The 239,272-nt window shown below is 41.0% G+C and overlaps 7 protein-coding genes and 2 long non-coding RNA genes across 21 annotated transcripts; 6 read left to right on the forward strand and 3 right to left on the reverse strand.

The window, feature by feature from the left end:
• The first annotated feature begins 24,820 nt into the window (after window positions 1–24,820).
• On the forward strand, window positions 24,821–25,189 carry LOC132660145 (metallothionein-1C-like). The gene is made up of 2 exons (XM_060418695.1): window positions 24,821–24,858; window positions 24,952–25,189. Exons 1-2 carry the CDS (start codon window positions 24,821–24,823, stop codon window positions 25,187–25,189), a joined length of 276 nt encoding a protein of 91 aa, XP_060274678.1.
• A 24,154-nt stretch (window positions 25,190–49,343) lies between these two features.
• LPCAT4 (lysophosphatidylcholine acyltransferase 4) lies at window positions 49,344–56,520 on the forward strand. Its single transcript, XM_027971651.2, has 14 exons — window positions 49,344–49,552; window positions 50,802–50,944; window positions 51,278–51,498; window positions 51,770–51,882; window positions 52,023–52,083; window positions 52,369–52,427; window positions 52,622–52,656; window positions 53,169–53,223; window positions 53,352–53,434; window positions 53,708–53,833; window positions 54,183–54,315; window positions 55,464–55,562; window positions 55,844–56,021; window positions 56,229–56,520. The coding sequence occupies exons 1-14, from the start codon at window positions 49,439–49,441 to the stop codon at window positions 56,381–56,383; spliced, it is 1,575 nt and encodes a 524-aa protein (XP_027827452.1). The 5' UTR covers window positions 49,344–49,438; the 3' UTR covers window positions 56,384–56,520.
• Window positions 56,521–57,394: 874 nt separating this feature from the next.
• NUTM1 (NUT midline carcinoma family member 1) lies at window positions 57,395–69,435 on the reverse strand. 3 transcript variants are annotated; one of them, XM_060419030.1, is made up of 9 exons: window positions 68,898–69,435; window positions 68,752–68,813; window positions 67,668–67,848; window positions 65,343–66,051; window positions 62,353–62,481; window positions 61,096–61,235; window positions 60,325–60,608; window positions 59,970–60,086; window positions 57,395–59,622 (listed from the first exon to the last, which is right to left on the reverse strand). In XM_060419030.1, the coding sequence occupies exons 3-9, from the start codon at window positions 67,804–67,806 to the stop codon at window positions 57,634–57,636; spliced, it is 3,507 nt and encodes a 1,168-aa protein (XP_060275013.1). In that variant the 5' UTR covers window positions 67,807–67,848; window positions 68,752–68,813; window positions 68,898–69,435; the 3' UTR covers window positions 57,395–57,633. The 3 variants fall into 3 exon arrangements, with proteins under 3 accessions (XP_060275013.1, XP_060275014.1, XP_060275012.1); XM_060419031.1 differs by lacking the exon at window positions 68,752–68,813 and having other exon boundaries at window positions 67,668–67,763; XM_060419029.1 differs by lacking the exon at window positions 68,752–68,813 and having other exon boundaries at window positions 59,961–60,086; window positions 67,668–67,763.
• A 37-nt stretch (window positions 69,436–69,472) lies between these two features.
• NOP10 (NOP10 ribonucleoprotein) lies at window positions 69,473–70,533 on the forward strand. The gene is made up of 2 exons (XM_004010414.4): window positions 69,473–69,576; window positions 70,150–70,533. The coding sequence occupies exons 1-2, from the start codon at window positions 69,523–69,525 to the stop codon at window positions 70,288–70,290; spliced, it is 195 nt and encodes a 64-aa protein (XP_004010463.1). The 5' UTR covers window positions 69,473–69,522; the 3' UTR covers window positions 70,291–70,533.
• Window positions 70,534–72,637: 2,104 nt separating this feature from the next.
• On the reverse strand, window positions 72,638–74,073 carry LOC132660175 (uncharacterized). The gene is made up of 2 exons (XR_009601461.1): window positions 73,679–74,073; window positions 72,638–73,170 (listed from the first exon to the last, which is right to left on the reverse strand). It is a non-coding gene; the product is annotated as an uncharacterized LOC132660175 (long non-coding RNA).
• On the forward strand, window positions 73,341–164,586 carry SLC12A6 (solute carrier family 12 member 6). 7 transcript variants are annotated; one of them, XM_012181135.4, is made up of 26 exons: window positions 73,341–74,600; window positions 74,718–75,004; window positions 125,340–125,384; window positions 139,126–139,220; window positions 140,699–140,830; window positions 141,519–141,665; window positions 143,023–143,077; window positions 143,581–143,711; window positions 144,375–144,616; window positions 146,752–146,966; window positions 147,737–147,895; window positions 148,072–148,170; window positions 148,639–148,696; window positions 149,227–149,401; window positions 149,703–149,821; window positions 151,122–151,220; window positions 153,717–153,836; window positions 154,759–154,863; window positions 155,243–155,411; window positions 156,872–157,067; window positions 157,870–158,039; window positions 158,877–159,008; window positions 159,615–159,722; window positions 159,919–160,103; window positions 160,494–160,627; window positions 161,533–164,586. In XM_012181135.4, the coding sequence occupies exons 2-26, from the start codon at window positions 74,734–74,736 to the stop codon at window positions 161,622–161,624; spliced, it is 3,453 nt and encodes a 1,150-aa protein (XP_012036525.1). In that variant the 5' UTR covers window positions 73,341–74,600; window positions 74,718–74,733; the 3' UTR covers window positions 161,625–164,586. The 7 variants fall into 7 exon arrangements, with proteins under 7 accessions (XP_012036525.1, XP_004010465.2, XP_012036524.1 ...); XM_004010416.6 differs by having other exon boundaries at window positions 73,341–94,474; XM_012181134.4 differs by having other exon boundaries at window positions 73,341–75,004.
• On the reverse strand, window positions 144,374–167,936 carry EMC4 (ER membrane protein complex subunit 4). 3 transcript variants are annotated; one of them, XM_004010417.6, is made up of 5 exons: window positions 167,758–167,936; window positions 167,325–167,439; window positions 165,522–165,675; window positions 165,037–165,197; window positions 144,374–164,788 (listed from the first exon to the last, which is right to left on the reverse strand). In XM_004010417.6, exons 1-5 carry the CDS (start codon window positions 167,841–167,843, stop codon window positions 164,753–164,755), a joined length of 552 nt encoding a protein of 183 aa, XP_004010466.1. In that variant the 5' UTR covers window positions 167,844–167,936; the 3' UTR covers window positions 144,374–164,752. The 3 variants fall into 3 exon arrangements, with proteins under 3 accessions (XP_004010466.1, XP_042108162.1, XP_027827453.1); XM_042252228.2 differs by lacking the exon at window positions 165,037–165,197; XM_027971652.3 differs by lacking the exon at window positions 167,758–167,936 and having other exon boundaries at window positions 167,317–167,439.
• Window positions 167,937–167,999: 63 nt separating this feature from the next.
• Window positions 168,000–177,922, forward strand: LOC132660174 (uncharacterized). The gene is made up of 2 exons (XR_009601460.1): window positions 168,000–169,614; window positions 171,926–177,922. It is a non-coding gene; the product is annotated as an uncharacterized LOC132660174 (long non-coding RNA).
• Window positions 177,923–180,250: 2,328 nt separating this feature from the next.
• KATNBL1 (katanin regulatory subunit B1 like 1) lies at window positions 180,251–238,594 on the forward strand. 3 transcript variants are annotated; one of them, XM_042252229.2, is made up of 11 exons: window positions 180,251–180,384; window positions 187,859–187,998; window positions 217,609–217,739; window positions 218,653–218,693; window positions 220,083–220,362; window positions 227,056–227,174; window positions 227,849–227,899; window positions 227,991–228,080; window positions 228,410–228,499; window positions 230,556–230,649; window positions 232,112–238,594. In XM_042252229.2, exons 3-11 carry the CDS (start codon window positions 217,623–217,625, stop codon window positions 232,142–232,144), a joined length of 915 nt encoding a protein of 304 aa, XP_042108163.1. In that variant the 5' UTR covers window positions 180,251–180,384; window positions 187,859–187,998; window positions 217,609–217,622; the 3' UTR covers window positions 232,145–238,594. The 3 variants fall into 3 exon arrangements, 2 of the variants coding, with proteins under 2 accessions (XP_042108163.1, XP_014952399.1); XR_009601462.1 differs by lacking the exon at window positions 187,859–187,998 and having other exon boundaries at window positions 230,556–230,904; XM_015096913.4 differs by lacking the exon at window positions 187,859–187,998.
• Window positions 238,595–239,272: the final 678 nt, after the last annotated feature.

Genomic DNA, 239,272 nt, shown 5'->3' on the forward strand with positions numbered 1-239,272 from the left:
GTCCTCACATGGGGGAAGAACAGGAGTGCTCTCTAGAGTCTCTTTAATAACGTTACCACTCCCATTCATGAAGGTTTCACCTTCAAGACTTAACCACCTTCTGGAAGGTCCCACCTCCTAACACCATCACATTGGTGATCACATGGAGGGGGAGGGATTCAACAGATGAATCAGGGAAAGTGAAAGTGAAGTCACTCAGTCGTGTCCGACTCTTTGTGACCCCACAGACTGTAGCTTACCAGGCCTCTCCGTCCATCCATGGGATTTTTCCAGGCAAGAGTACTGGAATGGCTTGCCATTTCCTTCTCCAGGGGGATCTTCCTGACCCAGGGATCGAACCCTGGTCTCCCACATTGTAAGCAGATGCGTTTACCCTCTGAGCCACCAGGGAAATCTGGAAGGGGGGATACAAACCTGCAGTCCATAACAGCAACAATTACAAACCAAAAAATAATAGCTCATTTTCCAAATACTTTTAGAGTCCACTAAGATCAGCTTTATTGACTATGCCAAAGCCTTTGACTGTGTGGATCACAAGAAACTGGAAAATTCTGAAAGAGATGGGAAGACAGACCACCTGACCTGCCTCTTGAGAAACCTGTATGCAAGTCAGGAAGCAACAGTTAGAATTGGACATGGAACAACAGACTGGTTCCAAATAGGAAAAGGAGTCCGTCAAGGCTGTATATTGTCCCCCTGCTTATTTAACTTACATGCAGAGTACATCACAAGAAACCCTGGGCTGGAAGAAACACAAGCAGGAATCAAGATTGCTAGGAGAAATGTCAATAACCTCAGATATGCAGATGACACCATCCTTATGGCAAAAGTGAAGAGGAACTAAAAAGCCTCTTGATGAAAGTGAAAGAGGAGAGTGAAAAGTTGGCCTAAAGCTCAACATTAAGAAAACGAAGATCATGGCATCTGGTCCCATCACTTCATGGGAAATTGATGGGAAACAGTGGAAACATTGACAGACTTTATTTGTTTGGGCTCCAAAATCACTGCAGATGGTGATTGCGGCCATGAAATTAAAAGATGCTTACTCCTTGGAAGAAAAGTTATGACCAACCCAGATAGCATATTAAAAATCAGAGATATTACTTTGCCAACAAAGGTCTGTCTAGTCAAGGCTATGGTTTTTTCTGTGGTCATGTATGGATGTGAAGAAAGCTGAGCGCCAAAGAATTGATGCTTTTGAACTGTGGTGTTGGAGAAGGCTCTTGAGAGTCCCTTGGACTGCAAGGAGATCCAACCAGTCCATCCTAAAGTAGAGCAGTCCTGGGTGTTCATTGGAAGGACTGATGCTGACTAAGGCTGAAACCCCAATACTTTGGCCACCTCATGAGAAGAGTTGACTCATTGGAAAAGACTTTGGTGCTGGGAGGGATTGGGGGCAGGAGGAGAAGAGGACGACAGAGGATGAGATAGCTGGATGGCATCACCGACTGGATGCATGTGAGTTTGGGAACTCCGGGAGTTGGTAACGGACAGGGAGGCCTGACATACTGCGATTCATGGGGTCGCAGAGTCGGAGCGACTGAACTGAACTGAACTGAAGATTAGCTTATGAAACCCTCACAATAACTTCATGAGATAAATTCCATAACTCTCCTCCTTTATCTATGAGGAACCTGAGTCACAGAGAAATTAAGCAGTTTGCCCTATGTTACGTATCTGGTGACGCCTAGGTGCCAAGTCTGTCCACCAACCCCACCTAGTGGTGCTGCTCCAAATAGCAGCGCCAGAATGAAACCCAGAGTGAACATCAGTGCTAGGCAAACAGCAGGAGGTTGTTGATGATGATGATTATGTACTTAACAAAGCAATCAAAAGACATAGACTCATTCTGCAGGCACGGGTGCTCACTATTTCACCAACTGCTCCATTCTGTGTTTGCTCTAATGTTAGAAAACTCTTCCTATGAAGAGATATAAGTACCTGCCCCCTGGCATCAGATCTGCTTTCTGAAGCTGCACAGGGTAAGTTTGCTCTTAAGACATACCCTTAAATCCTTAAATGCAGATTTCATATGTTGAAATCCCTATGTGATGTTATTTAGATATGAAGCCTTTAGGGTTGATTAGGTCACGATGGTGGAGCTCTAATAAATGAGTCTAGTGCCCTTATAAGAAAAGACCAGAGAACTTTCTTGCTGCCTTTCCACCATATGAGGATACAATGAGACGCCAGGTATCTGAAACCCAGAAGAGGGCCCTCACCTGAACTCAGCAGTGCTGGCACCCTGGACTTGACTTCCAGCCCCAAGAACTGCAAGAAATGACTTTCTATTGTTCAGAAGTCACCCAGTCTATGGTTTTGTTCTAACAGTCTGAACAAAGAGTTCAGTTCAGTTGCTCAGTAGTGTCCGACTCTTTGCAACCCCATACACTGCAGCACACCAGGCCTCCCTGTCCATCACCAACTCCCAGAGTTTACTCAAACTCATGTCCATTGAGTCGGTGATGACATCCAACCATGCCATCCTTTGTCGTCCCCTTCTCCTTCCACATTCAATCTTTCCCACCATCAGAGTCTTTTCAAATGAGTCACTTCTTCACATCAGGTGGCCAAAATATGGGATCAGCTTCAACATCAGTCCTTCCAATGAATATTCAGGTCTGATTTCCTTTAGGATGGACTGGTTGGATTTCCTTGCAGTCCAAGGGACTCTCAAGAGTCTTCTCCAATACCACAGTTCAGAAGCATTAATTCTTTGGTGCTCAGCTTTGTTTATAGTCCAGCTCTCAAATCAGACATGACTACTGGAAAAATCATAACTTTGACTAGATGGATCTTTGTTGTCTCTGCTTTTTAATATGCTGTCTAGGTTGGTCATAACTTTCCTTCCAAGGAGCAAGCGTCTTTTAATTTCATGGCTACAGTCACCATCTGCAGTGATTTTGGAGCCCAAAAAAATAAAATCTGTCACTGTTTCCATTGTTTCCCCATCTATTTGCCATGAAATGATGGGACAAGATCAGATGCCATGGGACCAGATGCCACAATCTTAGTTTTCTGAATGTTGAGCTTTAAGCCAACTTTTTCACTCTCCTCTTTTGCTTTCATCAAGAGTCTCTTTAGTTCTTCTTCACTTTCTGCCATAAGGGTAGTGTCATCTGTATATCTGAGGTTATTGATATTTCTCCTGGCAATCTTGATTCCAGCTTGTGCTTCATCCAGTCCAGCATGTCTCATGATGTACTCTGTATATTTTAAATAAGCAGGGTGAAAATATACAGCCTTTTGCAATGGGACATTGCACAAATTGACTAGTTCCTTAGTAGAACTGCTGCAGATATTGATTTTGATAGAGTGTGTCTGCCACCTACTGTAATTTTTGTGAATGACCAGCCAGCAAAGTTTTTTATCTTGCAATAAGACTTCATTAAAACTGTTCTAAGAACTAAGAGAAGAGCTCAAAAGAGTACTGCTAGGGCTTGAGATAACCCAAGAATTAGGGCTCTTTTCTACCTTGTGATCAATAAAGATCGAGATAAGAAATGAGGTGGTTGAAGGCCAGGCTTCACTTTTGATATTGATAAGCTGGTGTCAGCCCAGGTACAGAAGTATGAGAGCTCCATGTTCTGAATACTGAACCCCAAATTAGATCCACTGCTAAGAGTTCAAACAGTGCTAAACCACCACAGACCTTCCCAAGTGTTAGCTTGTTCCTAAAAAACTTAGTGCCTATAGGAACTGAGAGGAATGAATTCTGACTGAGGTAATGTCCACCTTCTCTGTCTACAAATCCGATATGATACAACATTCCCACTGCCACAGTGCTGGGTAAACATATATCCATCCATGAGGAAGGAAATGTCGGGAAGCAAGAAGGACTGGCCTTCCTCCCTCCTATTCTACCACACCCCTGCCCAAAGGAAAAAAAATGGTCAGGAAATTAAATTGTTAAGAATGAGTAAGCTACATAAACAGGAAAAGCAGGAAAGACAGAGAACCAAATAAAATGGATTTTTTTTTTAACGAACATAGAAAACTAGTGATAATAGAATGCTCATTCTTTTTGCTGTGATGATTAAATTACCTTATTCATTAAAAGCTCTTAGCAGATGCCTATTTCCATCCTTGAGGAGAGAAAAGTGTTTTTAAGATTTGTGTGTGTGTGTGTGTGTGTGTGTGTGCGTGTGGATCATTTTTAAAGTCTTTATTGAATTTGTTACAACACTACATCTGTTCTATGTTTTGGCATTTTGGCCATGAGGCACGTGAGATCTTGGCTCCCTGACCAAAGATCAAATCTGTACCTCCTGCATTGGAAGGTGAAGTCATAATCACTGGACCACCAGGGAAGTCCTGGAGAATGCATCTTTTAAAGAGTAGAATAAGCCATGTCTCTTTCCCTCCATTAGTCTCCGATTCTGCTCAGAGTAAAACCTAAGACTATAAGAAGATCTACAAGGCGCTGTGTGATCTGGACTCTCAGGATGCCCCCACAACATCTCCCATCACTCCGCTCCTTGCCCATCCTCCAGTATACCAGTCAGGCCCCTCCTCAGAGCCCTTTCTCTCTTTGGAATGCCTTTCTCCTAGACAGTTTCATCTTTCACTCCATGTTCTCAAATATCACCATCTCAGTGAGTCTTGGTGGTTACAGCCCAATCACCATCAGTCCTCTAGCCTCAACCTTACTTCAGTTTTCTCTTTAGCACTTAGCTTCATCTGACACTAGGTATTTTTTAAGGGTTGTTTTTGTTTGTGTCTCTTGTTATACACTTCCACATGCACACACAAACACACACAGAGGTTTTATTTGTTTGTTTTGCTTATTAAACTGCTTCACTAATTTCAAGGCAATGCCAAGGAATGCTCAAACTACCACACAATTGCACTCATCTCACATGCTAGTAAAGTAATGCTCAAAATTCTCCAAGCCAGGCTTCAGCAATACGTGAACCATGAACTTCCTCATGATCAAACTGGTTTTAGAAGAGGTAGAGGAACCAGAGATCAAATTGCCAACATCCGCTGGATTATCAAAAAAGCAAGAGAGTTCCAGAAAAACATCTGTTTTTGCTTTATTGACTATGCCAAAGCCTTTGACTGTGTGGATCACAATAAACTATGGGAAATTCTTCAAGAGCTGGGAATACCAGACCACCTGACCTGCCTCTTGAGAAATCTGTATGCAGGTCAGGAAGCAACAGTTAGAACTGGACATGGAACAACAGACTGGTTCCAAATCGGGAAAGTAGTACATCAAGGCTGTATACTGTCACCGTGCTTATTTAACTTATATATGGAGTATATCAAGAGAAACCCTGGCCTGGATGAAACACCAGCTCAAATCAAGATTGCCAGGAGAAATATCAGTAAACTCAGATATGCAGATGACACCACCCTTACGGAAGAAACTGAAGAACTAAAGAGTCTCTTGATGAAAGTGAAAGAGGAGAGTTAAAAAGTTGGCTTAAAGCTCAACATTCAGAACACAAAGATCATGGCATCTGGTCCCATCACATCATGGCAAATAGATGGGGAAAGAGTGGAAACAGTGGCAGATTTTGTTTTGGGGGGCTCCAAAATCACTGCAGGTAGTGACTGTAGCCATGAAATTAAAAGATGCTTACTCCTTGGAAGAAAAGTTATAACCAACCTAGACAGCATATTAAAAAGCAGAGACACGATGGTCGAGTTTGAGTGAACTCTGGGAGTTAGTGATGGACAGGGAGGCCTGGCATGCTGCAATTCATGGGGTCACAAAGAGTTGACACGACCAAGCGACTGAACTGAACTGAACTGAACTGAATATTTTCCCTATTCTGCCTCGCTAGCTTGGACTCTATTTCCTTTGGGAGTGGTGAATTCTTGATCTAGGATTTTGGAAAAACGTTCTGTCAAACAATGAATTTAGGCATAATTTCATTTGAGAAGTTCCTAACTGATGTTTTGTCCTTCGTCTTACAAGAATCACTCTAGTAGGCTCATGCCAGTTTGATTGGATTAAAGGTACATGGTTATGCCACACTGGACATGAAGGAATCTGTGTTTTGACGGGTGATAAATTGATAATCACCTAGCTGGCTAAGCCAGTCCACAGAGAGGCCTTTAATATTGTGAAACTTCAATAAAGTCGGCTGTCAATGCAAAAAAATAAAATAAAATAAAAAACAAAAAGCAGAGACATTACTTTGCCAACAAAGGTCCGTCTAGTCAAGGCCATTGTTTTCCCAATAGCCGTGTATGGATGTGAGAGTTGGACTACAAAAAAGGCTGAGTGCCAAAGAATTGATGCTTTTGAACTGTGGTGTTGGAGAAGACTCTTGAGAGTCCCTTGGACTGCAAGGAGATCAAACCAGTTCATCCTGAAGGAGATCAGCCCTGGGATTTCTTTGGAGGGAATGATGCTGAAGCTGAAACTCCAATACTTTGGCCATCTGATGCAAAGAGCTGACTCATTTGAAAAGACCCTGATGCTGGGAAAGATTGAAGGCTGCAGGAGATGGGGACAAGGGATGAGATGGTTGGATGGCATCACTAATTCAATGGAGATGAGTTTGAATAAACTCTGGGAGTTGGTGATGGACAGGGAAGCCTGGCATGCTGTGGTCCTGGCACACTGAGAAGAATCAGACACAACTGAGCACCTGAACTGAACTGAACACTAATTTCATACTATGAAAAGAAAATTTTTTCCTGTAACTGATGGACAGAAAGTTTAACACTGAGACACAACAATAATCAGTTAAAAAACTAGTAAGTAGAAACACCAAAAGATTTACAGAAAAGGATCAGTTCAGCTGCTCAGTTGTGCCAAACTCTTTGTGACCCCATGGACTGCAGCATGCCAGGCCTCCCACTCCATCACCAACTGCCGGAGCTTACTCAAACTCATGTCCATTGAGTTGATGGTGCCATCCAACCATATTATCCTCTGTGGTCGCCTTCTCCTCCTGCCTTCAGGTGGCCAAAATATTGGAGTTTCAGCTTCAGCATCAGTCCTTCCAATGAGCATTCAGGACTGATTTCCTTTAGGATTGACTGGTTGGATCTCCTTGCAATCCAAGGGACTCTCAAAAGTCTTCTCCAAAACCACAGTTCAAAAGCATCAATTCTTCAGCATTCAGCTTTCTTTATAGTCCAACTCTCACATCCATACATGACTATGGGAAAAACAATAGCCTTGACTAGGCAGACCTTTGTTGCCAAAGTAATGTCCCTGCTTTTTAATATGATGTCTAGGTTGGTAATAACTTTTCTTCCAAGGAGTAAGCATCTTTTAATTTCATGGCTGGAGGCGGCCCTAAGATGATGGAGGAATAGGACAGGGAGACACTTTCTCCCCCAGAAATTCACGAAAAGATCATTTGAATGCTGAGCAAATACCACAAAACAACTTCTGAACGCTGGCAGAGGACACCAGGCACCCAGAAAGGCAGCCCATTGTCTTCGAAAGGAGGTAGGACAAAATATAAGAGATAAAAATAGAGACAAAAGAGTTAGGGACAGAGAACTGTCCCAGGGAGGGAGTCTTAAAAGAAGTTTCCAAACACCAGGAGACCCTCTCACCGGAGGGTCTGTGGGGAGTTTTGGAATCTCAGAGGGCAACACAACTGGGAGGAAAAAATGAATAAATAAAACCCACAGATTACAGGTCCAACTACAACTCCTAATGGAGAAGTAGCCCAGACGCTCGCCTCCTCCACCAGCAAGCAGGGGCTGAACAGGGAGGTGAGGGCTGCACTTTTAGGGTAAGGACTGGGCCTGAATCCCCTGAGGCAATCTGAGGGAGCTAACATGAGATAGCAACCCAAACCGTGGGATAGCCACAGATGGGGGGAAAAAAAGAGAGAGAGAGAGAGAGAGAGAGAACTTTCCCGCAAAAAGCCCTAACCTAGCCTTAGATTAGGAGATACTCCTCGTCCAAGGTAAGGAGCAGTGGCTGTGCTTTGCTGGAGCAGCCATGAAGAGATACCCCACACCCAAAGTAAGAGAAACCCAAGCAAGATGGTAGATGTTGCAAGAGGGCATCAGAGGGCAGACACACTGAAACCATACTCACAGAAAACAAGTCAAGCTAATCACACTAGGACCACAGCCTTGTCAAACTCAGTGAAACCAAGCCATGCCGGCGGGGCAACTCAAGCCGGGCAGGTCATGGTGGAGAGGTCTGACAGAATGTGGTCCACTGGAGAAGGGAATGGCAAACCACTTCAGTATTCTTGCCTTGAGAACCCCATGAACAGTATGAAAAGGCAAAATGATAGGATACTAAAAGAGGAACTCCCTAGGTCAGTACATGCCCAATATGCTACTGGAGATCAGTGGAGAAATAACTCCAGAAAGAATGGCGGGATGAAGCCAAGCAAAAACAATACCCAGCTGTGAATGTGACGTGATAGAAGCAAGGTCCGATGCTGTAAAGAGCAATATTGCATAGGAACCTGGAATGTCAGGTCCATGAATCGAGGCAAATTGGAACTGGTCAAACAGGAGATGGCAAGAGTGAACGTCGACATTCTAGGAATCAGCAAACTAAAATAGACTGGAATGGGTGAATTTAACTCAGATGACCATGATATCTACTACTGTGGGCAGGAATCCCTCAGAAGAAATGGAGTAGCCATCATGGTCAACAAAAGAGTCCAAAATGGACTTGGATGCAATCTCGAAAACAACAGAGGCAAACCATTCAATATATCAGTTATCCAAGTCTATGCCCCAATCAGTAATGCTGAAGAAGCTGAAGTTGAACAGTCCTATGAAGACCTACAAGACCTTTTAGAACTAACACCCAAAAAGATGTCCTTTTCATTACAGGGGACTGGAATGCAAAAGTAGGAAGTCAAGAAACACCTGGAGTAACAGGCAAATTTGGCCTTGGAATGCGGAATGGAGCAGGGCAAAGACTAATAGAGTTTTGCCAAGAAAATGCACTGGTCATAGCAAACACCCTCTTCCAACAACACAAGAGAAGACTCTACCCATGGACATCACCAGATGGTCAACACCAAAATCAGATTGATTATATTCTTTGCAGCCAAAGATGGAGAAGCTCTATACAGTCAACAAAAACAAGACCAGGAGTGGACTGTGGCTCAGATCATGAACTCCTTATTACCAAATTCAGACTCAAATGAAGAAAGTAGGGAAAACTGCTAGACCATTCAGGTATGACCTAAATCAAATCCCTTATGCTTCTACAGTGGAAGTGAGAAATAGATTTAAGGGCCTAGATCTGATAGAGTGCCTGATGAACTATGGAATGAGGTTCATGACATTGTACAGAATACAGGGATCAAGACCCTCCCCATGGAAAAGAAATGCAAAAAAGCAAATGGCTGTCTGGGGAGGCCTTACAAATAGCTGTGAAAAGAAGAGAGGTGAAAAGCAAAGGAGAAAAGGAAAGATATAAGCATCTGAATGCAGAGCTTCAAAGAACAGCAAGAAGAGATAAGAAAGCCTTCTTCGGCAATCAATGCAAAGAAATAGAGAAAAAGAACAGAACGGGAAAGACTAGAGATCTCTTCAAGAAAATTAGAGATACCAAGGGAACATTTCATGCAAAGATGGGCTCGAAAAAGGACAGAAATGGTCTGGACCTAACAGAAGCAGAAGATATTAAGAAGAGGTGGCAAGAAAACACAGAAGAACTCTACAAAAAAGATCTTCATGACCAGATAATCATGATGGTGTGATCACTCATCTAGAGCCAGACATCCTGGAATGTGAAGTCAAGTGGGCCTTGGAAAGCATCGCTACGAACCAAGCTAGTGTAGGTGATGGAATTCCAGTTGAGCTGCTTCAAATCCTGAAAGATGATGCTGTGAAAGTGCTGCACTCAATATGCCAGCAAATTTGGAAAACTCAGCAGTGGCCACAGGACTGGAAAAGGTCAGTTTTCATTCCAATCCTAAAGAAAGGCAATGCCAAAGAATACTCAAACTACCGCACAATTGCACTCATCTCACACGCTAGTAAAGTAATGCTCAAAATTCTCCAAGCCAGGCTTCAGCAATACGTGAACCGTGAACTTCCTCATGTTCAAGCTGGTTTTAGAAAAGGTAGAGGAACCAGAGATCAAATTGCCAACATCTGCTGGATCATCGAAAAAGCCAGAGAGTTCCAGAAAAACATCTATTTCTGCTTTATTGACTATGCCAAAGCCTTTGACTGTGTGGATCACAATAAACTGTGGAACATTCTGAAAGAGATGGGAATACCAGGCCACCTGACTTGCCTCTTGAGAAACCTGTATACAGGTCAGGAAGCAGCTGTTAGAACTGGACATGGAACAACAGACTGGTTCCAAATAGGAAAAGGAGTACATCAAGGCTGTATATTGTCACCCTGCTTATTTAACTTCTATGCAGAGTACATCATGAGAAATGCTGGGCTGGAAGAAGCACAAGCTGGAATCAAGATTGCTGGAAGAAATATCAATAACCTCAGATATGCCGATGACACCACCCTTATGGCAGAAAGTGAAGAGGAACTAAAAGCCTCTTGATGAAAGTGAAAGAGGAGAGTGAAAAAGTTGGCCTAAAGCTCAACATTCAGAAAACGAAGATCATGGCATCTGGTCCCATCACTTCATGGGAAGTAGATGGGGAAACAGTGGAAACAGTGTCAGACTTTATATTTTGGGGCTCCAAAATCACAGCAGATGTTGACTGCAGCCATGAAATTAAAAGATGCTTACTCCTTGGAAGAAAAGTTATGAGCAACCTAGACAGTATATTCAAAAGCAGAGACATTACTTTGCCGACTAAGGTCCGTCTAGTCAAGGCTATGGTTTTTCCTGTGATCATGTATGGATGCGAGAGTTGGACTGTGAAGAAGGCTAAGCGCCGAAGAATTGATGCTTTTGAACTGTGGTGTTGGAGAAGACTCTTGAGAGTCCCTTGGACTGCAAAGAGTCCAATCAGTCCATTCTGAAGGAGATCAGCCCTGCGATTTCTTTGGAAGGAATGATGCTTAAAGCTGAAACTCCAGTACTTTGGCCACTTCATGCGAAGAGTTGACTCATTGGAAAGACTCTGATGCTGGGAGGGATTGGGGGCAGGAGGAGAAGGGGACGACAGAGGATGAGATGGCTGGATGGCATCACTGACTTGATGGACGTGAGTCTGAGTGAACTCTGGGAGTTGGTGATGGACAGGAAGGCCTGGCGTGCTGTGATTTATGTGGTCGCAAAGAGTCGGACACGACTGAGCGACTGAACTGAAGTGAACTGAAGGCACTGCCCGGCCCAACCACATTACAAAGGACTGAGCGAATACCAGAGGAGAGTTATCAGGCAGCGGACCAGCCCATCCCCCGCCAGAGGCAGGGAGGCAGGCAGGTGCCGCCAGAGCTGGAAGGAAAGGGGCAAACTCGGCTCCAGAGATGGCATCCCCTACCAAACTGCGAGCAGGCTCTCAGTCGCTAACCAAGTCTTCGTGGGATCCTGGACGGTTGACATCCGTCAGGAAGGTCGCAGTCAGAGATCAGCTCCCCAGAAGAGACACACGGCACACCTGAGACGCAGCTGCGCACCCAGGAAACCAAGTGGCTGGGACGGGGAGGTGATAAGACGCACCTCACCTGGGGAGTGTGCGCTTGCCAAGCACCTGGTCGCCTGAGCTGCTCTGGCCTGGGAAGAGCACAAAATGCAGGCCCAACTGAGTCTATCCCTTTGTGGAGCACCCGAGAACCTGAACCTGAACAGCGTAGATCTGGGAAGTGCACGCAACCCAGGGCCGCCTCAGACAGTTCCCAGCAGACCAACCTGAGGCCTAAGCAGTGTAGACCAGGAAACTCAAATGCCATGAGTGGGGGCAAATCCAGTGTGACCCAGACTGTGAGCACTCCCCACATACGCAAGTGATAATTGTATGCAGGGTTCCTCCCTCCTCACAGCACAATTGAACAAGTGAGCCTTAAATAAATGACCACATTTGCCCCCTTGATACTGAAGAGGCTTGCAAACAGAGGAAGCCAAAATAAACAAAGAAGAGGGAACAGCTCTGGAAGTGACAGGTGCAACAGATTAAAACCCTGTAGTTAACACTGACTACATTGGAAGGGACCTATAGACCTTGAGAAGAAGTAAAAGGTGAAACAAGGAACTATCTGAAAATGAACTAACCACACACTCTCCTCAACATCTCCAGAGAAATTCCTAGATATATTTTACAATTATCATTTTTTAATTTATTTTTAATTTTTTTAATTTTTAATTTCTTTATTAATCCTTTCATTTTCATTTTTAAAACCTACTATTACCTTGAAAAAAAGGACCCTATTTTTAAAGGAAATTTCATATTTTTTATATAACTTTTGTGACTTTGTTTTTTTTTTTAATATTGTATTTTTGAATGTCTAACCTCTACTCTAGATTTCTAAACTTTGCTTCTTGGTATTTGTTATCAATTTTGTACTTTTAGGAATCCAATCTTCAGGACCCATTTTATTGCTCTCTCCCCTTTTGACTCTCATTTTTCTCCCCCAGGTCACCTCTATCTCCTCCCTCCCCCTTCTCTTCTCTACTTAACTCTGTGTTTTTGCGTCTTTGTGTCTTTGGGTGTTCCAGGCTGTGGAGAAAACTTAGGGAACTGATTACAGGCTAGATTGGTCTCTCTCCTTTTGACTCTCCCTCCTCTTCTCCTGGTCACCTCTATCTCCTTCCTCCCTTTTCTTTTCTTTATGGAACTCCATGAACCTCTCTGAGTGTTCCGGACTGTGGAGAGCAAATAGGAAATTGATTACTGCCTAGACTGCTCTCTCCCCTTTTGACTCCACTTCTTCTCCTCCTGGTCAGCTCTATCTCCCTCCTCCCTCTTCTCTTCTTCATGTAACTCTGTGAACCTCTCTGGGTGTCCCTCACTGTGGAGAATCGTTTCATCATTAACCTAGATGTTTTGTCATCGGTGCTGTATGGATGGAGAAGTCTTGACGCTACTACAAGAACAAGACTGAAAGCCAGAGGCAGGAGGCCTAAAACCAAAACTTGAGATCACCAGAAATCTGACTCCAGGGACCATTAATCAACAGAAGCTCATCCAAAAGCCTCCATACCTACACTGAAACCAAGCTCCACCCAAGAGCCAACAAGTTTCAGAGCCAGACATATCAAGCTAATTCTCCAATAAAGCAGGAACATAACCCTGAGCACAAAAATACAGGTAGCCAAAAGTCACACCAAACCCAGAGACACCTCAAAACTCACTACTGGACACTTCACTACACTCCAGAGAGAAGAGATCCAGCTCCACCCACCAGAACACCAACTCAAGCTTCCCTAACCAGGAAACCTTGACAAGCCACTCATCCAACCCCACCCACAGGGAGGAGCCTCCACAATAAAGAGGAACCACAAACTGCCAGCATACAGAAAGGCCACCCCTAACACAGCAACCTAAACAGGATGAAAAGGCAGAGAAATATGCAGCAGGTAAAGGAACAGGATAAAAGCCCACTAAACCAAACAAAAGAGGAGGAGATAGGGAGTCAAACTGAAAAAGAATTCAGAATAATGATAGTAAAAATGATCCAAAATTTTGAGAACAAAATGGAGTTACAGATAAATAGTCTGGAGACAAGGATTGAGAAGATGCAAGAAAAGTTTAACAAGGACCTAGAAGAAATAAAAAAGAGTCAATATATAATGAATAATGCAATAGCTGAGATCAAAAGCACTCTGGAGAGAAGCAACAGTAGAATAACTGAGGCAGAAGATAGGACAAGTGAGGTGTAAGATAGAAAGGTGGAAATAAATGAAACAGAGAGGAGAAAAAGAATTAAATGAGGATAACCTCAGAGACCTCTGGGACAATGTCAAACACCCCAACATTCAAGTCATAGGAGTCACAGAAGAAGAAGACAAAAAGAAAGACCATGAGAAAATCCTTGAGGAGATAATAGTTGAAAACTTCCCTAAAATGAGGAAGGAAATAGCCACCCAAGTCCAAGAAACCCAGAGAGTCCCAAACAGGATAAACCCAAGGTGAAACACCCCAAGACACATATTAATCAAATTAACAAAGATCAAACACAAAGAACAAATATTAAAACCAGCAAGGGAAAAACAACAATTAACCCACAAGGGGATCCCCATAAGAATAAAATCTGATCTTTCAATAGAAACCCTTTAGGCCAGAAAGGAATGGCAGGGCCTACTTAAAGTGATGAAAGAGAAAAACCTACAACCCAGATTACTGTACCCAGCAAGGATCTCATTCAAATATGAAGGAAAAATCAAAAGCTTTACAGATAAGCAAAAGCTGAGAGAATTCAGCACCACCAAACCAGCTCTCCAACAAATGCTAAAGGATCTTCTCTAGACAGGAAACACAGAAAAGGATTAAGGCAACAAAGTAAATGGCAATTGGGATTATACTTATCAATAATTACTTTAAATGTAAATGGGTTGAATTCCCCAAGCAAAAGACAAAGACCGGCTGAATGGATAAAAAAACAAGACCCCTATATATGCTGTCTACAAGAGACCCACCTCAAACCTAGGGACACATACAGACTGAAAGTTAAGGGATGGAAAAAGATATTTCACACAAATGGAGACCATAAGAAAGCAGGAGTAGCAATACTTACGTCAGATAAAATAGGCTTTGATATAAAGGCAGTGAAAAGAGACAAAGAAGGACACTACATACTGATCAAAGGATCAATCTGAGAAGAAGATATAGCAATTATGAATTTATATGCACCCAACGTAGGAGCACTGTAATATGTAAGCCAAATGCTAACAAATATGAAAGGAGAAATTAACAGTAACACAATAACAGCAGGAGAATTTAATACCCCACTCACACCTATGGATAGATCAACTAAACAGAAAATTAGCAAGGAAACACAAATTTTAATGATAAAATGGACCAGTTAGACCTAATTGATATCTATAGGACAGTTCACCCTAAAGCAATGAATTTCACCTTTTTCTCAAGTGCACATGGAACCTTCTCCAGGATAGAACACATCATGGGCCATAAATCTAGCCTTGGTAAATTCAAAACAATCAAAATCATCTCAAGCATCTTTTCTGATCATAATGTGGTAAGATTTGATGTCAACTACAGGAAAAAAAATATGAAAAATACAAACATATGGAAGCTAAACAACACACTTCTGAATAACCAACAAATCACAGAAGAAATCAAAATATGCATAAAGATGAATGAGAATGAAAACACAACAATCCAAAACTTATGAGATTCAGTAAAAGCAGTGCTAAGGGGAAGGTTCATAGCAATACAAGAAACAGGAGAGTATCAATAACCTAACTCTACACCTAAAACAACTAAAAAAGAAAGAAATTAAGAACCCCAGGGCTAGTAGAAGGAAAGAAATCACAAAAATTAGGGCAGAAATAAATGCAAAAGAAACAAAAGAGAACGTAGCAAAAATAAACAAAGCTAAAAGCTGGTTCTTCAAGAAGATAAATAAAATAGACAAACCATTAGCCAGACTCATCAAGAAACAAAGGGAGAAGAATCAAATCAACAAAATTAGAAATGAAAATGGAGAAATCACAACAGACAACACAGAAATACAAAGGATCATAAGAGACTACTGTCAGCAGAGATATTACTTTGCCAACAAAGGTCCATCTAGTCAAGGCTATAGTTTTTCCTGTGGCCATGTATGGATGTGAGATTTGGACTATGAAGAAAGCTGAGCACCGAAGAATTGATGCTTTTGAACTGTGGTGTTGGAGAAGACTCTTGAGAGTCCCTTGGACTGCAAGGAGATCCAACCAGTCCATTCTGAAGGAGATCAGCCCTGGGATTTCTTTGGAAGGAATGACGCTAAAGCTGAAACTCCAGTACTTTGGCCACCTCATGCGAAGAGTTGACTCATTGGAAAAGACTCTGATGCTGGGAGGGATTGGGGACAGGAGGAGAAAGGGATGACAGAGGATGAGATGGCTGGATGGCATCACTGACTCGATGGACATGAGTCTGAGTGAACTCAAGGAGCTGGTGATGGACAGGGAGGCCTGGCGTGCTGCGATTCATGGGGTCGCAAAGAGTCAGACACGACTGAGTGACTGAACTGAACTGAACTGAACTGATCAGCAACTATGTGCCAATAAAATGGACAACGTGGAAGAAATGGACAAATGCTTAGAAAAGTATAACTTTCCAAAACTGAGCCAGGAAGAAATAGAAAATCTTAACAGACCCATCACAAGCACAGATCTTGAAACCATAATCAGAAATCTTCCAACAAACAAAAGCCCAGGATCACATGGCTTCACAGCTGAATTCTACCAAAAATTTAGAGAAGGGCTAACATCTATCCTACTCAAACTCTTCCAGAAAATTGCAGAGGAAGGTAAACTTCCAAACTCATTCTATGAGGCTATCATAATCCTAATACCAAAACCAAACAAAGATGCCACCAAAAAAGAAAACTACAGGCCAATATCACTGATGAACATAGATACAAAAATCCTTAACAAAATTCTAGCAAACAGAATCCAACAATATATTAAAAAGATCATACACCATGACCAAGTGGGCTTTATCCTAGAGATGCAAGGATTCTTCAATATTCGCAAATCAATCAATGTGATACACCACATTAACAAATTAAAAGATTAAAATCATATGATTATCTCAATAGATGCAGAGAAAGCCTTTGACAAAATTCAACATCCATTTATGATTTAAAAAAAAAAAAACCCTTCAGAAAGCAGGCATAGAAGGAACATACCTCAACACAATAAAAATCATATATGATAAACCCACAGCAAACATCCTCAATAGTGAAAAATAGAAAGCATTTCCCCTAAAGTCAGGAACAAGAGAGGGATGCCCACTCTCACCACTACTATTCAGCATAGTTTTGGAAGTTTTGGCCACAGCAATCAGAGCAGAAAAAGAAGTAAAAGGAATCCAGATTGGAAAAGAAGAAGTAAAACTCTCGCTGTGTGCAGATGACATGATCCTCTACATAGAAAACCCTAAAGACTCCACCAGAAAATTACTAGAGCTAATTAATGAATACAGTAAAGTTGCAGGATATAAAATCAACATAGAAAAATCCCTTGCATTCCTATATACTAACAATGAGAAAACCCAAAGAGAAATTAAGGAAACAATCCCATTCACCATTGCAACGAAAAGAATAAAATGCTAGGAATACAGCTACCTAAAGAAACAGAAGACCTACATATAGAAAACTATAAAACACTGATGAAAGAAATCAAAGATGACACAAATAGATGGAGAAATATATCATGTTTGTGGATCAGAAGAATCAATATAGTGAAAATGAGTGTACTACCAAAGCAATCTATAGATTCAATGCAATCCCTATCAAGCTACCAACGATATTTTTCAGAGAATTAGAACAAATAATTTCACAATTTGTATGGAATTAAAAAAAAAAAAACAACAACAACCTCAAATAGCCAAAACAATCCTGAAAAAGAAGAATGGAACTGGAGGAATCAACCTGCCTGACTTCAGGCTATACTACATAGCAATAGTCATCAAGACAGTATGTTACTGGCACAAAGACAAAAACATAGATCAATGGAACAAAACAAAAAGCCCAGAGATAAATCCACATACCTCTCTTTACCTTATCTTTGACAAAGGAGGCAAGAATATACAGTGGAGAAAAGACAATCTCTTTCACAAGTGGTGCTGGGAAAACTGATCAACCACTTGTAAAAGAATGAAACTAGAACACTTTCTAACACCATACACAAAAACAAATTCAAAATAGATTAAAGATCTAAATGTAAAACCAGAAACCATAAAATTCCTAGAGGAAAACATAGGAAAACACTCTCTGACATAAATCACAGCAGGATCCTTTATGACTCACCTCCCAGAATATTGGAAATAAAAGCAAAAATAAACGAATGGGACCTAATTAAACCTAAAAGCTTCTGCATAACAAAGGAAACTAAGGGCAAGGTGAAAATACAGCCTTCAGAATGGGAGAAAATAATAGCAAATGAAGCAACTGACAAAGGGTTAATCTCAAAAATATACAAGCAACTCCTGCAGTTCAATTCCAGAAAAATAAGTGACCCAATCAAACAATGGGCCAAAGAACTAAACAGACATTTATCCAAAGAAGACATACAGATGGCTAACAAACACATGAAAAGTTGCTCAACATCGCTCATTATCAGAGAAATGCAAATCAAAACCACAATGAGGTACCACCTCACACAGGTCAGAATGTCTGCTATCAAAAAGCCTACAAACAATAAATGCTGGAGAGGGTGCAGAGAAAAAGGAACCCTCTTACACTGTTGGTGGGAATGCAAACTAATACAGCCACTGTGGAGAACAGTGTGGAGATTCCTTAAAAAGCTGGAATAGAACTGCCATACAACCCAGCAATCCCACCGCTGGGCATACACACTGAGGAAACCAGAATTGAAAGAGACATGTGTACCTCAATGTTCACTGTGGCACTGTTTACAATAGCCAGGACATGGAAGCAACCTAGATATCCATTGGCAGACGAATAGATAAGAAAGATATGGTACATATACACAATGGAACATTACTCAGCTATTGAAAAGAATACATTTGAATCAGTTCTAATGAGACAGATGAAACTGGAGCCTATTATACAGAGCGAAGTAAGCCAGAAAGAAAAACACCAATGCAGTATAATATCGGATATATATATATGGAATTTAGAAAGATGGTAACGATGACCCTATATGCGAGACAGCAAAAGAGACACAGATGTAAATAACAGACTTTGGACTCTGTGGGAGAAGGCGAGGCTGAGATGATTTGAAAGAATAGCGTTGAAACTTGTATATTATCTTAGGTGAAATAGATTGCTAGTCCAGATTCGATGGATGAGGCAGGGTGCTCAGGGCTGGTGCACTGGGATGACCCTGAGAGATGGGATGGGGAGGGAGGTAGTAGGGAGGGTCTGGATGGAGAACACATGTACACCCGTGGCTGATTCATGTGAACGTATGGCAAAAACCACCACAATATTATAAAGTAATTAGCCTCCAATTAAGATAAAAATAAATTAATAAAAATAATTTCATGGCTGCAGTCACCATCTGCAGTGATTTGGGAGCGCAAAAAAAACAAAGTCTGTCACTATTTCCACTGTTTCCCCATCTATTTGCCTTGAAGTGATCTTTGGCAAAGATCTTTGCCATGATCTTTGTTTTCTGAATGTTGAGCTTTAAGCCAACTTTTTCACTGTCCTCTTCCACTTTCATCAAGAGGCTCTTTAGTTCCTCTTCACTTTCTGCCATGAGGGTGGTGTCATCTGCATATCTGAGGTTATTGATATTTCTCCTGCAATCTTGATTCCAGCTTGTGCTTCATCCAGCTCAGCGTTTCTCATGATGTACTCTGCATATAAGTTAAATAAGCAGGGTGACACTATACAGCCTTGACGTACTCCTTTTCCTATTTGGAACCAGTCTGCTTCATGTCCAGTTCTAATTGTTGCTTCCTGACCTGCATACAGATTTCTCAAGAGGCAGGTCAGGTGGTCTGGTTGATCACAGAGCTACAAACTTGTAGAGCAGAAGCCTCATTATAACCTGAGGGGGAAAGTTAGCATTCTTAGGTATAAGGCAGAAGTCATGATGACTGTCAGGCTCAGAAGTTGAAAACTGTACCATTGCTGCTCCCTAATCTTTCTCCTGATTTCTTTCATCTGCCCTATGTACTTGTCCACATCCTCTCCCTCTTTATTGTGATCACTATGCCTGCTGGATATGGCCTGTCAAAACCAGGGACAAGTCATCTAGTCCTACCCCAGCTTGAATTGCTTCAGGCTTCTGGCCTGGCCCCGCTCCTAAATGACATGATTCCTTTCTACTCTGCACAGAGGCCTGGTCCCCTCCTTCATTCTCATCCCAGGCATTTTCCATGTTGAGATTTTTCACTACTGTTCCTCTTTGGACACCGTCCGGCTGTCTCCCCCTCCTCCCAATTGGCCCAAGACATTTAGATTCACAGACTTGCTCCCCGTCTTTGGTGGCTGCCCCCACCCAGCAAGCCCTTGTGGCCACTGGGAGCAGGGATCAAGGAGAGAGTGAGCAAAGTTAGGGTCTACAGACACACACACACTTATGCACAGACTTTTGTGTGTTTTTTTGTTTTTTTTTTTTGTTTTTTATTTTTTTTAATTTTAAAATCTTTACTTCTTACATGCGTTCCCAAACATGAACCCCCTCTCACCTCCCTCCCCATAACATCTCTCTGGGTCATCCCCATGCACCAGCCCCAAGCATGCTGCATCCTGCGTCAGACATAGACTGGCGATTCAATTCTTACATGATAGTATACATGTGTCATTCTCCCAAATCATCCCACCCTCTCCCTCTCCCTCTGAGTCCAAAAGTCCATTATACACATCTGTGTCTCTTTCCCTGTCTTGCATACAGGGTCATCATTGCCATCTTCCTAAATTCCATATATATGTGTTAGTATACTGTATTGGTGTTTTTCTTTCTGGCTTACTTCACTCTGTATAATCGGCTCCAGTTTCATCCATCTCATCAGAACTGATTCAAATGAATTCTTTTAATGGCTGAGTAATACTCCATTGTGTATATGTACCACAGCTTTCTTATCCATTCATCTGCTGATGGACATCTAGGTTGTTTCCATGTCCTGGCTATTATAAAACAGTGCTGCGATGAACATTGGGGTACATGTGTCTCTTTCAATTCTGGTTTCCTCGGTGTGTATGCCCAGCGGTGGGATTGCTGGGTCATAAGGTAGTTCTATTTGCAAATTTTTAAGGAATCTCCACACTGTTCTCCATAGTGGCTGTACTAGTTTGCATTCCCACCAACAGTGTAGGAGGGTTCCCTTTCTCCACACCCTCTCCAGCATTTATTGCTTGCAGATTTTTGGATCGCATCCATTCTGACTGGTGTGAAGTGGTACCTCATTGTGGTTTTGATTTGCATTTCTCTAATAATGAGTGATGTTGAGCATCTTTTCATGTGTTTGTTAGCCATCCGTATGTCTTCTTTGGAGAAATGTCTATTTAGTTCTTTGGCCCATTTTTTGATTGGGTCGTTTATTTTTCTGGAATTGAGCTGCATAAGTTGCTTGTATATTTTTGAGATTAGTTGTTTGTCAGTTGCTTCATTTGCTATTATTTTCTCCCATTCAGAAGGCTGTCTTTTCACCTTGCTTATATTTTCCTTTGTTGTGCAGAAGCTTTTAATTTTAATTAGATCCCATTTGTTTATTTTTGCTTTTATTTCCAGAATTCTGGGAGGTGGATCATAGAGGATCCTGCTGTGATTTATGTCTGAGAGTGTTTTGCCTATGTTCTCCTCTAGGAGTTTTATAGTTTCTGATCTTACATTTAGATCTTTAATCCATTTTGAGTTTATTTTTGTGCATGCACAGACTTTTGAATGAAGCTCCAGATGACTATAGATTGGTTTATTTTGTTCATGGCTATATCCACAGGCTCTAGAACACAGAGCAGAGCACATAGTAGATGCTCAATAAATGTCTGTGGAATGATGGTCATAATAAATGAATATCTTACCCAGTTTTTTCTAAAAGTGTGGTTTACAGACACTCTCTAAGTCACCTGGCTTTGGTATTGTACACTAAACAATTATGCACAACTTTAAAGTTGAAAGTTATGTTATGCTTGACAGGAATTTTTAGGACTTCAAGCCCAGGAGGCAAAATCTCAAATAACCCTGAGAGAATTATTCCAAAGAGGTGAGCAGAAGCCAGGATATATAGGAGTTTTGCAAGAAAGGGCAGAAGTTTGAACATCAAAAGATTATTGTTAATTAAAGACAACCAAATATGCCAAGTTAAGGAATTTGGTGCTTTTCTATGCATGGGAAGATACAAGAGTCTAGATACTGAAATCATTCCTTTGAAGTGCACCTCAGCTCTCTGGGGCCAGGCGCCTGTGTTTTCATATCTCGAGTTTCCTCAGGGCTTGCCACGGAAAGTGGCTGCAATCTGTTCTTTGTCTCCTTCCTGAGTACCTTCAGGGCTCACTAGCTTACCACAGCTGGTGGCTACAATCACTGATCAGTGGCTACAGTCAGTTCAGTTCAGTTCAGTTGCTCAGTCGTGTGTGACTCTTTGCGACCCCATGAATCGCAGCACGCCAGGCCTCCCTGTCCATCACCAACTCCCGGAGTTCACCCAGATTCACGTCCATTGAGTCAGTGATGCCATCCAGCCATCTCATCCTCTGTCATCCGCTTCTCCTTCTGCCCCCAATCCCTCCCAGCATCAGAGTCTTTTCCAATGAGTCAACTCTTCGCACGAGGTGGCCAAAGTACTGGAGTTTCAGCTTTAGCATCATTCCTTCCAAAGAAATCCCAGGGCTGACCTCCTTCAGAATGGACTGGTTGGATCTCCTTGCAGTCCAAGGGACTCTCAAGAGTCTTCTCCAACACCACAGTTCAAAGGCATCAATTCTTCGGTGCTCAGCCTTCTTCACAGTCCAACTCTCACATCCATACATGACCACAGGAAAAACCATAGCCTTGACTAGACAGACCTTAGTCGGCAAAGTAATGTCTCTGCTTTTGATTGTACTATCTAGGTTGGTCATAACTTTTCTTCCAAGGAGTAAGTGTCTTTTAATTTCTTGGCTGCAGTCACCATCTGCAGTGATTTTGGAGCCCAAAAAAATAAAGTCTGACACTGTTTTCACTGTTTCCCCATCTATTTCCCATGAAGTGATGGGACCAGATGCCATGATCTTCGTTTTCTTAATGTTGAGCTTTAGGCCAACTTTTTCACTCTCCTCTTTCACTTTCATCAAGCGGCTTTTTAGTTCCTCTTCACTTTCTGCCATAAGGGTGGTGTCATTTGCATATCTGAGATTATTGATATTTCTCCCAGAAATCTTGATTCCAGCTTGTGTTTCTTCCAGACCAGCATTTCTCATGATGTACTCTGCATATAAGTAAATAAGCAGGGTGACAATATACAGCCTTGATGTACTCCTTTTCCTATTTGGAACCAGTCTGTTGTTCCATGTCCAGTTCTAACTGTTGCTTCTGCATACAGATTTCTCAAGAGTCAGGTCAGGTGGTCTGGTATTCCCATCTCTTTCAGAATTTTCCACAGTTCATTGTGATGCACACAGTCAAAGTCTTTGGCATAGTCAATAAAGCAGAAATTGATGTTTTTCTGGAACTCTCTTGCTTTTCCATGATCCAGCGGATGTTGGAGACAAGAGATGGCAAGACAATCTAGGAATCAGTGAACTAAAATGGACTGGAATGGGTGAATTTAACTCAGATGACCATTACATCTACTACTGCGGGCAGGAATCCCTCAGAAGAAATGGAGTAGCCATCCTGGTCAACAAAAGAGTCTGAAATGCAGTACTTGGATGCAATCTCAAAAACGACAGAATGATCTCTGTTCATCTCCAAGGCAAACCATTCAATGTATTAGTTATCCAAGTCTATGCCCCAATCAGTAATGCTGAAGAAGCTGAAGCTGAATGGTCCTATGAAGACCTACAAGACCTTTTAGAACTAACACACACAAAAAAAGATGTCCTTTTCATTATAGGGGACTGGAATGCAAAGGTAGGAAGTCAAGAAACACCTGGAGTAACAGGCAAATTTGGCCTTGGAATGTGGAATGGAGCAGGGCAAAGGCTAATAGAGTTTTGCCAAGAAAATGCACTGGTCATAGCAAACACCCTCTTCCAACAACACAAGAGAAGACTCTACACATGGACATCACCAGATGGTCAACACCAAAATCAGATTGATTATATTCTTTGCAGCCAAAGATGGAGAAGCTCTATACAGTCAACAAAAACATGACCAGAAGCTGACTGTGGCTCAGATCATAAACTCCTTATTACCAAATTCAGACTCAAGTTGAAGAAAGTAGGGAAAACTGCTAGACCATTCAGATATGACCTAAATCAAATTCCTTACAATTATACAGTGTTACTGATATGGCAGGCAATATTTAATTTTTCAATATGATTATAGAAGATTGCTGAGGGCCACCCCAGACCTCCTGAATTAAAAATTCTTATGTTGGGTCAGGAAATTTTCATCTACCTGGCACACAAAAGTTTGAGAACAGTTGATCCAGCCCAACCCAGTCATTTCACAAAAAGGGTATGATGGCCAAGATTATAGAGCTAACTTGCAGAAAATAAGGACTACAGCTATCATTCCATTCTTCTTTTTGGTGCAAATTATTTTCATTTGTACCATCCAAAATGGTGTTAAGTTCTTAGGAAGAACTTGAGGTTCCTATAAGGAGACCATACAACACTAATTAAAATATTTATTTCTGAAAAATAGTTGCAAAATGAAAAAAGAGAAAACCAAGAAATATGAAAAGTTCTAAAGATTATATAAAATTTTCAGGAAAATATAAATTTTAACAGTAGAATTTTTATCTTGTTCTTTTGATCCTGAATTTCTGCTATTACATTTCCCTGCTCTAGTAAAGAGTAATAATTCATTTAAGTTATTTTTATTGAGTGCCACTAGGGGCTGTGTTCCAGAGCAACAATAACAAAAAAGACAAAGTTCCTGCCCTCATGAAGCAGCCACCAGGGGAATAGTCAAAACATAAACATAAGAATGTAATTCAGAGAGTCCTTAGTGCTATGAAAGAGAAACAGAGCAAGTTACTGAGAAGGAAGACAACAAGATTGGGACGGAAAGAGCAGAGGGATGCTATTTTATATTAGGGTTCAGGAAAGCCTCAAAGAGAGGATGGTACCTGAAAAGAGACCTGGATGAAAGAAGGAAGGAAGGAAGAAGTCAAAGGAAGGTCAAGTGCCCTGAGTCAGAAGCAGCAGACTGAGACAAAACTTCGTATTCAGATGATTTATTAAGAAAATGTACTCCAGTGTTGATGAGAGTATGGATAAAAGAGAACCCTGTGCACTGTTGATAGGAATGTAAATTGGTGCAACCACTAAAAAAAAAAAAAAAAAAAAACCGCAGTGTGAAGTTTCCTCAAAAATTTTAAAGTACACCTCCCACTGGACCAGGGGATGTGCTTCTACACTTGCTTTGGACCTCGGACCTTGCCTTTCCTCCAATTGGACCCCAACTGCTTCTGCCGCCACTGGCGGCCCCTGCAGCTGTGCTGGCTCCTGCACCTGCAAGGTCTGCAGACGCCCCTCCTGCAAGAAGAGCTGCTGCTCCTCCTGCCCCGTGGGCTGTGCCGAGTGTGCCCAGGGCTGCATCTGCAAAGGGGCCTCGGACAAGTGCAACCGCTGCACCTGATACCTGGCAGAGCCTCCCCCAGTTGTCGATAGAGCAACCGTGACAAATTTATATATATATTTTGTTGTTGTTGTTGTTGTTGTTTTCACATAATCTGACCTGGTGCTACATTTCCTTTTTCTATGAGACATGTGATTACCAGTAAATTTGTTGACCTCAAAAAAACATGTTTTTTGTAAGTAAAACTATCATATGATCCAGCAGTTCCACTTTTGGATAGTTATCTGAAGGAAATGAAATCACTTATCTTGAAAAGATATCTGTACTCCATATTCATTGCAGCGTTGTTTACAATATCTAAGATATAGAAACAACCTAAGTATTTATCAACAGGTGCATGGATTTAAAAAATGTGGTATAGGGACTTCTATGATGGTCCAGGGGCTGACCATGCCTCCAGTGTTGAAGGCCTGAGTTCAATCCCTGCTCAGGGAACTAGATCCTGCATGCCACAACTGAAGATATTGTATGCCACAACAAAGATCCCATGTGCTTCAAGTAAGACCTGGTGCAACCAAATAAATTTTAAAAAAATTTTTTTAATTAAGAAAATGTTATATGTATGTGTACAATCAAATGTTATGAAATTATTTAAGAGGAAGGAAATCTTTCCATTTGCAACAACATGGATGACCCTGAGGGCATTATGCAAAGTGATTTGTCAGAATGAGAAAAAACTATACTATATATTTCACTTGTATATGAAATCTAAAAAAAAATAATAATAATAGATACAGAGAATAGATTGGTGGTTTCCAGAGGCAGGGGGTAGGAGGGTTGGAAAATTGATAAGGGTGGTCAAACTGCACAAATTTCCAGTTATAAGATAAATAGGTCCTGGGGATATAAAGTACAACATGGTGGCTAGAGTTAACAATTCACTAATCATCTTGCATTTGCAAGTTGCTGAGAGTAGATCTTAAAGCTTTAATCAGGGACTTTCCTGGCAGCCCACAGGATTTCTTAATAACACCATACTTCCATTGCAGGGGGTTCAGTTTCAATCCGTGGTTGGGGAATTAAGATCTCACATGCCAATAAATAACCAAAAAATTGGGGAAAAAAAGTTTTATCATGCACACACAAAATCATAACTATGTGAGGTGAAGGAATTGCCAACATCCATTGGATTATCAAAAAAAAAAAAAAGAGAGAGAGAGAGAGTTCCAGAAAACACCTACTTTTGCTTTACTGACTACGCTAAAGCCTTTGACTGTGTGGGTCACAACTGTGGAAAATTCTTCAAGAGATGAGAATACCAGACCACCTTACTTGCCTCCTGAGAAACCTGCATGCAGGTCAAGAAGCAACAGTTAAAATTGGACATGGGACAACAGACTGGTTCCAAACCGGGAAAGGAGTATGTCAAGGCTGTATATTGTCACCCTGCTTATTTAACTCACATGCAGAGTACATCATGAGAAATGCTTGGCTGGATGAAGCACAGGCTGGAATTAAGTTTGCCTGGAGAAATATCTATAACCTCAGATATGCAGATGATACTACCCTTATGGCAGAAAGTGAAGAACTAAAGAGCCTCTTGATGAATTTGAAAGAGGAGAGTGAAAAAGTTGGCTTAAAACTCAATATTCAGAAAATGAAAATCATTGCATCCGGTCCCATCACTTCATGGCAAATAGATGGAGAAACAATGGAAACAGTGAGAGACTTTATTTTTTTGGACTCCAAAATCACTGCAAATGGTGACTGCAACCATGAAATTCAAAGACACTTGCTCTTTGGAAAACAAGTTATGACCAACCTAGACAGCATAGTAAAAAGCAGAGACATTACTTTGCCAACAAAGGTCCACCTAGTCAAACCTATGGTTTTTCTAGTAGTCATATATGGATGTGAGAGTCGGACTGTGAAGAAAGCTGAGCGCCAAAGAATTGATGCTTTTGAACTGTGGTGTTGGAGAAGACTCTTGAGAGCCCCTTGGACTGCAAGGAGATCAAACCAGTTCATCCTAAAGGAGATCAGTCCTGGATGTTCATTGAAAGGACTGATGCTAAAGCTGAAACTCCAATACTTCGGCCATCTGATGCAAAGAACTGACTCATTGGAAAACACCGTGATGCTGGGAAAGATTGAAGGCAGGAGGAAAAGGGAATGACATGAGATGGTTGGATGGCATCACCAACTCAAAGGACATGAGTTTGAGTAAGCTCCAGGAGTTGGTGATGGACAGGAAAGCCTGGCATGCTGCAGTCCATAGGGTCTCAAAGAGTTGGACATGACTGAGTGACTGAACTGAACTGAGGTGAAGGATGTTAACTAGGCTTATTGCAACGATGATTTCACACCTATACAAACATCAAATCATGTTGCACACCTGAAATTAATATAATGTTGCATGTCAATTATGCCTCAATTTTAAAAAATCATTATGTTGAACATCTAAAACTAAAACAATGCTATGTGTCAATTATAGCTTTATTTAAAATTAAATTTAGAAGTGGCTCATGGGAACGATATTTCCTGATTTCTTGAGAAGAAATAAAGGTAGGAATAAAACCATCCGAAGAGAAACTAGTAAGGGAGCTGGGGAAGCAGGAAAGGGAGGGAAGAAAGACAGAAAAGGGTGAGATCCCATGCAAAATCTGGACTTCAGCCAGATTTGCAGGAGACCTCTGGAATGTAGATTCTTGCTCAGAGTTTAGAGTTTATCCCGACTTGGAGTCAAAGGAGTGGGGTTTTCATACTTCTGCAGCAGTTGAGGACTGGGTGAGTTGGTGTAGGAGGAATGTAAACTCCAGGTCAATTCCTTTTGCCTTTCCCTAAGCAAAGCAGCTCTAATAATTATTTCATTTCCTTTGGCTATATACCCAGAAGTTATACTAAGTGAGATAAGCCAGACACAGAAAGGCAAATACTTGATGGTCTCACATGTGGAATCTAAAAAATTGAACTCACAGAATCAAAGAATAGAACAGTGGTTGCCAGAAATTGGGAGCTGGGGGAGGCAGGGAGATGTTGGTCAAAGGGTACAGATTTTCACTTATAAAATGGTTACATTCCAGAGATATAACATACATCTTGGTGACCATAGTTAATAACACTGTACCATGTACTTGATGTTTTCTAAGAAAGTAGATCTTAACTCACCATGAAAAAAAAAAAAAAGGCTAACTTTGTGAGGCTATGGATGTTAATTAACTTGATTGTGGTAATCATTGCACAATATATATGCATATCAAATTGAAACTACCAGGTGGCATTTCAGGGGGGCTTCAGGGAGCTTCAGTCCTTTATGTCTCAGCACAGAAAGAATTCAGTGAGATGCAAAGTAATAGATAAGAAGTGATTTATTAGAATAGGATGCTTATGAGGCTTACAGGTGGGGAGGTGAGCATTGCAATGTCCGGAGTACATAGTGGGTTACATTTTTATAATCAAAGGAAGAGTAGACAAGGGAGAAAGACCATCTTCTTCCTCATTCTTGAGTAGATATCATACTTCCGTCATCAGCTCCTCCTCCAGGTTGGGCAGGGGAGTTTTCTTATTCCTACATTATTAAGCCAGGACTGTCATGGCCTATGGAAAAATTATTTCAAATCTCGGTACAATGAAGTTCTTTACTTTGAAATGTCATCTTTCTGTAAATTATTTTTTATGTGAGCAGAGAGCATGTCCTAGGGTCATTAACTTACTGAGCCCATTGGGTGGGATGGGGGTCTCATGCCTCCATTGTTTTATTGTTAGGAGCATGTCTCATGCTTGCGCTTCATGGTTTGTTGCTAAGCAAGTCTGCTTGGTTTCGTGGTTTAACAAACTTGCTTTCTTAAGTGATTATTAACTTACTATGGTTCCCCAAGGCCCCCTAAAATTCCCTCTCTTATCTATAATCCTCTAATGAGATTTCTGAGCTAACTATTTGATTATCCCACTCTGTCCCTATCAAAATCATGTTGTTTAATTGTGAACAACAACAACAAAAAGAATAATTTCTATGTATTTCTGAATTGTTGTTTAAATTAAAATTAAAAATTACCATTTGTATATCCTAAGTATGTAGGATTTTTGTCAGTTAGACCTCAAAAAAAGCAATTCTAATCACCCAAGGATAGTACTCCTAAGAGAGGTGCAGGTGTTGGCTAATAAAAAGCAGACAGTTTTATCAAGGATCCAAGAGGATCTAGGCAGAGTACCAATGCAGAAACTGAAAGGTTAGGGAGGAGGGAAACGGTTGGAAATAGGATTGTGACACTGATTATGAAGCAAAATCCAGCCTCTGCACCCCAAAATCAAATTAAATCTCAGAGACAGAGTTTTGAGAAAAGTACAAAAGAATAGCTTTATTGCTTTGCCAGGCAAGGGGACCACAGTGGCCCAATGTTCTCACAACTGTGTCCCCATTTGAAGAGAGTAGTTAGAAATTTTATAGTAATGGTTCAAAGAGGGTGTGATCAGTTCATAGACATTCCTCTGATTGATTGGTGATGAGGTTAAGTAGGAGTCAGCATCATCAACCTTCTGGTTCCAACCAATCTGAGGTCACCATGCTTGGGGAAACATACTGTAGTTAGCCAGTAACTCCTCCCAAGTGGTGGAGGTTTTGTATTTACAAAACAGCTCAAAGACTGTTGTGTGCATCCCTTGATAGCGAACCATGACCTTGCCCCAGGGCTGCACTATTACTCCTCTTAACTGTATGTTTCTCCCTGATCTTGCATCCTCTCCCTTCTCTAATTAACAACTGTTTGAATCTGCCAGTTGAACTCAGCAAAGGTCATGGAGGCTGAATGTAGGCAGTTTCCTATAAACAAAGAAATGGGGGACACAGAAAAAAGACTTTTGTGTCCAGGAGCTCCATAGGGCGCTACTCGGTATCAGTTCCTAGTATTTCAGAAAACCATTCTATTTTCTTTCACTAAATAAGCATATTTTCAGTTCCTGCATGCATATGAAGTTGCTTTGATCGTATCCAACTCTTTGTAACCCTGTGGACAGTAGCCCACCAGGCTTATCTGTCCTTGGGCCTCTTCAGGCAAGAATACTGGAGTGGGTTGCCATGACCTCCTCCAGGAGATCTTCTGGACCGAGGGACTGAACCTGCTTTTCCTACGACTCCTGCATTGCAAGCAGATTCTTTACCACTGAAGCCTATTCAGCACTTATGATGTGCCAAATGCTATGCCAGCCCTGAGGATACCACAGTGGACAGTGGAGACACAGTTACTGTACCCTTTGACGCTTATAATCTGACCATGCATGTAAACATTAATTTCAAGTACTGTAGGAAACAAAACAGGAAAATATAAATCAGTTTGTGAGTGAAAGAAGGTCTCCCTGAAAAAGTAGTATCTAAACTCAAAATGAATAAGATGTAGTCAGGCATGGCTGGGCTGCAGGGAAGGTAAGCAGGGGGTGTTTCAGGAGGTGGAACCACATGTTCAAAGTCTAGGAGGCATTAAGAGTGTGGTGAGTTCAAAGAACTGAAAGAAATCTGACATGACTGAGGCAGAAAGATCGAGCAGCAGGAGGTGAAGTTGGGGATGACAGGAGTCAGCAAATTGAGGAGTAGCTAGGGGGCCAAGTTGAACATGTAATCCAAGGACAGTAACAGGATTTAAATAGGACTTAAGTGCCTAATTGGGTGTAGAAGGGGTGATTGGTGCATTTACAATCCACCTTTCTAAGAAAAAGAATGTAGGAAGAAAAAAAAGTTTTGAGGAAAGTGTTTTGCCACTTTGTAGTTTTTAATTAGTAGTTTAATTAATTTAATATGCTTATTTTGATATTTCAAAAATATCTGAAATCTTGAGTTTTGTGTAAAGATCTCATTTTTGTTTCTCATGCTGCTGCTGCTGCTGCTAAGTCGCTTCAGTCACGTCCGACTCTGTGCGACCCCATAGACAGCAGCCCACCAGGCTCCCCTGTCCCTGGGATTCTTCAGGCAAGAACACTGGAATGGGCTGCCATTTCCTTCTCCAATGCATGAAAGTGAAAAGTGAAAGTGAATTCGCTCAGTCATGTCCGACTCCTAGCGACCCCATGGACTGCAGCCTACCAGGCTCCTCTGTCCATGGGATTTTCAAGGCAAGAGTACTGGAGTGGGGTGCCATTGCCTTCTCCGTTGTTTCTCATACATATACAAATTTATATATACATATGAAAGAATGTGTACAAAATTGTAACAATGGGTTCCTCTAGAAAGGAGGACTATAGAAGGTTTTCACTTCCTGCTTTAGGTGTTTCTGTATTTCTTGAATTTTTATGAACATATGTTTTTTACATAATGATTTAAATGTTATCTATAATAATGCTCAAAAGTGAGAGAAAAGGAAAATAAAGGAAGACTTTTTAAAGATGAATGCTAGAGAGAAAATACAGAAGAAATTATTAAGAAATCACTCTTTTGTCACAATTTGATAACTGATTCAGGTGGGAATCATCAGTGGATGTTAAAAAATGGTCCCAGTTCTTCTGTAACCAAACCTCTTGCAATGTGACTTTGATGGTCTACTGAAAAGAGATGGAATCTATTTTCCCTATCCTGTACATCTCAACTGAGTCCTGATGGCCTAGACAATAAAGAATCTGCCGGAAATGCTGGAGACACAGGTTCCATCCCTGAGTTGGGAACATCCCCTGGAGAAGGGAATGGCTACCCACTCCAGTACTCTTGCCTGGAGAATTCCATGGACAGAGGAGCCTGGTGGACTATATACAGTCCATGGGGTTGCAAAGAGTTGCTCACAACTGAACGACTAACATTTTCACTTTCATGCGTCTTAACTGGACTTGTGATTTGTTTTGATCTACGGATTGTGGAGGAAGTGACAGTGTGTCAGTTCCTAGCCTAGTCCTCACATATTTCCACTTGCTTTGTTGGATCCCTACCAGTGTCATGAGAATAATCCAGGCTAGCCTACTGAGAGACTTAAGGTGCCACTGGCAACAGAGCATCAACACCCAGGAGCAGGGCCACCTAACCAAACCACAGCTGACCACAGATAAACGAAGAAGTCCAACTGAAACCAGGAGAACTGCTTTCCAAACTCAAATTTCGAATCCCCAGAATCACAAGCTAAATAATTGCTTGTTTTAGGCCACTAAATTTTGAAATGGCTTGTTATGCAGCAATAACTAACTGGTCTAAAACTACTGATTAATTACTGATTATAAAGATGAAAATATGTGATCTGGTATTCACCGTCTTAACTCTCACTAACACTGGAACAACCTGACATTACTGTTTCCTTAGGTGATGCAATATCAAATACACAATATTAACTATGATATATTCTTGTCGAAACTGTTAAAATAAATATAACCAAGCCTCTAAACCTCCCAATGAAGTGTACAGGAAATACGGGGGAGAGAAAAATAAATGATGTGGCATCATGAAGAAATGAACAAATCAAGAACTTGAGAATTTTACAAAATGCTCAGCCTAGACCTTTAAATAATGAAATAATGTCATAGAAATAATGTCTAAAGAGACACAACAGTTTTGGGGACTGGTAAGCCCAAAGAGTGGTGGCTGCACGGGTGCAGAAAGGCCTAGAGGAGCCATTCCACGTTCAAGGTCAGGAGGGGTGGTGGTGAGGAGATACTCCTCGTCCAAGGTAAGGAGCAGCGGCTGCCCTTTGCTGGAGCAGCCATGAAGAGATACCCCACGTCCAAGGTAAGGGAAACTCAAGTAAGATGGTAGGTGTTGCAAGAGGGCATCAGAGGGCAGACACACTGAAACCATAATCACAGAAAACTAGTCAATCTAATCACACTAGGACCACAGCCTTGTCTAACTCAATGAAACTAAGCCATGCCCTGTGGGGCCACTCAAGATGGGTGGGTCATGGTGGAGAGGTCTGACAGAATGTGGTCCACTGGAGAAGGGAATGGCAAACCACTTCAGTATTCTTGCCTTGTGAACCCCATGAACAATATGAAAGGCAAAATGATAGGACACTGAAAGAGGAACTCCCCAGGTCAGTAGGTGCCCAATATGCTACAGGAGATCAGCAGAGAAATAACTCCAGAAAGAATGAAGGGATGGAGCCAAAGCAAAAACAACACCCAGTTGTGGATGTGACTGGTGATAGAAGCAAGATCCGATGCTATAAAGAGCAATATTGCATAGGAACCTGGAATGCCAGGTCCATGAATCAAGGCAAATTGGAAGTAGTCAAATAGAAGATGGCAAGAGTGAACATCGACATTCTGGGAATCAGAGAACTAAAATGGACTGGAATGGGTGAATTTAACTCAGATGACCATTATATCTACTACTGCGGGCAGGAATCTCTCAGAAGAAATGGAGTAGCCATCATGGTCAACAAAAGAGTCTGAAATGCAGTACTTGGATGCAATCTCAAAAACAACAGAATGATCTCTGTTCATCTCCAAGGCAAACCATTCAATACCACAGTAATCCAAGTCTATGCCCCAACCAGTAATGCTGAAGAAGCTGAAGTTGAACGGTCCTATGAAGACCTACAAGACCTTTTAGAACTACACCAAAAAAAGATGTCCTTTTCATTATAGGGGACTGGAATGCAAAAGTAGGAAGTCAAGAAATACCTGGAGTAACAGGCAAATTTGGCCTTGGAATGCGGAATGAAGCAGGGCAAAGACTAAGAGAGTTTTGCCAAGAAAATGCACTGGTCATAGCAAACACCCTTTTCCAACAACACAAGAGAAGACTCTACACATGGACATCACCAGATGGTCAACACCAAAATCAGATTGATTATATTCTTTGCAGCCAAAGATGGAGAAGCTCTATACAGTCAACAAAAACAAGACCAGGAGCTGACCGTGGCTCAGATCATGAACTCCTTATTACCAAATTCAGACTGCAATTGAAGGAACTGGAGAAAACCATTAGACCATTCAGGTATGACCTAAATCAAATCCCTTATGCTTCTACAGTGGAAGTGAGAAATAGATTTAAGGGACGAGATCTGATAGACAGAGTGCCTGATGAACTATGGAATGAGGTTCGTGACATTGTACAGGAAACAGGGATCAAGACCCTCCCCATGGGAAAGAAATGCAAAAAAGGAAAATGGCTGTCTGGGGAGGTCTTACAAATGGCTGTGAAAAGAAGAGAAGTGAAAAGCAAAGGAGAAAAGGAAAGATATAAGCATCTGAATGCAGAGTTTCAAAGAATAGCAAGAAGAGATAAGAAAGCCTTCTTCAGTGATCAATGCAAAGAAATAGAGGAAAAGAACAGAATGAGAAAGACTAGAGATCTCTTCAAGAAAAGTAGAGATACCAAGGGAACATTTCATGCAAAGATGGGCTCGATAAAGGACAGAAATGGTCTGGACCTAACAGAAGCAGAAGATATTAAGAAGAGGTGGCAAGAATACACAGAAGAACTCTACAAAAAGATCTTCACGACCAAGATAATCATGATGGTATGATCACTCATCTAGAGCCAGACATCCTGGAATGTGAAGTCAAGTGGGCCTTAGAAAGCATCGCTACAAACAAAGCTAGTGGAGGTGATGGCATTCCAGTGGAGCTATTTCAAATCCTGAAAGATGATGCTGTGAAAGTGCTGCACTCAATATGCCAGCAAATTTGGAAAACTCAGCAGTTGCCACAGGACTGGAAAAGGTCAGTTTTCCTTCCAATCCCAAAGAAAGGCAATGCCAGAGAATGCTCAAACTACTGCACAATTACACTCATCTCACATGCTAGTAAAGTAATGCTCAAAATTCTCCAAGCCAGGCTTCAGCAATACATGAACCGTGAACTCTCAGATGTTCAAGCTGGTTTTAGAAAAGGCAGAGGAACCAGAGATCAAATTGCCAACATCCACTGGATCATGGGAAAAGCGAGAGTTCCAGAAAAACCTCTATTTCTGCTTTATTGATTATGCCAAAGACTTTGACTGTGTGGGTCACAATAAACTGTGGAAAATTCTGAAAGAGATGGGAATACCAGGCCACCTGACCTGCCTCTTGAGAAACCTGTATGCAGGTCAGGAAGCAACAGTTAGAATTGGACATGGAACAACAGACTGGTTCCAAATAGGAAAAGGAGTACATCAAGGCTGTATATTGTCACCCTGCTTATTTAACTTCTATGCAGAGTACATCATGAGAAATGCTGGGCTGGAAGAAGCATAACCTGGAATCAAGATTGCTGGGAGAAATATCAGTCACCTCAGATATGCAGATGACACCACCCTTATGGCAGAAAGTGAAGAGGAACTAAAAAGCCTCTTGATGAAAGTGAAAGAGGAGAATGAAAAAGTTGGCTTAAAGCTCAACATTCAGAGAGCAAAGATCATGGCATCTGGTCCCATCACTTCATGGGAAATAGATGGGAAAACAGTGGAAACAGTGTCAGACTTTATTTTTTTGGGCTCCAAAATCACCACAGATGGTGACTGCAGCCAAGAAATTAAAAGATGCTTACTCCTTGGAAGAAAAGTTATGACCAACCTAGACAGCATCTTGAAAAGCAGAGACATTACTTTACCAACAAAGGTCTGTCTAGTCAAGGCTATGGTTTTTCCTGTGGTCATGTATGGATATGGGAGTTGGACTGTGAAGAAAGCTGAGCGCTGAAGAACTGATGCTTTTGAACTGTGGTGTTGGAGAAGACTTTTGAGAGTCTCTTGGCCTGCAAGGAGATCCAACCAGTCCATTCTGAAGGAGATCAGCCCTGGGATTTCTTTGGAAGGAATGATGCTAAGGCTGAAACCCCAGTACTTTGGCCACCTCATGCAAACAGTTGACTCATTGGAAAAGACTCTGATGCTGGGAGGGATTGGGGGCAGGAGGAGAAGGGGAAGACTGAGGATGAGATGGCTGGATGTATCACCAACTCGATGGATGTGATGTGAGTCTGAGTGAACTCCAGGAGTTGGTGATGGACAGGGAGGCCTGGTGTGCTGCGATTCATGGGGTCGCAAAGAGTCCGACACAACTGAGCGACTGAACTGAACTGAACTGAAAGCCCAAGATCGAGATTTGACGTCTAGTAAAAGCCTGAACCTGGATCATATTCAGCATTCTTCTCATTGTGTCCTCACATAGTGCAAGGGGCAAGGGAGCTCACCAGGGTCTCTTTTCTAAAGGTGCTAATCCCATTCATGAAGGCTTTACCCTTTAAACTACTGCTGCTGCTGCTAAGTCGCATCAGTCATGTCCGACTCTGTGTGACCCCATAGACAGAAGCCCACCAGGCTCTTCTGTCCCTGGGATTCTCCAGGCAAGAACACTGGAGTGGGTTGCCATTTCCTTCTCCAATCCATGAAAGTGAAAAGTGAAAGGGAAGTCACTCTGTCGTGTCCGACTTTTATCAACCCCATGGACTGTAGCCTTTGAGGCTCCTCTGTTCATGGAATTTACCAGGCAAAATTACTGGAGTGGGTGCCATTATCACCTCCCAAATTCCCCACTGCCTAATACTGGCACACTGAAGGCTGGGGCTGCAACACATGAAGGAACACAAACATTCAATCTATAGCACCAGTCAACCCACAGAATCATGAAAAATAAATAATTCTTGTTGGACTAAGCTTTGGGATGACATGTAATACAACCATAGATGACTAAAACAGATAATCTTCAGAAAAATCCTATGAGGTAATTGCCATTATTATCCACCTCTTCTGTATGAGAAAACTAATGCTTAGAGAGTTTAAATAACTTGCCCAAAGTCACCAAGTTCAGAAATGGCAAAGCCAGGAATTAAATGTATACTGGTCTCATTCTAAAGATTAACTCCCAAGTATTATCACAGAGCTTCTTACTGAGGCCGATTTGTGCCCTACAGCATAAAATAACCTCTGGACATGAACTTGGGCAGACCCCAGGAGATGATGGGGGACAGAGAAACCTGGCATGCCACAGTCCATGGGGTCTTGAAGAGCTGGACACGACTTGGCAACTGAACAAAACAACAAAAAATGAAATCTAGTTAGAATCAAAAACATCTAGAGATAATGTATTCAGAACACGTACCACCTAATGCCTTCACTGTAACAATGTTTGTCACCTGGAGGCAATGTCTCCAAACACAGGGCTTCTATTCAGAAAATAATTTGTCGTTAATAGCCTTATTAGTGTTCACCCCAGGCAGTGTTGGAGCAAAGGGGGGTACAAAGGCTTTTATGAAAAATAACCACCTCCCATGGAGAGTAAAGAGAGGAGGGATTTTCATTAGGACCAAGCTTAAAAATGAACATGTGGTCTCAATCAGTTATCATGATTCAGAAGAAAGAAGTCTTTGATGAAAGATTAAAAACCAACAACAGAAAAGATGTTCACCATGACTGGTCATTAGAGAAATGCAAATTTAGACCAAAATAAGATATGACCACACATCTGCTAGAAGAGCTAAAATAAAATATAGGGACAAGACCAAAGGCTAATGAGGATATGTGGAACAACTGGATCTCTTGCACATTGCTTGTGCAAATGTAAGATGGACAGCCACAGTTAGGCAGCTTCTTATAAAGCTAAACATACAACCCCACCAGCAATCACACTCCTAGGCCTCTAACCCAGAGGAGTGAAAATTTATGTCAACACAAAAACATGTATGTGAATGTTCAGAATAACTTTATTTATAAAACCAAAACCTGGAAGTAGCTAAAATGTCCCTCAGTAGAGAATGAAGAACATATGTAACTGAATCACTTTGCTGTAGGTCAGAAACTAATAAACATTGTAAATCAACTGTGCTTCAATGAAAAACAAATTAGTTTTAAAAATGAAGGCAAAAAGATTTGAGTTTTCATTGTCTTCCGATGTATACCCAGCAGCGGAGTTGCTCGATCGTATGGTAGTTCTCGGAGAAGGCAATGGCAACCCACTCCAGTACTCTTGCCTGGAGAATCCCAGGGATGGGGGAGCCTGGTGGGCTGCCGTCTATGGGGTCACACAGAGTCCGACGCGACTGAAGTGACTTAGCAGCAGCAGCAGCATGGTAGTTCTACTGTTCGTTTTTGGAGGAAGCTCCAGATTGTTTTCCATAGCGCTGCACCATTTTACAATCCCACCAACAGTGTACTAGGGTTCCCTTTTCTCTACACCCACTCCAGAATTTATTTGTAGATTTTTCGATGGTGGCCATTCTGGCAGGTATATGAGGTGACCCTCTTGCTCTGCAAAGGTTCTGCTTAGTCTTATGGGATTCCCTTATGTATGACTCTTTGGTTTTTCTCTTGCTGCCTTTAGGATTCTCTGTCTTTAACTTTTGCCATTTTGATTATGATATGTCTTGGTATGCGTCTGTTTGTGTTCATTTTGTTTGCGACCCTCTGAGCTTCCTTTCCGGAGAAGGCAGCCGATAGGAGGAGTCTGGTAGGCTGCAGTCCGTGGGGTCACGAAGAGTCGCCACGACTGAGCGACTTCACTTTCACTTTTCACTTGAATCCCAGGGACTGGATCCCAGGGCTGCCGTCTATGGGGTCACACAGAGTCCAACACGACTGCAGCGACGCAGCAGCAGCAGCAGCAGCCGTGCTTCCTATAGTGCTTCCCCTATAGCTCAGTCGATAAAGAATCTGCCTGCAATGAAAGAGACCCGGGTTCGATTCCTAGGTTGGGAAGATCCCCTGGAGAAGGAAATGGCGACGCACTCCAGTACTCCTGCCTGGAAAATCCCATGGAGGAAGGAGGAGCCTGGTAGGCTGCAGTCCATGGGGTCACGAAGAGTCGGAGGCTTAACTACTACTGCTACTACTGTGCTTCCTATACCTGCATATCTGTTTCCTTCCTTAGGCTTGGGAAGTTTTCAGTCCTAATGTCATTGAATAAATTTTCGACCCCATTCTGTCTCTCTTTTCTCCTTCTGGGTCCCATACAGATATTGATATCCTTGATGTGTTTCCAAGGATCCTTTAAATTCTTTCCTGTTTTTTGTGTTTCTTTCTGCTATTCTGGTTTCCATTATTCTATCTTCCAAATCACTTATGTGTTCTTCTGTATCACCTAGTCTCCTATTTATTCCTTCCAGTGTGTTTCAGTTCAGTTCAGTTTTCATATTCAGCTCTCACTGGTTCTTTTTAACATTTTCTAGATCCTTATTAAAATTCTTGCTGTGCTTATTTATTCTTTTCTCCGATTCAGTTAGAATTCTTATCGCTAATGCTTTGAATTCCTTAGTTAGTAAATCATTCATTTGTTTAATTAGTTTATTTTTTCAGGGCTTTTCTCTTGCTCTTTCAATCAAAAAAAAATTTCTTGTTTTCTCTTTTTTTTTTTTTGAGCATGTACCTTTTTTTAATCTTTTTATAATAACGTGTATCTACCACCTTAGTATCATACAGAGTAGTTTCATTGCCTGAAAAATCCTTTGAACTCCATCATTCATTCCCTTGCCCTCCCTATTCTCATCTTTTTTTATCTTTCTCTGACTCTATGAAATTAGGTGAAACAGTTAACTGTTAGTCTTGAAGGGGGTCCTTATACAGGAGCTTCTCTATACAGTCTGTTTGTGCCCAATGGCTTTGGTGAGAGAGCTGGATTTGAGGTCACATCTTTCCTCAGGGTATGCTGGCAGCTATCACCTTAGTAGAAGGTGGGGCTAGCGATGGAAGGGCTAGGGTCTGAGCCAGGTGGGAAGTGGTTCTGCCCCTCTGTTCAGTGGCTGTCACTACCCTATCGGGGCAGGGTCAGCTCCCAAGTTTCTGGAGCTGAAATCCTGAGGGTCTGGTCCCACCTGGCTCTGTTCTCTTTAAGCGAATGTTCTACTTCCTCCCAACGACAGTACCCTCAGCCTCAGAGAGGAGCAGTGTTGGAGTAAGAGGGGCCAGTGTGGGTATTCATGGAGAGTGGGACAAGGCGGTGACGGTCTAGCCACCATCAGAGACATGGTCTGCTTCTGATGGGCTGCCATGCAGTTACCAACTATGGCTGGCCCTCCCTGTTCAGACTCTGCTTAGGATTTGAGCCACCATGGCACCTCATGGCCAGGGTTTTTCCTCGGTTATGGGAACCCTCACTTCAGTGTGGAGCTGCAATGCAAGGCAAACGGTGCTGGAGCGTTCACTTGGTTCAGGTTGCAGGATGTGCCAGGGCGGTCACTGAAACCAGTCGGCCAGCCACATGGTTTTCGATCTGCCTTTTCCCCGCTGCTTTGTTGGTATTGTTTATTTTTGTTTTGGCTGCATTGTGTGGCTTGTGGGTCTTAGTTTCCAGACCAAAGATTGAACCCAGACCTCGGCAGTGAAAACAGACAGTTCTAACCGCTGGACCACCAAGGGATTCCCCCACTCTGCTATGGAAGCAAGCAAGCTTTCTGCTAGTCCCCAGTTAGTTTTCAGTGAGAACTGTCCCCCATACAGATGGATTTTTTACGTGTTCGTAGGGGGAGGCGAGTTCCATGTCCTCCTATTCTGCCATCTTGATTCCTACACCTCTAATTCTTTGGTAATTTATATTATATTTTATGTCTTCTGATTGTAAGCCACAAGAGAATTTTTCAAACTCTGGCACGAAAAAGCAATAAATACTACTATGCATTTAGCCAACAGTAATAATTACAAAGTACTTTCCATCAGACATTGTGCTAGGCCTAATGGATATGATAATATTGAATGCATGCTTTGCTTTGCTTTGCCTCTTCACACATTCCACTACTGCCTCATATAGTACCTAACCTAATTCTCTCCCATTAATCGTTGCTAGTTCTTAGATATTTCATCAAAATTTAAATGGTATTTCTAAGTGAAAAAGAAGCCAGGAAACAGAACTTTTTGGTTATCGCCAGAAAACTGGCAAGCTTAGGATGGTATTAGTAGGAGGGAGTGGCTGCAGAAGCAGCTAACACTGAACAGGGCGACATGAGGAAGAGTGGGGGTGTGTGTCTCAAGCAAAGGAGTGACTGGACAGCAGTAACTATTGGTGATGCCTAATTTAAGACTGTTTACTTTATTCTGAATGAGTCTCATTCCAGCAACTCAAATTTATAACATTAGTTTAAGGAAGGATTAATGCAAATATAACACCAAGGCTTCTATGGTGTGGCGTGAAGTGAAGTCACTCAGTCATGTCCGACTCTTTGCGATCCCAGGGATGGTAGCCAACCAGGCTCCTCTGTCCATGGAATTCTCCAGGCAAGAATACTGGAATGGGTTGCCATTTCCTCCTCCAGGGGATCTTCCCTGCCCAGGGATCGAACCCAGGTCTCCTGCATTGCAGGCAGACGCTTTACTGTCTGAGCTACCAGGGAAGCCCCCCATGTAGTGGCCTAGTATTCTCTAAAGCTCACTGTGAATGCATATTTCAACATAATCACTCAGTTATAGTGATTGATGGCTATTATTCCAGGTCCCTGGATTTAAGTGACTCATGGAGAAATAGGAAATATCTGAGATCTGCATCAATTATTGATTTATTAAAAATTTGAGACTCTCAAACACCAGAAAACATTTATTAAACATAGGTACGTACACTCAGCACTATGGTACACTCAGGACCACAGAGATGGAATCACCTCTTTCCCCTTGCTCACATGTGCCCTTAAGCAGTAAGCTCCTCTTTGGAAACTTCTTTTCTCATCTTAAACCTATCTTGAATATTCTTGAATATGTTAAACTGTGATTTTTTTTTTCAGTCTCTAATCACTCCAAGGACATTCTGTGTGAACCTAAAATGAAGACATCGGAACTGTGCTGTCCCTATCAAGGAGAAGTCCCACCTGTTAGCTACCTTAAAAAAAGAATCTGCCTTGGTATTAAATGAATTTCTTGCTTATTGAGACTGTGCAAAATGGTTCAATATAAAGCCTCACTGAAGAATAGGACAGAACTGGGAAGCTGGAATTCAAGTTCCACAATCACAATAGAGGCTGTGTCCAACACACCCATGTCTAGATAGATAACATGGTGTCTGGTAGATGTATGTGTGTGCTCAGTGGCTCAGTCATGTCCAGCTCTTTGCGACCCCATGGATTGTAGCCCTCCAGGCTCTTCAGTCCATGGCATTTTCCAGGCAAGAATACTGGAGTGGGTTGCCACTTCCTACTCCAGGGGATCTTCCTAACCCAGGAATCGAACCAGTCTCTTGCACCTCCTGCACTGGCAGGAGAATTCTTTACCACTGCACCCTCCCATAGGTGTAGCCTAATAAATATTTATTTTACTAGATTGGAAACAGAAAAGACAATGATCGGAAGAATTCCTTCTTGATTTAAGGCACCTCTGAAGCAAATAGAAATACATTTGATCCCACACTCCTAATCTTGATTTCTCTACCAGATGCATTGCTGCTGCTGCTAAGTCGCTTCAGTCGTGTCCAACTCTGTGCGGCCCCATACATGGCAGCCCACCAGGCTCCCTCGTCCCTGAGATTCTCCAGGCAAGAACGCTGGAGTGGGTTGCCATTTCCTTCTCCAGTGAATGAAAGTGAAAAGTGAAAAATGAAAGTGAAGTTGCTCAGTCGTATCTGACTCTTAGCCTCTTAGCGACCCCATGGACTGCAGTCCACCAGGCTCCTCCATCCATGGGATTTTCCAGGCAAAAGTACTGGAGTGGGGCGCCATTGCCTTCTCCACCAGATGCACAGACTACTCCAAAATCTTTATCTCCATCTTTGAGTCCCAGATCCACATTTTTAAAGGTCTACTAGACAGTCCCACCTGGATTTGGCTGATGCCTCACAATGAATATATTTAAATCATGTCAACCCCAAATATTGCAAGTCTCCCAAGCTAGACCACTGGTTCTTAACCTGTGAAACAAGCACCTAAGAGATTATGGAGTCAGTAGGGAACCAAGAGCAGGTTGCTAAACAGGGTCAGCCCCACATGTACGCAACAAGAGTATGCATTGTCTGTAGAAAATCTAAAAACAATAATAAAACCAGCCAAAAATTACTCAGTAGTTTATTATCACTATGCACCAGCAATTCTGAACAATGTCAAAGATAAATTACTCCTGCAAAAAAAATACCCTATGGGTCCAAGTTTTAAACAATTGCTAAGGTTACTTTTGAGTTTTAAAAATATCTATTTAAACTACAAGTTGGACATTTTTATTATTTATCCTTTGAGGAACACTATACTCTGCATGGAATTTAACTCAAAAAAACTCCCAGTTACACAGTTACCAACTGTCATTCCTTTAGAAAGTAAGTTTGCAAAGGTTCAGAATCACCTCAGATTACTTCAAGCACCCTTCTTGTCTCCAGCGCCTGTGGTAGTACATAGTCTCATGTTTAAATAGTAGATTTGTGATAAACAATATGGTAAGCGAGTCTTAGTGCAGGCACCATAACAAAATAACAAGGGTGGCTTAAGAAACAGAAAGGTATGTTCTCACAGTTCTGGAGGCTGTAAGTCTGAGGTCATGGTCCATTTACAGTGAGGTTCCAGTCACACAAAATGTATTAGAACTTCCAAAGACTGGCATGCTGCAGTTCATGGGGTTGCAAAGAGTCGGACACAACTCAGCAACTGAGCTGAACTGATAGAACTTCCACTGAAAGCTGCTGTGTCCTTATTTGACTACAGCTTACTCTTTACTCGGAGAAGGTAATGGAACCCCACTCCAGTACTCTTGCCTGGAAAATCCTGTGGATGGAGGAGCCTGGTAGGCTGTAGTCCATGGGGTCTCTAGGAGTCGGACATGACTAAGCGACTTCACTTTCACTTTTCAGTTTCATGCATTGGAGAAGGAAATGGCAACCCACTCCAGTGTTCTTGCCTGGAGAATCTCAGGGACGGGGGAGCCTGGTGGGCTGCCGTCTATGGGTTCGCACAGAGTCAACAAACACAAATCATTTAGACTGCTTTAACAGTTTGGCACAATATCTTTCAGTCTCCACCTTCGTCCCCAATCTCCCAGCAGTCTGATCACATGGGTGTGTTCAAACCCTCATTAACTTTCTCCTGTCCCAGAGTAAGTGCTCCTTTTTTGTCTGACCTGTTCTTTCCCAACTTCTTTACAAACCACTACTTAAATATCAAGATCTAACTCAAATGACCTTCTTCAGGGAATTCATTCTTGAGATAGTTATAGAACTCACTCTACTTAATGTTGCTTTTGTTTACATCTGCATTTCAATATAGCTCATGTAATTGTGAGTGTGATCTAGTGAAGGACAGGGAAGCCTGGCATGCTGTGGTCCGTGGGGTCGCAGAGAGCTCTACATGACTTAGTGACAGAACAATAATTGTGAGTGTGAGATGGTTGAACAATAAATTCTGAATGAGAGAAAAAATTTACTTCTATAGGAAAAATAAGTATATTTCTCCACAACAGTGAAACATACTGGACAATGTGTTTCATAATAAACCCAAAGTCACTTAGTGTCCATAGTAAACACACTTTAGGGTGGCCTTACGATCTCTTTCTCCTGACTGTGCATGTCCTGACTTGATTCTAACAGCAGAATAAGGCAAAAGTGACGCACTATTATTCACATGATTATGTTACATCATAGCAAAAACGAGAATGGATTTTGCAGATGTAATTAAGGACCACAATCCCTAATTAGTTGACTTTGAGTTAATCAATGGCAGTATTGTCCTGGGTGGGCTAACCTAAAAGAGAGCCTGGAGGTCAGAGATTCTCTCTCTCTGGCACTGGCTGTAAGAATCAAGATGCTATAAATTCTACAGCCTCAAGAAAATTAATTCTGCCACCAGCTGAAGAGGGTTAGATGCAGATCCTTCCCCAATCAAGCTGAAACAGGAGGCACACTCTTTGAAAGAATGACATAGCCCGAGGACACAACAGAAACTGATTAGACTCAAATGAGTCCAAGATGCCAGTCAACTTCAACTAGACTTTCATCCTCACCAGGGAACATTTCATGCAAAGATGGGCACAATAAAGGACAGAAACATCATGGACCTTAAAGAAGCACAAGATACTGAGAAGAGGTGGCAAGAATACACAGAAGAACTATACAAAAGAGATCTTAATGACCCAGATAACCATGATAATGTGATCACTCATCTAGAGGCAGGCATCCTGGAGTGCGAAGTCAAGTGGTCCTTGGGAAGCAGCATTACGAACAAAGCTACTGGAGGTGATGGAATTCCAGCTGAGTTGTTTCAAATCCTAAAAGATGATGCCGTTAAAGTGCTGCACTCAATATGCCAGCAAATTTGGGAAACTTAGCAGCAGTCACAGGATTGGAAATGGTTAGTTTTCACTCCAATCCCAAAGAAAGGCAATGCCAGAGAATGCTCAAACTACTGCACAATTGCACTCATCTCACATGCTAGTAAAGTAATGCTCAAAATTCTCCAAGCTAGGCTTCAACAGTACGTGAGCCAAGAACTTCCAGATATTCAAGCTGAGTTTAGAAAAGGCAAAGGAACCAGAGATCAAATTGCCAACATCCATTGGGTCATAAAAAAAGCAAGAGAATTCCAGAAAAACATCTACTTTTGCTTCATTGACTACACTAAAGCCTTTGATTGTGTGGATCACTACAAACTGTGGAAAATTCTGTAAGAGATGGGAATATCAGACCACCTTATCTGCCTCCTAAGAAATCTGTGTGCAGGACAAGAAGCAACAGTTAAAACCAGACATGAAACAACGGACTGGTTCCAAATTGGGAAAGGAACACATCAAGCCTGTATATTGTCACCTTGCTTACTTAACTTCTAGAGTTACAGGAGGGCAAAACTTTTAGAGTTTTGCAGAGTACATCATGCAAAATGCCAGGCTGGATGAAGCACAAGCTGGAATCAAGATTGCCAAGAGAAATGATGACACCACCCTTATGGCAGAAAGCAAAGAGGAACTAAAGAAAGTTTTAATGAAGGTGAAAAAGGAGAGTGAAAAAATTGGGTTAAAACTTAACATTCAAAAAGTGAAGATCATGGCATCTGGTCCCATCATTTCATGGAAAATAGATGGGGAAACAGTGACAGACTTTATTTTCTTGGGCTCCAAAATCACTGCAGATGGTGACTGCAGCCATGAAATTAAAAGACACTTGCTCCTTGGAAGAAAAGCTATGACCAACCTAGACCGCATATTAAAAAGCAGAGACATTTCTTTGCCAACAAAGATCCATATAGTCAAAGTTATGATTTTTCCAGTAGTCATGTATGGATGTGAGAGTTGGACCATTAAGAAGGCTAAGCGCCCAAGAATTGATGCTTTTGAACTGTGATGTTGGAGAAGACTCTTGAGAGTCCCTTGGACTGCAAGGAGATCCAACCAGTCCATCCTAAAGGAAATCAGTCCTGAATATTCATTGGAAGGACTGATGTTGAAGCTGAAGCTACAATACTTTGGCCACCTGATGTGAAGAACTGCTGCTGCTGCTGCTGCTGCTGTTGCTAAGTTGCTTCAGTCGTGTCCGACTCTGTGCGACCCCATAGATGGCAGCCCACCAGGCTCCCCCGGACCTGGGATCCTCCAGGCAAGAGTACTGGAGTGGGGTGCCATTGCCTTCTCCGGCGAAGAACTGACTCATGGAAAAGACCCTGATGCTGGGAAAGATTACGCCATCCTCTAAAATTAAGTATCTACCTACCTAAAAACCTGTTCCACCAGTTTCCCTGGAGCACACACTGCCTCACTTTCCACCTTTAACTCCATTCAGAGTGTGCTAAAGTTCAGCTGCTACAGCAGCACAGGAGAAAAAGGGGACAACAGAAAATGAGATGGTTGGATGGCATCACCGACTCAATGGACCTGAGTTTGTGCAAGCTCCAGAAGATGGTGAAGGACAGGAAAGCCTGGTGTGCTCCAGTCCATGGGGTTACACAGAGTCAGACACAACTTAGCAACTGAACTAAATTCAAAATATTAGAAGCATAAAAAACAACTTATGTGCAATTATGCTTTTAATGAATTTCCTTAATTTAAAAAATTAAATTATAAAAATATTGAAACTACTTTGGAAAAGCCAAGACATACAGAACCTGGTTTCCCTTAAATAATAGGTAAAATGTATATCTATATCTAATAATCACATTGTACACTTTAAACTTACATATATGGCATTAATATCTCAAAAAAGGTGAAAAATTGTTAAAATTAAAGAGATATGGAATCATGTCTAAAAATCTATAATAAATAAATATTGCCTACAACAAAGGTCTGTCTAGTCAAGGCTATGGTTTTTCCAGGAGTCATGTATGGATGTGAGAGTCGCACTGTGAAGAAAGCTGAGCGCCAAAGAACTGATGCTTTTGAACTGTGGTGTTGAAGACTCTTGAGAGTCCCTTGGACTACAAGGAGGTCCAACCAGTCCGTTCTGAAGGAGATCAGTCCTGGGTGTTCTTCGGAAGGAATGATGCTAAAGCTGAAACTCCAGTACTTTGGCCACCTCATGTGAAGAGTTGACTCATTGGAAAAGACTGTGATGCTGGGAGGGATTGGGGTCAGGAGGTGAAGGGGATGACAGAGGATGAGATGGCTGGGTGGCATCACCGACTCGATGGACATGAGTCTGAGTGAACTCCGGGAGTTGGTGATGGACAGGGAGGCCTGCCATGCTGCAATTCATGGGGTTAGAGTCGGACACGACTGAGCAACTGAACTGAACTGAACTGAACTGAGGATATCCTTTCATTTCTCTGAGAATGCTGGCTGCTCTCCTAAGTGGTGACTCAAAAACATGCACAACATGAGAATTGAGAGTTAAGTTTTATATGAGGAAAAATCAGGACCATAGCCCAGGATACAGCACCTCAGATAGCTCTGAGAAACTGCTCCAAAGAGGCAGCGGAAGGAGGTGATTGTATATGATTCTGGTGAAAGGGGAGTTCAATGCAATCAAGCACTTAACTTACAAAAGATATTCTGCTAGGAGCTGATGTCACTCTGAAGGATTTAGTGCTTTTCTAGATATAAGAAGATGCAAGGATTAAGATCATAAGATAAGTTCCTGAAAATATCAACCTATCTAAAAACCTGCTCCACCAGTTTCCCTGGAGCACACACTGCCTCACTTTCCACCCTTAACTCCATCCAGGGTGTGCTGAAGGTCAGCTGCCACAGAAGCACAAGATTTAATATCGACAAACGCAGGAGGCAAATACCGTTGGCAAGCGCCAATTTGTAGTTGACATAAGAACAGAGGCAGGAATGTAAGTGGGTAGATTATGGGGCAAGAAGGGAGGGAAGGGGGTCTAGCTAGAAGTGAGTCCTAGCTTTTGCCTGGTCTCCTTTCCAGTAAAAGATTAATATTACTCAATGACCCAATAGCCCATTGACCTGCCATTGTTTCCATTACCCTCAAGATACGGTGACTGACAAAGATGAAGGAGAGAGCCCTAAAGCAGGGTGAACTGAAGGCAAATTCTTTCCAAAAGCAATGAGGCTTTTATTTCCTTTTTGTCACAAGAATTATCTTTCTGATTGTGTCACTGGGTGTGGATCTCAGAGTCTACCCAATTCCCTGATCTCACCACAACCTGACGACAACGGTTTATGAGTTTTCCAGGGTAGTTTGGGAATGAAGGGTATTCCTTTGTCCTCTCAAGCAGTGGAGAGAGGAAAAGAGAGAAATAGAAAGACAGGAAAAAGAGACACGTATCCCAGCTTTCCAGGTTCTCACTGCCCGTCCCTAGCCAGCTCTAGTTGGGCTCTTATAAGTTTGTGACCCGAGTCTGCATGGCTCAAGGAGTCCTTACAACCGACAGGCAGCCCTGCCTAACGAAGGTAGTACGCGGACGCCGAGCTGTGAGACACAAGGCGGTCGCCAGAGGGCGCGAGCGTCCAAGTTCACGCGCGATGGCGTCGACACGACCAGGAAGGAAAGGTGGTCGGCCTCCGAGAGATGGATGGGGCTCGGGAGTCACCGGGACAGCTCGGGCCAGCGTCGCCCGGGAGCTGCGGGCCTCCGCGCACTGAGCGCCCACCGTTCCTTGCTCATCCGCCGGAGGGCCCCACCCTATCTGCGCTTGCAGGGTGACCTCCACGCCCGGGCGGGGTCGTAGGGCGTTCTTCGCTTCGCTCGCTCCCCGCGGCCCTAAACCCGCTCCGAGCCGGAGGCCTGCGGGGAGGCGGAGGCCGAATCTTCCCAGAGGAACTCCCAGAGGGCCAGGCCAGGGAACAACCTGCAGGCGGACATTGCGCTCCCGCAACCCGCAGCCTCGTAACAATGGCCCGAGGGGCTGCGGCCGCGGCTGCGGTCGCGGAGGAGCCGGAGCACCCGGGCGCTGGAAGCCCCGCCCCTCGGCCGGCTCCCTGACAACGCGGGCCCGGCAGCGCCGCCTGCTCCCCGCCCCTCGGCGCCCCGCACCAGGCGGGGCCGCGGCCAGAGCGCCACCGCCGCTGCAGGCGCAGCCGCTGCTCTGCAAAGAGGGGCCCGGGGCCGGGCCGGGGCGCCCGCCCTCCCACCTTCTCCCGCCGCTATGAGCCAGGGAAGTCCGGGGGACTGGGCCCCCCTCGACCCTACCCCCGGACCCCCAGCGCCCCCCAACCCTTTCGTGCACGAGTTACATCTCTCCCGCCTCCAGAGGGTTAAGGTAAGGTGTGGGCGGGGGGCGCCCGGAGGACTCGCGCGGATAGAAAAAGGAGGCCTTTAGAGCCTTGACGCAGATGGGGATGGAGATCCAGGAAGGAGGTTGGTGAGAGGCTAGCCGGGCGGGGAGTCCGGGGTTCGCACGTGGGGGGCGGCGGGGGTGGTCAAGGAGTCCTGGAGAGGACGCGGGCTTGGGCGATAGGCAGGCTGAAGGTGTGTGAGAATTGACTAGGTGAGCCTGGAGAACTGCAGGGGACCCAGCGGTGGGCGAGATGGAGAACCCTGGAGACTGCGGATTACATCCTGCGGATGCAGATGGGCTAGAATGGAGTTGGAGGCTACGAAGAGCGGGGGTGGGGGCAGAGGCGTGCTGAGTGCTTTTCCGAGGCTCTGACATGGAAGAGCTTGCTGGGCCCGGAGCCTGCACCCCCTGCGCCCTTCCAGCAACCCCACTTTGCACTACCCTCTCCTCCACGCGCATTGCAGCACCTCATGGTGGGGGCGGGGAGGGAAGTAAAGAAGGGGGTTGGCTACAGGAAGTGGAGGGCCGCAGGGGCCTGGGGGAGCTGCGGAATGGTGTGAGAAGGGAGTGTCCAAGGTTTCTTTTGCTTTCATCTCCCCTGAGGTCGGCTCCTGGAACTCGGTTTGTTTACCTGCACGTTCCCCAGGGCAGCCCCTGAAGTCACCCTGGCAACCCCTGCCGTGTGGAGTAAGGCCGAACTCTTTTTCTCCCCCAAGTTCTTAGAACTGGGGGCGTGCTGCTGGGCAGAACTAGAGACTGGCCTGGGTCTGAAAAGTGGACCTCTCTGTTTTCTGGCCTCTACCTCCCAGGCCCACAATGAAAAGGACTATGCACCTGGTTTCTGCTGGACGTGGGATCTATTTATGGAAGAGAGTGGGGGGAGGAGGAACTATCTCTAGCCTACTCTACACCAAACACAGTGCTGGGCGCTTTCACACTGGTTATCCTTGAATCCTCTTAACAGCCTTTTAATTTTGTAGATGTGGTGGGGACCAACTGAAAGACACGAAAATGAGGCCACTGATCTATTAATCGTTTATCCTCTTTCCCTTATTGGTATCTTCATCCCACCTTGCGTTCCAATCCCATCTCCTGTTCCCACACTACTTATCTGCTGATCCACAGGGGTGGGGTTGATGGCCCTCTGCTCCTGGGTCCATCCTTGTTGGGGGGGAAGCCTGTAAGGAGCATCTCACAGCCCTGAAGTGGCCTTTTCTCCCACCCTCTGCAGTTCTGCCTCCTGGGGGCACTGCTGGCCCCCATCCGAGTGCTGCTGGCCTTTATCGTCCTCTTCCTCCTCTGGCCCTTTGCCTGGCTGCAAGTAGCTGGTCTTACTGAGGAGCAGCTTCAGGAGCCAATTACCGGATGGAGGAAGTAAGTGGGGCATCAGCCCCCAAAGACCCAATTTCTGCTTTCTCTTCCCTGCTATCCATCTGCTCCCTCTTTGAGAACAGGATGAGGGAGGGTTCTGAAATTCTCCTACCCAGGCTGGGTAGGTGAGATGAATCAGCCAAGCTCAAACCCTGGTACCCCGGACCTTAACTCTAAACGATGCACCCGGATATGTCCCAGACTAACCGAGACTTTAGCCTCTTGGCCAGGTAACAGAGGGCAAAAGAAGGGCACCTGCTTTCCTGGGTGTCTGAGCTTGGGGCTGAGTGAAGGTCAGGATAGCTGCCTCCACTGATGCCCAGCTTTGCCCTGCAGGACTGTGTGCCATCATGGGGTGCTGGGCCTCAGCCGCCTGCTCTTTTTCCTGCTGGGTTTCCTCCGGATTCGCGTTCGGGGCCAGCGGGCCTCTCGCCTTCAAGCGCCTGTCCTGGTTGCCGCCCCTCACTCTACTTTTTTTGACCCCATTGTTCTGCTGCCCTGTGACCTGCCCAAGGTTGTGTCTCGAGCTGAGAACCTTTCCGTTCCCGTCATTGGAGGTGAGAAATTAAGAGGAGTGAAGGGGAGAGATGGCTACTCTGGGCAAAAAAAGACAGGAGTCAGAGACTCTGGAGAGAACTGGTCCCAGATAGAGAAGGGAGAAGTTAGAAGCCATATCGACTGATACTGGCAAATGAAATGCAAATTAATACTATTTGTGAAGCAGCCTTTTAGATTCTGAGCTCTGTGCTTAGAAGGGAGCAGGAAGCTCCGGTGTTAGTGCCCCTGGGGAAGAACCAAGTGACCCCTTGTATTCTGTCTTTACCCCAGCCCTTCTTCGCTTCAACCAAGCCATCCTGGTGTCCAGGCATGACCCCGCCTCCCGGCGTAGAGTGGTGGAAGAGGTCCGGAGGCGGGCTACCTCCGGAGGCAAGTGGCCTCAGGTGAGTCCAAGGTCGGAGGACCCCCTTCTATTTTACGTGCTCCTGAAGACGCTTCTCTTGCCTCTTCTCCCCTTCTACCCACCTCATTCTGGTCCCTTGATCTGCCCCCCTCCCCTCCACCCCCCCCCCCCCACCACCAGGTACTGTTCTTTCCTGAGGGCACCTGTTCCAACAAGAAGGCTTTGCTGAAATTCAAACCAGGTGAATAAAGCAGCAGTAGATGGGAGGGCTGTAGGAAAGGAGGCCCCATATATGGAGAGGGACTTTGGAATAACCCAAGAAAAGTGGTGGGGTGGGGGAGGGAGGGAGATAGAGAACCTCCTAGCTGATGCTGGAAAGTCTCCAGGAGGCAGAGGAAATTATAAATGAAATGGAACCCAGCCAGATTTCCTTGTGGAGCTGATCCAGACCCCTGTACTCCATGCCCTCCAGCTGCCTCCATGCACTAACCTCTGCCTTGGGGGTTGGGGTGGAAATGGGATTTAGGAGCCTTCATCGCGGGGGTGCCCGTGCAGCCTGTCCTCATCCGCTACCCCAACAGTCTGGTAAGTCGTCATCTGGGGGAGGGAGGGCACAAGTCCACCCTGAATGGGAGTAAGTGAAAACTGCTCGTGGTGCTGCAACAAGATATGTGTGTGGAGGTGGGGCTTGATCGGGGCGCAGGCCTCTGCTCAGAGAGGATTAGTCAGTTCAGGGAAGAAAAGTAATGCCTTTCTCCTCACCTCTGCTTCTCCCACAGGACACTACCAGCTGGGCTTGGAGGGGCCCTGGAGTGTGAGTAGTGGTATTCCTGGGGGTGAGGGTGGGGAGTGGGGACCGTCTTCTACCCTCCAGACAAAGTGAATCACTCTTGTTCATCCCTGGAACTGAGAGAACTCTAGAGAAGGGAATGCCATATCCCTTTGTTTTGTCCTGATCTCCTGAGATATTATCAGAAAGTGCCCTCAGCTATCCCTGCTAATCATTCCTGCTGTGCTTATGGTGCCTTTTGACCCACTTTGCAGCCTTTTCTACCTCGGTTATCCACAGCACCAGGCTTGCTCCTTCTCGTGGTTCCTCAAACCCCTCACCTATACTTCTTTCTCTGCCAGGACCCTGCAGCACTCTCTTATCCCACCTACCACCTTTCTGGCCCTTCTATCTCCCAGCTACATACTCATCCAGCTGACTCTACAGCTAGTAGCTGATTTTTATATCAGTGGGCAGAACTTTGCCACTCCCATCCTTGGGCTGGGGGATGCCCGTAGTTAGAGATTGGTGAGCATCTGAGGTCTCTTTTCTCTTAGACTCAAAGTCCTCTGGCTCACAGCCTCTCAGCCCTGCAGCATCGTGGATGTGGAGGTATGACTCCCAGGGGTGGAGTAGGAGAGCAGCCATCGGCTGAGCTGGGGATCTTTAGGGAAAGAGGGTGGGAGTGGTCACCCCTAACTTGGAAGTCCTGATGAGAAGCCTGTGTATGTGTGTTTCAGTTCCTACCTGTATACCGCCCCAGCCCGGAGGAGAGCAGGGACCCCACCCTCTATGCCAACAATGTCCAGAGGGTTATGGCACAGTGAGTGTCCCATGGGGTGTTTCCCAAAAGCAGATACACAGGGCAGAGGAACCATAGGAAGGGGAGGAGAGCTGAGTGAGGTTTTGAGGCAAAACTGTAGCAGGGGAGGCAGTCGGTCAGGAGGAAGGGCTATTGGTAGCTGATGTGTGAGGGGTGGGAGAGTGAAAGGGGCCTGATCTCCTCTCCCTGGTCAGCAGGCCAGAATCAGTAATGAACCCTCAGACGTGCCTTCTAACTCAGTCCCCCTGCATTCCGTCCCTCTTCATCCTATAGGGCCCTAGGCATTCCAGCCACCGAGTGCGAGTTTGTAGAGAGCTTGCCTGTGATTGTGGTGGGCCGGCTGAAGGTGGCCTTGGAGCCACAGCTCTGGGAACTGGGCAAAGTGCTTCGGAAGGCTGGGTAAGTGACCTTGGAGATGAGGGTATGGCTAAGAGGAAAGGAGAAGAGAAAAGGGAGAATGGGTAAGAGGAAGAAAAGTCCTTAGAAAGAAAAAAAAAAGTAGGAAGATGAGAATTTTTTGAAAGATAATGGAGTAAAAGGAAGGAGGAAAAAAAGATACATAATAACCCCAATGACAAAGGTAGGAATGGCTTTCCAGGTACTATGATGAGTCAGAGTACCTCTTGGAAAAACACCAGATGTACCTGTGCTGGGAGGATTCTTGGGGCTGGGGCCAACGTGCTGGTGGGTGGTGTTTCCAGAAGAAAACTGAGTCAGTGCTGCACCTTCGACAACAATTCCCTTGTAGGCTCTCCCCTGGCTGTGTAGACGCTGGGACAGAGCCAGGCCGGAGTCGAAGGATCAGTCAGGAAGAGTTTGCCAAGCAGCTACAGCTCTCTGACTCCCAGACGGTGGCTGGTGCCTTTAGCTACTTCCAGCAGGTAAAGAGACTGGGATGCTCAAGATTTTAAGGACAGTATCCCAGGGGCTGTGTGGATGGCGCATCTGGAGTGTGGGCTGGATGCTGTAATAGCTGTTGGTAGACAGACATCTTCCGAGGTCCCCCTGGGAGATTCTTTTTTTTTATACATTGAGGAGCAGTGTTTTAGTCATTGTGGGAAAGAATGATGGAAGAACAATGGTCGGTGAGACCCATTAATTTTTGAGACATACTGGAGATGGGGATCACATGACTTTGTGAGCACTGGGTGGGGAAGGTGACATGGAGGAGACAACACTGGACAGGTTAGACAGTTGAGAGTTTAAGACCCAGAAGTATCTGTAATACTTGGGCAGATTTTTTTTTAATGTCTCAGAGCTTCTCTGGAGGATTCCTGAACTTTCTCAAGAATTTCGATGAGCCATATATTTCCTGGGACTTAGCCAGGTTGTCCTGTCGAATTATAATAGCCTCAGATGATTCGTAATGTTCATGAACAACTCCCAATGGTCCTAAGGAGTTCTTTTTGATCTAAGATGCAGACCATACTTCTCAACATCCTCTGAAGGGACAGAGAGTGACCCAGATGTGCTGATTCCTTAGACTGGGGCAGACTGTCCCTGAAAGGAGCTTCCCATCATAACCTGTAGCCGAGCAGAGCCAAAACCCAGGTGCCCTGGTCCCCCATAGACATAGCACAGCCGGCATCCTCAGGTTCGCTTTTTTTTTCCTTGGTAAGACATTTTGCCAGGGGCCCCCTGTTATTAGTTTGCTGGACCAGTTCTCCCACACAGGCCGAGTCAGAAGAGAACCAGTTTTTCCAGCTTGGGGTCCGAAATGCCCTGATTGTATATCAGAAATGATGGTAACTTAAACATACCTGAGGGATTCCATCATTCCTAGGAGATCCCTTTATAGGAGAGCTTTGTCACCCAGGTGACTTGAAAAGGTATAGTATGAGCGAATCCATGCCTCGAGAGAACTGTCAGGGAACCTGGAGAGTTTAGGGCCCACAGTTCTGAGGCAAGCAGACCCAGGACAGGGGTCACCTCCATGCCTGCTGAGAGGAGTGGGGAGCCGAGATCAAGAGCAGGAGGGTGGATACGGGGTTGGTCCCTACATTGCCTTGGTTTCTCTCCCACCCTCCAGGATGCCGATGGTTTGGTGGACTTCCGAGACGTGGCCCTGGCATTGGCAGCTCTGAGTGGGGGCAGGAGCCTGGAGGAGCTGACTCGCCTGGCCTTTGAGGTATCAGGACGTTGTGGGGGTCAGCCCCAAAGTGCCTATGCTCACCCCACCCACGGTGAGCTGTTCCCAGGAGCTTCTGGCTAGTAGGTGCTCGGTGGCCACCCCAGTGCCAAACTGTCTGAACTGCAGAGCCCCAGCATCTCTGCTGAGGCTTTACTGGGAACAGGTAGATGGAAGCAGCTGTGACCATTATAATTCCAAAAAAAGGAGGAGCCTGTCAGACAGACATGCAGGGTGATGTCCCAAGGAAAGAGCTTGACCTGCCTCCCTTTTCCTCCCAGCTCTTTGCCGAGGAGCCAAAGGAGCAGGCTAAGGAGCAGGCCAAGGGGCCCGGCCGCCTGCTGTACAAAGACGGTTTCAGCACCATCTTGCACCTGCTGCTCGGCTCACCGCGCCCCGCTGCCAGGACTCTGCATGCTGAGCTGTGCCAGGCGGGGGCCCGCCAGGGTCTCTCCCTCTGTGAGTCATCCCCTGCAGGCCCCATGCAGGCAGTCGGGGTGTCAGCAGCACAGGGCTGGGGGCCGGCTCGGGGGGATCAGGACATCCTCAGGGTGAGGCTGGGAGAATACTGTCAGGGAGGTAGGGGACAGTACTTTGGCTTTGAGACAGTGAGGAGGGCCAGGGATCTCTTCCCTCTCCTCCTTAGGTCTTTCCTTTCCCCTCCAGGTGAGTTCCAGGACTTCTCCCTCCACCACCCGCTCCATGGGAAGCTCTTCAGCACCTACCTGCGCCCCTCCCAGACACCACCCGCCTCCTCCCCAGGCAGCACCACCGCTCTGGCCAATGGGACTGTGCAAACCCCTAAGCAGAAGGGCGACTGAGCACCTCGACCCCACCGCCCTGCCAGCTCGCACCCGCTCACTCAGGGCAGCGCCAGGGGCCACCCCCGGGCCTCAAGCCCACCTCTGTCCTGCTTGACTTTTCATTATTGTCGTTGATTTTTTTAAGTTGGTTTTCATTTTTCGTTTGTTTGGTTTTATTTTGTAAGAAACTATTTTATATATAAATATATATCTATATCTATTTAAAAAAAAACCAAAGCTCAGTCACATTGATGGTATCATAAGCTGGGGAGGAAAGGAAGGAATGGTTGCAGGCCACCCTGGGAAGACCCCCGAAGGTTCCCAAGGCCAGATCTCTTGGACACAGCTGATTAGTCCTCACTTGCCGGTGGATGGATCATGCGGATCTGGTATCTTCCATCTTGTTGCCACAGCCTGTAACAGGCCTCCTCCTGCACCTCTTTTCAGCCTGTTCCCTCTTGTTCTGTCCTCATGAAAGAATAGCTGACCACCACTTTATATTTAATAATCATACTAAGGCTGATGCCCCCATGGTCGGGGCAGAGAGCTGTGTCAGGACCCAGCCGTTCTACTGCAGCTCAGACCTGCCAGTCCAGAGTTTCTGCCATACTATGAATTGGGGACATACAAGTCCCTTCTGTCCAGCTTCTTTTCAAGGAACAAGAATAGCCCCCACCTATAGAAGGTGGTATGTCTAGGCACCATTTTGGAAATAGGTTAAGGAAATAGAGCTCTATCCCAGAAATCTGACAGGTTAAAAAGAAGCAGTTTTCCATCTAGGGACTTTTAAGGGAGACAGATCATGGCAGGATGTCCAGAGAAGCCCTCCCAACACCACGTCCAGGCTTCTGATGGAGGAATACAGTAATCACAGGACCCTCAGCACCAGGTTCATCAGGATACCTCAGTAAGGTTGGAGGCTAGAATGCCATCTGGATCCATTAAATCCGAGGCCGCCCCCACCGCCTTTCTCCTTTTTAGCATCTCACCCCATCTAGCAGCAAAGAAGTTAAGGGCACGTGGAGAACATTTTCCAACAACAAAATCTTTATTTTTTTTTTTCTCATACAACTTCCAAAGGTACTTCCCCTGACCTCTCACCCAGGGGACCACCTCCAACCAAGCCAGCGTGACACCCCTCTGCCCCAGGCGCAGAACAAAACAACAGGGTTGAGAGCAAGTGTTCACAGGCTGCCAGGGAGAGTCTACTCCCTGGGGGCCCCCACCCACAGGGATTGGCAGGTGGGACAGGATGGCCTGGCTGCCCCCTACTGGCTGCGACGCCGTTTCTTCCTCCTGCTCTTGGAGAAACCATCACGCTTTCTTTTACGAGGCTGTGAGGTGCGAATCACTCCCAGAGCCACTGGTTTCTCCCCAGGCGCCCCAGGTTCATCTCCCCGTAAAGGCCTCTTTTCAACAGGGACTGGTCCTCCAACTAGGGCTTGCTTCCCAGACTCGGCAGCAGGAGGCTGGCCGAGGCCTATTGGCTTAGGAGCAAGGGAGTGCGATAGTCTCTGGGTCCCCTGAGGACGCCCTGAGGCGAGCAAGCCTGAAGCAGGGCGAGAAGGCGAGAGGCTAAGTTTAGAGGCTAAGAGGTAGGCAAAGTTGGAGAGCTCCTTGTCTTCCTCCTCCCCTTCCTCCTCGGCTTTGGCCCCATCTGCTGAACTGCATGCTTCAATAACAGGAGAGGTTTCTCTCGCAACTAAGGCATCCCTGGTTCCCCAGCTGGGGGAAGTGCTTCTAAGGCCCTGGTGAGGAGGTATTGATTTAGGGTTCCCATGGCCAGAAGATTGTTGATCCCCTTGTAAGGGAGCAAGTTCTTTAGGCTCAGATAAATCAGTATGCTCCCTGCCTTCTCCTTGGGGGTCATAAGAATTAAAATTTAGGGGGCAAATATCCTCGCTGACCCCCAGCTGGAGGCCACAGGCATCCCTAACATCTAGTATGTCAACATACGTGGTGTCCAACAGAGGAGAAACAGAATTGCCACTGCTCCCTGCTTCTGGGCTGGCCTCAGGAAAGGAGGTGTCCTGGGTCCCCAGGATAAGGATACTGCCTTGACTTGCAGGCAGGAGTGTTTCTTTAGAAGACCCCAGTGTAGAGGCCCCGATTCTGTTCTCTAGCAAATGGGGGCAATCTTCAGGCCACAGATCACGCGGACCCTGCAGAGTCCCAGGGCTCTGTGCCGTGTCCTTTCTAGGCCTCGAGGCCGGGCTACTGGCCATCTGAGGTTCCATCAGGCCACGATAGTTTCTGTCTTCTAGGGCAGCTGTGGCGTCTGTGTCTGCACAGGGAACTGCACTGCTTCCCACGTCCCCAGGTGCCAGGGCTTCTCTGGGACCCAGGGAAATTCTGCTTCTAGAGCCCAATGCCTGGCCACCCCCCTGAAGCTCGGTTACACACTGCCCCTCATGGAGGCTCTCTACGACCTCCTCCATCTGTAAGGGCAACTCCAAGTCAACAGTATCCGTCTCACTGCTGAGCCACAGCCTCGGGCTGAGAGAAGCCCCGGCCTCATCCCTGTTCCCAGCTGGTCTAGGTGAAGGGTTCTGATCATAACTCTGAACTGGGGGGAGACCACTCTCATCTCCCCACGTGGCCTCTGAAGAGCCTTTCTGGGACAATACCGATGGCTGCATGCTCTGAGGAGTCACTCCAAGACCCTCTACCTCTTGTCCTGGGGGCAGCCCCAGAGTCTGCTTTTCTAACCCCTGTCCTTGCAGAGGAGCCAGCCCGGCAAGTCCAACATCCAAAGTGGGAACGAGCTCTAGCTGGGGGCCTTCCTGCCAGCGAAGGGTCTCAGAAGTCCTGTCAGTGCCCAGGGAGCGCCCAGGGGACCCAGCACCTCCCAGGAGGTCATCCTGCAGTGGGGATATCTGGTTTGTAATCTCCCCAGACACTCTTCTCTCTATACTCAGGGGCCCTTGAGTTCCCTGTGGAGCTGCAAGTTCTAGCTGCAGGCCCCAGCCACTGGGGGTTGGCAGGGTGTTCCCATCCCTGCCCATCACCCTCAGGCTACGTAGGACCCGCTCCTGCCCACCAGACACTTCTCTTGCCCGCTCTCCGAGAGAAGCAGCCTTTCCAAGGAGGAGGGAGCCCCCAGCCCCCCGAGGCCCAGGTGAGGGCCGAAGCCGCCCACCCCCATCTTCATCCTCATCAGAAATAGAAGGACTTGAATCTGACTGGGCTCCACTGCAACTTGGAGGTGCCTCGGCCTCCTCCTCCTCTTCCAAGGCCAGGAGTCGCTTCTGGACCAGCTGGAAGGAGAATGGACAAATAGTGGTCTATACGTGGTTGTGAGAAGGGGTGGCAGGCCGGGTGGGAGGAGGTGGTATTTAGGCAGGACCCGGGGATACAAGCAAGTGGCTTAAGTGATGGTATCAAAGCCAGGTGCCCCGCTCTTTTTCTCCACCTTATTGGGTCTTATTCCCGCAATGCTCTGAGCCCTAAACTCCCCTTTTTCGTGGTCCTCGTCTGTTGTTCTACACCCAAAGCTGGATGCTAAAGCTGTCCCTCTCCAGAAGCCGCATCATCCAAGACAGTGTAAGGCTAGACGAAGCCACGTAAGTTTTTCATTCTGATATTCTCTACCTACCAGGTTTACCTGGGCAAGACTGAGTCCTTCTTCTTGTTCCAGCTCCTCAATTAAGGCTAAGGGATCCCTCTGTTGTTCTGGGGACAGCAGATCTGCCAAAAACTGAGGGTGAATGACAGCTTCCACCTGGGGAACAGAAATGAAAGTGATGGGAGTCATAGAGAGGAGGTAATATGAACCAAGAGGCAGTCACGCACCTCCCTACTCACCACCCTCTACCTGGGTGGTTGGAAACCACCAGCTACACACTTTCCCCAGCACCGAAGAGAGTCTAGTTCCCAAAGGCCTCGGGCAAAACCATAGATCTTCCCTGGAGTTCCCACCCCAGGGTCTGCTAGAAACCACACCCCCTGGGCTAGCCCACCTTGGAGACAAAGACCTGCTGAGAACACAGCTCATCGATATAGCTCAGAAGACCAGCATCTGGATAGATCCCTTCCTCTTGCTGCTGTCCTTGCTCTTCCTGTCTCCCATCTGACTCCTCAGTGGCCGAGTGGCTCCCCACCAGCCCTTCCATGATGTCGGCGTACTCTTTCACCGCTTCTGACGGGATCTCCTTGGGGGCCTCAGGGGCTGGAGGCCTCTGGGTTTTGCGCTGCCGCCGGCGGGGAGCCCGTGCTTTGGAGGCTGCCTTCTTGGGAATGTACACTGAGGGGCAAGGCGGGAAGCAGAAATGGGAAGCAAAAACGGGAAGCAGTGCTGAGACCTCGGCTCCTGCCTCCCACCCTCTCCCACCCCTGCTCCCGGCTTGTAAGGGCAGTGACCTGGGTACACAGATGGTTCCAGACTGGATTTGGCCGACCTAACAACAGTACCAGCTAGGGGAGAATACTTAGGACCTGGAGGGTCTGAGAATCTGGAGGAGGATTCTCAGAACTCCTGAAATTCCAAAAAGCCCCCTGGTCCAGCCCTCATTTGTTAGGCAGATGAGGCATCATGTGCCTCAATTACAGTCTCAGTGAGAGAGCTGTTGGTTTACTTGGCCAAGATCAATATCTAGTTTGGGACAAAGGGAACTTATGCCTGTCCTGTTTGGAACATCACATGCCACTCCCTGGATGGAAGTGACTGGTTTCTGTGTGACTCCCTCTGAGCTTCTGGCCCACAGGCTCCTGTTGGCATTGGGTGGCCTTACCTGGCTGCGGGCAAACCTCAGGGACAGGTGGTCCCGGAGGATCAAGTTTCAGAGGGGCTGCAGGAGGCAGGCTCTGGGGCCCACTCATCAGTTGTGTGTTCTGAATCTGCATCTCCTCCTCGGCCTCAAACTCCATGAACCTGCAAGGGGGGGCAGAAGGCCCAGGCAGTGCTGAGAAGACCATGATTCATTAAAAACCCAGGGCATCTGCTCACAGACGGCCGAATGAATAACAGTTCTGGAAAACCCTCACCAGGTCACCACATAGCCCCTCTCCCTGCAGTTGTCACTTAGAAAGCTTATTAAGAAACTAATCTTAATAAAAAGAAAAGAATCTAGAGCTTGTAAGCTTTACAGGACAAAATCATGGCTTTTTCATACCCTATCCCACTCAACGTCGAGGGTATACAGATTAATAAAACCTTGTTGAGTTCAGTCAGGCCCGTGCCGCACCTGGCAAGATCCCCTCCTCAAGGCCTCATCTGCCCATGCCTACAACCATAAAGCATGGCTGCATTCTTGAAGCCGAGTCAGAGTTGCAATTCAAGGAAGTTCCCACTAGGAGGCAGTGCTGTGACCCAGAAGGCCTGAGGCTGGGACTCGGGTCCCAGAAGGGTCAATCTAGGAAGTCTGGGTCCAGAAGATTCCAGGGAGAAAGTGATAGCCAAGCTTGGAGGATAGGGTTCATTTTCCTGAGTTACTTTTTTAACCAAGGAGATTATCATGGAGGAATGGGGGATATGAGCCAGAAGACCACCCTGGACATCCATCCAGGACCTTCCCCAGACAAACCTCCTTAAGAAAAAGCCCTCCCCTGAGGCAATGGGCTAAACAATTCCTGCACCACTGTTTCCACAGGAGTGGTGACCCCAAGGTGCCACCTGGTCAGTGAGGTAGAAAGAACATGCCTAGCAGGGCGTAAACCTCTCATCACTAGGTTCCCTTCAGTATAGGGTTTTTACACCAATTGGGATCCAATCCCATCCTAAGAGCTTCAGTATCAAAGCCCCTACATAACTCAAGATCTGGAGAAGGGAAAGCTTCCAAGAGGAGATAGACAGAAAAGTCCCAAGAGTCAAGATGGTGGGAGAAGCAGCAAGGATCCAGGAGACCCTCGCTAGTCTATACCCTTCCTCCAGCATCCCTTACAGGAACCACCCACAGCCCAGACCCAAGCCTCTCTTACCTGCCCTCAGAGTACCACCACCACCACCACCACCCCCGCCCCCAGGGAGAATGAGGGTTGCCGGGACTCACTTTTCTGCCATCTCATAAAAGATCATCCGGTCGAAGTTGCTAGTACGCTCCCACTCCTGCACAGCCCTGGGCAGTCCCTCCTCCAGGGTCATCGTGGGCTTCAGCCGGGCCAGGGAACGAAGCACTGGGCTAAAACCCCCATTGGGTCAGTCACAGTCTACAAGCGTACCTGCCACCCACCTGCCCTGACCCCCACCTCAGTGCCCACCCCCTGTCCCTCATCAGATCAGGCATCTCCAGGTCCCTGTCACATCCCACTGAGGATTAGACTCCAGACCCCCAACCTCCAGCCAGTCGTTTACCACACTGGTCTTTCTTCCCACTGAAATTTACAGTCCTCACAGAAAATCAGACAGTTCTTCTCCCCATCTTTTAAAATCAACTACCTTGAATTCTCACAGTACTATCTTCAACCAAACACAAGGAAGAAAGCATTCAGGTTATTCATTGTAAAGTAAGCTGAACCCTGCCCAAAGGCTCTTACATTTCCAAAAACAAACCGCACTCACAAACCCAAATGAATCTAATTAAAGCCTGTGGAGTGATTTTACTTATTGGTTTTTAAGCATTTTTTTGCCTCCAGGATACCCCTCACAATCAAATATCAATACTCTTTGAGCTCTTTGTGATTTATTTTTGCCTTTCTAACTTTCTGTGAATCCTCAATCATTATTGTGCCTAGAATCACCTGGGGAAGCTTGTTTTAAACATGGATCCCAGTGCCCCCCGAATCACCAGACTGAGCATTTTACCAGCCTCCCGGGTGACTGTGGCAGAGGGTCTGGTCCGGGGCCCCTGCCCAGAGCCCCTGAACGTAGGGAACAGAAATAGGTCAGGAGTGAGAAATTCAGATTCCCAGACTCTAAGACACCCAGAGCTGTCTGGAGAAAGCAGAGAGTGATCTACACCAAGGACTTTGAGGGAGCCTTTTGAATAATTCACTCCAGAGTCAGGAAGGAAAGGGAGATTCCCTTAGGGGTTCAGCCACTGGAGGAACATGATGTTCTTTTTTTTTTTTTTTCAAGTCCAGTAAGACATGTGTGTGTTAAGTCATTTCAGTCATGTCCAACTCTTTGCAACCCCACAGACTGTAGCCTACCATGCTCCTCTGTCCATGGGATTCTCCAGGCAATAATACCGGGGTGGATTGCCATTCCCTTCTCCAGAGGATCTTCCCAACCCAGGGATTGAACCCTTGTCTCTTAGATCTCCTGCATTAGCAGGTGGGTTCTTTACCATTAGTGCCACCTGAGAAGCCCAACGGTTAAGTGCGGGAGGTGGCATATTGTTATATGATGGTTTACACAAAATGCTGAGGGCTCAGTGCAGTTGAGGAAGGCAGAGTTCTTAGTGGGAAGAAGAGAAAATTCCCCAAATGGTCAATGACTTTGCTTTATAAACATTAATAGCCCGTGACCCTGGGCTCCCAGGCCAAGCATCCACTCGCACAGACATTCTGGCCTTTTGTGAATTCTTTTTCTCTTCTAGATTGCCTTTTTATAATAACAATAACAACAATAATAGCAGCTGCCATTTGATGAGGCATTCTCTGTGCTAGGCACTCCGCTAAGCATTTCACATACAGTAACTCATTTCATCTCAGCAACTCTCTGAGGTCAGTAACCATCCCCTTTCTAGATGTGAAAGCGGAGAGCAAAGAAACTAGTGCCAGGACCCAGGATGGCCCACCTAGTAAGTGGTGGGGCCCAGCACTTGACCAGTGAGTGAGCTCTAGACCAAGTATTAGTCTCTCAGTCGTGTGTGACTTTTTGACCCCACAGACTGCAGCCTGCCAGGCTCCTCTGTCCATGGAATTCTCTAGGCAAGAATACTGGAGTGGGTTGCCATTTCTTCCTGCAGGGGATCTTCCCAACCCACGGATTGAACCCAGGTCTCCTGCATTGGAGGTGGATTCTTTACCATCTGAGCCATCAGGGGAACCCAAGTGAGCTCTGCCACTTCCCTTCACTTGACTTATATTTCAACTTGACTTCTAATAAAACAGGGAGCTGTATGTGGAATTGCCTGGTAGTCCAGTGGCTAGGACTTGGCCCTTTCATTGCTGTAGGCCCTGGTTCAATCCCTAGATGGGCATCTAAGATTCCCACAAGCTGCTAGGCATGGCCCAAAACCCTGAAACAAAACAAAACAGGAGAGTAAATAGGGTGGCACATGAGCTCCGTGGCCTGGCACCACACCATCCTCCCTTCCCAGCGCACCTCATCCGAGTCGGTTTGGACAGTTCAGCTCCATGTCAAAAGATAATTAAGGGCTTCCCTGGTAGCTCAGTGGTAAAGAATCTGCCTGCCAATGCAGGAGACACGGTTCAATCCCTGATCTAGGAAGATCCCACATGCCTCAAGTCAACTACGCCCTGATTGCCACAACTATTGAGCTGTGCTCAAGAGCCCAGGAGCCGCAAATAATGAGGCCGGCCCACTCTAGAGACCGTGCTCTGCAGCAGGAAAAGCCACAGCAGTGAGAGGCCTAAGCACCAGAGCTGGAGAGTGGCCCCAGCTACAGCTAGAGGACAGCTCTCGCAGCAATGAGGACCCAGCACGGGCCAAAATAAATAGTAATTTAAAAAAAGAAAAAAAGCTAGTAAAATAGCACAAGAAGGCCCTGGCACTCCTTATTAGAGACCTGGGTTCCAACTACTGCTCTGAGCATTAGCCTTCTCATCCATAAATGAGGATGACCAGAAAAATGCCTGCTGGAATGTGAAGGATTGTGAAGATCACTTGAAAGAAGACACCTGAGACTTATTATCCTCTGGCACATGGGTAAAGAGATTGGTTGCATTGTTATTTTAATTCTCATAGCATCTTCATCACCCTCACGACCTGCCCTCAAGTATCCCTAAATAGCCTAACCACTTTGTCCTTCCCCAAACCCTCCTCATTTAAAAGCCTCTGGGATAATGAAAAAAATAAAAAAATAAAAAAAAATAAAAGCCTCTAGGATAATGAATCTTCGGTCTCCCCACTTACATAAGAAAGCAGGAAAGGGCCTCTGCATCAGGACTCTGGGATAAGTGCTTTCGTGCCAAGGCTTTGTAGCGCTGCCAGCGCCGGAAGTTCTCATAAACACCCTTGGAGGTATAGAAGAGGTCACCCAATGAGGGCTTGGGTCGGGTGGCTGTAGGACCTCCTTCCCCGGTTGTCCCTTGCGGCCCTGGCCAAGCCTTTTCTGGGGGTACGATGGGGGCCAGTTGGGCAGCTGGTGGTGGAGCCTGAGCAGGAAGGCACGGGACACCCTCCTGGTTCAGCCCAGCAGCCTTAGTGGGCAGAAGGGTCTTCACATTAGAGGCTGTCAGGAGCCCGGGGGCAGGACTCTCAGGACCCCCGCAGGGAGCGCCAGAGGCAATCCAACTGAGGGCGGTCTGAGTTAGGATAAAGTTCTGAGTCTGAGAGGGCTCAGCTGACCCCGCTTCTGTCTTGACTTTGACAATGACTTTGCCAGCTCCGGCTCCACTGGGGCCAGGGCCTCCATCCCCGGTCACCAACAACGAGCTGGGGAAAGCAGAGAGGACCAGAGGGTTGCCTGGAGAGAATGCTGAAGGCACAGGGGGCTGCGAGGGCGGCTCCCATGGTGGTGGGTCTGGTGGGCCAGGAGCAGGTTGGGGGAAGGTAAGTGCAGTGAAAGGAGACAGGGCGGTGCCAGGATTCATGGCCATGTCCGATCCTGGCAATGGAGATGCTGTAGAGACAAAAAGAGGGGATACAGTAGCAGAAAAAGAGACCAAGAGCTAGGTCATCTGAGTTCAACTCTAGTCCCTGAAGAAGCAGAGCACTGATTCTCAGTGAGTGAGTGAGTGGGAACACGTATATTTGCAAATGTCCCCCAAGTGTTTCTGATGTCCCTTACTCCCTGTTGAGAATGACTGCACTAGGGAAGTTGCAATGACTTTGGACCCACGAGCTCATACTCCATAATACATGCCACCCAGCATACAGGTACATTCCAAACACGTTCAAGCCACCTGGACCCTGCTCCCAGCTTCTCTGTGGTCCCTGCCACCACTCACAGAAGCACTCTTCCCAGGAGGGGATGTGTGGGTTAGAGGTTTTGTTCCCAGAAATTTTGTTACTTAGCAGCCAGGAATGACTAGAGGTAAGAGCCAGGAAGTGGGTAAAGGGAGGGCGGTGTGGGGAGGGAGGTTTCCAGAGCTTCAAGTAGATGCTAGACATACTATAATGTTTATCTGTGATCCTTCTGCTTGAAACTCCTAATGCCAGAAATTTAGGGTCCACTTTTGAAAGGCCCTGACCATGAAGTCTGAGACACAGTTCAGGGGCTATGTGGACTCTAGTCAAAGAGACCAAGGATAAATATATTAAAACGTGTACTTAATCAGGACATGTGTCTCCTAGGACTTTCAATAATAACAGATCATCTGCCTAATTTCAGGTTGCTCTCCTCCCCCTCTTAGATTATTCTGCTGGCAAATTAACAACGTTCAGCTTCTGCTGCTTCCTGACCACTGAAGGAGACAGGGAATACGAGCAGACTCTTCACCTCAGGCACAGAGCAGAGGACCAGGAATACTCCCTGAAGAACGGAACACAGTGAAATGGGTCTGAGGCCTGAGTTGCGCAAAAGGCAGAAAGTCAGAGCGTCTCAGGGAAGCCCCAGTCCTCATCTCTGCTAGAGTGACCCACCTCCCCTGACCCTGGGAAAGCAAGGAAAACTGCTCCCTGCACGAAAAGAGAAGCCCTCGCTGGGGCTGGAAGGAGACAGGAGGCTCTGAGCAGAGGCACTTACTGCACCTCCTCATCTAGCTTCTAGGAGGACAGTTCTCGACGGACTTGGCAACAGATGGCCCCACTGAACAGTTTTCCAGACAAGGCTTCCACTCCCTACACCCAGTAAAATTGAGAGCGGCCCTAGATCAGTTCTCTCAGGGCAAATTCTAGAGCAGCCTCCAATTGCCTAAAGAAGACACCAGAACTTGGGCCTTCCACTGGAACCCCCCTGTGTCCCCCATTCCACACACATCCCTGCCCCTGCCACACAAACACATGCTGAAGGTCACCCTCTTCCAGAGAAGCAAGTTGCTAACTACCATCCCTTCTCTCTACTCAGCACTTTCCTCAGAGGTGCTCTGATCTGCCACCTAGGAGGCCCCCTTCCTTCCCCAACCCCTAGTATTAACAGCACCATCTCCTCCCCCAGTGTGATGCCTCTGGTGGTGTCTGGTGTTCTCACATCCCTCTAGGTCAGCCCTGAGAGCTCGTCCCCAGGTAAAGTGTCAAGTTTTGAATCGCTAAAGAGGGAGCTGGTGGCAGAGGACCCTCCCCTACCGGCAGGCTCACCTCCATCTGAAGACATCGTCTCAGGTTTGGGCACTAACTGTGGCTGTCTGGAAGCCTCCAGAATGAGACAGGCAGGTCCAGGACCCAGAGAGTAAACTCCAGTCGAAACACAGGGATCCAAGGAAGGGAGGGTAAACATCAGATCAAAACAGAACTAGAATCTAGAACTCAAGGCATCATTCTACAGTGGGGGGAAGGGAGGGGGAAATGGGAAGTTAGGGAGATATTCCACAAAGGACTCTGGTATGTAGGCAGTAACCAGGAATGCCCTCCAAACCAGAGTATGGCGACACAATTGTGTATCTCTTCAGGACAACTTGCCAATTATTTCTCAGATTCCCAACCACGTAGTTTCACATCTTGGTTCCCTATACACTTCTTCACCAATATATCTAGTTTTGTGCCTTTCAATTCTACCCAGTTTTGTACCTGACTTCCTATTAACAGCAGACTGTGGCAAACTCTTGACAATTCAATGTTTGCTGTATTTTCTAAACCAAAATCAAAGCACATAGTCTATATATTTACGGATCAAGTGAACAGAATGTTTCAAATTAGGGTTGTCTCACAATATCAAGGGTGCTGATTTGCTGTATGTATATCATTTCCTTAGAAAGCTGTTTTGCAGTTCCCAAATAGACTATTACCATCACCTCTGCAGTCCACAAACAGCTCAGCCATACCCTGGGCTGAAAAGCTTCCCACTTAATCAAAAACTGCCACTCAGAGTAAAATTCCAAGACCCAAAAGTCTTTTTTGTTTGTTTGTTAAATTATTTTTGTGGTTTTAAATTTTGTTAAATAATTTTAATTTTTAAAATGGGTAGTACATCAGGACTGTTCAAAAGTCAGACTATTTAAAATGGAGTACACAGCAAGTCCACCCCCCGTCCTACTCCTTCTGGAACCAAGTTGAGCTCTTTATGCCGGAGGAAATCAGATTTATTCTGGATCCTCACTGAGATATTTTATACAACTACAAGCAAACACAAACTATACTTAAAAAAAAAAAAACCAACTTTAAGGTTTTTCTGGTTATAAAGCTGCATATATCTTCCAACGTTTTTCGCCATTATAAATCATACCGCAATGGTCACCTCGGTTAATGATATCTGGGTTCCAATTTTCATTTCTTTAAACCAGAATCCTATAAAGAGAATTTGTACGTTCTTTTAAAAATTCGCCATACCTCTAAGAGGCGCATCTTATCACGCTATTATTAGCTACTCACCACTACAGAGAGTTGAATTTGTGGCAGAGACCTGAGTTTGAATCTTGGGTCGACCACTAAAATATGCTTCACCGGTTTCGTAAAATAACTTCACGCTCTTTTCGCTGTGCAGAATATGGAATACCCATCGTGCATTTTTACCGCCAATGTTTGAAACAGGGCGAGAGAACCGGATGTAAAATAGGGGAAGGAAGAAAATCTTCTTTCTTTCCTAAGGTAAAGGAGGCTCTGGATCCTGGAGCCTTTAGTTCTGCAGGTACTAGAAACTCATTGCCTCTGAAATGGGTGTGCATCTTGAAATAAAAACAGGATAGTATTCAGTTATGTTTAATCTATATCCATCCCTACTCCCCTCTCTCCCTAGCAGTACCAGGCCCACAGTGGGCACACTGCACGTGTCGTACAACTCCTACAAGATTGCAACTGGGTTGCAACTGGTCACGTTCTGAGCTAGTGCGCCTCCTTCTGTCCGGCTGGAGAAAAGTCTAGATAAACTGGACTACAATTCCCGGCGTGCTTTCAGAGCGAGACTTCCGGCTGTACAGGAAGGAAATTGACCAACACGTGAGGCCTTCAGTTAGAGGCAGCTGCGGACAGAATTGGAACGTCCTGCTTTAGTGTGATCATGTTTCTCCAGTATTACCTCAACGAGCAAGGAGAGCGAGTCTACACGCTGAAGGTGAGAAGGGTAAACGGGCTGGATGTCAGCTTAGCGATGCATGTCATTGGAAGGAGCGGTCGGGAGAAGACAGTGAGTTGCCTAGCTGCTTGGGCGGGGGCGGGGGAGGGGGCGGGACTAGAAACTCCAGAAGCCGCGCGTGGTATTAATTAATGGAAGCAGAAATGCGTGGCTTCTAGATCTTACCGTCGCGTCTCCTGTTTTCATGTTTGCCGTTTTTGCGCGGCCCCTGATGTTGAAGCTCAAACTCCAATGCGTTGGCCACCTGATGCGAAGAGCTGACTCATTTGAAAAGAGCCTGATGCTGGGAAAGATTGAGGGCGGGAGGAGAAGGGGAAGACAGGATGAGATGGTTCATCACCGACTCCATGGACATGGGTTTGGGTAAACTCCGGCAGTTGGTGATGGACAGGGAGGCCTGGCGTACTGCGGTTCATGGGGTCGCAAAAAGTCGGACACGACTGAGCGACTGAACTGAACTCCCCATCCCAGCCTCCATCTCCCTTTTGAGGCCAGGGATTGCGTTTTCCCACCATTCCAGTGCTGAGATTATGTTCTTTCCTCCTCGAGCAGAAGCTTGATCCTATGGGACAACAGACGTGCTCGGCCCACCCTGCTCGATTCTCCCCAGACGACAAATACTCTCGACACCGAATCACCATCAAGAAACGCTTCAAGGTGCTCATGACCCAGCAGCCGCGCCCCGTCCTCTGAGGATGTCTTAACATTTCATGTGTCTTCTGCTGCCTGCCAGCACCCAAGAGACTTTCTGCAGCCAGGCTCTTCAGTCTGTGAGCCTGGAAGCTTGCTCCGACCCTTGCCCCTCGAGTCCGGTCTCATCTTTGCCTTCGATCATGCTTGTTGTGAAGCAGTCATGGTAGCATCCCCGTCCAAGGGAGATATCTGAATATTTTCGTACTTTGAATCACTGCCAGGTTATTAAAATGATTTCAAAGAGCTGTTATTTTGTATGTTGTGGGAAGAAAGGAGTGGTTTAAAAAAAAAAAAAAAAACGAGGGAAACGAGAGGGAAGAGTACCCCAGGGATACAAGACCACTTGGAAGAGAAACTTAGGCGACTGCTGTAGCAGTCGTGCTGTGCTGTGAGTCATAGCAGGGTGCTAGGGTAGGGGAAGAAAGCTTGAGAAAGACTTGTGCAACTGTTAGCATTAAGTAAGAAATACCCATGTTGTCAGTTAAGTAATTTTTTGTCCCTTGAAATGAAATTTCACTCAAAATGGAAGAGTTGCTTGAAAAATAATAGCAGCTATATGGGAGGAGGAAGATGTTGAATTGGAAGCCAGAAAATGAGTATTCACCCCTCTATAACTCTGAGAAAGTCAACCTGTTTAGTTCCGTTTTTCTCATCATTCCTAAGTACTCTTCCACCTCTAAAATTGATAGAGTTCAGTGATAGATCTTAATTCATCCAACCATTGTGAATAGGAATGTCTTTATGCATTTTTACTGCTCCTCTGGAAATATCTTGGAGGGTTTTCTTTTAATCCTGGAAGATTTCTTAGGCCATGAGCTTCTATCATGGGGCAACCATAAATTTGTAATCCAATTTCTTCATAGCATAGGGATGATGAGGCAAAATACAGGCATTCAAGAAATGATTGCTCCTTCCTCTCCTTAAGTCAGTTGGGTACTTCCTGAACTTCTTATTTGTGGCTTTTGACATTGAATTGAATGTTTGCCTAGTGCCACTGTAACGTACATCAGCCCAAATTTGATTTATCAAGACTGGCCCTGGAAAGGGGTAAATATGTTTCTCACTGATGCTGATGTCTGACTGTCCCAGCAGAAAAGAATAGTTGACTGTTGAGAGAAAAAAGAAAAATCTAAAGACTTGGGTCATACGTAGTTAATAAAAGACATGATTTCCAGTTCTATTACTTATGAGAATGGTGAGATGGGATACTTATTTTCTGTCAAGCAATTTTTGGTTTCTTAGCCTCTTCACTTATGGCTCTTAGTATTAAAGAGATTGTAAAAGCTTGTCCTGTCCTATTAGAGGTTAATGTTTGAAGAAAGGCTAGAAATTCTGCAAATGACTAGGGAAAAAGGTTCTGCTAAGGAAGTATTTAAAGAACTAACTTCAGGGGAATTCTTGGTGGTTAGGACTCCCAGCTTCCGCTGTCCCTGGGGTGGCAAGCTGCTGCATGGGGTGGCTAAAAAAATAAGCAAATCCTATCTTTTTGTTTTTAATGCAGACTGTGACTCTGTCTTTAAAAGCTACACTGACCCCCCAAAAAAGGATTAGCATTTTTGATACCACCTACTGTGTAGACTAAGGAAAATTCAAATTGGTGTGTATATAGCGAAGATTTTTTTCTTTAGAGATCTCCTAGGTATCTGAGATGTTCTCAGAAATGGGAAACTCTTTAGTATAAAGTGAATGAAAATACACTGTGGAATGAAACAAAATTCAATGTTGTAGAAATCTAGGAATTTTTTTTCTTTTTTTTTTTTTTTTTTTAGTAAGGGGAATGTCTGTAAGACTGAACAGCAAGCCTGCCTAAAAAGAAAACTGATCAGGGAGCTAAATTTCTTGCTTCTGCAAGAAAACTGTAAGCCCGAATCAGTATCACAGGCTTTATAAAGAATCAAGCTTTGAGGAGATTTACATTTTAAATAGGAATCTACTTTACATTTTGTTACCTGTAGCTTTTAAACCAGACTGTGGACTTTGTGTCATGTAATAAAAGATTTCCTGGCTCAGGTCTTCAATACTGTTCTCATCTGTTATTAAGGATGATGTTAAACATTTCTACTTGTGCTGAGCAAGGACCAGGCAAAGTCAGGCCCCAGGTTGTTGACTTTAAATGACTTTTGATAAACAAGGCCCTACATATAGTACAGGGAACTATATTCAGTATCCTGTGATAAACCATAATGGAAAAAAATATTTTTTAAAATATGTGTATGACTGAGTCACTTTGCTGTACGGCAAAGATTGCACATTATAAATGAACTATATGTCAATAAATAAAGTTAGGAAAAATTAAAATTAAGAAAAAGTCTTGATCACAGCTCTAGGAAATAACTTGCAAACAAAACATTGATAAGTCAAATTTATTGAACACCTATTCACGCATTAAATAAACATGCTAGGGAAAATATGGTGGCAGTAGCAGAGAAAACACTGGCGTCAAGAGACAATATCTCAATGTCATCTTCATGTCTAAAAGATGGCTTTTTTAACGGAGCTTTCAGTCTGAGGTAAAACACAAAATTGTATATATGTAACGTGTACAATATGAATATTTGATAGGTGTATACCTGTAGAAACCAGCATTTTTTCCGAAAGACTGCAAATAGAAAATGTAGCACACATTATGTATAAATTTGAGCATACAATTCTTTGGGATATACCACTACATAAAAACTCCAATGAGGGTCATATCCAATATATAGCATATATTTTGGAGGTATATGATGGTGTGAGATTTGTGATTTTTAAAGAAATTATGAATGGTTTTTTGAGGATGTTCTTATTCAGTAGAGATGGTTTTTGCGGTTCTGAGAGTATGGCGTACCCACTGCTCCCTGAAGTCCTTCCACTTCTAGAGTTAGTGCAAGACAGCAGGACCTAGAAGGAAAAGCATTTGTTTTTCCAAATACACGCAGCTGAGGCCCCCACACACCCAACTACAATTCCCGTCGTGCTCCGGGCCTCCCACACTGGGGCCCAACCCGTGCCGCAACCTGAGCGAGCGCATGCGCGCAGCCCTCTCGGCCACCTCGCGGGCTGCAGAGACTGGGCGGGGCTTTCAGACGCTCGTGGGGACGGTGCCGCCCTCCGACCGCTCCCCTAGGCTTCTCTTCGGACCGTTAACCTCGAATGAGGAACGAGCGGGGAGGAAAGGGCGGGGCTGCGGCGGCGCGGGCCCAGCCCGCCGGGCCCGGGGCCGGGGGCGGCGAGGTCACGTAACTGCATCTCTGGCGTCTGGCCAAGGAGGGGGCGCCCTCCCTGGCAGCTCCAGCCGTCCTGCGCGCGCCGTGGCTCGGAAACAGTTACCGGCTCATAAACAACAGCTGCGCGCGCACCCGCATCAGCTGGCGCCGAGATCCCGCACCTGCGACCTCCTCCTACTCACATCCTCGCTGCTCTCTCCGGCTCAGCCAGGGCCAGCCTGAGGCCGCCTCCTCTTCAGTTAGAACCCGAAGGAAGAACAGCGAGGGCTGACCTTGCGCCGGGGCTCTGGTAGGGGAGAGAGCTGCTTCGGCAAAGGGGTGGCTCGTCCTGTCACGCGCAAGAGAAACCGAGTGAGCCAGTCGGAGGCTCGATGGACTGACTAGCAGCGACCTGCCTCGACCCTGAGCTGCAGTCCGCGGAGTCTCGATCAGCTAGCCGCCTCCTCCCAGATCCTAGGGACCTTTCTGCCAGAAGAGCGGGCGGGCCAGCCCCGCAGGCCTCTTGAAGGCAGAAATCCGCTCTGCCCCTGCAGCCTCCTCTGCTCACCCTTCTCTCATTCTCCTCCAGCCGGAGTGTGCGATTATTTTTCCCGTTATGCGTGCGCACCTCTCCCACCAGACCCAAGTGGATTATCGGCCTCAGAAACATCGGGTGGCTGTACACACACCTCCTCCCAGCCAGACCTGTGGGGTATTCACCTGATACACAACAGGTGGCCGGGTATACACCGTTTCTCAAGCTGATCTATGCTGTATTCGTCTGATAAGGGTGGGCTTGTGCTCACTTTGCTCAACTAACCGTGGGACATTTACAGATAAAAAAAGGACTAACTACCTCGGCCTAAACCTTAGGGTCGAGGCAAGAAAGGCTTCGTCACCTGCTTTTCTGACAATGGCCCTGAGCCCACATCCCTGGACCAGAGGAGATAACTAGGTATCTCTTCATTCTGAAGAAACGAAGTTACACGAGATTGGCATCGTTGTCTTTTTTTGTTTTTTTTTTGAATATTTTTCAACTGTTGGTAGTGCACTTTTTAGGACAGCTTGAATTCTTGAATAGGAGGATTCTTATATGTAGTGGCTTTTCGTGTGGTGTAAATCAAGGTAACTGAAGGTTGTTTTTCGTGTTTTTAGTTATCTTTTCTGTTTTTGCAATCAGAAATAGCTTGCAAAGGAGGAAGGGTTTTGCAGGGTTTTTCTTTTTTCCTTGTCTTTATAAAGGAAGAGAAAAATAAAAATGCATCCTCCAGAAACCACCACCAAGATGGCTTCAGTTCGGTTCATGGTGACACCAACAAAGATCGATGACATTCCAGGTTTATCAGACACCAGTCCGGACCTCAGCTCTCGATCCAGTTCCCGAGTAAGATTTAGCTCCCGCGAAAGTGTGCCCGAAACCAGCCGTAGTGAGCCTATGAGTGAGATGTCTGGAGCCACCACTTCCTTGGCAACGGTTGCACTGGATCCAGCCAGTGACCGGACATCTAACCCCCAGGATGTTACTGAGGGTGAGTAGAAACATAGATAACAAAATATTTCCGTTACTGACCTGTTTGTCCAGGATGAAAATATACTGAGAGATCACGTTTCCATTATAGAATAATCATTAGGAACCAAGGAACCTCTGTTTGAGATGTTTAGGAACCCTTTGGGATAATGGTTTGCATAGCCAATCTCTGCAGTAGTAACTTGGTGTGTTTGGAGGTATATGGCAAGAAGGAAAGTGGTTGTGTTTTGACTTCCTCGTTTTCTGTCTCAAACTTGAACTGTATCTTTTGGTTAAGGATGAGTATCAAAGAATTTAATCATTTTCAGGAAGGAGAATCCTAAATGGTAAAATTTAGTGGAGAGTTGGCTTTGGGGGTCTAACTATGACAGTTTGCTTTTAAGGTCACTTATGTGGAGTAGTTATTGATCATATCTTAGTTATTGGCTTTCCTAAAGAGACTTCAGATATTGTATCACAAAATTCTTTTTAAAAATTTATGTTTTTACAGAAGCAGTTGTTCCAGTAGCTAAGCTCAGTCAGGGTGAGGGTGGGTAGATCTGAGTGGGCTGCCTTGTCCAGTGGAGAATTCTAAAGAGGCTTTTAGGGCCTGATTCCACATAAATTTTTTTTGTTTCATTTTGAACTTTAGATGGCATGTACTGAGTATTAAGCCTTTGTAGTCAGGAACAGCACATGAGCCACTTTTGACTTGTATTGACCACTGCAGACCTTTAGCTTCCTAAAGCAATTTGTGTCAACAGGCTTGGAGGTTTCCATTGCGTTTAGTGAGAAAGAGATGATGAAATAAAACAGGTCATAACATTTTTTGGACTAAAGTAGAAAAATTTGAGAAATACCGTACTGCTTTATATATTTAGTTTTATGCTGTGTTCTAACATAGATCTCTCTGGTAATGAAAATTCTCTTAAGAATTTTAAAAGCCCTTAAAATGATATTCTACCCACATTTGAAAACCATCTTCAGCCACTGACTTGCTATTTTCCGGTGTCAGGAAATATTGTTCCTTCTAATCTACAGAGCGCAGGAAACCAAAATGCTTTTAGTTCCTTATTTCTGTTTAGTGTGTTTTAATGTAAGGAGACAAGGTAGATTTGCTAGTTTATAGTCCTTGACTAATTTTTTTTTTTTTTTATGAAGACCTTACAGGTCAATTCCTGGACTTAACAATTTTCACCTTCATGACAGAGTTTATGTTATATACCACGGTATTAAAATTACATTATGGAAATAAAATAATCATTTTCTCTTCTTCCACATTCTAAATTATAGTTTTAGTTTTTACCCATTATACTGTATTTAGGTTGTAAAAATACCAGGTAAAGACTATAACAGTGTTAATTTTTTAAATGTTGTAATTGTCATTTGTTGTTCTTCAGTCACAAAGTCCTGTCTGACTCTTTTGTGACCCCACGGCCTGTAGCCCACTAGGCTCCTCTGTCCGTGGGATTTCCCAGGCAAGAATACTGGAGTCGCTTCTCTTTTCCTTCTCCAGGGGATCTGCCTGACCCAGGGATCAAACTCAAGTCCACTATTTGGCAGGTGGCTTCTTTATCACTGAGCCACCTGGAAAGCCTGTAATTGTTATTAGGTAACAGGTTCTATTCCTGGGTCGGGAAGATCCTCTGGAGTAGGAAATGGCAACCTACTCCAGTATTCTTGCCTGAGAAATCCCCTGGACAGAGGAGCCTGACAGGCTTCAGGTCATGGGGTTGCAAAAGAGTTGGACATGACTGAGCACACATACACAATTTATAGTTGAGTGTTGATAGGTTTGCAAGTTAGGTATCATAGAATTGTATTTTTGTTGTTTCTAAAAGTAGACATATCAGTAATGTATTAACCTTGCAGAGACAGGATCGTTATCTGGGCTGCTCTTCTGATCTATAAGCCGTTCTTTAAGATCTACAGTGGTATCACTTTACCCCATAAGGGTAAAACCATAAGGGTAAAACTGAGACTTGTCTAGGTGAAATCTATCTCGTTTAGGTGGGTACTGAAGTTAAAGCTTGGTCCTCTATCTAACATATTCCTTAATGTTTAGTTTCTGGTACTAGGTGAAAGGGAAATTAACAGTCCAGCCATTAGATCACACTTTTTCCTAGAGTATTCTTGGGAAATGAGTTTCCTACTTTCCTAGTGACCTGTTTTTTCTTACTTATCTTTTAGACAAATTCTTGTGATGGCAATCATCCTGTGATACATTTCCCACACTATAGGAGGGAACTGGTTAGAAATATGCTTCTTTTACCTTTGGTCTTGTAATATGCAGATGCCATAATTAGACTTAGATGTTGTGGCTCAGCTGGTAAGGAATCCACCTGCAATGCGGGAGTCCTGGGTTTGATCCCTGGGTTGGGAAGATCCCCTGGAGAAGGGAAAGGCTCTAATATTCTGGCCTAGAGATTTCCATGGACTGTATAGTTCATGGGTTGCAAAGAGTCAACGGAGTGACTTTCACTTTCACTTTCAAACTTCAAAGAATGCTCTTGTCAAGAAAATCAAGGACATGTGTTAATCTACATTTGTCTCTGGGCTGGATTTAATAAAGGAAAACAAACTACTTCCTTGACTCTATCCATATGCTCATAAGATATTTCAGAATTGTTTCTTGTTTTACCACTTGAAAGTGAAAGTGAAGTTGCTCAGTCATGTCCGACTCTTTGCGACCCCGTGGACTGTAGCCCACCAGGCTCCTCTGTCCATGGGTTTCTCCAGGCAAGAGTACTGGAGTGGGTTGCCATTTCCTTCTCCAGGGGATCTTCCCGACCCAGGGATCAAACCCAGGTCTCTCGCATTGCAGGCAGACGCTTTAACCTCTGAGCCACCAGGGAAGCCCTGTTTTACCACTTAGAATTGTATTGTTATTATTATTTTGGTCTTTTTTATATCCTTTAGTGATTACAACATTGGTATGATTCTCTCTTTTCTCCACAGTTCCCTTGCCTCCCACATTTCTTCCTACCTTCAGTTTATTATCTTGTCATATACCTTTATTAACATTACATTACACAACCAAGGAGGGGTGACGCACGAAGTTTTAAATATTTATGTCTATATTTTAATTTTTTTATACTGTTGGCCTCTTGAGTAGTAATTATCTTTCTGCTATCAAAGTATTTATAGTTCTCTTTCATTTTGTCACTGTCCCATTAGAATTTCTGGGACTGTCAAGCTGGTAAATAAAATCAACAATCTTAGCACTATACTTGCTGGTGCATGAGGAATGCTTTAAATGTACAGAAGGAACTTTTGAGAGTGGACGTCTCCAGAGTTATGAAAACAGAGTGGGGAGAAAGAATTTCCCTTTAAACAATTCAGTAAGGCATATACAATGTTTTATATTGAGAGTGTATCACTTTTATTCTTTACATAAGAAATTCTACCTTTAAAAAATCATTTCTTTTTTCCTTTGGGTTGTGCTGGCTCTTCATTCTGCTCTGAGGGCTTTCTGTGCCGCGAGTGGGGACTCCTCTTCATTGTGGAGTATGGACTTCTCGCTGCGGTGACTTCTCTTGGTGCGGAGCACAGGCTCCAGGCATGAGAGCTTCAGTAGTTGTGGCCCATGGGCTTTAGTTGCCCGTGGCATGTGCAATCTTCTTGGACCAAGGATCAAACCCATGTCCCCTGCATTAGCAGGCAGATTCTTATCCACTGTACCACTAGGGAAATCTGAGAGTGTATCACTTTTAATTTAAAAAAATTTTAGTAGCCATAGCATATCAGTTAGGGAACTTTCAGATGATCAAGAATCAAATTCTCATCAAACCCCATTTTAATAAATGAGGAAACTAAGGGTTACAGAGATGGTTATTTGTAGATTCTGAGTGGCAGAGCCGAGAGTGAAGTGCAGGCCTCCTGACCTCTCTGTCCGTGGCTTTCCGTTTGCCTCTGCCACAATGAACATTTTTTATGTTGGTCTCATAACTATTTGGTTAACTTAAATGATTGCTAAAATAATAATGCCAGGATAGAGCAGAGAACATATTTTTATATGTCTTGTACAGGCTCTAATAACATTTCAACCTTTTCCAATTCAATAAATGCTCCTGGGGGCTCCATGTAGGAGGCACTCCAGTAGAAATTATAGGTCAAACCCCATTCTGCTGAATACTCAGGCAAAATATAGGTTCCGCCTTTGGAGAGCTCATAGAAATAGTGGTGAAAATGACAAGAATGCTTGCACCAGTGTTTACTGAGCAATTATTATGGACTAGACTTGTTCTGGGTGTGAAGGATGCCAGACTGAGAAAAAGAATCCCATTACTGTTCTAAGGAAAGTTATGCTCTAATAGAGAAAGCAAACAAAATTTTGTATAAATTAAAATGCTGTATGATAAATGTAGAAGGAGAAGTGCACATCAAAATACAAAAGAGAAAAATAAAGTAAATTTTAGAATAATACAGTAGAAAAATACAGTAAAGGAAAATTATGAACTGAGAGACTGGAGGACTTGACGGGTAAAATGGTAGTGAAAGATGTAGAAGGGTTAAAGGCTGTGATCAGATGTTTGAAAGCTGGGCTTGATGTGTTCAGAGGTGGAGCAGTTCTAGTGTGGTCCTAGTGTACAGCCTTGGGGGTGGGTTTCTGAGGTGGAGTTAAAACAAAAGCCAGTTGAGTTAGGAAGCTCTAAGTGTACTTTGAGGCTGGCTGTCACCAAACTTTTATTGACGGTTGTTACTGCTAGAGAGGTGAGAGTAATTTAGATAAGCCCCTCCTTCGTGGGGTCACCTCTCTCTGACACCTTGTCTCATTCAGCCTCAAATCCAGATAGATCAGATCTTTAAGTCCCTACATCTCTTACACAGACTACTTCTATAGTACCTATTTCAGTTAGGCTGTAAAGTTCTTAAGGACAGGGACACCAAATTGTCTTTGTATCTTCAGAGCATAATGTTGTCAATTTTTAAAAAATGCACAGCCTAAAAGTTGAGAATTATATTTTATTTGGCAGACTTGCTGAGGGCTTCAACCCAAAGATAGCCTCTCAATAAGCCCTGAGGGACTGTTATAAAGGAGGAGGATATGGAGGAACCAGGATACATAGGAGTTTCTGCCAAAAAACCAAATAGTTGAAACATCAAAAGATTACTGCTTGTTAAGGAAAACTAGACATCTCAAGTTAACAAATTTAGTGCTTTTCTATATATGAGAAGATGCAAAACTCTGGGCTTATTGAAATCATTCCTTTGAGATGCACCTTAGCTGTCTAGGGCCAGTATCCTGGTTTTCTCCATTTTGAATCCCCTCAAGGTGCACCATTGGGGGTGACTGCAATGACTGACGTCTTGATGGCCTCAACAGCCGTTGTTCACTGATACAGCAGGCAACATTCTTTGTCCATCATATTTAAAAGCTCTTCAGCCAGAGTTGGGGACCATAGCTCAAAAGGAAAGAGGGATTAATGTAATATACATGTGAAGAATTTTCCTACTGTAGGTGGGCTTCAAAGGGTAAGTAGACATTCACCAAGTGGATAAGGCCTGGCAGTCTTTTCCTTAAATGCTGATAGGTCTTAACAAATATTTATCTGCACTTGGCACCATTACATCACACATGGACATTAAGCCCACTCTACTGACCCACCAATTCTGTGTTATTAGTAATCATACCAGTCTCTCGAGCTGGGGTTAAATAATGTTTGACTAAGAATCAGAATAAAATTGGAAAGCTATCTTTTTTTTCTCTCATAAAACACGTTTCAAAGTACCAAGCACTTTTTTTATGCTTTTGAAAAAAAGTCTAGTTTTTTGCACCAAACAAAACTAAGTGAATTACATTGTAGGTGACAATTATAGGTGACTATTAACTTTCTTTTAAATATACCTTTCATATTATATGATTATTGAATACTGTCCTTCACTTTGACACACTAATAAAGAGCTGTAACTAACAGTGTATAAGGTAGTAAAGGGGATAGTTTTGTAAAACCATGTGGATTTGGTACCTTCTTAGTTTTCCTAATAGCATCCTCTGGTAGGTTTTTTTTTTTTCCCCAAGCTCAATTCGCACCCCCCATTTTTTTTAAAGACAAATTATCCCTTGTGTGAAACATTTTGGTTATAGACCAAGTCTCAATACTGCACAGTTAGTGATTAAATTGTATAATGTATTATCAATATTTTATACCACAAGTAGCAATCAGCTAAATCCAGAGTGTGGCAAATTTTATTGAATAATTAGAATTTTCAACAAATAAGTGAATGGGGTGAAAGAGGAGTTGATGGAAAGGGGGAAAGGCTGTTTCAGATAAAAAGAATATCAACCAAATACATGTGTGGACTTTTTTTGGATCCCGATGTGAGACATTACTTTGCCGACTAAGGTCCGTCTAGTCAAGGCTATGGTTTTTCCAGTAGTCATGTATGGATGTGAGAGTTGGACTGTGAAGAAGGCTGAGCACCGAAGAATTGATGCTTTTGAACTGTGGTGTTGGAGAAGACTCTTGAGAGTCCCTTGGACTGCAAGGAGATCCAACCAGTCCATTCTGAAGGAGATCAGCCCTGGGATTTCTTTGGAAAGAATGATGCTAAAGCTGAAACTCCAGTACTTTGGCCACCTTATGCGAAGAGTTGACTCATTGGAAAAGACTCTGATGCTGGGAGGGATTGGGGGCAGGAGGAGAAGGGGACGACCGAGGATGAGATGGCTGGATGGCATCATTGACTCGATGGACGCGAGTGTGAGTGAACTCTGGGAATTGGTGATGGACAGGGAGGCCTGACGTGCTGCGATTCATGGGATCGCAAAGAGTTGGACACAACTGAGGGACTGAACTGAACTGATGTGAACCAACAACTGTAAAAAGGCTTGAGAAAATCAGGGAAACGTGACCATGTGCTTAATATTAAACAACATGAAGGAATTATTGTGAGTTTTCTCAGGCGTATTTATGCACTGTGGTAATGTAAAGCCCTGATCTATAGAGGTACATATTGACATACTAACAGGTGAAATGAAGTGTACTCCACCCTCCCCTCATACCAAAAAAATAAACTTTGAGAGATAGACAAGACTGACAGACATTTATGATTTGTTGAATTGGAGTAAAAGGTACATGAGGATTCATCTTACTGTTTTCTCTGATTTTGTGTATATTTGAAAACATCTGTAATACAAGCTTTTAAAAAGTTGGACTGAAATCCAGAAATAGACTTAATAGAAAGGACTTTGTTTTATAGAGTCTGTCCTAGAATATTCTAGATATTTGATTAAATATTAGTGACTGAAAGAGTGATTACTTCAACTTCTCATCTTTTATCCTGGGTGATCTCTCCTATCTCCTCAGTAATTGTTTGCATCAGAGGCCTTTTTCTTTTCCTGTCAGAGGCATGTTTATTTTTCTTTTTTCTTTTTAATTTATTTTTTTATGAAGGATAATTGCTTTACAGAATTTTGTTGCTTTCTGTCAAACCTCAACATGAATCAGCCATAGATATACATATATTCTCTTTTTGAATCTCCCTCCCATCTCCCACCCCATTCTACCCCTCTAGATTGATACTGAACCCCTGTTTGAGTTTCGTGGGCCATACAGCAAATTCCTGTTGGCTATCTATTTTCCATATAGTAATATTGTTTCCATATTATTCTTTCCATACATCTCACCCTCTCCTCCCCTCTCTCCATGTCCATAAGTCTATTCTCTATGCCTGTTTCTCCATTGTTGCCCTGTAAATACATCCTTCAGTACCATTTTTCTAGAGTCTGTATATATGCATTAGAATACAATATTTATCTTTCTCTTTCTGACTCACTTCACTCTGTATAATAGGTTCTAGGTTCATCCACCTCATCAGAACTGACTCAAATGTGTTCCTTTTTATGGCTGAGTAATATTCCATTGTGTGTATGTACCACTTCTTTATCCATTCATCTGTCAGTGGACATCTTCATTGCTTCCATGTTCTAGCTATTGTAAATAGTGCTGCAGTGAACAGTGGGATACATGTGTCTCTTTCAGTTTTGGTTTCCTCAGGGTATATGCCTGGGAGTGGGATTGCTGGGTCATATGGTGGTTTTATTCCTAGTTTTTTAAGGAATCTCCATACTGTCTTCCATAGTGGCTGTATCAGTTTACATTCCCATCAACAGTGCAAGAGCGTTCCCTTTACTCCACACCCTCTCCAGCATTTATTGTTTGTAGACTTTTTGATGAGGCCCATTCTGACCGGTGTGAGGTGATACCTCATTTGCAGTTTTGATTTGCATTTCTGAGGGATTCTCATAAACTTTGCTTTGCTATTATCTGTACTGGGAATGGAAGAGAAGGAAGAGGGCCTGGGAACCTAAGAATCTCATATAGTCATGCTTTTCCGTGTTAAAGCTGTTAAAATAAGAGGAATGTTTTAAGGCAATTTGTGCTGACCTAGAAGGATGATATTTTGCTGTAAACTTGAATCGAAGCTGCTCTTTTTTTTCTTTCTCTGTGTAATAAATGCTTTTGGACTAGCCAGACCTAAAATGGCCACCTTTGCAAGCTTCCCTGGAAAAGGGCAAATTGAATTTCAGTCTCCCCCTCCTTGCCCTTTTGGCCTGATGTAAGCTGCATAGCTTCACCTGGTGGGCCTGTTGACTCAGAGTAATGCACATTCTATGCATTTAAGTTCTTAGTGATGTGTTTCTTAGCAGTAGATATGAAAATTTGGAGAGCTGTATTATAGGAATTATGAAAGCACTTTATTTTGTGATTGTGTAAAACAGTGTATTTTAATGAAATTTTAGAAGTAAGTGGAAAACCGAAGAAGATATTCCCCATTAAAACCTTGTTATTCGTGCTTTGGTGCACTTGAAGAGTGCCTGCAATGGTGTATAAAGTTATGAGCACAAAGCTGCAGAGCACACAGCACACACACACACGCACGCACGCACGCACGCACGCACGCACGCACACAGCACCTTGCTTTAGCTGCAGAAGTTCAGTATTGGTTAATAGGAAATGTTGTTACTGTATTTGCTCAGTGCTAAAGTGTTCATTTGTCAAATTTTTAACATTTCTGATTCTCAAGTGCATCTTACTTTTGAAAAATTTTAATCTACTTAAATCACAGGTAGAACTGAACAGTTACCAAGATATCAGAATCAAACCAATATTGTAAATAAGTCAATCTGAAAGGCTATGCAAAAGTTGAAAATTTGAAGTTACCTCTGGGTCTCTTAACTGAAAAAATGTAAGGACTAAAGCTTTTTTCTTCTTCTGAAAATTTATATTTTTGTATCTGGACAGGATAGAAAAATGAAAACAAAAGCAGTATTAAGTTGTTAGGAAATGGTATATACTTAGGTCTTAATCCTAACTTTAGTTTTTGTTTTGGGTGGTTTTGTTTTTTCCTGGCAGGGAAAGTAGTTTGGCCATGCTGGGTGCATGTGGGATCTTAGTTCCTTGACCAGGGATTGACCTCATGCCCCTTGCATTGGGAGCAAGAAGTCTTAACCACTGGACCACCAGGGAAATACCATGGTTTTTTTCTTTTTAAAATTTCCTATAAAATAACAGTCTTCTGCTTTGTATTTTTGGTGCTCCATAGCTAAGCCTTATTATATTTATATGGCCTTGAGAAATCCATGCAAGATATTCAGTTTGTCTTGATCACACAGTAAAAGGCTTTACTGTAGTCAGTGAAGCAGAAGTAGATTGGCAGGTGGAATCCTAACCACTGGTTCCTCTTTAGAGCAAATAAAGAGCCTCTTGATGAAGATGAAAGAGGAGAGTAAAAAAGCTGGCTTAAAATTCAGCATTCAAAAAACTTAAGATCATGGCATCTGATCCCATCACTTCATGGCAGATAGATGGGAGACAATGGAAACAGTGTCAGACTTTATTTTCTTGGGCTCCAAAATCACTGCAAATGGGGACTGCAGCCATGAAATTAAAAGGCACTTGCTCCTTGGAAGAAAAGCTATGACAAACATAGACAGCACATTAAAAAGCGGAGACATTACTTTGCCAACAAAGGTCCATCTAGTCAAAGCTATGGTTTTTCCAGTAGTCACGTATGGATGTGAGAGTTGGATCATAAAGAAGGCTGAGCACCGAAGAATTGATGCTTTGAACTGTGGTGGTGGAGAAGACTCCTGAGAGCCCCTTGGACTGCAAGGAGATCAAATCAGTCCATCCTAAAGGAAATCAGTCCTGAATATTCATTGGAAGGACTGATGCTGAAGCTCCAATACTTTGGCCACCTGATATGAAGAACTGACTCATTGGAAAAGGCCCAGATGTTGGGAAGGATTGAGGGCAGGAGGAGAAGAGGAGAACAGAGGATAAGGTGGTTGGATGGCATCATCGACTCAATTGGATGGCATCATCGACTCAATGCACATAAGTTTGGGCAAACTCTGAGAGATGGTGAAGGACAGGGAAGCCTGGCCAACAACAGTGGTCAGCTCTGCTGCAATATTTATTAAGCTGCAAATGTGTAATAGAGTAGAAGAGGTATGAGGAAATGCAAGTTTTATGTTCTATGTATATTTTTGCAATTATTTTGCCTCACATTGTGGGCATGAAAGGAAATTTTTTTTTAATGTAGTAAAATGATATGTTTTCTGAATAACCTAAGGTTCTATGTCCCTAACAAGAAATCTGGCCTAAAAATGCATTTTTACTCTCTTTTACACAAATGATCTCAAATACCTAGGACATTATGAAAGTGAAAGTTGCTCAGTTGTGTCCAACTCTTTGCGACCCCATGGACTATACAGTCCATGGAATTCTTCAGGCCAGAATACTGGAGTGGGTAGCCTTTCCCTTCTCCCGGGGATCTTCCCAACCCAGGGATTGAACCTCCATCTCCGGCATTGCGGGCGGATTCTTTACCAGCTGAGCCACAAGGGAGGCCCCAGGGCATTATAATAGTGCTTAATTAACATGAAGGTTTACTGATTTAGTTACATTAGTCCATCTAAAAATAAAAAGAAAGTGAAGAAAGTGTTAGTCGCTCAGTCATGTCCAACTCTTTGTGACCCCATGGACTGTAGCCCACCAGGCTCCTCTTGTCTGTGGAATTCTCTAGGCAAGAAAACTAGAGTGGGTTGTCATTCACTTCTCCAGGTGATCTTCACAACCCAGGGATCAAATCCAGATCTCCTGTGTTGCAGGCAGATTCTTTACTGTCTGAGCCACCAGGGAAGCCATCTAAAGTTAATTAATATTCATGTTTCAACGCTTGTCTCAATAGATCTATTTAATTTATTTTTAAACAAAGTGTTTTTATTAGAGACTCGTTTGTATGAGAGGGAAAAAATCCACTCAAAGCATCATCTGTCATTATGCATTAACCTCCAACACTCATGGGTTCTCACTGGACCACTGAATGTTAACAATAAGTCTGTGCCTGTCATCCTCAGTAGATCTATTTTAAAATTGAGTTTTGTTGCTGGGGAGAGAGGAAGCAATAATTTATAAAAAATACTTGTTCTCTGACATAAAAATTAACAAGGAAATTTTGTTTCAAATTATGTTTTCATTTTTCTTTTTTTATATTTTAGAAATATGTCCTAAGTTTTGATAATGTTTAATATCAGTTTTATTTTCTATGTACTACTGGTAGCATTGACTAGAAGCCCATAGATCATATTTCAGAATGAAGTATCATGCCTCAGAAATGAAAATCTGAGTTACTGAGTGGTTATGTTTTCATACTTAGGTTGATTTTGGGGGCCTCTCATTTGTAGGTTACAATTGATATTGGGATGAGCAACCTTATATAGGGAATTGCAATACTCTGAAAGAGATAACAGTAGAAGCTGAGGGCTCTAAGTACTTAAAAGGCTTTTGATAATACCTTCTTTAGTATTTGGATCAGTAGCCAAAATGAATGGCGTAGCTCTCAAACTAGCACTAGCCATCAACCATTATTCTTTCCTTTAATGAAGACTCACAGCTTAAGGTTCCTACAGAAGAAACTGGGCAAGGTGGTACTGTTGTGCTCTCAAGATTGATTCTATAAGTTACACTCCCGGTTATATATTGCTTGTTATTATGTAGTTAATAGGATAATAAGTCTGCAAGCTCCTTGAGGGCAGAACAGTGTCGTCTTCTCCATTGCATTCCTCTTTCCTGGCATATGGCATATTGAATAAATGCATGAGTCTTCAGCCTCAGTAAAGCATGAGATTCTTCTGATGTTTTGATTTGGAGAACTCTTTGTTATCCTTACCCTATAGTTTTACGAATCCATCAGAAAATAATGTCTTTTTTGTATTTACTGTCTTTCAGTCATCAGTCCCAAAATACATTATAAATATCATTTTATAAAAATCCATTCATAGAAAATTTTATGTAATTTTGAGATTTAGAAGTTTTGATGCCTTACTATCCATGATAGTTGGTCCTCACCAAAGTAACTGACTCATTTAATTCTTTGTATAGTTGTCTACATAGTAAGGCAAATTTAGAATTTGTGATCAGTTTTATACTTTAAATTAATATTTAAATTAGTATTTGAAGGAGAAAAAGGTTTCGCTGAGTATGTTAAATAGGAAATTTGTGTATAATGAAATTCTGTATACTTTTCAAATTTAAGTAGTGAACTGCCTGCTAAGCTTCTTCAGTCGTGTCCGACTGTGTGTGACCCCTATTGACTTCTAATAAAATGTTTAGAATATTCTCTAATAGAGCCATTCAGAGTGAGGTATGCAGATGGTGCTGGACCATGAGCTATTTATAAACCTCCTTACATATGAAGTGAAGTCTCTCAGTTGTGTCCGACTCTGTGGGACCCCATGGACAGTAGCCTACCGGGCTCCGCCGTCCATGGGATTTTCCAGGCAAGAATACTGGAGTGGGCTGCCATTTCCTTCTCCAAGGGATCTTCCCAACCCAGGGATCAAACCCAGGCCTCCTGCATTGCAGACAGACGCTTTACCATCTGAGCCACCAGATACTTCTTCCTTACATATATGAGGAGATAATTTCAGAAATTAAGTTTTTAGAACTTGCTTAGCAATTTGTTAGAGTAAGTTTATGTATATTGAATCTAATGATAAAAATTGGAATTTGTGTTTTGAATATTTCATTTTCTAGTAATTTTTATTTTATGTTTTTATAGGTCTTTTTTTTGTCCATAATGAATGGCAATTTAAAGAAAAATAGTCCTTTACCAAAGATAATTTGCAGTGTAATTTGCATAGGTTTTGTACAGTACAGTTCTCAATTTCTTCAAACTAAGTGGAAATACATATATGATTTGCTCTAAAGTTGAGTGGTTTTTTTTTTTAAGATTTATTTGTTTTTGGCTGTGCTGGATATTTGTTGCTGCACGTGGGCTTTCTCTAACTGCAGTGAGAGGTGACTGCTCTTCATTGTGGTGCATGTGCTTCTCATTTCAGTGGCTTCTCTTGTTGGGGAGCATGGGCTTTGGAGCACTGGCTCGGTAGTTGTGGCGCACAGGCTTAGTTGCTCCGCTGGCATGTGGGATCATCCCAGACCAGGGATTGAACCCATGTACCCTGCACTGGCATGTAGATTGGTAACCACTGGACCACCAGGGAAGCCCCTAAAATTGAGTGTTTAATGATGGGATTTAACAAAATATTACAAACTGAAAGAATCCTTCTGTTGAAAGTAATTTCCTATTGACTTCCACTTGTTTCAGTGTCTTCACTGAAGCTAACTTGTCTTTTTTTTTTTTAATAAATGGGTTGAATAAAATAAAATGCTAGTTATCATGAATTGTTAACCATGATTAAAAATTAATAATAGAATAGGGTAGAGTGGTAAATTGTACTTTCAAAATATTACCCAAAATAGACCCATTCTTTTAAAGAATGGTCATGATTCTTGGGAAAAAAAAAAAAAAAAAAAACCTAGTCACAAGAAAAGTTTCTTAGTGAAAGTAGCTAATAAATATAACATGTATAATATTTAGCTCTTTAAAATGCCCTTTCTGCCCTAGCTTGGCCTTGTACCTTATTGCATGAAAATACTATAGATTTTTTTTACAACTATAGATTTTTTTTAATGTATTGATGTATAGCTGATTTACAGTGTTGCGTTAATTTCTGCTATGTAGCATATTCTTTTCCATTATGGTTCATTACAGAATATTGAATATAGTTCCCTGTGCTACGCAGTAGGACCTTGTTGTCTATCCATTCTCTATATAGTAGTTTGCATCTGCTAGCTCCAAACTCCCAATCCATCCCTCCCTCACCCACTCTTCTCCCTGGCAACCACAAATCTGTTCTCCCCTGGATTTTTTTTTTAATGTAAAAATGTAAATATTTCAGACCTGCATGGTGACTCTCATTTCAAACAGTGTTCAAAACTCTAGAATCAAAGTTCAGGAAAAGCTTTTATGCAACTCCCTAAATTTTATGTGAAATGAAATTTGACCCATGAGTGATTTGTTCCAAAGTTTTTTAGATTTCAGTGAACTTCGTTTAGTTCATTGTATTTTTTTTCAACAATTTTTTATGACAAATTTCACACATACACAAAAGTTGAAAGATTATATTATAAATACTCATAACCATGTCCTCTGGAGGCTACACTTAGCATTTTGCTGTATTTGTTTTATCATATGTTCATCCCTTCCAATGATCCATCTATTTTTGAAGCATTTCAAGGGTAAGTTGCAGACATTAGTGTGCTTCACACTTAAACACTTCAGTATGTGTATAATTAATGTGTAATGTATAATTTATAATGTTTTTGAGATTCATTCATGTTGTTGAATGTATCAGTAATCCATTCCTGGTTATTGTTGGGTAATAGTCTATTGTATGAATATACTATAGGTTGTATATCTTGTGATGGATACCTACTAGGCTGTTTCCTGTTTGAACTGTTATAAATAAAGCTGCTAGTACATACTTGTTCAAAATTTTTATGATTTTAGCTTTTATTTCTCTTTGGTAAATATCTAGAAGAGGAATTGCTGGGTCATAAAGTAGGTGTGTGTTTAAATTTATTTTAAAAGTGCCAGACTTTCTTCCAAAGTGGTCAACATTTCCATTCACATTTGCTCTACATCCTTGCCAACAGTTTTAATTGTGATTTTAATTTGCATTTCCCTGATGGCCACTGATGTGTTGAGTGTTTTTTTCAGTTGCTTATTATTATCCTTGTATATAGCTTCTTTTGTGAGTTGTCTGTTTGAATCTTTTGCTCATTTTCTGTTGAGTCGTCTTGTCACTGTTGAGTGGGTTGGGAAGATCCCCTAGAGAAGGGCATGGCAACCCACTCCAGTATTCTTGCCTGGAGAATTCCGTGTACAGAGGAGCCTGGTGGGGTCCGTGGGGTCACAAACAATCGGTCATGACTGAGTGACTAACACTTTCACTTTTCTTGGGGATTTTTATATATTCAGACCACAAGTCCTTTGTCAGGCATATGTTTTATGAATGTTTTCTCCCAGTCTTTGACTTGCCTATTCGTTTTCATAATGGTGTCAGTTTACTGTATTTTTTCAACATTTTGTTATAAAAAAATTTCAAACATACAGAAAATTAAAAGACTTATAGTGGATTAGAGTCTCGGGTTCGACCCATGAGTGGGGAAGATCCTCTGGAGGAGGACATGGCAACTCACTTTAGTATTCTTGCCTGGAGCATCCCCTGGATGGTGCTACAAAGAAAGACCGAAATGGAGGGACACGGTGCATTCATGAGTTGACAGACTCAGCTTGGCTAATGGCTGACAGCTCAGAATTAAAAAAAGCAGGGACCACTATGATATCAGAAGGGGACGACAGAAAATGAGATGGTTGGATGGCATCACGGACTCAATGGACATGAGTTTCAGCAGACTCCGGGAGATGGTGAAGGACAGAGAAGGCTGATGTGCTGCAGTTCATGGAGTCACAGAGAGTCGGACAGGACTGAGTGACTGAAGAACACAGCTATGATATCAAAAACTGGGTCTATTCATGAGGAAAGGGAGGAGAAGATTAGGAAGAGGGGTGGGAGGGTGATGAAACCTAAACCATTACTTTTATTTCTGAACACTTAATGATATTATTTTTATATTCACTTAAAATGTACATAAATGGCTTCATACTCTTATACTGTAAAAAAAAAAAAAAAAGACTTATAGTGAACGCTCATATGCGTACCACCCAGAATCTGTCGTTAACATTTTATTATACTTTTCCTGTCACAACTTGTCTATCCATTTATATGCATTTTAAGCTAAATTGTGGATATCAGTTCATTTTCCCCCAATACCTCAGGATACATACTATTAAGTAGAATTCATTATCTGTTTGCAGCTTTTTTTTCTTTCAAGTTACACTTTTCATACAGCAAAATACACAACTTTTAAGTGAAGATTGACTGAATTTTGACAAATGAATACACGTGTGGAACTCTTAAACTCCATGTCAAGATGTAGAATCTTACCAACACTCTGGAAGTTCTCTTTTGCTCCATCCCAGTTAATCCCCACTTCCATTCCTCCAGAGGCAACCACGGTCCTGTTTTTTATCCACCATATTACTTTTGCCAGCACTGTCCTGTTGGTTGTTTCATATATTATGTATTCTTTTGTTTAAGGCTTCTGTAACTTAGCATAATGTTTTTGAGATTCATCCCTATTGTTGTAGGTATCACTGGTTCATTCCTTTTTATAGCTGAGTAGTAATCCTTTGTATGAATGTATCAGAGTTTATTTACTCATTCTTCTGTGGGCTTCCTGTTTGGGGCTGGGTTTCCAGTTTCGAGCTATTGTTAATAACTGCTATGAACATTCTTATACAAGTCCTCCTGTGGGAATATATTTTCATTCACAGGATAAATTCAGAAGTGGTAAATACTAAGGAGTGCAATTGTTGGATTATAAGGATAAGTACCAGACCCTTTTCCAGAGTGGTGAACCAGTTTGCACATCATTAAAAATGTATGAAAGTTCCTTCCATTCCTCAGCCCCCCTGAACTTGGTATTATCCATCTTCCCAGTTTTATCTGTCATGCAGCCTATGGAATGGTATACCTCATTGTTTTAGTTTGTTGGTCTTTAAATAGCTGTTTCTTATATCCCACCTTCTCTATCTAACCACTGTTCCTGTACAGAACTTACACATCTCTTCTTTGCCACTCCCCCGACCCTTTTCTGTATTACTTTAACTTTGCCTTGAATTTTTTATTATACTGTACTACCTACAGTCCAGTCTAGGAGAGAACTATTTTAAACTTGCTGACCATTATGGTTACCAGAGCATTAAATTGGTAAATAAATTACACCTATTGTAGATTGACAGATATTTGTTACCTTCCTACTTGTTAGGTTTGGGGTATTTTTTAGAGGGGAGAGGTGACAGGATAACATTTGTACATAGGGTTATATGTACAAGCTACACGTAGATTTATAAACACAAGTAATTGTTTCTGTCCATTGACTATAAAAAATTAGGTACAATTCAACTCTTTTTATAAAATAAATATGAAAAGGTAAGATCCCATTGGAAATATCTAGTGACACTAAAGTATTAATACATTTGAAACCTAGAATATAATATGGAAATCTTTGACAATCTGGCAGTTGTTTTAAGTACCTTTGAGTAAATTAGTTGAGTAGCTACCCAAGTGGTTAATATGGAAAAATCACCAAGGGTACTACCACACCTGACTTACTTCGCTTCTCTCAGAGAAAAAAATCTCAGTAGCTACAAAGCCTTCTTTTTTTTTTTTCTTATAGTGATTTTCAGCCTTGGCTGCCTGTTAGAACCATTTGGGGGAGGGGGGGGAGCTTTTCAAAGTCCTGTTGCCCAGGTTCTACTCCAGAGCAGTTATATCAGAATATCTGGGATGGGACTCAGGCATCAGTAGTTTTAACATCTCCCAGCTGATTCCAATTTGTAGCCTAAGATTACAAACCAGTGTTATACAGGAACCCATGAAATAAAATTTAAGTAAATGTATATGAGTTTCTTTTCTGTGAAACCTCTACGCTGACTACCATCAAAGGTATTGGGGATTTTTAATTTGGACTTCACCATTTACATGACTTTGGGCAAGTTCTTAGCCTAATGTTTCTGTTTTTGTGATGATTAAATGAGATCCTAATGAAAAGTTTCTAATGCAGTGCAGTGTACAAGTAGGTCTTTAACAGCTATGAGCTTTGTTCTCTTTTGGAAGTGGTGTATATTAGAATAAATGAGGGTTATAAACCATCACTGTTCTCTTTTAAATTTAGTGCAGTCTTGCTTGTCAGGTGTTACTAACAACGAAATCCTCCTATTACATTATTAACATGGAAATTAGCACAGAGCTCAAGGCTCAGAGGTTAAAGCGTCTGCCTGCAATGCGGGAGACCTGGGATTGATCCCTGGGTCGGGAAGATCCCCTGGAGAAGGAAATGGCAACCCACTCCAGTATTCTTGCCTGGAGAATCCCATGGACGGAGAAGCCTGGTGGGCTATAGTCCACGGGGTCGCAAAGAGTCGGACACGACTGAGCGACTTCACTTTCACTCAAGTTACTGAACTCCTGTGTTAGACTGCTCAGATAGGGCCTCATACTCCGTTAAAGTCATCAACTGAGAACACAATTATCTGATAAAATATATCAAAAGTATGTTAAGTGTGTGCTGAAGGAACTATACACCTCTCCATCAGGGATTTTCTTGGATTGTTTTTTCTTTAAAACACAATGTTTAAACTCTCTGTACAAAACGAAAAATGCTTAACTCTTCTCATTAAAAATATTTAGCTCTTTTAAACAAATTTGGACTTTCAGGGAAGTTAATGTCTCTTCTTGGGTGTCCTTGTATACCCTACAACATCTCGAACTATGCCTTATCTAATATACATAGGTATTCATTAAATATTTGTTGAATGAATGTTCTCATCTGAAAGATAAGAAAAAACATTGACTTGCATGACTGTTTTCAATATGCTTTGAAATAAAGCAACAACAGAAACTTACAGATAGTTGACTTTCTAAATTGATGTAGTACCAGTCTTTAATGAATTGTTCCCTAGTCTTTGTCCTGTGAGATGTGAGGGCAGAGGTTGAGATCTCGATGTGCAAATAACTTAAAGAAACAAGAGGGCGCCTACACAATGGACAGAGTTTCAAGCATTCTTCCCACTCTCCAGCCCTTGGCTTCTCTGGGAAAACAGCCTAAACCATTCTTGTGATTCTCACAGTTTAATAACAAATAAGCAATAGGTGGAATGCTTAATCCTTTTAAGTGAGTGGTAAACACCACCTTGGAAGGCGGGTTTTCCAGGTTCCCCTCCCTTAGGGCTGTAGGTCACGTGAACTGAAAGTACTTCCCGATTCCCTGCCTGGGTCTCCCGTGGGCAGTGATCAGTCAGAAAGGGGCACCGCAAGGAAGTGACAGGCAGCGAAGGTAGACTGGAAGGAAGCAAACACAGGGGGAGCGCACGTTCCTGACTGTGACAATGCCGCACTTCACGGTGACTAAAGTAGAGGATACAGAGCAGGGGGCAGCAGCTTCCGGCTCTCAGGAGGGGGAACCCAGTGCAGCAGAAAGAAAAGCCCCGATTCAGCATTCAGACGGACCAGGTGAGTACTCAGCTCGGGAGCTTAGGAAAACTGGAGGTCTCATGAAAGAAACTAACTAAAATATTCAGAATGCCTCGTTAAGAGTGGAGAAAAAGTATTGTGGTTCAAGTGTTTTTCAGTCAGCTGTTTCACTCCTTTGTATATCTGATAACTTTTTTCACATTCTGGTTTGTTTTTCCGCACAATGAGTTCTGTGTTCATTACCTACAGGTGAAACTGAACCAGTACTCGTGTATGAAAAGTGTTTTCAAGCAGAAAGAAAGGCACAATTAGAGGCAATTTATGTGGAATTTAGAATTCATCTTTTGCTCAGTTTAAAAAGTACATCAACAGGGAGCATGGTTCAGCAGTTTTGTACAGTGGACTCTGCACTTGTACTTCTCAAGTTCTTCAGTATTTTGCCTCAGTTTTTACCAGTTAAAGAGTAATTCAATAGTAAATCGTCTAAGCATTCTTGAATGAAAGAACAAAAGTACAGTAGGTCAGTTGTGACTAGCATAGCTTCGGGTTTAATAAATTTGATGAATGTGATTATTCCTATTATTTTCTCTAAATGGTAACAATTACACTTGCTGTGGGAATTGTGGCTTTGAATTTTTAACATGCTGTTAAAGTCTGAGTTAATATTATGATATTAAATACAGCCATAGTTTGAAGCCCTTTATATTTTAAGTCTGTAACTTTCATAAATATTCAAAAATTTCTCTAGTCTGTGAATAAAGGCAAAGGGAATAAAAGTCTCTTAAAATTCCTTTTGATTCCGTGATTCTAATTTTCCGCTAGCAAGTAACACATCATAATTCGTTGCTGTAACTGCTGTTGACTCTCTCCTGTCCTACCAAGCATTCATGAATTTTTAAGAATCTCTAACTTAAAGATAAGGCTTATCACAGTAAAGCTCCGTTTGTTTATCTTTTCATTTTAGAGAATTTACTAGGGGAAGATAAGAAAGAAGATTTTATGGAAACTCTTTTTCCTCCAGGTTATTTTTTTTTCCCCTGGGGTATTTTTCATTTGGCTAAACAACTAGGGTGATAAGTTGAAATTAAGGTTATTTAACCTCAACAGGGAGTTACTGTGTGGCAAAGAGAACTTACACAGTATTTTGTAATAGCCTGTAAGGGAAAAGAATACATATAAAGATATATAACTGAATCATGTTGTATAGCTGAAGATATAACACAACATTATAAATCAACTATACTTCAATTTAAAAAAAAAGAAAGTAAGGTCAACCTACATTGTACTTAAACCTGATTCTCCAAAACTCTTGGGCAAAGAATTTAGGTTCTCTTTTGGGACTGTGTGTATTTGAAGCTGTGCTTCCTTTGTTGTTTATGCTTGCTGCCCTTAGATTTTAATCCTTTTTAAGCTTTTGTGTTTGCTGTCCTCTCATAATCCCACAAAATGCAAAGAAGTGCATTCTTCACTCCTGCTCAATTTTATTATATTTGGTTTTACTATTTTATTGTATTTACTTATTTTACTCTATTATTTCATCTTTACTGGTTCCATAATGTTGGAAGAAATCTACTTTATTCAGATTAGAACAGGGTAGAAATCATTTAGTCTATTAGTAACCACCTAGAAAACTGGTGAGACATTTTTATAGCAACCAACATTTCTAATAAATTGTAGTACTAGGCTTAATATATTTTCTTCTGTAGTAATTGCTTTGGACAAGGAAGAAGTGACAGATATAATCTAAATTGAGTTTAATAAGGCTATTTATTTTGGCGTTTTCCGTGACAGTTCAGAAGATATCCACTTGAATGAACTGTTGTTTGGTAAGTGAACAACTGATGGAAATACAATTTCTAAATTGTATTTATTTTTATTTTAAGATTAAATTAGAGGGAAAAAAGGAAGGAAACATATATGGGAAAAACCTCAAAGTTTTTTTTTTTGCTTAGGTGAATAGCATTGTTGAGGAAGATAATGGTTGCAGAGCAGTTGCTTGACATATGATAAGTTACAGCCCCTTGTTCTTCTGAGTTAAAATCCTAAATTGATTGTGATTTTATTGCAAGCGCTTCTCATACTAGCCAGTTAGGTAAGTAGTCACTTTTTTTTAATGGAGTTTTTTTCCTTATTTGTCTGTGAGGAGAGAAAAATATGATGTACCATCATATAAACTGAACATATTTGGAAAGCAGATCATCCTTTAAAATGTGTTTTTTAGAACATGAGATGTATTTGAACTAGACAGATAATTTGAGATAGAATAGATAATTGTAAACATAACCTAATTTTTGAAAAATGTTTATTTTTGAACTGTGGTGGGTCTCTGTTGCTGCACTTGGGCTTTCTCCAGTTGTGATGACCTGAGGCTGCTCTTTGTTGCATTGCACGGGCTTCTCACTGCGGTGGTTTCTCTTGTGAATCACAGGCTGCAGGCGTGCAAGCTCAGTAGTTGTGGCACATGGTACTAGTTGTTTTGCAACATGGGGGATCCTCACGACCAGAGATTGAACTGGTGTCCCCTGCATTGCCAGGCAAGTTCTTAACCATTGGACCACCAGGGAACGCTAAACTAATTTTAAAAAGTACATTGTGGTGATCCTTTTGTAATGTATAAAAATATCAAATAACTGTTGTACAGTATACCTGAAACTAATGTAATATTGTAAGTCTGTTTAGTTCAGTTGCTCAGTCATGTCTGACTCTTTGCAACCCCATGAACTGCAAAATGCCAGGCTTCCCTGTCCTTCACTATCTCCCAGAGTTTGCCCAAGCTCATGTGCATTGAGTCAGTGATGCCATCCAACCATCTTATCCTCTGTCCCCTTCTGCTCGTCTTGCCCTCAATCTTTCCCAGCATCAGGGCCTTTTCCAATGAGTCAGTTCTTCACATCAGGTGGCCAAAGTACTGGAGCTTCAGCTTCAGCATCAGTCCTTCCAATGAATATTCAGGACTGATTTCCTTCAGGATTGACTGGTTTGATCTCCTTGCAGTCCAAGGGATTCTCCAGAGTCTTCTCCAACACCACAGTTCAAAAGCATCAATTCTTCGGCACTCAGCTTTCTTTATAGTCCAGCTCTCACATCCGTACATGACCACTGGAAAAACCATACCTTTGACTATACAGACCTTTGTTGGCAAAGTAATGTTTCTTCTTTCTAATATTGTTTCTGGGTTGGTCATAGATTTCTTCCAAGGAGCAAGCGTCTTTTAATTTCATGGCTGCAGTCACCATCTGCAGTGATTTAGGAGACCTAGAACATAAAGTCTGTCACTGTTTCCATTGTTGCCCCATCTATTTGCCATGAAGTGATCAGATCAGATGCCATGATCTTCGTTTTTTGAATGTTGAATTTTAAGCCAGCCTTTTCACTCTCCTCTCTTACTTTGATCAAGAGGCTCTTTAGTTCTTCTTCACTTTCTGCCATTAGGGTGGTGTCATCTGCCTATGAGGTTATTGATGTTTCTCCTGGCAATTCCAGCTTGTGTTCCACCCAGCCCAGCATTTCTCATGACGTGTTCTGCATATAAGTTAAATAAGCAGGGTGACAATATACAGCCTTGACATATTCCTTTCCCGATTTGGAACCAGTCTGTTGTTCCATGTCCAGTTCTAACAGTTGCTTCTTGACCTGCATACTGATTTGTCAGGAGGCAAATCAGGTGATCTGGTATTCCCATCTCTTAAAGAATTTTCCAGTTTGTTGTGATCCACACAGTCAAAGGCTTTGGCATAGTCAGTAAAGCGAAAGTATGTGTTTTTCTGGAACTCTTTTGCTTTTTCTACAATCCAACAAATGTTGGCAATTTGATCTCTGGTTCCTCTGCCTTTTCTAAATCCAGCCTGAACGTCTGGAAGCTCATAGTTCATGTACCGTTGAAGCCTGGCTTGGAGAATTTTGAGCATTATTTTGCTAGTGTGTGAGATGAATGCGATTGTGCGGTAGTTTGAACATTCTTTGGCCTTGCCTTTCTTTGGGATTGGAATGAAAACTGGCTTCTCCCAGTCCTGTTGCCATTGAGGAATTTTCCAGATTTGCTGGCATATTGGGTGCAGCACTTTCACAGCATCATCTTTTAGAATTTGAAATAGCTCAGCTGGAATTCCATCACTTCCTCTAGCTTTGTTAGCAATAGTGCTTCCTAAGGCCCACTTGAGTTCACACTCCCTAATGTGTGGCTCTAGGTGAATGATCACACCATCGTGGTTATCTGGGTCATGAAGATATTTTTTGTATGGACTTCTGTGTATTCTTGCCACCTCTTCTTAACATCTTCTGCTTCTGTTAGGTCCATACCGTTTCTGTCCTTTATTGAGCCCATCTTTGCATGAAGTGTTCCCTTGGTATCTCTAATTTTTCTTGAAGAGATCTCTAGTCTTTCCCATTCTGTTGTTTTCCTTTATTTCTTTCTATTGGTCGCTGAAGAAGGCTTTCTTATCTCTCCTTGCTATTCTTTGGAACTCTGCATTCAGATGGATATATCTATCTTTCCTTTTCTTCTTTGCCTTTTGCTTCTCTTCTTTTCTCAGCTATCTGTAAGGCCTCCTCAGACAACTGTTTTGTCTTTTTTGCATTTCTTGAGGATGGTTTTGATCACCACCTCCTGTACAATGTTACAAACTGAACATACAATTCGTAAGTCAACTGTACTTTAATTAAAAAACAGTAGTGCATTCATCTCTGCCATGCCAACTACTAGAATGCCAGTCTACTACTGCTGCTGCTAAGTCGCTTCAGTCGTGTCCGACTCTGTGCGACCCCATAGACGGCAGCCCACCAGGCTCCGCCGTCCCTGGGATGCTCCAGGCGAGAACACTGGAGTGGGTTGCCATTTCCTTCTCCAATGCGTGAAAGTGAAGTCACTGAGTCCTGTCCAACTCTCAGCAACCCCATGGACTGCAGCCTGCCAGGCTCCTCCATCCATGGGAGTTTCCAGGCAAGAGTACTGGAGTGGGGTGCCATTGCCTTCTCCATGCCAGTCTAGTAAAACCCTACTTAATTTGGTTTTGAAGGGAAAGGCAGAAACTCGGGCTTACCTAACATCTTTCTTGATTCCTTCTCTCTGGTCCAGCTTAGGTGCCCTCTTTATGTTTTCTCTGAGGCTCGCCACAGAAATAGCATGTATCACACTCTGGATTGTAATCATCTGTTCACTTGCCTCTCTCCCAAATACCCTGCCTCTAGGTTCCTTGAGAGTAAAGATCTTGAATAATATTGTACCTCCAGGTGCAGGTGAATTGCACACAATAGACAATTCAGTGTACAGACTTGTTTTTTCCTTTTTTTTTTTAAATTTGCTTAAGCACATGTTCATGCCAGATGTTGTGCTTTTTTCCTAAGGCTACAAAGGTGAAGGAAGTATAAGTTCTCCACGAAAGGCAACAGAATGGCTCGCGACCCAGTTACCTGGCTTTGAATCCCAGTCCTACTAATTATTACTAATTAGGAGTGGTGAAATTTCTGTTCATTATTGCTTGACTGACTTTGGGCAAGTGATTTAACTTTTCTTATTTTACTCATTGGTAAAGGGAATAATAGTACTATTTACTTCACAGGGTGGTTGTGAGTTAATGGGAAAATGAACATAACGCACTTAACACCTGTGTGACACAGCACTCAGAAATAAGAGCTACTAATTACTTTCTATATCGTGACTAGTGGTTTAACAAGAGCGAAATTAACCACTTTGGATAGCAAATTCTGGAGAAGAGTATAATATTGCCTGGAGGGGACGCCAGACAGGTATCTCAGAAGACAGGACATACTGATCCTATTTTAACAATCTTTTATTTTTTTCCCTAAACTTTTATTTTGTATTGGAGTATAGCTGATTAACAATATTATGATAATTTCAGGTGACCAGCAAAGGGACTCAGTTATACATATATATGTATCCATTTTCCCTGAAACTTCCCTCCCATCCAGGCTGCCACATAACTATTTAGCAGAGTTCCCTGTGCTATATAGGGTGTCTCTGTTGGTTATCCATTTTAAATATAGCAGTTGGCACACTGATTCTTGAAGGGAGGTCTTGATGAGATTACAGCAGTAGAGACAGAAGGAATGAGGAAGGTGCAGAGCAAGCAGGTGGGAAATAGACATGTAACATATCTCGCACATTGGATGCTGGTAAACGGGTGGGGCTGCTTGGTGAAGTGTTACCCAGCTTTAGCCTGTCCCCACTATGTGGGATAGTGGGTGCTACTGCCTTTTTAAAGGTAACGAAACTGAGCTTGTTGACCATGAGCAACTTGCCTAAAGTTACCTGCTGAGTAGTAACAGAGCCTGTGTTCAAAATTGATAAATTTTATGTGCTTCCCATCTTACCATGGTACCAAGTCCTAGCTTTTGAAAAACAAGAGAAAGTTGTTTAATATCTGAAATGTGTATGGGTCACAGAGTTTGATGTAAACATTATGAAATCTGTAAAATTTTTTATAGGAACAGTAAAACAGTTTTACTGTTTATTGCACTTACTGAATCAGGTGTAAATGTTGCATTTATTCATTTATTGAAGGATAGTTGCTTTGCAAGTTAAAGTATTTCCATGAAATATTTGTTTCAGATCTTCTCCCTCACTCGTCAGATTTCTTTATTTTTTTACTGCCACATCGTGAGGCATGTGGGTTCTTAGTTCCCAGACCAGGGATTAAACCTGGGCCTCCACAGTGAAAGTGCAAATTTAACCACTAGACCGCCAGGAAATTCCCTTATCAGATCTTACAGTGTCTATGGATTGGGAAGATTTCAATGTCAAAAGTTGTGTTCAGTTGATACAGATAGGAGATTGGAAGATTTCTAAGGAGATTTTCAGAAATGAACTCATAACAGGAAAGAAGGAAATCTTTTTTTTTTTTATTTTAAGAAAGGAGAGAGGAAGAAACAAAAGGAAAGAGGGCAAGAAGGCAGAGAGGAAAAGAGGAAGGAAAGGAACTGTAAGATGGGTTGGTCCCGGAAGAGATAAGTATTAAGGATGTGCGTGCATGCTAAGTTGCTTCAGTCGTGTCTGATTCTGTGCAACCCTGTGGACTGTAGCCCTCCAGGCTCCTCTGTCCACGAGATTCTCCAGGCAAGAATATTGGAGTGGGTTGCTGCCATTTCCTTCTCCAAGGAAGAAAATCTTTATTGGTATTGAAGAGCATCTTCAAACATTAACTCTGAGTAACCCAAATTGCATGAGTTAAGTGGAGTTTAAATTTTATTAAGAACCCTCAAAATGTTAGATTGTAACCTAAACATTAGTTCTGCTTATGTTCTAAGGTAGGTGATAGCATTAAAATAGACAACTAAAGAGCTTCCTTGTATTGATAAAATCTTTTCTGTAGTAAATAGTTAAAAGCTTTTTAACTATTCACATGGGATTTTATATCAACCCAACTAACAGATTCAGACCTGTATGTTTTAAAATCTCAGTGTCAAAAGTTTATTTTTAAACTCAGCTTCATGAGGCATGTTTTTCTGCCTCCCTGCCTCCCACCAATATTCATTGTCAGAAAGACTAACACCTCCCTGAAATATCGTTCTTTTCACCATGTTTTTTACATACTCTTAAGACCTTAATACAAGAAAACAAATTTGAGACTGACTGCTTTTACCTCTGTACATCTTAAAACTTTGTTTACATCATTAACCCTTCTTGGTCATTTTCATGTTAAACTCAGACAGTGAAAGTTACCAACACTTTGATTCCCCATTTCACTACTGTTATCACCATTTTTTTGTATATTGAGGGTTTTTTGGTTGAAGTATAGTTGATATACAATATTATATGTTATAGGCATACAATTTAGTGATTCACAATTTATCACTGATTTTTTTTTTTTTTTTTTTAGAATCTTGCTCCCCAGATTTTCCTTGTTTAATGTACCAGCTGTGTGTTCTGCTACTTTTGCCCCACAGGAAATAAACCAGAGTAGAACTGATTTAATTTTGTACAGCACCTAATATATGCCAGGCCCTTTGTGAATATTGGCTTATTTAATCCTCACAATCACCAGGGCAAGGAACAGTTATCACCATTTTAGAGATGAGGAAAGTGAAGTGCCAAGAAATTAAATAGTTCATTTAAGTGATAGATGTGAAATTCAAAGTAAGGTCTCTATGACTTTAAAGCCGTTTTTCTTTTCATCACACCACAGTCTCTGCTTTAAACACGTGTTAAAACACGTTATGTTTTCTAAAGTTGTCTGGTCTACTTTTTCAGTAGTTACTAATTCTTAGATTCTGTTTCTTTTTGTCTTTGTGGATTTCTCAAAATTAGTTGAAAGTTACTTGTAGCTTCTAACTTTTTTTGTGTTGGATTGCTTTTTTATTTGGCATAGAGTATTTCCAAATGTAGGATATTCTTTCAGATGATGCTAAAAATTGAGAGATATGGGCATGCTAGGAATTTGGCTCAATCTAATGGTCTTTTAATGGTCCTCTACTCCTTAACTTTTGAGGGAAATGCACTTTATCAGTGACATGGGAATGGAGCCTTAAAGACTAAAGGGGGAAAATGGGCATATGGAGTAAGTGAAAGAATTACACTTTTATATAACCTTAAGAATAAACATGCTGCTAAAGGTATGAAGGATGCATTTATTTTAGTGTGCTAGAAATAATTGTAATATTCCGTTTCAAGGATCTTATTACTTAGAATAAAGCTAAAAACACAAGTCTGTTTAAAGAAAAATACTAACAAAGGTAGAGCATAGACATGACCAAGATTGATATAGTTCCTAAACAGCATAATTTATATTGATCATTTTGAATCCTCATACACTGAATTGTATCTCATTTCCTTTCCATTGTGTTCTTTACTCTGCTTCATATAAGCTTTTCATGACTAGCGATTTCCGTAGTTGTATTAGAAATGGTGAACCTGTAAGAGTCCTTTTCAAAAGCTGTCTTCATCCTTCAACCGCCACATTGCCTTTGTCCATATGTTTCTCTTCATTTGAGTTATTTTCTTCTTTCTGAACCCACCTGCCAAGGCAGAAGACATAAGAAATGCAGGTTCAGTCTCTGGGTTAGGAAGATCCCCTGGAGAAGGAAATGGCGACCCTCTCCAGTATTCTTGCCCGGAGAATCCCATAGTTCTAAACAAGAGAGTGCAGGCGTGCTAAGTTGGTTCAGTCGTGTCTGACTCTTGTGACCCTGTGGCCTGCCAGGCTCCTCTGTCTATGGGATTTCCCAGGCAAGGATCCTGGAGAGGGTTGCCATTTCCTTCTCCAGAGGGTCTTCCTGACCCAGGGTTTGAACGCATCTCCTGCATTGGCAGGCAGCTTCTTTACCACTAAGCCACCAGGGAAGCCCTTTCTACTGCCTGTCTGCCATTAAAAAATTGCACAAGCTCACATCACCTCAAGAACAGGCTCATGCTCATTTCCTCCTAGGTGACTTGCCTAATCCTCTACCCCAGCTTTGATTATTCCATCATTCAGTATCCATCACCTCTCAAATATGCTTTGCATGTGCTTTGATTTTTTTAAATTATATTTTATCTCTTCCACTGTATTGTATATTATATGAGGATGAGGGACGGTGTTTTATTATGTTTTCAAAATGCTATTTTTTTTTCCTTATGGAGAATTTCAAACTCAAAAAAGTTCAGTAACTTTCTATTCATTTCCCTTACCTATTGTTCTTTTTTATTTTTAGACATTCTTTATATCTAGGAACATCAACCCTTAGTATGACAAATATTTTCCCAGTCAGTGCTTCTTTTGAAGTTTTATTGATGTATAATTGGAATAAAATAAACTGCATGTATTTAAGGTATGCAGTTTGAGCTTTAACATGACACTCCTATAACAGTTATTATGTTTAAGATAATGAACATTTCCATCACCTCCAAAAGCTTTCTTCCACCCTTTTATAACCCACTTAAACCTGATTCCCTGGTCCCCAGGCAATCACTCATCTGCTTTCTGTCCCTACAGTAGTTTGTATTTCCTGTAATTTTATATGAATGGAATCATATAGTATGTACTTTCTTTTGTCTGACTGCTTTTATAAAACATAATTTGAGACTCATCCATCTAGTCAATATCCTTTAAAATCCAACTAACATTATGATCTACCTTATTTCACAGAACTTAACATTTAGGGCAGTAGTTGAACATGATACAACCCACAGATGTTTAGACCTCACAGAGGCTTTTTAAAGCGTTGACTTCTTTGCCAAGATTTGAATGTTTTTAGGATTAATCTGTAACTAGGACTTACTTTTCATAGAGGGTTTTGGGAAGGTGAAATCTCCCTATCCCTCTGTTACTAATTTCAGCTTGTGTCTGCCACTCTTGAGCCAAATGACCCCTGGATGTGATGAACACTTAGAAGCAAGTGAGGCCTCAGCTCTGTGGAAGCTCTTTCAGGGAGAGCTGACCCAGGACTTGGTCCTCAAGGGCTGATCAAGATCCTCAGAGTGAGGATACGAATGGCAAATCCAGAAAAAGAGCTTGGCTTGGTAGAGATCCATGGACTCCCCTAATGGGAAGAATGGGAAAGAGCTAGGGGACTGTTACCTCCCTGTCTCTGAGTCTGGGAGATGTAAGGAGACCTGAGAGTCGGCAGCCTTTCTCCTGGGCCTCAGCGGGGCTGGTGGCTGGCCTGCCCTGCCCGTCTACTGGTGTAGAGGCTGCTTTGCCTTTCTCTTCTCTTGAGACCGCTCCCACTTATGATGCTCCAAGAATGAAACCTAAGGCCCTCTGAAGCAACATAGAAAAAGAGCCCATCTGGGGAAAGCAGGAAACCAGAAAGAGGAAGAAGCCGAGAGTAAACAGTGCAGCAGACCAACTAAAGAGAAATGCCAGAGGACGGGAACTTGAATATGAAACAGTGAACAGCGGGCGCGCTTAAGGGAGCTCAGATGAAGCACAGAAGAGACTTAGGGGGCAGAAGAGATGATTTCCCTGCTAAATACTTGTTACGCCCTGACTTGCAATCTGTGCACATACACTTTAAAAAAAAATTCCACTAGAATGTAAACATATAAAAGCCGGGTTTTTTTCTCTTGTGTACATTGACTGCTGTCAGCGTCCATGTCGAGAAGAGTCTTGTACATAGTAAACACTCAGTACCTAATTACTGAATAAAGGATTGAATGAGTATGATCATTTATTGCCCTGGAAGATTCAAAGCCCAGAGTTAGAAATACAGATTGAAAAAAAACAATAATAAATTTGGAGGATAGATTGAGGATAGATAGGATAGGAAAGAGACTGGGAAGAGGACACCTAATGTGGCTAATACAAGTTATAGAAAAAGGAATAAATGGAAGAGAAGTAGTAATTAAAGATATATTTTTAAAATTCCTGATCTAAAGATAAAGTTCATTGTGCAGATTGACATTCCAGGGAAGATCAGTGTTGTAAAAAACACACTTAGGCTTATCCAGGTAAAGTTTTGAACTCCAGGGATTCATTTTGGAGGCTTCCAGATTACAGTATGATATTCAGAATAGTCTGAGACTCACATCAGAATTCCAGTTCACAACAGTGGGAATTAGGAGACAGTGAAAGAGTATCCACAGATTACCAACAGAAAAAGACTGTAATCCCAAATCCCCATTTCCAGTGAAAATATCATCCCCTCTACAAGGAGGAGCTATGGCATAAATGTAACTTTAGAGACTGTATTACTCGCATAACTAGAGAATATTTAAGAAGGTTTTTAACCAACTAAAAGAGCCAGAGCACAGATCACAAAATGAAAGGGATAGAAAACGTGGAAAATGATAGACTGTCTGGGAATGTTATGCTAAATAAGGACTCTAATCAAAAGGGACATACTTCAGGGAACAATTCAATAATATTTATGATGTAAAAGTACTAAATAAGTCTAAGCAAAACCTCAAAATTATGGGAGGAAAGAGCTAAGAGGTTTCCAGATGGAGATGAGGAAAGGAGAAAGTGCTAAATAAGCACATTTAAGCACTTTAATCATCAGGGAAATGCACATCAGAACCACAACAAGGGGCCACCTCACATCCGCTGGGATGGTTCTCACAAAAAAGATGGACCGTAACAAGCATTGACCAGAATGTGGAAAAATTGAAACCCCGATATATTTTCGGTGGGAACATAAAATGGTGCAGACACTTTGTAAAACAGTTTGGCAGTTCTTCAAGAAGTTAAATATAGAGTTACCATATGATCCAGCAATTACACTTCTAGGTATATTCTTAAAATGAGAATCTATGTCCACACAGAAATTTGTAGAGGAATGTTCATTGGAGCACTATCCATGATAGCCCCAATTATAGAAACAACCCAGATATTGACTGATGAATAGATAAATGTGGTATATTTGTATAATGAAGTATTATCTGGCAGTGAAAACAAATGAAATACAGATCAGTTCAGTTCAGTTACTCAGTTGTATCCGACTCTTTGAGACCCCATTGACTGCAGCATGCCAGGCTTTCCTAACCATCACCAACTCCTGGAGCCTACTCAAACTCATGTCTATCACGTTGGAGATGCCATCCAACCATCTCATCCTCTGTCATCCCCTTTTCCCCCTGCCTTCAATCTTTCCCACCATCAGGGTCTTTTCCAATGACTTGGTTCTTCACATCAGGTGGCCAAAGTATTGGAGTTTCAGCTTCATCATCAGTCCTTCCAATGAATATTCAGGACGGATTTCTTTTAGGATGGACTGGTTGGGTCATCTTGCAGTCCAAGGGACTCTCGAGAGTCTTCTACAACACTGCAGTTCAAAAGCATCAAATCTTTGGTGCTCAGCTTTCTTTATAGTCCAGCTCTCACATCCATATATGACCACTGGAAAAACCATAGCTTTGACTAGTACTTTGTTGGTAAAGTACTGTCTCTGCTTTTTAATAGGCTATGTTTGTCAAAATCTACGAGTAAGCGTCTTTTAATTTCATGGCTGCAGTCACCATCTGCAGTGATTTTAGAGCCCCCCCAAATAAAGTCTTTCACTGTTTCCATTGTTTCCCCATCTATTTGCCATGAAGTAGTGGGACCAGATGCCATGATCTTTGTTTTCTGAATGTTGAATTTTAACCCAGCTTTTTCACTCTCCTCTTTTACTTTCATCAAGAGGCTCTTTAGTACTTCTTTGCTTTCTGCCATAAGAGTGGTGTCATCTGCATATCTGAGGTGATCGATATTTCTCCAGGCAGTCTTAATTCCAGCTTGTGTTTCTTCCAGCCCAGCATTTCGCATGATGTACTCTGCATATAAGTTATAGAAGCAGGGTGACAGTATACAGCCTTGACGTATTCCTTTCCTGATTTGGAACCAGTCTGTTGTTCGATGTCCAGTTCTAACTCTTGCTTCTTGACCTGCATATAGATTTTTCAAGAGGCAGATCAGATGGTCTGGTATTCCAGTCTCTTTAAGAATTTTCCACAGTTTGTTGTGATCCACACAGTCAAAGGCTTTAGTGTAGTCAATAAAGCAAAAGTAGATGTTTTTCTGGAACTCTCTTGTTGTTTTGCTGATCCAATGGATGTTGTGCCCAGAGAATCCCAGGGATGGGGGAGCCTGGTGGGCTGCCATCTATGGGGTCACACAGAGTCAGACACGACTGAAGCAACTTAGCAACAGCAGCAGCAGCAATGGATGTTGGCAGTTTGATCCTCTGGTTCCTTTGCCTTTTCTAAATCCAGCTTGAACATCTGGAAGTTCATGGTTCATATACTATTGAAGTCTGGCTTGGAGTCTAGTGTATGAGAGCACTGCGATTGTGCAGTAGTTTGACCATTCTTTGGCCTTGCCTTTTTCTGGGATTGGAATGAAACTGACCTTTTTCAGTCCTGTGGCCACTGCTGAGTTTTCCCGATTTGCTGGAATATTGGGTGTAGCACTTTCACAGCATCATCTTTTAGGATTTGAAATAATAGCTCAGTTGGAATTCCATCATCTCTGCTAGCTTTGTTTGTGGTGATGCTTCCTAAGGCCCACTTGACTGCACATTCCAGGATGTCTGACTCTAGGTGAGTGATCACACTGGATTCGATTCCTTTTGAAATATAGTACTCTTGCCTGGAAAGGCTACAGTCCATGGGGTTGGGGGACACGACTGAGTGCTTTTCAGGCTGCTGTATATGACTGTCCATTATACAAGTCAGTTTTATACAATGGGGAAACCAATGTAGATGGGGCCTGTCTGGGATGCTGCATCCTGTCAGAGACCATGTTGGCAAAATCATCCAAGTAGTCCATTGTCTTGCCTGTCTTGACAAAATCTTCCCTACTGTACGGTATAATCGGGATCAGAACTGGTAATGGCTGAGTAATACTCCAGTCATCTGTGATGGGGTTGGTCCTGGCACAAGAGTGGGGTACATGTGACACGATTGCTGGAGGTAGACTTAACTGTTCTCCAACTTTCTATGTGTTCTTGCCACCTTTTCTTAACATCTTCTGCTTCTGTTATGTCCACCATTTCTGTCCTTTATTGTGCTCATCTTTGCATGAAGTGTTCCCTTGGTATTTCTAATTTTCTTGAGATCTCTAGTCTTTCCCTTTCTGTTGTTTTCCTCTATTTCTTTGCACTGATTGCTGAGGAAGGCTTTCTTGTCTCTCCTTGCTATTCTTGGAAACTCTGCATTCAGATGCTTATATCTTTCCTTTTCTCTTTTGTCTTTAGCTTCTCTTCTTTTCTCAGTTATCTTCTACAGTATAGATGAACCCTGAAAACATTATGCAAAATAAAAGAAGCCCATCACTAGAGACCACATACGATTTCACTTATATGAAATGTCCAGAATAGGCAAATTTATGAGGACAGAAAGTAGATTAGTAGTTGCTTTGGACTGGGCAAGGTGGCAGTGCAATGGATTATGGAGGGCCGTTACACATTTACTGATGGTCAAAAGATCTGTGTATGTGCATGTGTGTATTCACAGACATATACATTAGAAACAGACTTCTTAAAGTGCAGTTTGTACGGGAGTTTCTATTTTAAGTTCTCTGTATGTTTGAAAATCTAGAAAATGTTAAATTCAGCTTGTATTAAGCAATTACCTTTTTACTAGTGACGTAAAATCAATACAGGCTCTTAAAATATCAGAAATGTTTACCATGTTCTCTTAGTCTCCATAATGCAAAGCTTCAGCTCCTTAATTCCTTAGCTCTGTGGCTCCTTACAATTCGCACGTTCAAGTCAATTTTCATCCCTTTTTGTTAAGGAGGTAGTCTGTATTGTTGGGCCTTATTCTCCCAAAACCTTTAAATCTTTAAAAATGAAGAAAACATGAAATATGTTTTTCTACAGTACATGAAAAATAATTTGGATCATCCATAAAGCCAAAGAAGGACATAAGGAATCAGTGATCCATTTTATTTTATCCTATTCTATTTTCTTTTCCTAATCTTTTCCACCTCAACTGTACTGTTCACACTTTTCAAAAGTTCTATGTGATCCTAGTTGAACTCCTTTCTTGAAGTTCCTCACAAAACTTAAAATGCTCACTAAGCACCCCCAACGCTCTATTCTCTTACATTCAGCATATGACTGCTTGGCAGTTGTGGTTTAGTCGCTAAGTTGTGTCTGATTCTGCAACCCCATGGACTGCAGCATGTAGCTTTCCCTCCAAGGAGCAAGTGTCTTTTAATTTCATGGCTGCAGTCACTGTCCACAGTGATTTTGGAGCCCAGGAAAAAAATCTATCACTATTTCCATCTTTCCCCCGTCTATTTGCCATGAAGGGATGGGGCCGAATGCCATGATCTTAGTTTTTTGAATATTCAGTTTTAAGCCAGCCTTTTCACTCTTCTCTTTCACTCTCATCAAGAGGCTCCTTAGTTCCTCTTTGCTTTTTGCCCTTAGAGTGGTATCATCTGCATCTCTGAGGTTGTTACTGTTTCTCCTGGCAGTCCTTATTCCAGCTTGTGATTCATCCAGCCAGGCATTTCGCATGATGTACTCTGCATATAAGTTGAATATTATATAAGTTAAATAAAGGATGTATTTCCAAAACACCTCTTCCCCAATTCCTACCACCATCTGTTTCGATACTTACCCTTTACCTTCTTCCTTCTTATCAGTGCTCATCTGTACACAATTCTGCAGAGATTCTTTTGCTGACTCTCTCTTAAAAAAAAAAAAAGATTTTGGCCATGCCACTCAGCTTGTGGGATCTCAGTTCCCATACTGGAGATTGAACCCAGGCCCACAGCTGTGGTAGCATGGAGCCCTAACCACTGGACCACCAGGGAATCCCTTTGCCTCCTCTCTCTTGTCCTTTCTACTTTATTTAAACCTTCCCACCAAGTATTAAACTGTCTAGTCTCTCTCCTCCGCCTCTCCTTCTTCTTCCTCCTCTTTCCTACCAGTTGTTGCTTACTTAGTCTCCTAAATATTTCTCAAGTCAGTCCCCATCTCCCGGCTCTCACTGTGACTGCACTGGTTCAGAATAAGTCCATTGTTATTTCATGTCCCGCCTCCGAAAGCTAGCTATTGCAGTCACTACCAGGAGACGTTTTCTCTAATATATTAATACATTTCATTCTTTATTTCCTCATTTACATTAACCCCGTAATATCTCCCCACTGTCCACAGAGTAAAGCCTATACTGTTTGGCAGGTCATACATATACCTTCATTATCTAGAATATCCTAACAGCCTTCTTATCTATTGCTCAAACATACTAAACACCGTAGCAAATGTTCTTGAATGCCTTTATTATTTCCACACATTTTGTTTCGTATTCCTGAAATGCTCTTTCCTCCAGTACCAAGCAAGCAGTTGCTCTTCTTTTAAAGACTGAGCTCAGACATCACTGCTTCCTTCGTGGCCTCTCTGTCACGCGGTGTGACGTGGGCACCCCCTGTGCTGTGTGTGCTGCGCTCAGTTGCTCCGGTGTGTCCCGCTCTGCAGCGCCATGGACCATAGCCTGCCAGGCTCCTCTCTCCTTGCAGTTTTTTAGGCAAGAATATTGGAGTGGATTGCCCTTTTCTTCCTCCAGGGGATCTTCCAGACCCAGGGATCAAACTTGCATCTCTTATGTCTCCTGCATCGCAGGAGGATTCTTTACCTGCTAAGCCATCCACATCCCTAATAAACACCTAATACAGTACTTTAAGCACCCGTTGTCATTAGTAATGCTTGTGTTACCCACGGTGCTTTAAGTCCCTTAAGGGCAGCTACTGCGTTTGTGCTTCTCTGTGTAACCCCCAGTGCCTGGCATATAGTCAGACACTTACAGACGCTTAAGAAGTATTTGTGGAATTAATAGATTAATTAGGTAAAATATAATACAAGGCAGCATACATCCGACAGTTAAGAGGAAGATTAAATCTTTTAGAAAATTAAACCTCAGAGTAACGCTAAAGAAAGAAGAAGCATTTTATTTGGACTTTTGAAAGATGTAGAAATCAGGTAAGTGGAGACAAAAGACAGGGAAACTTTCAATGACACGTGATACAGACAAAGATTCATGTGTCTGGAATCAAGGCTCAGGGCATTCCAGACAGTGTGGAGCAGAGGGTTCATGACTGAAAACAACAAACAATAAAGTTAGGGAAGAGTAGACTAGTGCTGGATTATAAAGGAACTTGAAAGCCAGGATTAGGTTTTTTTGGAGATCACCCTATAAGCCAAGGGCTTCCCTGTGGCTCAGAGGTTAAAGTGGCTGCCTGCAATTCGCAATTCGGGAGATCCAGGTTCAATCCCTGGGTCAGGAAGATCCCCTGGAGAAGGAAATGGCAACCCACTCCAGTATTCTTGCCTGGAGAATCCCATGGATGGAGGAGCCTGGTAGGCTGCAGTCCACGGGGTCGTAAAGAGTTGGACACGACTGAGCGACTTCACTCACTTACTCTATAAGCCAAGGGATTCAAACACGTACACTCAAATCTATTTATGGCTGCTTAAGCCATTAACCTCTGCTACCACCATCATTACCACTACCATGCCCAACCAGAAAATTCACAGTAGGAGTAGAGACAGAGCCAGCAAAAGGCAGCCCTTTCCTTTCCTTGGAGAGACTTGAATCAGCACCCCACATGATCTCAAAATATAAACAAGAAGTGAGAACAGTCCGTCTTCTCTTCACAAAATGATTGGGCACTCCTGGCATTTTCACTTGGAGGTCTTTGAAAGTCTTTTTTTAAGCAATAAAGAAGCTGATAAAGGCAAAATTAATAAGAAGGAAAATGAAGGATTGTTTAAGATGGGGAAATTGATGGCAGGGAGATTAATTAAACTATTTTAATGGTCCAGGCTATGAATAATGAGACTCTAATAGATGGCAGTGTGATGGAAAGAAGAGATTGGTATGGAAGCCACAAATGACTGGATTTGATGAATGAGAAAGAGGAAGAACCAAAAGTTGGAAACACATCCTCTGACTGGTTCTGCTTCGTATCTTACCCAGTTTTTAAATCAATTTTTAAAATCTCCTTTCCTGTCAAATGAGTATATATTTTATATTAGGTACAATGCATATATGTATGGCAGTGACAGATTTTATTTTCTTGGGCTCCAAAATCCCTCTGAACAGTGACTGCAGCCATGAAATTAAAGGATCCTTGCTCTTTGGAAGGAAAGCTATGACAAACCTAGAGAGCATATTAAAAAGCAGAGACGTCACTTTGCTGAGAAAGGTCCATCTAGTCAAAGCTGTGATTTTTCCAGTAGTCATGTACAGTTGTGATAGTTGAACCATAAAGAAGGCTGAGTGCCAAAGAATTGACGCTTTCGAACTGTAGTGCTAGAGAAGATGCTTGACAGTCCCTTGGACAGCAAGGAAATTAAACCAGTCAATCCTAAAGGAAATCAACCCTGAATATTCATTGGAAGGACTGATGCTGAAGCTAAAGCATCAATGCTTTGGCCACCTGATGTGAAGAGCAGACTCATTGGAAAAGGCCTTCATGCTGGGAAAGATAGAAGGTAAAAGGAGAAGGGGACAGCAGAGGATGAGATGGTTGAATAGCATCACTAACTCAGCGGACATGAATTTGAGCAAACTTCAGGAGATAGTGGAAGACGGATGAGCCTGGTACGGTCCATGTGGTCACAGAGAGTTGTATATGACTTAACGACTGAACAACAACAATTATAGACTAAAATAACATTATATACCATTATAGATTAGATACAGTGTATACCTGATATTGTATACAGGGATGTTATTAGGTGTATATTTCCCATGTTATCTCCAGAACTTCTCCATTAGCTGTGTCCTCGTTGTCAATCTCTTTGACTAGAATCTCTCGCCTTGTCCATTTTCTCTCACCCATTCTGCTTTTTAATGAAATACCCATACTTCAGAATTTAGCTCAGTTATCCCATTGACCATCCCTGATCACCATTTTATTTTGTTTTCCTTCCCTTTTGATTCTCACAGTATTTGTACCTATACTATAAGAATTATTTTTATTGTTTTCATAATCGTTCACATGTTTTCTCTCCAGATTATTGAGAAGAAAGGGTTACTACTGGCGTCTTAGTGCCAAGCACAGCACCTAACACAGAGTAGGCATTCAGAGTATTGGTTAAACTAATAACAACCATCTAGAGACCATGCTAGAGATGCTTGTTAGCACATGGATAAACTGCAGTGGCCTGGTTATAATTATATCTTCTTGGTCTCTGATAAACCTGGTATTCATTTCATTTGCATATTGCACCCTTGTTTTCTTACCTAAAATACTGCTTTTATTTTTAGATTTCCACACAGAGAATTTCAACTGTTTTTCATGTCCTTTAGATGTCTTACGACTTTTCCTAAGGGATCAACCCTTCCAAGCAAATGATCCCAGACATGTCCCGTATTGATTCCTCTTCTGTGATTTTGAGTTCTCCATGATTTTTAAGATTTTTAAAAGTTTTACTTAAAATTCCTACTGCACTCAATCCATGTTGCTCTTCTCCTTTGGAGCCTTGCAGCACTAAAGGCAGTACCACAGATGATCAGCTATACCACCTTAGGCAATTCATTTCAGTTTTCTGAGTTGCTTTTGGAACACAGAAATAAGTCTTTCTTGCAGGGTTTCTGTGTAGGCTTGCTGTGATGATAGTAGGAAAAATTTCCCTAAATTGAATCGCTTGGAGACTACCTTTATAATCTTTCCATTTTTATATATCATTTTTGCATTATTTAATATTTTTTCTTACATTGAGCCACTGGTTTTCTGGTTTCCTTTATATGGGAAACTTTGTTACTAAATGAAATCTCAGCACGCTTGCCACTGTATAAATAAAATATAAACTAAAAATAGATGTAATATAAATTGTTTTAATTTTGCTAGATACCGTTGCCAAGCAGAGGCTCTGAGCCTGTTAAAAATGAGACCATAGAGTTCTGAAGAGATGTTACAGACATTCTAGCACAGACGTAAGAAAATTCTATTTGAAAAATGCTTCAACTCCTGGGTAACAGGGTTAATGGTAAGGGTATAGAGAGAAGGTGGAGTGACATCCTGATAACCTGAAACCACAGATATAAACCTGCCAAGATGTTTAGAACAAATGAATTTAATAAACCTTTAGTATAAAATTATGATAAATATTTATGAGTGCTCATTTTTTAAAAAATATTTATTTACTTGGCTCTGTCGGGTCTTAGCTGCAGCGTGTGGGATCTTTGTTGGGGTACTTAGTTGCTCCACGGTGTGTGGGATCTTAGTTCCCCAGTCAGGCATTGAACCTGCATCTCCTGCATCACAAGGGCCGTTCTTAACCAGTGGACCACCAGGGAAGTCCCTGAATGCTTGTATTCTTACAGAAGTAATCAAAATATAAAAATAACAAAAGTGAAATAGTATAGTTCCTAAACGTTTTCAGGTAGTAAAAATTAAACCATATTTACTGTCTTCTCTTCCTAACATCTCTACCCGTTCGTCCCTGACTCTGTGTTGGATTGTGTAACCACGTGGGCTTCACTGTATCGTCTCATGCCCAGAATGGCAGAGGGATTCTTTGTTGAGTTTTTTATGTTGAATTTTACTCTTCAACAAAATTATGAGCTTCTTAATGTCAGAAACATCCTCATTCTTTTATTCCTCACAGTATCTAACAGTTTTAGGTGTCTTTAAAAAACTTCACCATCAGTCCTCCCCTCTCAGTCTTCCACAACACAGTAAATGGCATCTCTGTTCACATAATTGTTGGAAAAAGCTTTGACTCCTTTCCCCCTGTCCCATGTGCAGTCATCAGCATGCTAATTTTGTGAATCCTTCCACTGACACACACCCTGCATCTGATTACTTCTCAGCACTTCCACTACCACTGAGCTGATCCACACTACCCTTCGCTTTTCTGGGACCATTGTAAAAGCCTTCCAACGATTTTCTGCTTCCTCAACTTGCCTCCTGCAATCTGTTCTCCAGCTAGAGTGGTCATATTAAAATACATACCAAAACCTTCCAATGGATTTCTTGCTCACTCAAAGTAAGTCCCTACCGTGTCCCAACAAGGCTCCCCATGATCTGTGCCCCTGCCCCTGACACACATCCGTCTCTTATCCCACATCTTACCACTTTGATCTTGCTATTCTGTTGTGTAACTCAGCTTCCTTGCTGTTTGTTGAACAAGCCAACAGGTACCTGCTTCAGGGTCTTTGCACTAACTGTTCTCTTTGCCTGCAGTGTTCTTCTTGCAGATAAGTTGCTGGTAAATGTCACATTATCTGACAGACATTTTTTAGATTCAGTGTCTAAATTATAAATTAGCACACAAACCATCCACACACTAATCCTCTCTATTCTTACTCTGCTTTTCTTTTTTGTTTTCTTAATTACTCTTGACACTTAGCTTGCTTGTTTGTCTCTTCTCCGCTAACATGTAAGCTCTTTGATGGCAGGGATTTTATTGTTACGTTTCTAGTAGTTAGCAGTGTTTCACATGTCGTGAGTCATTCAGTCGTGTCTGACTCTTTGCAGCCCCATGGACTGTACAGTCCATGGAATTCTCCAGGCCAGAATAGCCTTTTCCTTTTCCAGGGGATCTTCCCGACCTAGGGATTGAACTCGGGTCTCCCACATTGCAGGCAGATTTTTTACCAGCTGAGCCACAAGGGAAGCCCAAGAATACTGGAGTGGGTAGCCTAGCGCTTCGCCAGCGGATCTTCCCAACCCAGGCATTGAACTAAGGTCTCCTGCATTGCATGTGGATTCTTTACCAACTGAGCTATGAGGGAGGCTCACATGTAGAAGGTGCCCCCAAAATATTTATTGAATAGAAAAATGAAAAGGGCTACAAAACTTAAAGTCGCAGGAACATTACCTTTGAAGACTAACTCGAGCCCTCATTCCAGAAGATATCATCAGGTTCTCAACTTTTACCATCTTCACTACAGTCCTAATCATACCTTTCTGAGATTTCTACAGTAGACTCCTAGTTGGTTCTCCCATTTCTACTCTTGCTCCTGCTACAATCCTCTCTTCAACCTGCAGCCTCCATCTTCTAAAAAGTTAATCAAACCTGTCATGCTGCTATTTAAAACCTTTCCTGCTATTTCATATCATTTTCTTATCATACTCTTTACCATACTCTGCAGTACTACAAGGTGTATCTGCTACCTAATTTTCTGACCTTTCTTTCTTTCTTTTTTTTTGTTGTTGTTGTTTTTTATTTTTTAAATTTTAAAATCTTTAATTCTTACATGCGTTCCTCTCTGTATTTTAGCCTCATTGTTTCACAAACAGGCCAAGCTAACACCCCTTCTAAGGCCTTTGTGTGGCTCCTCTTACGCCCTGCCCCAAGGCTGCTTTGCTTCCTGGCTGTTCCCTCTTGACTCTGCATCCCTTCCCTTTGCAGACTGGCAAATGTTTGAACCTGCTCTTTGGAACTCCGGGAAGGTCATGGAGGCTGAACTGAAACACTCCCGTGCCCAGGAGCCCCTACAGGGTTCTACTCGGTTTCAACAGTATCCCAGTAGATACTATCTTTTTTGGGTAGATACTTCTAAATATCTTTTAAAGATTATATTTCTATTACATTTAAAAAAATCAAAAAGGATCTCTTGATTTTCCTTTATGGGGTACACACCAATTGTAAATAACTAATGATTTAGTAACTTTTTGTAGGCAGTGCTTTACATTTCCATCTTATTACTTAATTGCCTAAAATTGCCTGATTGTTTCACCCATCTATTTATTTATACCCAGTTAATCACATTTGAATTTTTTTAGGTCTGCTAGTTTCATTGAAGTCAGTTCAAGATCTATGTAAGGAGGATAGCTTTTTCAGATTTTACTTTATATCAACTTGTTTTCCCTCCTAAGTTTGCCACCACAATTAGAACTTATTCAAAGTAGAGGCAGAATCTAATAAACGTGAATGTTAGAGTAATTGTTTTTTATTTCATCTTTAATCATCTTTACCTAATTTGGCTTATGATGATGGCTTATGATGATGTTGCTGCTTTGTTTTTTTTTTAAATTGGAATTGAAAAAATTAGAAATGTGTTAAGACTGGTGATTTCAGGTATTTGGTATCTTTACATAACTTCTGCTGCTCTTGGTCATGCCTACTTCTTTTTCTACATGTTTAGGCAATAGTTTTTATTATTGATTGTGTTATTTTAATGAAATTACTGATTCTATCTTTAATGACTAAAATGTACAGTGATATTTAGATGCACAATGTAGATTAGCTTTCATTTGCTTCAAATTCTCTGCCAAGAATGGTAGATGAAATGATTATCAAAGGAAATTCAGAAAAAGACTGTTGCTATGGGCAAACTAAGGGAGATAATAAGGCTTTTCAGAAAAACTGTTTATAGAGAAGCAGTTTTGCAAGTGAAAACCACCCACAGTCATTTTTTTTTTCTCTCTATTCTCTGAGGCACATGGCAAGAAATAAAATCTCTGTTCTTTACCATGTGCCCAGGATAAACCAAGTATATTGAGCAAGTATCCATTTTATAAAACTACTATATCATCATAGTTCCAAGGAAATAGTTTCAGTTCACTTTTCTGATGCCATTTACCTATTGTGAAAAGGTACATGTTTCTGTTTTGTATTGAACTGCCCTTTTATCTGTAGTTTCACAGGTTTTTGTATATAATCTGGTTGTATTATGACTTAGAAATAGCTTAATTTAGGAAGGCTATCAAAGGGTTAAGATAGTTACATTATTGGCAGATTGTTCTCATTACAGGAAGTAATTTGGTTAAAACAGATACCATTTGGAGTAATATTTAGGTCAACTCCCAGTATTAGGCAAACCTGGGTTGGGTGTGCCCTCGTTAGTGACACAGGCAGAAAAAATGTTGAATGAGAGAGTTCAGATACAGAACAATACAAAGGTGCCCAGACGTATCTCAGAGCGTTGTTGAACACAATTTGGATTACATGCCCAGAAACACCCTTCAACTTAAAAACCCATTTACCAATTGTGATTTTTTTTTTTTACAGGCATAGCTAGTTTCATTCTAATGGGTTCATGAACTTGTTTACTCCTAGATTTGCCCTTATTTCAGCTTTTACATATATTAATGCAGCATTTATTTGCAGGTCTTTGGGAGTTGGTCTTCATATTACCAAATAAGTATCAAGTAAAGATTGCCCTATGTTCCTTTAATTGTAATACATGAAAAATCTTGTAAAGAACTACACAGTAGACTTATTTTTACTCATCTTAAATACAGTCGTCCATTAGAATCCAGGTGCGATTGGTTCCAGGACCCTCCCCACTACCCTTGGAACACCAGAATGCTCAGATGCTCAGATCCTTTATATAAAATGGTGTAGTGTAGTTGGCCCTCCAAATCTGTAGGTTCCACCCCGCTCCCACCCCCATCCCTCAGAAATAGAGAACTGACTGTGTAGGAGAATGTTTAAGGGAGAAGTTTTGGCTTAACTAGAAAATGCATGTAATCATGTGTGCACATCTCAGAAGGCAAGAAAATATACAGTAAAGAAACTGGTAATTCTTTTAAAGAAAAAATCATTTATATACCTATTCCATCTGAATTATCTGAGATTTTTTTTCCCCCCCATAGATACATGCCCTGGCAATTCCAGATAACTTGTTTTAGGCTACTGTATTTTAGAACAAGAAAATTAGAATTACAGAGTATTAAGAATAGGTTCTCAAAATGTCATGACTGTATCTCCACCCTTTTTTTTTTTTTTTTTTTGTCATAATGTGGTGTGTTTGGTCATTCATTAACCCAAGCATTCATCTTGTCAGATATATATGTTAAAATCCAAGGTTCTCAGCTTTGTTCTGTCCCAGCACAGCTGATGGATAAAGGCATTCCTATTAGTGACAGTATCTGGGAATCAGAATCTTCAAAAGGATTGTTGGTATAGTTTTAGGAAGAAAATAGATGATGCTAATAACTTTTCTGCAACTTTTCCTTTAGAATCACTGGAGTATATCTAGATGATGACCAAGGCTCTTCTGGTTCTGAAATCATATAATTCTTTCTCTACTCTTCCTTTCATGTTACTTATATACCTGTTTTTCTGTAATGATAGTGAAAGGTGGTTGCCATGAGCTGTGTACTACAATGGGATTTGTGACTTCCAGAGGAGAGGCTTTTGATCTGGGGCCAGAGACTAGGCTTGACCACTTGGAGCTTTTTGTGTAACAGAATTTTATTCAAGTATAAAAGAGATAGGGAAAGCTTCTGACATAGACATCAGGAGAACCCAGGAAGAATGCACCTTGCTAATTTGTAGCAAGGCGTTTTATTTCTGTTATAAAGCTGCTAATCAGATAAGAGAGACACCTCACGGCTGAGGGAGTTTCACCAGGCCCCTCTCCAACAATGGGCTTCCCTAGTGGCTCAGTTGGTAAAGAATCTGCCTGCAATGCAGGAAGCCTGGGTTTGATTCCTGGGTTGGGAAAATCCCCTGGAGAAGGAAATGACAACCCCCTCTAGTGTTCTTGCCTAAAGAATTCCCTGGACAGAGGAGCCTGGTAGGCTATAGTCCATGGGGTCGCAAAGGGTTGGACATGACTGTGCAACTAACTTTTACTTTCTTTCCCATAGTATGCATTTTTGAGCTAGAATGGACAAGGTGTGTCATCCCCAGCCATAAAACAATTGGCTTGAATACTTGTTTGTTGAGCTATTATCAGCCCAAGGTTAGAGAAAAGCAAAAAGTTAGTCTTAGGCGGACATTCAGAAAACTAAGATCATGGCATCCGGTCCCATCCCTTCATGGCAAATAGATGGGGAAACAGTGGAAACAATGAGAGACTTTATTTTGGGGGGCTCCAAAACCAGTGCAGATGATGACTGCAGCCATGAAATTAAAAGACACTTGCTCCTTGAAGAAAAGTTATGACCAACCTAGAGACAGCATATTAAAAAGCAAAGATATAACTTTGCCAGCAAAGGTCCGTCTAGTCATAGCTATGGTTTTTCCAGTAGTCATGTATGGATGTGAGAGTTGGACTATAAAGGAAGCTGAGTGCCGAAGAATTGATGCATTTGAACTGTGATGTTGGAGAAGACTCTTGAGAGTCCATTGGACTGCAAGGAGATCAAACCAGTCCATCCTAAAGGAGATCAGTCCTGGGTGTTCATTGGAAAGACTGATGTTGAAGCTGAAACTCCCAATACTTTGGCCACGTGATGCAAAGAGCTGACTCATAGGAAAAGACCCTGACGCTAGGAAAGATTGAAGGCAGGAGGAAAAGGGACGACAGAGGATGAGATACTTGGATGGCATCACTGACTCAATGGACATGAGTTTGAACAAGCTCTGGGAGTTGGTGATGGACAGGGAGGCCTGGCGTGCTGCAGTCCATGGGGTCGCAAAGAGTTGGACATGACTGAGCAACTGAACTGAACTGAGGCAGAACCATTTTGAAGAAAGGCAGAACCCAAAGCAAATACATAGTTTCATTAACATAGCTTAAGAAAAACATTTCCATAAGAAAAATGCATTGGTTAGCTCAAGGTCTGAGAAAAGTTCATGCAGAACCAGATGTCTACAACACAGAATTAAAATAAACTTTTAAATTTGTGTAGAGAAGAAAAAAGAAGTCTGCCACTAGCAGTTTATTTCCTCCTGCCACTTGGGGACCTCTGGCCTTCCTACCTGTTACCCTCTTATCTGGTGTGTATGTGTGTGTGTGTACACACACCTCTGGCCTTCCTACCTGTTACCCTCTTATCTGGTGTGTGTATGTGTGTGTGTGTACACACACCTCTGGCCTTCCTACCTGTTACCCTCTTATCTGGTGTGTATGTGTGTGTACACACACCTCTGGCCTTCCTACCTGTTACCTCTTATCCGGTGTGTGTGTGTGTGTGTGTACACACCTCTGGCCTTCCTACCTGTTACCCTCTTATCCGGGGTGTGTGTGTGTGTGTGTGTGTGTGTGTGTGCACACCTCTGGCCTTCCTACCTGTTACCCTCTTATCCGGTGTGTGTGTGTGTATACACACCTCTGGCCCTCCTACCTGTTACCCTCTCATCCTGTGTGTGTATGTGTGAGGGAGAGAGAGAGCTATTGTGATATGTTAATATGCTATAGAACTGTTAGTCCTACTTTTGTCTTATGTACAAAAACAACCTATATTCTTTATTTAGATAGGAAATAAAACTGGTTTAAATTTAAAACAAATAAAAACTGAGAAATCATTTTCTAGCATGTTGGGGAAAATATCTTTTAAAAATTTGAAATTTCTCTTAAAATTGTGGAAGAAAATCTTCTCAAACTATATTATTAAATGCTCACATAGCATTTAAAACTTTAGTTCTAGGAATCAGATTTCTATCTTATGTCTTCGTTGATTATATAATGTAGAATATACTCTAATATATACTGTATACATCAGAAATCAGAATTTGTATAGTTTCTGATTGGTTCTGTCTGTCCAGGCTGCTTAGTGTTAGATTTAACTATGTATACATTTATGTTTAGAAACACCATGAAAAATATTTGAATTTTGTTTAAAATAGTAATTAATATTTTTTGTATCTTGGACCTCTTTGGCAGTCTTAAATCTGTTTAAACCTAACAGGCACTCTAATAACTACCATAATTTCAAAGTAGTGTGGAACCTAAAAGATATTATGAGGTATATACAACTGCAATGTGATATGAAAATATCAGTTATTGTTGACAAAATCACAGGTAATTTTTTTTTTAATGTAGTTTGTTGCCTACATCATATTTGGGAAAAATACTCGACTTCAATTAGAGGTTAGTGAAAATGAAGATGTAATTTTTTCCCCATTGTTCATAGACCCCGGTCTAAAACTATTTTTTTAATATTATTTTTTGTCTTTTAATTTTTACAAGGTATTGTTGGTTTCTGCCATACAGCAACACAAATCAGCCATAATTATACATTCCCCAAACACATTCAAGAAATCCAGATGTAATTCTCTAAATCTCAAGAGATGTACTCTTTGAGGAAACTAGAGCTCAGAGTCTTTTCCTTATTGAGCTTTTAACGCTTTGCAAGCCTTTGAAATAAACAAGTTGTTAATTGGCAATTGTCAGTATCTCTTGGATTAAGAACTTTTATTGTCACTAATTTTATCACAGAATACTGAAGAAATAGATATTTATAAAAGCCAGTTTAGTCATTTTATCTTAAAGTCAAATCCAAACATATCTGCTGGTAGTAATGAAGGCTTTACTTCTGTCTTGACTTGCAGCTGCTATGGCTACGTATTCTTTGATCGTTAAAGAGACAGTGTAATTCATGTCATAGGTCCTGAATCATTCTTCTACTTTATGGGACTAATATTGATTGACTAAATTTGTGTGATTATTTTTTAGTTTACTTTTTATTATAGAAAAATTTATACAGCATCAAATTTGCCATTGTACCATTTTAACCATTTTTAGTGCAGTGACATTAAATACTTTCACAATGTTGTGCAACCATTACCAGTGTTTCCGAAATTTCTCACCACCCCAAACAGAAACTATGTCTTCTCAGAATTCTCTGACTGTCCAGGGTTTAGAACTCCATGCTTTCAACTGCTGTGGGTGGGCCTGGGTTTGATCCCTGGTCGGGGAACTAATAAGATCCCACAAGCTGCACTGCATGGCCAAAAAAACTTTTTTAAAAAAGAAACTCTGGGACTTCCCTGGGGGTCCAGTGGTTAAGACTCACGCTTCCACTGCAGGGGACACAGGTTTGATCCCTGGTCGCCCAGTCAGGGAAGTTCCACATGCTGTGCTGTGTTGTCAGAAAGAAAAGAAACTCTGTACTCTGACTTAAATGAGGAGGTAAACTGAGGCAAGCTAGAAAAGATGAGTTTATTCAGTGACAGCAGAGGAGTTGCAGTTTGGGACAAGCAAACTGTAGTAAGCTATACATGAGTCTGGTCAAAGTTTAGGAAAGGTTGTATTTATGGGCAGGGAATGTAAAGAGGGGAGAGTTCAGTTTGAGTCAGTTAAAATCAAAAACAAACAGAGGCCAGCCTTGAAAACTTCCTGAGCAGACAGAATTAGTCTAGTCACACAAACAACACTCTGTTCAGCCCACTTTGTGAGAGTAACCCAGTTTGGATCATCTCTTGTTCATGCCTCTGGCAAAACTTACCAGGGTTGAAATGAGGCCTCTGATCAATCCCCCATCATCTGAGAAAATTTTGTTTCTGTAAGTCAGGCATTTTGGGGAAATCAGCCTCTTAGTCTTTAAGTTTTGTCTTCGTGAGGGCACATGGATGAGTCTTGCCGTTTTATATGTTCCAGTTCTATTTTAGATTGAAATTCTTTAATGACTTATTAAATAATAACATCCTACTCCCAGCTCCACCTCCAGTCCCCAGCCCTTGCTAACCTCTAACCTATTTTCTGTCTTTGTAAATTTGCCAGTTTGCCCTTTCTAGATATCTCATATAAATGGAATCATGCAATATTTGTTCTTCTGCTTCTGGCTTTTCCCCCTTAGTGTAATGTTTTCAGGGTATATGCACGTGTGTCAGAACTTGATTCCTTTTTATGGCTGAATAATATCCCAGTGTATATAAATATAAATCTTCTTTGACATACAGTAGGGTTACATTCCAATAAACCCTTCCTAAATTAAAAATACTGTAACTTGGAGTGCATTTACTATACCTACCTACCAAACATAATTTAGCCTAATCTATCCCTGGTGGCTCAGATGGTAAAGCGTCTGTCTACAATGTAGAAGACCCAGGTTCGATCCCTGGGTTTGGAAGATCTCCTGGCGAAGGAAATGGCACTCCACTCCAGTACCATTGCCTGGAAAATCCCATGGACAGAGGAGCCTGGTAGGCTACAGTCCATGGGGTCGCAAAGAGTCGGACACGACTGAGCAACTTCGTTCATTCATTCATTTGTCGTAAGCTCAGAACACTTCTGCCCACAGATTGGGCGCAGTCATCTAACACAAAGCCTCTTTTGTAACAGTGTGCTGAATATCTCATGTAATATACTGAATACTGTACTAAAAGTAGAGGACAGATTGTCTGGGTACAGAATTGTTATGGTTGGTTATCCTATTGATTACATGTCTGACTGGGAGTTGCTGCATGCTCCCCTGCCCAGCATCACAAGAGAATATTGTACTGCATATCACTAGCCTAGGAAAAGATCAAAATTTGAAATATGGTTTCTACTGAATGCATATTGCTTTTGCACCATCATGAAATAAAAAAATCTTTGTCAAGCCATTGTAAGTCAAGGACCCTCTGTACCACATTTTGTTTACCCATTCATGTTTGGAGGTAACTTGCATTGTTTCCACCCTTGGCTGTTGTGGATGGTGCTGCTATAAACATTGTTCTACAAGTACCTGAGTCCCTGTTTGCAGTTCGTTTGTGTATGTACCATGAGTCACATGGCAAATCTGTTTAACTTTTTGAGGAAGCTGTGGGATTATTTTTTATAATAGTCATATTTTTATTATCCTTTCATTAATGTTTCTTAAGCATTTTTTTTTTTTGCTTATTTCCTTGGTTGACTTTTGTTGCTGATTTTTAAGAAATTATTTGTTTTGTTCATTCATTTTTCTTTTCTTTTCAATTGTTTGTTTTTCAGACCCGAGTCAGAACTCCATCACAGGGGAACACAGCCAGCTGTTAGGTACAGTATTTCTGTGGGGACTCACTCTCTCTAAAGTCATCCTTTTCCTGCTTATACTAAGAGATATTATTCCCTTCTCTAATTCTATTTTCTGTACTCCTTTTCCACTTTTCACTCCTCAGCTTCTTTTCCTGCTGTTTCTATTCCCAACTTGGTAAGTTTTAGGAATCTATTCTGTAGTTGATTGTTAAGACTCAATATAGTTACATTAAAAAGTAATTTTACATGGTCTGTGGTTTTAAAAAAGGTCTGTAAGAGTTAGAGCTTCCTTTTTCTAAGATAATTTTGAAAAGAACATACAATATTCTATAATATCTTGTGATCACCTTCATTTTAATTCTCAAAAGTACTTCATGAACAGCACAGCCTTCATTCAGCAAGCCAAAGAAATTGATGTTCAAATTCCTTATCTGTGAAATAAGTTATGGAAATGAATTGATTTCTTTTAGGTATCACTTACTTAAATTGCAGTAAACCTGTAATTTGATAAGAAATTACATCTTAAAACTGATGAATTTTTCAAATATAAAAACATACTCTGGAATGAAAGGAATTAAAATAATATAAAAAGTAAATATATGTGTATATATATATATATATATATATAATGCAGAGAGAGGTCCTGTAAAGTATCCCACCTCACCTCTGCTCCCCCAAAGTAAACTTGCTCTAGATACTTTATTGTGAATTCTTATAGAAGTTTTTAATTATATATTTTCTTTAGCTTTTTAATTTATCATTTATTTATTTTGGCCTCATGGTGTATGAAGTCTTAGTTCCCTGACCAGGGATCAAACCTGGGCCCCCTGCATGAGAAGCAGGGAGTCCTAACCTCTGGACTGCCAGGGAAGTCTCAGTTAAATGTTACATTAAATACTTTTGTTGTTGTTGTTCAGTCGTGTCCGACTCTTTGCGACCCCAGGGACTGCAGCATGCCAGGCTTCCCTATCCTTCGCCACCTCCCGGAACCTGCTCAAACTCATGTCCACTGAGTCGGTGATGCCATCCAACCACCTCGTCCTCTGTCATCCCCTTCTTTTCCTATGACTATATCTTTTCCTTTTTCTTTCAGTGGAGTTACACTGTACAGATATACTGTATAGATCTGTGTAGATGTAGCTATACAGATGTATACTCATCTCTTAGTATACTTAAATATACTGCCAGCGAGAGTGCAAGTATATATGTACAAGATGTTCATTGCAACATAGCAGTAAACACCTGGAAATAACTTAAATACTCATAAATAAAATTGTAGTATGCACATAAATAAAATACTTTACTGCTACAAACAGAGACTCTGAGGCAGATCTTTATGTACTAAGATGTCCAAGATAAAATATTAAGTGAAAAACAGGAAATCACAGAACGGTCCATACAGTGTAACTCCCCTGATAGAAAAAGGAAAAAAGATAGTCATAGTATTTAATATAAAAATGTGTAATTGATACTTCCCTGGCAGTCCAATGGTTAGGACTCTCTGCTTCTAATGCAGGGAGTATGGGTTTGATCCCTGGTCGGATAACAGTGGGTCAAAAGGTATATATATTTTCAAGAAGATACATCAACTTAAACCCACCAATAAAGAGTATGGACACATACTAAGCTCCCTATCATCAAAAGTAGGTGTTATCAATATTAACATTTTTTCTTTAGTAGGTGAAGTGGCACCTCTAGTTTTTATTTGTACCTCTTTAATTATGAGTGAATTAAGTCCTTTTAAATATATACTTTAAATAAATAAAGTATAAAAAGTACTTTCAAATATGTAGCCTTGTGGTATTAGGGCTGTCACTATTCTCTTTTTTATACTTTAATATTATTTTATTTAAACTGTTGAAAATCAGTCTTCTTAGTATAGAAGTTTCACATTTGAACCAGGAATGATTAAGATCTCATAGAAGATTTTGGTAGATGATGAAGAGTACAGTTCCCCCTAAACTGTTAAATTGCTCTGTCTCTGATACCTGCCTGACATGTAGAGACGCTTGAAGAGTGGTTCATCATCTGAGCAGGAACACACGTGTGTAAGGGAGGTAGAGGAGGGCTTGGCTAATGAAACGAACAGTCAGGGGAGCTGGTACCATTCCAGTGCTACTGAGATGGGTTTTGTTTCCAAGTAGGCACTTTGTAGTAAGAGACAGTGGATAAATTAATTATAGGTGAAAAGAAATAGTATGTGATCATAAAGAGTTCCCTCAGTATTATGTAAAACCCCTAGGATTTGCAAAGAGGCTGCTCCAGACATTAATCTCATTTGGCAACCTACAGTTGCGTTCACTTTTAAATAAACCTGGGAATTTATCCAGTTTAGGTTACGTTCATCCTTCTACCCTGGGTTCTCTCTCTTGAGTTCATTAGGTCAGATTATATTCTCCTTTCTTCTCATGCTATTGATAACGGTCTTCCTCTGTCTCCTGTTCTAAGTATGTTTAGCTACAACCTCAAAATCTGCCCTGGTTTATTTTTATTTATTTATTTATTGGCTGTGCCGGTGGGTTGTGAAATCCCAATGAGGAGTTGAACCTGCACCTTCAGCAGTGAAAGAGCAGAGTTCTAAGCACTGGACCTTCAGGGTATTCCCCTTACTGGTTTATTTTTTTATTTTTGGAGTTGCAAAAGAGTGAAAGATAATTTATTGTTATATCTTCTAATCATCTTATGATTCCTCAGAGAAAGCATTGGTAGCTTGAATTAAAATGTTGCCAGATTCTATAAAAAATCTCACAGGATAATTTGGCCCAGTAGGTGAAAAACTGCTTCAGTTGCCTTGCCTGCTGAATGGAGTTTATAATAGGATCTTTCAAATCTTCTAAATGCTTTCCTTTCAACAGGGTAAAGTTATTTTAATGTATCTGCTGTTTCCACTGACTCATCAGATCTCTTGCAAAACGCAGGGTCAGGCTGAGGAGATGTACAGAAGGGTGAGACTGCAGTTGTGATAAAGGATTAAGCTGTATGCTTACAATTCATGAATTTTTATGTGTGTGTTATTTTCCATTTAAAACATTTTAGAAAGCAAGCAAGCAAATGAACAGTGGGCCCTGGCGTTTTTACAGTTTTTATCAAACATTCAAGGCAAAGTAATTTCTCTTCTACAGTTTCTCTCAAGAAACAGAAAAGCAAGTAGACACTTCTCTGCTCAGTTTGAGACTAGCATAACCCTGGTACCAAAACTTAACAATGACAATGTGAGAACAGTATAGACCAATTTTACTTATGAACACAGATACAAATATCCTAAATGAATATTAGCAGTCTGAATCAGGCAATATACACTTGACCCTTACAATTTGGGTTTGAACTGCACTGGTCCTCTTAAACATGGATATTTTTCAATAGTAAATACTACGGTACTGCATAGGTTGTGGCTGGTTAAATCTGCAAATGCAGAGGAGGAACCTCAGATACAGAGTCAGCTATAGTTATACTTTGAGTAACCCCCAGCATTATTCAGGGGTTACCTGTATTTTTAAAAATTACTAAAAACAATTACAAAAAATTACTTTCTGATAAAGATACATGGTTGGTTTATCATTAAAAATCAATTTATATAATATATTAAACGTATTGAAGGAAAAACAAAATCAACTTAATAGATTTCAGGAAAAAGATTTTATTGGAAACATATTCAGTATTTAAATTCATGAGCTCATAAAAAACTGGTCACCATTGGAGTAGTCTAGTAAATCAATTCATTATTCTGAGAATTGGTCTAAAAGAAATAAATGAAGTATTTATCTTGCTTTTAACTATACCAATGGGTAACCAAATAGTAAATTACAGGGATTGTCTGTTTATAAAAGTATTTCAGCTAGTAATTAATTAATTTTCCTTAATAAATAAAGGAAAAATAACGGAAGGTCACTATTTTTGTAGCCTCTCATGAGTTAATGAATCTAGGCATTCATGATCAACATTTGCTAGTATCTGAAAAAGAAAGCAATTAGATGACCCGTACCTCCAGATGGATGATCAAAATATCCCTATGAGAGTATTTTCCTCCCTCCACCATAAAAATTCTGAATGTGGTTAAGTGTTTAGACCCAATTACCAATATATAGGAAATAGAAGAAAACAGAGCAACATGTTAAACAACATCACATGGATGCTTATAAAATCCAGATCATCAGAAACTTGACTGAACACATAACATAGGTTCTTCAGTAAGTGAACTGCAAAGGAAAAGAGAGAAAGCCAGTAGACTTAAGAGATAAGCAACCAGTCATAATGTGTGCCTCTTATTTGGCTGTTGATTCAGACTTTCTTCTTGGAGTAGGAAATGGCCACCCACTCCAGTATTCGTGCCTGGAAAATTCCATGGGCAGAGAAGCCTGGTGGGGTACAGTTCATGGGGTCACAAAGAGTTGGACACAAATGAGCGCGCACACATACATCAAACTAAAAATCAAAAACATAATTTATAACATTTCAGACAACCTTTTGTGTTGACTTGGTCATAGTTCAGACCCAAACCTGGGCCAAAGATATTAAGTATACTTATTGCTCTTGTTCTGCCTTGCTCAGACCAACAAAGGCCATTAGACAAGCTTAGGAGTCTAAGGGAGGAATCTGAGGTTTATCTTACATCTAAGTTGAAGTGTAAGTGGTAACTGAACAAAAAATAGCAACATTATAGAAATAATAGCACCACAACAATAAAATGCTTATAAAGAGCAAGAATTTGGCGTATTCTTTCTGCTTACAAAAAAGTATGCCATAACAAATGGAAATCTGATATTTTCAGTAGAGCCAGTGGCACTCCTATCAGTTTTCATTTGAATGTTCAATGAAACAGTAAGTTTTTCAATAATATCAGCTTTCTATGGTTGGTAAAATGAGAATTAAGAAACATAATAGTGATCTGATGGGCTGTTTACTTCAAAGCATTCAGTTTAGTTCAGTTCAGTTCAGTTGTTCAGTCATGTCCGACTGTTTGCGACCCCATGAATCGCAGCACGCTAGGCCTCCCTGTCCATCACCAACTCCCAGAGTTCACTCAGACTCACGTCCATCGAGTCCGTGATGCCATCCAGCCATCTCATCCTCTGTCGTCCCCTTCTCCTCCTGCCCCTATCCCTCCCAGCATCAGTCTTTGCCAATGAGTCAACTCTTCGCATGAGGTGGCCAAAGTACTGGAGTTTCAGCTTTAGCATCATTCCTTCCAAAGAAATCCCAAGGCTGATCTCCTTCAGAATGGATTGGTTGGATCTCCTTGCAGTCCAAGGGACTCTCAAGAGTCTTCTCCAACACCACAGTTCAAAAGCATCAATTCTTCAGTGCTCAGCTTTCTTCACAGTCCGACTCTCACATCCATATATGACCACTGGAAAAACCATAGCCTTGACTAGACGGACCTTAGTTGGCAAAGTAATGTCTCTGCTTTTGAATATGCTGTCTAGGTTGCTCATAACTTTTCTTCCAAGGAATAAGCATCTTTTAATTTCATGGCTGCAGTCACCATCTGCAGTGATTTTGGAGCCCAAAAAAATAAAGTCTGACATGGTTTCCACTGTTTCCCCATCTATTTCCCATGAAGTGATGGGACCAGATGCCATGATCTTCGTTTTCTGAATGTTGAGCTTTAAGCCAACTTTTTCACTCTCCTCTTTCACTTTCATCAAGAGGCTTTTTAGTTCCTCTTCACTTTCTGCCATAAGGGTGGTGTCATCTGCATATCTGAGGTTATTGATATTACTCCTGGCAGTCTTGATTCCAGCTTGTGCTTCTTCCAGACCAGCGTTTTTCATGATGTACTCTGCATAGAAGTTAAATAAGCAGGGTGACAATATACAGCCTTGACGTACTCCTTTTCCTATTTGAAACCAGTCTGTTGTTCCATATCCAGTTCTAACTGTTGCTTCCTGACTTGCATACAGATTTCTCAAGAGGCAGGTCAGGTGGTCTGGTTTTTCAGAATGTTCCACAGTTTCTTGTGATCCACACAGTCAAAGCCTTTGGCATAGTCAATAAAGCAGAAATAGATGTTTTTCTGGAATTCTCTTGCTTTTTCCATGATCCAGCGGATGTTGGCAATTTAATCTCTGGTTCCTCTGCCTTTTCTAAAACCATGAACATCAGGAATTTCACCATTCACGTATTGCTGAAGCCTGGCTTGGAGAATTTTGAGCATTACTTTACTAGCATGTGAAATGAGTGCAGTTGTACGGTAGTTTGAGCATTCTTTGGCATTGCCTTTCTTTGGGATTGGAATGAAAACTGACCTTTTCCAGTCCTGTTATCACTGCTGAGTTTTCCAAATTTGCTGGCATATTGAGTGCAGCACTTTCACAGCATCATTTTTCAGGATTTGAAATAGCTCAGCTGGAATTCCATCACCTCCACTAGCTTTGTTCATAGTGATGCTTTCTAAGGCCCACTTGACTTCACATTCCAGGATGTCTGGCTCTAGATGAGTGATCACACCATCGTGATTATCCGGGTCGTGAAGATCTTTTTTGTAGAGTTCTTCTGTGTATTCTTGCCACCTCTTCTTAATATCTTCTGCTTCTGTTAGGTCCATACCATTTCTGTCTTTATCGACCTCATCTTTGCATGAAATGTTCCCTTGGTATCTCTGATTTTCTTGAAAAGATCTCTAGTCTTTCTCATTCTGTTGTTTTCCTCTATTTCTTTGCATTGATCGCTGAAGAAGGCTTTCTTATCTCTTCTTGCTATTCTCTGGAACTCTGTATTCAGATGCTTATATCTTTCCTTTTCTCCTTTGCTTTTCGCCTCTCTTCTTTTTCACAGCTATTTGTAAGGCCTCCCCAGACAGCCATTTTGCTTTTTTGCATTTCTTTTCCATGGGGATGGTCTTGATCCCTGTCTCCTGCACAATGTCATGAACCTCATTCCATAGTTCATCAGGCACTCTATCAGATCTAGGCCCTTAAATCTATTTCTCACTTCCACTGTATAATCATAAGGGATTTGATTTAGGTCATACCTGAATGACCAGATCATGAGCTCCTTATTACCAAATTCAGACTTAAATTGAAGAAAGTAGGGAAAACCACTAGACCATTCAGGTATGATCTTCAGAGCATTAGTGAGGCCAGTCTCACTAGGTATCCTCCAAAGGCATCTTAGGATTCTGCATAATTCTAAAGAAGTCCTAGGATGGATATGAGTTTGTTTTTTTAGTTCTTGCAGAGTAAAGGTTATTTGCTATTCAGAAACTAGAATTTCCATTCCACTTGGGATTTCCTGGAGTCATAGTAGTGACCCAGATTTCTGAAGGTTGTACATCAGAAAGCAGCATGATTTCCAAGATATTCAGACCAAGAATTGATCCACGCCCTTCAGTATAACCACTTTTCATTTCATACCTGGTTGAACCACGCCTTTCAGTTAACTACGTATGATGAGAGCTTTGCTCCTTGCCCAGAAAGCCCTGACATTTCATAATTGACCAGGAGCTCTACTGGACCCTCCCACCACCACAAGTAGACCCTGGGTAAGACAATTTGGAAGGTATCATTGGTCTCATAAATGCAGGGAAAGTCTCTGGAGACATTCTTCCCTCCAACCATGCAAAACAAAATTAACCAAGCAAATAGAAGTTGAGTCAGAAACTTCAAGAACCGGAGTGTCTGAAAGATAGGGTAGTTGCACCTGAAACTTGAAACTAAAGAGGCCTCAAACAGAGGTGCCAGGGCTGCAGCCCAGGAAGCCAGAACTGTTAGGAGATGGCTTAGACCAGCAAGCAGCAGGGCAGGGGAGTTCTGAAGTCAGATTTTTATAGCAACAATATTATAGGGCTGCTGAATAATAGGGAAGTAGTATGCTAAGGCTGGAACTCCTTTCCTCCTGTTGTAACTTTCAAAAGAAATGAAATGGTGTTGAGTCTGGAATATAACACTGTTAAATGTCTAAATTATTTACTAGAGGATGCAGCTAGGAACATGAGACTGTTTAAAGAGAAGGTAAACAAACAGTTGTTGATATTTTTAAAAATGAAGGGGTTAAACAGATTAGAAACAGGCAGAAGACAGTTGTGAACAAAAAGAAAACCACATGTGGACATACCTTAATAAAGCTGCAGGACATCTAAGAAAAGATCTGGAAAGGAGCAGAGAGAAGAAACAGATCATCAGAAGAACAACAGGATGATAAACTTCTCAGATAACAAATAATGTCTTAAAGTGTTTGGAAAAAATTTATTATCCTAGAATTGTGCTTAGCAAGACACTTGGGGTTAAGGGCAAAATATAATTGTAGATAAGTAAAAGCCAAGAACATTTTTTACCACAACACTTGCTCTAAACTATTTATTTTCAACTAGGGACAATTCTGTCCCCAAAGGATATTTGGAAATGTTTGGAGATATTTTTGATTGGAGGTGCTACTGGCATCTAGTGACTAGAGGCCAAGGATGCTCTTAAACATTCTAAAATGTGCTGGACAATATCCTACAACAAATAATTATACTGTCTGAAATTTCACAGTGCCGAGTTTGAGAAACCCTTCTCTAAAGGAATTCTAAAGAATATACTGCAAGTAAAAGGAAAATGATCCCCGAAGACTAGTATTCTGAAATGCAACAAAGAATATTGAACAAATGAAATGGTAAATGTAGACCTTCACCCAAGTCAGTGTTGTCAATATGAAATAATTTTAGTGTCTTATTTGTGTAGTGAAAAAAACTCCTAGGAATGTTGGACAGTAATATGTAAGTCAGGAGGTGAGAGTTGGAACTGAAAGGAATAGAAATAGAGTGTGAAAACTCCAGGCTAGGAGACAGAAAAAATGGAATAAGGGAAAGTAAACCAAAAAAATCCAGAGAGAAGATGAGAATGAATCATAGAAAAAGAAAACAAGAGAGAAATAAAAAGATGGTACAATTCAGTCCGAATATATCAGCTGCTAAAGTTGATGGACCTAACTTGACAATTAAAAAGACAGATTGTCAGATTTTTAAAAACACAGCTACATGCTCTTTACAGAATATCTACCTACAGCATAAGAAGCCAGGAAAAATGAAAAGTTGAAAACCAGAAAAGGACATTTAACCAAAAGACAACTGGTATAGTTATCATTATCTTTTTCCTTCTGTTGTCTTAGGATTTATTCTCTTTCCTTTCTGGCTTCTTAAAATAGGTATTTAGCTCATATAATTTTTATTCTTTTTACTTTCCTTATATAAAACTTTAAAGCAATAAATTTACTTTGAAGTGATGCTTTTGCGGCATCAAACAAGTTTCAATAGGTGGTGTTTTTGTTGTTACTCAGTTTTTAAGTAGATTAATCTTTGATCCTTGAATTGTTGGAAAATGTGTAGTTTTTAATTCTTAAATTTGCATGGTTTTTAAATTTGTCTGTTTATAATTAAATTCTAACTTCTTGTTATACACCAAGATCATGGCTTATATTTGATATAAGTTTGATGTTTGTACAGTCTTTAAGATCTAGTACATGATAAGCTTCCATATATAAAATTTCCATATATGTTTGATTAAAATGTATAATCTCTTATTTTGCATGCAGAACTCTACCTCCATTAAGGTCAGGGTTATTCATTGTGTTACTTGGATTTCTTTGCCTTTGCTATTCTGTCTGCTTCACCTATCAATTACTGAGGAAAAGTATGTTAAAAATCTCCCTGTGTGATGGTAGATTTATTAATTTCTTGGTATAGTTCTGTTCATTTTTGCCTCAAATATTTTGAGGCATGGATGGATGGGTGGGTGGATATGGCTTCTTTTTTCTTTAGCTGCACTTTGGCTTGCAGGATCTCAGTTCCCTGACCAGGGATTGAACCCAGTCCCACTGGTGAAAGCACCAAATCCTGACCAGTAGGGAACTCCCTAGGCAACCTTTTAGATCAGCTCTGTTGACCCTTTCTTGCTGGTATTCATGCCCTTGTGTAATCATCTCTCCTTTGAGAGAGGGCTGGACTTTATGACTCCAAAACTTCTAATTATTAGAATATGACAGAAGTCACTTGCAAAGTGAGATGTGACATCTGTCTTGCACCCCATCTCTGGCTCTTTGATGGCGTGCTTTGCAGGAACCCAGTTGCCATGCTGTAAGCCGCCCTGTGAAAAGTCACACATGGCAAGGAAGTTGAGAAAGCCCCTTGGCCAACAGCCTGAAAAACAAAACAAAACTGAATCCTGTCAACTGTGTAAGTGAGGTTGGAAGAGAGTCTTCCCCAGGCCTTCCAGTGAGACCACGGTTCTGACAGGAGACTGTGGAGTAGAGTGCCCAGCTAAGCCATGTCCATATTCCTAGCACCCACTAACTGAGACGGTAAGCATGTGTTGTTTAAGCCTCTAAATTTGAGAGTCATTTGTTATACAGAAAGAAATAACTATAAACAATAGATGTATATTTAAAATTTATATACTTCCTTGGTGAATTAGGCCTTGTGTGGTTACCCTCTCATTCCTAATAAAATTTTTCTCTTAAAGAAATATGTATCTGCTAACAATAAAACTGTACCAGCTTTATTTTGGTTAGGTTTTTCCTGATATATCTCTTTCCTTTACTTTTATCCTTTGTGTGTCCTTATTATGACTCTTGTAAACAGGAGACATATATGCCTGGATTTTGTTGTTTAATCCAGTGTGTCAGTCTTTATATTTTAACTTGTAAATTTCAATCCCTTACTTAAAAATATTCTGTCTACTCCTGTCCCCCAAATGAAGAAAATAACGTTAACATACTCTCACATCACTCTTTCCCAGCCCCAACCCCTGTCGTACTGTTTTTAACTAGAATAGGTCAGTGGCAAAAAGGAGGGGACTTCTCAATAAGTGGACTTAGAAGAGCTATCCATTTGCTAAAGAACTACATGATCTGACTTCTTCCTGTCTTTGTAGCCACTCTATCCTAACTCTATTTTGGCCATGTTATATATTCTGTTTATGAGTCCATTAAGATTATATCTGCTTTAGGATCTTTTACTTATTTATTTTTGCTTTAGGGTCTTTTAGAACTGCTATCCCCTCTACCTGAAATGTAGGTTTTTCCCGTCCATTCTGTGCCAAGAGTATGCTACAGCCAGTTAGCACATACCAGCTCATGAAAGCCAAGTGTATCTTCTCTTCCTGAAACCAAGTTCAGTGAAGTCACATTAGTATTTTAAAATTAGCCTATGTGAATATTTGGCAAATACTATAAATTAGTATATAATTCTGGAGGACCTGCTTATCATCACTGTAATGATCTTATCAAAACTTGTCTGCCTTCCCATCCTGTCATAATCTATCCCAGCACATGTTTCATTTTCTTCATTGAACTTACACTTTTTTAGAAGCGGTTTTCTGTCTTTTGCGGCTTTAGTATATGCACAGTGAAAGTAGTCTTTAATGCCTTGTCTACTGTTGTAATGCCCAACATGTAAGAACTCAGTATTTACTTACTGAATTAATTGAATAAATGAATTACTCAAAAGTGGTGATAATTTTTAGCTGTGTCATTCTCCAAAATTTTCTGGAAGCATTAGAGGGAGGATAATAATTGCATTTCTTTTAGGACTTTTTATTATGGGAATTTCCAGAGGTACAGAAGAGTTAAGTAGAATAGCATAATGAAACAACATGAACCCATCACCCAGCTTCAACAATGTTGCAAATTTTTCAGCCCCCACCAAATTTTTTCCCCAGAATCTTTTTGCCCTTTCTAAAGAAAATAACCAATCCATATTCATATTCCTCTGATTGTTTCCTGACATTTGGTTTGAGTCAGGATTCTAACAAGTTTTGTACCTTGTGACTGATCTGGTATGTCATCTTAAGTCTCTTAATTTATGAGTTCACCTGTTTTAGTTTATGCCATTTATTTGTTAACAAAAAAGCAGATTATTTGTCATATGGAGTTGTCCACATTCTGAATTTTTTAAAAAATAATTTTACTTACTTTTGGCTGTGTGGGTCTTCCTGCTCTGCGGGCTTTTGCTCCAGTCGTGGGGCTACTCTTCACTGTGGCACACGGGCTTCTCACTGTGGTGGCTTCTCTTGCTATCGAACATGCACTCAAGGGCACACGGACTTCAGTAGCTGTAGCACATGGGTTCAGTGGTCTACATGTTCTGTGGCACGTGGGACCCTCCTGGAGCAGGGATCAAACCTGTGTCTCCTGCATTGGCAGGTGGATTCTTTACCACTTGATTCACTAGGGAAGCCCCAAATTCTGAATTTGATGACTGCCTCTTTGCGGTGATGTTTAGCATGCTCTTCCTTTGTTTTCTGTGAACTGATAGTTAGATTTAGAGGTTTGCTTATATTCAGCTTCCATTCATTCTTTGGTTAAGAATACATCAAGAATTGTACAGTGTATCTTTTATTGCATTACATTAGAGGATTGTGTTGTCCCACTTTTAGTGATGCTAAGTTTGATTAGTGGGTCATATGTCTCAGGCTTTCACCTAATGCTTTTAGCAACCATTGATGATGACTGCTTATAACCATTATTTCATTAGGGGTTGGAAATTGGTGTTGTTTTTGTAATTATATCATTTATAATTAGCTAGAATGTGTTTATTAGCTAGAATGTTTCTATGATGAAGAAATTTTCTCTCTTTGGTTACCTTGAACTATAATTGATACAGGAAAGGTGGGATTAGGGCTAATCACTTAATTTTTTACATTTGTTATTTTTCAGACTTTGATATTTTTTCATAGCAACTCTGCGAAGGGGACTAGTTTTTTTTTTTTTAATGTACCATTTGGATATTTCAAGTAGTTGCATTTGAATTCATTGCATTATGTATTTTTAGTGTTCACATTATCCCATTTTTAGCCAATGGGAACACCTTCAGATTGACTCTTCTGTCCTTTGACATGACTCAGTTATTTTGATAGCTTTCTGTTTCCCAAGCTCATCTTACATATATAAGGTTTTAGGACTTTAGATTAAAATCTTTAATTTTTATATTGATCTCTAGTTTCTCAATATTTGAAATCTTAGAGTTTGGGGGGGGGGCTTTATTTTTTTTTTTTTTTTGGCCTCACCATGCTCTATGTGGGATCTTAGTTCCCCAACTAGGAGTTGAACCCTGTGCCCCCTGCAGTGAAAGTATGGAGTCTTATTAACTACTGGGTTGCAAGGGAAGTCTCTAAAATCTTAGTTCTTAATGACATTTACACAGTTATTAAAATTTTCTCTTCTGCCAGACCTGTATAGCTGTGTAACTTTTACACTATAAAGAACCAAAGTTAAGAAAGCACTCAAACAACAGAATCTCTACTGTTTTAGGGAACCCAATCGCTCTCTCATTTTTCCTCAGAGTGGATTCACCAAATTCTTGTGGGATGCCTGTTTTCACATAAAAAGATATGTGGCAAACGTTTGTACAAAAATGGTGTCATTTAGAAAAGGTCAGATAGCCCTGAAGGCCAAGGGTTTTTATTGCCATTATCAACAGGAACAGTGTGTAAAGTAGCCTTGTGCAGCACAGTGTTGTACACTGAGCAGGTGCTCAATGACTTTTTATTTTTCATTCTGGCTTTGGATGACATTAACAGTAGGGTCTTTCTAGGCTAGAATCTTAAAAGAATAGTGTTTCCAGTCTTCATATTGTTAAGAAAAGGAGTGACGCGTGTTTACTTCTTAGAGATTTGCTTTTGCTCCTTTTCAAGAGGAAGTCACATTCTCCAGGCAATGCTACCATGCTTGAGATGAAAATCTGAATATGAAAGTGAGTTTCATTATTACAGAGGCAACATGCAGTTCATTGGTGCTGATGCCTCTTCAGTACCAGTGAGAAACTAACGTGGTATACTTTTTTTTCCAGATGATGGACATAAGAAAGCACGAAATGCTTATCTTAACAATTCCAATTATGAAGAAGGAGATGAATATTTTGATAAGAATTTGGCACTCTTTGAGGTAATATTTGGGAGGAAACTAGGGCAGAGACTTCAGGAACAGAAATTTTAAGATTGTTGTCTTCCACCCCATCTAGTTTTAAAATAGTACAGGTTGGATAACTTGATAACTAACTGTTAAAATATAATACTCATTATTATAGTTTGTCATTGTAGTTGATTTAATCTATATAATCTAATTATTGCTAGTTAATAACCATTGAATCAAATTTCTGTGAAATAAAGAGGAATGTTGACATCACAGACACAGGGAGAATCTTGCTGTCTAATTTAACTAGGATGTAAATGTTTATGTTGTAATAATCTATAAAAATTTTCAATTCTGTGTTTGGGATGAATGTTACTTACCTTAGAACTAGTAACCAAAAGAGTTTCTCTAGCAGCTCAGCAGTAAAGAATCTGCCTGCAGTGCAGGAGCTGCCGGAGACGTAAGTTCTGTCCCCGGGTTGGGAAGATCCCCTTGAGGAGGGCATGGCAACCCACTCCAGTATTCTTGCCTGAAGAATCCCACGGACAGAGGAGACTGGAGGACTACAGTCCATGGGGTCACAAAGAGTTGTACACCACTAAAGCGACTTAGCACAGCACTAACCAAAAAGCAGGGTAGGAAGCAGGCTGTTGGATCAAAAGGACCTGAATGTCTCACCTGACTAAGACAGCATGGACTTTGATGGAACCTGTGGCCTGATTGTTGGAAGGAGCCTGGTTTACTCCAGCACTGCTTTGTCTTACTTTGGACAGTGATTCAAATGCCACTTTTCTCAGTGTTCCTGTTTTTTTTTTTTAAATAGTATTTTCTCTTAGTTTCCTTCAAGAAAAGGTCTGAGGTGAATATTTGGTTCAGTCACAAAAGTTTTTCATTGACGTGTCCACGCTTGGTGCTGTAAATAATAACTGTCAATATGAGCTGACTATTAGTAATACTGTTAGTAGACTGTTAGCAGTACTGTGGTTAAAAATTATGTCATTGATGTTCTTTATGAGTTTTGCAATCTCATGTGTGTGCAGTCGTGTCTGACTCTTTGCGGCCTCATGGACTGTAGCCTGCCAGGCTCCTCTGTCCATGGGATTTTCAAAGCAAGGATACTGGAGTGGGTTGCCGTTTCCTCCTTCAGGGGGTCTTCCCGACCCAGAGATTGAATGAGCATCTCATGCGTCTCCTGCGTTGGCAGGCGGATTCTTTACCACTAGCGCCATCTGGGAAGCCTTTTATGAGGTTACAGCTCTCTATAAGGAGCCAGGGTGGTTTTTTGTTTTCTGTCAGCTATTACAATCATAAAGCTTTTCATTTAAGAATTTCCTAAGAATTCATGTAGCTCTGATTATATCTGAAAACATGAGGGGAGAATAAAATCTCTGATAAATTTTTAAAAAATATTTGCCTGTGATTGCCTTGCAGTTTCTGGTAGATGGATCGTTTTGATGTTTATTTCCAGTGTTCTTCATCGTGTATTTCTTCCTTATTTTCTGGTTTTATAGGAAGAAATGGACACCAGACCAAAGGTGTCTTCTCTCCTTAGCCGCTTGGCCAATTATACTAATCTGACACAAGGAGCAAAGGAACATGAAGAGGCAGAGAACATCACTGAAGGGAAAAAGAAGCCCACCAAGGTGAGGCCTTAGAATAGTAAGGCAAGTTAAAAGAGCCCCATATAGAAGAGAGGAAAAAATGTCCTGGGCACCACTCTTTGCTCAAGAGCTATTGAACACTTATATGCCAGCCACGTGAGGGGTGAGTTCTGTAATGTGTAGCTGGGAGATGCGCATTCCAGGGAAAGGGACTAGCACTTCGAAAGAAAAGTGTCCACACCCATGAAAATGTGGAACAAAATTACAGGTTAGCTTTCTGGTTGTTCAGGAGTAAAGCAACACTCAGATCTTTTTATCAACTCCATTTACCAACTACTATGAATGATTTATACCATGTTCTGAAGAAATTTCATCAAGTCATTATCCTTTTTTTTTTTTTTAAGAAAAAAATAATGCCCTTGACGAACAGAAATTTTTAAATTGTTGGAGATGCACCTAAAAGTTTGTGATAGGATTCCTATGTAAAAACATGTGGAGATCTCTGTAAAGTTAAAAATATGTATCTCTAGGAATAATAAGTATAGTGATAGACATTTGTTAGATGGAGATTTTGTATGTGCCTATTTAAAGATACTGCTTAAAATTTTCACCTCTGTTTTGCAATTAAAATTATAGTTAGGGCACAAGTTTTTATATAAAAGTAAAGGGATGAATCAGCTCTTCTAGATGACTACATGATTTTTTCTTTTGTCAACATCTTTCTTTCCAGACTCCCCAAATGGGTACCTTCATGGGTGTCTACCTCCCATGTCTACAAAATATTTTTGGAGTGATCCTGTTTCTGCGCCTTACATGGGTGGTGGGCACAGCTGGAGTTCTGCAGGCCTTTGCAATTGTCCTTATCTGCTGCTGCTGTGTAAGTCCCAAGTTGACCCCTGGACATCACCTGGAACATGCAAGAGCTCAAGAGTATCATGCTTTAACCTCTTAGGGAATAAAAGAAAGAATACATACTGGGAAAATACTCATGATCTCAACAGGAGAGATTATTTTGGTATTAAAATCTAAAGGATTTTCAGTTTAGTCAGTTACTCACTGCTTATATCTGTAATATATTGTACTGAAAATTACAAAGAAAGGCTTCCCTTGGAAGTAGAAGATATATCCCCTGACTTTAGAAGACACTTCTGAAGACAACACTTCAGAAGACAAACCATTTGAATTTGATAATCCTAGTGTTGTGGCAGAAAATGTGTTAGAAAATGAGATGTATTACTCCACTGCAGGACCAGTAAACAGCTGATTATTGTTTGGGGGTAAGAAGTATTTATTTTGAAGTGTCATCCCTTACCCCTTCTCCAGAAATTGGGGTGTTATTTCCAAGCCTTCTTTCCATTATACTGAGAACATTCTGGTCTTCCTTTAATTTAAATTCCTCTTATCTGTGTATCCCAGATACATCTGTCAGTTTTGTTGTAAATTGATAGATTATTATAAACATTTTTTATTATTAAGCTGACTTCTGACTCACTAATGTCACCATCACACACTCCCTGCACATTTTGCTCAACTGAGTACCATGCAGAGCAGGGTAAGTGGACATAGTCCATATCATTCATGACTCAGTTTTTTCTTTCAGTCTTGAAACTTGAGGGCCATAGTTGACTCCTTGATTGCTTGTCATATCTCATCAGGTGTCAAGGCCAATGAGGTCTCCCTCTGAAATCTCTTTTGTCCACCCCTTCTTTATATTCCTACTTGCACCACTGCAGTCCTTACCTCTCACTGAACTACTGTATTAGCCTGCTAACGAGTCATTCTGCCTCCATCTGCTCCCTATCTGCAGTCCATTCTGTACTCTGCCACTATCAGGTAATGATTTTAAAATACAGTTCTTGTGAACTCAGAAGTCTTCAGTGGTTCTCGTTACTGAATATTATTCTTGTTATTGTAGCCAGTGTTTAGTCAGTTTCCAATCTTTTCCAAGTTTTTAACTAGAAGATCAGGGTAGGATCAGTGGTTCTTAATAGCACCTAACCCACTGATTACCATGAAGGAGCATTTTGACGGAATGCTCCAGATACCAGTAGTGTGACTAGTGCAGGGATGAAGCTCATCATCTCATTTCCATACCATTGAGTATGAGGAACTCCCTCCATATGAGTATGTAGAGGTGAATATTCGACAAGTGCTCTGAGATGTGCAGATGGGGAAGTGATATGGAAATGTTGTCTTTGTGTAGTAACAGCCTTCTCTTTTCTCTTTCTCTATAGACGATGTTGACTGCTATCTCCATGAGTGCCATTGCCACTAATGGAGTGGTGCCAGGTCAGTAGCTGAGACTGGATTTCATGGAGGGTCACTGATTACTGTATGTTTATGCTATAAAGATAGAGGTGCAGACTTCCAAGGAATGTTATTTATTTAGTCTGTTGGCCACAGGCACTACTGTTTGACTTGAGAAACCATCTTTTTAAAAAAAAAATCTATTTTTTAAGCTAGAATATCTCATTTCTACTGCATTTTTAGCTTCTTTTAGTTAGAATTTATATTTTATTCAGCTGTCTGTGGTAAATTTATATTTTATTCAGATGCCTGTGGTAAATATCATGATTTTTCCTTAATAATACTGACAAAATTGTGCTGCTTTATGTGGGATATTAGATGTGTAGTATGAAGGTTTCATCTTTTACTTCCTACTGGGAAATCTACTTTTTATCACATTCAGGGTTTTTAAAAGCCTGAAGCATTTATCCTTTTTTACAACTTGTTTACATTCCTGTTACTAGCATACTTTCTTTATCTTGTTCACCTTCTATTTTACCTTTTAGCTGGAGGCTCATACTTTATGATTTCCCGAGCACTGGGCCCAGAGTTTGGTGGAGCTGTTGGCCTCTGCTTTTATCTTGGTACCACATTTGCAGCAGCTATGTATATCCTTGGTGCCATTGAAATTTTTCTGGTGAGTAATGGCTTAATTGTGGTCTGTAGTATGGAAAAGATACAGACTTGGACTTATTTTGCTATTTGATAGCAAAGCTTTGAGAAATCGTTTATAGGAATCAATCAAGTGACTGATTGCTGACCTGTTATTGACTGCCTACTGGGAGTATGAGTCAGAGAGGTTGAGGGTATCCCTTGGCTGCCCTCCCCTCTCCACTCCATCACCAGCACCCTGCCACCTCACCCAAAAAGGTAGTCTCAGAGGCAAGACATGCTAATGGGGAAAAAGTAAAATAGAGTTTATCTCTTTTGATGTTTTTATCCCAATGACATAAAATGTTTGTTTATTTATTTACTAGGATATATTTTTTACTATTTAAAGTAACAAGAGTAGAAGTAGGACTCAAGATAATCTTTACAGTTACTTTGTATAACACTTTGGGCAAGCTACTAATATATCCCTTGTTTTTCCATTTGGAAGTGTAAGTATTCACAATGGCATGTAGGCTAATCAATGATACCCTATTTTTGTAGGCATTTTAGATCGAAACAGGAATTAGGCTATGTCTCCAGTCACTTTGTGTCTCGGTTTTGCTTTCATTTGTGAAAGCAAATGCAAACAACAACGACAACCCTTTGGTTACTTTGAATGATATCATTCTCTCCTTTTTTGGCTTAACAGGTATATATCGTCCCTCGAGCTGCCATCTTTCATAGTGACGATGCACTCAAGGAGTCAGCAGCCATGCTAAATAACATGCGTGTCTATGGGACAGCCTTCTTGGTCCTCATGGTGTTGGTGGTATTCATCGGCGTACGCTATGTGAACAAGTTTGCCTCACTCTTTCTGGCCTGTGTCATTGTGTCCATCTTGGCCATCTATGCTGGAGCCATCAAGTCTTCGTTCGCCCCTCCACACTTCCCGTACGTGTCTCTCTGACTAGGCATCACTATTAGGTAGCCATTAACAGTATCTGGTGATGTGATCATTTCAAGGCAGAATTTCACAGTTTCACCGCAATTTCCCTCTTGGATAAGCCCAGTTAGATCTGTGCAGGAAGCCTCCGAGGAAACTCTGGGTGTCATCTTCCTTATGTCCCAAGCATAGAATTGCCAACTGTGGCCATCATTTGGATATAGATAATAGGTTTTTCAAAACCTCCTGATAATGATTATGTATATTTGAACTATTCATGAAGGGCTTTCAAACAACATAGTTACTGTCAGCAACCTTGATAGAATATTTAAATGTTAGATTCCTTTTATTAATGAAAAATCAAGAAAGTCAAGAAAACCTTAATTCCTACCTAAGTATTTACAATTGAATTTTTTATTTTGTTTTTAGTACAATAATGAACTCTCTAGTCACAAAATAAAGGGAAATAAATGTCACATTATTTGCATATATATCTGTTTCTATATAAATTATATGACATACATAAGTAGTACAGGTGCCTTAATGTATACTTTTTGAAGTAGAAATGGGTTTGTACAGATATGTGACTCAAAGGCTCACCTGTTTTCCGTTTGACTAGTGGCATAGGAATTAGCCAGCACTGAGTATTGCTTATAACCTTGTTATAGTGCCTGTCTTTGAAAAATCATCCAAATAATCCAGGGATCACACTCATCAGTCTTATGTTGATTTAATCTGATTACTGAAACACAGATTTTTCAAGATGAAAAAACAGGTCCAGAGAAATTAAATGACTTGCCCCAGAGTTAATGATTGGCAGAGCAAGAACACAAACCTTGTGGTTTGCTGACTCCCAGTCCAGCATTCCTTCTCCTGTGCAAAGTGCTGTCAGTAATGAGTCCATGATAAATTTTCAGTCTGCTCATCCAGGAGCTGTAAAGTAACTGGAGGTCCACTTGAGTCATAGAAATACTAAAGGCTATATTCTGGCTGTATCTTAACTTGGGAAATTCCATTTTCCTCAAGTTTTCCTTTGATGTGTCTCCTCTTTTTTGGTGGGCAAAATTCATGTGTGGTATTTTCTTTAAAATATTTCAGCAAAACAAGTCTAAAAACCTAGAGGAATGCATAAAACAAGACTGGGAAATGTTGGGAGTTGTTGAAGCTGAGTGACAGGCACATGATTTATCACATAAGTATGCTATCATTTTGAAGATTTCAAAAGTTGCTTTTTTTCCTCCTGAGAGTTATTTTAACTGTGGGTTTATTATTCCTTTATTTGTATTTATATCTTTGCTTTAAAGAAAAAAAATAAAATGAACAGTCTATATTTGTATTATCCTTAAATATCCTCACTCCAACTAGGTCTAGGCTTAAGTTCAAAAACAGTTTTCTATTAGGCTGTAGAGGGATGGCCTAATTATAGCCAAGCTGTCTTCCCTGAAACAGTATCCAGAAGATTTGACCTTTTTCTATATATTTTCAAAGGGGTTGTTATGAGCATAAGGCTTTTTCTTAGGCCAGAATGAAAGAGATGGATTTGTGTGTATGTGTGTGTGTAAGAAGAACAAAAGGACTCTTAAGATTTATTTTAGACCTTGCTGCTGCTGCTGCTGCTAAGTCACTTTAGTCGTGTCTGACTCTGTGCTACCCCTTAGATGGCAGCCCACCAGGCTCCCCCGTCCCTGGGATTCTCCAGGCAGGAGTACTGGAGTGGGTTGCCATTGCCTTCTCCGATTTTAGACCCAACAATTGGTTAATAACCTAGAAATTCTATAAGATGATTCAGCACAGCATCTTCAGACAGTTCCTGTATTTGAATTCTGTTACTACTACCCACCACCTGTGTGAGCTCAGGCAGACTACTTTTTCTCCCTAAATTTCAGTTCCTCCACAATGTAGAAATACTAGTATATATTTTGTGAGATGGCTGTAAGGGTTAGGTTGGCAGAAAATGTAAGATACCATTTACAGAGCTAGTCAGTACTAGTTCTTTTCCCACCCTAAGACAGTAAAAACTCTTCGAGATGAGATTTTTTTTTTCCTTTGCAAGCATATATATACTAACCTATTTCTAAACTATTTTCTTTTTTAAAATAGTTTTTCCTTGGCTTCAGTTTTCTTCCTGTTCTTTTTCACTTAGGGTCTGCATGCTGGGCAACCGCACCCTTTCATCAAGACATATTGATGTTTGCTCAAAGACCAAGGAAGTTAACAACATGACAGCACCGTCAAAGTTATGGGGCTTCTTCTGCAACTCAAGTCAGTTTTTCAATGCCACGTGTGATGAGTACTTTGTTCACAATAATGTCACTTCAATCCAGGGCATCCCTGGTTTGGCTAGCGGTGTCATTACAGGTGAGTTAGGAGGTCTGGGGACACGTTTCTTACTCTTCTTTTATCCATCAACACTCACTGCCACAGTGCCACTTCCCTTCTTAAATTCAGCATACAACTCAATTCAGCATCTTTCTGCTTTTCTGTTAATGAATTTATCCTTTTTCAGGACATCTTTGTAGCATTGTCTGCTAAAATTTACTGTTCTTGAAAGCAGAGCTGAACAACTGACTTTTAAACTTAATAAAGTATTCTGTGTGTTAACACATTGTAAAGTTGTCAGGTTTTCCAACAGTGACAGCTAGAATTACTTTAATGTCATCAAACCCACATGTGTTTTCCTGACTCATCTAAATTTTTGAAATTCTTTCCTTAAGTGATTTCTGTCTTAACTGTCTGGTCCACAAATTTCTTTGCATGTAAGCAAGTTAACACTAAGGTGTTAGCATTGATACCTTTTTTTTTTTTTTTTTCAATAAACTTTGTAAGGGCGTTCAGCTTAGTCTGGTTAACTTTTGCTAATTTGCATTGGTAAACGTAACTGTGTTTGTACATACCAAAGTATTTGTCAAACTACATTTGAACCAGATGGGAAAGGGCATCAGGTTTTTATTTTTGTGTACTTTACTATATGACGTGTATGTGCATATATCTGTGCTCTATAGAAGCAAATACACCCTTAAAAACCATATAAATGACAGATCTGATTTAGAACACTGTTGGCTAGAAAATTATCCAGTTGTGTCCTTTCCATACTGCTACTGCTTATACACCCTTTGTTCCCACTGCAGAGAATCTTTGGAGTAATTATCTACCAAAGGGAGAGATCATTGAGAAGCCCTCAGCCAAATCTTCTGATGTCTTAGGCAGCTTAAACCATGAGTATGTCCTTGTGGACATCACCACCTCTTTCACTCTTCTGGTGGGCATCTTCTTTCCCTCTGTCACAGGTAAGCACATGGGCTGCTGCCTGTTTTACAGGTGGTAGAAACGCGAAGGGATTTTTCTTAGGAGACAAAGCTATGTTCTCGGGATTCCTAGATTTTCCTCTAGTCTTTGATAGCAGTTCAAATATCAGTGTCCAGGAACTAAAGAACTTAACTTGTTCTTTTTTCCTTTCTTAAAGGCATCATGGCAGGATCAAACAGATCTGGGGATCTGAAAGATGCTCAGAAGTCCATTCCCATTGGCACCATCCTCGCCATCCTGACCACCTCCTTTGTCTGTATCCTTTTGATGGATCCAGTTTGAGTTTTAGTTATAGGAACAGCCATAGAACAAGGGTGCTCAGTATTTTTATCCTGGTAATAAAGATATCTGCTTTCCACCCCCTCACTTCACACCAGATAATCTACCTGTGAAAGTTGCTCCGTCGTGTCTGACTCTTTGTGACCTCATGGACTTAGTCCATGGAACTGTCCAGGCCAGAATACTGGAGTGGGTAGCCTTTCCCTTCTCCAGGGGATCTTCCCAACCCGGGGATCGAATCCAGATCTCCCACTTTGCAGGCGGATTCTTTACCAGCTAAGCCACAAGGGAAACCCAGATAATCTACCTACCTCATCTCTAAAACTCAAGAAAGAATTTATGAGATTAGTAAATTTAGCCACTCATTTTACTGATAGAAATATCCTGAGTGTTTATGTTCATCTTAGAGGGTGAATGGCAGTTTCCTTGACTCTCAGTGTCTTAGATTTAAGCAATGTTGTCCTTTTTGGTGCATGTATTGAAGGTGTTGTCCTCAGAGACAAGTGAGTAATTGATTTCTTTTACAGCCACCTATCTATCTTCCATTATGTCTGATCATCCCATACAGCACCAGGACAGTTATAAACTCAAAACCCACCTGAGATGTGTATCACAAGTAACAACAGAAAGTACATATATATAGGTCCCCACTAGAGAGGCCAGTGTGTTGTTATATATGATGCAACAAGTATTCTTCAATAAAGCAGTGGATTTGTCTGAATACTGAGGATTTTCCTGGACAATAAGAGCTGTTGGAAAACTAAGACTGAAAGTAAAAGGGCAAATAATAAAAATTTAAAATTTTTTAAAGTTTCTGTTTTCTCTATGAGACATAAGAGTGTCTGCTTGGCATTCTGAATAAAAGCTTGAAACTTACTTTCTTCATTTCTATCATACAGGCTACGGGTATTTTTCCTTTCTCATCTGTGAGCATAAAAAATTATAAATAGAAAAAATTGAGTGAATGTCTATCTAGCATTTTCATCCAAAGTTATTTCCAGGTTAAACGTCCCCACTCTGATTTCTCTCCCAGGTTTGGAGATGCTGTGAAAGGTAATCTGGTGGTAGGAACCTTATCTTGGCCGTCCCCATGGGTGATTGTTATTGGCTCCTTCTTCTCCACATGTGGGGCTGGGCTTCAGAGTCTCACAGGAGCACCGAGGCTGCTACAGGCTATAGCCAAGGATAACATCATACCGTTTCTGAGGGTGAGTGACCCGATTCTATGCCCTCTTCCTTTTTTCTCAGGTTTTAGGAGAAACTGATCTTCATAAGGTTAGAAATCATTGGGCTGTGTAATATGAAGATGGGTTTTAGCACAAGACTCTGTATAGCCCTCTAAATCTCTAGTATGAGTTTATATGTGAGTGGAATAAAGGTATTTAAAAGCTGCCACAGTTGTAATGCTGTTATCTTAAAGATTCTGAAACTATAGCATAGAGGAATAAGGGAGCATTGACTCAAACCTTTCCCACACTCATCTGTCTGATACTTCACTTCTATGTGCAGGTTTTTGGTCACAGCAAAGCCAATGGGGAACCTACCTGGGCTTTACTTCTAACTGCTGCCATTGCAGAACTGGGAATCCTTATTGCCTCCCTGGATCTCGTGGCTCCTATTCTTTCCATGTAAGAGCCAGTTATTCTCTTCATTTGTTGTTGCATATGTGATGTCTAGGTTCATGGGAATTCCCTAGCTGTCCAGTGGTTAGGACTCCATGCTTTCACTGCCAAGGGCACAGGTCCAATCCCTGGTCAGGGAACTGAAATCCTACAAGCTACACAGTGTAACTAGGAAGAAAAAAAAAAGATAGGTGCAGTGTGGTTCATCTATGTTTTTAAAAACGTAATAATGGTAAAATATGCAAGGAGTGCTAAATGTTAGCAGTTATGATTGTGAATTTTCTCCCAAGTTTTTTTTTCTATACTTTTCTGCAAAAAACAGATACTATGATAATTTGAGGGGGAAAACTTTCATTAAAGCTCAGCTTATTTTCTGGCCCTCTAGGTTATTTTCAGTATGCTGAGGATAAGCATAAGATGACTAAGACACAACCTTAGAGAACTGATGGTAGATAAAGAAACCAGTGATCCTTGTCTAGTGTGATGAATACTGTGGTCAGGGTGAACACTGCATACTCTATGAGCTCTACAGTGGTCCACCTAACTGGACTGAGAATCAGGAAGGGTTTTCTGGAGGAAGTGATGCTTATATCATGAAGTGAAGGGGTGAAGGAGATTCCAGGCAGGGAATGTGTGTGAAGGAATTGAGAGATGAAATAGTACAGTGCTTTCAGAGAAGTGAAAGTCTGGCTTTGAGAGTGGAAGGTGCGGGTAGGGTAAGTGCAGAGCAGGGAGTAAGCAGAAGTGGATCACAGAGGACCTGGAACTTTTCCTCAAAGTAGTGTATAATCCTTTGAGGACAAAATGGTCATATTTCTATTTCATAATGATGAATTCTGTATAAAAGATAGGTTAGGAGGAGGCCAAAATTGAGCCGGAAGTTGGAAGTTTCCAATGCCAGTTAGAAGCATATATAACTAATCCAACAAAGAACAAATGAGAGCCTGAATATGCTGAGAGAAGTAGAGGTGGAAAGGAGAGGGGAAAAGTTTAGAGTTCTGTAAAGAGGGGGAATCCGTAGGACTTGATAAGTGAATTTGGAACAAGGTTGAGTAGTGAAGAGGAAACTGAGTATTATCCCAAGAGTAACTGGATAAAAAGTGGTAGTGTCTTTCACTTGAGTGAGAACTTAGAAGGTTGAGCAAGTTTGTGGGGAGGTGAAGTTTTTCTACAGTCTATTCTTAATCAAAGGCTAGTGGGCTAGAACGAAGGCTTAAATACAGCAAAGCTCTCTAGTTATGTAAAATAATCCTTGAAGAATCATTTTACAATAATAACCATCCCTCATGCTTTCTTATCCTGCCAGGTTTTTTCTCATGTGTTACCTCTTTGTGAATCTGGCGTGTGCCTTGCAAACGTTGCTTCGAACACCCAACTGGAGGCCCCGGTTCCGCTACTACCACTGGTTAGTCTGCTTTTCTTCTTCTTCCCCATATTTGGAGAGAACTCATCACTGAACTCGAAAACTAGGAGATTCTGAACTCTCAATCCAGTTTTTTTCTCTTGGCCATCTGTTTCATACTGTCTCTTTTAGCTTCCTGTGTTCACATGAATTTCCACCATCCTACTGTGTTTTTTTAGTACATAGTTCATTTCTTCTTTGCTGGATTAATTAATTAAGTTTAATACATGGTTTTATAATAGCTTATAATACTCAATTGAGAATGAAGGTCAAAACTACGAAATAAATATTTCCAGGCTGCTGTGTTCCTCAGTTTAAAACAACCTACCTTTTGCTTATCGGATTGCCTGTTTACATCTTGGCTGAGCCCTGAGCTTCATTCCTTTCCATTTATCCTCTTATCTTCATCAGTTTTCCTCAGTGTTCATTCTCAGATTCTCTTCCTTATGACAGTTTTATTTAATTAAAGAGTATGAGCTGTGTCTCTGGTGGCTCGGTGGTAAAGAATCCATCTGCCAGTGCAGAGGACCATGGGTTCGATCCCTGGTGTGGGACGATCCCATATGCTGCGGAGCCACTAGGCCCACGCACCACAGCTTTTGAGCCTGTGCTCTAGAGCCCACATCCGGCAACTAGTAAAGCCTGAGCGCCCCAGAGCCTGTGATCCGCAACAAGAGAAACTACTGCAATGAGGAGCCTCTGCACAACAGAGAAAAAGCCCCGTGCATCAGTGAAGACCCAGCGCAACCAAAAATAAATAGATAAATAAATAAAATTATTTTTTTAAAAAAGAGAAGAAGAACACATTCAAGTAAGTATTTTTTTTTAAAAGATCATGAGCCTATGGCATCGATGACCTGAGTTCAAGTTTAGCTCTACTATTTCCTAGCTTTGTAGCTTTCATCAAAGCACATAACCACATAGAATTTCATTTTATTCATTAATAAAATGGTACTAATCATATTAACTATCTCACAGGATTGTTTTGAGATAATCTAAAGTGCTTAACACAGTGCCTGGTACGTAGTAAAGCTCTTAATGAGATGTTGCTACTGCTGTTGCTGTTGTGTTCACATCTCAGTCCTTAAAGGAACTATCACATTTTTAGCTACCATCCCATTTCTTTTCTTTCATAGCTAGAAGTTCTTTAATATGTCCTGTTATATACTTGTTTGTACATTCCTCTTTGCTGACTTTTTCCTTGATCCCTTTCTAGCTTCACTTACCACGGGTGGGTAGTGATGTGACCTTTATCTGGCACAATTTTAGATCATCAACTGATCTTAATACCATTAATCCTCATTCTAGATTTAATGTTAGTTAAACGTTCATTATGAACGTTCTTTTGTGTATTACCAGTTGTTTTGGGTTTTTTTTCCTCTTTCTCTTTATACCCTATATTTTCATCCATTGGATCTAAACTTCTCCAGATTAACAACTGCTCTGTTTGGTCTATGAAATTTATCATACAACTTAGTTCATTCTTTACACAGTACAACTTCAGTAAATGTAGTTGTCTATCTAATTTATTTAATCAAAACAAGAATTTCATTATTTTCTTCCAAGTTCCCTATGTAAAGTAAGGAAACTAATGGCAGATTTTTTTCAGTGGGTTCTGCAGGTATGCTAATAAATTTCATAAAGTTTTTAGAAATATTCACATGAAATGCTTTTTTCCCTAAAGGTTATAGAGTTGTTACTAATTCTGACTACATGTCTCATCCCTGTTTTGCCATGTAGGTATTAATTGTCCTCATAACTGCAGATGACTTTTGTAGCATCCTGGTTCATTTATGTATTATTCCAGCAATAGGAAACATCAGCACTAAGGAGCTTCCCTGTGGCTCAAACAGTAAAGAATCTGCCTGCAATGTGGGAGACGTGGTTTCAGTCCCTGGGTTGGGAGGATCTCCTGGAGAAGGGAATGACAACCCGCTCCAGTATTCTTCCCTGAAGAATCCCATGGACAGAGGAGTCTGGTGGGCTACAGACCATGAGGTTGCAGAGTTGGACACAACTGAGCGACTAACACTTTCACTTTCTTTTCAGGGATGCTTTGGGGCTCAGTGCAGATCTGCTGATTGTTCCCAATCCATGATAAGATAACTATAAAAACTAAGAAAAAAGGACTTACTTGGTGATCCAGTGGTTTAGACTATGTGTTTCCACTGCAGGGGGAATGAGGTCAATCCCTGGTTGGGGAAATGAAAGTCCTGCATGCCTCATGGCACAGTGCCCCCCCTCGCCCCCCTGCCACACACACAGGAAAATATGTTTAGAAACTTTTATACAAATTTGACATTGGCACGGCATCCAAACATATAACATTTTTTTTCTAGTAATTCAATTTTACTGCATTTTACAGAGGTTCTGTCTACAACATATTGGAGTTTTAAAAAATAATTTTTCACCAGTTTAAAGAAGCACCTCTGTCACAGGCTTCTCTTATAGCTGCTTAGAGAAAACATTTTTTATTTGTTTTTGTCTTTAATTTTCTAGGGCACTCTCTTTCATGGGAATGAGTATCTGTCTGGCGCTGATGTTCATTTCTTCCTGGTATTATGCCATTGTAGCTATGGTAATAGCTGGTATGATCTACAAATACATCGAGTACCAAGGGTGAGTCTGTCGATACAATCTTGATTGATGCTAAAATTATGGAAACTGGCTAGTTTGGTTAGAGCCATATCAGTGAAAGTTACATTAGGGATCCAGATAACTTCATTCATCTGTACCTAAATTTTGATCATAAGGGGAAACTATTGAGAAAATATGGTTCAATGAAAAAATAAAAAGAGGTACTGAAATAATAATGATTCAGTTCAGTTCAGACTCTCAGTCGTGTCTGACTCTTTGCGACCCCATGGATCACAGCATGCCAGGCCTCCGTGTCCATCACCAACTCCTGGAGTTTACCCAAACTCATGTCCATCGAGTCGATGATGCCATCCAGCCATCTCATCCTCTGTCATCCCCTTCTCTTCCTGCCCCCAGTCCCTCCCAGCATCAGAGTCTTTTCCAATAATGATTAGTATTAAACAAATATAAATATTCTTGCTTATCTCTTCAGGCAAGGAATTGTGTCTGAGATGGAAAAGAAATCAGTCCTGAATAACTTTGTAACAACTTCGTTAACAGCTTGCCCAAATTAGGAATAAATAACACTCTGATTTAGATTACATTGAGTTTTGCTTTCTCTGCATTATTTTTGAAATAATTTGAACTTTGGATCTGTAGTAATTTCCTAATCCAAATTGCTGTTGAGCATTCTAGCTTTTCAACAGTTACATCGCAGGACAAGTGAGTGACCCTCTCAGCCTTTGTTCTGAACTGTCGTACAGTGCAGTGTGTTGATGGAGGATAGTGTTGATCTGCCTACAGTGGGTTCATTGTGTTAGTAGTGAGCATCATATAAATAGCTAATGCAAGTTTTAATCTACTTTGTGTGTATGTTACTTTTAAATAAAGTAAACTTTAGTTTTTGAAATTGTACTTGCTAGATTTTAAGTCTGTCTCTGCTCTTTTCACCTCTTTCTCTCAGAGCTGAGAAAGAATGGGGTGATGGTATCCGCGGGCTGTCCCTCAGTGCAGCCCGATTTGCTTTGCTTAGGCTGGAGGAAGGACCGCCACACACTAAAAACTGGAGGTAAAAAAAAATCAACAGAATTGGCACACAGAATTGTGTACTTCATTGATTACAGCATAAGGAAATCATGTGACCCAAGGAATTCGTGTAATGAACCTGTTCTGACTGATTCTAAATCCTTGATCTCTGTGACCTTTCAGTTATATGATACATGATCTAGACTTCTACCCTTTTCATTCTTCCTTCAAGACTGATCAACTTGAGATAATACTGGGAAAATTCAGAATGACTATATAGCCTCATCATTTTCTCTGATCTCATCCTCTGTCAAAGTATATGTTTTATTCAGTTCTCCTAAATTAAAGAGTAGGATTGTCATTCTGTCCTCAGACCCAAAGTATTTTCTCATCCTGCCATCCCCCTGCCAACCTCTTTGCAGGCCTCAGCTGCTTGTATTGCTGAAACTAGATGAAGACCTACATGTCAAGCATCCTCGTCTCCTCACCTTTGCTTCACAGCTTAAGGCAGGAAAGGGTCTCACAATTGTGGGCTCTGTCATCGTTGGGAACTTCCTGGAGAATTATGGTGAAGCTTTAGCTGCTGAGCAGGTAACAATCAAGGCTTAATGACCTAGTAGAATTTAATTTAGCTTATGGTTTTGTGCAGCTGAATCGTAAGACCTCAGATTTCTAAGTTGATCCCTTTCCTGAGCAACCTAAGAGGTGTCCTTCTTGTGCTGACTTGTATGGTCATATTCTCCAAATAATAAGGTGAACCAGAAGATAATAATTTATTCTTCCCATTTAAAACTTTCTAAATTATAAGATTATCAAGGCTAAGCACTATTTCCAAATAGACTCCAGACATTGGCTCAGCCCTGAGAGAAGTCACATAAATAAATCATCCCTTGAACCATGGTGATAATTCCGCTCAGTCTAGTTGTGACACCAAGGAGCAATGAGGACATTTTCTTCCTCTTTACTAATCTTAATACATGGTAGCAGAACCAGGATTCTTTTGCCAAGTCTGATTAGTTTTTGGGAATTAAAGTTCTTCCTGAAGAAGAAAGTAGTTACCATTCTAATATTTATTATAAGCAATAGATGGAACTACCCTGGGGAAATTTCAGTTGCATTTTAAAAATTTTACTGAGGGACTTCCCTGGTGGTCAAGTAGCTTAGACCCCGTGCTTCCAATGCAGAGGGGCAGGTTTCAATCCCTGGTCTTTGAACTAGACCCACATGCCACAACTAGAGAAGTCTGAGTGCCGCAGTGAAAATTTAGCAGCACAGCGTAAATAAACAAGTAAATGTAATTTTTTTTAATTTACTAGATTTCATTTTGGAATGAAATGAAATATTTAGCTTTGAAACACTAAAACTAGAAGTGCTGAAGAAACATTAGTCCAGAATGATCATAAAATAAATAAAAAGCACAGTATTAGAAATCAAGAGACACTAATGAATCTAGATACACCCTGACTTAATCTGTGCCTTTGGGAAAATCATCCATTTTCCATATCATTATTCCCTTCACCATTCCACCAAGAGAGTGAAGTAAAAGAAATACAAGTGTCATTAATAATCACCATTAAAATATCAAAAGGAATGTGGAAATAGAAACAAAAAATAAAACATACCTGAGGAAATTCTGAAGTGAAACTGAATCATCATATTGAATTTCTAGTAATATGAGTCAGAGCAAGACTGACACTGAGGAAGGAAGACTATGCTCACACTAACCCTGGGCCATTAAGGGATACTGAATAGTCGCTTTGCGAAGATCCCTGTTCTTAATTTGTTTGGTATGTTAGAAGGAAAAGCAGAGGGGAGGGAAATGTAGAGGATCTCCATGTAGACAACTATCTGTGTATGTAGTAAGCACCTAAAAAGTGAAAAGGCAAAGGATAATAAAATTTCATTGGGATAAATTAAACTTTTTTAATTGTTCTGTATAAGATATGATCTTATACAGAGTTTGGAAAGGAATATAATATGGAGAAGAAGTAAGAAGTTAGAAGACTCAGGATAAAGTAATCCAGTTTTGAGGTTCTGGCTCTCTCTTTCAGACCATAAAGCATCTGATGGAGGCAGAGAAGGTGAAAGGATTCTCCCAGCTGGTGGTGGCCGCCAAACTGAGGGAGGGCATTTCCCACCTCATCCAGTCATGTGGCCTTGGGGGCATGAAGCACAACACAGTGGTGATGGGATGGCCAAACGGCTGGCGCCAGAGTGAAGATGCTCGAGCTTGGAAGACTTTTATTGGTACAAACCACTTCTTGTACTATCTTGAGGGCCCAAATAGAGGATATGCTCTGACCCCATGCTCTAGCCTTGTACAGCAGAAATTCTGTCGTTGCTGAAACATAACCTTATAAGGGCACCTAAATAACTGTTGGGCTTCCCTGGAGGCACAGTGGTAAAGAATCCACCTGCCGATGCAGGAGATGCAAGAGACTCAGGTTCAGTCCTTGGGTTGGGAAGACCCCTGGAGGAAAAAAAGGCAACTTACTCCAGTATTCTTGCCTGGAAAATTCCATGAACAAAGGATCCTGGTGGGCTACTGTCTGTGGGGTCAAAAAGAGTCAGACATGACTGAGTGAGCAGACGAGCGCAAGTAACTATTAGTAGTAATAACTGATTCTACTCACCTCCTCCAGCCTCACATAATGTTCATCAGTTGTTTATCTTGCCAAGTCTTATGTTAGGAATTATCTCTGAAACTCATATTTCCATGTGTGATCTCCCACATTGGCATTCTCACAGGAGTTGGAGGAAGTGTTCTTCAACATCAGAATCTCCCAAATTCACATACCCACCCCCCTTAGAAATATAGTAATCAGAATACACCCAGTGATGTAAATCATAGGTCTCAGTCTAATTCTGTTAGCTATTCAGATTTTTATTAATGAATTTTGTTACTTGATTTGGTATAACCTACTGTGTAAGCAGGACACCCTACGCAAAGGACTGTAAAGGGGCATTACTCTTTCTTTGCGGACATGGTAGGAACCAAGGCAAGCCTGAGGATTCATCTCTGCTTATCCCATCTCTATTTTTCCTCTAGGCACAGTTCGAGTGACAACTGCTGCCCATCTGGCCCTGCTGGTGGCCAAAAACATCTCCTTCTTTCCCAGCAATGTGGAGCAGTTTTCTGAGGGCAACATTGATGTGTGGTGGATTGTACATGATGGGGGGATGCTCATGCTATTACCATTCCTACTGAAACAACATAAGGTATTTTGACACCTTTTTTAAAAAAGTCTGTCTCCCTCAACTTCTGTCCTGGTTGGTTCACTAGACAGTTTTTTTCTTTCATTCTGTAGTGTTGGGGCTTAGAAATGTTGGAGATTATTCTTGGCCTTCCATAATCCCAGATTCAACCTTATGAGAAATAGTTTTCTTTGTAGTTGATATCTAACCATCTCCAAGAGAAATTCAGCAAGTTTATTAAGCCCTTGCGAAAAAACATTAACAAGTGAACATGTCCTGTTTAAAAAAAAAAAAAAAAGAGCAAAGTGCTGAAAACCTAAGAGGTATGTGTGTCTTACTCATCCTTTGGTGAGACTGAAGTAAATAGTAAAATAGTAAATATAGCCAGTGTCTGTCTTGGCTTGGCCCACATCTCCCTTGAGGTATTTTTTTCTGTTCTTTCTGTTCCTTCCTTAATGAACTTTTTTTTTGCCACAGGGAAAAAATAAATAAACAGTATATTCTGCACGGTATCGTTAGTATGCTGTCTGACTAAGTTCAGTTCAGTTCAGTCGCTCAGTCGTGTCTGACTCTGCGACCCCATGAATTGCAGCACGCCAGGCCTCCCTGTCCATCACCAACTCCTGGAGTTCACTATTAATGTATCACATTCTGTCTTTTCCATTTTGCCAGTTTTTTTCTTATTTAAACTATTTAATGTGTTCATAGTCAAACTTTTGCCCAAGTACAATAATATAGCAAGAAGCTAGGAACAAATACCTTGATACTGTTCAAGGTTGTTTTAGGCAAAAATGCCATTTGAGTAACTCTTTTTATGCTTCCTTGCATTTAATTTCCCATGTATATATGGTACTTTCTCAGGTGTGGCGAAAATGCAGCATACGGATCTTCACAGTAGCCCAGCTAGAAGACAACAGTATTCAGATGAAGAAGGACCTGGCCACCTTCTTGTATCACCTTCGCATTGAGGCAGAGGTGGAAGTGGTAGAGATGGTGAGAAAACTGAGTTTGAGATCAGAGAAGCTACTACCCTTCTCCCATGTCCCACCCTGTCATTCTAGAATCTCTTCTAGTCTGGGAATTTCTTCAGTTGCAAATGTGGATTAATCCCTTAGTTCCAACAAAACTCTAGTATATTGATCTAGATAAGTATAGCACAAATGTGGTGTGTATTTGGTGGTGGTTTTAAGTTTTGCTTTCTTGTTTATTATAGTCCTATTTCTGCCAGATTCTTGTCTTCTTAATACAGTTTTATTAAGTTTCTATTCATATATTCATGCTAAAGTCACACATAGCTTTTTTTAATTTAATAACCTGGCAGTATTAAACTAACAGGATTTTGTGTTTTGTGTTTCAAGGAAACACATATGTAATGGTTAGATTGTGGGAGAGACTCAGAGCTCTGGATCTGATCTACAGGCCACAGCATTGTTTCATGTAGCTCAATGACTAAACAAAAACTGACACCTGGGTTGGTACTGTGATAGTTGGTCTGGCTTAATTTAGTGGGTGGAAACGAAAGTGCGTGTTTCTTGCTCCTTTGTGCTTACTGCTCATCCCTGAAGCTCATTGTGCCTATCTGTGTGGTGTGTATGGCAGCACGACAGTGACATATCCGCCTACACTTACGAGCGCACCCTGATGATGGAGCAGAGGTCACAGATGCTGCGGCACATGCGCCTGTCCAAGACGGAGCGAGACCGAGAGGTGAGGCTGTGCGCCGGCCTCAGCCTGGCTGGGGGGGCCTTTCACCGGAAGGGAGGATGCACTCTTCTCACAGCATGACAGATTCTTCCTTACTCGCTTTATTAGTTACTGCACAGTAGCCACATCTTAAAATGATTAAAGACGATGCATGAGAGAAAACAGGTATAGTATCATAGTTGTGTTGGGCCTCCCCCAGGCACAGCTGGTGAAAGATCGGAACTCAATGCTACGACTGACCAGCATTGGCTCTGACGAGGATGACGAGACAGAGACTTATCAGGAGAAGGTGCACATGACGTGGACGAAAGACAAGTATATGGCGTCTCGGGGACAAAAGGCCAAGTCAATGGAAGGGTTCCAGGACCTGCTTAACATGCGTCCGTAAGTTTCCAACTCAGACCTAACGTAGTAGCCCTGCTAGTGCCACAGATGCAACTTTGCCTGGGTACACAGGATGGACTCTAGTCTTCATTTCACCCCAGATCCAGCCATCTTTCTGTTGTTTGCCTATGCATACCAGCCACCAATTAATATTGTACACAAACCATCTTTTCTTCCTGCCCATACTGTGTTCCTGGTATAAAACAAACAAACACAGAATGAGAAAACCCATGATGTCGATATTATAAGGCAGTCATTTGTTCATTATGTTACTCATACTCTAAGCAAAAAACCTCCAATATCTCAGGTTGTTTAGAGTTGACGATGTACCTTAGTTTTCTCTCTGCCGTAACCTACTTCTGTTTCTAACCCCTTACCCTCCCCTTGCAGGGACCAGTCCAATGTGAGGCGGATGCATACAGCAGTCAAGCTCAATGAGGTTATAGTTAACAAGTCCCATGAAGCAAAGCTGGTTTTGTTGAATATGCCAGGGCCTCCCCGAAACCCTGAGGGTGATGAAAACTGTATCCTTTCTGAGCACAGAATTGCTGGTAGGGAAAATCTAAATGTGTTTTAGATGAGACACTGAGTAACTATAAAGGTCACTGTCTATGACTTCCCCTCTTGAGAAGAGAAGACTGTTAAAAGTCTCAAGCAAGGACCCTTACTAAGAAGTGGTACTAGGCTTCTTTGGGGGAGCTGGGTGTAATGTTCTCTCTGAACCCTAGACAGATTTTTTAGGTGGTATATATGCACTATGACTTCTAATGTTCAGTATATAGAACCATTTCTGATCATCCTAGAGATGGAACACCATATCCTTTCCCCTTTCCAGGCTCTTCCCACTTCACAAAGTCTGTCTTGGATGAAGTTAAAGGGGAATTTCCTCTAACTGAGAGGAAAAGACAAGGGTTCATCCTCTGAAATAGCAAAGACTGGACCATTTTACAAGTACCATTAAGGAAAAGAGGTGAAAAGAAAACAAAGAGTAAGTCATCTGTATTTCAGTGAAACATAGGAAAAAGAAGTGGCAGGGAAAAAATGTAGCTCGAGGAGCTGCACTTGGAAATTACTTGGATTCTCTCTTGGAATCTTACAAGCTACCCTGTTGTGGCTTTTTCTCCCTTTTGGCTTATTTACTGTGTACTAATAACACATTACTTGTGGGTTCTCCCATTTAAAAATAACCAAAAAAAAATCTAACAAGTGGGAAAGAATTTTGCATTAATATTATTTATGCCAAGAGACTAGATCCCCAGATTACTTCACAGAACTGAATTGAATCCAGAGTTCAGACGTCTCTAGTTCTGACTATATAATAGTTAAGCCTGTTGATTTTTCAGCTTTGTAGTCAGATAAACTCAGATTATCATGATGCCAGGTTGTAAGAATGCTCTTTTCCTACTTGTCTCCTTGACAATTTCTGAAGACATGGAGTTCCTAGAAGTACTCACTGAAGGACTAGAGCGAGTCCTTCTTGTCCGAGGTGGTGGCAGTGAAGTGATCACCATTTATTCATAATCTACTCCTGAATGACTCTGCTCGGCCTCACCTTCTGAAAAGGATTCTATCCTCCGTGGAAGTGCCGGCTCTTCATTACCACTCCCATCAACTAGAGACCTGTATTCTGTATACATCACGCTGAACTCTTAATGAGCTGAGCCTCAAGTCCTTGTGCAAGAAAGTACAAACCGATCTGTTCTTCGCTACCATATGACCTGCTGTCCTTAAAGAAGTAGATCTTCCCTCAACATCAGAACAATGCTCAAGGCCTACAAGCCATGCCTGTACCAGAATGAAGGCAACTTAGGATGAACAAACTAAACCAATAAAATAAATTGGTAAAAGAGATGCTAGAAATTCAACTGAAGTCAAAAGGCAAATACACAAGTACACATCTAACATTAAAGATGAGTCTCAGAAGTCATGATTCAATGATGACACCATGGGGGTGACAGCCAGAGACAGCCTCATCATACTACGGAATTCATGGCCAAGTACATCGGGATCTTACATCTTGGTGTAGGTAACTGTGGCAGGCCAAGATGAAAATTTTCGTCAGTGCATCCACTGCTCTCCGGGACTCTTAATTTTATATTAGGGTACTAATATGTAAAAACTGAAACGCGAAGCTGCAGCCTCTCCTTCCTCCGAAACAAGGTTCCCCCCAGATATGTTTAGGGACACATACTATATTATATATTTCGGCTGTTTTTCAAAACCCATTCTGTGGTTAAGATTGTTATATAGGCACTGTTACCATGGAAATTGTTTTTTAGAAGGTTGAGTAAAAATTCTTTCAGGTTCTTTTCAAATGGACAAACTAAGGGAACTCCAAAAGGTATCTATCAAGATCTGGATAAATACAGTCTGTAGTTACCTGTGTGATATGGGCAAAATACATAAGCTATTATCCAGGAAATATAGATGATAATGCATATTGACCAACAGATACTCCTTTCCTTCTCCCTTTTATGTCCTCTGGGTTACAGGCACAGATCAAAAATCATAGTAACAAACGCTAGGAAGACTGTCAAAAATCCTTCCCTAAACCTTTGGACTATCCTTCAACAGGGGAATCCAGCAGTGGAATTTGAGGTTTAGAGCCATACTCCTTCCATAGTGCCAAAGTTACTGAGCTGCTGCTATTCTTCTTACCTGCTTCACTGAAGTGGTGTATAACTGGCAATGGCCTGATTCAAGAAACTTCTTTAAGAAACCTGTGGACTTATTCCCAAAGCCATAGTGAAGACTTGAGGCATGCGCCTCAGTGCTCAAAGTATGAGCTTTTTTTTTTTTTTCCCAATTCCTTATTCTGACTGCAGAAGCTTGGATCTGAACTAAAAAATTATCCAAATTAAGTCTTTTGCTATTTGTTTTGTTTTCAGAAAGCTCAAAATGTGTCAAGAAAATACTTGTGCAAACTTCACTAATTTGCTAAGTTAATGATCACAAAACATCGACGTTCAAGCATAGGGAAGCTACCCTGTGTGGCTGAGTGGTAATTTATGTGAAGTCTTCATTTATTTTACAGGATAGGGTATTTCAAGAAACTCTCTTGCCTGTGTTCATGGCTGCTTTTGAAATTTATTTTATGAATGATAAATAGTGCCACTCTTTGATTACCAGTAGGATATGGAGCAAGCTGCTTTGCTCCATAGTCTGCAGACTGTGCTTACCCTTATGGACAGAGGAGAAAAACCCTTCAATACGACTTAAGAAATTTGAGTCATTTTGATTTATTCCCTTTCCTCTTCTTTAAATGTCCAAGTTTAGTCAGGTAGCAATATTGTTTTGTTCTTGTTTTTTCCTGCTGCTTTCTGCAGAGGGTAGAAGCATTGTTTACAACTTCCATTGCAACACTCCATTGCTAAGTTGAGTTCAGCAGTAGCAGAACAAGTCTCCGAGGACCCAAGCTATTAATGACCCATGCTCTAAAGTCAGCTTGCCCAAGAATTCCTTTTTATTTACACACACCCTCTGGCCAAAGTGATACATGTATATGTATTTTTTTCCATATAGAAAAAACGTGGGCAGAAAATAAGGTTAGTTTTTAGAAGAGCTTTCTGTGGCTGGAGCTCTGTAAGAATCCTTTAAAGGGATAATGGAATTAGTGGCTGCTAATATAGCCCCTACTGTGCCCCTAAAACAATCACTGTTACATGGGGAAGTGGTTCTTGGGCCAGATTTAAACTCATCTCTGTCTAGAGCATTTCATGTCTACATGTCACTTATGTTTGCAAAGCGTCTTGTCTCTTAATCACTGCAAATAAAGCAATACTGAAAATTTGACAAGAGAATGCATATTATGGAAGGGGGCTATGTGTTTTAAGCAGGAAGAAAAAGGAAAGACATCTTCCTGCTTTTTGAATGAGATCCAGCTTTTAAGTCTTAGCTATGACTTTACCAGGGCAGGTTATGACAATATTCATTTTCTAATTGCTGGCCCTCTGCATTGCATAGCTATCTTAAAACTGAAGTTTGAATCGCAGCATCTGTTTGACAGGTTCCCAGTTCCTCTCGGGGGGAAGATCACCACTTTATATCTTCCGTTGCCTCAGATTCCTGTTGCCCCAGCAGTCCTGCCAATCCTTACTCCCCCAAACGTGTTAAAAATCCATTTTTGTGGATATTAAAGTAGTTATTACACTGTAAGCATTTTATGCGCTTTTTTGGTCTGGTTTATTTTTCTTTTCATCATGTATGATCTGAATTCACATCTTCCACAAGTATCTCCAACAGAATTTTTATGTCCCAGCTTGTGTTAAATAGAAGTGAAATATTAAGGAGAATAGATATAAGGAAAACTTGTGCAACTTTTTTTTTAGTATTGTTCTCAGCCATTTAATTTATTAAAAGGAGATGCTGCTATGGTTCTTGATTTAACAGCAACCATTCTTTTGTTTACATAGTCATGGTTTTATTTGTTGTTTTGCTCTATACTGGAAACATAAATAAAGTTTTCTACCTTATTTTCAGTCAAGAGTTGTGGTATAGTTTTTGTGTGTTTGTAGTGAAACAGTCTTTCACTATGGAGAAAAGAGCTTTTGGTTCTTTTCAGCAGGAGATAATGTTAAGGGTTAATAAGCTGAGAAGGAGCCACTGGGCATAAAGAATCCAGATATATAGGTACCAGGTGTTTCTTAAGTTCACAAAAGCAGTCCTCCTCCACTGAACTCCATCCTCTGAGAAACGAAAAAGTAAATAGGTTAATGGTGGATGAGTGTTGAAATACCTTCCTGAATTGACTACTTACTACTTTCATCACAAGCTCTATTTTACTTTATCTTTTAAGAATAACAACTCTCAAATTCCTAATGGATCTTATTTAAGAAATGAGCTCTAATACCAACTGTGATCCCCCACCATCAAATGGGTCAGCTATTTACTGTACATTAGAGCTGCTCCAAATTTAACTTTCCTTTTGCCTTACCTCAGGGGGTTCAATGAAGGCTAACCAATCTGATGCATGTGTAGGCAACAGTCCCATTGATTGGCACTTATAAACAGCCAATGCCAAACCCATAAGGTTGCCAATGAGATACACCAAACCCTGAAGAAACTTCTGGCTTGAACTTTCTAGCATCTTGAAAGCTGTTGGGGTAACAGAAAGTGTCAAAAACCAAAACAACTTTTTCTTCAGTATGAATCAGGCCATATATTAATATAAATAATACAAACAGCTCCATACTAAGACAGCCAATAGAACCATTAAAGGTGAACAAAAACCCACAAGCACCATTTTCCCCTCATGCCACCACCACTGCCATCACCACCCTGCAGCAGCTAGCCAAGAGCAAGCTCTGCCAAAGATTTACAGTGGGTTTTGCCAAAGAATTTGCCTCTGATTCTTAAAGCTTAGTTAGGGTGGATTATTATTTCAAGAATACTTACTGGCAAGAAAAAAAGAATACTTACTGGCTGAAATGGCCATAAGTGCCTGAATGGGTCGCCAAGCCATCATGCACACCATCATAGTAGGGAAGATGGAGATGGTATTGCCTGCCATGTACATGATGAAGAGGTTCATAGGAATCTGTTTTAGGGGACCCAAGGCAATGTCCCAGCAGCGCTACAACAAACACAGGTTTAACCACTGATTACTATCCTTAGTCCCACATTTATCATATCACTGACCTTAAAGTCAAATGAACACAATTCCCAGTTCTGTGCTTCTGAGCTAACTCCTCAATTCCACCACCTCTACCATTCTCTCACTTTGCCAAAGGAACCTTGCTCATCTACTAAAGATAAGGCATCCTCACTATTTTATGTTTTTCCCTATGGGTTTTCCAGATACCATTTCCCCCCCATGACTTTAGGTAAAGAAAGGACTTCCCTACTTTTGTTCTTATACTTCTGCACCTATCATTGTCCCATCTACAATTGAAGAACTAGATAAAATCCACATAATGGTAGATCAGCACACCTCATTTACTAACAGGACAGACAAATCAAGATATGTAAGATGTGAATGACATTATTAACACAACTGACATACAACACTGCACCTAACAGATAAAGAATTTACATGCTTTTCAAACACAGATGGGACATCTACAAAAACTGACAACTGAGCCATGGAGAACATGTCAGTAACTCTCAAATCATACAAAGCATATTATTTGATTATAATGTAATTGAGCTAGAAATCAGTAACAAAAAGATAACTAGAAATTTTTTCTTATGCCTTAGAATGAACAAATGTGCTCTAAATGATCCACTAATCAAAGCAGAACTGTCAGTGGAAAATACAAATATTAACTGATAAAAATACCATATATTAAAACTGTAAGACCCAGAGCTTTGAGCAATTTACACCTTTAAATACATATTAGAAGACTAAAAGTAATATCTAAGCATCTATTTCAAGAAATCAGATGAATAATAGAGACACAAGGAAATGGAAAGGAAGGAAATCAAAATGAGAGCAGAAACTAATGAAATTTGCTCTACATCAAGAAAGCCAAAGGGGCTTTTTGAAAAGCAGTATTAAGGCTGAGAGGAAAAAAGTGCCAGGCACTGTTGCAGGCACTTGGGAGACAAACATCTTGCTCTCACAGAGCTTGCAACAGTGAAAAGAGACAGTAAAATGTATGAATGATATGGATAAATATAAGAAAATAAGACAGGGAGTGCCATGAGGGTAGACTTCACTACAAAAGTAACATCTGAGAAACATAAAGGAGATGAGACAGCAAATCATAAAGGGATCTGGGGGAAAAGGGAAGAACAAGTACAAAAAGCCTGAAATAGGTTGCCTGGCATATTTAAGCAGCAGCAAGGAGGTCATTCTGGGGACAGGAGTGAACAAAAGGGAAAGAGGTAGGAGACGGAGTGACTTAGACCAGGATGATAGAGTAAAGCAATAAGAAATAAGATTTTCAATCTATTTGAACCAACAGACTACTCTGACAGACTGGATGAGTGGTATAAGGGTACCAGAGTAGAAAAAGGACTTCAACTGGAATGCGCTGCCCCAATTGATAATTTTCAACCTACTTTATTATACCTTATGTTCAACCGTCTTTTATTTTTCCAATTAGCACTTTTGGAGCTGATACGGTCAACTAATGTAACACTTATCTCAAGCAGTTTAGCTACCAAATATTCGGGATAAGGGCCATCTTCAGTAAGATATCCATATGCTGCCTGGAAGAGGAGGTAGGTGAGTAGCTCAGAACTGGCCCAAGGACTATGGTTACATCTATACCTCTGTACCTTCTCCACTAGGATCCGGTCTGTCTCTTGAACGCTGGTATCAGGCACTTGCTTGTCCAAGTAACCAACTGGGTACAGCGAGTCTCCCTGGCCACCGCCCCGGTCACTTCGGCCCCTACAGACCAAACCAAAAAAAACTAAGGCTGTAGCCTCCCACACTTCGTATCCCACATTTCCTGTTCTCATCATAGGAATAAAGATCCTCAGATGCATCTACCTATATTAGACCAAGCCCTCCCGTGGTTCGTCAGATCCTGGCCTACAGGGAAGGATGAAATAAGCATCCTTTGGACACAGAAACCTCCAGGCAGAGAAGCCATCAGCTCCCCAGGAGTCGTCTTTTTAGAGAGTTGTGCCTGAGGGCTCAGGTCCTGTTCCTCTGGGGTAGTCCTACAGTGAAAGCTCTGATATCGAGCTTTGCCCAGCACTTCACCTGCTGCCTCCTCCAGGTCCGCTCAGCTCAATCGCCCACTTGAAGCGCCGGCCTCGGTTAGCCACCAAGCTCCCTTGGGCAGTCATGGCAGCAGCCGCCTACAAATGCGGCAAAGCTCTGGACCAAAGCGTAGCTGGATCCCAAACCCAAATACCTCGGCGACTTCCTGGGCTCACTCTGTAAGTCCATTTCCGGCGCGCAACTATAGACGTCACTTCCGTCCCAGAAATTGTGCCGTGGCCAATTGGTGAGCTTGGTGCTAAAGGGACTGTTGCAGGGACTGTTGCGCTTTCTCTTCTTTCTGTGGAGACCTTCTGGCTGTTACTTGACCTCTGAGGTGCGGTTTATGGGACAGAGGAAAGTCTATACTGACCCTGCGTTAGAGGTTGAAGCCAAGAAAGTGAAGTGAAAGTCGCTCGGTCGTGTCCGACTCTTCGCGACCCCCGTGGACTGTATAGTCCATGGAATTCTCCAGGCAAGACTACTGGAGTTGGTAGCCTTTCCCTTCTCCAGGATATCTTCCCAACCCAGGGATGGAACTCAGGTCTCCCGCATTGTGGGCGGATTCTTTACCAGCTGAGCAACCAGGGAAGCCCAAGAATAGTGGAGTGGGTAGCCTAGCCTTTCTCCAGCGGATCTTCCCGACCCAGGAATCGAACCGAGGTCTCCTGCATCGCAGGCAGATTCTTTACTAGCTGAGTTACCAGGGAAGCGTTGAAGGCAAGTGCTTCTGCAACTTCTACGTCTTCTTGGGAACACAAGTTCAAATTTCTGTTTATATGCGTGGTTAAACCACGCATTGTGTGACTTTGAGCGAGTTGTTTAGTGGCTTCTGAGTGTTGAATGTCCACCGTATTCCAGGAGCTTTGTGTTTATTATATTCTTTAATTCTCAGAGTAACAATGCGTCGTAGATAGTTCTATCCCTGCCCTGCACAAAACCTGGGAAGCCTGTGGGCATTTTAAGACTCTTGGGCTCGAGATTCAGTTTCCCTTTGAGTCCTGGCTTCGCTACTTAATTGTGTGACTTTGGGGCAAGTCAGATTATTTGTTTTCAAACCTTTTCATGCCTAACCTGCTTTTAAGGCTTGTTCTGAGTTTAAACGGAGTGCTTGCCACAAATGCATTCCATGTTTTTTATTTTATTTTAAATTTTATTTATTTTTGGCTATGCTGGGTCTTTGTTGCTGCATGTGGCCTTTCTGTTATGAGGAGCAGGGATGGTGCAGTGGCTTCTCTTGTGCAGGAGGAACTCTAGGGCCAGCCGTCTTCAGTAGTTGCTGGGTATGGGCTCAGTAGTTGTGGCGCAGGGGCCTAGTTGTTCCTTGGCATGTGAGATCTTCCCTAATGAGGGATGGAATCTGTGTCCCCCAACCCTCACCCTGGCAGTCTGACTCCTAACTACTGGACCAGCAGGGAAGTCCTGTGTTTTTTCAACATCACTAATCTCCAACATTCTTCCTAGTGATTGGGTTTTATATTTAATTATATGCCTATATCATAATTAAACCTATTACCGGGTATTTAAGTTGCTTACTGCTTTTTTTGCCCTTTTATAACCAATATTGCTGCCATTGTCCTTCAAGTCATATACTCCTTCCCTTTTAAAGTACGCCTCTGCTTGGTATAAATTTTTTAGAGTGCTCATGTTCATGCCTAGTGGCTCAGTCTTATTCAGCTCTTTGCGACCTCATGGACTGTAGCCCACCAGGCTCCTCTATCCATGGGATTTTTCCAGTCAACAATACTGGAGTGGGTTGCCATTTCCTCCTCCAGGAGATCTTCTTGATCCAGGTATCAAACCTGCATCAGCAGATGGAGTATTTACCACTGAACCACTTGGGAAGCCCCTAATAAGGTACTACAGATCTATTTACTCCTTTATTCTAGGAATCTCACAGTGTTATTTGCTGAAATGTGTTCCAAAGAACTGAGGAAAGGTTCCAAGGTCAAATAAATTCGAGATATTGTATTCTGCACATACATCCCAGAGATTCTCAGTGCTATTTGTATAACACTAAAACCACAAGAAGTGATGCAGTAAAGAAACTTCTTTCATTTTGTTTTCCAGTCTGCCTGAATGAGAAATCTGTCTCTCTCTTTTTGTTTTCATTACATCTGTTAGTTTCCAATGGAATTAGTGTTCTGTAGAACACAGGGGCCTACCTATGTGCTCAAATTCAAGAGAAAGGCAAAGTCACTCTTTAATGATCTGACTGATATTCTTAAAATTTGTTAGAATATCATGAGAAATAATAGCTTCTTTATAGAAATAGAGTTTCAGGTTGGAATGAAACTCGTGTGGATCCAAGTTTTTGCACAAAAATGTGTTTTGCAGGAAAAGTAAAGGGAAACCTATATTCTAATCCTGACTCCAAATGAGCTCCTAAGAGAGGAAGGAAGTCTTGGCCTTCATTTCTTCATGTGTAAAGCAAGGGACTGACATACTAGATTACCACATATAAAGGAATAGTGAGATTTCAGATCATTTTTTAAAATTGTACTTTCCATACTTTTCCTAATTCTCTGCATTATGCAGCTACCACTTTTGGATTTAGAGGAAAAAATGTTATTAATTATAATATGACATGATTTTAAACCTAAAAGCAGAATGATTCAGAGATTCACCTTGAGAGCCCTTAGAAAATACTGATGCCTTGGCCACACCTCGAGATTTTACTTCGTCTGCTTAGGGGGGATCAAATGCATCAGTGTTTTTTGTGTGGCTCTCCCGGTGATTCTACTTTGCAGCAAGGGTTCAGAACCACTGACCTAAGAGTGTTTCATTGCTCTAAAATGACAAGGTTTGAATTTACACAGAGTAGTTTAAGCAGTCATTAGTTTTTGAGAGCCTCCTTGTATTCCTCTCCCGTGGGAGAAACTTGAATTAGAAAATAATAGGAATACTGAAATTGTAAAAATAAATATTAAACTTCCCTTACTTTGTGGCTTTGAGCAAATGTTATTTTAATTAAAGAAACTATGAGAAGGCAAACCATGATTGCACAGGTCATATGAGTTGCCTTGTCTGCCCTTACAGTTTGTGCCACTGTCCAGTTTTGGCATTTGTGTTTGTGTCTTCCCCTCTCATCCCCAAACACCTCTTGAAGGGTCTGGTGAAGTGAAAGTCACTGAATCGTGTCTGACTCTTTGCGACCCCATACAGTCCATCTCCAGGGCAGAATATAGGAGTGGGTAACCTTTCTCTTCTCCAGGGCATCTTCCCAACCCAGGGATCGAACCCAGGTCTCCCACATTGCAGGTGGATTCTTTACAGGCTGAGCCACAAGGGAAGCCCTTTAAGGGTCTAAGCAGCTGACTGTTTCTAATACTTCATGCCATTTTCTCCAGAGCATCTGCATTTGGATTGAAATGAACAAAGAAATTTTCTGTTCATACAACCAGATTTGTGAGAATGCATCCCTCTAAAGGAAAAGGTTTTACAGCTACCTCTGAAGTTTTTGGTCTATGCCATTTTACAATGTCTCTATTATAATTCTATTTGGCTAGCCTCACTGGTTCAACCAGTTCCCCCAGTGTTTTAAAAAAAGCTCCTAAGCTTTTTAGCAGCTTCAGTAAAATGGGCTTCTATTGCAATCTCTAGTTATTTGTGTTATTTAACTCTGCTATCATTGTTGTCTTCTGAAAAGGAACACCTTACTATTATACCATTCATGGTACAATTGTTTCCATGTCAGTAATAGGGTTTTAACAGGATGAAAATTTTTTGCTCCATTTTGTCTATGCATTTTCAAACCCCTTTATCAGAAAAAATATATATATATTTTGAGGGGTAAGATCCTACCTTGTTAGTTCAGATTGGGTTTCTGCATCGTTTCTATGCAGATTACAATTTTTTCTGTTTCTGGTTCATGGCTATTCAGTGCCATGAAATGCCCCTGTCAGCAATGACATGAAATAATATGGTGCTCGGAGAAGAGGCTGGCTAGTAATGCCATTCATTCTTCGTTATCAACTACCTTTCTCATTTCAAGAGGACGGTTGTGAAATTCACATTTGAACAGGTTCCCATTATAGCACTTCCCTCCAGCACTTGCTTAGGAAGCTGGGAGGATTGCCATTCCCACAGATCCATTAAAGAATAAGAATGACAACCATAGTGTGAGTCATAATGATACATCTCTGATGGTGTAACCTGTTTCTTCAAGCTTGGTTACTCTGGATTCATGTGGTGATCAATGTCAGGTGTCTTGGGAGTAGGGTAAGCTGCATCCCACCACACAGAATACTGGAATCTAAGAACACTGGAATCTACATCCAGGATCTGAATGACCAATCCAGGTCAGTTGGGGCATTTTTTCTTATGTGCTAATTTTTAAAAAGCTTCAGTTGGTTCCATTTTAAAGCATTGTTTTATAGCCTGAGTTTTTTATAAGGAGAATTGTTATGGGCTGAATGTTTGTGTCCTCCCAAAATTCATATGTCAAAGCCCTAACTCCCAATGTATTTATTTGAAATGAGGCTTTTCTGTGTGTGTGTACGCTAAGTCGCTTCAGTTGTATCTGACTCTTTGCTACCCTACAGACTGTAGGCCACCAGTGTCTTCTGTCCACAGGATTCTCCAGGCAAGAATACTGGAGTGTGTTGCTGTATCCTCTTCCAGGGGATCTTCTGGACCCAGGGATCAAACCCTTATGTCTCTCTGTGTGTTGGCAGACAGGTTCTATTATAGCGCCACCTGGGGCTTTTGTGGGGACAGGCAATCAGGGTTAGATGAGGCCATGAAGGTAAGGCTGTCACACTGGGATTAGTGTCTGGGAAGGAAAGTTATGACCAACCTAGGTGGCATATTCAAAAGCAGAGACATTACTTTGCCAACAAAGGTCCATCTAGTCAAGGCTATGGTTTTTCCAGTGGTCGTGTATGGATGTGAGAGTTGGACTGTGAAGAAAGCTGAGCGCTGAAGAATTGATGCTTTTGAACTGTGGTGTTGGAGAAGACTCTTGAGAGTCCCCTGGACTTCAAGGAGATCCAACCAGTCCATTCTGAAGGAGATCAGCCCTGGGATTTCTTTGGAAGGAATGATGCTAAAGCTGAAACTTTGAAACAATACTTTGACCACCTCATGCGAAGAGTTGACTCATTGGAAAAGACTTTGATGCTGGGAGGGATTGGGGGCAGGAGAAGAAGGGGACGACAGAGGATGAGATGGCTGGATGGCATCACTGACTCGATGGACGTGAGTCTGAGTGAACTCCGGGAGTTGGTGATGGACAGGGAGGCCTGGTGTGCTGTGATTCATAGGGTCGCAAAGAGTTGGACACGACTGAGCGACTGAACTGAACTGAACTGAAGAAGACACACCAGAGAGCTTGCTCTCTCAGTCTGCCATGTGAGGACGCGGTGAGAAGGTGGCTTGCTACAAGCCAGGAGGGGAGTGCTCACCAGGAACTGAATCAGCCAGCATCTTGATCTTGGACTTCCCGGCCTCCAGAGCTGTGAGAAATTGGCTGAAGAGTATACATGCCATAAATGTATGATAATTTAACCAGTCCCTAATTGATGAGAATTTAGGTTGTTCCCATTTGTCAGTGTTATGGAAAAAAAAAAAAAAGGTTGCTATGAAAATATCCCTGGGTACTTTGTCAGCATAGTTCTGTAGGAGATTCATACAACTAAGGTCACCTGCCACAGAGGTTTGGAGAAGGCAATGGCACCTCACTCCAGTACTCTTGCCTGGACAATCCCATGGATGGAGGAGCCTAGTAGGCCGCAGTCCATGAGATCGCTAGGAGTTGGACACGACTGAGCGACTTCACTTTCACTTTTCACTTTCGTGCAATGGAGAAGATATGGCAACCCACTCCAGCATTCTTGCCTGGAGAATCCCAGGGACGGGGGAGCCTGGTGGGCTGCGGTCTGTGGGGTCGCACAGAGTCGGACATGACTGAAGCGACTTAGCAGCAGAAGCAGCAGCCACAGAAGTTACAGTTACAATATTAATAGATTCAAATAGGCCCTCCAAGATGTGCTAATCTGTATTTTCAAGAGTTTGTGGACTAAATTATCTTTAGTTTTGTAGTGAGTTATATAGTGTCCCCTCCAAATTCACATCCACCCGGAACCTCAGAAGAAGAGAAGGCACACAGACATATGCGCAGGGTGGAGGTCCATGCGACAATGGAGGGAGACTGGAGCAATGTGGCCACAAGCCAACGACTGCCCCAGCCACCGGAAGCTAGGGAGAAGCAAGGAAGAAGGGTTGTTGTGTAGAGCCTGCAGAAAGATCATGGCCCTGCCAACACCTCGATTTTGGCTTTCCAGCCTCTGGAATTGTGAGAGATTGTATTTCTGTTTTGAGCCACTCATGTTTCTGGTACTTTGTTACCGTGGTCCTAGAAACTAATACAAGTTTCCTTCTGAAAGGGGTTCCATTCAAATGAATTAAGCTAACCAGGGTTAGCTCAAGTGAGAAGTATTCACAAATACTAAAATAATATTCCCCAAAGCTGCCAAATCAAATCCTAAACTTTAAAAATTTTGCAGTTTTAATTTCCTAATTGCTGTAAATTAGCAAAGTGTTTTTTTTTTAATTTCTGTATTTAAACAAATATGTGTTAATTGTTTATCTGGCTGTGTTGGGTCTTCGTTGCAGCACAGAGGATCTTCACTGCATTAGGCAGGATCTTCCATCGCATCACATGGACTCTAGTTGTGGCTTGCAGGCTCAGCAGGTGCAGCTTGTAGACTTGGTGGCTTTGTGGCCTGTGGGATCATAGTTCCCTGACCAGGGATTGCACCTACATTCCCTACGTTACAAGACAGATTCTTAGCCACTGGACCATCAGGGAAGTCCCAGTAAAGTTACTTTTAAACAATTATTTTTTTTTTTTAAATTTATTGTATAAAATGGAAAATGCAAATAAGTAAAAAAAGGTAATAAATCCTACCATGCAAAAAAATGATAACAATTTTCATGGACACTTTGATTTAGACTCTCTCAGACATTTTTGATTTATATTTTGACTTATTTAACACATATTTTATAACATGCTATTCCATGAAGGGCCATATTTTTATTTTTATAAAAGGTAAAGGACAGGCAAAGGAAAAAACATGGCTAAATCTTTCAGGTTTTTGTGTTCGTTTTAATTCCCTGATACCTCTGACAGATGTTCAGGTTCTGTTGCTTTTATCCAGCCTCGGCTGAGATCGTGAGGCACCACCAACTGCACTTTTTCGCTGCCCATTTCCACCATCCTCTCCACCCAGCTGCAACTGGAGCCACACTCCACTCCCCAGGACTGGGGCTAGTCCTGCTACCCTTTGTAGGTGAGAATATCGCAGTAGACTACTTGTGTTCTCCCCGTTAAGGATTCAGAGTTGAGGTAACTTTGGGCTGCACAGGTAGCTCAGTAGGTAAAGAATCTGCCTGCAATGCAGGAGACACGGGAGACGTGGGTTTTATCCCTGGGACAGGAAGATCCCTGGAGGAGGGCATGGCAACCCACTCCAGTATTCTTGCCTGGAGAATCCCATGGACAGAGGAGCCTGGTGGGCTACAGTCCACACGGTCACAGAGAGTCAGACATGACTGAAGTGACGGAGCATGCTCGCATACCTGTATCTGTCTATCTGTCTATCTATCTATTGCTCCTCAAGGCTTGCAGGATGTTAGTTCCCCTACCGGGAGTTGAACCTGGGCCACTGGCAGTGAAAGTGTGGAGTCCTAACCATTGGACCATCAAAGAATTCCCTGTCTTTCTTTTAGAGTCACAATTAATGTTGGTATTTTAAAGACTTTGAGAAGTGGTATACTACAGTAAAGAAATATTTGTTGTATCCAATAGTTACCAAACTGCTGTAGCCAAGGAAGCCTTTTCCCTCTTTTTATTTTCAATCTAGCGACATCTTGCAGAACAGGTGTTCCAAAGAACATATTTAATATTGCATAGCCAGTTTCTGTTCAGACTCAATTTTCTTACTGCCAAAGTGGTTTGGCCTTGTGTCTGGCTCTAAGAAGCAGACTTCAGTTTTCGTGGTCTCCCTGCAGCTCCAGTCTCTTGAGGCTGTAGACCTTTGTAGACCTCTTGAGGCTGTTTGCTCTTTCAAGTACCCTTCCCAAAGATATTATCCTGCTTCTGATGCTCCTTGTCCTGCCATTTCCTTTCCTTTTTGCCTGTACCTTGCCTTTGAACTCCTCTCCACTGTGCGTTTGTGATGAACCCTCTAAGCAACCACATGACTGGACTTGTTTTGCGAATGGTCACCGCTTTGAGATACTCTGTACTGATTACTAGGCCGTCAGCACCACAGTGAATCTGTCTCCCCAGCACTAGTCCCCCTCCTGGAGCTGGTCTAATTCCAAGTCTGGCTTTCCCAGGGAGCAGTCAACCAGATTGTATTCTTCTCTTAGAAAAATCACTGAAGAGGTCACCTTAGGGGTGGGAAGTATCTCAGAGGGAGTCACTGTGGAATGTACTACTGGAGTGTTTCACATGGGTTGCCCTGTTCCCAGCATCCCCTGAGAGAAGAGTTACTGTTTTCCCCATTGTGCAATTGAGGTAAAGTGGCGTGGAAGGGCCCAAAGGCAGTAGTCTAGGCTCCTGCGAGAGGTGAACCTTGCTCCAAAGCTAGCGTCCCTTCCACTCTAACATGCTGCCCCTCCCTTCTTTCACTTGGTGACAGTGTGCCTAGTTGCAGGAGGTCTGTCGGGGAGGGGGAAGATGGTCTCTTGGGCTTCAGATTTGAAAAATCTACAACAAATATCATCATCTGCTTTCCAGCCGGCAAAGGGTAACAGCTGCATCCAAAACAAACTGCTTTAACAGGAGGATCCGCTCCCAGTCAGCTGTCCCCACCCTCCACCCCTCAAACAAAATCCAGGAAATTGCTGCTTCTGCCACCGAGAAGGGCATGTGTACCGTGGTGGTATTTGAAACGACTGTAAATCTTGCAAACTAGGAGTGCACTTTGCTAGTTTCCAGTGGTACTGGCTTATCTGAAACTTTCCCTCCTGTCACTCTTTCCTTTCACAGTCTACACAGGAAGGTGGGGAAGGGAGGAGCAGAATAAAAGGGACGGCCTTCTCACTTTGCCAAAGTCAGCTGCCTGGAATTTTCCAGGGGCTCTGAGGCTGAGCAGTGGATGTAGTTAGCCATGGAAAGGATGAGCTATTGTTGTGTTTTACATCTCTTCACGCTGGTCTTCTACCAGGCCCAGCATCATCCTGGAGGGGTGAGAATGGCATCACCATAGTCAATCCGCAGGTTCCCTGAACCTCTGACCTGAATGACGGCACTTCATACCTAAAGTTCCGTCCTCCCTGCCGCCTCTCACTAGCCATCTTGCATCCTGATGATAGACTAATCCTTCCAAAGTATCGATGTAACTCTGTCACTTCCCTGCTCAATGCCTATGCCTTTTTAAGTTTCAACTGCCATTTTTATTATTATGTGCATTTATACAAATTGGCACTTCAATTGATTTTGTATGGATTGACCTACAAAATATGATATTTATCATAAAAAAGCAGCTTACAAAGTGGTAAGTAGGATACGATCTCATTTCTGTTCTTAAATATAGTTATAATTGCATAGCAAAACATCTGAAAAAAACACATGTTCAAATAGAAACCGTGCTTGTCCATAAGTAATAGACTTTTACTGGTTTCTAATAATTTTTTTCTTTCCCAAACACCTTCGCTTGATCATTCCAGATCTCCACAACCTGTCAGGTGACAGTCTTTGCTCCTGCTACTAGCTAGAGCTCTTTCCACCGGACTCAAATCGGGACAGAGAGCAGTCCTGGAATTTGTTTTGTATTTCTCCCACTGTCAAAATCCTCTCGACTCCAACCTTCCTACATGATCTCTCCCCTGACTCTCCACTCAGAAGCACTCTTATGGCATGGCATGAGAGTTCTTTTCTTACATGGGTGTTTATAGCCATAGTTATTCTACACACTGCTCCTGAAAGATGTCCATATCCCTGCAAGAGGGAGATGTAGGGCAGAGAGGCTAACTCAGCTGCCTGATCACTCAAATGGAAGGAATATTTAAGGCAGTCGGAAGGAAGGCCTGAGGGAATGGCTAGAGGGGTGAACTCTCTGAGACATCGGAGGGCTCTCTGAGAACTGCTTTTCTATGCATAAGGTCTGGTGGTGCAGGGATAATAAAAATATCTGTGGAACGCACTTTTAAAAAATCCATTAAAAAGTCTTGATTGAGTTCCAAGGGGGGCGGGGGGGGCGGGGAATGCCACTTTATTGACTGAAAAGTATCAGTGAAGAAAACTGACCTGCATTTTCATCACTAAAATGGTATATATTTCCAAAATAGCAATATGAAGGCAAATTTATTCCTTTTCACCTTAAGCTATGTTGAGGTTTGGCAGCCACATGGGCCAAATGTCCCTAAACCCTGGAACCCAAGTCTGGAGACAAACCTACCTGAAACTCTTGCCCTAAGAAGTTTTAGAAATGAGAATATCAAGGTTCTCTTCGGGCCTTTGGACAACCTGAGGCCTTGTTTGAGCTGAAATCCTTCTGTGTCAACACCGCAGATTCCCTGAGTCCTGGGACTCCGTTAGTTGTCTTACCTCATCACCCAGCCTTCCTTGAGGGTAAGAACTATGCCTTACACTCTTTTGACCCTCCTGTGGGGAGGGCCCAGCACATTGCCTTTGTGTAATGGGTCAAGAAATTCCTGTTTGTGATAATGGCGATGAAGAAATAGCTTGAGAGAAAGTGACTTCACCTATATATGAGTTTTATTTTCTTTAAAATGGCACACCCACTTAGTGTAAGTTCTAGTCAGGGAACGTTCTATGCTACACAGCCCTAGAACTCGGAGCTTCTGCTCCCTCCGTCACTCAACCTGCTGGGCTCTCCCAACCCTCCCAGCTGTTAACAGGCGGTGCCCCATGCAGAGGCATGTGCCTGCTTGCGCTTGGTATGATCTGAGAAGCTCTCCAAGACTGCTTATGCAAAACATACCCTAACAGTATTTCTCCCATCAACCTAAAGTAGTGCCTGAGATTTTTACCATTACTTATTTTTTTTTTTTTTTGTATTTAGGACCTTGTTACTAGATAGAAAAAATATATTGTTATTATCACACAATTATATTTTAGTTCTGATTAATTTTTCTGCCAGTTCCAGAGCATCTAGGATAAACCTTTTATCATTGCATTCACCACAGTGTATTGGAATGATCTCCTTCCCTATTTATCCAAGCCACTGTGAGCTCCTCCAAGCTATCTGCCGGTAGAGTGCATCCTGGCACAATGGTGGGCCTTCAAAAATATTGTTGAACCCAACTTAGGCAACCTGTTCCTTAGGCAGCCATGGGGAGCTCTTAATGGAGTTCGAAAAGCAGTGATGTCTTTTGGAGGGTGGGGGATGTGACGAAACAACTGTTTCGTCAAATGCGCTACTTGGGTGGCTTCTGCAAGGGATGAAAAGCCCACCAAAGATGCACTTGCTCCCATCACAATTTAGTTAACTTTGATCAGTAGCTTACTTTTGAAGATAGACTCTGTCTCCACTACGATGAAGAGAATTACCCTCGATAATTAAACATCACCTCAGGGACAGACCCAATCCTAACCTCATCTCAGTGTTCCCCATCCTAAAGAAACTGAGCCTGCTTCCTGGGGACAGGGTCTACATCACGCATATTCGTTGTGTTCTTAAGAGTCAAGAAAAGAGTCCAGCAAGTATTAGGAAGTAAAAAATAAGAGCTAACAATTATATAGTGCTTACTATGTGCTGGGCTTCCCTGGTGGCTCAGACAGTAAAGAATCCTTCTCCAACGCAGGAGACCTGGGTTCTCTCCCTGGATCAGGAAGATCTCCTGGAGAAGTGAATGGCTACCCACTCCAGCATTCTTGCCTGGAGAATGGAGCAGGGGCTGCCATTTGTATTTGTTTGGCAGCCACATGGCTGCCAAACGTCAAGGCAGAGGAGCCTGGCAGGCTACAGACCATGGGGTCACAAAGAGTCAAACACGACTGAGTGACTGATACAGTCCTCTAAGAATTTTATATGTGTTAACTCATGTAATCCTCAGGACTATGAGGCAGATACCATTAATAACCCCATTTGATAGATGGGGAAACCAAAGCTTAAGGGCGTTTATATGATTCCGCAAAGGTCGCAGAGTTCCAGTCTGCCCTTTCAAAAATTTTGCCTTGGAGCACTTAAATGAGAGTGAGTGAGTAAATCTCTCCCTGCACCACATTTTTATAGCAGATTGTTTGCTCCTTCTGGTCCAACACTTAAAGCACGGTTTTATCCACTAGACTGTCACTAGCGCGGGGTCATTCTTTCTTTGACTTTTACATCTCAGTTCCTAGAGCAGTATTACTTGCCGCATCATACATAGCAAGACTACATACTGCGTACCTGTGGCCGCCAGGGGGCACTGTGGCCACACGTTGTCTTCCCCCTCCCTCCATCCCTAAGCCACCTGAAAGAGGCGGAGCCAGCACTGGGCGGAGCCTCCAAGAAGCCTTAGGGGGAGCTATCCCGGCGGGCCGCGCGCGCGGCGGCGTTTGAATGGCCGTTCCTGGATCTCGGCCGGGGAGCCGAGGGATAGTCTGGGCTGCCGGGCGCAGTCGGTCAGCGCCTGGGCTGGGCGGAGGCGCCGGGGTACCATGAGGCGCCGGTAAGTGACGAGCGGGCCTGCGCCTGCCTCGCGCCAGCGGCTGCCCTGCCGGGGCCGGGCCTGACCGCGCCCTGGGCCCACCTGCAGGCCCCGCGGCGGCCTCTCCCCGGCCTGGCCCGCGTGACGCTGCCGGGGTCGGGGGTCGGGGCGGCGAGGCGGCGGTGTCCGGTGGAGCCCCCTGCGCTACTGTGGCGAGGAGGGTCGGGGCGGCGGGTGCTGGCGGCCGCCCGGGTGGGCGCGGGAGGTCTGGGCCGGGAGAGGCGTGGACGGAACCTACTGTCACTTGTTTATCTTCGGGTGGAGCCGACGTGTGCATCCCGCGGAGGGGGAAGGACGCCGGCGTCTGAGGCACTGTGTTTGAGGACAGGTTTTCCCAAGAGCCGCCTAGGCCCGGCAGTGGCATTTCCTTATTTTCTGCCGGGTCCTTGCTTCCCTGACACATAGCCTTTTGTTCAGCAGGACAAAAACTTGACATAACTGCATAGGAATTGCTGATTGCAACTTTAAAAACCTCATTGTATTTTCTGAAAAGTTGTTCTGTAACTACCTAGGCTTTTACCACGCTCTTAAATTGGCTTAAGTATGGAGAAAACAAAGAGTTGATTTGTTTTCTAATGGCTCGTAAAATTCCTTGAAAACAGAGGTGTCTATGTCAGTTTCTTTGAGAGCTTAAAAAAAAAAAAAAAAAAAAGGGATCGTAACAAATTAGGTCTGTAACAATCACCAGTTTAGCACTTGGCAAAAAAGAGAAACTAGTCTACCTAATAACTTCAGTTTCTATAGTTTATTTCGTTGTGTGTGTGTGTGTGTGTGTGTGTGTGTTTAAACAACTTAAGACTAGAATCAGAGTTTATACATTGAGGCTTTAAATTGGCCAATAATTAGCATTATAATAATAACATTGGTTAATATTTATTTTGTGCTTTCTGTGTGCCAAGCACTGTTTTGAGAACTTTGATATGGGCAGAATTATTATCCTCATTTTGACAAGGAGGAAACTGAGGCACAGAGAAGTTAAAAGTGACTTGTACGAGATTACACAGCTAATATGATGGGGACCCAAGCAAACCGGCTCCACTCTTGTAGCTATATTCCTCTACTGCCTCCTTTACACGTGGTTCTCTCTAGTTTACAAAGCAGTTCCATTTCACTTACTTCTCCCAGCTGGTGAGCTGATATACCTGTGAGGTGCCTTGCTGTACATGCACACGCTGTTAAATCGCGTTCTCCCGTGGACATGCTTAAGTTTTGTGAATTAAGCAAAAAATCCATTGGCTATTTTAAGATAAATAGCATGTATAAAGTTTAAGTTTGTGTTGTAGTTTATAATTCGAATTCGTTTGTATCATTTCCTAAAAGTGTAGAGTTTGAAACCTATGTATTCCTTAAAATATACCATTGTATATTAATGTTTGTTTCTGAAAACTTACTGAATTAGCTTAAATAATAACTCCATGACAAGAAAGTGAAGTCACTCAGTCGTGTCCTGCTCTTTGCGACCCCATGGATTGTAGCCTACCAGGCTCCTCTGACCATGGAATTTTCCAGGCAAGAGTACTGGAGAGTGGGTTGCCATTTCCTTCTCCAGGGGATCTTGCTGACCCAGGGATCAAACCCAGGTCTCCCGCATTGCAGGCAGACGCTTTACCATCTGAGCCACCAGGGAAGCCCCCATGACAAGAAATAGGATTCAAAACCAAAATCATTTCAGAAGAAATAACCATTTACACTTATTTACAGCTGAGCATTTAAATTTCATTCATCAGTTACTAAGCACTGTTAGGCCCAATTAGTTATACAAAAGAAATGTGCCAGGGCAGCAGAACCTGAGGGAAGTTAGTCTAGTTTGGAATATAAAATTAACCACCACCACCACCACCAAAAAAAAAAAGATAACATGAGATTTGCTTCATGAATGCAGTGGGTGTGTGGTGAACTGGACTGAAATCAGTAAGGCTTCTGCAGAGAACCCAAACTGAAGATTGGATGTAGGACCTTGAATAATATGAATGGGGAATTTTAGTGGGGAAGCAGTGTGTTCAAAGACTTGGAATTGGGAGTGAAAATTATATTTTTAGGGAACAGTAAGTCTGGTCTCTTTGGAAAGTTCCTACTGAGGAGAAGAAGATTATGGCAGAAGAGTGCCAGGAGTGTTATATAAGACCCATACATCACAGAAGTTTAGGTCTGACATAAATATAAAGCAGAGAGAGAGATGATACTAGAAGTTTACCAACTTTTAAATGGTGATTCTCAATTACTGTTTTGCCCTTCGGGGACATTTGGCAGTGTCCCAACTTGGGGGGTGGGGTGCTACTGGCATCTAGTGGATAGAGGCCAGGAATGCTGCTAAACATCCTGCAGCAGGGCAGGGAAACTAGTTACCCCAAATGTCAGCGCTGATGAGGTTGAGAAACCCTCTTTAAAGCTTTGGTAACATGGCTAGCCTCCCTCCATGTGCTTTAGAGAAGTATGAATGATGAATTTTCAGAGCAGGAGCACAAGCAGTATTAAAGTTAGGGAGGAGCTGCTTCAGATACCTCAAGAAGACAACTGTTGTTAGAGTCTTGGGGGAAGGAGAGGTTGTAAGGAGTTAGGATAGGCGCAGTGAGAATGGAGAAATAGCAGCCCACTCCAGTATTCTTGCCTGGCAAATCCCATGGACGGAGGAGTCTGGGGGGGCTACATTCATGGGCTTGCAAAGAGTCAGAAAATGACTGAGCATGCCTTAAGAAAGCACAGGTGGTGAAATGAGACTATGATTTAAATAATATTTTTCCTAAGTTTAAAAATAACGTATGTTCAGGGTAGGAAATTTAGGAAATGCAAAGAAAGTGTGAAAAGAGGGAAAGCCACTTACAAAATCCCCCAAGCAGAAAGACCAACCGTTAACATTTTCTTGCGGTGGTTCTTTTCAAATTTTAAAAAATGATGATTGGTGTTTTCTTTTATAAATCTAGGATTAGGCACATTTCTTCTTTGGGGGATTTTTTCTTTTTTTTTTTGACTCAGCAGATCATGAATATTTCTCATTCTTTGAAAAATGTTCTTTTTTAATGGTCAGCCTTCTTTTGTGTGTGTGTGTGTTGTTTTGAAGTTGGAAATATTTGCTTTGTATTCAAAAGAGCATTTTGAGTGAAAGCCGCTCAGTCGTGTCCAACTCTTCGCAACCCCATGGAGTACAGTCCATGGAACTCTCCAGACCAGGATACCGGAGTGGATAGCCTTTCCCTTCTCCAGGGGATCTTCCCAACCTAGAGCTCAAACTAAAGTCTCGTGCATTGCAGGAGGACTCTTTACCAGCTGAGCCGCAGGAGAAGCCCTTAAGGACATTTTGAAGGAAGACATTAGATCACGATGACTGATTAACTGTAGGAAACAGTAGAGGTAAAAGTTCACGGCATCTCCAAGATTTTAAGTTTGGGAAGCTAAAATAATGGTACAGCTACTAAGATAAACCGAGGTTCTTGGAACTTACCTGGCAGTCCAGTGGTTAAGACTTCACCTTCTAATGCAGAGGGTGCAGGTTTGATCCTTGGTCAGGGAGTTAAGATCCCACATGCCTTGCAGCTAAATAACAACAAAAACAAAAAAACCTCTTGAAACAGAGGCAGTGTTGTAAGAAATTCAATAAAGACTTCAAAAAATTGTCCACATTAAAAAAAAAAATCTAAAAACTGGCCTTCTCATAATACTTTGCATCTTAGGTATATAAACTGCTATTTACAGAGACACATAATGAGATTTTAATGAGGATCCTTGATGCCTATCAGCTTTCGTTTTTCCTATAACTCCTATAATTAGTAATCTTCCTCTTTTTTTTTTTTAACTTTTCTTTTTTTGTACTAAGCTTATTTTTCAGTTCTTTCTTAGCAAGTTTTTCCCCTTCTGCTGCTGCTAAGTCACTTCAGTCATGTCTGACTCTATGTGACCCCAGAGATGGCAGCCCACCAGGCTCCTCTGTCCCTGGGATTCTCCAGGCAAGAATACTGGAGTGGGTTGCCATTTCAAAAATACGTTTTCTTTTAGAATACTAAGTAAGGCTTAAGTTTGTGAATCATGAATCTTTACTTTGAAAGATTAAATGACTAGTTTGGGGTTTTTTTAAATGTATAGATTGCCAAAATTTATAAGCAAGAGGCGAATGTAATTCTCCCAGAGGAGGAGGAATTATCTTTAGAAAGTCTTGTCCACTGGTGAGATGCCTCAGTACATCACGTCAGTCAATATTACATTGCTGTTTTATCAATCATTATTTTTGTTGATCTATACCAGTTAATCTGGTAGTTTGTGGAAAACATAGGAAAGTAAATTAAAAAAAAAAAAAAACCTTAACGCTAATACAAATGGTACTTTTACTGGGCATATATGCTTTTCAAATTGGATAGGATGTAATTTGGCTTTTTTTTCTGTTGACTCTTTAGAGTTCAAATCCGTTAACTTTGGAAAAGTTTTGTATTTTCCTTGTTCTTGGGACATGATGAGGGTAGAGATGGGAAGAAACTTCTGAAAGTTCCCCCCAGTTTGTCTTCACTATAATCACCTCTCTCCCCTTCAGTGTTACACACTGCCTAAGATTCTTTTTGCCTTTGGACAAGTCACTCAGGAACCTCCCACCTATGTATGAATCATGAATGCCCATTCTGGCGTTTCTTCTCTTTAGTATAATCTTAAAACAGGCAGCTTGGTGTTATATAGGAAATGCTGTAACACAAAGTCACAGTTCTAAGCCTGGCTCTCTTATTAGTGGCTGAGCGTTCTTGGGCAAATCCCTTAATCCTATCTGTAAATTGAAATTATCTCCAAGGTCCTTTCCAGCTCTTAAGAGTCTGTGAAGTATTTGCTTTTGTGGTTACCACCAGAAGACTATTGGTATTTCACATCTTAGCTTGAGTTACTCATAGATCATAAGTGATTTCTTCCAAAGGCATTTGTAAAAGCTACTCCCATATAATAAAATTGGGAGTGGAATTTTAGAATGGAATTTTAAGTGCTGCTCGAATGCAAGCTCCAGGAAGGCAGGGATCTTTGTTTTGTTCACTTTTGTTTCCCAGTGCCTAGAATGGTAATTAGTAGATGACTCAGCCGGTATAGCATCTGCCTGCAATGCAGGAGACCCAGGTTTGATCCCTGGGTCGAGTAGATCCCCTGGAGAAGGGAATGGCTACCCACTCCAGTATTCTTGCCTGCAGAATTCCACGGACAGGGGAGCCTGGGGAGCTGTAGGCCATGGGGTCACAAAGAGACATCACTGAGCCACTAACACTGTCGCTTCCCTTTTTCATGCACCTAATATTTGTTGAATGAGTGAAGGAATGAGTTGTTTTTAAGGAAAGACAAGCTTTGAAAGAACTCAGAATGCAAATCTACATGATTACAACCCAGTCATTCCTACAATATAAACATACCTCCTAGTTGTTGTAAAGCATCCGTTGTTCACTTGACTGCCTTTCAGAACTATTAGTAATCGCTGCCCTGACTGCTCCTCGTGCTCACAGAGTGCACTTGTGTCCATCACCAGGCCTTATGTTGAAGCCAGCTTGACTTTTCAGTGTTGCTTTTACTTGCAAAAATCTGTGCTTTGCCTATTCCCTGTTCCACTTAATTACATTATTAACAGTATGGTTAGTGTTATTGCAAAACTAAATCATATATGTTGATAAAAAGTTGGCCTTTCATCTATGGAGGACTCATGGCATAGTGTGGATGAGACCAGCACCCTTGGCTTTTCCATTCTGGTCATTCTAATTCTACAACTATCATATAAAATAATCTTCAGGAATATTTCTAATCATATGGTTCCTATATAAAACTCTGCAGTCAGTCTTTTTTGTCTACACACTCCAGAATCCTGGACCCAGCATTCCATGATTCTGCATTTTAGCCAACATGCCTTTCTAATCTGTCCAAGTCTTTTCTCTGTAGTGACCTGGACTCTTAACTGCTCCCCCACCTCCACCCCACCGCTTGCCAGATCTTTGTCCCCTACCCATGGATGGAACACAGGCTGTCAGCAGTGAAAGCCCAGAGTCCTAACCACTGGACTGCCAGAGAATTTCCTGGACTCTAACTATTTCATTATTGACTAGTTGGTGTAGATAATAATGAAACAAACAAAAAAAAATTATTCTTACCTAGAAAGTATGTTTTCAGGTAAGGAGAGGCTGACAGACTTTCTCAAGAAGCCTTTATTAGGTGGCATTCATTGTTTGGCTGACTTATTAATTTACTGAAAAATAACATCAAGGAACAAGAATCCTTTAAACTCTACATAAACAGTTTTTTCTCTCCTTGTTGGCAGACATATTTGGAAACTAAGGCCTAATCAGAAAAAAATTAAGTACCTGTGTAGTATGTATAGTTAGTAGTATTAGTTGAGTTACCTTAAAAGTTTCTTTTTTTTTAAGTTTTAATACTAATAATTTTTTTTTAAAAAAAGGAACTAAAGGAGGCCACTGTGTGACTGGGCATGGCAGATGAAGGGGGAGAGGTTTGGAGGTGAGGCAGGAGAGGCAGTCCAGGAACCCAGCACGCGAGACCCTGGGGGTTGTGTCGAGTCTGATTTTTAGACCAATAGCAGTGAGATAATACCCCAGAGTTCTAAACAGGGAAGAAGCTGATAAAGAGGTTAGTATTTTGGAAAGATCACTTGAGCCATTATGTTCAGAACATCTTCGAGGCAACCCGGCGGGGTTGCCCAGAGACCGCGAGGCAGGCAGTTGTCGTCATCCAGGGGACGATACTGGTGGCCCAGCCCGAGAGTCGTGGCAGCAGAAACAGAGTGGAGTGAAGGGACTCCTCATTCAGGAACCTCATTCAGGGGCTCAGAAGGCAAAGCTAAGAAGTGCTGATGCTGGGTTGGATGAGAGCCTCAGAACGTGGGTCAGTAAGGCTCTCTTGTTTCTGACTCTCCCAGCTGGATGGATGGTGGTGCAGTTCTTTAAGATGGTTGTGGGACACCATCTGGAGAGAGCTGGGTGGAGGAGCTTGATCTGAGTTTGGACTTGGATATTGGATGAACGTCCGAGCTTCATGTTCCTAAATCAGGCCAGCACCGGAAATGAGGACTGGGGAGTCCATCCCAGCCCAGGTGGTAATTGAAGGGGCAGGCAAGGCTGCGAATGCCTCTGAGGAAGAGCTGAGTGTTGCAGAGAAGGAAAGGCAGGAGAGCCTGGGCCGGAGGAAGCCTGACCCGTCTGGCTGGGCAGAGGAGGCTGAGTGTGCCAAGGAAACGGAGGAGAGATGGGGCGGGAAGCAGAGGGCCGATGGGAATGTGTGCTTACAAGGCCAGCTGTGCAGTGTGCCCAGGCTCGCTCAGTCTTGTCTTCATGACCCCATGGGCTGCAGCCTGCCAGGCTCCTCTGTCCGTGGGGTTTTCCCGGCAAGAGTACTGGAGGGGGTTGCCATTTCCTTGTCCAGGGGATCTTTACAACCCAGGGATCAAACTTGCACCTCCATATCTCCTGCATTGCAGGTGGATTCTTTACCACTAGCGCCGCCAGAGAAGCCCTTAAATCGAGAAGATTTCTGTGAGGGGAGGTCAGTAAGGTCATTCGCTGCGGAGAGGTCAAGTCAGACAGCAGCTGGAAAACTGCCTGTCAGCTTTTGAGCCCTGTGAGTCGTGGGTGACCTTAGCTGGAGCTGTGCTGGTGGCACAGTGAAGGTGAAAACCGGACTGGAGTGGGAGGGGGCAGGTGTGGGAGGCGAGGAAACGGACACGACTCTTTCCCAGGCTTTGCCTACGGTGTGAAGAGGGAGATGTCAGTCATGGAGGGTTTTTGGCTTTATTTTTATCTTTGTTTGAAGGTAGAAGAGACTTGAAGAAGGCAATGGCAACCCACTCCAGTACTCTTGCCTGGAGAATCCCAGGGACAGAGGAGCCTGGTAGGCTGCGGTCCATGGGGTCGCTAGGAGTCAGACACAACTGAGCGACTTCTTTCATGCATTGGAGAAGGAAATGGCAACCCACTCCAGTGTTCTTGCCTGGAGAATCCCAGGGACGGGGGAGCCTGGCGGGCTGCCATCTGTGGGGTCGCACAGAGTCGGACACGACTGAAGCAACTTAGCAGTAGCAGTTAGTGAGTTCAGTTCAGTTCAGTCGCTCAGTCGTGTCCGACTCCTTGCGACCCCATGAACCACAGCACGCCAGGCCTCCCTGTCCATCACCAACTCCCAGAGTTTACCCAAACTCATGTCCATTGAGTCAGTGATGCCATCCAACTATCTCATCCTCTGTTGTCCCCTTCTCCTTCTGCCCTCAATCTTTCCCAGCATCAGGGTCTTTTCAGTTGAGTCAGCTCTTTGCATCAGGTGGCCAAAGTACTGGAGTTTCAGCTTCAACATCAGTCCCTCCAGTGAACACTTTAGGATGGACTGGTTGGACCTCCTTGCAGTCCAAGGGACTCTCAAGAGTCGTCTTCTGTGCCCACAACATTGCTTGGATGGTTTATCAGCATGGATGGGCTAGCTTTTATATATATATAGGTACAGCTTTATTTGTTGGCTCTGCTGGGTCTTCGTTGCTGAGCAGGGCTTTCTGTCGTTGCAGCCAGCAGGACTGCTCTGCAGTTGTGACGCCCGGACTTCTCACTGTGGTGCTTTTTCTTGTTGTGGAGCACGGGCTTGAGGGCACATGGGCTCAGTAGTTGTGGCTCCTAGACTCTAGAGCAGAGGCTCAATAGTTGTGGCGCATGGACTTAGTTGCCCCGTGGCACGTGGGATCTTCCTAGATCAGGGATTGAGCTCAAGTCTCCTGCATCGGCAGGCAAATTCTTTACCACTGAGCCATGAGGGAAGCCTGGGCTTTGTTATTTTGCGGTAACAAATAACCACCAAATCTCAGTGGTTTAAAATAACAAAGAATTATTTCTTCTCAATTCGTGTTACATGTGAACGGTTGTCTGGGATCTCGACTCTGTGTTGTCCTTGCTCAGGAATACTGAGCAAGTTATCTTACCATGCCTAACTTCAGGGTGATGGGCACGTATAAACCTATCATGTTTCTGAAAGAACTGGAATATCATAACACAGTTTTAGTGTGTACCACAGTTGGGGCACTTTCTTTAGATTATATTCCTACAATTATCTGCTGTTTATTAGGCACCCACTATGTATCAGGCACGATTCCTGATACAGTGCACATGGTTTCTGGTCTCATGGAGCTCACAGTCTAGTGGGAGGACATGGACAATAACCTAATAACCAAGTTAATTTCAGGCAGTAATAAGTGCGGTGGAGAGGGGAAATGGGGTACTGCTGCAGAGACTGACTGGAGGTGAGAGTGGGGTTTCCCTTGATTGGGTGGTCGGGGGAATCTTGCGGGGCGGGTGACGTTTGAGCTGGGAAGCAGTAGCCCTGAAGAGTGTATCAGCGGCAGCGGGGGATGATTTAACCAGAAGGAGTGCCGCAAAATGAAAACGAGCTTTCCATGCTTAAGGACAGACCAGTGTGACTAGCGCATTTAGGAGGAAGCTACCATAGTCCGAGAGAGAGATGCCGGTAGTTAGATGTAGGATGATGATAATGAAAATGGAGAGAATGGACAGTTTGGGAGTGTATTATAGAGGCGGAGTCGGCAGATTGGAAGTAGGGCATTTAGGAAAAGAGCAGTGAAGGATGGATCCTTTGTTTTGGGCTTGAGCAGCTGAGATGATTGTTACATTTACTGAGATATAGAAAGTTAGGAGCAGCAGATTTGAGAGGGTGGGTATTCGGGGTTCTATTTTCAGTGTGTTAAATTCAAGAATGATGACTGTTAGACATCCACGTGGAACTGACTTTTAAAGCATTAAAGATGTCCAGAGTTCAGGGGAAACATCGAGACAAGTGATTTTTACTTATTTTTTTAAAATGAGACTTATGTGTTAAAATAGTTACACTTAAGTCTGAGACCTGGAAGTCATTGTACCTCCTTAAAGCAGTCTGTGATTCCTCTGCTGGAGAAGGGAGTGGACCCTAAGAGAGGGGAGTGTTGCCTGAGGGAGTGTGTTCAGCCTTCAGTGTCTGTTCTTCTGCGTTCAGCCCAGGAGATAATGGTGGTAACAAACCTTGGTAACTGACGGATACTGTAATCCTCTCAAGCATTCCAGTGTATGAAGCATTCAAAACCATTGCTCTAAAAGGACGCTAGCATCGTCTTCTGTGGATTTCATTTGCTTTCCAAAGGGCAGTCCACCTTAATATATAGGATGTTAGCGTATACTTCACTCTATAGATTTCAAAATTAGAAACGTGTTATAGACTAGTAAAGTGAAAACTGAAAGTGAGGTCGCTCAGTCGTGTCTGACTCTTTGCCACCCCGTGGACTGTAGCCTACAGCACTCCTCCGTCCATGGGATTTTCCATGCAAGAGTACTGGAATGGATTGCCATTTCCTTCTGCAGAGGATCTTCCCAACCCAGGGATCAAACCTGGGTCTCCCGCATCGTAGGCAGATGCTTTACCATCTGAGCCACCAGCGAAGTCCACCAGACTTCATAGACTGGTAACCGTAGTCCAAATCACGAAGATAGGGTGTTAAAATTAATGTGTATTAGCTTGTCTTTTCTGAGAGTTGTGTGTCTTATTGGCATATTCTTTCACGTACATAGAGTCTATCTTGAAAGCATCAGAAATATCTTTAGTAGCTAAGCAAGGGGTCAAAAAGGACCCTTAAGCTTAAGGATGACATTTTATACATGTGTATATATAGTTACATTTCTGAGTTTAAAAAAAGACAACTGGGAAGGATTAGAGTGTTTTTCCTCTCTGTGAATTTTTCCAGAAAGATAATGGAATATTCTAACAGAGAGAGTAAGGGATATTCATCATGCTAAGATAATTATCTGCATGGTTTAAGAAACTCTTTAGGTCTTCCCAAAGACCTGGATGTTTATATAGCCATAAGAAGAGTAATATATAGTACATTTTAATTTAGTTAGGACATAATTGGGAGCTTGGGGTTAACATAAACACACTACTGTATATATAAAACAGATAAACAACAAGGACCTACTGTCTAGCACAAGAAGCTGTATTCAATATCTTGTAATAATATAATGGAAAATAATCTGAAAAAGAATATATATATTGTATACATAAATCATATGTATATAAAACTGAATCACTTTGCTATACACCTGAAAGTGACACAGCCTTGTAAATTAACTATATTTCAATTTTTTAATGACTGAAAATAAAAACCATACTTGCTTTTGATACAAAATTTAAAAAGTCCGAGGAAGCCTCCCTTTCATCTCACCCCCGCAGCCACACATGTCCTCTCTCTTGAAATGACTTTTGTCCCCAGTTTCTTGTGTATCCTTCCAGAGATACTCAGTGAATATCTAAGCAGTCACTCATGTACACTTCATCGTTTACCTAGGCAATAAAATACTGTTCTGTACCTTATTTCTCCCACCTCCACCGGCCCCTGCCAACTTCCCAGTAAAAGGCATAAAGTCACTGAAAAAAACTATAAGATAAAACTGTTAATAAAGATGATGATAAACAAAACACCTAGTTATCAGAATTTAGCTAACTTTGTTTTTTCCCATTGTTAATCTTAGTTCCTCAATGTATACTGAGGGGACTTAATTATTAAAGCTGAGGAGTTTGGTGGTAGCAATGGTAATTCCTACTGAGTATCAGTTTTGTAATTTTTATTTCAGAGTGAGTTAGTCAAAGTCGAGTTCAGTTCAGTCTCTCAGTCGTGTCCAACTCTTTGCGACCCCATGAATCGCAGCACGCCAGGCCTCCCTGTCCATCACCAACTCCCGGAGTTCACCCAGATTCACGTCCATTGAGTCAGTGATGCCATCCAGCCATCTCATCCTCTGTCATCCCCTTCTCCTCCTGCCCCCAATCCCTCCCAGCATCAGAGTCTTTTCCAGTGAGTCAACTCTTCGCATGAGGTGGCCAAAGTACTGGAGTTTCAGCCTTAGCATCATTCCCTCCAAAGAAATCCCAGGGCTGATCTCCTTCCGAATGAACTGATTGGATCTCCTTGCAGTCCAAGGGACTCTCAAGAGTCTTCTCCAACACCACAGTTCAAAAGCATCAATTCTTCGGCGCTCAGCCTTCTTCACAGTCCAACTCTCACATTCATACATGACCACTGGAAAAATCATAGCCTTGACTAGACGGACCTTAGTCGGCAAAGTAACGTCTCTGCTTTTGAATATGCCATCTAGGTTGGTCATAACTTTTCTTCCAAGGAGTAAGCATCTTTTAATTTCATGGCTGCAGTCACCATCTGCAGTGATTCTGGAGCCCAAAAATAAAGTCTGGCACTGTTTCCACTGTTTCCCATCTATTTCCCATGAAGTGATGGGACTGGATGCCATGATCTTCGTTTTCTGAATCTTGAGCTTTAAGCCAACATTTTCACTCTCCTCTTTCACTTTCATCAACAGGCTTTTTAGTTCCTCTGCACTTTCTGCCATAAGGGTGGTGTCATCTGCATATCTGAGGTTATTGATATTTCTCCTGGCAATCTTGATTCCAGCTTGTGTTTCTTCTAGCCCAGCGTTTCTCATGATGTACTCTGCATATAAGTTAAATAAGCAGAGTGACAATATACAGCCTTGACATACTCCTTTTCCTATTTGGAACTAGTCTGTTCTTCCATGTCCAGTTCTAACTGTTGCTTCCTGACCTGCATACAGATTTCTCAAAAGGCAGGTCAGGTGGCTGGTATTCCCATCTCTTTTAGAATTTTCCACAGTTTATTGAAACCCAAGTAAGATGGTAGGTGTTGCAAGAGGGCATCAGAGGGCAAACACACTGAAACCATAATCACAGAAAACTAGTCAATCTAATCACACTAGGACCACAGCCTGTGTATCTCAATGAAACTAAGCCATGCCCACAGGGCAACCCAAGACAGGCAGGTCATGGTGGAGAGGTCTGACAGAATGTGGTCCCCTGGAGAAGGGAATGGCAAACCACTTCAGTATTCTTGCCTTGAGAACCCCATGAACAGTATGAAAAGGCAAAATGATAGGATACTGAAAGAGGAACTCCCCAGGTCAGTAGGTACCCAACACGCAACTGGAGATCAGTGGAGAAATAACTCCGGAAAGAATAAAGGGATGGAGCCAAAGCAAATACAATACCCAGCTGTGGATGTGACTGGTGATAGAAGCAAGGTCAGATGCTGTAAAGAGCAATATTGCATATGAACCTGGAATGTCAGGTCCATGAATCAAGGCAAATTGGAAGTGGTCAAACGAGATGGCAAGAGTGAACGTCAACATTCTAGGAATCAGCAAACTAAAATGGACTGGAATGGGTGAATTTAACTCAGATGACCATTATATCTACTACTGCAGGCAGGAATCCCTCAGAAGAAATGGAGTAGCCATCATGGTCAACAAAAGAGTCCGAAATGCAGTACTTGGATGCAGTCTCAAAAACGACGGAATGATCTCTGTTCGTTTCTAAGGCAAACCATTCAATATCACAGTAATCTCTGGAGGAGCTGAAGTTGAACGGTTCTATGAAGACCTACAGGACCTTTTAGAACTAACACCCAAAAAAGATGTCCTTTTCATTATAGGGAACTGGAATGCAAAAGTAGGAAGGCAAGAGACACCTGGAGTAACAGGCAAATTTGGCCTTGGAATGTGGAGTGGAGCAGGGCAAAGACTAATAGAGTTTTGCCAAGAAAATGCACTGGTCATAGCAAACACCCTCTTCCAACAACACAAGCAAAGACTCTACACATAGACGTCACCAGATGGTCAACACCAAAATCAGATTGATTATATTCTTTGCAGCCAAAGATGGAGAAGCTCTATACAGTCAACAAAAACAAGACCAGGAGCTGACTATGGCTCAGATCATGAACTCCTGATTACCAAATTCAGAGTTAAATTGAAGAAAGTAGGAAAACCGCTAGACCATTCAGGTATGACCTAAATCAAATCCCTTATGATTATACAGTGGAAGTGAGAAATAGATTTAAGGGCCTAGATCTGATAGATAGAGTGCCTGATGAACTATGGAATGAAGTTCGTGACATTGTACAGGAGACAGGGATCAAGACCATCCCCATGGAAAAAAAATGCAAAAAAGCAAAATGGCTGTCTGGGGAGGCCTTACAAATACCTGTGAAAAGAAGAGAGGCAAAAAGCAAAAGAGAAAAGGAAAGATATAAGCATCTGAACGCAGAATTCCAAAGAATAGCAAGAAGAGATATAAGGAAGCCTTCTTCAGCGATCAGTGCAAAGAAATAGAGGAAAAGAACAGAATGCGAAAGACTAGAGATCTCTTCAAGAAAATGAAAGATACCAAGGGAACATTTCATGCAAAGATGGGCTCTATAAAGGACAGAAATGGTATGGACCTAACAGAAGCAGAAGATATTAAGAAGAGGTGGCAAGAATACACAGAAGAACTCTACAAAAAAGATCTTCACGACCCAGATAATCATGATGGTGTGATCACTCATCTAGAGCCAGACATCCTGGAATGTGAAGTCAAGTGGGCCTTAGAAAAACATCACTACGAACAAAGCTAGTGGAGGTGATGGAACTCCTATTGAGCTATTTCAAATCCTGGAAGATGATGCTGTGAAAGTGCTGCACTCAAGATGCCAGCAAATTTGGAAAACTCAGCAGTGGCCACAGACTGGAAAAGGTCAGTTTTCATTCCAGTCCCAAAGAAAGGCAATGCCAAAGAATGCTCAAACTACCGCACGATTGCACTCATCTCACATGCTAGTAAAGTAATGCTCAAAATTCTCCAAGCCAGGCTTCAGCAATACGTGAACCGTGAACTTCCTGATGTTCAAGCTGGTTTTAGAAAAGGCAGAGGAACCAGAGATCAAATTGCCAACATCCGCTGGATCATGGAAAAAGCAGAGAGTTCCAGAAAAACATCTATTTCTGCTTTATTGACTATGCCAAAGCCTTTGACTGTGTGGATCACAATAAACTGTGGAAAATTCTGAAAGAGATGAGTTAGTCAAAAGAGAGTTGGAATTTTGTTTGGTCTAGTTGATGGAAATCATGTATCATCATGTCGTACTCACTGAATTGCCAGAAATCTGTATTTTTCATGCTTGCCCTTCTTTCCTGAATTTGACATCTCTCACAGGAGCTTTCCCTGGGAAACTGAATTAACAGAAGAATGATGAATCACTCAGCAAATAAAAAAGCCCCTGGGGTTTACTCCAGATATTAGGGGTTCTGAGTTGTTAAGAACATGGCCTCAGAATGAGAGTACTTAAGTCTTATGATTTGAACATTTAATAATATCAGGCTCTGGTAACTTGGTAAATCCGTTTCCTCAATAGGAATAAAGCTTTGTACAGGAAAATCTGGGCCACGTGATGGGGCGCCCTTTCTCTGGACAGTGCATGAATAAGCACCGGCTCTGCTTGCTTCGGTGGTGCTTCTCTTTACTTCCCCCATCATTGTTCACCTCCTCTCTCTCCCGCTCCAGTTTATACCCCATCTCATTGACACACATTTCAAAATGTTAACCTTCAGTCAGATTGGACTAGCGGATTCTTTACCAGCTGAGCCGCAGGGAAGTCCCCTAGAAGGGATTACAAGGCTTCAAAAGAAATGAAGCAAGTCAACAGAATGTATCATTACCCTGCCAGTGTAATAGAGTCTCGTATAGTTTATAAAAAGCACACTTGACATACCAGTTTGTCACCTTGAGTAGTACAGATGTTCGCTGCCTTTTCTAAACCACCCCCACCCCACCCCCACCCAGATATACTGAGAAATGAAGGTCACCTTTAGGGAATCATGTAATCTTTTTTTTTAATCTGGCTTGACATTAAAATGCATGTGTTTTTAGTTCCTACTTGTGATAAGTTGTGCCTGCTCTACACTGGGTCACATGGTCTGCTTCGCACACCCTTTATGTTGAAATAGTTATGAAAATGTATCTTACACATGGATTAAAATTTGGTAAAACACTCATTGAGTGGAGTGCTGAACTGGATGAGTCCTCCTGGCCTCGAATCTATTGTTACTCTCTGTAGAATGACTCTTAAAGTACCTTAGCTCTGAGCCATTCTGTTCTATTTCCTATTTTTAACTCAAAGAGCAACCCCACCCCACCCCCTCTTAGATACATGATATCACTGTGCTTAACATAATCTATTGTAATTGCTTGCTTGTGTTTCTCCCTCTGTAAAGATGATGATGATGGTGAGAATTTTACAGTAGGAAAGTTTGGGAAGTTTAAGGTTATAAGCAGAAATGAAGCAGGAAATTGCTAGTTACTATGATGTAGTTGTAGGTAATACTGAGATTTTTCTTCTACCTAAAGTGATTCAAGTCATAAATTTTACAGTTATTTTGTGTTGTTTTATATAACTTTAGAATTTGTGTGTTTCAAAGCTTAAGAAAGTTATATTTCCTATTTAATGTATTGTCCTTCTGTGTTTAAAAAGAAACAATCATTTTATTTAAACTGTAATTATTTTTATACTGTGAAAAACTGATACAGAAGAATAAACCAAAGAAAATGATTCAGTCTTAATATTGTAGAGACATAAACAAGAAAAAAAGAATTCAAATGTAATACCACTCTTCAGGAAGAACTTGCTATCCTTTCAGTGTCTTTTGTTTTCCTGTGCTCATGTCCCCATAGACAGAAACACTCAACAAATTTAGGAACTAGTATTAATATTTGCTGACACCATGAGTCTTATTTCTCACAACAGAGGCAGCTTTCTTAGTGATATTTGTGTATAACTCAGTGAGAGCTAACATTTACTGAGAGATTAGCCATGTGCTAGGCATTGTGGTTAAGTGGATTATTTTGTTTAATCCTCATAACTGTACTCTGAAAATAGGAGGTTAAGTAACTTGCCTAATATCACATAACTAGTAAATGGTTAAAGCAGGACTCCAACCCAGAAAGTCTGACTCCAGGACTCGTTGCCCCATTACCACATACTGCCAGGTCCTTTCAGTTTTATCACATAAGAAAAATATAGCCTACTAAATATTTCAAATGCAAACTAAAACATTGTTTATTATCTGTCAGATTTTGAAAGGGAAAAATTGATGGTACCGAGTCTTCTCTCACTGGGAGTGCTGAGAGGCTCTTTCTCTGCCTCTGTCGGGCAGAGCCTGGAGCTGGGGGCAGCTGTCCATCTCTGCCACATTTGCTGCGCTTACCTGGTCACCCAGCTTGGAAAATGTGAAAATCTAAAATAGGAGTTTAAAACATTGTTTCTTTGAAAACTAATGAGGGTACTGTGGATAGACTGGATGAAGGCAAGTGGTTCAACAACTTTGTCAGATTTAGTGTGGGCTAGAAAACTAAAGACAAAAAAAAAGGAAAACTAAAGATAAGTAAAGTAAAACTGTAATAGTTTAGGATTTTGCACTGGTGATGCTTTGTATCAATGAGTTTTTAGGCCACTTTAAAGAAATCCAAAGTAGAAGTCACAGATGATGAGTATGCATTATTTTTAGATTTTTAAACTTAAATGTCTAAGGTATGTGTATACATCTGTCACTTTCTTTTTTTGTGAATTCTCAAAATTATTTTTTAAATGATCAGCCACCACTCCCTGTCACATTATATGAAAGGATTCTTACTATATATTTCAAGAGCTCTAAAACCATATTTTTCAGCCCAGTAATACACTTATCCAAAGGAAATAATCAGATATGTACAAATACTTAATGTATACAGATGTTCATCAAGTATTTTCTGTAATAGCAAAAATAAAAACAAACAGTATCCCTGTGATAAAATATATATTAATTTAAATAATTTCCAAGAAGACTTTTTAATATATAGTAAAATATATATTAATGATAAAATGCAACATATAAAACTAACTGCATAAGAAAAAACCCACCAGAATATTATTTGGTGGTTGAATTATTGGTATTAAAATAAAATTTTTAATTTTAATTTGTTTTAAACTAAGTAACATTTGCATGAAATGCAAAATTTAGTATAAAGGGAAAATAAAGTAAAAACTTTTCTCTGCTGGCCCTGCCTGTGCAGTTCACCTCTGTAGAAGCATTCAGTGTTTCATGGAATATTGTAAAGTGAGAGATAATTCTTATCAGTGTTTATTTCTGATTTTTTTTTTCTTTTTATGCAGCAGGCTTCATTTGCTCCCAAATCCAGGATTGTGGAGGGAGGGACAGTTGTTTTTGTTTCTATCTCCTCCCACCCCACCCGACTTTCACAGTGTTATTTTCATTTATTTATTTATTTTTAATTAAAGGACAGGATTACCCCTGAGACAAAGCTGACTGCATCTATAGTCAATAAAGGAGTACCACCTCTAGCCCAAAGAACAAGATCATACCATTTTAACTGTGTCTTTGAGAACATTGCAGTATATATAGCCCACATATTAAGCTTTGCTTATTGAATCACTAGTTCTTATAACATAAAAGTTTAATCACATAGAAAAATAGAAAGGATAGTGGTATGACCATCTCAGTTACCCAGGTTCAGCAGTTACTAACATTTCTTGTTTCACTGATTTTCTCTTTCTCTTTGCAAATCCTATACATCATCTCTTTTCATGGTATGATGTATATATCATGAAAGACTCATTTAAAAAAAAGATGTATGTCTTATTCTCATATACTGTTGGGAATGTAAAATAGTGTAAAAAAGATTGATGATTTTGTTATAAAGTTAAACAATACCTTCCATAATAGCTTTTCCATTCCTTAGGTCTTTTCCCAAGAGAAATGAAAGTATCTGTTCATCCTAAGACTTGTACATGACTATTCATAGCAATTTTATTAGCAATAGCCAAAACTGGAAACAATCCAAATCGCTATTAGCAGATAAATGGATAAACAAATTGTGGATATCCATACTACTCTGCAATAAAAAAGAATAGACTATGTATATATAGCATGGATTATTCTCAAAATAATTATGTTGAATGAAAGAAACTATCTCCTTCCAAAAAAGAATATATACTGTATGAGTCTGTTTACATAAATTCTAGAAAATGTAAAATAGCTTATAGTGACAGAAAGCAGATCTAGTGGTTGGGGACAGATTAAAAAGGAACAGAGGAAATTTTTGAAGGTGAAAGATAGATATGGTTTAATGGCTGTATATGTGCGTACACTTTTATTTTTTTTAAACTTTTTATTTAAAAATGTTTGACTGCGCTGGGTCTTAGCTGTGTGTGGGTTCTCTCTGGTTGCAGTGGCTTCTCTTGTTGCAGAGCATGGGCTCTAGAGTGTGTGGGCTCAGTAGTTGTGGCACACGGGCCTAGTTGCCCCATGGCATGTGGGATCTCCTTGGACACAAGCCCGTGTCCCCTATATTGGCAGACAAATTCGTTTCCACTGAACCACCAGGGAAATCCCATACATACACTTTAAATGTGTGAAGTTTGAAAGCCAAAGTGTAGTTGCTCAGTCGTGTCCGACTCTTTCCGACCCCATGGACTGTAGCCTGCCAGGCTCCTCTGTCTGTGGAATTCTCCAGGCAGGAATACTGGAGTGGGTTGCCATGCCCTTCTCTAAGGGACCAAACCTGGGTCTTCTGCATTGCAGGCAGATTCTTTACCATCTGAGCCATGTTACTTATACTTTAGAGTTATAAACAATTATCCTTAACGTCACATATCCAGTTGATATTCAAATTTCCCTGATTCTTACACATCTTAACAGTTTTTTAAAAGTAGGACAGATGTATTTCGTTGATACAGCCTCTCTTATTATGCAGATTCCTCCTTTTTTTTCCTTGCAAAGTATTTGTTGAGGAAACTGAGTTTTGTGCCCTAAAAAATTTCTGTATTCTAGATATTTTATAATTCCATCCTTAAAGTGCTTAGTGAGTTCCTCTCTGTAGTTCCTCTAAACTGGTAGTTGGTAACAGATGATTAAGGCTTGCACTCAGGTTAAATATGGTTAGGTTTTTTGACAAGAATACTTAATAGTAGTGTTTTGTAATATTTCTTGTATGTATCACATCATTGGGACGTCAGGAGGCATATAATGTTTGGTTGCCTCCTTCTTTGTAATGATAAAGTTGATTAGTGATTTGGATATTGTCAACCTGATTTATCAATTGTGAAGTTTTCCATCAGCTTCTGAATCTTTTTTTGCTTTCTATTCATGTTCAAATTGAATAACCATTTTTGAAGGAGAACTGACAATACAGAAATAGGGAAAGCCCTCGATACTGATTTTTGAGTTCATAAGTTTAGTTTGTTTTTACGATGGTTCATTAATTAGGAGCTCTCCTTCATTTCATTTTCACAATTTCTTGTTTTTCTTTAGGACTCAGATCTAGTGTAACTTGAGACATATTTCTGTGTATTTCACTGTCCCTCACATTAGATGTGCTGCTACTGCTTTTTTTTTTTCCAGTCTGTACTATTTTTATTTTATAGTTCTTAATTGTTTTATATTTATTGGCTTTCTTTCCCACCAGGTTATGAACTTCTTGAGAAATAAGGTGTTTACTTTTTTTTTTTTTGCCCCACAGTATGTGGGATCTTAGTTCTCAGGATCAGACCCTCACCCCCTGCAAAGGAGCATGGAGTCTTAACCACTGGACTGCCAGGGAAGTCCAGGCAAGACAGCAGTCTTGACACATAGTAGGTTCTCAGTAAATGCAGGTTGAATTGAATACATAGCTTACTTGTCTTTAATTATTTTAAAAATTAACCTTAAAAAACTAGTATACTTTGATCTTGATGATACTAATATGCTCCCTGTTGCTGTGTTGAGTTTGGATGGTCTTGTACATCGATGTAAATGAGGGTGTTGAAGTCCCCTACTGCGCTGTCAGTTTCTCCCTTTATGCCTATTAGTATTTGCTTTATATATTTAGATCCTCCTATGTATGCAGGTTTTCTAATTTTGGGGGGAGTCAAGTAGGTAAATACACAAACATTTTCACTTTAATAGAAGGGTAAAATGAGGCTCAGGTATTTCCAAGTGTCTGGGTGAGTGGGAAAGCTAGGAGGGTGAACATGGGTCTGTTTGACCTAATCTTTTAGCTACACTTGCCTTTAAGGTGGAATGAATCTTTAAATTTTCACCCAGATGGTGAGTTGTAATTCCTACTGCATGATGAGCAGAAAGATTTCTAGACAGCTGAGTGTGGCAGGAGGTGCCTGGAGGCCTTTGCAGGTTAAGATTTTAACTTCCTTTGGCCTCCAAGTGAGGGTAGTCACCTTGCATCATTGCACAGGGAAGGCATCGAGGGCATCTTGTGTCCTCAGGGCTGGATACAGCCTACATGGATGAGTAGAATATAGAGAAAGCCAGAAGGGCAGGCCTCAGTAATCACCTGTCAGAACAGATATATATTCCAGATGCTTTGAAGAATGTTTCTGGAACCTCTAGGCCTGAAGTGTGGACCTCAGTTTCTTGGCAAAAAAAGAATGAATGTGAGCCCAGTTAGCCTTATTTCTCAGTTCCATCAAGCGAGTTCTGAGTATCCAAGGAGCCTAGTGAAAAGCTCTTAATGACATATGCTCTGCACCCCAGTTTTTTCAAGTCAGGTTATTGAGATATTATTTATGTGGTCTTCGACATATGCACAGAAGTATAAATACTACCACAGTCAGGATATAGAGCATGTCCCTCACCATGAAAAGTACCCTCTTATCCCTTTGTAGCAACATCTCCCTTCTTCTAGACTTTGGCAAAAAAATTGATATTTTTGTTTCCCTGTAATTTTGCTTTTTCTAGGAGGTCAAAAATGAAGTATAGTATGTAGCCTTTTGAATGTCTCTCTCATTTAGCATAATGCATTTGAAACTTACTCATACATCATGTTTTTCAATAATTTGTCCCTTTTTTATTAGAGAGTAGTTGATACAGAAAATAAATCTAGAAGACTAAACATTTTAACTGGGCCAAGGTGAGGATGACCATACATCCTAATTTGCTTGGGATGGTTTATGCCTCTTGACCCAGAATAATTTTTAGTAGTATTTTCTTTTATTCTGAAATGTGTCCTGGTTTGGATGATAAGTTGTATGGTTGTTGTAAACTGAGTGACAAGATATGGTCAGATTTGCCTTCCAAAATACCAGAGTCATATATATTTACACTTAACATGAATATGAGTGATAATAGCAGTAATAACTTGCATGTAATCTTATTTTGAACTTTGCAACAGTCTTATTTTGAGTGTGAGAAAACTGATTGAGAATAGAATCAGTTTTGATCTGTAGATCACGAGATTGAAAGTGGTTAAAATGTACATTGTCTCTCTATGCATTCACCCTTAATAACTCTTATTAGTTGAGACACAGTTTAGTGTACTGGTTAAGGTGGAGGCAGTGGTGGCAGAGTGCCTGAGCTCTAGTCCTAACTCTCACTGCTTTTTTGCCAGTTCACAAATTGTATAAGCTTTCTGTCCTTCAGTTTTCTACACTATAGAAAGGGTGTACTATGATGTAACTACAGTGCCTATGGCTAGCATGTTGTAAGCTTTTGATAAAGGGTGCTATTATTTTTAATTATATTACCATTATTTCATTAACACTATTGCGATGAAACCTCCCTCCCTCAACAGAAAACCTCCCTTTCCCCCATGTAAAAAATATAGTAAGGAATATTTTGCTCAGCTTTCCTTATAATTAAAAAAGTTATTAATCTCTAATAGTATCATTATGATGGTTATATATAATACTATTATTATGATTATGGAGGCCTTCAATATTTAGATAAATAGTTTAGTCTTGATGTAGTAAATCAATTCTACAAAGTCTTCCTTGGAACATCAGCATCTTTCAAATTTTATATGTATTGGTCAAAATTTTAAATTTTTTTAAGAAGTAGGATGGTGGCTGAGTTTGGGAATCAGTTAAATAATTATGCAGGGTCCCTCAGAGCCTTTTTAGTGTATTTTAACTAATTTCCAAGCAGTAATTTAACATCTAACATATCTAAACTTATGTAAACAGAGTAAAATAGTCCCTAAAATCTATGTGGATACTCTAAACATAATTTGGGAAATTTGTAGTAAACAGTAGGAAATTTTTAGAGATTTAGGGATTTTACCAACATCATAGCTTGCAAAGACTGATTTGTAGGGACTGGAAGAGACTGAAGGCAAGAAAATCAAATAATCCATACAGTAAATAGTCTTGAAGTGATTGGGCTAGTGTTCTGACAGTGGAAAATGAAAGGCCTAGATGGATGCATGAAATACTTTGAAGAAAGATTCAAGAAGACATCACGATTGGGACCTCCCTGACAGTCCAGTGGTCAGGACTCCGTGCTTCTGCTGTTAAGGGCTTGGCTCCAACCCCTGCTCTGGAAACTGAGAGCCTGCATACTAAAGAGTGACCAAAAAAAAGAGAAAAAACGACTTAGTGATTGATTCAAAGGAGGGAGCGAGGAGGCAAGATAACTCCTAGGTTTCCAGTCTGAGAGACGTTTCATGCTAGTAATTTAATATTTGGTGGCTAGGAGGGGAGCCATTTGGCCCACCATTGGAAGCGAGCAAAGAGGTTTGTTCTAGGTGTGTTGACTTGGACCTACCAACGGTAGATCAGGAAGTCGAATACATAGACGTTAGAGGAAAGTCTGGACCTATGGAAAAAACTGAAGCTATGAAAGCATATTTTTCCAATTTTAGTGTAGAGAGAAGGGAGTTGATAAAGGAAAAGGTGTCAGAAAGGAGTAAGGGAACAAGGAGAATCAAGGTAGTGCTGTGTCCTGTGAACAGGAAGATTGAGGGTCTGAGGGTGAAGTGATGGAAAAGCTGATGGTGGTGATGAAGAGCGAGCAAAGTCTGTGGAGCTGGCTGGGCTGACCTCAGTGGGCCTCATCGGTGGTCCAGAAGGCTCCCTTATAGCTTCAAGTAACCTTGAAGGTACAGTTGTTTTTGTTTTTTCTGATAAGAGGGTAGAATAAAAGCAAGGTTATAAAGGGTTAAAGAGAAAATGGAAACTAAAAAGCCCTCATTGTAGAAGTTTGGCAGGAAAGAGAGGTAGAGAAAGAGTATAGAAGTTGATAGGGGAAACCTGAGCAAGTTTGAAAGCAGAAGAGAAGAATCGGTTCAAAGGGAGACACTGAAGATAAAAAAGTGTGTGTGGGAGCTAAGTCCTAAGTGAAGTGAGAAGGCAAGAACTAAGAAAGTTGGATGGAGTTGCCCTAATTTTGGAAAAGTTAAATTCCTATGAAATGTTACCTCTTTGTGTTGACATGTACACCTTTCTCACTTTTTTACTATAAGCTAGTTATATAATTTAGCTGCTTTTTTATAAGACTTCTTTTTATAACCTCATTAAGTTAGAATATTATTCAAACTGAAAATAGTTCATATTCATAGTAGAAAATAGAGAAATGTGTAAATGAAGGGAAAAAACTTACCTGTAATTCTACCAGCATAAATAACTTCTGTTAATATTTTGATAGAGCTCTTTTGAATGTATTGATTCTATACATACAGCTTTTGAAAAACCAGAATTATACTGTACTTTTAATTTTCTATCCTGCCTTTTATAATACTGTTGTTTTTTATTATTCTTCCACTTCACAAGACATTATTTGAAAATAGTGTTTTTAATATTCAGTACACTTTAAGTGAAGTGAAGTTGCTCAGTCGTGTCCGACTCTTTGTGACCCCAGGGACTATAGCCTACCAGACTCCTCCGTCCATGGGATTTTCCAGGCAAGAATACTGGAGTGGGTTGCCATTTCCTTCTCCAGGAGATCTTCCTGACTCAGGAATTGAACCTGGATCTCCCGCATTGTAGGCAGATGCTTTACTGTCTGAGCCACCAGGGAAGTAACTGATCCCATTTCAGTCAGTTTTGGCATTCTCAATTCCTTTTTTATCACTTTGTTTTTTAACCTGATCCAAATTCCATTATTTGACTTAAGATACCAGAGGATTTATTTAGAGTCCGATAACTGAATTTAGGAGGGAACAATCAGCATCTCCAGGCCCTGAAGACTGCCCCATAAAATCTCAACTTACCTTCTGTTCCTCTCTCCTGCACTGAAATTCTTGAGGGAAAAAGTCCATGTTCATTTTCCTTTTCATTTGTGTGTGGCGTCTGTCTCTTGGGGAAACCTGTGATTTGTCTTTAAGCCCTTAAACTCCCTAATGGGCCCTGGAAGAGAGAAAAAAGGTTGCCCTTATAGGATAAGGGAAGGGAAGGCTCCATTATGGTTTATGTTCGTTCGTCGCTCTCTTGTCATCTCCTCAGAAAAATTGGCACTCTCGTCTTATTTGACTATTCAGGATTGAGAATGGTGACTCTATTGTAGCTGGGGATGAATTGGATTCAGTTAGTGAAATCAAAGATACGGTGAATAGCATAGATTCTGCGCACTACATTCTGCCACTAGCTAGCTAAGTGCCTTTTGGCAAGTTACTTGATCTCTCTAGGTGGAAAAAAAATATTAATCTGAAGCTTTAAATTTGAAAGCCTCTTTATATCTAACTAGTATACAATAGTGGTGAGTTTTAAGCCTCAAGACTCTGAGGGAATACAATTCACGATCTTTGTGATGAGAGTGATTATATGGTGGTGATTGAAGGAGAATCCCTGATACCAGGAATAATTATTATTATAACTCCGTGTACACCTATGCAAAGTTTTCAAGATGAGGAATGAAATTGCCTAGTTAAGTTGCACAGTTAAACACAGCGCAAATAATTGATATGCTGTAGCATACCGATGTAGAAAGAAAGCTTAGTTCATTTGATCTTCAGCTGTAACTTATTGGAGACAAAAGTCCAGACATGTTTCATTTATGTATGATGAGCTTTTCTCGTTGCTGTGAGTAGATGAGAAGTATCTAAGTAATATTTAAAATTATTTAGTCTTGATTTCAGGAATTCATCCCTTCAGCTTCTTCTACAATGCCACTCATTTTTCTACCTTCTCAAGAAAATACCCATAAGCAATCACTTTATTGTCTTGATTTAAGAAAACATGCTCCCCTATATCCAAATTCAGAATAGTTATCTCTTTGCTTTTATTCTCTTAAGGCCTGTTTCCTTTTATTCTTTTTTCATTAAAAGAGTGTCCTTTCCAATTTCTAACCACTGCTTTCGACTACTCTTAGTCCTACTTCAGATTATTCTCTTTGCCTGTATTATCAAATGGAGCTTAGGAAACACCTAGAAACCTCAATAAGTGCTTTTAGCTATTTGAATAACACTGTTAAATGCTATTGGGGAAAAGGATAATCCTGTGTTATAGCCCAGGAAAGTTCAGTTCAGTTGCTCAGTCGTGTCTTAACTCTTTGCGACCCCATGGACTGCTGCATGCCAGGCTTCCCTGTCCATCACTAACTCCTGAAGCTTGCTCAAACTCACATCCGTCAAGTCGGTGATGCCATCCAACCATCTCATCCTCTGCCATCCCCTTCTCCTCCTGCCTTCAATCTTTCCCAGCATCAGGGTATTTTCTGATGAGTCAGTTCTTCGTATCAGGTGGCCAAAGTATTGGAGTTTCAGCTTCAGCATCAGTCCTTCCAACGAATGTTCAGGACTGATCTCCTTTAGAATGGACTGATTGGATCTCCTTGCAAGGGACTCTCAAGAGTCTTCTCCAACACCACAGTTCAAAAGCATCAAATCTTCGAGGCTCAACTTTCTTTATAGTCCAACTCTCACATCCATACATGACTATTGGAAAAAGCATAGCTTTGACTAGATGGACCTCTTTTGGCAAAGTAATGTCTCTCTCTTTTAATATGCTGTCTAGGTTGGTTCCCTGGTGACTCAGAGGTTAAAGCGTCTGCCTGCAATGAGGGAGACCTGGGTTCGATCCTGGGTCGGGAAGATCCCCTGGAGAAGGAAATGGTAACCCACTCCAGTATTCCTGCCTGGAGAATCCCATGGACGGAGGAGCCTGGTGGGCTACAGTCCACGGGGTCGCAAAGAGTCGGACATGACTGAGCGACTTCACTCACTCACTCACTCACAGATTGGTCATAGCTTTTCTTTCAAGGAGCAAGCATCTTTTAATTTCATGGCTGTAGTCACCATCTAATTTTGGAGTCCCCCAAAATAAAGTCTCTCACTGTTTCCATTGTGTTCCCACATATTTGCCATGAAGTGATGGGACTAGATGCCATGATTTAGCTTCCTGAATGTTGAGTTTTAAGTCAACTTTTTCACTCTGCTTGCTGCTAAGTCGCTTCAGTCGTGTCCGACTCTGTGCGACCCCAGAGACGGCAGCCCACCAGGCTCCCCCGTCCCTGGGACTCTCCAGGCGAGAACACTGGAGTGGGTTGCCATTTCACTTTCATTAAGAGGCTCTTTAGTTCTTCACTTTCTGCCATAAGGGTGGTGTCATTTGCGTATATGAAGTTATTGATATTTCTCCCAGCAAACTTTATTCCAGCTTGCACTTCATCCAGCCTGGCATTTCACGTAATGTACTCTGCATAGAAGTTAAGTAGACAGGGTAGCAATATACAACCTTGACATACTCCTTTTCCAGTTTGAACCAGTCTGTTGTTCCATGTCCAGTTCTAACTGTTGCTTCTTGATCTGCATACAGGTTTCTCAGGAGGCAGGTCAGGTGGTCTGGTATTCCCATCTCTTTAAGAATTTTCCACAGTGTGTTGTGATCCACGTAGTCAAAGGCTTTGGCATAGTCAATAAAGCAGAAGTAGATGTTTTTCTGGAACTCTCTTGCTTTTTTGATGATCCAAGAGATGTTGGCAATTTGATCTCTGGTTCCTCTGCGTTTTCTAAATCCACCCTGAACATCTGGACGTTCACGGTTCACATACTATTAGAACCTGGCTTGGAGAATTTTGAACTTTACTTTGCTAACATGTGAGATGAGAGCAATTGTGCAGTAGTTTGAACATTTTTGCCATTGCCTTTCTTTGGGATTGGATTGACCTTTTCTGGTCCTGTGGCCACTGCTGAGTTTTCCACATTTGCTGGCATATTGAGTGCAGTACTTTCACAGAATCATCTTTTAGGATTTGAAATAGCTCAACTGGAATTCCATCACCTCCACTAGTTTTGTTTGTATTGATGCTTCCTAAGGCCCACTTGTTCAGACTCCAGGATGTCTGCTCTAGGTGAGTGATTCCACCATCGTGGTTATCTTGGTCATGAAGATCTTTTTGTATAGTTATTCTGTGTGTTCTTACCACCTCTTCTTAATATCTTCTGCTTCTGTTGGGTCCATACCATATCTGTCCTTCATTGTGCCCAGCTTTGCATGAAATGTTTCTTTGGTATCTCTGATTTTCTTGAAAAGTTCTCTAGGCATTCCCATTCTATTTTTTCCCTCTATTTCTTTGCATTGATCACTGAGAAAGGCTTTCTCTCTCCTTGCTACTCTTTGGAACTTTGCATTCAAATGGTTATATCTTTCCTTTTCTCCTTTGCCTTTTGCTTCTTTTCTTTTCTCAGCTATTTGTAAGGCCTCCTCAGACAACCATTTTGCCTTTTTGTGTTTCTTTTCCATGGGGATGGTCTTGATCATTTACTACCAAATAAATGCATATGACACAAAGCAAAATGGAATGTATAGTGTAAAGATTCTTTGTAATGAGATTTTATTATTACAATGTTGATAATTTTCTTTTTTTTAAACTTAAGTATAATTTATATACCGTAAAATTTACCTGTTTTAAATGTACAGTTCACTATTTATAAGTACATACAGAATTATGTAGTTACCAACCCAAATCTAATTTTAGAATATCTCCATTGCCCACCAGAGACCCCTGTGCCCATTTGTAGTTATTTCCACTCCCAATCCAGCCCTAGGCAACCACTAATCTACTTTCTGTCTCTACAGATGTTACTTTTATGGACATTTCATATAAATGGAATCATGTAATATATAGTCTTTTGTGTTTGCCTTCTTTCACTTAGCCCAAGGTTCATACATATTGTGACATGTATTAGTATTTCATTTCTTTTTTGTTACTAAGTAATGTTCCAGACATACTACTTTTTGTTTTCCCTGTCCACCAGTTGATAGTCATTTGGGTCATTTCCACTTTTGGGCTGTTCTGAATAATGTTGTTGTATGTCCATTTTTGTGTGGACATAAACTTTGATTCCTTATGAGTATGTATGTATGTAGGAGTGAAATTTCTGGGTCATACAGTAACTCTAGGGCTTCGCTAGTGGCTCAGAGGTAACGAGTCCGCCTACAGTGCAGGAGACGCAGGAGATACGGGTTTGATCCTTGGTCAGGAAGATCCCTTGGAGGAGGAAATGGCAACCCACTCCAGTTGTCTTGCCTAGGAATTCCCATGGCCAGAGAACAGAAAGCAAAGAGGAACTAAAGAGCCTCTTGATGAGGGTGAAGGAGGAGAGTGAAGCAGCCTTAAAACTAAGTATTAAAAAAACTAAGATCATGGCATCCGGCCCCATTACTTCATGGCAGATAGAGGGGAAAAGGTGGAAGTAGTGACAGCTTTCCTTTTCTTGGGCTCTAAGATCACTGCAGATGGTGACTGCTGCCATGAAATCGGAAGACAGTTGCTTCTTGGCAGGGAAGCTAAGACACACTTAGAGTGTTGAAAAGCAGAAGCATTACTCGGCTGACAAACGTTTGTATAGTCGAGGCTGTGGTCTTCCCAGTGGTCACGTATGGTTGTGAAGGATGCACCGTAAAGAAGGTGGAGGGCTGAAGAATTGATGCTTTTGAACTATGGTGCTGGAGAAGACTCTTGAGAGTCCCTTAGACAGCAGGGGTGTCAAACCAGTCAATCTTAAGAGAAATCAACCCTGAATACTTTTTTGGAAGGACTGATGCTGAAGCTGAAACTCCAGTATTTTGGTCTTCTGATGCAAACAGCTGACTCATGGAAAAGTCCCTGATGCTGGGAAAGATGGAGGGCAGAAACAGAAGAGGGCATCAGAGGATGAAATGGCTGGATGGCATCATCAATGCAATGGACACAAACTTGGGCAAACTTCAGGAGATGATGAGGGACGGGGAGGCCTGGCATGTTGGAGGGGTCCATGAGGTTGCAAAGAGTCAGACACGACTGGGCGACTGAAGAACAAACAATGAAAAACTTTGATTTCTCACAAGTGAATGTGTAGATGTGAAATTGCTGGGTCATACAGTAACTCCAGGGCTTCCCCGGGGGCTCAGTGGCAGAGAATCCACCTGTCGTGCAGAAGACGCAGGAGACAGAGGTTCGATCCCTGGGTTAGGGAGATCCATTGGAGGAGGAAAGGGCAACCCACTCCAGTATTCTTGCCTAGGAAATTCCATGGATAGAAGAGCCTGGAGGGCTACAGTCCATGGGGTCCCAAAGAGTCAGACACAACTTAACGATTAAACTATAACATGGTAAATCTATGTTCAACATTTTAGGAAACTGTCAAACTGTACCTTTTTACACTCCCACAGTACTGTGTGGAAATGCCAGTTTCTCCATATCCCTGTCAGCATGTGCTATTGGTTGTCATTTTTGTTACAGCCATACAAGTGGTTGTGATGCAGTTTCTCATTGTGGCTTTTTGTGTGTTTGTTTTTTTTAATTTAATTTTTATTGGAGTATCGTTGCTTTACAGTGTTGTGTTGGTTTTCTCTGTACAACAAAGTGGATCAACTAAATATATATGTACACACATAGATATATTCCCTGTCTTTTGGGTTTCCTTCCCATTCAGGTCACCACTGAAGATTGAATTGAGTTCCCTGTGCTACACAGTAGGTTCTCATTAGTTAATCTAATTTATACAGAGTATCAGTAGTATATGTATGTCAATCCCAGTCTCCCAATTCATCCCACTCCTCCCCTTTCCCCTTAGTTATCCTTATATTTATTACTCCAGCTTACCACTTCTGTGTTTAAACCTGACTGACTTTAAACCTGATCCCATCCTCTGGCTCCATGTTTTTTCTTTTAGCTGAGAGAAACTTATTTCCTAGCGCAGAGGGAAGACAATTTGTCTAACATTAGAACCTCCTATGTTGGTGACCAGAATATTCTGCCTGATTAAGGAAGACTGGTAAACAGTTTTGAGATCTTGAATTAAAAAGTACTAATTATAGTTCCCATTTCAAATATCTGCTGTTTCTCCTTTTCTTGCCTTTCTATGAATTATTTGAACACATTTTAAACATTACATCTTGATTTATCTATATTATTTTTTAGTGTATTTCTTGATATAGCAGTAGCGGTAGCTTCTAGCAAATAGTTCTAGGTATTATGTTACACATCTGTATTTTATCATAATCTGCTTGAGTGAAATGCGGGAACTTAACCTCCCTTTATGTCCCTTTGTCTTTCCCTACAACAACATAATTGTCTTAAAACATTCCACTACATGTATTTTGAACCACATCAAATAGTATTATAATTTTTGTTTCAACCATCAAACATAATTTAATGTGTCATTTTCATTTTATCCCCCTGTTCTAAGATTCCTTCTTTAATTTCCTTTTATCTGATACTGTCTTGGTTTCTCCTTCACCCCTGAAGGATATTTCTCCCACACAGGAAATTCTGGCTGACAGTTCTTTCTTTTAGCACTTGACACATGTGCCACTGCCTTGTGACTCTGCCCCAGTTCTCTCCATCTCTTCTCTACTGAGCCCCAGGTATAGTAAGTCAGTTCCATGTATGTGAGGGCTCCTCCCTGCGGTCCGCGGACCTGATCCAGTTGCTCTGCACTTCTGGTGCACAGCCTTCATCATGGGATCTTTCTTCATAACCAGCGTGAGAATGGTTCTCATCATTTTCCCCTGCTGGCTCTCCATTTCTTGTATTTCTAATTTTTTCCTATAACTTCTCAGATTGGTACAGGAAGAATTCATTTTTGGTAACTTTGAGTTTGTGAATATTTTTTTCTTTCCACATTTGCACTCAGGTGATGTTTAGTCAGGATATAAAAATTTAAGCTTCCTAAGAATTTTGAAGGTATTGTTCTGTGTCTTTACCATTTGTGTGTGCCTTGCTTTGGGTTTGGTAGGGGGTGCTAATTTGTCCGTTGTTCTCTGGCTTTCCTGGCGCTCTGAAATGACAGTGATGTGCCTTGCAGGTCTGTTTCCATCTGCAGTGCCGACCGTTAGTGTGCGCTTGCGATGCGAGAATCCATGTTCTTCAGCCATCAACAGTTTTCAGTTGTTTCTTTGATTTCCTCTTTGGGTTTTTTCTGTATTCTTTCTGAAATTCTATTTATTTGGGTGTTGCTGTCTATAAGCTAATCTGGGTTTTTTTTGTGTGTGTGTATATATATATATATATATATAAATCTTTTTAGCCTAAGTTCTAGGAGATACCCTCAACTTCTTTTCCAACTTCCGAGTTTTTCTGCCAGCTTAATTACTACATCCTATTTTTGATTTCCAAGAGTCTGTCAGTTTGTTTTTTTCTCATTTGTGTTTCATGAATGCAGTTTGTTCTTCTCTCGTGAGGATTTTTTTGAAAGTTGGGTTTATTGAGGTATTTTGCTTGCAGCAGAGATTTATCCTAATTACCACCATAATCAAGATATAAAACAGTTCTCTGGGGACTTTGACCATCACTGATGTATTTTTAGGAGTTGTTTGTGTGTGTTTTCCTCTGGGACTAACTAGAGTTCCCAAAGAAACATCTCCTATACTCTTCTCTGGAGTATTTAAGCCTGGCTGCAAGCCTCTGTGAGGCAAGTAGTAGAAAGTTAGAGGTCTTAACATTTAATATATAAACTTTCGCTTGATCCCCCTGTTTAGAATATGTTCCTCTCACCCTCATTTGTGCCTGATGTTTCCTATCGCACAGACTGTTTTAGATTTTCCATATGGTAATGCTCCAGACTGTTACTGGAATGGGGAAGGAGATCTAGGACCCTGTGTCTTAATGGATATTCATTCATTGTATTTGTTTCCAAGTGCACCTTTATCCCTCTTCTTAAGGCCCTCAGTATTGCCAGTTTCTAAACCTTTGGAGGATTCTGCTTTTCCTCTTTCCTCACTGCTGCTTTAGGGTTTGGCTTTCTCAGATCTGCTAAGTTTCTTATCCCTAAAGCTTTGCGTTTCCAAAATGTTGTTGCCATCACCTCATCTTCTGTTCTTTGTCCTTTTGGCGATTATGCCTTTAAATCTTCCTACTGTCATTGTAATAGGATTTCAGAGAAAGGTAAATGTAATTGCATGTGTTCAGTCCATCATCTTTAAAAGTCCCCTCACAAAAAAAAGAAAAATACCCTGTGGCCAAGACCCTTTACCGTCTTGGTTCTGCCTGTCTCTCCAGCCTCACTTACCACCTCACTGCAGCTCACCCCCAGCCTAAGCTCTAGTCACATGCATCTACTAGAGAGACTGCCAAGCAAATCACGTTGCTCATGCCTTTCCGTGCTGCACGTGCTATTTTCTCAGTGTGCTACTTGCCCTAGAAGACTCTCCTCAGTGGAGCTTTGCTGACTTGCGTGGGTGCCCCTCTGTCAATGTGCTTATTGTAATACTGCAGTCATTTATTTGCTTTAATAAAAGTCTCCTACTAGAGGTTCCTGAACTTGAGGGCACAAGTGGGTGGGCTGTCCATGAATTAGCAGCAGGAAATTTTAGAATACCTTGAAATTGATCACAGAATTTCATGTGTTTGTACATATTTTTGGAAAATTCAGTTCAACTAAGTCAATTTTTTTTTAACTAAAATTGTGCATTGGAAATACCTGTGGGGCTTCCTAAATGTATACTTTCTTTGGCCTTTTTTTCCTGATACCTGCTGAGTTATAGGCTGAAATTAGGGTCCAGGGGAACTCCGTGGTGGCCCAGTGGTTAACGACTCCATGACTTCACTGCTGAAGGCGCAAGTTCTATTCCTGGTTGGGGATCTAAGATCTCACCAGCTATGCAGTGTGGCCATTAAATAAACAGTAGTTTTCATGAAATTAGGCCCAGAAAGATGTATTTTCAAAAAGTTTCCTAAATGATTCTGTAGAACAAGATCTCCATCTGGCCTGGCATATAGTGAATACTCAGTAAATCTATAAAGAAAGGATGAGGGAGAAACTTGGATTTCAGGCCATGATCTGAAATAAATTTGCTGTGTGAAACTTGAGTGCAAATGGGAAAATTACTAATTTATTCTGTTACATAAATGGAAATAAAAACAACTCAGTCATGTCCAACTCTTTGCAGCCCTATGTCCTAGCCCACCAGGCTCCTCCATCCATGGACTTTTCCATCCATGAATTCTGGAGTGGGTTTGCCATTTCGAACTTCAGGGGATCTTCCCAACCCAGGGATCAAACCTGCATCTCTTGCATTTCCTGCATTGGCAGATGGATTTCTTCACCACTAGCACCAACTGGAAAGCCCCTACATAAATGAAGTCACAGCATCTTTTTCCCGCCCTTTGAATATAATTGGAGGGTGTGGGTTATTTTTTTCAAAAGTGGAAGAAAACTCTAGAGAGCTAGTTACATGAATGAAAGAAAAATTTAAAATTTTGATATAAAACAACTCAGATATATATAATCCAATTCTGGGTCCCCTGACTGCTTATGGTTGTATATTACCCAGTGATTTGATTCCAGAAATTTAGGCTTGAATGTGTTTGAATGTCAAGATACCTGACCTGATTTCATAAAATTAGACCTGATTTCATAAAATTTAAATTTAATACATGGCTTGTGATTAGGAAAATGGGAAGACTGACATGTTGTGTTGTCAAAAGTACATGCCATATTATTGTAACTGTTTGCAATTTAAGAAGGAGAACAGAATTTTAATTTTCTGGAATGCCCTTCCTCATGCTTCCCTCTGTAAGGCTTTAAAAAATGTTTAACTTAAAACTACATTCATACCTCAGAGATAACTGCAGATTTGGTTTCAGACCACCTTAATATAGCAAGTCACACACATTTTTTGGTTTTCTAATGTATATGAAAGTTATGTTTACACTATACTACATGTAGTCCATTAAGTGTACAATAACATGTCAAAAAAAAATGTACATGCCTTAACTTGAAAATTCTTTATTGCTGATAATTCCCTGGTGGTCCAGTGATTAGGACTTTGTGCTTCCACTGTATGGGGCATGGGTTCCATACCCAGACGGGGAACATAAGATTTTGCAAGTTGTGCAATTTGGTCAAAAAAATAAAATAAAAATACTTTAAAGCTAAAAAAATGCTAACCATCATTGGAGCCTTCGACAAGTCATAATCTCTTAGCTGGTGGAAGTTCTTGTCTCAACGTTGATGGCTGCTAACTGATCAGGGAGGTGGATCCTGAAGGTTGGAGTGGCTGTGACAATTTCCTAAATAAGACAGCAGTGAAATTTGCCACACTGATTAACTCTTCCCTTCACAGTTTCTCTGGCTTGCAGTGCTGTTTCATAGTACTTCACCCAAAGCTGAACTTCTTTCAAAATTGGTGTCAGTCCTCTCAAATCCTGCCACTGCTTTATCAACTAAGTTTGTGCAGTATTCTAAATTATTTTGTGTCGTTTCAACAGTTTCCACAGCATCTTCACGAAGAATTGATTCCATCTCAAGGACCTCCTTTCTTTGCTCATCCAGAAAAAGCAGCCCCTCATCTGTTTTATCGTGAAATTGTAACAGTCCAGTCACATCTTCCAGCTCCACTTCTAATTTCAGTCCTTTAGCTATTTCCACCACATCTGTAGTTACTTCCTCTACTGAAGTCTTGAATCCCTCAAAGTTGTCCATTAGGGTTGGAATCAACTCTTCCAAAATCCTGTTATTGTTGATATATTGACTTCCCATGAATCAAAAATATTTTGTAATGGCGTCTAGAATGGTCAATCTGTTCCTGAAGGTTTTCAGTTTACTCTGCTGTGGAGCCTTCCAAAATATACTTTTTAAGTAATTATACTTGAAAGTCAGAATTGCTTCATGACCCATGGACAATTGCAGAATGGATGTTGTGTTAGCAGGCATGAAGACAACATGAATCTCCTTGTACATCTCCATCAGAGCTCTTGGGTGACCAGGTGCATTGTGGATAAGCAGTAATATTTTGAAAGAGGTCTTTTTTTTTTTTTTTTCCTGAGCAGTCGGTCTCAACAGTGGGCTTATAAATTTCAGTAAACCATGTTGTAAACAGATGTGCTTTCATCCAGGCTTTTTTGTTTCACTTAGCACAGGTAGAGTTGATTTAGCATAGTTCTTAAGGGCCCTAGGATTTGGGGGATGGTAAATGAGCATTGTCTTCAGCTTAAAGTCATCAGGCACGTTAGCCCCTAACAAGACAGCCAAACTGTCCTTTGAAATTTTGAAGATAAGCTTTGACTTCTCTCCTAGCTATGAAAGTCCTAGATGGCATCTTCTTCCAACAGAAAACTGTTTCATCTCCATAAAAAAAAAATCTGTCATTTAGTATAGCCACCTTCATTAATTAGCTAGATCCTTCTGGCTAACTTGATATAGTTCTACATCAGCACTTACTGCTTCGCCTTGCACTTCTGTGTCAGAGAGATGGCTTTTTCCCTTAAACCTCATGAATTAACCTCTGCTAGCTTCAAACTTTTCTTTTGGATGTTTTACCTCTCAGCATTTAAAGAATTAAAAAGAGTTAGGGCCCTGCTCTGGAATAGGTTTTGGCCTAAAGGAATATTGTGGCTAGTTCGAACTTCTATCCAGGTCACTAAAACTTCTTCATATCAGCAATGAGGCTGTTTCACTTTACCATTCATGTGTTCACTGGAATGACACTTTTAATTTCCTTCAAGAACTTTTCTTTTGTGTTCACAACTTGACTGGTGTACATGGCCTGGCTTTTAGTCTTCTTACCTTTTGACATGCCTTCCTTAAGGACTATGGTTTATCATTTCTAGCTTTTGATTTAAGGGGAGAGACTTGTGACTCTTCCTTTCACTTGAACACTTAGAGGTCATGGTTCGTTAACCAATTTCATTATTGTTGTGCCTTAGGGAATAGGGAAAGAGATGGGACTTGCTGGTCAGTGGAGCAGTCAGAACACACACATTTATCAGTTAAGTTCATCACCTTGTGTGGACACATCTTGTTGCTCAAAAACAATTATAGTGGTAGCATCAAAGAGCCGTAATCACAGAACCTTGTAACAGATATGCTAATGGAGAGGTATGAAATAGTGTGCGAATTACCAAAATGTTACATAGACAGGAAGTTAACAGAGTGCTCTTGGACAAATGGTGCCAGTGGACTTCCTTGATGCAAGGTTCCCACAGACTTTGAATTTGTTTAAAAAAAAAAAATCTGTGAAGTGCAATAAATTGAGGTATGCCTTTTTGTCCTCTGCTGTACTTGTAAGCCTCTTTTATGCAGCGTAGAGCAGTTGTATGTTTATGTGTGCTAAGGAAAAAATTAGGCTCATTTGCTTTTTGTATTTTCTGTTTATTATTTTTATTTTTTGTCTAGGTATTTAAGAGATTATGGCATCTGAAACCCACAATGTTAAAAAACGCAACTTTTGTAATAATACTGAGGATCATTCCATTGATCTTCCTAGAAAAAGGATCTCTAATTTCACTAATAAGAACATGAAGGAGGTAAGTCCGTGGTTTCTAGAATTAAGACAGTATCTCAGTTTGTTTAGATAGCCACAACATTATACCAGAGACTGGATGGCTCATAAACAACAGAAATTTATTTCTCGTGGTTTTAGGGGCTGAGAAGTCCAAGATCATGGCCATAGCAGAGTTGGTATCTAATAAGTGTCTACTTCCTGATTCATAGATAGCTGTCATCTACCTCCTCACATGGTGGAAGGAGAGAGAGAGAGACTTCTCTACTCTCTTTTATAAGGACACAAATCCTGTTCATGGGGTTTTACCCTCATGAGCTAATCACCTCCTGAAAGCCCTCCCTCTTAATACCGTCACTCTGGGAAGAGGGTGGTTTAGGGTTTGAACATAAGAACTTCATGGAAACATAGTCATTCAGTTTGATACAGTTTAAACAGTTAAGTCTATGGGTAGTTCTGAGTAAATGGGAGGGTGATAGTTTTGCTTAATCTGCCAAAATTAGGTAGAATTAATAAAAAATTGAAATCTGTTTATATTCCAAAATCTAAAAACTTTTTGCCACTATATTGTTTTGATATGATACAATTTAAATATTTCAGTTTAATTTTAGAGGAATCACAGAAGTGCTTTTTGTTCACCATTGCAAGGCTCGTTAGCACTGATATAATTTCTTAAAACCATATTAAAATTCAACCCGTTTATTTAACACCCTGCCTATCTAATATATGACTAGTAGCATGGAAACTAGTCAGATAGATATGTTGCATTGTCAAAAATACCTACAGTGTTGTTGTAACTAATAATTGAAAGTACAGCATCAATACAGTAAATAGCTTTATCTGAAAAGTTTAACTTGAATTTCAGACTTGTTGACATCAATCACAAAGTTTACATAGCTTCGTTAAATATGCTGCAACTCTCTACTTGTGTTTTTCAGGTTAAGAAATCTCCAAAACAGTTGGCTGCTTACATAACTAGGTAAGAACTTCTTTGAAATTGGTGGGAAACAGCAAATATTGAAAGCTGGATAAGAGTGAAAATAGGAGGAAAAAAACACTGTGTTTTATATGATAATTTATTGTCAAGCAACTCCTTTGTGCCAAACACTGTGCTAAACATATCAGTATAAGATAGGTATGTACCATTACACTAAACAGGTGATGAGTTAAAAAAAAAAAAAAAAGATTTTGGCTTTCTTTAGGGTTATACACCCAGAAGGTGGTAAAGATGGCATTTACTTTCAGGTCTGCTGAACTCCAAAGGCACTTTCCATAAAACCACTGTTTTTCAAAGTATAATCTGGGACCCTGGAGGTCCCTAAAATCCTTTCAAGGAGTTTATGACATCAAAACTATCTTCATAACAGTGCATATGTGTTAAGTCACTTCAGTCATGTCCCTATGACTCCTTGTGACTCTATGGAGTATCACTTGCCAGGCTCCTCTGTCCATGGGATTCTTCAGGCAAGAGTACTGGAGTGGGTTGCCATTTCCTCCTCCAGGGGAAAATACTAAGACATTATTAACCTTCATTTTCACTCTGTTCCAAGTGTACAGTAGAGTTTTCCAGAGGCTGCATGATATAAGATATTGAATGCAGAAACAGATATGAGGATCCAGCTGTTATCTGTTAAACCAGATATTAGCGATTTTGCATAAATGCAGAACAGTGCCATTCTTCTCACTATATTTTTTGTTTTAGAAAATTAGGGATTTTTAAAAATATTCTATATAATATGTAATGAGTTTATCATTTTTTAATTAACAAATTTTATGTTTTAATTTCTGATTCATCAAATATCAGTAGATACTGCTCACAAAAATTTTTTTTGAGACCTCAGTAATTTGAGTGCAAAGCATCCTGAGGCCAAAACGTTTGAGAGCCACTCTATTAAACCATGAGATGTGCTCTCTACTGTTTTATCTTATTCAAACAAATTAAATATATTTCAGCTTAATCAAAATAAGTGTTCTCTTTTATATTAAGGTATATGTTCAGACTTGCATGATTCAAACTTACATAATTATTGTGTCACCATGTTAGAAAAAGATTAGGTAAATAGGAATTGTTTTAATTTTCATACTTCATGAATGCCTTGTAACATTATATTTTAAAAGCATCTAGTTATTATGATGCTTCCTTTTCTTTTGGTACAAAGTATCATCCTTTTCATTGCTTTCCAGATAGTTTGTAATTTCCCTTTTATTTTTCTCATCAATTTAAGACTTAAGATTTTTTTTAATTATTCTGCTTCTAATTTTAGCAGATAGTGATCACAGAATGTGGCCTACTAAGTCTGTCTCTTAAAAACTTTTAAAGCTTTTCATATGATTCTTTATCATTTAAGAAAATCAATTCTTTTTACAGAACAGTTGGACAAGCTGTGAAAAGCCCAGATAAACTACGTAAGGTGATCTATAGAAGAAAGAAAGTTCATCATCCTATTCAAAATCCTTGTTACAGAAAAAAGCAGTCCCCTAAAAGTGGGGGCTGTGTCATGGCAAATAAAGAAAATGAACTGGCTTGTGCAGGCCACCTCCCTGAAAAATTACGGCATGAGAGTCGAACATATTTGATTAACTCCAGTGATTCTGGTTCTTCACAGACAGAAAGCCCATCATCAAAATACAGTGGCTTTTTTTCTGAAGTAAGTCATTTATATAAACTTAACTTTTTTTTTCATTATTGACTTTTTCCTTCCTATGGTCTACTAGTAAAATAATTCACTGTTTATTGGATTCAGACTATTTGAGAGATTTTAACTCCCTGCAACAGTTTTCTAGATTAACCAAATCTGAAACTGTTGTTTATTCCGTTTTTCTAAGTTAGGGATATCTGAGATGAAATGAAATGATTGACAAGCTGCTATAAATTTCCAGAATGGTAAGTTAGCCAGTAGAGATTTAAAGAAAGGGGAGAGATCAGAAATCTTGCATAAAAAGTAGGCCACAGAGCCAGTTATCCAGGCACATTTTGCTGGGCTGTCAAAATTGCCATTGGAAACTTTGTTTAGCTCTTCTGGCTCAGGCAAAGTTAGTTGTTTGAACAGGCTTATGGAAATTGTTTTGGGTAATAGAAATGTTCTAGAACTGGACTGTGGTGATGGTTGCACAACTCTATGCGTAAATTTATTTAAAATCTTTGAATTACTTACTTTCAATATGTGAGTTTTATGGTATGTAAATTATAACTCAGGAAAACAAATTTTTTTTAAATGGTCATTTGAAAGAATGATTTGATGAAAAATTTATAAATACATAAGTTTAAAATAATTATTACATTTATTGTATATGTTGTAGAAAATAAACCTAAAGGAAACAATTATCCATAAACTCAACATCTATAGATAGCGCTGTTAAATTTTTGATGTATCTTTTCATATTATACATATGGTGCGATAACTTGGTTTTTATGTTTCATTTTTAATATTTTTCCATGTAATTAGATAACATTTGTACAGTTTTCCGTTCCAGTTTTACTGGGATATAATTGACATACAGCATTAGGTATACACTTAATTATGTGAGTTAAATATGTCATGAAGTGATCACCACATTAAGTTTAGCAAACATTCATCATGTATAGATACGAAATTTTAGAAATGGCAAAAGAATTTTTTTCCTTGTGATGAGATCTCAAGATTTGCTCCCTTAAAAGCTTTTATATATAACACACAGCAGTGCTCATTGTAGTTGCCAAATCATACATTACATTGCTAGTACTTGGAGCTAGAAGTTTGTACCTTTGACTGTCTTCATGCAGTTCCCCCTCAACCACTCATGCATGCCTCTGAGAAATCTGATCTTTTTCTGTGAGTTTATTTCTTTATGAGTTCAGTTGCTCAGTCGTGTCTGACTCTTTGCGACCCCATGGACCCCAAAGGAGAGAAAAGGACCTCAGGGAGACCCCAGGCCTCCCTGTCCATCACCAACTCCCAGAGTTTACCCAAACTCATGTCCATTGAGTTGGTGATGCCATCCAACCATCTCATCCTCTCTTGTTCCCTTCTCCTGCCTTCAATCTGTCCCAGCATCAGGGTCTTTTCAAATGAGTCAGGTCTTCGCATCAGGTGGCCAAAGTACTGGAGTTTCAGCTTCAACATCAGTCCTTCCAGTGAACACCCAGGACTGATCTCCTTTAGGATGGACTGGTTGGATCTCCTTGCAGTCCAAGGGACTCTCAAGAGTCTTCTCCAACACCACAGTTTGAAAGCATCAATTCTTCGGCACTCAGCTTTCTTTATAGTCCAACTCCCACATTCGTACATGACTACTGGAAAAACCATAGCCTTGACTAGATGGACCTTTGTTGGTAAAGTAATGTCTCTGCTTTTGAATATGTTGTCTAGGTTTGTCATAACTTTCCTTCCAAGGAGTAAGCGTCTTAATTTCATGGCTGAAGTCACCATCTGCAGTGATTTTGGAGCCCAAAAACAAAGTCTGACACTGTTTCCCCATCTATTTCCCATGAAGTGATGGGACCAGATGCCAAGATCTTCGTTTTCTGACTGTTGAGCTTTAGGCCAACTTTTTCACTCTCCACTTTCACTTTCATCAAGAGGCTCTTTAATTCTTCACTTTTTGCCATAAGGGTGGTATCATCTGCATATCTGAGGTGATTGATATTTTTCCCAGCAATCTTGATTCCAGCTTGTGCTTCATCCAGCCCAGCGTTTCTCATGATGTACTCTGGCATATAAGTTAAATAAGCAGGGTGACAATATATAGCCTTGACGTACTCCTTTTCCTGTTTGGAACCAGTCTGTTTGTTGTTCCATGTCTAGTTCTAACTGTTGCTTCCTGACCTGCATACAGATTTCTCAAGAGACAGGTCAGGTGGTCTGGTATTCCCATCTCTTTCAGAAATGGGAATTTATGAGTTTATGCATTTGTTTTATATATAATAGACATACAATGCTATGTTCCTGATATATAGCGTCATGGTTTGATATTGCTGTATATGTTGAAATGATCACCACAGTAAGTCTGGTTATCATCTGTCACCATACAAAGATATTGCTGACTGGGCCACCACGGAAGCCCAGTTAATGGATACATATCATTATAGTGCATGAATGTACCTTAATTTCTTAAACTGTGATTTGGTAAACTTAGTATTGTTTGTCTCTGACATGACAGTTTGAAAAACATTTTTTGTAGCATTCAAGCAAAAAACCTTTATATTAAATCATCATAAGTATGTAGATGAATAGAAATGAGCATCATGTGTAGGATGATAATTATAAGTAAACAATGTGAAAGAACAGTAAAAAAGTGTTACTAAAACCATAATAAAATGATAACAAAAAATGTTATGTTATTCCATTTGTCAGTGAAAATGTTCTTATAAAAATAAGATCCTGGTGTAATAGAAAGTTAGTAATGCTAGGAGAGGTGAAGTGTCTATAGTATCTGTGAGAAAAGAGCAAGCAAGGAGAATTTGACTTAGTAGTGAATTTTCATGAGCCCTGGAGAAACAGGTGGTACCTAAACCTTAGTGTTAAAATTGAGAATCACTGTCATATTAATTCATTCACAAATATTTATTTGATGGCTCCCTGCTATGCAGTGTATTCTGAGGCTCTGAGAAACAGATTGGTGGGTGAAAAACAGACACTGCCCCTTCTTTCATGTAGTTACAGAAGTGATGAAACCAACACAGATTAGAAAACCAAAGAAACCACATACCCTGAAGAAGAAGAACATGTGTAACTATATGATCCAAAAATATGGCCTAGATTGGGACCTGCATTGGATCCTCAGTTGAACTGAGGCAGTAAACATTCTTAGTGAAAATACCTTTTTGTGTGTGTGTGTGAAAATGCCTTAAAAAAAAAAAAAAGCTTCAGTTGTACATCTGTATTAGTGCCACATTTTTTTTAGTGTGGCATATTTAAAGGCCCCCCTTTTACTTAGCTCCCATTTTGACTACTCTCCACAAACCTTCATTAACCCTGTGCTTAACTAATAGGTTTATTAATTGTTCTTTTGTTGTTTCAGACTTTTTTTCCTGATTGGCTAGTGCCTTCTCTGAAAACCTAAATTTAAAAGTGATGCTATATTATTTTGTCAAAGTTCAAATATACACAACCTTTTCATCCAACAGGTGCACTCCTAGGTATATACCCAAAAGAATTGAAAAGTCGACACAGATACTTATCAGGTACTCATAACACTTTTTAATAGCCCCAAGTGGAAACTATCCTGACTATGGATAAATAAAATCTCATAGGCCATATAATAGAATATTATTTGATCATTAAAAAGGAGTAAAATCCCAATATATGCTACACTCTATATAAATCTTGAAAACATCTGTATGAAAGAAGCCACACATTAAAGAAGGTCATATATTATATGATTCAGTTTATGTGAATCATCCCAATTAGGTACAGCTTAGTTGGTAAAGAATCTGCCTGCAATGCAGGAGACCCCGGGTTGATTCCTAGGTTGGGAAGATTTACTGGAGAAGGGATAGGGTACCCACTCCACTATTCTTGAGCTTCCCTGCTGGCTCAGCTGGTAAAGCATCCACCTGGAATGTGGGAGACCTGGGTTCGATCCCTGGGTTAGGAAGATCCCCCGGAAAAGGGAAAGGCTACCCATTCCAGTATTCTGGCCTAGAGAATTCCATGGACTGTATAGTCCATGGGGTTGCAAGGGGTTAGACACAACTGAGCGACTTTCATTTTCATAGAGACACAAAATAGACTAATAGCTGTGAATAGCTGGAGAGAGGGGAGGATGGAGTCCAGGGTTTCTTTTGGAAGTGATGAGAAGGTTCTAAAATTCATTATAGTGGTGCTTGCACAACTCTGTGAATGTGCTAAAAATTACTGAGTTGTGCATTTCAAATGGGTAACTTTATGTTATATGAATTGTGTCTTAATCTGTTATTGAAAAAAAAATTGGATCTAGCTATTCCAGCTCTAAAATTAATCCTATGGAACCTTTTGTACAAGTGTACATATTTACATACATAAGGTGTTCATTGATGCAGTTTTAGTAGGGAGATAGCAGAATCAGTCAAAAATTGTGGTTCATAAAGACTGGCCAATATGTAATTGTTTCTTAAAAATGAGACTGATTTATGTGTTGTTGTTTTTTTCCTTCAAAAAGTGTTTTAATTTCGCATTTTGATACATACTACATCTGGAGTTTAAGTTTTTTTATGTTAGGAAGTAGTGTCAACATTCATTGTTTTCCAAATGGATATTCAATTTATCTGATCTATTAAAATTTTTTTAAAATTATATTTATGTGATGTGTGTCATAAATGTTTAATTGTATATACATTTGTCTGTATCTGAAGTATCTTTAAAATGTTAATATTTGTCTACCTTCTTGTCAGTGTCACACTGTTTCAATTGCTATGGTTTTGTAATATATTTTGATGATGTTGTTTAGTAACTAAGTCATGTCTGATTCATTTGCAACCCAGTGGACTGTAGCCCACTAGGCTCTTCTGTCCATGCAATTTTCCAGGCAAGAATAGTGAAGTGGGTTGCCATTTCCTTCTCTAGTGATCTATGTTTTGATTTTGAAAAATCTTTCATATTATTTAAGTGAAAAAACAAAGTTTTCAAAAATATAGATATTAGAATATTTTAATTTTTTACCTGCCTAATTTGTCTTTGTCTAGAAAGTGGTTTGAAAGATACTTACCAGTATGTTAACAGTGATTACTTCCCAGGAGTTAAATAAATATTTTTGTGGATAAGTAGAAAATACTTATTTTATAAAGTTTTGTGCTACTTGAACTTTTTGCAGCAGGAATATGTTCAGTTCAGTCGCTCAGTTGTGTCCGACTCTTTGTGACCCCATGAATCGCAGCACACCAGGCCTCCCTGTCCATCACCAACTCCCGGAGTTCACCCAAACTCACGTGCATCAAGTCGGTGATACCATCCAGACATCTCATCCTCGGTCGTCCCCTTCTCCTCCTGCCCCCAATCCCTCCCAGCATCAGAGTCTTTTCCAATGAGTCAACTCTTCGCATGAGGTGGCCAAAGTATTGGAGTTTCAGCCTCAGCATCAGTCCTTCCAATGAACACCCAGGACTGATCTCCTTTAGGATGGACTGGTTGGATCTCCTTGCAGTCCAAGGGACTCTCAAGAGTCTTCTCCAACACCACAGTTCAAAAGCATCAATTCTTCAGCACTCAGCTTTCTTCACAGTCCAACTCTCACATCAGTACATGACCACTGGAAAAACCATAGCCTTAACTAGATGGACTCTGGTGGCAAAGTAATGTCCCTGCTTTTGAATATGCTATCTAGGTTGGTCATAACTTTCCTTCCAAGGAATAAGCGTCTTTTAATTTCATGGCTGCAGTCACCATCTGCAGTGATTTTGGAGCCCCCAAAAATAAAGTCTGATACTATTTCCACTGTTTCCCCATCTATTTCCCATGAAGTGATGGGACCAGATGCCATGATCTTTGTTTTCTGAATGTTGAGCTTAAAGCTCAACTTTTTCACTCTCCTCTTTCACTCTCATCAAGAGGCTTTTTAGTTCCTCTTCACTTCTGCCATAAGGGTAGTATCATCTGCATATCTGAGGTGATTGATATTTCTCCCAGCAATCTTGATTCCAGCTTGTGCTTCTTACAGTCCAGTGTTTCTCATGATGTACTGTGCACATAAGTTAAATAAGCAGGGTGACAGTATATAGCCTTGACGTACTCCTTTTCCTATTTGGAACCAGTCTGTTGTTCCATGTCCAGTTCTAACTGTTGCTTCCTGACCTGCATACAGATTTCTCAAGAGGCAGGTTAGGTGGTCTGGTATTCCCATCTCTTTCAGAATTTTCCACAGTTTCTTGTGATCCACACAGTCAAGGGCTTTGGCATAGTCAATAAAGCAGAAATAGATGTTTTTCTGGAATTCTCTTGCTTTTTTGATGATCCAGGAATGTGTTACCTTAATTATATAGAAAAAAAGGAATGAATTTAAATCTTGTCATAAAACTGAATTTTTGTGATCCGCTATTCATCCTATTTAGTTGATAATGACTAGCCTGTATGGTTACCTTTTCCTTTAATTCACATTATAAATTAAATCCTAGGTCTGTAGGTGAGTAAAAATATTTATTCTATGAATTATTGAAATTTAAAAGGAAATAGTAACAAATAAGAAAAAGTATTGATAAAAAATTAACAGGTCCTAAATTGTTTCAAATCATTTTACTATGTTCACTGCAATATTTCTTTTTGTGGGCCAGTAAAAGGAATCACCTTTGCTTAATTTTAAAAATGTTTACCAGAATAATTTCATTGAGAAAGATGATTCTATGTTATACCTCGATGTGCTTTTTAACAAATTAGGTTACTGCCTTTCAGGTTTCTCAGGACCATGAAACAATGGCACAGGTTTTGTTCAGCAGGAATTTGAGACTGAATGTAGCTTTAACTTTCTGGAGAAAGAGAAGTATTAGTGAACTTGTAGCATATTTAGTAAGGTAAGTGTGACCCTTAATGGTTTTGTTCAGTAAAAGTAATTTCCAATGTATTACCTCTTTTTATGTTATACTGGTTAAAATTTTAAACTTCCTATGTTTAGCTTCATAGTGACAATATGTTTTAAATTATATTTATCTACAGTCTAAGTGACCAAAATACAGAAAACCATTTGTTTTATCATATTGAACAAACATTTTACTTTCTCTGACTAAGATTCTTATCTATAAAACTAAGAGATACCATTATGCAAAACCAACCTTTTCAAAAATTTCCTTTCAGTAAAAATTGTAACCATTACCTTCTCACTGTATTTGTCTCTGCAAAGGCTACCTTGGTGAGGCCTTCCTTGACCACCTTATGAATATGTATATTTTTTCACACTCTGTCCCTCTTTTCCGTTTTATTTTTCCCCATAGCACTTCTCACCATCGGCTGCTTCATGTGCTTCATTTGTTCCTTGTCTGTTGCTGCCCTCTCCACCCCTCCTCCCATATTCACACATGCATCGAAATACAAGCCCTGTCTCTCTGTTCACTGCTGTATCCCTAACACTTGACTCACCATAGACACTCAGATCATTTGTTGAGTGAGTAAATTTCTCAAAAGCAGTGTGATGGTTATAATATGAAAGGAAATAAGGAAATCAGCTCTCTAAGCAGTTTTGTTCCCACAGGATAGAGGACCTTGGAGTTGTGGTAGATTGCCTTCCCGTGCTCACCAATAGGTAAGAAGACTATTTTTCAGAAAAAAAGGAAGTTTGAAGAACAGCATACAACCTGTTCATATTTTTATAACTTAGTATTTATCTATTTTAGTTTACAGGAGGAAAAACAGTATATCTCACTTGGCTGCTGTGTAGATTTGTTGCCTCTAGTAAAGTCACTACTTAAAAGCAGATTTGAAGAGTAAGTGCCAATCTGAATCTCAATTCATTTTTCCCTTTCAACATCCCTGATTTTGTGCCTTACAAGTACATAATGGTAGATTGAGCTCCCTGAGACATACATGGTTTCTGTTTTAAGAATATAGACTGACTGAAGAACAATTAGAAAACTATCTATAAACATGTTGCATAAAATACAGTTTGGTGAAAGTAGTGAAAAATTAATTTTTGAAGGTATATCTGTGTGTTTTTTAATCAGTGTATGCATTTTTTGAGGTCGGTAGAGTATCATCTTTTCTGAGGGCTTCTTGGATGAAAACAGTTGAATTTTGTAACAAAATGTCATTTCAGATATATAATAGTTGGTTTAAACTGGCTTCAAGCAGTCATAAAAAGGTGGTGGTCAGAACTATCATCCAAAACAGAAGTTGTGAACGATGGGTGAGTATACCTTTAAAGATAAACTCATGTTACTAAAGACTTTTTTTTCAGGAAATTTTATTTTATGATTATCCGTTGTTCATCTGCTAAGTTGTATCCAACTCTTTGCAACCCCATGGACTGCAGCACTCCAGGTTTCCCTGGTCTTCACTATATCTCAGAGTTTGCTCAAACGCATGTCAGTGATGCCATCCAACCATCTCATCCTCTGTCACCCACTTCTCCTGCCTTTAGTCTTTCCCAGCATCAGGGTCTTTTCCAGTGAGTTGGTCCTTCACATCAAGTGGCCAGAGTATTGGAGCTTCAGCTTCAGCATCAGTCCTTCCAGTGAATATTCCTTTGGTATTGACTGGTTTGATCTCCTTGCTGTCCAAGGGACTCTCAAGAGTCTTTTCCAGCACCACAGTTCGAAAGCATCAGTTCTTTGGTGCTCAGCCTTCTTTATGGTACACCTCTGACACCCGTATACAACAACTATTGGAAAAACCATAGCTTTGACCATATAGACCTTTGTTAGCAAAGTGATGTCTCTGTTTTTTAATATACTGTCTAGGTTTGTCATTGCTTGTCTTCCAAGGAGCAAGTATCTTTTAATTTCTTGGGCTGCAGTCACAATCCTCAATGATTCTGGAGCCCAAGAAAATAAACTCTACCACTGTTTCCACTTTTTCTCCATCTATTTGCCGTGAAGTATTGGGACCAGATGCCATGATCTTAGTTTTTTGAATGTTGAATTTTAAGCCAGCTTTTTCACTCTCCTCTTTTACTTTCATCAAGAGGATTTTTAGTTCCTTTTTGCTTTCTGCCATTAGAATGGTATCATCTGTGTATCTAAGGTTGTTTCTTCTGGCAATCTTGATTCCAGAAGCCTGTGATTCATGCAGCCTGGCATTGTGCATGATGTGCTCTGCATAGAAGTTAAATAAGCAGGGTGACAGTATACAGCCTTGACATACTCCTTTTCCAGTTTTGAACCAGTCTGTTTTTCCATGTCCGGTTCAAAATGCTGCTTCTTGACCTGCATACAGCTTTCTAATAAGGGAGGTAAGGTGGTCTAGTATTCTCATCTCTTAAAGAATTGTCCCCAGTTTGTTGTAATTCATATAGTCAAAGGCTTTAGCATAGTCAGTGAAGCAGATTGTCAGTATATAATACTTATTCTCTTCATTTTCAGAGAAATAATAAATTGGGATACTATTCATATTTGGAATGTTACATTTGAAAGTTGAATTCCAGAGCCCAGTAACCCCCTGTGTCTATTGTTCTGGCAGAGCCATACCCTTTTGGAAGGCAAAAGCACAGACTTACATCCATTATATATATTTTAGAAGGCAAAAGCACAGACTTACATCCATTATCTATATTTTGGGAGGCAAAAGCACAGACTTACATCCATTATATATATTTTGGGAGGCAAAAGCACAGACTTACATCCATTATAAAGGACTGAGAGAGACAGAACCTTTATATCCATTATAAAGGAGTGAGAGAGAGAAAAAGAGATGACCTTTGGTGGAGTAAAATTGAGACCCAGGAGTGGAGTCATCCTGTCCTATGGCTCTCTGGACCAGATAGCCAAAGGACATTAACATAAGAATCCAGTATGGATGGTTACAGTTCTAAAAACTGAAATATAATCATAGTTTGAGTATTGCCTTGATGTGAAAGTGTGTGGGTGTTCTCCCAAGGGAGCCAGATTATCATGAAACTACTATATATATATATATATATATATATATATATATATATATATCCCAAAAGTTTCCTCTCAGTCCATAATTTGCTTTCTAGGCTCTCAGGATTTCCCCACTTCATACCCAAGAACTGGATGTCCAAATGTCCCAAATGCCTCATTGTTTTCTTACTTGCTTTAACACCTGAGTAACCTTTAATTTCCATGATTGACATGTACTAGTTTAAAGAGTTGCTTGACTTCAAATGGTATAATTTTATCCTGAAGAAGACTTGAAAATTTTAAAGCAGTTTTCATTAAGTATATTAGCTACCAACGTCTATAACTTATTATATTTGTATTTTTCTTCTTTTTTTCTCCTAGAAATATTCAGATTTTAAAACAGCAATTAAGTGGATTGTGGGAACAGGAAAACCATCTTACTTTGGTTCCAGGATATACTGGTAATATAGCCAAGGTAATCTACATTTAAGCTTAACTAAAAATTTGAAATAATGTAATAGTATTATGCAGTCATAAATGAACTCATTTGAATGTCTAGTTAAATACTACTCTAATAAGATCTAAAGTCAGTTTCATATTTATAAACACTTAAGGTACTCTGGATATGAATGTCCTATGAATATGAATATGTCATATGAATATGACTTCGGCAAGGAACACAAGAATTAGTCATTGAATGTGTTTCATATACAGCCATAAATATGTGCTGGTAGGTATTTAATGACCTTGCTCCAATTACAGAAAAATATTTGGAAAAAAGTTAAGAAACCAGGTTAGGAAGGCATCTGAAATGGCAGTGATATTCAGGAAGCAAGGGGTGAGGAATGTAGTCAAATAGTTTGGGAGTATTTTTAACTTGGCTTTTGCTAATGCTATACTTTTAGGGGAAAGTTAAGTTGTTCAAATCACAGTATGAATTTGACATCATTCTTTATTGATTTACTTGATCTTAAAGGAAAAAGTATTTTGGAATTTAATATTTAAACTCCAGAAAACATTGATAGTTAAAATATAATTGCAAAGTAAATCATTGTTAAAATATATGTCCACCCTTATATTGGGCATACTGCTATCATATAAATGGGCATTAAGCCAGAAATATAAAAACTTCCTCTGGTTTAAAAAAATATCATATTCTTTAAAAAAAAAAGGATTTATGTCTTGGACTGACATAAAATTTTTCTTGAAATATTTTCATGAAAGGAAGGATAATCTTGTATCAAGCAAATATGTTATACCAGTGTGTATAATTTTACTCTGTAGAATTCTTAATGATGAAAATTTTATGAACAGAATCAATTTCCTAAAGTTTTTAAATTATTATTTTATTTGTTGTTCTTTTGTTAACAGGAGGGAAAATGAAGTAAAAATTGATAGAAAATAGAATACATGATACGTGAATACATAATCACGTTATTCTGAAAGTACCTTGTATTCTTAGTAGTAGAACTGAAAGATTATTTCTTTAGAAATTTGCAAGGTACTATATTTGTTATTACAAACAATATTGAGTGATTAAAAGTTCTGTGAAGTTCCTTAAGCTATGATAAAACCTCCTTAACAATATTAAACCCTCACTGTAATTTTTTGAGGGTAGAAATCAGAATGGCTGTCATCAAGCTGGCCTGGCATTTATAACTGAAGGAACTGCTGTGAATGATGTAATGATCTTGCTTAGCTATAAAGGCAGAGTTGTTTGATAACAGAAACTAGAACATTCCCTAAGCAGTTTGCAAAGACTTTCTGAGCACATGCTGTGTGCTACCAAAATGCAGATAAAATGTTGAGTAGGGCAGATCTTTTGCACTCAAAGGGTCACTAAGGCAAAACAAGTGACAAAAAGGGAGAAGAAAATGGGTGTGTGTATGTGTATTTACAGTACTGGCTAATGAAATGTTTCTGTTTTATTCTCTAAGGATGTAGATGCTTATTTATTACAGTTGCATTGAAAGACTTCATCTATAGCATTTGGCTATTCAAAACATCCTTGGACTATATGATTTCCCCAAAAATATCTCATCTGAGAACTCTGAACTATGGAAGAAATCAAAACCATTTTTTCCTCTAAAGAAACGTATGATGAAACCACTAATGAAATGCTACCGATCTGCTTCACATTGAAGTGGAAGAAGATCCAAAAGGAGCAGCTTCAGCTTCAATGAGGTGAAAGTGCACTACGGAGATTGTTCACCTCTGCTGCGTTTGGGATTTATATGGTTATTTGGTAACATTGTTTAAGAACTACTGGGTCTTAATGCAATCCTGCATAAGAATATAATTTATACTATGTGAAAAATAAGACAGGACTTATTACTAGGAATCACAGAGACCAATCATCATTACTTTTTTTTAAGATTGTGTTTTATAAGAAAACAATTATATGTGTGCAGCTACTATTTTCTTATGTTGAAAAGACTTTGAAAGTTTAAACCATTATAGCAAATAATCAGTACTAAAAGTTTTTTGTTCACACTGAGATACTGTGTATGCAAAATGCCTTAATTATTAATAAGCCAATGTGTATGATAACAATATCTGTTTAAGAAAATTAAAAGCAACCATGCTTCTGGCATGATAAAATCATGGAATTAAATCAGGGGTTTCCATTCATGTAGAATGTTGTTAAAACTTATTCTACACCGTTCTTAAAACTTGAGAATATTTTTAGTATCTCTGATTTTTTTTTTTTTTTTGCCAGAATCATGTCATGTAGGTATGTATGTGTTACTCCTATATATAAGAAAAAGGCGAATCTGTATTTGTATGAATGCTTAACTGGAAATGTCTATGGAATTGACTAATTTATATTCACTTTTTATTGTATATAGATTTCTGATATTTTCAGTTCTGTATCATTTAAAGTTTTCTTTATTTGAGTAAATTGACTAAATATTTCTATTTTTTGCTTTTTTAAGTTCTGATTTTATATGAATTCTACTTTTTTTCACTACATATGTTTAAAGAATTACATACAATGCTTTAGAAATGTTTACACTTAGTGCTGACCTTGTATTTTAAATTCCAACACTTTACTACCTCCTCCAAAGGTTGGTATGAAATGCCAGCAGACTGTATGAGGTCTCTCTTTTATTTTAATACCATTTTTAGTATCAGAGAACCCACTTCTGGAATGTCTTAACAACTGCATACATTACCTTGAAAGTAATTGGGGTTTAAATACCACTGTTGGTGGTTCGCATATCGTCTCATCTTTAATAAGCCTGAGAGGCATCTGAACAAAGACTTTCAGTAATTGAATTTCTGTGCAGTAATCCTTTTAAGCACTTGAATGTAAATCTTTAGCATTTACCCAATTAGCCACTACTAATGTGAATCTGAAACACGCATCTTCTTGCTTTAAAAAATGTTTTTTCACTGAGTTCTTTTTTGTGTAGCTATATTTTATATAGCTATGTATTCCTCACAGTGAACATCAGTTGTAGTAACTGATTATTCTCTAAAGGTTTTAGATTAGAATAATTTCAGGTTACTGCATTTCTGAGTTTTGAGAGTTGAGTTATTTAAGAAGTCGTTTTTCAGGGGGTGGGAATTTGAATTGTAAACCTGCATCATCTCTGTGAAACCTTAAGATGATGAAATATAACCTTTCTTTGTTCCTGTTCCTTTAGTTTTCACTCTCTTATCTAATAGTTTCAGCCAGTTAATACAGTTGGTACATGGTGCTGATGAGGCTAAAGACGGACTTCAGTCCTTTTAAGTGTTAGTTAACGTCACACACATACACAGAACTATTCATGGCTACAGATTGCACCTTAAGCATCCATCTCACAAATTCAACTCGTGGTCACAAGGAAGATGGTGTGTACAGCATAACACAAACCCTTCAATGGAAAGATAATCAAATAATTGGCACATGGAAAACTATAGACTTTTAATCTAATATTTAAAATAATGTAATGTCTAAAATTCTATGTCACTATAGTTTTCTCTGGTTAAGATCAATGGCTAAACAGTGTCTTCTGAAAACCAAACTTGAATTAATCAAACTTTTAGTAAAAATTAGGTACAAATAACAAATGAAACAGTAAGAAAAGGTATTATCTTGTTAATGTGTTGGTACAAATACAAATGAAACATAGTAAGAAAAAGTATTTCCCTGTTTTGCTGAGTTTGAGTTTCTTAAAAGATAGTAGATAATACTTCACTTTTACATATTCAGAGCTATGTAAGGCAGCAGTCTTTAGCTTATAAATATTATTCAGTGGCCCACACTCCCAATTTCTGTTCTTGGCCTTTGCAGTTTGCCTTAGTACCTAACTCTCTCAGTTAACTGACTTATGGTTAGTATTAGATGATTTTAAGACTCTTGGATAAAAGATAAGTACATATTGTTGAACCCTTACACTGCTATCAAGTCCTTCTCATGCTGTTGAATCAGAACAGTGTTGGTCTCCAGAAAGAGCCAAAGAAAGTGTTTACAAAGTATTTTGGCTGTTGTATTGACCTAGATTAGAACAATTGCTGTCTGTCATCACTCGCTTGTTGCTGTGCTGCTAAACAGTGTAACTGAAGGACTACCCAAGGCCTCTATGCTTTCTATCTCTTCTACCTTACTCAGTTTTTTTGAGATGGTAGAGTGTTATAATCAAGTAATTTGCTTCTCCTAGAGATAAAGTAAATGGTTTTATAATGAGTGTTCAGAGAAAAGTTAAAAGTTAGGAAGCAAGCATTATCCAATGGTTTTAAAAACATCTTTTGGCAGTAATTTCAAAGGTAATTGACATATGTTATTTACATGAATCTTGAGGTGCAAGAATTTGTATATAAATATCTGTACCCACTTTGAATTATTAATATCAGCACTGAATTTTAAGGGCCACTGAGGATTTAAATCCTAATGCCCCTAAACATACTTAGTGTGTGTCTTGTCCTAACCTTAAAAATGGTTGTGTGGCTTCAAAGCTATATATTTAGACTTTGAAATAATTTTCTCAAACTTAGACCATTTCTGGAGAAGGCAGTGGCACCCCACTCCAGTACTCTTGCCTGGAAAATCCCATGGACAGAGGAGCCTGGTAGGCTGCAGTCCATGGGGTCGCCAAGAGTCAGACACGACTGAGCGACTTTGCTTTCACTTTTCACTTGCATACATTGGAGAAGGAAATGGCAGCCCACTCCAGTGTTCTTGCTTGGAGAATCCCAGGGACAGGGAAGCCTGGTGGGCTGCCATCTATGGGGTCACACAGAGTCGGACATGACTGAAGTGACTTAGCAGTAGCAGACCGTTAATATATTTGACAAGTTGTTGATATAATTAATATCAATGGAATCTAATTTGAGTAGTGATTATTAGCTGTTAAATGCTGATAATAGAAATTATATTGAAATGTTTATTTAGTTACTTAAGGAGTTTGATAAAACAAAATTTAAGTTAACATTTTGGTAGTCATTCCCAGTTATTTTTTCTTCCTATTTAAAAACAAAATGGTAATGTCAGTTGCCTTTTTTGATTTAAAGAAAAAAAAAAATAGAGTCACAGTTGACTCAACTGGAGTGATCTATTTGGATGCACTACTTATCTTTCAACACAGACTTTTATTTTCTAAATTATTTCAGATGAAAATAGTATTGCTGGACATTTTGGTAGGTATTGACTTCTGTGTTATTCTTTCGCCCTTAATTCTTAATAATTCTAGCTATGGAAATTGTCATAGAACTTTGTGACACACTATTCCCTCTCCTTTTTTATTCTGTAACAGGCATATAGAATAAAAAGTTCATTTTAAACACTCTATGGTTCTAATGTATAATATGGCTTGATTGATTCAGTAATAGCACCGAGGATAACAATAAGAATAAATACTGCATATCATATATCCAGTATACTGAATGCATTTTCCAAAACTCTACTTAATATAATATTTAAAATTATGGTAGTCATCATAATTTTCTCTGAGTCAAATAATTGACTTGACAGTAAATGCTAAAATCAAAGTTTACTAAAAATTAAGTACAATTACAGATGAAACAGTGTATAGCACAGTATTTTCTTTTATAGACTCTATAAAACACAAAAAGACATTGTTACTAAGTATCAGTAGTTCTGTGAAAGGGCAGCCCCACAGCTGCCAGTATTTTTTATAGCAATGCTTATTATATATTCTTTAATATGAAGAGTTACTATTCTCTGAACTATGAAGTTTTCTGTTGGGAAATACTGAGTCTAGATAAGCAGTCAGCCCCCAAACATGCTTGAACTACCATTCAAGTTCTGTGCTTTACAGTATTCTGTATTTTCATTCAGATTTAAACCAGGATTTCTTTTTTTCAATGTCCTAGACCTGGTCAAGACCATTGTGACACTATGGGTTTGCACAAAAGCTAAGAAGAGTTGATCCAGGTATTTTCTAGGGTAAGAAAGTTGTTGTGGGAGTCATGAAATACACCAAATTTCTAGAGTTTCTTGCTTCGAGAATTATTGTATTGTACTTAGGAAGCAAACTTGCACCTTGGGGCCTGGATGGGAATTAGTCTTCACTTTCCAAAAATCAGAAGGAGTTTGTGTCCATTTACTTTTCTACTTTGATTTGAGAAAGAAAGAAAGATTGCAAAAGAGAAGAAAGAAAAATTGCAAAAAGCCTCACTAGACCTTTGTGTAAGTTATGTGAAGAGGTGAAAGAGCACCCACCTCAGCTCCCACTTGCCCTGCAGTGCATTCTCTGTTTCCTCTCTGCACAACAGTAGCCTGGCCTCAACAGCAGCAAGAGAAATGCAAGCTAATACCTTTCTTTTAGGCAGATTCTAAAGCTTACAAGGTTTTTGAAGATACTTATTTTTTCCCCTTAGCCATGCAGATTCCTTTTCCCTTAGAGGACAAGAAATAGTGAAGGAAGAAACCAGCTCACTTCTCAGTTTCTTTTGGAGACCTCCCTGCCTCTCTCTTAGACATTGGTATTCTTCAGGGTTCTGTGTTAAACTCTTTTCTCACTCTACCATTTCCCTGAAAAGCATCGTTTATTCCCATGGCATCCTTACTGTCAACATTAACTGTTCTCATTTGAGGGTGGGAGGGAGGTTATTTTCTGACTAATCAAATAGGCATGGAGTTTTTAAAAGGTTGAGAAAACATTGAAGTGTATGTTTATCATTCTGAAATCAATATTTTGCTCTAAACCCAAATCTTAGCTCATCCATTATATATATCCAGTTGCCTACTGGAAACATTCATCAGGATATCATTTAGACATCCTAAGTAAAATATCCATAATCTCCCACCTCCCTCCACTCCCTTCCACCAAACTGTCACCCAGTCCCCGCCCCACCACTACCACCACTGGACTTCCATTCTCATTGAATATTCCTCATGTCAGTAGTTATCAAGCCACAAAGTCATGAGTCATCTTTGAATCATCTCCAAATCACTCATCAAATCATGTTGGTGCAACCCCCTAAATTTCTCTCATCTTGCTGCATCTCTTCACTTCTGTCATTACCACGTGCAATGCAGGAGACCTGGGTTTGATCCCTGGGTTGGGAAGATCCCCAGGAGCAGGGACAGGCTACCCACTTCAGTATTCTAGCCTGGAGGATTCCATGGATTGTATAGTCCTTGGGGTCACAAAGAGTCAGACATGACTGAGCAACTTTCACTTTTAGTCTACATTATTCCAGCAGCCTCCGGACTGGATTCTCTCAATAGTACCACCTCCTCTCTGCCCCTCCCAATGCTCCAGCTAGAAATAACTTGTTTCAGTTTCTGGAAAACATTACTCTTCCTGTGCAAATGTTTGTCAGAACACTCTTCTCCTGAAGTTCACCCATTTATCACTTTCTTAGCCTTCAGGCCTCAGTGTAAACACAGTACATCTGGGAAGCAGTCTCTGAAGCCTCTTCTGCTGTTAGAGGCTCTGCCCACATTTTCATCTCAACTGTGTTTTTAAGAGCATGTAATGCTTTGCAATTGCTTATTATCTGTCATCCCAGATAGATTAATAGCTGTATGAGACCAGGGTCTGTGTTCTCTGTCACATTCTCAGGACTTAGCATTTACCCAGCCTTACCAGTAATAGACATTTAATTCTTAGGAATAAAAATGCAAGGGTGTAGCATATTTGGGCATATGCTGGGTGAGAAAGTAATTTAGTAATCCAGAGCTATTTTGAGATAGCATAGCAACTAAAAATGAGTAGTTCTAGAATCAAAGTATCCAGTTTTCTTCTATCACTTTTTTGTTTTATGAAATTGGTTTGTAAATGTTCATGCTGCAAGGAAATAAAAACCTTAGCTAAAATGTTTGATTCTTGAAAGGTGTTACATTTTTTTTTCTGTTGTATGGTTTCTACCTTCTACACAAGATCTGTGTGAGGACCATCTATGAAGTTCAAAATTAAAGTATTTTCATATAATGTGTAAAATACATAAATTTTCTTGATATTGAAGTTTTGTGTTTCTCTTCTGCTTTTATCTTAAAACAATTGAGAGTCCTGTGAGATAGTGTTGTTTTTTTTAATGAATTCCTTTTTTAAATTAAGAGTGGTTCATCCTTATTTCAGAGAAGGCAATGGCACTCCACTCCAGTACTCTTGCCTGGAGAGTCCCATGGACGGAGGAGCCTGGTGGGCTGCCATCTGTGGGGTCACACAGAGTCGGACACGACTGAAGCGACGCAGCAGCATCCTTATTTTTGAAAATGGAATAAGAAAAATAAGAAAATTAAATAAACACCCATAATCTCATCCACCTAGGGAGGATGAGGACACTATGTCTGTCCTCACAGATTTTCTTCTATATATATGCATATTTTTAATGCAAATGGACTCATAATCTACATACTGATACTTGGTATTTTGTTTCCTACCTTCTGTATGCTGGGAAAGCTTGAAGATAACTGAAAACCTTTCATGTGTATTAAAGCTATACATTAAAAATAGTTACTATTAATTTCTTTGAGGAAATTGGAAAAAAGAATGTTTGAGAATTACTTTTGAAGCATTCTTAATATAGGGTTCTGTTTTCTTTGACCATTCCTAATCATTACATACTTCATAAAAAACTTTATTTTAGGAAGAAGACGTATAAGGAGAAAGTATAACTTCTGTATTTTGAAAAGAAACATA

The sequence above is a fragment of the Ovis aries genome, chromosome 7 (genome assembly GCF_016772045.2).
Source record: "Ovis aries strain OAR_USU_Benz2616 breed Rambouillet chromosome 7, ARS-UI_Ramb_v3.0, whole genome shotgun sequence".
In the NCBI taxonomy this organism is placed as follows: domain Eukaryota; kingdom Metazoa; phylum Chordata; class Mammalia; order Artiodactyla; family Bovidae; genus Ovis; species Ovis aries.

What these genes read in the sequence shown, in the direction of transcription:
- LOC132660145 (XM_060418695.1), top strand. Translation starts at nt 24,821, where the DNA reads ATGGATAAAAGAGAACCCTGTGCACTGTTGATAGGAAT. An exon ending in TGTGCACTGTTGATAGGAAT is followed by an intron (nt 24,859 to 24,951) that starts GTAAATTGGTGC and finishes CCACTGGACCAG; the next exon opens with GGGATGTGCTTCTACACTTG.
- LPCAT4 (XM_027971651.2), top strand. Translation starts at nt 49,439, where the DNA reads ATGAGCCAGGGAAGTCCGGGGGACTGGGCCCCCCTCGACCCTACCCCC. An exon ending in TTTGCTGAAATTCAAACCAG is followed by an intron (nt 52,084 to 52,368) that starts GTGAATAAAGCA and finishes AATGGGATTTAG; the next exon opens with GAGCCTTCATCGCGGGGGTG. An exon ending in GCTTGGAGGGGCCCTGGAGT is followed by an intron (nt 52,657 to 53,168) that starts GTGAGTAGTGGT and finishes CTTTTCTCTTAG; the next exon opens with ACTCAAAGTCCTCTGGCTCA.
- NUTM1 (XM_060419030.1), bottom strand. Translation starts at nt 67,806, where the DNA reads ATGTTTACCCTCCCTTCCTTGGATCCCTGTGTTTCGACTGGAGTTTAC. An exon ending in GCCCTTTCCTGCTTTCTTAT is followed by an intron (nt 62,482 to 65,342) that starts GTAAGTGGGGAG and finishes TGGGGGTTTTAG; the next exon opens with CCCAGTGCTTCGTTCCCTGG. An exon ending in TGAGGTTTGCCCGCAGCCAG is followed by an intron (nt 60,609 to 61,095) that starts GTAAGGCCACCC and finishes CTTGCCCCTCAG; the next exon opens with TGTACATTCCCAAGAAGGCA.
- NOP10 (XM_004010414.4), top strand. Translation starts at nt 69,523, where the DNA reads ATGTTTCTCCAGTATTACCTCAACGAGCAAGGAGAGCGAGTCTACACG. An exon ending in AGCGAGTCTACACGCTGAAG is followed by an intron (nt 69,577 to 70,149) that starts GTGAGAAGGGTA and finishes CTCCTCGAGCAG; the next exon opens with AAGCTTGATCCTATGGGACA.
- SLC12A6 (XM_012181134.4), top strand. Translation starts at nt 74,734, where the DNA reads ATGCATCCTCCAGAAACCACCACCAAGATGGCTTCAGTTCGGTTCATG. An exon ending in AGAATTTGGCACTCTTTGAG is followed by an intron (nt 139,221 to 140,698) that starts GTAATATTTGGG and finishes CTGGTTTTATAG; the next exon opens with GAAGAAATGGACACCAGACC. An exon ending in AAATACATCGAGTACCAAGG is followed by an intron (nt 153,837 to 154,758) that starts GTGAGTCTGTCG and finishes TCTTTCTCTCAG; the next exon opens with AGCTGAGAAAGAATGGGGTG.
- EMC4 (XM_004010417.6), bottom strand. Translation starts at nt 167,843, where the DNA reads ATGACTGCCCAAGGGAGCTTGGTGGCTAACCGAGGCCGGCGCTTCAAG. An exon ending in GGACCTGGAGGAGGCAGCAG is followed by an intron (nt 167,440 to 167,757) that starts GTGAAGTGCTGG and finishes TTTGGTCTGTAG; the next exon opens with GGGCCGAAGTGACCGGGGCG. An exon ending in CCTTCATTGAACCCCCTGAG is followed by an intron (nt 164,789 to 165,036) that starts GTAAGGCAAAAG and finishes TTCGTTTCTCAG; the next exon opens with AGGATGGAGTTCAGTGGAGG.
- KATNBL1 (XM_042252229.2), top strand. Translation starts at nt 217,623, where the DNA reads ATGGCATCTGAAACCCACAATGTTAAAAAACGCAACTTTTGTAATAAT. An exon ending in ACAGTGGCTTTTTTTCTGAA is followed by an intron (nt 220,363 to 227,055) that starts GTAAGTCATTTA and finishes ACTGCCTTTCAG; the next exon opens with GTTTCTCAGGACCATGAAAC. An exon ending in CTTCCCGTGCTCACCAATAG is followed by an intron (nt 227,900 to 227,990) that starts GTAAGAAGACTA and finishes TATCTATTTTAG; the next exon opens with TTTACAGGAGGAAAAACAGT.